The sequence below is a fragment of the Erinaceus europaeus genome, chromosome 1, assembly GCF_950295315.1.
Source record: "Erinaceus europaeus chromosome 1, mEriEur2.1, whole genome shotgun sequence".
In the NCBI taxonomy this organism is placed as follows: Eukaryota; Metazoa; Chordata; class Mammalia; order Eulipotyphla; family Erinaceidae; genus Erinaceus; species Erinaceus europaeus.
Genome location: NC_080162.1, coordinates 2,523,653 through 2,736,009, shown reverse-complemented (window position 1 = coordinate 2,736,009; position 212,357 = coordinate 2,523,653). Strand labels below are relative to the sequence as shown.

The following is a 212,357-nucleotide window of genomic DNA, read 5'->3' as shown; positions in this document are numbered from 1 at the left end:
GAACATTGTGATAGCAACAAAAGATACAAATTGTGGCCTGGCAGTGGAGCACACATGTCACCATGAACGAGGACCAGGGTTCAAGCCATTGGTCCTCACCTGTAGGGGGAAGGGAGTTTCATGAGTGGTGAAGCAGTGCTGCAGATCTCTCTCTCTTTTAACTTTTTAAAATCTTTGTTTATTGGATAGAGGGAAGGGAGAGTTAGGGAGGGGAGAGACTGAGAGACACCTGCAGAGCTGTTTCACCATCTGCAAAGCTTTCCCCCTGCAGGTGGGGACTGGGGGTTTGGCCCTGGGTCCTTGCACATTGTAACATGTGTGCTCAACCAGGTGCACCACCACCTGGCCCCTAGGTGTCTCTCCCTCTTTATCTCCCCCTCCTTATCAAATTTTCTCTGTCTCAATCCAATAAATAAATTTAAAAGAGGCAAAGTTATTTTAAATGTACTGTTTTATTTTCTTCTTTTCTTTTTTTAAGTGTTAGTTTAATTCCACTGTGGTCTGAAAAGATGCTTGGGATGATTTCAATGCTCTTGAATTGGCTGATGCTGTCTTTGTGGCCTAACATATGGTCTATCCTTGAGAATCACCCATGTGGACTTGAGTAGAATGTGTATTCCAGTTTCTTGGGATGAATGACTTTGAAAATGTCCAATAGTTCTAGTTTATATATATCCTCATTTAACTCCCTCATTTCTTTTTTTTTTTTAATTTCTTTATTGGGGAATTAATGTTTTACATTCAACAGTAAGTACAATAGTTTGTACATGCGTAACATTTCCCAGTTTTCCATATAACAATACAACCCCCACTAGGTCCTCTGTCATCCTTCTTGGACCTGTATTCTCTCACCCCGCCCCCAATAAGTCCCAGAGTCTTTTACTTTGGTGCAATACGCCAATTCCAGTTCAGGTTCTACTTGTGGTTTCTTTTTTGATCTTGTTTTTCAACTTCTGTCTGAGAGTGAGATCATCCCATACTCATCCTTCTGTTTCTGACTTATTTCACTTAACATGAATTTTTCAAAGTCCATCCAAGATCAGCTAAAAGTGGTGAGGTCACCATTTTTTATAGCTGAGTAGTATTCCATTGTGTATCTAGACCACAACTTGCTCAGCCACTCATCTGTTGTTGGACACCTGGGTTGCTTCCAGGTTTTGGCTATTACAAATTGTGCTGCCAAGAACATATATGTACACAGATATTTTTGGATGGGTGTGTTGTATTCCTTAGGATCTATCCCCAGGAGAGGAATTGCAGGGTCATAGGGTAGGTCCATTTCTAGCCTTCTGAGAGTTCTCCAGACTGTCCTCCACAGAGGTTTGACATTCCCACCAGCAGTGTAGGAGGGTTCCTTTGACCCCACAACCTCTCCAGCATTTGTTGCTGCTGTTACCTTTTCTGATGTATGACATTCTCACAGGAGTGAAATGGTGCATTTCTCTAACAATCAAAGACTTGGAGCATTTTTTCATGTGTTTCTCAGCCTTTTGGGTCTCTTATGTGGTGAATATTCTGTCCATGACCTCTCCCCATTTTGGGGTGGGGTTATTTGTTTTCTTGTTGTTGAGTTTGGCAAGCTCTTTATTTATTTTGGTTATTAAAATCTTGTCTGATGTACGGCATGTAAAGATCTTCTCCCATTCTGTGAGGGGTTTCTTGGTTTGGGTAGTGGTTTCTTTTGCTGTGCAGAAGCTTTTTAATTTTATGTAGTCCCACAGGTTTATGCTTGCCTTAGTCTTCCTTGTAATTGAATTCATTTCATTGAAGATGTCTTTCAAATTTATGTGGAAAAGAGTTCTGCCAATATTTTCCTCTAAGTATCTGATAGTTTGTGGTCTAACATCCAAGTCCTTGATCCACTTGGAATTTACTTTTGTATTTGGTGAAATACAGTGGTTCAGTTTCATTCTTCTGTGTGTTTCAACCCATTGTTTCCAACACCATTTGTTGAAGAGACTCTGCTTTCCCCAATAAATAGTCTGGGCCCCTTTGTCAAAGATTAGATGTCCATAGGTATGGGGCCTCACTTCTGGGCTCTCAATTCTATTCCACTGGTCAGTGTGTCTGTTCATGTTCCAGTACCAAGCAGTTTTGATGACAATGGCCCTATAATACAATTTGAGGTCTGGGAGTGTGATGCCTCCAGTTCTGTTCTTTTTTCTTAAGATTGTTTTGGCAATTCTAGGTCTTTTCTGGTTCCAGATAAACATTTGTAGCATTTGTTCTATTCTCTTAAAAAATGTGGTTGGGATCTTGATGGGGCTAGCATTAAATTTGTAGATGGCTCTGGGTAGCATATTCATTTTGTTGATGTTAATTCTACCGACCCGTGAACATGGAATATCTTTCCACTTCTTTGTGTCTTTTTCAATTTCCTTGAGTAGTGACTCATAATTTTCAGTATACAAGTCTTTCCCTTCTTTGGTTAGGTTTATTCCTAGATATTTTATTGTTTTTGTTGCTATAGTAAAAGAAATTGATTTCTGGCTTTCAATTTTTTCTGACTTAGTGTTTGCATAGAGGAATGCCATTGACTTTTGAATGTTAATTTTGTAGACTGACACCTTACAGTATTGCCTGATGATTTCCAAAAGCTTCTTGCTGGGAGAATCCTTATTTTCTTACCCCTATCTTATACCTGTTGGTAGTTATCATTCTGAATTTACTGAAAATTTGATTATGTCGGTGTTCAAGGCATCAAAGATAGCAGCAAGGAGAGTACAAGATTTAGTATCTACTTTCGCTAAAGTCAAGAATGGGCACTTTAAGTAAAACTTAAGAGCCCATGCCAGGCTGGGCTAGCTTCACGGGCAGTAGAGAGATGACCAGGGACTCATGGCTGAGCTGGGAAGCAGTATCTCGTTTATTAATCAGATACATCACCTTTTATGCATCTCTTCACTGGAAGTGGCAAGGGAAAGGAAATGACTAGGAGAGGGGGCGGAGCAAAAAAAAGAGCGAGAACAGAACATAGCAAGCCTCCATCTAACCAGTGGGGATTAAACCAACACCCTGCAGGCAGGGCGGGACCCAGGTAAAACAGTGATTATGTAAATAGACCACATCGTAAGTAATACAAGCAAACCTAATGTGATGATCACAACAGAAGGTCTTAGAAGCAGAATTTAGAAGCAGACCAACAAGCCCAGAAGGCAGCGCACCTGGTTAAGCACGTTACATTGTGCAGGGACCAAGGTTCAAGCCCCCAGTTCCCACCTGCAGGATAAAAGCTTCTCAAGTGGTGAAGCAGGGCTGTGTGTGTCTCTCTTGTCACTCTCCCACCATCTCCCCCTCTCTTCCCAATTTCTCCCAGTCTCTATCCAATGATAAATAAATAAAGTTTAAAAAAACTTACAAGTTTCACTGTATAGCAGGGTCATTCTAAATTACATTAAATATGTATGCAGTATACACACAGTGACATGCATGCATATAAAGTGGATCCATAGATAAAATCTCAATGATCCGCATGGAACTTTTGTCTCCCACAAGTTTAGGTATCGATAGCCAGCATAAACTGTCGAATAGTATTTTTTTTTTTGCATACCATGTGTCTTATATGCCATGTTCTTACAATAGAGTAAGATGGAAAAATTAAAACGGTGTTGATATAATCACAAGGAGAAAATGGACTTACAGTATAGTGCTGTATTCATCATACCGCATGTTCATATTGTCTGTTTCTAAGAAATTCAACATTTAATGGGTCCTTACAGATAAAGGCCATAACACCCATAACGTTGCTCAGATGTGTGTGTATATATTCTCACTGAGTCTTCATAACAGCCCTAGAAGAGTGGTACTGTGATTTTTCCCTGTTTACAGAAGAAGACACTGAGATATAGAAAGATTACATAAAAGAGCTGCGTGGTGGTGCACAAGGACCCAGGTTCAACCCCCCAACCCCCACCTGCAGGGGGAAAGCTTTGCAAGTGGTTCTTCTTCTTTTTCTTCTTCTTCTTCTTCTTCTTCTTCTTCTTCTTCTTCTTCTTCTTCTTCTTCTTCTTCTTCTTCTTCTTCTTCTTCTTCTTCTTCTTCTTCTTCTTCTTCTTCTAGCGTTTGCCCTTCTTCCGCAGCCAGTCAACAGCATCAGGTTGAGCCTGATGTAAAGTTTCGAGACCTCCTTTGAATCTGGAGAGGTGGCAGTCGTTGACTATGTGGGTCATAGTCTGTCTGGAGCCGCAGGGGCAGTTCGGGTCGTCTCTGGCTCCCCAGCGATGGAACATAGCGGCGCACCGGCCATGGCCTGTTCGATAGCGATTGAGGAGGGCCCAATCATAACGTGCCAGGTCAAAGCCGGGTGGACGCTTGCAGGGGTCTGTGATGAGGTGTTTGTTCTTTACCTCAGCTGACTGCCAGCTCTGTTTCCAAGAGACTGGAACAGAGAAGTTCAGTGTAGGCGTAGGGGACCAGATTGGGTGACGAGACTTCAAGCGGTTGAACAGGGTGGGCGAAGATCTCCGCGTATATTGGCAGGTCCGGTCGAGCGTAGACGTGGGAAATGAACTTAGATGATGCCGCATCCCGACGAATATCTGGTGGGGCGATGTTGCTAAGAACTGGCAGCCATGGAACCGGGGTGGAACGGATGGTTCCAGAAATTATCCTCATGGAGGAATATAATTTGGAATCGACCAAGTGCATATGGGGGCTACGGAACCATACTGGGGCACAGTATTCTGCAGTGGAATAGCATAATGCCAGAGAGGATGCAAGTGGTGAAGTCATGCTGCAGGGTCTCTCTGTCTCTCTGTCTTTCTCTCCCTCTAATTTCCTCTCCCTCTCAATTTCTTTCTGTTCTATCAGATAAAATAAATAAAGTTTAAAAAGAAAGGTTAACTTTCCAAAGACCTCAAACAGGTGAGCACAATTTGAAAATAGTCTTTGTAGAAGCCTTCATGCTAAGTAACTTCTCAAGGAATTTCTGATCTAAAGGTGGTCAGGTAGTTCCTGTCAGGCTGAGGCAGTGGGGAGGAAACCCAGAGTGACTCTGGGCAGGTATCAGCTGTGACTGAATACCAAAAGGGTTTGCCTTGAGAAACGGTCTGGTCTGTGCGCTGAAGAGCAGAGTGGAGTAGTGGGCAGGTACAAAAAGCATCCAGCCATTTCACGATGGATGACAGCGCAGTTTTAATTTTATGCCCAGGGCTACAACCCTCCTCCTCCTCTCATATATCTGTCACAAGGGTTGATGAACACCACAGGACACCGTTTCTCTTTTCTCTTATTAATCTCTTCGACAGAGCTGCTATTGTAAAGGTTGCTTCACTGTAGGGCTTTGGACATGTCGGGACATGTCTGGTGAATTGATGGGGCAAGTCAACTGGAGATACCAGAAGCCCTGGGGAGAAAAATTCCTGCAGGTAGACTATTGCAAAAGTGGCGGTAAATGATTGGCTGTTGTAGGAGAGGGATGATTGCAGTACTTGTGGTAGAGAAGGCACGGAGGGCCTGCTGCTAAGTGCTGACTGAGAGGAGAGTCCGTTTGTCATGTTTGCAGACCAGTGAGGAGTCGTATGCAGTCAGTACAATAGCCACAGTGCTCAAGGAGGCTATACTTACAGAAACGTGTTTTCAGAGACATACAAGGAGAAACTACAAGCATGGCAAATCTTTATATATACATATATTTTAACTCTAGTTTCTGGGGCTTTACCACTCTGGGCCACCTTTTCAAATGGGAAGACAGAGGCAGAGGGAGCAAGGAAGAGAGAGAGATACCACAGTAGCATGGCTTCTCCCAGTGGGGAGCACATATGGCAGAACAGACACGCACCGTCCCCAGGCAGTGAGCGATCTGCTTGGCCTCCTAAGATCTGCTTTGTGAGTTTCAAGGACTCTACACATTTCCAAATGTTATCATCAGATATTCACAATGATGAAGATCGACAGATAATGCTTTTATAATGTGCCCAGGTCACATCACTAGTTTTATGCTGGGATCAGTGAAAAAAATAGGACATCATTTTCAACATATTTAGGTATCTCAGAAGATTTCTCTAAATAGAAAGAGAAATAGAATTCACACATATAGGCAAGGACCTTAGTTTTCACTATCAACCTTTGTGACTTTCCTTTCCTTCAGAAGTGAACTCTTGAACATTGATTTTATTACTGGAGAATTAAATTCTTGTTAAGTTACTTTCTGTTTCCCCCCCCAACCATTAGAAATTTTATAGTTAAAAAAGGGGGGGGCGGCTGGATGGTGGCACACTTGGTTGAGCCCACGTTACAGTGCACAAGGATCCAGGTTTGAGCCCCAGTCCCCACCTGCAGGGGGAAAGCTTTGTGAGTGGTGAATCAGGGCTGCGGGTGTCTCTCTGTCTCTCTCCCTCTCTATCTCCCCCACCATTCTCAATTTCTGACTGTCTCTAGCCAATAAAGAAATAAAGATAATACAAAAAAAAAAAAGAAATTTGAGAGATCATGAATATTTTCTCTCTATATTCTCCCTACATAAGTGAATACCTTGTCTCCTTTTTTTTTTTAGATGAGATGAGGTTTCAAACAGATGATGAGGAAATTCTTTTGGTGCCACACCTGGTTAAGCACATACATTACAGTGCACAAATACCCGGGTTCAAGGCCCTGGTCCCCACCTGCAGGGGGAAAACTTGACAAATGGTGAAGCAGGCATACAGTTTTCTCTGTCTCTCTCCTTCCCTATCTCCTCCTCCCCCTCTTAATTTTTTTCTCTCTCCATATAATATATATATGAACTTTTTGGGGCCAGGTAATGATTGGTGCACCTGGTTGAGCTCACATGTTACCATGCACAAGGACCCAGGTTCAAGTCCCTGGTCCCCACTGCAGGGGGAAAGCTTTGCGAGTGGTGAAACAGGTCTCTCTCTGTCTCTCTCTATCACCCACTTCCATCTTGATTTCTGGCTGTTTCTATCCAATAAATAAAGATAATAAAAAAAAGTTTACATAAATAAAAGGAACTTCTTTTTCCTTCTCATTGGTTCTTTGGTTGTCTGGCTCCACACCCAGCAGGGGATAGACAATACCTCAGGTAACAGAGGAGCCTTCATGATAGTAACTGACAGGATCGTGCTCCACTCCCATTCAGAGTTCTGTGTTTCGGGGCCAAGGGCCAAAGTTTGGGTGATATCATATAGCCTGTGGACTTCCTGCTTTCTGGAATGGTTTACCTGTTGTGGGCAGGTTAGGAAATAAGAAAAATATGTAATTATTATTACTATTTTAAATATTTGTTTATTTTTTCCCTTTTGTTGCCCTTGTTTTATTGTTGTAGTTATTATTGTTGTTGTTATTGATTCTGTCGTTGTTGGATAGGACAGAGAGAAATGGAGAGAGGAGGGGAAGACAGAGAAGGGGGGGGAGAGAAAGACAGACACCTGCAGACCTGCTTCACTGCCTGTGGAGCGACTCCCCTGCAGGTGGGGAGCTGGAGGCTCAAACTGGGATCCTTATGCCGGTCTTTGTGCTTAGCCCACTGCGCTACCACCTGACCACCGTGATATATGTAACTCTAAGGGTCAGACTTGACTATGGTGTGGAAAGTCTTTAGATATTTCCATGTTGGTAAATTTGCCAAATTTATTCTTTTTAACTTAGTATGTAATCTTTGATCATACGGATCCAAGGAGTTTTAGTTCCCTAATTCGAAGACTGGTACTCCAGTGTTCATATTAAGAAGTAAGCCTGGTGGGGTTGGTGGTCTCCTTAGAGGTGTGACCGTTCCTCCAGGCCTGCTGGGAAATTGTGCCGATGCAGTCACATCTGCCATGTTGTCCCCTCAGGCTACTGCTAGTTCCTGCGAGAGTTGGGACATTCTGGGAGTGCCTGTTCAGTCAATGAACAGGGCATTGTCTATATCCCCGCGATATTTGGAGTGCTTGGTTACTCCTCCCCCCTCCCATTCTCACGAGAGTTATTATCCTATCCTGGAGTGCTATGGTTACTCCTCCCCCTTCCCATTCTCGCGAAAGCTACTCCTATAAAAGCCCTTCTTCTTCCACACCTCACTCTCTTGCCAGCTCTTCACTCCGGTCTTCAGACGCAGGAAAGGTTACTGCGTGAGGCGGCCATTTTTGCTACCTCCACGTGCTTCTCTAGCACCCAACTCTGAGGTGCCAGCGCAAATAAAGATTTGTGTTTCCTCTTCGCTCCGGACCCCCTCTCTCTCTTCTCCGCGGCCCGCGCACAACAACATCTGGCCCACATCTGCGTGGACATTTCTATGCCTGTCAAGGATAGTGAGAAGTCCCTTTGAAGATCCGTCTCTGAGTCATGACTTTGCGTAACTTTGAAAGACCCCATCATCACTTGGTCTCAATGTGTCACACTAGTTACAAGTGGTGATCCATGGGTGCCAACCCACTGGAGTCTGTGAGACATGTGATATCTTTATTCACTTTGTGACCTTTGTTGATGACTTTCTTTAAAGGGGCATTCTTCACAACTAAATAAAGAGCATCCTTCATGAGCTTGAGTGAAAACAAAGATAGTATTGTACTTGATCTGCATTCTCTGCCCTAAAGCAGTAGAGTCTATAAGACCTCCTTTACCCTCTGTTCATTGCAAAATAAACAGATGTCTAGCAGAGATTATTACTAGGAATATTCTGTGAGTCTGAAAGAATGAGAGGTCAAGATGGCTTGACCTAGCTTCTGATAGCAAACTTCAGCTGAGCGGGCTTCCAAGGTGAGTGTATTACTGAAGAAGCTTACTCTGAAGGCAAGCACTTGCTGGTTTACACATTTCTGGATGTAATTTTAATGAACAGTATTGTAAAAGAAGAAGAAGGAGAAGGACAAGGACAAGGAGAGAATGGGAATAGTAGCCATTTTAGGCAGGACCCATGTAATTCTACCTTATTTCTGTAAAGAATTGTTTATTTCATGAAAGGCAGGGAGGGAGGGAAGGAAAGATACAGCATACCACTGCTTCATATGAGATACTAGAGACTGAACTTGGGGGCCTCATGGATGCAAGTCCTGTACTCTATCAGTTAAGTCACATCCCAACTGCTATTCCCTTTTTAAAAATCACTTTAGGGTCGGGGGTAGATAGCATAATGGTGATGCAAAGAGATTCTCATACCTGAGGCTCCATAGCCCCAGGTTCAGTCCCCTGCACCACCATGAGCCAGAGCTGAAGAGTGCTCTGGTAAAGTAAAATAAGTAAAAATCACTTTGGGGAGGGGGAGGACGGTCTCCCAGACAGGTTCCACATAAGCGCAGTTTGCTATTTCCCCATGGTAGGTAGGTCTGTTTGTGTCACCCCCATCAGTCTGCCTCTACCATCCTGCATCTGCCTCTCAATCCTCCCTCCCCAGCTCTTTCCTGACTCCCCTCCGTAGGGTTCCTAGCCCTGCTATAGTAGACCACAGCTAGTCTTGGGTTTTGCCCTGTATTTTTCCTTATTTTTTTAATGCCAGTTATGAATGGGGTGGGGTCATCCAGAATTTTTTGTAATTTCTTCTTTTGAAAAAAAAATTAGCGACTTAACTTTGATTTACAAAATTATAAGATAAAGGGCTGGGTGGTGGTGCACCTGGTTGAGCGCACATGTTACAGCACACAAGGACCCAGGTTCAAGCCCCTGGTCCCCACCTACAGTGGTGAAGCAGGGCTACAGGTATCATTCTGTCTTTCTTCCTCTCTATCTCCCCCTTCCCTCTCAACTTCTGACTGTCTCTGTCTAATAAATAAATAAAGATAATAAAAAATTTTAAAAGATTATACAACAACAGGGTATACTATTCCACACTGTTCCCGCCACTGGAGCTCTGTGTCCCCACTCCCTCCACTGGAAGCTACAGCAGCTCTCCCAAGGCTGCAGGTGTGGGTGAACTATTATGTCTACAGCTACCTGTCTATATTTGTCTGTATTTGCCCATTTGTTTTCCATGGTCCCCTCTTTTCTTCCTTTCCAAATCACACCTCCACCTGTTACTCCATCCAAATGTCCCTCTCTTTTTCCTCTTCTCTCTCCAGGTCCTGATGGAGTTGGAGTTCAGAGCCCTCTGGTCATCTTCCCCTGACATTTCTCCCCCTCTGGGAGTCTGGACCAAAATGATCTTTGTGGTGCAGAAGGTGGGAGTTCTGGCTTCTGTGATTGCTTCTCTGTGGGACGTGGGCAGGTTGATCCATCCTCTAGCCTATTTCTATCTTTCCCTAGTGGGGGAGGTCAGACCATCCCGTGTTCATCCTTTCACCTTTGGGCTTATCTCATTTAACATGATTCCTTTGAATTCCATCCAGGATGTAGTCAAGGAGAGGATATCGTTTCTTATAGTTAAAGATGTGTGTATGTGTGTGTGTGTGTGTTCTCAGCTACTCACCTGCCATTGCATATTTGGCTGATAGTTTCCAAATTTGGACTATTACCAACAGTGCTGCTTGAGCCAGCAGATCAGCTCACCTGGACAGAGAGCTGCTTATTCGTGTCTGTGACCCATGTTTGAGCCAGGCCCCACTGCAATGTAGGAAGCTCCTTTGCTGTGGTCTTTTTCACTCTCTCTGCCTCTCTGCCTGTTCTTTATGAGAAAGAGAGAGAGAGAGAGAGAGAAAAGAGGGGCTGGGTGGTGCTGTACCTGATTGAGCACACCTGTTACCACGCACAAGGATCCAGGGTGGAGCCCCTGGTCCCCACCTGCAGGGGGTTGCTTCACAGGCGGTGAAGCAGGGCTGCAGGTGTCTGTCTATTTCTCTCCTTATCTTCCCCTTCCCATTTTTAAAATATTTATTTATTGGATAGAGAGAAATATTTCTCTCTATCCAATAAATAAATATTTTAAAAAGAGAGAAAGAAAGAGAGGGAAAGAGGGGGCCAGGTGGTGGTGCACCTGGTTGAGCGCTCACATTACAGCGCACAAGGACCCAGGTTTGAGTCCCTGGTCCCCACCTGCTGGAGGAAAGCTTCATGAGTGGTGAGGCAAGGCTGTAGGTGTCTCTCTGTCTCTCTCTATCTCCCTCTTCACTCTCAATTTCTGTGTCTCTAGTCAATAATAAATAAATAAATAAGCAAAATGTAAATATAAAAAGAAAGAGGGAGTCAGGCAGTAGCACAGCGGGTTAAGTGCAGGTGGAACAAAGCACAAGGACCGGCATAAGGATCCTGGTTCGACGCCCCCACCCCCCAGCGGGTGAAGCAGGTCTGCAGGTGTCTGTCTTTCTCTCCCCCTCTGTCTTCCTCTCCCCTCTCCATTTTTCTCTGTCCTATCCAACAACACCATCAACTATAGCAATAAAACAACAAGGGCAACAAAAGAGAATAAATAAATATTTTAAAAAAGAGAGAGAAAGAGGTAGGAAAGAAGGAAGGGAGGAAACAGCTATGAATACAGTTGTGTCCAATTCTACCTGATTTGATGTTTTCACCCTCCAGAGCAACTGGCACATGTGATTCCACTGCTCCTGCCTCACTTTTTTTTCCTTCTCAATTTCAGATAGAGACAGAGAGGGAGAGCTGGAGAGACAGAGAGAGACAGAGGGACAGAGAGAAAGGAAGCTACCACAGTGCTTCTCCATCATTCATGGGCCTTCCCTTGGTATCATGCAGGGTGTTCCCCTGTGGTGCCAAAGATTAGAACTTGGGTCCTTGTCCATGGTAGACTGTGTGCTCTATCAGTGTGCTATCTCCTGGTCCCGTTATTCTACTTTATTTTATCTGTGTATGTATTTATTTTAATGGGAGAGAGACAGACAAACTGAGACCAGAGCACTGCTCAGCTCTGGTTTGTGATGGTGCTGGGGATTGAACCTGGGACCTCAGAGCCTCAGACATAAAAGTCTTTCGTATATCCACTATGTTGTCTCCCCAGCCCCATTATTCTACTTTAAATATGTGAAGATTGCATGTGTCATATCAAATTGTCAGGAAAAGTTTATCGGCCAATAGCACATATGCCTTAACATTGTAAAATAAAGAATTTGAAATACAGACATTTCTATTTTACAGTTACAACTTTTTCAAAGTGATTATAAACAATAATCAAATATAGTATTTTAGAGTTAGCAAGTCTAGAAGGACACATTAATAACAGGGCACACATGGGGGCCGGGCAGTAGCACAGTGGGTTAAGTGCACAAGGCACAAAGCGCAAGGACCTGCTATCAAGGATCCTGGTTCGAGCCCCCGGCTCCCCACCTGTAGGGGAGTTGCTTCATAAGCAGTGAAGCAGGTCTGTAGGTGTCTACCTTTTTCTCTCCCTCTCTGTCTTCCCCTCCTCTCTCCATTTCTCTCTGTCCTATCTAACAATGACAGCAATTACAACAAAAGAGAAAAAATGGCCTCCAGGAGTAGTGGATTCATAGTGCAGGCACCCAGCCCCCGTGATAACCCTGGAGGCAAAAACAATAGGGCACATGTTGATTAGGGCCTGATACTTGTTCCAACAGGTGAGACAGGAAGGGGGTGGTCCTAAGAGTCTGGCAGTTGAAGGCCTGGAGTTGCACTAGGGGAAGCCGCCAAGACCAAGGACAACCCAAGTCCTGGAAAGAATCTGTAAGACGTGACTCACAGGGAAATGAGCTTACTTCCCATAGTCTGGGAGCTGCAAATCTGAGATCAGAGTACCAGTGAAGTGAGGCTCTGTGCCCAGCGGGTGTTGCAAGGTCTGTCTTCTACACCAGACTTTACTTGGTGTGATTGAAGAGGAAGACTGCTCTACCGAGGTTTCTTTCAAGGCATTGTGTCCTTATAACCCAGTCACCTCCCAGTACCTAGTGGTTAGGTATTAGCATAAAATATTGATGTGGGGAGGGGTCCAGTGGTGTCACACTCAATAGAGTGCACATGTTACTATTCACAAGGGCCCGGATTCAAGTCCCCGGTTCCCACTTGCAGGGGAAGAACCTTCAGGAATGGTGAAGCAGTGCTGAGGTTTGCTAGCTCTCTCTATCTCCCCTTCTCTGTCTCTATAATAAATAAATAAACGGCAGCTGGGACGATGGATTCGTCATGCAGACATTGATTCTCAGTGATAACCCTGGTGGTAACTATAAAAAGAAAAAAAAGAAAGAAAATAAAAGATAAAGAAATTGAGGGCGAAGGGTAGATAGCATAAGGATTATGCAAACAGACTCTCATGCCTGAGGCTCCAAAGTTCTAGTCTCCCACACCACCATCAGCCAGAGCTGAGTAGGGCTCTGGTAAGAGGGGGAGGGGAGAAAGAAAGAGGAAAGAGAGAGAAGAAAAGGAAAGGAAAGAAGAGAAAGAAAAAAAAGGAGAGGAGAGAAAAGAAAAGAAAGGGAAGGAAAGGGAAGGAAAAGAAGAGAAGAGAGGGAGAAAGAAAAAGAACGTAACTGGCCATGGGGTGGGGCAGGAGGCAGGAGGGATGTGTAGACTGTCAACCCATAATAGGTAGAGACAAACTGTGTAGAAACGACCAGCGAGTTTCCCATCCAGCAGTGTTCTCTGCATTGCCTGTTTCCCCCACCATCCAAAGTAGCTCCTGTGATGGTTTTGCATTTTATTTCTTGGGGACTGGTAATGCTTAGAAGCGTGTGTGTGTGTGTGTGTGTGTGTGTGTGTGTGTGTGTGTGTGTGTGTGTGTCCAGGAAGTAGTCCAGTGGTAGAGTTTTGAATTTGCAAGCACACAAAGTTTTGAATTTGGTTCTCTTACCAGCATTGCACAAACCAGAGTAATGCTCTGGTTCTCTCTCTTGCTTACTGTCTATGTTGTGAAGTAAATGAAATACATATTTAAAGAAACATTAAAACTCTTCCATATAATTATACCAGAGTTCCTGTATTGCTCAAAAGAGCCGATCAAATTCTATCAAATAAGAATGGTGTCATTTCAGATTGTGAGAGAAATCTGTGTGTCTATCTCGACGTGAACAGAAGGAGAAATGAAAGTAGCAAGGGGCCTGGTGGTGGCACACCTGTGGTGAAGCAGGGCTGCAAGTGTCTGTCTGTCTGTCTGTCTCTCCTTCCCCTCGATTTCTGGCTATCTCTATCCAATAAGTAAATAGATATATTTTTTAAAGTTTTTTTAAAAAATGAAAGCAGAAAAATGAAAAAAGAAAAGGAGGACTTTTCCCCAGGGAAGAAGGTGATGAGTCACAGTGACTTTGAAACCACACACACACACACACACACACACACACACACACACACACACACACACACACAGTCCTTGAATGAACTTTTTTGTATTCTCCTTCCTTTCACATTACTTTATTTAATCTTCATCACATATATTTTATTATTTTGAGATTTAGAATTTGGAGGGAATTTTTCAGAGCTCTCAAACACAAACATTCTGTCGAGGGGAGGGAAGCAGGAATGCAGACATCTACCAAGATAACAAAGTTCTCTTCAACACAAAATCTGGCCTGAAGAAATGTAGAGTTAAATGTTATCTCTGGGATAAAGAGTGGACTCTGCATGTGACCCCAGGTTCAAGGCCGTGGCACTGGAGCTGGGAGAGGCCCTGAGTTTTGTTCTGTCTCTGTCTCTGTCTCTCTTTCTGTTTCTTTGTCTCTGTCTCTGTCTGTCTCAAATAAAAAGGAGTAATAATTCACCAAAAGGTGAAATCTGACTCCACAAGGAAAAAAAAAAAAAAAACCTCTCTAGATTTATGGACATATTTACCATTTTCATTGTTCGCTACTTCTTAGATCGTCCCTTTGTGACTATTTTCTTCCTCATGAAGTAAATCTTTATTTTTCTCTAATGAGCACCTGTTGAGAGTTTTCTTCAAGGAGTTTTACATGGTTTAAAACTAGACTGATAATAATTTTATCTCAGCCCTTTAAAAGTTCTGTTACAAAATCTTCTGGTTCTTATCATTGTAGTGTAGAAATTAAATGTAAGTACTTATCATGCAGCTTTTTAAGATCCGTGCTTGCTTTTGAGTTCTGCAGTGTCACTAGTCCATAGCTAAGTGTTTGATTGATTTTTATGATTTCTCTAGGAATTCAATAAGACCCTATAATGAGAAAGTCATAGCCTTTAATCACTATGGAAATCTTTGCTGCCAATTTTCCTGGGGACTGGGTGGTAGTGCAGTGGGTTAAGCACACAAACGGCAAGGACCGGTGTAACTATCCTGGTTTGAGTCCCCGGCTTCCCACCTGCGGGGGGGGGGGGGTCACTTCATGAGAAGTGAAGCAGGTCTGCAGCTGTCTGTCTTTTTCTCCCCGTCTCTATCTTCCCCTCCTCTCTCCATTTCTCTCTGTCCTATCCAACAATAACAACAGCGATGACAACAATAATAATAACAACAACAAGGGCAACAAAATGGGAAAAATGGCTTCCAGGAGCAGTGGATTTATAGTGCAGGCACCAAACCCCAGAAATAACCCTGGAGGCAATAAGTAAATCAATCAATGAATCAATCAATTTTTCAAAAAAAATGTTATTTCTGCACTGGTCTGCCCAGACTGCAAATAGAATCCTTAACTGATCTTTTTTTTTTTTTCAAATATTTTATTTATTTATTTATGAGAAAGATAGGGGAGAGAGAGAAAGAACCAGACATCCCTCTGGTACATGTGCTGCCAGGGATTGAACTCAGGACCTCATGCTTGAGAGTCTAGTGCCTTAGCCAATACAAATGGTATTTACTTAGAAGCATTCAGAATGTCAACAAAACAGCTGCAACTTTCCCCATATACAACTAATTTGTGCTGTACACCAACAAGAACCTGCTTTAAATTTCCATGCCATTTTACAACCCCCTTACCGTACCAGGCAAGGTTAGTGGCTTTTGAAAATACCACCAGGACAGGGCTATCTAAAGACACATTCGGTAGTGTGTTAACTATACAAAAGAAAAGGCACTGTACAGTTTAAAAACAAATCTTACACAGCCTTACATTTCAATTTTTTTCTTTAAAAGGAGTGAGTTGTGTACAGGGGGAGGGGGGGTTACATGTTTTAGAGACAAGAAAAAAATGCTAGAATCAACTTACTCATCATCATCATCTTCCTCTTCTTCCTCACCCTCATCCTCATCCTCGTCTTCATCTTCCTCCTCTTCCTTCTTTTTCTTGCTCTTTTCGGCTTGGACAACTCCTTTTTTGGCTGCGTCAGGCTTGCCTTTAGCTGGGTATGCAGCAATATCCTTAACTGATGCTGAGTTCCACTGACCCACGTGTAGCTGCAGGCCTGCGTTCTCAGTGCAGCCACCTTCATTCAGCAGGCGGCAGTGTTTCCCCTCCACGCTCACTGGCTCCTGGCAGTGCCTTTTTTCTATTATTTTCCACAGAGAGAAGGGTGCCTTTTCTCATCAGCCTGAGTGTCATGGCTGCCTCTTTCAATCCTTGGTGGGAATATCCTCTTCTCCCAAAGGCCTTAGGAGCCGAGAAAGAGAGCAGTGAGCCACGTCTTCACGTCACATCTGCGGCACCTTGACTCTGGGATGTCCATCTTCAGGATGTTTCCCCAGGGAGACTGATGAGCAGTACTCATGCTGCTGCTTTATTCTCATGCTTTCCTGTTCTGGACCTTCTTCACTGTCTCGCTCTGTTTTAATTTTTATTATTATTATTTTTAATGACTGGATAGAGACAGCCAGAAACAGAGAGGGAAGGGGGTGACAGAGAAGGAAAAAGACAGAGAGACACCAGCAACCCTGCTCCAGCACTTCCAAAGCTTCCCCCTTTACATCTTTCTCTCTGTATCTACCTTTTATTAAAAGCAGATAAATAAAATGTCTTAATTTTTAAAATCATCTTTATTTACTTACTGTATAGAAACAGCCATAAATTGAGAGGGAAGGGATTGATAGAGGAGAAACACAGAGAGACAGATACCTGCAGCCCTGCTTCACCACTTGCAAAGCTTTCCCCCTGCAGGGGGGAATTGGGGGATTAAACCTGGGTCCTTGAGCATTGTAACATTTGTGCTCAACCAGGTGCACTACCACCTGGCCCCAAATAAAAATATCAATAAAAAATAAAGTAAAATAAAAGTTAAAATGGGATTGGTGAACTAAGGGATAGTTGAAGTTTCTCCCTACTCATGGGCAGCTGGGTCATAGAGTAGGCCTGGGTTACTGTGGGATCCTTGAGTCATTTCTGGTGAAGTGAAAGTCAGTAAATCCTACCAGGAGCAGATTTATTTTAGGCAACTGATCATCTACCACTAGAAAGCACTTGCTTATTTATTTACTTATATTCCTTAAACATTTAAAGAAATGTTCTTTATTTATTGGATAGAGACAGCCATAAATTGAGAGGGGAGGAGGAGACAGAGAGGGAGACAGACAGAGAGACACATGCAGCCCTGCTTCACCACACTCAAAGCAAAGCTTTCCCCCTGCAGGTGGAGACCAGGGGCTTGAACCCGGGTCCTTGCACACTGTAATGTGCACGTTCGACCAGGTACACCACCTCCCAGCCCCTACACAGCATGTGTGGTAGGTATTCTTATGCAGTTTTGTGGTATAGTAGATATAAAACAGACCTTTGGGCTTAAATGCTGGAAATTCCTTGATATACTCTTTACCTTTTTAATCTGGCTTTTTAAAATAATATTTTTTTACTTAGCTTTCATTCTGTTGGTTGAATTCAAGGTTTTCATCTTATGAAAGTGACAAGTAGGGTGAGGGTAGTGTAATGGTTATGCAAACAGATTCTCATGCCTGAGGATCCAGCATGCCAGGTTCAATCCCCCACAGCACTATAAGCCAGAACTGAACAGTGTTCTGGTAAAAAAAAAAAAAAAAAAAGAAAAGAAAGTGACAAGTGATTTTAAAAAACCTTCCAGCTGTGCAGAAGGCAGTACATAAAAGAGGAATTCCTTTCCTCTGAAGACTTCCTTCTGTGACTTCGTCTATCCTGTTCTCAGAGTCAGTGTCACCTTCTCTCTCATTTATTCTTCCAGGTAACTTCCACACACACATGCAAACACGTGGGTGTCCACCGGCAATATCACTTGGGCTTTCTTCCTCTGACTTTTAATTAGTTCTGTTGTGAAATATATGGATTTTAGGGTAGAATTGGGCCTCCAACATAGAAGAGTGGGCCAGTGTAGACATCAAGAGGACTCTGGGATGAGACAGGCAAACTGAGAAACATTTCATTGCAAAGCAGATTGGTGCTAATCTTCACTTTCAGGGGGTAGTGAGAATTCTTAAATTCTAGTCAGAATTCTAGTCAGAATCACCCATGGGTGCCGGACTGGCTTCGCGGGCGGGAGACAGAGACGACCAGGGACTCATGGCTGAGCTGAGAACGCAGTTCAATCTTTATTCACAAGCGGGGATGTAGTTCAAAAACTAATCTCTTCTAATCACAACACAATTCTGTCCTCCATCTCTCTCCTCCCGCGGAAGAGTCAGGAACAAAGGAAATATGTATAATAGGGGGCGGGGAGAAGGAGAAAGAGGGAACCAGGAGGACTAAACCAGTGTCCCAGAGGCGGGGAGGGGGGAACCAAACCAAGTGGACATGCAAACAGAGCACATCGCAAGCAACACAAGCGAACCCAATGTGATGATCCAAACAGAAGGCTTCACAAGCCGAATCCAGAAGCAGACCAACACATGGGTAACTGCTTCGATAAATCGTTTACAGGGAGAGGATGGGGATATGGTGCTCGGGGACCATGATCCCTCCACCTCTCTTTCATGCCTGTTCCAAAGAGGAGGAGTCTTTCTCCTCCCTTGAATCTTTTTAAATTTATTCCATTGTAGTTTTCTCCTACCAGAGCAGCACTGCTCAGCTCTGTCTTAGGGTGGTGCTGGGATTTAACTCCTCCCTTGAAACTTCACTGCCTTTGCTGCTTGCTTCGGTTAAGAGAATGTGTCAGTTTTGTTTTCGTTTTCACTGGAAAATAATCCTTACGAAAAGAAGCCTATCCTCTGGAAAGAAAAGTCTGACGCAGACAGTGGACCTCTGGAGAACAAGAGGCTAAGGGGCCAAGCGGTGGCACACTTGGTTGAGCACACACATTACAGTGCACTAGGACCTGGGTTCAAGTCCCTGGTCCCTGCAGGGGGAAACCTTCACTATTGGTGAAGCAGGGCTGCAGGTGTCTCTCTGTTTCTCTCTCTCTTTGTCTCCCCCTCCCCTTTCGATATCTGGCTGTCTCTATCAAATAAATAAAGACAATAAGGCTTGGTACTTGCACAACTCCCCCATTCCCAGAGTCCTTTAAAAAAAAAAAGAGGGTGAGAGAGATAACAGAGACAGAGAGGGAGAGAGATAACAGAAGAAAAGGCAACTGCAGAACAGCTCTGCTGCTAAGGAACCCCTCCCCCTATAAGTTGGGGACTGTGGGCATGAACCTCAGTCCTGGAGTGTCTCTTTATCTCTCTCCCCTCTCAATTTCTCTCTGTCTTTATCCAATAATACATAAATAAAATGAGAGAGGGAGAGAGAGAAAGAGAACAGGAGGCTACAAGGGACATAGGACCACCTAGCTATTCCAGTAAATGAAGCAGAGACTGCAGTCACCACAGCTTTCTTTCTTTCTTTCTTTCTTTCTTTCTTTCTTTCTTTCTTTCTTTCTTTCTTTTTTGCCTCCAGGGTTATCGCTGGGTGTTGTTAAAATTTCGGAGGCTCTTGCCGGGCTGGCTAGCTTCACGGCGGGTAACAGAGACGTGGAGACAATGGCTGGGCAGGGAAGCTGTATTTCTTTATTCAGGAACAACGATTCATAAACTAACACAAACTAATCACCAAACAGAACTCTGCTGTCTCTTTGTGGCGGCGCAAGCACTCTCTCTTTTACTCTCGAACTCAAGAACTCTCGTACTCTGGAACTCTGGAACTCTCCTACTCGGGAACCCTCTGCAACTCTGGCACTCTCGAGCTCAGGAACTCAGGAACTCTGTCACTCTCGAACTCAGGAACCCTCGGACTCAGGAACCCTCTCCCGGGGTTCCTTGGGGCGGGGCCAAGTAGGCCCGCGAAATTAACAGGACTGATCCAATTCTCTTGGCGGGGGGAGGGCTAGAACAAACCAATGTAAAGCATACGACAGCTGGGGTTCAGTACCTGCATCATGAATCCACTGCTCCTGGAGGCCATTTTTTTCTCCTTTTGTTTCCCTTGTTGTTGTAGCCTAGTTGCGGTTCTCATTGTTGTTGATATCGTTTGTTGTTGGATAGGACAGAGAGAAATGGAGAGAGGAGGGGAAGACAGAGAGAGAGGGGGGAAAGAAAGACAGACACCTGCAGACCTGCCTCACCACCTGTGAAGCGACTCCCCTGCAGGTGGGGAGCCGGGGGCTGGAACCGGGGTCTCTACTCCGGTCCTTGCGCTCTGCGCTATATGCGCACAACCCGCTGCGCTACCACCCGATCCCCCACCACAGCTTTCTTTCTTTTTTTTTAAATTTATTTCTTTATTGGGGAATTAATGTTTTACATTCAACAGTAAATACAATAGTTTGTACATGCATAACATTCCCCAGTTTCCCATTTAACAATACAACCCCCACTATGTCATTTATCATCCTTCATGGACCTGTATTCTCCCCACCCACCCACCCCAGAGTCTTTTACTTTGGTGCAATACGTCAATTCCATTTCAGGTTCTACTTGTGTTTTCTTTTCTGATCTTGTTTTTCAACATCTGCCTGAGAGTGAGATCATCCCATATTCATCCTTCTGTTTCTGACTTATTTCACTCAACATGATTTTTTCAAGGTCCATCCAAGATCGGCTGAAAACGGTGAAGTCACCATTTTCATTGAAGTCTCGAAACATTTTGATTTCTTCCTTGATTTCCTCTTAGACCCAGAGGCTGTTAAGAAGTGTACTGTTGAGCCTCCACATTTTGGGACTATTACTAATCTTTTGTTGATTGTTAAGTGTTAAGTTTAATTCCACTGTGGTCTGAAAAGATGCTTGGGATGATTTCAGTGCTCTTGAATTTGCTGATGCTGTCTTTGTGGCCTAACATATGGTCTATCCTTGAGAATGACCCATGTCGACTTGAGTAAAATGTGTATTCCAGTTTCTTGGGATGAATGACTCTGAAAATGTCCAGTAGTTCTAGTTTATCTATCTCTTCATTTAGCTCCCTTATGTCTTTATTGATTTTCTGCCTGGATGATCTGTCAAGTTGAGAGAGTGGGGTGTTGAAGTCCCCTACTATGATTGTGTTACTGTTAATAATTGTTAAGTCTTCTTGATTGACTGATCCTCTGAGCATTAAGTAGTGTCCATTCCTATCTTTTTTAATCGTATCTATTTTAAAGTCTATCGTGTCAGATATGAGAATAGCTGCTCCTGCCCTTTTTTGTGGGCCATTGGCTTGTATGATAGTTTTCCATCCTTTCACTTTAAGTCTGTGTTTGTCTTGTTGAGTTAGGTGGGTTTCCTGTAGACAGCATACTATTGGGTTGTGTTTTCTGATCCATCTTCCTACTCTGTGTCTTTTAATAGGTGAATTCATGCCATTGACATTTATTTATATCAAAGACTGAAGATATTTTAACGCCATTCTTGTAGAGTTTTAGAGTGTTTTGATATATGTCCTATTTGTGGTGGTCTGGTTGTTTATAGGAGACCTTTCAGAACTTCTTTCAGGGCAGGCTTGGTGATGGTTGATTCCTTCAACTGTTGCTTGTCTGAGAAGGTTTTGATGCCTCCATCTAGTCTGAATGACAGTCTAGCAGGATATAGTATTCTTGGCTGAAAGCCTTCCTCACTGAGCACTCGATAGATATCTTGCCATTCTCTTCTGGCCTGTAGTGTTTGTATGGAGAAGTCTGCTGCTAATCTTATGGGTTTTCCTTTGTAGGTGACTCTTTGTTTTTTCTCTTGCAGCCTTCAGGATCCTTTTTTTATCCTTATTCCCTTCCATTTAAGTATGACATGTCTTGGTGTCTTTAGGTCTGGGTTAATTCTGTTTGGGACCCTCTGGGCTTCTTGAATATTTATGTCTTTGATGTTGTCTAGACTAGAGAAATTTTCAGCTATTATGGCCTGGAAAATGCTTTCTTCCTCTCCTTCTCTTTCTTCCTCTGGTATGCCAATAATGCGTATATTGTTTCTTTTGAAGTCATCCCATAAGACTCTGTTGTTGTTTTCAGCATCTCTTAATCTCTTTTTGAGATCTCTTACTTCTTTTTTAGTTGTCTCTAATTCATCCTCAATCTTGCTAATTCTGTCTTCAGCCTCATAGATTCTATTCTCTCTGCCCTCTACTGTTTTCTGGAGTTCATCTGTTTTCTTGCCCTGCTCTGATACTGTTTTAGCTTGTTCAACTAGTTGCATTCTTAGCTCAGCGATTTCGGCTTTCAGCTCTCTAATAACCATGAAATAATTAGTATTTTCTTCCATAGTCTCATTTGTTGTTCCTGTATTTCTGATTACAATTTTTTCTAATTCTTTACTCACTCCTGTTATTATTTCCTTAGCTAATGTTTGGATGTTGAACTCGTTATTTTGTGCTTCACCCTCTGGAGGACTTTTAGCTGGACTCTTGTCCTGGTTCGAGTCTCCAATATTTTTTATTGTTGTTTTAACCATTTTGTATATTATGTTATGAGTTCCCTTTATCAGTACTTTTCAAATTGTTGATCACTATTGCCTGGATTGAGTTGTGTCTAAGTAAGTTAATTAAAGGGTTCACAGTGGTGGAAGTTAACAGTTATTTCAATCCCTGAGCTGGAGCTCAGTGGTTTAAAAGCCTCTTTTTTTTTTTTCTTCCCTGTAGGTTATGGGAGCTTGAGGGCTTTTAAACTATCAATAGGCTTCTTAGCTTAATCACTGACTCCTGACCAAGAGATAAGGCAGGGTGTGGCAGAGATAATCCAGTGGTTATGCAAAGAGACTTTCACAGCCTCTCAGCTATGCCATCGAGGTATAGATCTTCTCCTGAGTTTCCTGGTTAGATCTCTGTCCCCTGGTGTCCCTCCCTGTCACTGCTCCAGATTCTGAGGGTAGTAGCAATGGAGACTCAGAGTTGCACTTGGTGAGTCTCTGGGGAGTCCTCTCCTCCCTTCAGCTGTCCCCTTGTTGGTGGAGCAGACTGGAGGTGGTGTCTCAACAGATAAACCGCTGAACTGTTATCAACAGATAAACTGCTGAACTTAATCTCTCCTTAGGCTCCTCTCTCCTCTCTGTCACCAGCCACATGTGTTTGTACTCACCGGTGATTTACTGGGTTCCTGTGGTCATTCTAGTCCTGTCTTGTTTCGGTCCCGGGTGGTCTCCTTTGGTATTCCTAGTTGATCCGGGAGAGGAGAGGAGAGGAGAGGAGAGGAGAGCCCACCACAGCTTTCTAACCATGCCACAGAATGGTGGGCAAGAAAATGGTTGTTCTGGAGGCTGGGTGGCAGTGCACCTGCTTGAACATGCCCAGTACCACCGCGGGGACCTAGGCTCCTGCCAGCACCTTCACGGGGAAATGTCATGAGCAGTGAGGCAGGTGTCTCTGTTTCTCTCTCTATATATATCCCTCTTGCTTTCTGTTTCTGGCTGTCTCTAGCCAATAAATAAAGTTAAGTTAAAAGAATCAATTCACTTACCTTTTATATATTTTGAAACAATTCTAGAGTTTGGGGAGTGGTGTTAACACGTTAGATCCTATGAATATTATTCATGTGACTATCCTAAATGAGTAAATCACACAGCCAAAGAACAATATCAGAACTAGGAAATGCGCATAAGAGATGCAGAATTCACGGAGGGAGGAGAGAGTACAGTAGCTAGCAGGAGACTTTCTTCAAGTGCGAGGTGTCAAGGTCTCAGGTTCAATCCTCGGCACCACCATAAGCCAGAGCTTAGAAGTGCTCCGGTCTCTCTGTGTGTGCAATTAAAGCAAATAAATCTTAAATACATGTATGTATGTATATACTGGACTGGGTGGCACACAGGGTTAAGTGCAAGGACCCCTACAAAGATCCCGGTTCGAGCCCCCAGCTCCCCACTTGCAGGAGTGTCCTTTCACAAGTGGTGAAGCAGGTCTGCAGGTGTCTCTCTCTCCCTCTCTGTCTTCCCCTGCTCTCTCGGTTTCTTTCTGTCTTATCCAATAAAATGGAAGAAATGGCCACCAGAAACAGTGGATTTGTAGAGCTGGCATTGAGCCTCAGCAATAACCCTGGAGAAAAAAAAAATATATATATGTGTATGTACATATATATATATATATATATATATATATATATATATATATATATATATAGTGACCTGAGTGGGGGTAGGCAGCATAATGGCTCTGCAAAGACTCTCAGGCCTGAGACTGTAAAGCTCCAGGTTCAATTCCCACACCACCATCAGCCAGAGCTGAGCAGGGCTTCCAGTATATCCTGTTCACTTGTTCTTCCAGTAGCCAACCCAGGATCCTATATTTCCATTTAGCTGAGATAGCTTCTTCATCTGTGGAGGAAAATCCTGTGTCGGCTGTCCGAGGGTGAAGGAGCTGCTCCTGGAGGCTGGGGAAGTGATACTAGATGGAGGCATAAAGTCTAGTGAGACTTGGGTGGAGTAAACACAGCAGAGGGAAGATTGTCCCATGCCCTTGTAGGCCTAGCAAAGGGGAACTTCAAGCTAAAAGTGCAGAGTGCCGGCTGGCCTCTTTTCCTGATGGTCTCATCACAGAGAGGGAGATACGCATTCAAAAGGGGGTAGGGGCAGAGTCAAGATGGTGGCTTGAGGACAACACCTGGCCTACTCTCCATAGGAAAGGCCACCCTGAACCTGGGAATTCCAGGTGACAGCAGCATCTCCAGGCCAGTAGGAGAGAAACTATAGAGAAAGGCATGAAGAGAAACCACAGTAGAACATTATAAGCCATCTATACATTGGCAAAAGGCTGCTAAAAATGACAAAGGAGAACAGAGCAGGCGACACCGAGCTGCAGATGCTACCATGACTCCAACCTGACTTCCCTGGGCAGACACCTTCACCAATATGTCCTGGGACCTCCCCTCCCCAGATCCCTGTCCCACTAGGGACAGACAGAGACAAGCTGGGGGTGTGGATCCACCTGCCAACACCCATGTCCAGTAGAGAAGCAATGACAGAAGCCAGAACTCCACCTTCTGCTCCCCATAAAGATCTTTGGTCCAGGGAGTCAGGCTGTAGCACAGTGGTTAAACACAAGTGGTGTAAAGCGCAAGGACTGGAGTAAGGATCCCGGCTCCCCACCTGCAAGGGGAGTCGCTTCACAGGCGGTGAAGCAGGTCTGCAGGTGTCTATCTTTCTCTCCCCCTCTCTGTCTTCCCCTCCTCTCTCCAATTCTCTCTGTCCTATCCAACAATGACAACAACAATAATAATAACCACAACAATAAAACAACAAGGGTGACAAAAGGGAATAAATAAATATTTAAAAAAAAAGATCTTTGGTCCAGGCTCCCAGAGGGATAAAGAATAGGGAAGATTCCAGTGGAGGGGATGGGACAGGGAACTCTGGTGGTAGGAATTATATGGAATTGTACCCCTCTTATCCCACAATCTTGTCAATTATTATTAAATCACTCATAAAATAAAATATAAAAAAACTAGAAAACCCCTAAATAGCGAATGAGCAGCCTCAACAAAATCATAACCAAGCTAGCTTGATGCTGTTTTTAATCTGACAGTGAGACTCTCACACACCACATAACATATGCCTCAGAATTCATTAATATTGTCTTCAATTAGACAGAACATTATATAAAACATCAGGATCATTACTGAATAGATTCATTTTTCTTTCTTAATTTTCTTTAGAAATGACTTAGTAATCAGAACAAATCAATTGATCTTATTCTTGAAAAGAAAAAAAGAGTTATTCATTTTTAAAAAATATTTTTATTTATTTATTATTGGGTAGAGATAAAGAGAAATTGGGAAGAAGGGGGAGATAAGGAGAGAGACAGACACCTGCAGCCCTGTGCTTCACCACTCATGAAGCTTTCCCCCTGCAGGTGGGGACCGGGGACTTGAACCCAGGTCCTGTACACTGTAATATGTGTGCTTATCCACATGTGCCACCGCCTGGCCCCAGAGCTATTCATTTTTAAGTATTATTATCTTTATTTATTGATTGATTGGATAGTGACAGCCAGAAATTGAGAGGCAATGGGGTGATAGAGAGGGTGAAAGATAGACACCTGCAGCCCTGATTCACCACTTGTGAAGCTTACCTTATGCAGGTGGGGACTGGGGACTTGAACCTGGGTCCTTGTGCATTGTAATGTGTGCACTCAACGAGGTGCACCACCACCCTGCCCCGAGCTACTCAATTTTAAAAAATTTTTAAAAAATATTTATTTATTTACTCCCTTTTGTTCCCCTTGCTGTTCTATTGTTGTAGTCATTATTGATGTCGTTGTTGTTGGATAGGACTGAGAGAAATGGAGAGAGGAGGGGAAGACAGAGAGAGGGAGAGACAGACACCTGCAGACCTGCTTCACTGCCTGTGAAGCGACTCCCCTGCAGGTGGGGAGCCGGGGGCTCGAACCGGGATCCTTACACTGGTCCTTGTGTTTCGTGCCACATGCGCTTAACCCGCTGAGCCACTGCCCGGCTCCGGAGCTATTCATTTTTTTTAAATAATTTTTTAAAATATTTATTTATTCCCTTTTGTTGCCCTTGTTGTTTTATTGTTGTAGTTATTATTATTGTTGTCATCGTTGTTGGAACTATTCATTTTTAATGACAAATGTGAATGAGATGGTGGGGGAGACAACATAATGGTTATGCAAAAAGACTCATACCGGATGCCTGAAGTCCCAGGTTCAGTTTCCCCACACCACCATAAACCAGAGCTGAGAAGTGTTCTGGTAATAGATAAATAAATAGTTTAAACATAAAATCGTGATATGTATATCACAATTTAAAAACATGAATGAACATGAGATATACAGAACTGAAGAGAGTCTTTAGTCAGCAAAAGTACTTCAAAGTAAGAATTGGCTTGGGGCTGGTGCTGAAGCTCCTGACTGAGTGCACATGTTACAGTGCTCAAGGACCCAGGTTCAAGCTCTTAGCCCCCACCTGCAGGGGTAAAGTTTTGCGAGTGGTGAAGCAGTGCTGCAGGTGTCTCCTTGTCTCTCTCCCTCTCAATTTCTGGCTATCTCTATCAAATAAATAAAGAAAAATTTTTTAAAAAAATTTTAAAAAAGGATTAAAAAAAAAGAAAAGCAATGGCTTGGGCTTGTGAAAATGTGGTCTCAAAATAAAAATCCAATCAAGGATCTGTGTTAAGACCTCTGGAAATTTAAGTTAGTGCCTAGTAAACCATCTCATGTAGACAAAGGACTTCAAGGAATCTTAAGTGCTACCTGCAGGAGTTGCCTTGAAAAAACCCAAAGGTTTGCTTTGAAAAAAAAAAATTACAGATGTTGCTTTGTAGACAAGGAGTGGATTCCACAAGAAAACCCAAAGAAACATAAACAGAATTGTACTGATAAAACCACCACTAGTGTGGACTAAGGAACAAGGAGAGTTCAAAATTAAAAAAAAAAAAAAAAAACAAGCAGGAAGCTCTGGGCAGGAAGCAGTCTAAGATAGCTATTCAACTGTAAAGGGCAGGCCATTTCTCACAGAAAAGGCAGATTTATTCTCTGAGCGGGGAGCCAAGAGCAATGGCTTACAAAGGACTTTCAGGGAGAAGAAATAGGTCCAGGTGGAGAAATAGCTGCTAGGAGTCTGCGTGGCAGGGGCTGGTTGGCACTCAGGGCTTCTGTGCCTTATGCTGCGGGGCGACTTCTTCTGATTTCCTTCTTTTTTAAAAAACTCTTTTATTTATTTTTTTAATATTTATTCCCTTTTGTTGCCCTTGTTGTTTTATTGTTGTAGTTATTATTGTTGTCATCGTTGTTGGACAGGACAGAGAGACATGGAGAGAGGAGGGGAAGACAGAGAGGGGGAGAGAAAGACAGACACCTGCAGACCTGCTTCACCGCCTGTGAAGCGACTCCCCTGCAGGTGGGGAGCCGGGGTTCGAACCAGGATCCTTACGCCGGTCCTTGTGCTTTGCGCCACCTGCGCTTAACCCGCTGCGCCACCGCCCAACTCCCCTATTTTCCTCCTTTATGAGTAAGAGTGACCACTGTGGTTATCCTACCCCTGTTTGGATCATTGTATGTTTCTGTGTAGTTTGTCTTTCTTCTTTTTCCATGTAACTGACTAAGCCTCACACATGCATGATTTCCCTCTTCTGACTACTTGCTTATTTTTTTAAAATATTTTATTAGTGATTTAATAATGATGAATAAGACTATAACATCACAGAGGTACAATTCTGCACAGTTCCCACCACCAGAGTTGCGTGTCCCCTCCCCTCCATTGGAAGGTTCCCTGTTCTTTATCCCTCTCTCCACCATCACTGGTCACTTCCCTCAGGAACGTCAGCACAAGCCCTCCTGTGACCTCTCCAGGACCTGCCCTCACTGCAGAGCAGCCATGGTGGGGACTCCCCACTCTCTGAAGGGAGGCTGGTCAGCCTGCTCTGCCCCTCGAGGAAGACGGGTCCTGACATGAGAGCAGCCTAGAATGTTCCAGCTGTGACCAGGGACTGTGAGCTCAGACTGACAGGGACTCGGAGGGCACACAGGCTCCTGTGCTGAATGTGAATAGATATAGGTCCTAGGTAATGGATGGGACAAACAGTTAATGGCATTTATATACTTTTTTCATGTTTAGTAGCTCCTTTCTGGCCTAATCCACCTTTCTAGCCCTGTTCTCAACCCTGCCACCATCTTCCCAGACAGTATTTTTAGTCTACCTGCATGTTAGCTGTCAAGCTCAAGCAAGAATTACTAAAGTCACGGGCCCCTTGGAACATAGTTAAAAATAGACTAACTGCTTGCTTTTTACACTCAGAGAGAGAGGAAAGATACCCTCAGTGCCCAAGTGCCACACATGGGTCCCCACCTGCAGGGGGAAAGCTTCACAAGTGGTGAAGCAGGGCTGTAGGTATCTCTGTCTCTCTTTCTCCCCCTCCCCTTACAATTTCTCTCTGACTCTATCCAGTGCTAAACAAATGCATAAATTATTTTTAAACAAATACAGTGAGAATGAAGTTCTGGGACTTTAAGGAAGCCTGGTGGTGCCCAGTCACTGTGTAAAGAAGCCTGGTTGGGTCACTGGATGAGGGAACAATCACAGGTGAAGAGAGTCTGTCCTTGTCAGAGGCCCTAGCCTCCAAGGGACCAGACACGTGGGTGAAGTCATCTTGGGTCTTCCAGACCCAGTCACACACATAGTTAAAGGCAACCACATTTGACATTTGGGGGACAACAGAAACACTATCCAGTGTTGCCTTTTCCAAGTTGCCAAGTTGTGTGAAAATAAATGGTGGTTGCTTGGAGCCTCTCAAGTTTTTGTGGTGTGTTATGCAGCAATAGATAGTTGGAACAGTTACCTAATGCCAGGGTATTGTTCTCCTACTCTAGCATTACTCTGAGGGGATTGTTCTCCTGCTCTAGCATTACTCTGAGGGGATTGTTCTGCTTCACCATTACTCTGAGGGGATTGTTCTCCTGCTTCAGCATTACTCTGAGGGGATTGTTCTGCTTCAGTGTTACTCTGAGGGGATTGTTCTCCTGCTCTAGCATTACTCTGAGGGGATTGTTCTACTTCAGTGTTACTCTGAGGGGGATTGTTCTCCTGCTTCACCATTACTCTGAGGGGATTGTTCTCCTACTCTAGCATTACTCTGAGGGGATTGTTCTCCCACTCTAACGTTACTCTGAGGGGATTGTTCTCCTGCTCTAGTATTACTCTGAGGGGATTGTTCTCCCACTTCACCATTACTCTGAGGGGATTGTTCTCCCGCTTCACTATCACTCTGAGGGGGTTGTTCTCCCACTTCACCATTACTCTGAGGGGACTGTTCTGCTTTAGCGTTACTTTGAGGGTTTTAGTGAGCCTTCTGACATCAAAGAACCCAAGTTCCCAAGAAGCCTCCACTCCACTGTAGGCTGATCTCACTGTGGTTTCCCTGCCCAAAGGCCATGACACAATGTTGAAACATCTTGACTGTCCAATATTTGGTGACAGAATCGCTGAATCCATCAAAAGTCTCCCCTCTCACTAAGGAGACAGACAAAACAAAGATGCTTTAAAGTTGGCTTTTATTTTGCGCTTTCTTTTTCTTTTTTCTTTTTAAATATTTTATTTGATTTATTTATTCCCTTTTGTTGCCCTTGTTGTTTTATTGTTGTAGTTATTATTGTTGTTATTGATGTCGTCGTTGTTGGATAGGACAGAGAGAAATGGAGAGAGGAGGGGAAGACAGAGAGGGGGAGAGAAAGACAGACACCTGCAGACCTGCTTCACTGCCTGTGAAGCGACTCCCCTGCAGGTGGGGAGCCGGGGGTTCGAACCGGGATCCTTATGCCGGTCCTTGTGCTTTGCGCCACCTGCGCTTAGCCCGCTGCGCTACCGCCCGACTCCCAGGGCTTTCTTTTTCATCAAGGTGCTCTTTGATACAAGAACATGGTGTCTAAGAAGCCAGGGTGACCTTTGGGAGGGAAGCCATGTGGAACTGAGGACAGTCATCATCACTTTCTCGGTGAGTTTGCTCTGCCTAGAGCAGCAGCGAGGGTGACACTGTGAAGTGAAGAGGAGGTCCACATGGCCTGCCTGTCTATCTTCGCAAACTCTAGCGTGCAGGATGACTGTTTCATGTAGACCAGTGCAGACAATGGGATATTCCGCATTCAGTTACCTTGTTGTGCTAGGTCCTTAAAAAGAATGTTTATCTGGAGTAGGGCACCAAAGAAAAAGCCCTGGGTGGAGGTTGAGGGTGAATGTTCAGCTTCATGGGGGTGGGTAGGATGGGACAATGTCTTTTGGTGGTGGGAATGGTGTACACTCCTATCAATTTGTAGTCATATAAATCACTATTTAATTAATATGAGAGGGGGAAAAACTGATTGAGTATCTCAAACTTTTTAAAGCACAGACTGAGTCTTTTTTTCTTTTTTCTTAAATTTATTTCTTTATTGGGGAATTAATGTTTTACATTCAACAGTAAATACAATAGTTTGTACATGCATAACATTCCCCAGTTTCCCATTTAACAATACAACCCCCACTATGTCATTTAGACTGAGTCTTTTTAATACATAGGCTGAGTCTTTGATATGTTGACTCTGTTAAACGCTTAAACCAGGGAGAACAGAAGCAACTGGTGGCATAGCTATATGCAAATAACGTCAAAGGACATAAAATATTTTGAGGGTGTATAAAAAAAAAAAGAATATTTATGACAAAGATGAGTATGGGATGATCCCACTCATAAACAGAAGTCAAGAAAGAAGAACAGAAAGGGAAACTCCAAGCAAAATCTGACGAAGTTTGGAGTAGGGCACCAAAGTAAAGATCTCTGGGTGGAGGGTGAGGGTGAGGGTGGATGTTCAGTTTCACTGGGGGGCGGAACACAGATGGTGTCCCACTTTGATGGTGGGAATAGTGTTAATATACACTGCTATTAACTTACAGTCTCACAAAATACTTAAACCCTAAGACAGCAAGAACCTTCCCCCTTCTCTATAGAGCCCATATTTCTCCCAGTCCTGAAACCTCTAGGGTGGGGCTCACTTTCCTGCATGCTTCTCCCAATTCATACCAATTGATACTGTATCTGCTGATCCCAGCCTAATCAATGCAACCAATACCACCTTGGCATGTTTCAGAGACATCAGGTGTGGAATGTCAACCACCAGCTTCATTACTCTGATGAGACCTTTCCTAGCTCAGAGGATTCCTTAATTCCATTTTGGGTGGTTCACTTCTTCCTTCCTTTCTCTCTTTCTTCCTTCCTTCCTTCCTTCCTTCCTTCCTTTCTTTAAAAAAGGAGACATTAACAAAACCATAGGTTAGGAGGGGTACAACTCCACACAATTCCCACCACAAGATCTCCATATCCCATGCTCTCCCCTGATAGCTTTCCTGTTTTTTATCCCTCTGGGAGTATGGACTCAGGATCATTATGGGGTGCAGAAGGTGGAAGGTCTGGCTTCTGCAATTGCTTCCCCGCTGAACATGGGCGTTGACAGGTGGATCCATACTCCCAGCCTGTCTCTCTCTTTCCCTAGTGGGACAGGGCTCTGGGGAAGCGGAGCTCCAGGACACATTGGTGGGGTTGTCTGCCCAGCATCATGTTGGCATCTGGAACCTGGTGTCTGAAAGAGAATTAACATACGAAGCCAAACAAATTGTTGAACAATTATGGACTAAAGGCTGGAATAGTGCAGATGAAGAGTTGGGAGGTACACACTGCAGACTATTGTGTACTTTTGCTTTCAGGTACATATTTTGCCCTAATTTATGGATACATGTGAACATATGCTCTATATGTCAGGGGACCTGGTCTATATCTAGGTTTTGGGACTTTGTTAGGAAGTGAAGGGTGGTTCACTTCTTAACAAAACCTAGATATAGGGAGTCAGGTGGTAGTGTAGTGGGTTAAGTGCAAGTGGCACTAAGCACAAGGACCGGCGTAAGGGTCCCGGTTTGAGCCCCCGGCTCCCCACCTGCAGGGGGGGTCGCTTCACAGGTGGTGAAGCAGGTGTCTGTCTTTCTCTCCCTCTCTCTGTCTTCCCTTCCTCTCTCCATTTCTCTCTGTCCTATCCAACAACGACAACATCAGTAACAACAACAATAATAAAAAACAACAAGGGCAACAAAAGAGAAAAAAAAAACAAAAAACCTAGATATAGACCAGGGCCCATGAGATGGGGCATAAGTACATATATCCAGGAGTTGGGGAATAACATATGTTTTTTTTTTTTTTCCTCCAGGGTTATTGCTGGGCTCGGTGCCTGCACCATGAATCCACCACTCCTGGAGGCCATTTTTCCCCTTTTGTTGCCCTAGTTGTTGCAGCCTCGTTGTGGTTATTATTGCCATTGTTGACGTTGCTTTGTTGTTGGATAGAACAGAGAGACATGGAGAGAGGAGGGGAAGACAGAGAGAGAGGGGAGAGAAAGACAGACACCTGCAGACCTGCTTCACCACCTGTGAAGCGACTCCCCTGCAGGTGGGGAACCGGGGGCTGGAACCGGGATCCTTATGCCGGTCCTTGTGCTTTGCGCCACTTGTGCTTAACCCACTGCGCCACCGCCTGACTCCCGGAATAACATATCTTAAAGCAACAGTGCACAATAGTTTGCAGTGAGTCAATAAATGTAGCAAACAACCAGAAAGACCTAAAAAGACACAGTAAAGTACCTAATGAAACAGTTTCAACTTAGACCTGGATACCCTCCTCACTACCTCCTATTACAGGTGGCTCCATCCACCACCCACCCCACCCCCACTCCCAGCCTGTCTCTATCTTTTCCTAGTGGACCAGAGCTCTGGAGATGACCAGGACACACTGGTGAGGTCATCTGCCTAGGGAAGTTGGGATGGAGTCATGGGAGCATCTGTGACTTGGTGTCTGGAAGGTAAACACCTTGTAAACACTTTTTTTTTTATGGTTCTGCCTTTTCTTCCTTTTTAAGTCACACCTACACCTATTACTACTTCTGAATGTCTTTCCTTTTTTTCTCTTCTGGGTCCTGATGGGACTGGTTTTCAGAACCCTCTAGTCATCTTCCCCTAACACTTCTCCCTCGGGGAGGATGGACTAAAGATTTTTATGGGGAGCAGAAGGTAGGGGTTCTGTCTTCTGTAATTGCTTCTCCACTGGACATGGGTGTTGGCAGGTGGACCCACACCCCCAGCCTGTCTCTGTCTTTCTCTAGTGGGGCAGGGCTCTGGGGAGGGGAGGCTCCAGGACACATGGGTGAGGCTGTCTGCCCAGGGAAGTCAGAATGGAATCATAGTAGCTTCTGCAGCTTGGTGTCTGGAAGGCAGGAAGTTATGAGGCAGTACAAAATGTTTTATAAGTAGAGTCAGAAAGTAGGAATAGAGCAAGTGAGAATAGGAATTCTAGGGTAGAAAGAAGCTAGGAAGTCTACTTTAGGTTAAGTTTTTTTTTTTTTTTTTTTTTGCCTCCAGGGTTATTGCTGGACTTGGTGTCTGCACTACGAATCCACAGTTCCTGGAGGCCATTTTTTCCCTTTTGTTGATTATCATTGTTGTTATTATTATTATTGTTATTGCTGTAGTTGTTGGATAGGACGGAGAGAAATGGACAGAGGAAGAGAAGACAGAGATGGGGGGAGATAGACACCTGCAGACCTGCCTCACCACCCGTGAAGTGACCCCTGTGTAAGTGGGGAGCTGGGGGCTTGAACTGGTATCCTTAAGCCAGTCTTTGTGCTTTATGCCATGTGAGCTTAACCTGGGTAGTCACCGTCCTATGCTTTGTACCCCTCGAGATGACTCACTACCTACTGGGCTCTTCTCAATGTCTCTCCCTTCCTCTAGCACTTTACATGGCAGACACCCTTTTATCCTTCCCCACTCCTTTAACCATTATTTAATTCTTTTAAAAAATCTTCTTTATTTATTATTTTAAAGAGACACAGAAAAAGACACAAGAACATTGCTCAGCTCTGGCTTATGGTGATGCTGGGGATTGAACCTAGTGCCTGAGCCTCAGTCAGGAAGGCTGTTTGTATAACCAGTATGTTGTCTCCCTGGCCCTCACTACTAATGCTTTGTCTCCACAGCTTGGGCTTTCTTATTCTTGGTCTGTAAGTGGTATAACAATAGTGTCTCTGTCTGACAGATCTCACTTAGCATAATGTCCTCATGGTCTGTTCATGTTGCAAATGACAGGATGTCCTTCTTGCCATGACAGAATAATATTCATATGTATATTTTCCCAGACTCCTTTATTGATGGACACTCAGTTGTTTCCACATTTGTCCATTATGAGTTCTTTATATATGACATGTGGATGCATGTATCGTTTTCAGTCAATGCTTTAATTTTCTTTGTTTATTTATTTGTTTTCTTATTAGGGAGGGGGGAGAGAGAGAGAGAGAGAGAACACCAGAGCATCACCCTGGCACACACACTACAGGGGCTTGAACTCAGCACCTTCTGTTTGAGTTCAGTGCTTTAGCCATTGTGTCACCTCCCAAGCCACTGTGTACTTTCATTTTTCTTTTAAACATTTAAAAAAAATGTTTAGGGAGTTGGGTAGTAGCACAGCAGGTTAAGTGCATGTGGCACAAAGTGCAAGGACCCACGTAAGGATCCCAGTTCAAGCCCCCGGCTCCCCACCTGCAGGGGAGTCGGCTTCACAGGTGGTGAAGCAGGTCTGCAGGTGTCTGTCTTTCTCTCCCCCTCTCTGTCTTCCCCTCCTCTCTCCATTTCTCTCTGTCCTTTCCATCAACGACAACATCAATAACAACAACAATAATAGCTACAACAATAAAACGACAAGGGCAACAGAAGGGAATAAATAAATAGGTATTAATGTTTATTTATTTATTCCCTTTTGGACAACTCTTGCACTTTCATTTTCTTTGGATCAGCTCTCACGAGAGAAATTGCAGGATCCTAATGCTAGTCCTAAGTTTCTGGAGGAAACACCATGCTATTTTAAATAGTGGTTGTAGCAGTTTATACACCAGTAAGCAGTAGCCAAACACCCCTTTTCTTGATGGCCCTGCCAGTCTCTATTCTAGGACAGCCATTCTCCATTCTAACGCACTTAGGGTTCAAGTTTTAGCTCAGGACATGTGGGAGATCTTTGTGGCTTTAGTTTCCACTCCTGTGCTGTTTGGCGTTGCTGCTCTCCCATGCATGTGCATGTGTTGACCATTTGAATGTTTTCTTTGGAGAATATTCTATATTTCTTTACTCACCTTAAATCGGATTGCTTAGTTTTTTGGTTATTGGGTATCTGAATTATTTTTTAGAATTTTTCTTATTAGTGATTTCACATTGATTTACAAAAGGGTAAGATAATAGGGCTATAATTCCATACGGTTCCCATCACTAGAGTTCCGGGTCCCATCCCCTCCACTGGAGACTGTAGTCATTCTCCCAAGGACACATAACTCTTCACAGATTTTATATAATTAGCCAATGTGACTTGCAAAATTTTTCACCCATGCTTAGATTATGCTTTAATCTTATTGTTTCCTTGGTTGTGCAAGATTATCTTTCTTTGGTTGTGCAAGATTATCTATTTAGTACACTTGTGTTTGTTGAATTTTTGATTTTTGGTGCTGGTGCTTTTTAGGGCCTTCCTAGAGAGTCTTCGCCAAGACTAACGCTGCCAAGCTTCTTCCGTGTGTTTTCCTTGAGGAGTTTCATGTTATCAGGACTTATGCCAAAGTCAGATCCATTTTTCTTTATTTCTTTGTGTATGTGAGTGGTATAAGGAAAAGGCCCAGTCTCCGACCTGTGGATGTCTTTCCCCAGTTGTCCAGAAGCACTAGTGGACGAGACCATCCTTCCCTCCCTGATGAGTGGCGTCATGAGCGGCTCTGTGTTTCAGCAACACCGACACTAGCCCATATCTCTCGGATAGTGATAGACCCATATAACATTCCTCGCTGCAGAGACATGAAATGAGATACAAGTACCTGAAGTAGTTCCAGAAGGGATTTAGGGTAGAGAGTCTAGTAGACAATAAACTCTCTTGTGGAATCTATTATAGTTGCTGGTGTGCTCCATAACAGGCCTTGTCGAGAAATGTCCTGGGGTGGAGGGGAGGGGAGAAATCTCCTTACAAGATTAATGATACTTGTTATGAGGATAAGAGAAGAGAACAACTTTAGGACTGTTGGAAGAATGGTAGCTTAACTGGAAGCTTGTTACAGTTTTCTGTTCTGTATTATTTAGAAAACAGTGGTTAAACAGGTAGAATGTTGCTTAAAAATTTAAGTCACTGATTTAGATCTCTTTAGGAAAGGTGTGTGGGAGATGTGGAAGGACTCTGGCAACCAGAGAGCTCTACAAAAGACACCTTAGTGACAGCAGCAGGACCTACCAAGAACACAGCAAGTATTTACGTCCTCCACAGCAGGTTGCTGGTCATTTCACTAATCAAAGGTTTTAAGAAAAGGGGCCGGGAGGTGGTGTACCTGGTTAAGCGCACACATTACAGTGCACAAGGACCTGGGTTCAAGGCCTCAGTCCCTACCTGCAGGGGAAAGCTTCATGAGTGTGAAACAGGGCTGCAGCTGTCTCTCTCCCTATCTCACTCTCCCCTCTCAATTTCTCTCTGTCTCTATCCTGTAATAATAATAATAAAGGTATTAAGAAAGAGCATTTGTGGAGATTCTTTGGGTATAATAATGATTACTTGGGGTCAGCTGTTAGGAACTATGATTAGAGCCGAGTTAGCCAGCTCACTACGTATTCTGTGCCGTCTCCCGGAAGCTTTCTGTAATTCTCCTTTTACTATAAGCTTCTGTTTCTCCCTAGCGTGTTCTGAATCCAAACAGGCAAAGACCCCAAGTACTTGGGAAGCAATGCATGCAGTATCTATACAACCAAATCGATGCTTCTGCACTTGAACATTGAATTTTCAAGATACCTTTCTGGACCTCAGATAGGGCTAGATGTCTAGAGGTTTCAGCTCTATCGGCTAGGCAAGGACATCTCTCCAGCACAGGGGAAAGATGAAAACAAACCAAAAGTGAGTAAACAAGAGTATTTCTTTACTCTTTACTGGGGGGATGATGGTTTACAGTGTAGTCACTGGCACCTGCGTGCAGTTTCACTAGGCACCTGGGCCCCCAAGTAATCTTCTGCCCCTACCTCCCCAGAGTCCTTTGCTTTGCCACAATACACCATGCTCAGTCCAGGTTTTACTCCCTCCCTGCCTGTTTAGTAAATCCTGCTTATAACTGAAATTATTCCATATTTGTGTTCCTCCTATTGGTTCACCTCACTTAACATGTCTTTCAGTTCTGTTCAAGATACTTCAAAGGAGATGACATTATTTTTAACAGCTGAGTAGTATTTCATTGACCAGCAGTATTTTTTTTTTTTTCTTTCTTTCTTCACAAACCTACTCCAGGGGTGGTGGAGGCTGTTCCTTCTCAGTAACTCCCAATACGTCTTGATATGACTAGCAGGTGGGTCAAGTACTTAGCAACATCAGAGACCCTCCATGCGCCACCGGGGAGACACAGCAGGGCCTTCTATTCAGAGTAGCAGCAATACTCGATTCTTGTTTTGTTTTAGGCGAGCGTGTTGTGGACCAGTCTCCTATTCCAGCATTTGAGCTCCGGCTGTGCATAACTTCTTTGCTCTTGGTAACTGCAGTGGGAATTGAAAAGGCTCCCCTTTCCTCATCCCAACTACCAAAAGAGCAAGAATGAACCCATGTTCTCTCCAGGAAGTAGACTGCAGGCGAGTTCAGAGGCCCTGACACCAATCCTCTTAGGCTAGACTCCAGGGGAAGGGTACGATCCGGCAGTGCCAAGGCCAGGGGCTCTGGGGATGAATCCGCAGCGGGAGGGCCTGTGCCCTCAATCGACTTCCCTTTATTCAGTCACCTTCCCGCTCCCCGTGAAGCAATAGCTGCCGGTGTGCACAGCTCAGGTCCTTACCTGCAATCCAGTGGCCGCCTAGACACACCAGGGACTCTCGATTTGTGCCGCGGAGTCGCGCTAGCTCCCAGCACCCTGTGTGGACAGCCCGGCCTCCTCTGTAGGCTGCATGGCTGCTGGGCTGCTTTGCGCTGCCCATTGTACCATCTGCCTCCCTGGAGCTGTCCAGACTCTCAGCCGCCACCAGAGCTCCTGCCAGTGGCCGCGTCCTGCAGAGCTGACCGTCTTCAGAGGATGCTGTGCAGAAATGCCAAGCAGACGGGGCGCAGAGCTCTCTCTCCTCCAGCACTGTAAATATCCCTGGCTTAATTAGTAGCCTGCAGCTAGGTAATGGTCTGCGGCTTCGAAGTTAGTTCTCTAGGGCTTTCCAGTCTTCAGGGGCTGCCTGCAGCTCTGATGTGCAGCCGGTATATGATCTCTGTCCTCAGACGCTACGTGAATCCTCTGCGGGCCTTCCTAAGCATCTACTTACAGTGACTTGTGACACACACGAAATGGATCCTGGTTCTCCCAGATGCCACACACACATAAAATAAAATAAAATAACAAAATTAAATTAAATAGAATAGAATAAAATGGTGGGGAGAATACAGGTCGATGAAGGATGATAAATGACATAGTGGGGGGTTGTATTGTTAAATGGGAAACTGGGAAATGTTATGGATGTACAAACTATTGTATTTACTGTTAAATGTAAAACATTAATTCCCCAATAAAGAAATAAATTTAAAAAAAAGAACAGAATAAAATGAAACAACACACCTCAGGGCCTCAATCTGGGCCCAAATTCACATACTCTGGATTTAATTTCTTTTCTCTCTCTTTTCAAGTGTCTTTTTCTGTGTCCCAAGAGAAAGGAAGGGGGAGTCTTTATCCAATAATTAAATAATCGGTCCAGGAGGTGGCGCAGTGGCTACAGCACTGGACTCTCAAGCTTGAGGTCCTGAGTTCAATCCCTGGCAGCACATGTACCTGAATGACGTCTGGTTCTTTCTCTCTCCCCTATCTTTCTCATTAATAAATAAGTAAGTAAATCTTTGGAAAAAAGTAAATACATAATAAGAGAAAGGAAAGGAGGGCAAAGGGAGCGGGCAGGGAGGGCTGCACTCCTGGACCGGCGCTGACTTCTGTCTCACGCGGGAACTCGGCCCCCAGCACCAGGCCCAGGGGGGAGCGCGGTGGTGGGTCCAGCTGCGAGTCCTGCCACCCCAGGGTCCAGGCAGGGGTGTGTGCTGGGGGCAGGGGTCACCCGTCCCGGCAGCGGGGGTGCCCCTTGCAAGGGGTGGGGTGGGTGCCTCTTGCAAGGGGTTCGGGTTGTGCAGGGGTGCCCGATGCAAGGGGTGGGGTGGGTGCTGGTAGTGCGGGGGTGCCCCCTGCAAGGGGTGGTGCGGGGTGCGGGGAGCGGGGTGCGGCATCCAGGCCCCGCGCCGCCCCGCGCGACCTGCAGAGACCGACCGAGGCCCCCGCCCCGACACCCAGGGGTGCAGCCCCGCGGCGGCAGGTTTGGAAAGTTCCCCGAGTCGCCACGTGACCCCGAAAGTAGTCCCGGCTCGGCCGTATCCCTCCACCTGCTGGGAACCGCCCGCCGCGCCGCGCCGCGCCCCGCCCCGCCCCTGCAGCGCCGCCTCCGCGCCCGCCCTCCCTCCTCCTTCCCTCCCTCCCCCTGCGCTCCCCGCCCTCCCTCCCTCCCTCCCCCTGCAGCCCCTCTCCCTGACCCCGACCAGGCCCGGCCTCCTCTGCAGGGGGGTGTTGGGCGAGCCCTGCCGGTCGGGGTGGGGGGGCGCGGAGGCTGTGGCCCCACTGCATGCAGGTCGCCAGGGAGGGCGGATCGGGGCGGCCGTGCAGAGCCCCCACAACACTGGGGGGGGGGCGCGTAAGGGGGAGGGGAGGGAGGAGGGAGGGGAGGGGAAGGAGAGAGGGGAGGGGGGAGGGAGGGGAGGGGGGAGGGGGCCATCCAGACACTACGGGGGACTTCAGGGCAGAGGCTGCTACACGCAGACCCCCAGATGGAAGGAGACCCCCAGATGGACAGAGACCCCCCAGATGGACAGAGACCCCCAGATGGAAGGAGACCCCCCAGATGGACAGAGACCCCTCAGATGGACGGAGACCCCTCAGATGGACGGAGACCCCCAGATGGACGGAGACCCCCCAGATGGACAGAGACCCCCAGATGGAAGGAGACCCCCAGATGGACGGAGACCCCCCAGATGGACAGAGACCCCCAGATGGAAGGAGACCCCCAGATGGACGGAGACCCCCAGATGGACGGAGACCCCCAGATGGACAGAGACCCCCCCAGATGGACAGAGACCCCCAGATGGAAGGAGACCCCCAGATGGACGGAGACCCCCAGATGGACGGAGACCCCCAGATGGACAGAGACCCCCCAGATGGACGGAGACCCCCAGATGGACGGAGACCCCCCCAGATGGACAGAGACCCCCAGATGGAAGGAGACCCCCAGATGGACGGAGACCCCCCAGATGGACGGAGACCCCCCCAGATGGACGGAGACCCCCCAGATGGACGGAGACCCCCAGATGGACGGAGACCCCCAGATGGACGGAGACCCCCCAGGAGGACGGAGACCCCCCAGGAGGACAGAGACCCCCAGATGGACGGAGACGCCCCGGATGGATGGAGACCCCCAGATGGACGGAGACCCCCAGATGGACGGAGACCCCCAGATGGACAGAGACCCCCCAGATGGACAGAGACCCCCAGATGGAAGGAGACCCCCAGATGGACGGAGACCCCCAGATGGACGGAGACCCCCAGATGGACGGAGACCCCCCAGATGGACGGAGACCCCCAGATGGACAGAGACCCCCCAGATGGACAGAGACCCCCAGATGGAAGGAGACCCCCAGATGGACGGAGACCCCCAGATGGACGGAGACCCCCAGATGGACAGAGACCCCCCAGATGGACAGAGACCCCCAGATGGAAGGAGACCCCCAGATGGACGGAGACCCCCAGATGGACGGAGACCCCCAGATGGACAGAGACCCCCCAGATTGACAGAGACCCCCAGATGGAAGGAGACCCCCAGATGGACGGAGACCCCCAGATGGACGGAGACCCCCAGATGGACGGAGACCCCCCAGGAGGACGGAGACCCCCCCAGGAGGACGGAGACCCCCCAGGAGGACAGAGACCCCCCGGATGGACAGAGACCCCCCCCGGATGGACAGAGACCCCCAGATGGACGGAGACGCCCCGGATGGATGGAGACCCCTGGATGGACAGAGATCTTCAGATGGACGGAGACCCCCAGATGGACCGAGACCCCCCCAGGAGGACAGAGACCCCCGGATGGACAGAGACCCCCGGATGGACAGAGACCCCCCAGATGGACAGACCCCCCAGGGTAGACAGAGACCCCCCAGGACGACAGAGATCCCCGGAAGGACGAGACCCCCGGATGGAGGAGACCCCGTGGGCCTACTGTCCAATCTGGGCTGTGGTCTGAGGGTCAGGGGTCATGGCGAGGCCTGGGGGCCTGGGGTCAGGGGGTCTGTGCCAGGCCTGAGGTTGGGGGTCAGGGTTCGGGGGTCACGGGTCAGGCAGGGCGGGGACGAGGTCTGCAGAGGCCGCACCTGTGCACAGGGGCGCACACCGGAGTCCCTCCCGGCCTGTGAGCACCAGCGCCATGTCCCCCAGGGGTCGGGGTCGGGGTCGCTGCAGGGCAGGTGCAGGTGCAGGTGAGGACCCCCAGCCTACGGCTCCTCCCTCACCCCCTCCCCCACTCGATCTCCTTCCCCCTCCCCCACCCACCCCTTCTGCTCGCCCCCTCCCCCACCTGCCTCCCCCCTCCAGGCTCCCCTCCCTCATCAGGGGTCCCCCCCACCCCCTCCTCCCCTGCCCTTCCCCTCCCTCTGCCCCACCCAGCCCCCTCCCTATCCAGCTTCCCCTCCCCCTCCTCCCCTCCCCCTCCTTCCCCTCCAGCTGACCGTCCCCACTCCCACCCAGCCCCTCCCCCACCAGGTCTCCCCCTCCCAGCCCCTCCCCCACCAGGTGCCCCCGCCCCTCCCCCATCCGGCCTCCCCTCCCCCTCCCCCTCCCCCTCCCCCCAGCCCCGGGCTCCCGAGGTGCGGACGGACCCCGCGCGGCGGAGGGGGCCGGCGGTGATGTGGCGGCGGGACTCTTTGTGCGCGGCGGCGGCAGGATACGGCGTGGGGCGCGGCGGCGCTGCGGCCCGTCCTCTCGCTCGGAAGCTGCAGCCATGATGGAAGTTTGAGAGTCGGGCCGCGGGGAGGCGAGGCGGCGCGCGCTCAGCGAGGGAGATGAGAGACGGCGGCGGCCGCGGCCCCGAGCCCCTCTCAGCGCCCGTGAGCAGCCGCGGGGGCAGCGCCCGCGGGGAGCCGGCCGGCCGGCGGCGGCGGCAGCGGCAGCGGCAGCGGCGTCGTTCCTCGGCCGCCCTCGCGCTCGCGCTCGTGTAAGCGGCGGCGGCGGCTCCTGAGGCGGCGGCTGCTGAGGCGGCTGAGGCGGCGGCTCCTGAGGCGGCTGCGGCGGCGGCTCCTGAGGCGGCGGCTGCTGAGGCGGCTGAGGCGGCGGCTCCTGAGGCGGCTGCGGCGGCTGAGGCGGCGGCGGCTGAGGCGGCTGAGGCGGCTGAGGCGGCTGAGGCGGCGGCTCCTGAGGCGGCTGCGGCTGAGGCGGCGCGAGGGCCCGGGGCGCCCGTCACCATTCCCGGGGCCGGGGCCGGGCCCGCCGGCGAGGCGCGCGCTCCCCTCCTCCCGGCTCCAACACGGCGGCGGCGGCGGCGCTGCCAGGGCCCAGGGCCGGCGCTCCAGCTCCCCCCCGCCGCCGCCGCCGCCGCCGCCGCCGCCCCGCGCCCGCCCGCGCGCCCGCCGCCTCGGCCGCCGCAGCCGCAGCCGCCGCCCGCGGAGGCCCCGGAGGCCCCGGAGGCGGCGGGCGGAGGCGGCGGGGGAGGCGGCGGGGCCGAGGCGCGTCCTCGCCGCGTCGCTGAGGGGCCGCGGGCCCGCTCCCCGCACCCGCCCCGCGGCCGTTTCCCCGCGGCCGCCCCGCTCGCGCCCCCGCCGCCCCCGCGCCTGCCGGCGCTGCCGGCGCTGTCGTCGCTGCTGCCAGACATGACCGCCATCATCAAGGAGATCGTCAGCAGGAACAAAAGGCGCTACCAGGAGGACGGCTTCGACCTGGACCTCACCTGTATCCCTTGCCGCCGCCGCCGTGCGTCCGTCCGTCCGTCCGTCTGTCCCCGGCGGGCCCGGCGTCCCCCCGTCTGTCTGTCCGTCTTGTCTGTCCTCGACGGGGCCGGCCCAGCGTCCCTCTGTCTGTCCCCGGACGCGGGCCGGTCTGGCTTTGTGTCACCCTCTCCCTGTCCTCGCCTGTCCGTCTGTCTGTCCCCAGACGCGGGCCGTTCCGGTTCTGTGTCTTCCCTGCTTGTCTGTCCGTCTGTCTGGCTGGCTGTCCCCGGACACGGACCAGGCGGCCTGGCTCTGAGTCTTCCCTGCTTGTCTGTCCGTCTGTCTGGCTGGCTGTCCCCGGATGCGGACCGGCCTGGCTCTGTGTCTTCCCTGCTTGTCTGTCCGTCTGTCTGTCCGGCTGTCCCCGGACGCGGGTCGGCCTGGTTCTGTGTCTTCCCTGCTTGTCTATCCGTCTGTCTGTCCGGCTGTCCCCGGACACGGACCGGCCTGGCTCTGTATCTTCCCTGCTCGTCTATCCGTCTGTCTGTCCGGCTGTCCCCGGACGTGGGTCGGCCTGGCCCTGCCCTCCCCCAGCGGCCCCTTTCCCCCGTGTCCCCTTGTCCGTTCCTCTGTCCCCTGACTGGGGCCGGCCTGACTGTGTCGCCCTGTCTGTCTGTGGTCGCGGGAGCCCCTGTGTCTCCCCGGCTGGTCGTCCCTCTGTCTGTTGTCTGTTCCCGGACGGGGTCCGGCCCGGCAGGGTGACCCCCCCCCGTGTCCCTCCGTCTGTCTGTCGTTGTGTCTGCCTGTCCCTTGACGCGGGCAGACGACGCCCCCCCCCTCCCGTGGCCCCCAGTCTGGTCTTCTGTCTGTCCGTCCCCTACCGCGGGCACGACGGGCCGGCCGGGTGGCCGAGGCTCCCAGTTGGCGCCCGCTGCCGCCCCTCCCCCGTGCCCCCCGACGTCCCTGGCCGTCCCTCTGTCTGTCCTGCGTGTCCCCCGTCTGTCCCCCGCTGCCCCGTGTCCGCTGGCGGTGACCACCGGGCCGCCCTGCCCGCTCTCGCCGCCCGCCGCCCGCCGCCCGCCCGGGCCCTGGCCGCGGAGTCCGCTGTGGAGCCGCTCGGCCGAGCCCCAGAGGCGAGGCTGTGGCGGGCGGGCGGCGGGCGGGTGCTCGGAAGGGCGCGGGGCGCCTGCCTGGAGGGGGCGCCGGGGAGGGAGGCGGCGGCCTCGGGCCTCAGCGTGTGGGGCGGCCCTGCCGCTGCGGGGGGAGGCGGGACGCGGGAGGCGCCGGAGCGGGGCCGCTCTCCTCAGCCCCGGGACCCAGAAGCGGCGTGTCGCAGGCGCCCCGCGGATCCCGACGCTGTGCTGCCAATGGCGCCCGCGGCCGCGGGGCCTGAGATGGCGCGGCGGGCACTCGGCGGCCCCCCGCACCCGACGCCCGCACCCGACGCCCGCGCCCGGGCCCTGCTCGCGGAGCCGCGCCGGGAGGGCGGGAGGCGCAGGAGCGCTGGAGCCAGGGCGGCCGGGCGGCCGTGGCTGCCCCACTTGCGGCTGCGAGACGAGCTTGGCGGCCCGGCCACGCGCCCCTGAGACGCCGGGCCGCTGGAGGTGGCGGGGCCGGCGCGTCCTTCTGTCCGTCTGGCTGTAGCGAGCTCAGCGTCCGAGGGTCAGGGCCTCCGCGGGCCGCCGTTGTGTGCTTTACGGGCCTGATGCTTTACAGCCGGCGGCGGTAAGTGCCCAGCTGGACGCGCGCGCACGTCTGTGCGCGGCAGGCAGCCCCCCACCCCCACCCCCACCCCGCCGGTCCTCTGCCGCCCTGCCCAGGACCTGCACGCTCCCCACAGGGTGTGTTGTGACTTCGGCAGTGCTGTGGAGCTGAACTGTTGTTAGGCCACTCTGAGACTAGCGTGTCGTGAGACTTCAGGCGGAGATCCTGTTCAGGTTGAGGTCTCCTCTGCTGAGGGATGCGTGCTTGCTTCACGGTCGAGTCACCGAGTGGCCACATGCTGATTTGTGAACTGCAGCTTCCTAAGGCTTGTTTCAGAACACAGTGCGCATGCAGGGAGCGGTGTTCGACTTATACTTCGTAATGTAAGGGCAAAAGAATTTTATTGCTGGCTGTTGTTAAGTCTGCACAGTAGTACGGTCCCTGGTGCACATCTATTTCCTAAACGAACAGACCTCACTTTTAAATGAAGTTTTAGAAAAACGGGAGAGAAAGAAGCATTTGTAAGTTTTACTTTATAGAATTTTAACTTGTGGCCAGCAGGTGATAGTGATTTTGTGCAGACTTTTATGCAAGGTTTTCCTAATAACCACATTAAGTATGCAAATCTTACTTCATCTCGTGAAATTCCTTATTTTGGAAGTGAAGTCTTTAGTTCCCATTTTCAAACGTTCTGATTTTTGAAATTGCACCATCTTCTACTTGTTCTGTTGTTGGTAGACTCACACTTATTATCCAAGTCACAAATGAATTAGTTCACCCTAGTGATTTAGTTTGGGAGTACTTATTATGGGAAAGTTGATTGGAAAAGCTTCAGCGTTGTTTTTACTAGGTTATACTTTCAAATCTTTACCTCAGCTTTTCGGAAATGTGTATGTACTGCATAAGCCTTAAGACTTTTGTAAAATAGAATCTGTAAAGAGAAAAATTGAAAGTGTGTGTGCATGTGGCAGTTTTTCATTTGAAATGTTAGGCGTTGGTGGAACGACAAGGTTTCAGCTTCAGAAGATAAATTATTAATGACAGCATAAGAAATTTATTCCCCCAGAAAGCACTAGTTCTGGAGTCTGCTGCTTTGTGGCATCTCCTTTTTTTTTTTTTTTTTAGATAAATTTGATTTTAAGTCGGTTATTGTTTTGTGACCTTGGTTAAGAAAAGAGGGAAGACTTTTCTAAGGATACATTTGTATCTTCCTGGGAGAGGAGTCAATGCTGATTTGAGTAAATACACACTTCTGTTTTACAACTGCTTTTTAGCTGATTTTGAAATGAACATAGTTGCTATAAAAGACATCAGTGATGCTGAGCTTAGACCGAATAACCTTAAGTTGGTAAGGGTTTACCAAGCAACTGATGTTGTCAATTGTTTGCAAGAATTTGTTTATTTTATGAGAGAGAATGAGCCTAGAGATAGGAGGGGGAGGAGAGAAAGAGCAGAGTACTGCTCAGCTGGGGCCTGAGGTGGTGCTGGGGAATTGAGCCTCATTATATAGCCTCTCAGGCTTCAGGCCTGCACGTTCATGACAGAGATAGACTGAGCTATCTCTCAGGCCCATTTGTTTGTCGCTGTAGACCTTGCTAGTTGGTCAGTGATTGCTCATAGCGATTCTGTAAATATTAAACATATGCATGCATTAGTATAAAATACTTATGTTTGTTAGGAGATTAAATTAATCTGTAGGATGTGACTCTTCATCTCCTCTGTTTTATATTTTATTTTACTTTTTTACGAGAGCACTGCTCAACTCTGGCTCATGGTGGAGAGGGGCATAGAACTTGGGATTTTGGAGCCTTTGACATGAGAGTGTCTTGGTATAACCATTATGCTGTCCACCCCTGCCCAAGAAATTTTTTTCTGCTGGTTGCAGAAGAAATATTAAAACATAGCTCTTTAATTGAACGGGAGTAAATTATACAGTGTTGGAAAATGTATATCGAGAAAAATAAACATAATTGATGGCGTGAATGAGTTTGGGGTGGGAGATTTAAACTCACTGCAATAATAGTTAAGGCAGAGTCTCTTCATTTTGGATCAGTTTGTGTTTAGCAGTAGTCGGACGTCTTCAGCTTAAGGGGTACAGGATGGTATTGCGGACAGGATGTTGACTGACCTGTGCTTGCTCCTGCCAGCTAGAAGGTTCAGAACCTGTGCAGGCCGTGGAGAAAAAGGAGGCCTTGGGCTTGTCTAGGTGCTTCTGGGCCATCACTTCAAACACAGGCATGAATCGCAACAGTTTGAGTAACTGTGTGGACAAAGACGAAATTAGCAAATTACCTTTATTTCTAACAAGATGAGCTCTTTAAAGAAGACTTGGCTTTGAGGGATGTTTTGTCATTTTCAGTTATGACTCATTATACCTTGAGCCAAAGTGTCCAGCGCATGTGTTGCTGTGTAGTCGAGTCTCCGCATGGCACGTCCGCTGTTGCAGGTTAGATTTGTTTGGGTGGCAGCGTGGGCTCTGGATCCAGATTGCTTAAGTTGGGACTCTGGCTCTGTCACTTAGTTCCTGGATGACTTGGAGCAGCTTCTGCATGCTCCCTGGATGAATTTTATCCCTAGAAAGGGGGTGATGATAGTACTCACCCACATAAAGTTGATTCTATTTAGCATACTACCTGCTATAGTTGTATGTGCCGAAGTGGTAGGTGCTGCCCTTAAAAAGTGTTATTTCAAGTTCCTCTGATAAGAAAAACTGTATTTTCATTTATGGGAAAAGCAATGATAGTAACTGAATTTCCTTAGTTTGGGGCAGGTTAATATTTTAATGGGCTCAGCTATGAGTGTTTTAAAATAGGGGAATATTCAGAATTTCCTAGTGTTGTATATAGCATGTCTGGTTTTGCTGATGTGATTACAAATAGGATGTAACGCAAAGTGCAGGGACCGGTGTAAAGATCCTGGTTCGAGCTCCCAGCTCCCCACCTGCAAGGGAGTCGCTTCACAAGCAGTGAAGCAGATCTGCAGGTGTCTGTCTTTCTCTCCTCCTCTCTGCCTTTCCCTCCTCTCTCCATTTCTCTCTGTCTTATCCGACAACAGTGACATCAGTAACAATAACAATAAAACAACAAGGGCAGCAAAAGGGAATAAGTAAATAAATATTTTAAAAGACCAGATAGGATGTAAATCTCACTTTAGTTTCACCAAAGACAAGTTTGTCATGCTAATCTAAAAGCATTTTAAAACACTAGGACAAGTGGCAGGAAGGCGGTACAGTGGTAGTTAGAGCACTGGACTTGGAAGAATGAAGTCTCAAGCCTGATATTTTTGTACCATTTTCACATGTGACTAAGATTCTCTATGTACTTTTTGGCTCTAGCAATGGAAAGAAAATTCTAAAGAACGTTTTCTTCTCTCTTTCTCTCTCTTTTTACACCTCACTGGTTTTATTGATGAGAGAGAACCAACATCACTCTGGTACAGCAGTCCTGGGGATGGAACTTAGGATCTAATACTGCACGATGCTAATGTTGTATGTTTAATATTTGATCTTTTTGAAGAAGATACGATTATTTAAACTATTGTGGAATGCTGCGTGATTTGAACTAGGTATAAAATAATTTATAAATATTGCATACTTGTTCATATTTTCAAACAACTGCTTTACTATATCTGCATGATTTTTTCATTTTAAATTATTTTTTTTTGGTTTATTTATTTATTTTTTTGCCTCCAGGGTTATCGCTAGGGCTCGGTGCCTACACTATGAATCCACTGCTCCTGGAGGCCACTTTTCCCATTTTATGGCATTTTATTTGTTGCCCTTCTTGTAGTTGTTATTGTTGTCATAGCTGTCGTTGTTGGATAGGACAGAGAGAAATCGAGAGGGGAGGAAGACAGGAAGACAGAGAGGAGGAGAGAAAGAAGCTTGCAGACTTGCTTCACCGCTTGAGAAGCGACCCCCTGCAGGTGGAGAGCTGGGTGTTCGAACTGGGATCCTTATGCCAGTCCTTGCGCTTTGTGCCATGTGTGTTTAACCCGCTGCACTACTGCCCAGCTCCCTATTGTGTTCTTTTTTAAATAAATAAATAAATGCCTATTTATTGGATAGCGACAGAGAGCATTCAAGAGGGGGAAGGGCAAGGAGATAGGGAGGGAAAGACACCTGCAGCACTGCTTCACCGCTAGCAAAACTCCCCGTGCATGTGGGGACTGAGGGCTTGAACCTGGGTTGTAGGACACTAACAAGTGTGCTCAACCAGGTGCACCACCAGCCTGCCCCAGCTCTTGAGATCTTAATTAGTGAGACTTTTCTTTTTGAGTTGTAGTAATTGAATTGATTAGAGAGCAGTTGCTTTTTTCTTTTTTAAACTTTTTTTTTAAAAAAATATTTATTCATTCCCATTTGTTGCCCCTGTTGTTTTTTTATTGTTGTAGTTATTTTGTTGTTGTTACTGATGCTGTCGTTGTTGGCTAGGACAGAGAGAAATCAAGAGAGGAGGGGAAGACAGAGGGGGAGAGAAAGACATCTGCAGACCTGCTTTACCGCTTGTGAAGGGACCACTCTGCAGGTGGAGAGCTGGGGGCTCGAACCGGGATCCTTACACCGGTCCTTGCACTTTGTGCCACCTGTGCTTAACCCACTGCACTACCGCCCAATTCCCTCTTTTTTTTTTTTTTTAAGCTTTTAAAATAAAGTTTTGAAGTTGTTAATGGGCTTGATTTTTTTTTTTTTAATCTACGTTTTAAATATTTATGAATTATTTTGAGTCAGAGATGAACTGGAACACTTCTGTTTTTTGCACAGTCTGACATCAGTGCTTTAACCAGACTTTTTTAGCCGTGTTGTAAAATTAATCATTATGACATAAAGGGACAAGATTTTAATAAAGATTTTTTCCTTTGAAATTAATGGAATAGAATCAGCTAACATAGTAACTGTTTTATATTTGTTTTTTTTTAAGCAAAACATTTCCATAATCAGTATTTATTTAAATTATTCTTTTCTCTCTCTCTCTTTTTTTTTTTTTACTGCTCAGTTATGGTTTATGGTAGTACAGGAAATTGAACCTGGGACCCAAGAACCTCAGGCATGAAAGTCTTTTTGCATAACCATTATGCTATTCCTCTGTTCTATTTTATTTTACTATTAGTATTATTATTGTTCCTTTTGTGGTTATTGCTGCGGCTTGGTTCCTTCATGAGAGGATTCCAGTGCTCCTGGTAGCCATGGCTTTTTTTTTTCAGTACTCCTGGTAGCCATGGTTTTTTTTCCCCTTTATAAGGACTGAGAAATGGAGAGTGAGGTGGGAGGACGCAGAAAGACACCTGCAGCAGTGCTCCACTGCTACTCCCTGCAGGTGAGGAAGCGGGCCTTGAACCATAGCCCCCCAGCAAGATAGCGTGCACTCTCCTGGGCATGCCACTGCATGATCTTCAACTGCTGATTTTGTGAAGGAAAATAGTTTATAAGACAGACCAAGCATTATCTCTCCCCCCCCCCTTTTTTTCCTCTCCTCTCTCTCTCTCTCTTTGAGTATTGTTTGTGGTTCCACCAGAATTAGTAACTTAAAGGCCAGTAGAAAAAGTAACCCAGGGAAGGATGCATGCTGCTTAGAGTTCTGGTGTGTGTGTGTGTGTGTGTGTGTGTGTGTGTGTGTGTGTAAAATCATTGGTCCTAAGCCTTCAGAATGACCTTTCAGGGCTTGTTAAATCATAGGTTATTTGTTCCATCCCCAGAGTTTCTGATGTATTGGGCACGAGTTATGTGATGTTGAATTTTCAGGTGATGCTATTTATGGGGAACTTGTGTTATGAATCACTTATTACACCATCTCTTTTTTTAATATTTATTTTCCCTTTTGTTGCCCTTTCTTTATTGTTGTTATTGATGTCATCGTTGTTAGATAGGACAGAGAAATGGATAGAGGAGGGGAGAGAAAGATAAGACACCTGCAGACCTGCTTCACCGCCTGTGAAGTGACTGCCCTGCAGGTGGGGAGCTGGGGGGGCACCTCGAACCAGGATCTTTATGTTGGTCCTTGTGCTTTGCGCCACCTGCGCTTAACTTGCTGTGCTATGGCCCAACTCCCTTACATCATCTCTTAATTAAGCAAAACCTTACCTGCATTTAAATAATTAACCCTTTTAGTACTTGAGCTGTCAATCCTGAGTAGCTCAGCATGGCAAACGTCCCTTTCCCTCTTTCTTTTCTCTCTTTCTCCCTTTTTCTTTTTGTAGGCGAGTCAGTGTGAGTCTGAAAAGGGAGAAGAAAGGAGCAGAAGGAGCAGAGAAGTGAAAGTCAGCTACACTTAAAGTCTTGCTCAAACTATTGCTCAATTTTGGAGAGTTGACTAGCGAGATCCACTTGAACTGCAGTGCTACTGGTTTCCACATTTCTAGCATGATGGTAAAGTTGTTAACTTGTAGAGTGATTATTTAGGTTTTTAAAAATACAGGTTAGGTGTTTTTAGAATACTGATTGCCATCTGGGTTGATTGCCCTCCCGTCTTCTTTGGGCATTTGAGAGAGAGAGAGAGAGAGAGAGAGAGAGTGTGTGTGTGTGTGTGTGTGTGTGACACACACACGCACACGCGCACGCACACACACCTGGGTCCTCACCGTATATTTCCACATGATAATGTGTGTGTTCTACTGGACGAGATACTTTTAAGGGGTCAGGGGTCCCACTATCTTTAGATGCACAGGACGGCCCTGTTGAAACATCATCCAGCCCAGATCGTCATACTGCTGAGGCCGAGAAACCGTGCTCGAGCTATAAAGCAGCCAGGAGATAGTAAGATAAGAATCACCCTGGATGACGGTGCTTCCTGTCAGGGTTGGTCAAATTACGCTCCAGGAAGTCTGCTCGCTTTGCCTTGTGCTCAAGCCCAGCACCCACGGCACTGGAGGAAGCTTTGGGTGTGGTGGCGCCTACCCCTCTCTTGCTGTGAAGCCCCTGCTCTGAGGACAAACTCCCTCCCTTGGCCTTAGCATGTTGAATCCGGAGGTTGGGTTGCTTGCACCTGCTGAGTGGAGCTCAGTTCCTAACACCTAGGCTTCAAGGCTGCTGCTCCGCTGGGCATTTGTTTATTTATTTGCTTCTTCTGTGGGGCCTGGTGCCAGCATTACTTCCCCTCCTCTCCCAATTTCTCTCTGTCCTCCAATAAAGCCGGAACAGATGGCCCCAGAAGCAGTGGACTCATAGTGCCAGCACCAAGCCCCAGCGATAACCCTGGAGGCAGAAAAAGGGGGGTAAGGAGGGGAGGTAGAGAGGGAGAGAGAAAGATCCTATGCCTGCAGACCCAGATCTGCTTCCCCACTTGTGAAGTCTCCACCCAGCATGTGGGGAGCGGGAGACTTGAACACGGAAACTGATGCATGGATCTGTGTGCTTACCTGAATGCATCGCTGCCCCCCCTGCAGAAGATACCCCTTGTAACAAGCAAAAGGTTACTTATTCTTAATTTAATGATTATTACCATTTTTGTTATTAATAGTGTGTTACACCAGACTTCTATATCTCCAGCCACCATAAAAGGCCATTTATTTATTTGTATTGGAGATAAGTCTGCATTGAAGCAAGATACGCTTCCTGAGGCTCCAAAATCCCAGGTTCAACCCCATGCAACACACCAAACCAAAGCTGAGCACTTCTCTGGTTAAAATAATAATAATAATAATAATAATAATAATAATATCATCATCATCAACAACAACGATATTTACTTATTAAGAAAAAGAATGAGTGAAGAAAGAGAGAGATCAAAACACTGCTCAGCTCTGACGTAAAGTGGTGTTGGGAGTTGAACATGTGACCACTGGGACCTCTTCATGCAAGTTTTGTCCTCTTAATAGGCTGAACTGTCTCTCCAGCCCCAACTGACACACCTGACAAGTTGTAAAAACTCATCCTTCCAAAGGAAGAAAATGGGGCTGAGTTTCTCAGATGTATGTTACTTTCTTTTTTTAAATTTCTTTATTGAGGAATTAATGCTTTACATTCAACAGTAAATACAATAGTTTGAACATGCATAACATTTCCCAGTTTTCCATATAACAATACAACCCCCACTAGGTCCTCTGTCATCCTTCTTGGATCTGTATTCTCCCCACCCACCCACCCTAGAGTCTTTTACTTTGGTGCAATACACCAATTCCAGTTCAGGGTCTACTTGTGTTTTCTTTTCTGATCTTGTTTTTCAACTTCTGCCTGAGAGTGAGATCATCCCATACTCATCCTTCTGTTTCTGACTTATTTCACTTAACATGAATTTTTCAAGGTCCATCCAAGGTCAGCTGAAAATGGTGAAGTCACCATTTTTTATAGCTGAGTAGTATTCCATTGTGTATCTAGACCACAACTTGCTCAGCCACTCATCTGTTGTTGGACACCTGGGTTGCTTCCAGGTTTTGACTATGACAAATTGTGCTGCCAAGAACCTGTGTGTGCACAGATCTTTTTGGATGGATATGTTGGGTTCCTTAGGATATATCCCCAGGAGAGGAATTGCAGGATCATAGGGTAAGTCCATTTCTAGCCTTCTGAGAGTTCTCCAGACTGTTCTCCACAGAGGTTGGACCAAGTGACATTCCCACCAGCAGTGTAGGAGGGTTCCTTTGACCCCACAACCTCTCCAGCACTTGTTGCTGTTACCTTTTCTGATGTATGACATTCTCACAGGAGTGAAGTGATATCTCATTGTTGTCTTGATTTGCATTTCTCTAACAATCAAAGACTTGGAGCATTTTTTCATGTTTCTCAGCCTTTTGGTATTCTTCTGTGGTAAATATTCTGTCCATGTCCTCTCCCCATTTTTGGATGGGGTTATTTGTTTTCTTGTGGTTGAGTTTGGCAAGCTCTTTATATATTTTGGTTATTAAAATCTTGTCTGATGTACGTACGGCATGTAAAGATCTTCTCCCATTCTGTGAGGGGTCTCTTGGTTTGGGTAGTGGTTTCTTTTGCTGTGCAGAAGCTTTTTAATTTGATGTAGTCCCATAGGTTTATGCTTGCCTTAGTCTTCTATGTAATTGGATTCGTTTCATTGAAGATGTCTTTAAAATTTATGTGGAAAAGAGTTCTGCCAATATTTTCCTCTAAGTATTTGATAGTTTCTAGTCTAACATCCAAGTCCTTGATCCACTTGGAATTTACTTTTGTATTTGGTGAAATATAATGGTTCAGTTTCATTCTTCTGCATTTTTCAACCCAATTTTTCCAACACCATTTGTTGAAGAGACTCTGTTTTCCCCATTTAATAGTCTGGGCCCCTTTGTCAAAGATTAAATGTCCATAGGTGTGGGGGCTCACTTCTAGGCTCTCATTTCTATTCCACTGGTCAGTGTGTCTATTCATGATCCAGTACCAAGCAGTTTTGATGACAATGGCCCTATAATACAATTTGAGATCTGAGAGTGTGATGCCTCCAGTTCTGTTCTGTTCTTTCTTCTCAAGATTGTTTTGGCAATTCTAGGTCTTTTCTGGTTCCAGATAAACATTTGTAGCATTTGTTCTATTCTCCTAAAAAATGTGGTTGGGATCTTGATGGGGCTAGCATTAAATTTGTAGATGGCTCTGGGTAGTATATTCATTTTGATGATGTTAATTCTACCGATCCATGAACATGGAATATCTTTCCACTTCTTTGTGTCTTTTTCAATTTCCTTGAGTAGTGACTCATAATTTTCAGTATACAAGTCTTTTACTTCTTTGGTTAGGTTTATTCCTAGATATTTTATTGTTTTTGTTGCTATAGTAAAAAAAAATTGATTTCTGGCTTTCAATTTTTTCTGACTTAGTGTTTGCATAGAGGAATGTCACTGACTTTTGAATGTTAATTTTGTAGCCTGACACATTACTGTATTGCTTGATGATAATCCAAAAGCTTCTTGTTGGATTCCTTAGGTTTTTCTTTGTATACTATCATGTCGTTTGCAAATAGGGAGAGTTTGACTTCTTTTCTTCCAATTTGTATCCCTTTAATTCCTTGCTCCTGCCCGATTACTACGGCAAGAACTTCCAACACTATGTTGAATAGTAATGGTGATAGTGGGCAGCCCTGTCTAGTGCCTGATCTGAGGGGAAATGCTTCCAGTTTTTCACCATTGAGTTGGCTGTAGGTTTGCTATATATAGACTCCACTATCTTCAGGAATTTTCCATCTATTCCCATTTTTTGTAGTGTTTTGATCATAAAGGGATGTTGTATTTTGTCAAAGGCTTTCTCTGCATCTATTGATATGACCATGTGGTTTTTGGTCTTGCTTTTGTTGATGTGGTGGATCACGTTGACTGATTTACATATATTAAACCAACTTTGCATGTCTGGGATAAACCCCACTTAGTCATGATGAACAATCTTTTTAATATACTGCTATGTCTGGTTGGCTACAATTTTGTTCAATATTTTAGCATCTATGTTCATCAGAGATATTGGTCTGTAGTTTTCTTTTTTGGTTGTGTCCCTGTCTGCTTTTGGTATCAGTGATATTGGCTTCATAGAAGCTGGAAGGGAGTATTCCAGTGTCTTCAGTCTCCTGGAAGACTTTTAAAAGTAGAGGTATTAGTTCTTCTTTGAAGTTTTTGTAGAATTCACTTGTAAAACCATCTGGTCCAGGACTTTTATTTTTGGGAAGATTTTGGTAACTATTTCAATTTCATTAGCTGTGCTGAGCCTGTTCATATTATCTACTTCCTCTTTACTTACTTTTGGAAGTTGGTAGGTATCTAGGAAATTGTCCATTTCTTCCAGGTTCTCTAGCTTGGTGGCATGTAGTTTATAGTAAGTACTTTCTTTTCTAGATCCTAAGTTTGCTTTGTCAGTCTGCTGGCTTAACATGATTTATTTACTTAAATTAAAAATTCACATTAGTGTGAACATTTTTCATTTGTGTAAAAGTTTTTAGAAAAAACTGTCATGGATTTTTAGACTATATAAATTTACTGTGCCTCTCATTTTTTAAACGAGTAAAATATAAGGCCATATGTTAAAAATTCTTGCATTATCATTACACTATATCCCCAGCTCTGATCTAAAAATTCTTTTTTAAAAAATATTTATTCCCATTTTGTTGCCCTTGTTTTATTGTTGTAGTTATTGATGTCTTTGTTGTTGGATAGGACAGAGAGTATGGAGAGAGGAGGGGAAGACAGAGAGGGGAAGAGAAAGACACCTTCAGACCTGCTTCACCGCTTGTGAAGTGACTCCTCTGCAGGTGGGGAGCCGGGAGCTTGAACCGGGATCCTTACGCTGGTCCTTGCACTTTGTGCCACGAGCGCTTAACCCGCTGCGCTACCGCCTGACTCCCGAACCAAAAATTCTTAATGAATTTGAAGTTTTGACTAAAAGCTAATGATTCTTTTGAAATTATAGGAATTATTTATTATTCAATAAAATATTGAATCAGGTAGCTTTCAGATTTGTTAAAAACATTGTTTTAATTTTTTGCCACCATGACTTGCTGCATGCACAATTCTACTGCTCCTGGTGTAAACTTTTTTGGGCCACTATTATTATCAATACTATTTCACCATTGAGTATGATGGTGAAAGAGGGAGGGAGAGAGTAAGAGAAAAGAGTGAGGAGGAGGAGGAGGAGGAAGGGGAGGAAGGTGGAGGAAAAGAAAGAGATGTTAGAGTGCCATTTCACAGCTTGTCACGCTGTTGTTGGCTTGGGGCACTTGCCTTCCAGGAGTGTCCTGGCACCTGTACCATACATGCTGCTCCACGGGGTCATCTGTGTCCAGTCCCCAACTAGGGGAACTCCATTGGATAAAGCTTATGGTGCTTGTCCTCCTTTACTAAGGTAGAGGAGGAAGACGGTCCATTTGCTGACCAAGTTTAAGGAAACTCAATATATAAAAATATGGCTAAATAGAATAGAAGAACTCATCATTTTCCACTTCTCTAACTTTGTTTTGTGCCTGTTTCTGGTTCGGTTTACATATATCTTTTAGAAAATGTAGTTTATTACAGCAGACTCAAACACATCATAGTACATGTTTTAAAATTTTCCAAAGACTGCAGAACTGATGTCCTTTTTTAAAATGCTGAAACCATAAGAGATACTATGTCTTGTAGTAGTAGATGAAACTTGTTTCCAGTTTTCTGATTTTTTTTTTTTTAAGGGTAGATTTAAGCCTACCTGAATGTTAGGAAAAGTTTTCATGATTTTGATTCACAAATAAGAATCTGTTACACAAACAAATATCTGGTATGTTGAAGTCTTGAAACTTTGTCCGTGTCCCGTTCCCCCCCACTCCCATTACAGGAACTTTGTTGAGTGCAACTTTGCAACTTTGTTGAGTGCACATTAGAACCCAAGTCCAAATGCCACCCCTTGGAGGGAGGGAGAGCTTCACTGGGATGAAGAAGTCCAGGTGTCTCTCCCTCTCCTCACGGTTTCTCTCTTTCCTCTCAAATTAATTAAGAAAAGAAAGGCTCCTACTGGGAATGAGGGGGTTTGTGCTGTGGGTCCTGAAGCCTAGTGCTGGCCAAACCAAAACCAAAAAAAATGAAAGCTGTCGCATGTTTAAAACCTAAAGCATATTTTATTACACTTGCTTAAATGGGGCAAAGTTTATCTAAATAGTATTAATCTGTCAGATTTCCTTTTCATATTATAAGACTGTGTGCTATGTTGCAATTAAACTGGATGTAGAAATAATTCGAATAAGCTATCACATTTTACACTTAAGTAATTTTAAACTTCAAGTGTAAAATAATTACACTAAAGTAATTTTAACTTTAGGAAAAATGTTTCTTTCCTATCTTTAGTCAGAAAGATGTGTGGTTTTGACACTTTTGGTTGTGCTTTTTAATTTTTTTTGACTACATTTATTTGATAAAACAAAAATTGGAGGTGTGGGGAGTAGGCAGACTGACACCTGCAGTCCTGCCTCACCACTCATGAAGCATCTGTCCTGCAGCTAGGGACTGGGGGCTTAAACCTGGGTCCTTGTGCATGGTAATATGTGCACTTAACCAGGTACCCCACCACCTGGCCCTCTTAATTTTAAAAGACGAATAGGAAAATTTAAGCTTTTACAAAAATGAAATGTAATAGCTAAACTGGTGTTTATGCTAGTAAGTCCTGCGCTTTACCACTGAGCCACCTCCCCAGCCAATCCTATTAAAATAGCAGATACACTGGTTGAGAACTAAGGACCAATGAAAATAAGGCTTTTTGTCATGATGAGCATGCTTTGACTGATCTAATTTATATTGGCACAGTTGTCTCAGTAATTACTGATAGATGGTCAGGGAGGTAGCGCAATGGATGAAGCATTGGGCTCTCCAGCCTGAGGTCTTGAGCTCAGCCCCTGGCAGCACATGGACCAGAGTGACGTCTGGTTCTTTCTATCTCCTCCTATCTTTCTCATCAATAAATAAAGAAAATCTTTACAAAATAATTAGTGATAGTAATTGATGAAGTTTTGCTATACATTTGCAATCATTAATTTTTTCTTTGTGGCCAAATAGTAAGTATATTTGCTACTCTGAGTCAGATTTGTTTCTAAGCATTAATGGATGCCTACAACTGCAACAGACATGGACATGAGTTAAATCTTGCTCCATGAACTCTTGCTCTGTGAACTCATCTATATAGTTAGTTACAAGGAGAAGGTATTGAGAAAGAAAATGTTTTTAAACACAGTGATTTGCTACAGAGATTTTTCTTCCAAATAAGAGTGAATTATTAAGCATACAGACTTCTTGATTTATGTGTGTTATGTTTAATGCAGCTAACTATTGGGCTGTCAAAAAAGTCATACGGTTTTTCTCTGTTTTTCTATGTAAGAATGCATAATTATTTTTCTGACAACTCAAGAGGATACAGTTTTGCATATCAAGATTATATATATTAATATAAACATGCAAAAGTACTAGTTATTAAGGCTACTTGGATTCTTTTTACTTCTGAAAAGGTCACACAGATTGTGGTTATTGTGCAGTGTCCAAGAATGAAAGCTTGCCATCTGTTACTCAGATATAGGGAAAAGTTAAGATAATCTAGTGATATAAATGGTTTTGACACTTTTGGCTAATAGGAAATTTTAAGCTTTTGCAAAAATGAAATGTAATGGTTAAACTGGTGTTTTTGCTTGTAAATCCTGCCCTCTCCCACTGAGCCCACCTCCCCAGCGCATGCTGGTGCTTAGATTTTTCTATTAGAATACCAGATATACTGGTTGAGAACTAAAGATCATGTAATGAAAACCAAGCTTTTTGTCACCAGCGTTTATATTCTCTGTTGTTGTTGCCATGGCCTTGTGTTTCATGAGTCCACTGCTCCTGGTGATTTGTTTTGTTTTGTTTTCCTCTTAATTTTATACAGAGATGAGAAAGAGGGAGGGAGGGTGGGAGGGGGAGAGAGAGAGACAGAGACCAGAGAGAGACCACAGCATTGTTCATAAGTTGTAAAGTTTCCTCTGGTGATACACGTGGTGCTGGACTCGAAGATGGGCTCTTGGACTTGGTGTAAAGTGTGCTGGGTGAGCTATCTCCCAGCCCCTGATTTTTTTTTTTGGGGGGGGAAGGGCGGTGTTCTAATTTTGATAATCAAGAGGAAGCTTCACTTTTTAACTTCAGAAATTAAATTATAAAAGATTTTAATTTTGGGTCTAGGGGATGCTGAGGATCTAGCCTAAGACCTCTTATGTGTGACATGTATTCTGCCACTGAGCTACAACTACAGCCCCAAATAATTTTGAATTTTAAACTTGTTTCTTTTTAAAATTTTACTTACGAGAGAAGGAACTAAGGCATCACTGTAGTAGTGATGTTGGGGATTGAACCTGGGACCTCATGCTTGAGAGTCTGCTGTTCTGTCCATCTCCTGGACTATGTCAGCTGTGGTCCTCACAATTGATTTATGGGAATTTATTATGTAACTGCTGTAGTATTTCTTAAGAGTTTGCTTTAAATATTAGACTCTTACCTTCATTTCATTTCTTGACTATGCTAGTAAATGATTTGGCCTTTTATAATTTTGTGGTTGCATTAATGAGGTATGACATGAGTTGTTTCTATAACTTTGTTTTCACCTCTAAGAACTAACCTACAGATGTATAGAATTTTTTCACAGTTGAATTGTCAGGACATTGAAAAAGATACTTTTAAAAATAACATGTACATAAATTATAACTCAAGGCAAATATGTGTAAGTCAACTTTTATCTAGAGAATGAAAATTTAAAAAATCTTTGCCTGTTTACTAGTTTCTTCCCATTTAACTTGGTATTTTTATCTTTCTGTGCATCGTAATTCATGTTCTTTAAAAGATTTTTAGTGCTGGCTACTGAGCAGTGGCACACCAAGTAGAATGCACGTGTCACCAGGCACAAAAACTTGGGTTCCAACCCTGCTCCCTACCTGCAGGGAGGAAGCTTCACAGTTAGTGAAGCAGTGCTACAGCTGTTGGTTTTTCTCTTTACCTCTTTCTTCCTCTCACCTCTCAGTTTCTCTCTCTCACCAAATAAAGGGAAAAAAGCTGCCAGGAGCAGTGGGTTTGTCTTACAAACACTGAGCCCCAGCAATAACCCTCATGGCAATTAAAAAAAAGAAGAAAAAAAAGATACTTATTATCTCAAAGTAATTATTTGGTTTATTTATTGGATAGAGACAGATATCAAGAGGGACGGAGAAGATAAAGAGGAAGGGAGAGTGAGAGACATCTGCAGCCCTGCTTCACTGTTTGCGAAACGTTCCCCTTGCAGATGAGGACCTGTGCCTGGGACCTTGAGCATTGTACCATGTGCACTCAGCCAGGTGCAAAAAAAGATTTTCACTCCTTAGAAATATGACTCCCTTGTTAGTTTTACATTACTTACTTTCCAAGGTTTTCTTTCTTTTTTTTTTTTTTAATATTTTTATATTTATTTATTTTCCTCCTCCAGGGTTATTTACACAGCTAATCGTATTTAGTGATTATGCATTCCTTCCCTATTGCAATAATTGGATGCATATTATAGTGGTATCCCTTGAGGAGCAAACATTATGGGTAGCTGAACCAAGCGGACTTACTGCTAGTACATTTCAAATTGCGTATTATGAAAATTTTAAATAAATAAAGCTGAATTTTGATTTGTATTTTAGTATGTGTGGCTCCGATTTGTTTGATGATCTGCTTACTCATGTAGTATTTAAGGTTGGTATAATCATTAAAATATCATCAGTGGAAATATTCATAGTTTGCAGTTTTAGAGCAAGGGAGCTAGTGATAAAATCTGTAATAGAGGTTTTTCCATTATAGCAAGAAATGCCAGTATGTGTGCCTTTGTATTCAAGAAAATCCACATACATTTCTAGTTCATATTACTCTTATCCACATTAAAAATACTGCACTTAGATGGAATTATTTTTGCTATGTGGAAAAAAAGTGAATTATTTCTAAATGCTTTCCTGGCTTAAAATATAAAATAAAGAGGTGATTTTTACCATTGTGAAGCTGAATATTACATAGGTAGTCTAGCACCGGCTTGGAGTTTTTCTCTTCTAAAATGGCTTCAGATTAAGAGTTTGAAAGGCAAATTTTGCTTGTTAGAAGAATATTCAGATTTTGCTGTTTGGGAGTAATTAAATCTGCTGGAGACACATTTATAATAGAGCTTTGTTTTGTTATGCTTTGTGTCGTATTATAGTTTTTGAGAAGATCAATGTTGGGAATCTTGGAATCTGTTACTTCAGGATGTAGTTACACAGTTTGCTAACACTGAATCGACGAACTTGTTCTGAGACTTCTGGCCCCTCTCTGGATTATCTTTACACTAATTGTTAGTGTCTTTTTTTTTTTTTTTTATAGTCTGGCATTTTTTTGTATATATATTTTTAGTACTTAATGGACCTTTTTTGTATTTTTAAAACTGTTGGGTTGGAGAAGTCATGATGCATTTTTGCATAGAAAAACACATGACTTTTCTGACAGCTTGATAGAAAGTAGCTAAGAGCAAACTAGGTGACTGCTTCTAGTAAAAATAAATGTTAAAATCCTTGGCTGTCATAATCAAACGATATTGCCAAGGTAACATATAAATCTAGCTCTGACTATAAAGATTAGAGCTTAAACGATCCTTCCTCCCTCCCCCCCCCCCTTTATTGGGAGATTGCTGGTTTACAGTTGACAGTAAAATACAGTAGTTGGTCCATGTGGAACATTTCTCAGTTTTTCACAGAACAGTTCAACCCCTCTAGGTCCTCCTCTGCCATGATCATGTTTCATGCGTACCTTAATACTGAACAAATGTTAGAATCTTTTATCTTTTTTTATGCTTTAGTAGTAGATTTTACCAAATTTTAGAAAAACGAAGTTAGCATTTGACTTAGTTCTAATGTTGACAAGTATATTTAATGAATGCTATTGAATTTCTTTTTCAAAGTTGTTATGCAAATTATTATCATACTCTGTTTGATTTGTCATTAATAATCAATTTTTTTTGGGGGGGTACAAGAAAAGCCGTGAAGGGCTGTGTATGTGTCAGCATGTGAGCACGTGTGTTAACAGTAGCAGAATTCTGAAACAGGAAATCAGTCTTATCGGATTCATCCAGAGACCTAGGAAGAAGTTGTTTGGCATTCTCGTTAAAACCAGTTAGTTGTGTAACTTACATTTTTAGAGGTTCACAGATGTAGGTTTGAACAGTTGTAGATATGCTATTTCATAATTAATATCTGCTCTGAAGAAAAGGTTAGTTGAGGGGACTAATGATTTCTCAGTTAATAACTAAAAATTATTATTTGAGTTGTATTGGTGGCATTGTCAGTGATTTGAAAAGATGTTTTTCTGTGGTTTCTATTTACTTAAATTTGAATTGTTAAAGTGGTACTTCAGAGTACCTTGTTTCTTTCTTTTTAAAGTTTTTATTTATTTATTAATGAGAAACATAGGAGGAGAGAGAAAGAGCCAGACATCACTCTGGTATATGTGCTGCCGGGGATTGAACTCAGGACCTCATGCTTGAGAGTCCGCTGCTTTATCCACTGTGCCACCTCCCGGACCACACCTTGTTTCTTTTAAAATTGATTTTTTTTTTTTTTTGGTGACTGAATGTAATCTTAATATATCTTGATTGTATGAAATGCCTTCAAAGTGATACTCTCAGTAGTTTACTAGCAAAAAGTTAATTCTGTGTTACTGGAGATTATATATTTTTAAAATTTTTTCTTTATTATTATTATTACCAGAGCACTGCTCAGCTCTGGCTATTGGTGGTGCAGGGGATTGAACCTGGGACTTTGGAGCCTCAGGCATGAGGGTCTCTTTGTATAGTCATTATGCTATCTACCCCTGTCCTATATTTCTATTTATTAATGTTCACAGAACACATATCTACATACCTGTAATCAGTGTTTTCATCCTGTTTTGTGATTTTTTTTTCCATTGCCTCCAGGGTAATTGCTGGGGCTGGGTGCCTGAAGGCCATTTTTTCCCTTTTTGTTGCCCTTGTTGTTGTTGCCATTGCTGTCCTTGGATAGGACAGAGAGAAATCGAGGGAGGAGGGGAAGACAGAGAGGGGAGAGAAAGACACCTGCAGACCCGCTTCACTGCTTGTGAAGCAACCTCCCTACAGGTGGGGAGCCGGGGGCTTGGGCGGGTCCTTGGCGCTTTGCGCCATGTGCGCTTAATTCGCTGCGCACTAACGCCTGGCCCCCATCCTTTTTTTTTTTTTTTAAAATCAAATTAACTTCTACCTATCAGTGGGTACTAGTATTTTTTTTTTTTTTTTACTTTTTTAAAAAATATTTACTCCCTTTTGTTGCCCTTGTTTTATTATTATAGTTATTATTGTTGATAATGTCGTTGTTGGATAGGACAGAAATGAGGAGAGGAGGGGAAGATAGGGGGAGAGTAAGATAGACACCTGCAGACCTGCTTCACCACTTACAAAGCAACTCCCCTGCAGGTGGGGAGCCGGGGGCTTGAACCGGGGTCCCGAACCGGGGTCCTTAATGCCGGTCCTTGTGCTTTGCACTGCCTGCGCTTAACCCGCTGCGCTACCGCCCGACTCCTGGGGACTAGTATTTTTAAAGCTATATAGGTAGTATTTTAAAAGGCTCAGTAGCACACTATCCTTCCTGTGCTGTGCTAAGGCTGTTTCTACTTTTTCTGTTAGAAACAGCATCGATACTAATATCTGCTTGTTTCATAGCTATTTGTTGCAGGCTGCATATTTCTTGCCAGATGAATCAAGTCATAGCATTGCTACTAAATAGACAGATCAGCAGAAGTTGATGGTTGCTGGTTGTTGAGAAATGTGATGAATTTTTAAAGGGAGATTTCAAAGCAAGTACAAACGTAGTGAAGATGAGTTGGTATAATGAAAAGCATGGACAAATACTGCAAGGCTCAGGTTGGAGAAATCTAAAACTTGCTTTCATGAATTATTTGGCAGTAAGTTTGCCTTCTCTATTTGGCATTGTTAGCAGATCATTACTTAAAATTTTATTTATTTATGAGAGGGAACCTTGTCATCAGTCTGGCACATGTAATGCCAGGAATAGACCCCAAGACCTCATGCTTGAGAGTCCAGCACTTGCTACCTTCTGGGTTACAGATTATTACAAAGTATTAAAGGAAGCCTAAACTTTATGCAAAGTGAATTTAAGGTACTTAAAAATCAGAATTCCTTTGTGGTCTGGGGGTGGTGCGGTGGATCAAGCACTAGACTCTCAAGCATGAGGTCCTGAGTTCAATCCCCAGCAGCACATGTAACAGAGTGATGTCTGATTCTTTCTCTCTCTCTCTTCCTGTTTCCCATTAATAAATAAAATCTTTTTAAAAAATCAGAATTCCTTCTATAAGTTATTTATAAAGTTATTCTGAATTGTCTTGTGTGAGATATTTAAATTTAAATAGAACATTTCTGACTCATATGATCTTAAGTAATAGCTGTTATAAGTTGCACAGGCCTTAGTAGTTTTTTTTTTTTTTTGGACATGAAGATATTTCCAGGTATCTCATTTGGTCTTTGGAACAATCAGAGAAGAAATTGCAGCAGGTGTCATTGTCATTATTTTGTAGAAAAACAAAATGAAGATATTCAAGCTTTAGAGGTTGAGCTTTTACCTGAAGTCATAGGCTTTTCTGTTACAACATTGAGAATGCAATTCTAGTCCTTTGTGTTAATAACAAAATGAATCAAGTACTTATTAGTACAGGACCTGACACCTAATAAATATCAAAATGCCCTTAAATCTATTATTTCTTTTTACTGGTATGTTGGGTTGTCAGAAAATCAGAACATAATTCTTCTGTGCAAAGTGTCTGATGACTTTTCTGACAACATAATAGTTCAAGCTTTAGGACCTAGTAGCCTTTTTCAATTTAGAAGATCATATTCTAGTTTGCATGGAGAGTCTGGAGAAGACTCCCCCCCCCCCCGGGGGGGGAGGGGCTTTTTCACATGCAGGTCCAGTGCTCTAGGGTCCACTTGCCCCTCCCCTCGCCATCCCCAGTTTTAATTCTTTGTATTGCAGAGAATAAAAAGAGAGAATCAGATGAGAGAGAGGGGGGCACCACCACACAACTCCAGTTTCCACTGAGGTTCTCTTAGGCCAGTTCTGTGGTTCGTCCTATCTTACTGGGTCTGTAGGTGAGCTATATCCAGCCTCAGGGCAAATCATTCCCTCCTTCACTCTTTTCCCTTCCGTCCCTCCCTCCTTCACTCTTTCTCTTCCAGTCCTTCCTTCCCTCCCTCCTTCCCTCTTTCTCTTCCTGTCCCTCCTTCCCTCCCTCCTGCACTCTCCCTCCATACTTTTTCATTCAGATAGAAGCAGAGAAGGAGAGGCACCACAGCCAGCACTGCCCATGTGGTACCTGGGCTTGAACTCAGTCTGCATGCGTGGTGAGGCATGCACCCTACTTGGTGAACTATCTTTCCTGCCTCAAATTGAAGTAAGCCCTTAGCATTTTATGGACTGGAAAATTCAAGGAACTCCTGTTTCTTTCTCCCAATACAAACCTTCAATTTAGAAACTAGATCCTAACATTTAAAACACTGAATAGGAGTGGATAAAATCTAGTATGAAATACAAGTTTTTGCTAACTGAGAAAGCACAGACTTAGGATGTCTGTGAGAGGGATGGTGTTCCACATGTGGTAGTGGCAGTCCAGGAGGTGACTCCACACAGGAGTGTGGAATAAGTCCCTCTCTGCATAGTTAGAGTCCTGCTCTTATTCTCTGCTTAATAGATGTGCACTTAAAGTAGACTAGGGGGTGGGTAGACAGTACAGTGGCTCTGCAAAAGGTCTTCAAGGCCTGAGGCACCCAAAGTTCTGGGTTTAATCCCCAGCACCAGCATATGCCACAGCTGAGCAGTGCTCTGGTAAATAGATACATATAAAAAATTAAAATAGTTGATAATGTGGTTAGAAATGTGAGACGACAATAATGTGTCTATTAAATTTAAACTTGTTAGAATTAGTCAAAACAAAGAAACTTTTCACAACTACTTTAGTAATCATCTTATTTAAAGTAAGATTTAGTCCACTCACCAGGAACACTTCCTATACAGTTTAAGGATGTAGTTTTTTATTATATTTATTTCAAAATTCTCATAAAGACACCACTAATTTAAATTAAACAATTTGAAATTGGGTAGATCATGAGCTATCACTTCACAAATTTTTTAAAAAACCACTGTGCTAATTAGGAGTTAGTTTAGGATATATTTTATTGTTTTAAGCTATGTTTGGGTGCTTATACCAGCTGATAAAATTTTATTTACCATATATAGAAGTAGGGCCAGGTGGTGGTGTTCCTAGTTGAGCACACATTACAGTGCTCAAGGACCCACCTTTAAGACTTGGTCCCCACCTGCAGGGGGAAAGCTTTGCAAGTGGTGAAGCAGGGCTGCAAGTGTCTCTGTCTCTTTCCCTCTCTGACTCTCCCTTCTTCTCAATTTCTGGCTATCTTTCTCTCTTTTCTTTCTTTCTTTTTTTTTTTTTTAAAGAATTTATTCATGAGAAAGATAAGAAAAGAGAGAGAAAGAACCAGACATCACTTTGGTACATGTGCTGCCAGGGATTGAACTTGAGACCTCATGGTTGAGAATATAATGCTCCGTCCACTGCGCCACCTCCTGGACCACAATTTCTGGCTATCTCTATCCAATAAATAAATGAAGATTAAAAAAAGAAGAAATTATATTACTTTAGCATAGTTACATTATGTATTAATTTTTGTGGACAGATGCTAGATTTTTTTTTTTTCCTTACCCTTTTTTTCCTTTGGGGTGGTATTTGGTTATAAGGGATTGTACCAGTACTTAGGGTTTAAGAAGGCAATAGATAGTTATTACTATAATCAAATTATTTGACAATTGGGTTAACTTTGACAACCCCATTGTTAGGATTTGCTATATCATAGATACTTTTAAGAGCTACAGCAACTGAGACTAGAATGTATGACTTGTCCAGGGTGAAGAGTCAATATTAGTACAGTGCAATCAAAAATGATTTATTTTTTTATATATTTATTTATCCTTTGGGATAAAATGGATGGGGCTGGAGGTGATTATGCTTAGCAATACAAGTGAAGGTGAAACTCAACTACCAGATGGTTTCACTCATGTGGAATCTAGAGAACTGATACACATGAAATAAAAAAAAAATTGGATAGAGACAGAAATTGAGAGGGCAGGGGGAGATAGAGAGGGAGAGAGACGCTTGCAGCCCTGCTTCACCACTCAAAAGCTGAACCCTGGTTGTGGGTGTTGTGTGGAACTATAGGCTGTAATTTTCTTTTTAATATTTATTTCATTTTAGTGAGATAGATAAAGACAGACAAATACCAGAGCTCTTCTCAGCTCTGATTTATGGTGGTGCTGGGGGTTGAACCTGGGAACTTGGAGCTACAGGCATGAAAGTTCTTTGCATAACCATTATTCCGTCTCCTTAGCCCCACTGTAATCTTTTAATCTTATAACCTACTATTTATCACAAATTAAAAAAATAAGAGTCAGTATTAGAAACGGTACACACACACACACACACACATAAATATACATACACATATACATACACACACATTTTATCGGTTTAATTATCTGAACAAACTAATATATGTGGAAGCAAAAGTTGTATATTAGATTTTGTTTATTGGTATAATTCTTAGTACAAGAAACAATTAACCTCAAAGTTAATTTCTCATTAGCTTTTGACATACTTGCAAAATGCCTATAGATTTTAGTATTTTTTGTTGGTAAAGTTTTTGACAATCTTATATTTTATTAATCTATTTATTTTTAAAAATATTTTATTTATTTATTTATTATTTTGAGAAAGATGAGAGAAAGAACCACATATTAGTCTGGTACATGTGCTGCCGGGGACTGAACTCAGAAACTCGTGCTTGAGAATCCAATGCTTAATCTACTGCACCACCTCCCGGACCACTATTAATCTATTTCTATAAATATAAAAATTCTTGATCTCCTTTTGCAAGGTAGCACAAGTGTGGTCTTTTGGAATTAACGTGCATAATGAGTTTGAGTTATAACTTACTTGGGAACTTTGGGTAAATAACCCAGACTTTTTGAACCTAATCTCTGTCATCTGAAATGATAACATTATGTTATAGGATTATTAGGACTGAATGAAAATGTAGTTGCCCTGTTGTCTGGCACATGTTCATACTTGTGACTTGTGATGGACCTTCAAAAGCCTTGGGTGGAATTTCTTAACTGTAAAATTTCTTAAAAGCAAACCCTCCATTCTGTTTCATGGAAACAACAGAGGCAGACATTGTTGCTTTTCAAGAGACTTGATGTTATTGCTGGCCTTTGGGTCATTTCTGTGTGATGGGATCACTACATCCAGTGCACTGGATACTCTGTATTGTTCCTCCTATACTCTATATTTTCCCTCCCTCTTTTTTTTCCCCTTAAACCACTGCATTGCTCAGCTCTGGTTGAGGGTGGGGAAGGGGATTCAGTCAGGTACCTTTGGCGCCTCAGGCATGAAAGTCTTTCTGCATAAACTCTACACTCATCTCTCCAGCCATATTCCGTGCACTTATATATTTTATGCGTTTGCATATTTCTTCTATCCTGTGCTTAAAATGTATTTCTTTTTTTTCTGCCTAATGTCTGACTTATTAAAGATTAGCTAGCATAGTACCTGCTTTGTGAAGCTTTATCTGTGCCTAGACAAAATTAATTTCTTTCTTTAGCTCTTGAAATCTCGATCTTGCATGTATTAGGACCTTTGGCCCAGTTGTAGATCTATTCCCTGATAGAACTCGCAGAGCTCAGTAGTTTTTGCTTATACTCCCGTGTCCCTTGCAGGTCACCACGTGCCTGGATAACTCAGTGAATGAAGGATAGGGCTGGCAGACTTGATTTTTGTTGGTTACTGCAACATCCCCATTTACTTAGATTTTTTTTTTTTTCCTCCAGGGTTATTGCGGGGCTCGGTGCCTGCACCATGAATCCACCGCTCCTGGAGGCCATTTTTCCCCTTTTGTTGCCCTAGTTGTTGCAGCCTCGTTGCGGTTATTATTGCCATTGTTGACGTTGCTTTGTTGTTGGATTGGACAGAGAGAAATGGAGAGAGGAGGGGAAGACAGAGAGAGAGTGGAGAGAAAGATAGACACCTGCAGACCTGCTTCACCGCCTGTGAAGCGACTCCCCTGCAGATGGGGAGCCGTGGGCTCGAACCGGGATCCTTACGATGGTCCCTGCGCTTTGCGCCACGTGTGCTTAACCCACTGCGCCACCGCCCGACTCTCAGATTTTTTTTTTTTCTTTAGAATTTATTTATTCATGAGAAAGATAGGAGAAAGAACCAGACATCACTCTGGTACATGTGCTCTCGGGGATTGAACTCAGGATCTCATGCTTGATTGTCCAATGATTTATCCATTGCACCACCTCCTGGACCACACGTTACTTAGAATTTTTAAAAATAGTTTTCTTTAAAAAGAAAAATACTGTTGATTTATTACTGTTGATTTATTATTATTGATTTATTAGAGACAGCGAGGAAATTGAGAGAGGAAGGGAGATAGGGAGAGAAACAGAGACACCTGCGGCCCTGCATCACCACTCGTGAAGCTTTCCCTGTGCAGGTGGGGAGTAGAGTTTTGAACCTGGGTCCTTGCGCACTGTTATGTGCACCATTGCCCGCCCTCCCCCCCAACATAGTTTTCTTAAGTTACCCACTCCTCTACAACCTTGTATACTTTATAAGTTTGTATTCAGATGCAAGTAATAAATTTAAGTCCTTGCTAAAAATTACTGCATTTCAAGGGGTTGTCTACAATTGTGTGCTTTTCTTTTTTACTGGGAGGGCTATTTCTGGGCCACCCGGAGGACCTGCCCCCACTGCCCTCTCTATTTTTAATTTTTATGGGCAAGTGAATGGGGATAGAGAGTTTCCCTGTGCCAGGCTAGTGCTCCCATGTGTAGCCAGGGGTGAATCTGGGTCCTCTTACATGTTTAAGTGTGTACTTGTCTCTATGAGCTGTCTCTAGCCCTTAGAATTCTATGCTTTTTCCTAAGACTAAACTAGAATTCTTACTTAAAGTAATGTCTAGGTTAATTAAGTTTGTCAGGAAAGATGATTTTAATAGAGATTAGTTCTTGGTTGCATTCCTTAGAAAAGCTTGGATGGTGAAGCAGTCGAAGCATTGGACTCTTAAGCATGAGGTTCCCAGTTTGACCCCTGGTATTGCATGTGCCAGAATGATTCTCTGCTTCTGCCTTTCTCTCTTATTACAGGTTTGATTTGAGGCTCTCTGTTCCTTTTGCCTGCCCCCTCCCCGTGTGTGTGTGTGTGTGTGTGTGTGTGAAACACTTCAATAATTGAACAAGAACCACATTTTTAGGTGGGACTACTTTCTTAATGTGACTATAATAGAGGATGGCTAAACTTGTATTGTTGAAATAATTATCTGAAAAATTTTCATTTGGAATATTTTAATACATGAACCTTTTGAGGCTGGATGAGATGTTTTTAGTAGTTAGAGAAATAGCTGTTTCTACATCCTAGGCCCTTCTGCCCTCCAGGGATTCATTGGGTCATTGTGCCCTGCTTTATTCCACTGCTCCTGGTGAACTTTTAATCATTTTTATTTTTTATTTTTTTATTTTCTAGATAGAAGGTGAGAGAGAGAGAGGGACAGAGAAACAGCACTGTGAATCCTTCCCTTTGCATAGCGCTCCCTTCTGGAGCCTGGGAACTCAAAGCTCAGGTACTTGGACACAGTAAAGCATAATTAAGAACTAGAGTGAGTGATACGCATCTTAGGAAAATGTGTCCTTGTGACAACAAAAACCCTGCTAATCAAAAATTTCAACAAAGTGATGATGGAATTGGTTTTAAAAAAAAAACAACCAGTAGTGCCAGGAGATAGCTGTCTAGGTAAGGTACCCACTTTACCAGGTCCAAGTACCTGAGCTTCTGTATGTTTTTAACGTGTTTAGTGGAGGAGTTTGAGGATGTTTTTTGGAAATAAGATAGAATTACCTGTATGTCCTAATTACATATGTGGTTTACAAATAATATATTTGACAGCCTTTTGTCTGCATAGCTGAGTATGTACAGTTTTATTTTGATAATTAATGTTTTTAAAGCATGTATGTGTAGTTTATTTGCATTGTTGCATTTTTCAACTATTTCCTTAACCTAAGTGCTCAGATATTTATCCAAACATTATTGCTATGGGGTTTCCTGCAGAAAGACTTGAAGGCGTATACAGAAACAATATTGATGATGTAGTAAGGTAAGTACTTTTAATTTTCTGCTTCAAATGTAGATATATTTCATATTACATTTTTATTTAGAAAATATTTCTAAACCACAGAAAAAGATTCGCTTTATGATGTGAACTTTATTTTTGTTATGCTACGGGTCAGTAGTTTTTTTTTTTTTTTTTTAACCAGAGCATTGCTCAGCTCTGGTTTATGGTGATACAGGGGATTGAACCTGGGACTTCAGTGCCTCAGGTGTAAGGGTCTCTTTGCATAACCATTATGCTATCTCCCCCACCTACTTTCTTTTTTCTTTTAATGGTTATTTGATGTCGAATGGGTCATGGTGGAACACAACTCATTTTTATCTTTTTCTTGCAATTTTTTATTAGGATTAATGGCTTACAGTAAAAACAGTTATTGGTACATATGTAAAATTTCTCAGTTTTCTGCAAAATACTCAAGTCAAGCCTAGGTCCTTCCACTATCAAGCATTAGGACCTGAACTGCCCCCACCCCCAGAGTCCTTTACTTTGGTGCAATACACCAAACCCAGCCCAAGTTCTACTTTGTGTTTCCCCTCTGTAATTATTTCTAAATTCTGTCCACAAGTGTGACCATCCCATATTCATCCTTCTCTTTCTGGCTTATATCATATGTTATGATTTTATCAATCCCATAAAATCATCGGGTTAATAGTCAACGACTGCCACTCTCCAGATTCAAAGGAGGTCTCAAAACTTTACATCAGGCTCAACCTGACGCTGTTGACTGGCTACGGAAGAAGGGCAAACGCTAGAAGTAGAAGAAGAATCGGGTTAATGACTGGATTCTGTTACAATATGATTAACTACAAACTGTCAGTAGGAATGTTAATGATTTTTTAAAAGTGAAATTCTAGATTATTTCCTTAATTTTTATAAGTATCATTCTTAAAAACTTTCAACTTAAATATTTGTTGGTTATGGACATTAAATGTTGTAATGGGTAGAAAAGCACTTTGTATGGCATCAGACAAATGTTGAATCCTTTAAAAAATTTTTTAAAAATTATCTTTATTTGATAGAGACAGCCAGAAATTGAGAGGAAGGGGGGAGATAGGAGTGAGACAGAGTTGAATCCTTTTGCAGTAGCTGTACAATTAAGTAGGCCTCCTGTGCCCTTATATGAGCTGACCATAAGTTGATTTTCTAAGAGTTAAATTTTAGCAGTTTACTTTGAGCTGAAATGTGTTTACATTTTGTAGTCACTTGTCCCTTGCTGTCTGTGGGAGAACTGGTTCTTGAACCTCCAGAGACGACCAAACCTGCAGATGCTCATGCTCTTATGTAATATGATGGCATGTATAATGTGTGCATTGTCACCTCTGTTGCTTATCGAAACTAATAAAATGTAAATAGTTATTATATTGTTTAAGGATTAATGACAAAAAATGGAGAGACTAATGTCTAGTACAACTGCAGCTGTTCTTGATTGAACTCTTAGCTTGTATCTGTGATTGGTTGAGTTAGCCTGCTCAGCACCTGTGGGTATGGAAAGCCAACATAGAGTTTTGTCCAGCTGAATTCTCTGTCTGTCTGTCTCTCCCTTTCATTTTTCTTCTCTTTTTAATTGGGAGGTTAATGGCTTATAATGCAGTTGTTGACAGATGGGTACAGTTTCTCATCTCCCCATGCATTATGCAACAGAAGATCAGAATTTCCTCCATGCCCTCCTTCCCTCTCCTTTCCCAGAGTTCTTTGTTTTGGTGCAATACAAAATACCCAGTAAAGGTTCTGCTTTGTGATTTGTCTCTGTCCTTATTTCTAAAGTTCCACATATAAATGAGATCATTCAATATTTGTCCTTTTCTTTTTGACTTCACTTAACATGATGTTTCCAAGTTCCATCCAGAGTGAGGCAAAAGAGGTGACTTCATCATTTCATTATGTATACCACAATTTTGCTAACCAATAGTTGTTGTAATTAACTGATTCTGTCATCCTGCCTATGGGATTGGCATTGGTAGTAACATAATGAAGAATTATAATATATAAATTTTTTGGGGCCAGGTGGTGGTACACCTGGTTGACCGCACATGTTACAATGTGCAAGAACTCAGGTTCGAGCTCCCAGTCCCCACCTGCATGGGGGAATGCTTCATGAGTGGTGAAGCAGTGCTGCAGGTGTCTCTCTCCCTCTCTTATCTCCCCCTTCCCTTTTGATTTCTTGATGTCTCTATCCAATAAGTAAATAAAGATAATAAAAAATTTAAAAAAATATTTATTTTTTTCTCTAATTTAGTATTTTTACTATGAGTTTCTCTCCAGATAAAATTTAATTTGGACAACTGAGACAATTCATTATTCATTGATCTTATTTCTCAGACTATTTTGAAACTATCTGCAATAAATCTTTTATTATTATTATTTATTTAAAAAGGAGACATTAACAGAACCATAGGATAAGAGGGGTACAGCTCCACACAATTCCTACTACCAGATCTCCATATCCCATCCCCTCCCCTGATAGCTTTCCTATTCTTTATGCCTCTGGGAGTATGGACCCAGGGTCACTGTGGGATGCAGAAGGTGGAAGGTCTGGCTTCTGTAATTGCTTCCCCACTGAACATGGGCATTGACAGGTCGATCCATACTCCCAGCCTGCCTCTCTCTTTACATAGTGGGGTGGGGCTCTGGGGAAGCGGAGCTCCAGGACATATTGGTGGGGTCGTCTGTCTAGGGAAGCCTGGTCGGCATCATGCTGGCATCTGGAACCTGGTGGCTGTAAAGAGAGTTAACAAATTTAACAAAGTTAATTTAACGAAGTTAATAAGCCAAACAAATTTTTGAACAGTCATGGACCTAAAGGCCGGAATAGTGCAGATGAAGTGTTTGGGGGTACTCACTGCAGACTAGTGTGTACTTTTGCTTTCAGGTATATATTTTGCCCTAGTTTATGGATACGTGTGAACTATGCTCTATCTCACGGGACCTGGTCTATATCTAGGTTTTGGGCCTTCGTTAGGAAGTGAACTGCCTAGAATGGAATTAGAGAATACTATGAAAGGAAAGGTCTTACCTGAGTCATGAAACTGAAGGGTTGTCATTCCACACCTGAAGTCTCTGGACACAGTCTGAAGTGAAGCATGCTGAGGTGGTACTTGTTGCGTTGATAAGGTTGGGATTGGCAGATGCAATATCATTTGGTATGACTTGAGAGAAGCATGCAGAAAAGTGTGCCCCACCCTAAGGTTCTATAACTGGGGGAAATATAGACTCTATAGTGGAAATGTGAGGTTCCTGCTGACTTAGGGTTCAAGAAGACAATGGATAGTTATTGTTATAATCACATTACTTAGTAATTGGGCTAACTTTGAAAAATCCTTTTGTTAGGATTTGCTGTATAATACCCAACATCACCATAATTTATGCCCTTTGACATTATTTGTATATAGCTGTGCCACGGGTTGCTTCTGTTCTCCCTGGTCTACTATCTACTATAAATCTAATTTTAAACAGATTGATGGCTTCATGGGTTTAACAGACATAGCTTGAGAATTGTTCATTTCTTAACAAATCAGGAAAATGTATTTAGTGTAGGTGAATGTACTTTTAATTTAAAAAAAAAAACTTTTATTATCTTTATTTATTTATTGGATTATGACAGCTAGAAATCAAGAGGGAAGAGAGAAAAAGAGACACCTGCAGTACTGCCTCACCACTTGCAGAGCCTTCCACCTGCAGGTGGGGGCTTGAACCCAAGTAAAAGTGGTTAATAGTCCTCAGTGATGAGACTTAGACTCAGTCAGCTCGGCAGTCAAGTGGAAAGGTCTAAAGAAGGCACCGTAAGCTGCCTAACCAAACAGTTAGTTACTCCTTAGACCTAGACACCCTCCTCACCTAACCCCTACATCACAGGTCTCTCACCAGAGCACTGCTCTGCTCCATCTTATGGGGATTGAACCCGTGACCTGGGAGCCTCAGGTTTAAGAGTCTGCATAACCATTATGCTATCTCCCCAACCCACTGTCCTTGTTTCTTAAGTTCTGCTTGTGAGTGAGCTCATCATCTAGTAACTGAACTAGCTCTAATTGTGTAGCCTTTATTCTGCCGCTGTGCATTGTCTAGGCACCAAAAGTTGAGTTCCATGCTGCTTTTCTTTGCCTTTCCTCCTTTTTGTTTTCCTCCTCCTCCTTTTAGAAAGTACTGGATAACATTTTAGTAAATAGCATTCCATAGAGCATAACTTGGGAAGTGATGAAAGTGGAAAAGTATAACAATGTTTTCCCTAGTCTGAGTCAGTAGAAAATAATATACTGGGGGTCGGGCGGTGGCGCAGTGTGGGTTAAGCGCATGTGGCGCAAAGCGCAGGGACCGGTGTAAGGATCCCGGTTCGAGCCCCCGGCTCCCCACCTGCAGGGGAGTCGCTTCACAGGCGGTGAAGCAGGTCTGCAGGAGTCTATCTTTCTCTCCTCCTCTCTGTCTTCCCCTCCTCTCTCCGTTTCTCTCTGTCCTATCCAACAACGAATTGCATCAACAAGGGCAATAATAATAACCACAACGAAGCTACAACAAGGGCAACAAAAGGGGGAAAAAAATGGCCTCCAGGAGCGGTGGATTCATGGTGCAGGCACCGAGCCCAGCAATAACCCTGGGGGAAAAAAAAATAATATACTTCTCCTTTTATTGGAAGATTTCTGAAGTAGGGACATTTTCATATCTGTCATAAGGCACTTCATAGTCTTCTAATATAGACGTCAAAAGACTTCTTTTTTCTCTTTTACACTATTAACTTTTTTTAACCATATTTAAGTGGTTGTATTATATATCTTTTTAGTGACTTAATATTGATTCACTAAATCTTGGGATAACCGGGGTATACAGTTCCCATCACCAGAATTGTGTCCTCATTCCCTCCATTAGAAACTGCAGTATTTTCTCCCAAGGTCACAATTATAGATTGACAATTATTATTTATTTTAAAAAATATTTATTTTCCCTTTTGTTGCCCTTGTTTAACATTGTTGTTGTGGTTATTGATGTCATTGTTGTTGGATAGGACAGAGAGAAATGGAGAGAGGAGGGGACGATAGCGAGGGGGAGAGAAAGACAGACACCTGCAGACCTGCTTCACTGCCTGTGAAGCGATTCCCCTGCAGGTGGGGAGCCGGGGGCTCGAATTGGGATCCTTAGGCCGGTCCTTGAGCTTTGCACCACGTGCGCTTAACCCGCTGCACCACCACCCGACTCCCCAGATTGACTATTATTTTTATAACCATCTGTCTATATTTACATATGCTTGCTCTTTTTTCTATGGTCCTGCCTCTTTTCTTTTCTTAGTCACACCTACTAGTTACTAGTTCTGAATGTCCTTTTTTCCTCTTCTTTCTCCGGATCCTGATGGAATTAGAGTTCAAAACCCACTGGTCATCTTCTCCTAACATTTCTCCCCCACTGTGAATTTGGACAAAAGTTCTTTATGGAGTGCAGAAGGTAGAAGGTCTGGCTTCTTGCTTCTCCATCGGACATGGGAGTTGGCAGGTGGATCTATACCCCCAGCCTGTTTCAGGGTATGTGTGGGGGGTACAGGATGACACCCCTGGAGAAGTGAGGTTCTGAGACACATTGGTAAGATCATCTACTCAGAGAAGTCAGGTTAAAATCATAGTAGCATTTGCCACTTGATGGCTGAAAAAGCACTAAGATATAAAGCAGGATAAACTGTTTAATAAATAGGAACCAAAAAGTAGCGATAAAGCAGATGAGAATAGGGATCGTAGGGTGGAGAGAAGCTGGGAAGTTTATTTTGGGTTCTTAGGGGCCCATGACTTTAGTAATTCTTGCTTGAGCTTGACAGCTAACATGCAGGTGGACTAAAAATACTGTCTGGGAAGATGGTGGCAGAGATGAGAATAGGGCTAGAAAGGTGGATTAGGCCAGAATAACTTCCACAGTTGAAGAAAATCTATAAAAGCACTTAACTATTTACTCCATCGATCTAGCACAGGAGCCTGTGTGCCCTCCGAGTCCCTGTCAGTCTGAGCTCACAGTCCCTGGTCACAGCTGGAACATTCTAGGCTGCTCTCATGTCAGGACCCGTCTTCCTCGAGGGGCAGAGCAGGCTGCCCAGCCTCCCTTCAGAGAGTGGGGAGTCCCCACCATGGCTGCTCTGCAGTGAGGGCAGGTCCTGGAGAGGCCCCAGGAGGGCTTGTGCTGACGTTCCTGATGGCAGTGACCAGTGATGGTGGAAAGAGGGGTCTGTGAGAGGTAGTGTTGTGTGTCATTTGTTGTATTCAAACTGGTGTTAGGTTTGAGGGGTCTGGCCTCTATATAGAGAGGAAATATATTTAGGATTTTAGTGGAGTCTAAGCTAACCTTAAGTTTTACTGCAATTATTGTTTGGAGAGTCTCATAAAGGTTGTCATAGGGACAATAATTGTCCTTTAGTTGGTGTATGTGTGTATATATATATATTTTCCAGTTTATCTCTTGGCCAGTTGTATACAGTTCTTCTCCTCCTCCTCCTCCTCTTCCTTCTTCTTCTCTTCCTCCTCCTCTTCCTTCTTCTTCTCCTTCTCCTTTTTTCTCCTCCTCCTCCTTCTCTTTCTCCTCCTCCTCCTCCTCCTTTCTTCTTCTCCTCCTCCTCCTCTTTCTCCTTTTTCTCCTTCTCTTCCTTCTCCTTCTTTTTCTCCTCCTCCTCCTCCTCCTTCTCCTTCTTTTGTATTTATTTATTTTTATGAGAGAAAGATACAGAGAGATGGGCCAGAGCACTGCTCAGTTCTGGCTTATGGTGGTGCTGGGAATTGAACCTGGGAGAGCCTCAGGCATGAAAGTGTTTGCATAACCATTATGCTGTCTCCCCAGTCCACATTGTTTCTTCTAAAGATAATCAAGGGGTGACAGTAATGCTGATGCTGTCAGAAGAGTTAAGGGACATATCTTGTCTGTTTTCTTTTGTGTAGTTAGTTGAGTCGATAGAGTGATTGAGACCTGTGATGTAGGGGTTAGGTGAGGAGGGTGTCTAGGTCTAAGGAGTAACTAACTGTTTGGTTAGGCAGCTTACGGTGCCTTCTTTAGACCTTTCCACTTGACTGCCGAGCCGACTGAGTCTAAGTCTCATCACTGAGGACTATTAACCACTTTTACTCTGCGGTACATAGTGCCCCTAATTCATGGATATGTTGCACACTTCGCCGTCTACTAGGCCCTAGCCTGTAGGCTCTGTACTTTTGTTGGAGAGTGTGCCATTTGAAATGGAAGTAGGTCGTCCCACGTGTTGGAAAAGGTCTCACCAAATGATTGGAGCTGGAACATTGACATCTGTGGCTTGGCGTCTCGGCACAATCTAAAGCAAAAAGGCAGTGGCAGCAGTTGCGTTATTGATAACAAAGGCCCATTACTATCTATCTATCCCTATCATCCATCCGTCTGTCTGTCTGTCTTTCTGTCTATGTGTACGTGTACACACACACACACACACACACACACACACACACACACACATTTCCTCTCCTCTTCCTCTTCCTCTCCTTCCTCTCTCTCACCAGAGCACTGCTCAGCTCTGGCGTACAGTGGTGCGGGACTTTGGGCCCTCAGGCAGGAGATAATGTATCACCATTATGATACCTACCCACCCTCCTTTTATATGTTTTATACATTTTTATGTTGAAGAAACATTTCAAATGTTCTATAAAGATTTATTATCATGAGGAGAGAGAGAGGGAGAGAGTGAGAGAGAGCGAGAGCGAGCGAGCGAGAGAAAACACCAGAGCATCACTATATGTAATTTGTGTGATGATGGGAGTTGAACTTGGGTCCACATCAGTTCTGGCATTTTGCTTTCTGCATCACCTCCCAGGCCATTCAGTTTATTAACCCCTTCCTCCCTTTTTTAATTTTATTCTTTTGATCAGAGTACTGCTGTCCTTTGGCTATAGTGGTGCTGGGACATTTTTGTCTTTTTGTGACAGACTGCTTTACCTTAGCAAAAAATTTGTTGGGTTTTTCTTTTTAAGTGTTTTGAGAAAGGTTTATTTTTTATTTTAATGGTGATTTACAGAATTTTAAGAATATGGGCATAGAGTTCCATACCACTCCCACCACCAAAATTCTCTTCCATCCAGCCCCCCTCTAAGATAACCACCATAATTTTCCCATGGTCTTAGAAATGGGTTATCCCCCGCCCCAAGTTAAAGTGTTTCAATTCTCTATATTTCACATGAGGGAAATCATCTAGTAATTGTCCTAGACTTTTTTCTTACTTCACTAAGCATAATTACCTCTGACTCCATCCATTTTGTTCCAAAGGACATAATACCATCTTTTTAAGTTTCTGAGTACGACTGCATTGGGTATATGTCCCAGAACTTACTTACCCAGCCATCTGTCGATGAGCATGTTGGTTCTCAGTTTTGGCTGTGGTGAATATAGTTAGCATTCTGTGTTTAAAGTCCACGTTGTGGGAGCCGGGCAGTAGCACAGTGGTTGTTTAAGTGCATGTGGCGCAAAGTTCAAGGACCAGCTTAAGGATCCTTGTTTGAGCCCCCGGCTCCCCACCTGCAGGAGGTCACTTCACAGGCAGTGAAGCAGGTCTGCAGGTGTCTGTCTTCCCCTCTTCTTTCCATTTCTCTCTGTCCTATCCAACAACAATGATAACCACAACAAAGATAAAACAACAAGGGCAACAAAAGGGAAAAAATAGCCTCCAGGAGCAGCAGATTTGTAGTTCAGGTACCAAGCACCAGCAGTAACTCTGGAGGCAAAACAAAAAACAACAACAAAAATGTACCAAAACGATCCTTTTGTTGTTTTGATGTACTATAGTTTATCCATTCAGCTGTTGATGGACTCTGGTTCACTCCATTCTCCCTGTGTCTGTTTCTGCACAGTTATAGCATCTGGGAGGGTGTTCCTACCTCTGGTCAATAATACTGTTGTGAACATGTTTGTGGCAGCATCTGTGGAAGTGCGAACTTTTCGTTCATTTAGGTTTATAGCCAGAAGTGGCTGCCCCCTCCTTAGGGATTTATGGATTATCATATGGTTTTATATAGTGGCTAAGCCATTTTGTTTCCTGCCAGCAATACACCAGTGCTGTACTTTTTCACAACTTTACCAACACTTTTTATTTTGAGTTTTTTCACTTGTCTTTTTAAGTAATAGTCATAACTGGTGACAAGTGGTAGTTCACGTTTGTTTTGCTTTTCATTTCCTTAATGGTAAGAGATGCCGAGCATCTTGTCATGTGCTTACTGGTTGTTTACATATCTTCTCCTTTTGCCGTTTAGGAATTGGGTGACTTTGCTGTTTAATTTTAGGAGTTATTTCTATATTCGGCACATCAGTCCTTTATTAGAGTTATGATTTCCAAGTATCTTCACCCATTCTTTGGGTTGCATTTTTTATTTTGTAATACAAGAGTTTGTGATTTTTGATGTGATCCAATTTAATTTAGTTGTCACATTCTGGAAATTGTTGCTAAGTCTGACATCATGAAACTTCCCCCCATGCTTACTTTTTAAAAATTTATGGTTTTGTTTAGTTAGCTTTTGATCCACTTTGTGTGTTAGTTCTTATATGTGGTGTAAGGGTCCAGCGTCATGCTTTTGAGGCATGAATGAAGATACTTGTTGGAAACACAAATGATATTTTTGCCAGTGGTATTCCATTGATTGCGGCAGACTTGTTAAAAGTTATTTTGATCACATATACAGGGATTTATTTCCCAGCCCATTCTTCTCTTCCATTGGTAAATGTTTTTCTTTTTCTTTTTCTTTCTCTCTCTTTTTTTTTCCCCCCTCCAGGGTTATTGCTGGGCTCAGTGCCTGCACCATGAATCCATTGTTCCTGGAGGCCATCTTTTCCCCCTTTTTGCTGCCCTTTTTGTAGCCTTGCTGTGGTTATTATTATTGCCATTGTTGATGTTGTTCGTTGTTGGATAGGACAGAAATGGAGAGAGGAGGGGAAGACAGAGAGGGGGGGAGAGAAAGACAGACACCCGCAGACCTGTGAAGCGATTTCCCTGTGGGTGGGGAGCCAGGGGCATCCTTACGAACCGGCATCCTTACGCCAGTCCCTGCGCTTTGCGCCACATGCGCTTAAACCCGCTGCGCCACCACTCGACTCCCGGTAAATGTTTTTCTTTATATTAGTACCATGCTTTGTAACTTTGTAATGAATTTTGAAACCTATAATTGCAAGTTCTAAAAGCTTTATTATTTTGCATTTTTATTTATTATTGTTATTTTACAATTTAGAACCCTCTGAGAGGGTCCTTGTCAATTTTAGATGAAATAATCTATTTTTTCTCTTTTATTTATTTTGTGAGATACTCACATACGCACTATTCAACCCTAGAGCTCTGCTCAGCTCTGGTTTATGGTAGTGCTGGAGATTGAACCCGGGACCTCAATGCCTCAGGCATGAAAATCTTTTGCATAACCACCATGCTGTCTATTCAGCCCAGGGATCTACAAAACAAAGGTTGTTGTGCTTTGATAGAAATTTCATTAATCTGTGGTTTGTGTTTGAAACCACAGTATTGGAATCTAAGTGGCATCAGCTCTTCCAGTTCATGAATATGAGGGTGTTTATCCATTTATTTGGGTCTTCACTGTCTTTCAATAGTGTTTCCATTTTTCTTTGTGCAATTATTTTTACCTCTTTGGTCAATATTGGCTTTTTTTTTTTTACACTATTAAAATAAGAATGTGTTCTTAATTTTCCATTTATGATCATTCATTGTTACTATATAGAACTGTTTTTTTTTTTTTTTTTTTTTTTGCCTTCAGGTTTATCTCTGGGTCTTGATGCCTGCACTACAAATCTACTGCTCCTATGGCCATTTTTCAATTTTTTATTTTTTTTATTTTTGAGAGGACAGAGAGAAATTGAGAGGGAAGGGAAGGTAGAGAGGGAGAGACAAAGACACCTGAAGACCTGCATGTGAAGCAACCCCCCTGCAAATGGGGAGCTGGGTACTCGAACCCAGATCCTTGCGCAGGTCCTTGCGTTTTGAACTATGTGTGCTTAACCCGGTGCTCCATTGTCGACCCCGTAGAACTGGTCTTTGCATGTTAATTTTTTTCCAGGTAAATTGAACTCTTAATTGAAAACAAAACATGTCAGGGAAAGAGAGGATTCACTTACAAGCTTTATGGTCACATGCTGGTCTAGGAGAGTGAGTGAGAGAGCGAGATAGCAAAGGAAGAGACTTATGTGATGCTGTCTGGGCCAAAGAGAGAGTGAGAGCAAGAGACTGCATGTTAATTTTGTATGCCACTACTATGCTGTTGTGTGTGGAATTTTAAGATTTTCTGCATATGAAATGTAATTAATCTGTAAGCAGATTATTTTGTCAGTTCCTTTCCAGTTTTATGCCTTTTCCCCTTGTGCACTTGCTCTAGTTTGGAAATCCAGTATGGTGTTTACCTGAAATGGCAAAAGCAGGTCTCCTCTCTCGTTGACCTTAGAGGAAAATTGTTCTTTGGCCATTGCATCCCATGTTTACTTTGCTGTAGGGCCTTTCTATCTCTCTCTCCCACCCTGCTCTCACTTTTCTTTCTCTCTCTCTTCCCATTTTGGTTCTTTTTTTTTTTTAAATATTTATTTTATTTATTCCCTTTTGTTACCCTTGTTGTTTTATTGTTGTAGTTATTATTGTTGTTGTCGTCGTTGTTGGATAGGACAAAGAGAAATGGAGAAAGGAGGGGAAGACAGGGGGAGAGAAAGACAGACACCTGCAGACCTGCTTCACCACCTGTGAAGCGACTCCCCTGCAGGTGGGGAGCTGGGGTTCGAACCGGGATCCTTATGCCGGTCCTTGTGCTTTGCGCCACCTGCACTTAACCCGCTGCGCTACAGCCTGACTCCCCCCATTTTGGTTCTTATAGTCACTTTTATTTCACAAGTTATATTGAGTGTCTGTACGGAGACATTTCATAAGGTCTCCCCATTATCGGTGCCCTCCACTAGGTGATACATTTAACTGTGATTGATGGGCCTGCATCAGTGTGTCCTTATCCAGATTGTGAACTGACTGCTACCTACTGTGCTAAGGAGGCAACTATTAGCCCAAATGTATAGTTTTTATTAGAGTTCATTCTGTACATTTGAATAAGTTTATAATGGCATGTTTACCATTATAGCATCATGCAGAATAGTTTCAGTAGTACTGCACTAAAAATAGTCTGTGCTTGACCTGTTAATTCCTCCCTTCCCAAGACCTGTGATAATGATGTCTTTATTGCCTCCATGGTTTTGACTCCCCCAATACATGTGGAAACATCTAGTATGTAGATACAAAAACTCTGTTCTGACATAATATGGCAGTCAGTATATGAACCACCAACAGCATGCAAAATAGCACAGGCAGACACTGTAACAGACTTTGGTACTTGGCAGGTATAGGTAGCATAATGAACATGCAAAGAGACTCTCATGTCTGAGGCTCTGAAGTCCCGGGTTCAATCCCCTGCACCATCTACCATAAACTAGAGCTGAGGAGTGCTCTGTAAAAAAGAAGAAAAAGAAAAAAAAAAAAAAAAAGAAGAAGAAAGAAAAGGAAACAGCTTTAGTTTACTGAAAGGAGTTGAAAATTTATGTACCTGGATTCCAAAAGGTGATAAAGGATAAAACAATGAAGGGGAGGGGATGGGGGAAACAAACTAGGCTTTGAATCCTCTTGAAGCCATTTCAGTCAGTGGGTATTTTAACACTGGCAACCTTCTGAATTAGAAGCAGCCGGACCCAGATCTTTGATATTTGGAGGATAAGGTTCCACAAACTGGTGCAGACTTGACACCTGCATGGGTGACTTCTAGGGAAAAGTTGTGCTGAGGAGTAGGTAGCTACTACAAATAGGAATGAAATTGACAGAAATGAACTGATTAACTGTAAAAACCTCCCCTTGGAAACTACAAACTTTTGTATGGACTTTGGATCCAAAGTAGTCACGTCAGAGAGATTACTATTTTTTAAAATTTCTTTACTGGGGGATTAATGGTTTACAGCCAGTAGTAAAATATAGTAGTTTGTATATGTGTAACATTTCCCAGTTTTCCACATAACAATTCAACCCCCATTAGGTCCTCCTTTGCCATCATGCTCCACCACCCCCACCCACACCCAGAGGCTTTCACTTTGGTGCAATACACCAACTTCAGTTCAAGTTCTGCTTTGTGTTTCTCCTTCTGATCTTATTTTTTCAACTACTGTCTGTGAGTGAGAGCATCCCATATTCTTCCTTCTCTTTCTGGCTGATCTCACTAACACAATTCATTCAAGCTCCATTCAAGATGAGGTGAAGAAGGTGAATTCACCATTTTTAGTAGCTGAGTAGTATTCCATTGTGTATATAGACCACAACTAGCTCAGCCACTCATACGTTGTTGGACACCTGGGTTGCTTCCAGGTTTTTGCTATTTCAAATTGTGCTGCTATGAACACAAATGCACATAGATCTTTTTGGATGGGTGTGTTTGGTTCCTTAGGATCTATCCCCAGGAGAGGAATTGCAGGGTCCTAGGCCAGAACCACGTCTAGCCTTCTGAGTTTTCCAGACTGCTCTGCTCAGAGGTTGGACCCAATGACATTCCCACCAGCAGTGCAGGAGGGGCCTTTGTCCCCACACCCTCCCCAGCATTTGTTGCCGCTGCCTGTTTTGATGTATGATATATACATCAGACAAATTAGGCCACTGCAGTGCTTTTCTAGGTGGGGAGATAGATTCCTGATATTTCTTATTCTGTCATTCACCCTCAAATAATTTCAGATTATAAACTATATCATTTGAAGTATGTGCTTACATATTTTGATAAAAACATACTTAAATGTACTTAGAATTTTCATGGGGGTGAAATAGTTAATTATTACTGTGTGCTTTTTTATTTAATTTTTTTAATATTCTTTTTTTGTGCCTTCAAGCGTTATTACTTGGGTTCAGTGCCTGCACTGTGAATCCGCTGATCCATTTTCCTCCATTTTGTTGCCTTTGTTGTTATTGCTATTGTTGCGTAGGACAGAGAGAAATCAAGAGAGGTGGGGAAGACAGAGGGGGAGAGAAAGACACCTGCAGACCTGCTTCATTGCCCGTGAAGCGAAACCCCCCCCCACCCCCTTAGGGAGCCTGGGCTCGAACCGCTATCCTTATGGTGGTCCTTGTGCTTGGTGCCATGTGTGCTTAACCTGCTGCGCTACCGCCCCGCCCCCTACCGTATGTCTTTAATTCAGTTTTTATATATTGAAACTGTTTTATGGCATAATTGCATTAGCAAGATTTGTATCCTAAATTTTCCAAGTTTTGAGGGCATTACCTTTCTGCCTTTGTCAAGAGTTTTTACTTTCTAAGTATTTACAGTTAAAACTTCCTATTTCCCTTTGGAAAGTGCTGTTTTCTTGCCTCTGTCTGTCTTTTCATTGTATTAAACTTGAAAGGCCCTGAGCCAGTTGTGGGCAGGAATCTTTGGGAGGGAGAGGGAGAAAGTGGGAGGGACAGCCATGGCAGATGTTTCTCTAATATTCAAACTCCTTGAGAGAATTTGCTCTCTCCCTTAAACTAAATTACTGTGCTGTTTTCTTTGTAGACTGTTTATTCTCCTGCCACTGTGTCCAAGGTTCAAGATAGATTGTAAAGTTCAAATATTAATGATAGCACACAAAGAAGCTTGACTTTACTACAGTACATCAACAAAAACACAAGACAAAACAAACAACAACAAAAAAACCAACTTGAATCAGAAAAAAAAAATACATGGTTGTACTGAGGAGACAGTGTTAATGATTCTGCAAACAAGTCTTATACAGAGGCTATGAGTTGCTAGGTTCAGTCCCCAACCCAACACTACCATAATCCAGAGCTAAGCAGTGTTTGGTTGTAAAAGCATATTGTAAAAGGAAGTTCAGTTTTGATTATATATGACAGAAAACTAAGGAGGTCGTGTAAAAGAAGGTTTAAAAAATAATAACTAGTCAACTAAGCCTGAGAGCTTTGCAGAAGGGAAAGGAAGGCAGGCATGGTTAGGAGATTACAGTAAGAGCTGTCTGCTTAGGCTAATGTTGCTCAGAGCCTTGCCTTTCCCAGCCGTAGTGGCCATAGATGGGTATTGGCGACTGGACTCATCTCACACTGTCAGCTCTTCTGCAGATCTCTGAACGATTTCCGATTCCTTTGCACCTGCTTTCACTAGCTAGGATTCAGAATCCAGGGTTTAGTTAGTCTAGCTTTGCATACCTGATGAGAGGAAGCTAGGGGTGTTTCCTTCTCACTTCCTCTAGGTATACACTTCCTGTGATCAGAGGCTGCTGGACACAGACCTCAGCTATTTGGGGCTACAGCCCCATAAGCTGCTCTGGGAATACGTGCACGGCTGCATTCAAGGAGAGGATGTCGCGTGGGAGATAGTTGCCACAAATACAAGTTGAAGGTGTCTGGAGTCGACTCACTTATTGTGGAAACCTTCTCCTGGAAGCTGCATACTTTTGTGCAGACTTCGAATCCAGAATAGTCACGACAGACAAATTATGCTAGGACAATAGTTGTCTAGGTGGGGAAGAAAGATTCCTGAAATTCTCTGCCAAGTGGATTGGTGTCTGGATATTTGGAACCCAAGAATGACAAACATCCTATGACAAGTTTCTTCTACTTCACAGTGCTCTTTCCAAAGTATCTACCAAGCAACATTTTATGTTCTTAAAATTTTGTTTCCATCTTATGCTCAACTTTAAAGGGAAACACATGAGAATCTACTTCATACTCGTATATATGTTAAAAGCAACCAGTGCCCTTAGAAGTCACCCACGTGAGCACAGACATGACGCTCTTTATGGACTTCCAGTCCATTTTGCCATCACAGAACAAACAGCCCCCTCTGTTACAATTTCGGTTTCAGCTTATTATCTGAAACATTTTTATTCTTGTACTTTGGTGTCTTTTTCCAAGTATCTTCAGGTAAACTTGCAGCAGTGGAGTTTCTGCTTTCCAGTGGGCACATGCTGTGTACTTTAGCCTCACAGACGGATCATTTGTGGGCCAGGGGCGTTGTAGCCGGAAGCACACTGGGTGGTAGGGGATTTTCATGGATGTAGCCTGACACTGTGGCCACAGTTCTCTCTGTCTCTTGATAAGAGAAAAAAAAAGTGAAAAAATTAACCTCTGTACTGCAAAAATATACATTCATTTTTTGTTTTCTCCAGCTGTGTTGAGGGTGTTTCCCCTCCACAACTGTGGCAAACTGAAATGCTGTCAAACTTAACACTGCAGTTTGTTGTAACTCGATTTTTTAAATATTTATTTTATTGTTAGAGAACTGCATGGTATTGGGGATAAAACTGTTGCATTTAGAAACTTTTTAAAATTGCTTTATTGAAGAATTAATGATTTACAGTCAACAGTTAGATAAAATACAATAGTTGGTACCTGTGTAATATTGCCCAGTTTCCCACATTAATTCAACTCCCACTAGGTCCTCCTCTGCCATCTTGTTCCAGGACCTGAACCCTCACCCCCCCCCCACCCGAGTCTTTTACTTTGGTGCAATACACCAACTCCAGTCCAAGTTCTACTTAGTGTTTCCCTTCTGTTCTTATTTTCAACTTCTGTCCATGAGTGAGATCATCCCATATTCTTCCTTCTCTTCTGGCTGATCTCATTTCACATGATTCCTTCCAGCTCCAAGATGAGGTGAAGAAGGTAAATTCACCATTTATTTATTTATTTATTTACTTACTTATTTATTTATTACCAGAGCAGTGCTTAGCTCTGGCTTTAGGTGGTGTGTGGGAGGAGGGTTGTTGAACCTGAGACTTCAAAGTCTCAGGCAAGAGAGTCTCTTTGCATAACCGTTATGTTATCTCCTCCAACCAGTTGCATTTGTTTCAATTACTAAGGCATTTTTGTAATGTTTTCTTTATTTTTATTACTTTATATGTATATCCTGCCCCTGTCTTTGACTTACTTTTCATTTCTTCTTTTTAGTAACTTTTATGCACCCATTGAAAATTAAGGAAGCTAGTAGAATTCTTTCTTGAGACAATTTCACAGCACCCTCCCCCTCTTGCTCTTTGAATTTTATGACCACAAGATTCAGTGAAGCTATGGTAGAGAAAGCGTGTTTTGAATTGTTGATCGCTAACTGCCTCCTTTACCAATGCACGTAGTTGTAGAATCTCAAAAGATTATTCTGTTAGGGAATCATTAAGACTAGTTTCAGAAATAGGGTCCTCGCAGTGTCACACCTCCTTGAGCACATGGAACTGTGCACAAAGATCCAGCTCAAAACCCTTGGTCCCCACTTGCAAATGTAGCCCCAATAGAAAACAACTTGGAGATCCTTAAGCAAATAAAAATGGAAATACTTTCTGATATCAGTTTTAGTTATATTAATAATACCTGGTTCATTAATCTGTTGGTAAAGGAAAATTAGTCATTGTTATAAAAAATTTGCCAGAGAATTGCATATAGGTGAAAAAATTTTAGCAGATATTTTCAGTTTTGAAGCTTTCCTTTGTTACTTTTTCCATTTCAGTTTTAATCTCTGTTCTGAAGCTACACTAATTTCTGCTGATTTTCACCCCCCCAATACCTTTTAGATGTTTGCTATGGAGCATGGCAGCCACTAGCCACAAGTAGTTATTTATGTTTAAATTTAACTAAAATAAAAATGAATTTACAAATTGATTTTTATTTGCTCTAGTTACATTTCAAGTTGTAGCTGCATGTTACTTTTTTAAAAGTTTTTTTTTTTTAATTATCTTTTTTTATTTGTTAGAGACAACCAGAAATTGAGAGGAAGTGGTAGATAGAGAGGGAGAGAGACAGACACCTGCAACCCTGCTTCACCTGTGAAGCTTTCCCACAGCTGGTAGGGACTGGGGGCTTGAACCCTGGTCCTTGTGCATTGTAACAGTGCACTCAACTAGGTGCATCACCACCTGGCCCCCTGCATGTGACTTTAGGACTGCAACAAGCATTGTGGGAAGTTCTGTTAGTACTATTCTAGACGTTGTTTACTTTTCATTCTAAACACTTCAAATTCTGGAAGTAATTCTATGGTTATTTCTAGTATACAAAAAAAATTTTTTTTATGTGAGCTGTATATCACAAATTGAGAGATCTCACTTAAAAGTCAGCTTTATTGAGGGATAATTTCTCTATAATAATGTGTGCAACTTTTAAAAAATATTTATAAAAAGGAAACACTGACAAAAGCCATAGGATAAGAGGGGTACAACTCCACACAATTCCCACCACCAGAACTCCATATCCCACCCCCTCTCCTGATAGCTTTCCTGTTCTTTATCCCTCTGGGAGCATGGACCCAGGGTCATTGTGGGATGCACAAGGTGGAAGGTTTGGCCTCTGCAATTGCTTCCCCGCTGAGCATGGGTGTTCACAGGTGTATCCATACTCCCAGCCTGTCTCTCTCTTTCCCTAGTGTGGCAGGGCTCTGGGGAAGCAGGGCTCCAGGACACATTGATGGGGTTGTCTGCCCAGGGAAGTCAGGTTGGCATCATGATAGCCTCTGGAACCTAGTGGCTGAAAGAAGAGTTAATATAAAGCCAAACAAATTGTTGACTAATCATGAACCTAAAGGCTAGACTATTAAAGATGAAGATTTTTTTTTTTGGGGGGGAGGTCTCCGTTTTGTAGATAGTTACTAGGCATATTTTAGTTATATTCCAAAGGCCCCATGACTACACTAGCTTTTTTTTTTTTCACCTGATCCTGGCCTCTGATATTCAGGTGGATCCAGTTTATTGTCTGGGGAGATGATGATATCATGGCTGGCAGAAGGACCAGAAAGCTGGATCAGGGAAGAGAGTCTCTCCTAAATATGGGAAAGGTGTATAAATGTTGTTGACTGTAAACCCCATCGATTTGAGCTGATCTGGGGCCTGATATTCAGCTTAGGAGCCTATGTGACCTCTGCATCCCTGTAGATCTGAGCTCACATTCTGTGGTCATTAGTAGGAACATTCCAGACTGCCCCAGTTTCAGGACCCATCTTCCTCAGATGGAACAATCTCTACTGTTGTTGTTCATGTTGAGGGCAGGGTCCTATGGGGGCCCACAAAGGGGTCTGTTGTGTTGTTCCTGATAGAGATGACCAGTAACAATGGAGAGAGGGATCTGTTTGAGGTCTAGGCCCATCACGTCTGTTTGGGAATCTTAGGACTCCTCGACTAGGGCCCCAGCTGGTGGGACGGCCTGATAGTGACTAAAGAGTCATCATTAAAGTATGCCAGTCTCTTGCCCTTATTCAGCTTTTGCAGTCCTTACTTTGACAAGCTTAGCTTGGGAGTTACTGAGGGAAGTGTAATTAGGAAGTAGGTGAGGAGGGAATCTAGGTCTAAGTAGACACTATTTCATTAGGAACTTTATGGTGTCTTTTTAGGTCTTTCTACTTATTTGCTGCATGTACTGACTCACTTTAGACTATTGTGCACATTTGCTTTAAGGTATTTATTTTCCCCTAACTTATGGATACATGTGTACATATGTCCTGTCTCATGGAACCTGGTCTATATCTAGGTTTGGGGGCTTTGTTAGGAAGTGAACCACCCAAAATGGAATTAGAGAATTCTTTGAGAAAGGAAAGGTCTCACCTGAGTAATGAAGCTGAGGGTTTGCTTTCCATGCCTGACATTTCTGGACACAGTCTGAAGTGAAGCATGCCGAGGTGGTACTTGTTGTGTTGATTAGGTTGGGATCAGCAGATGTGATACCATTTGGTATGAATTGAGAGAAGCATGCAGGGAAGTGAGCCCCACCCTAGAGGTTCCAGGACTGGGGGAAATACAGGCTCTATAGAGGAGGCAGGAGGTTCCTGCTGTCTTAGGGTTTAAGAAGACAGTAGATAGTTATTGCTATAATCACACTATTTGGCAATTGGGTTAACTTAGAAAACCCCATTGTTAGGATTTGCTGTGTCATACACAACATCACCATAATTTATGTCCTTTGACATTATTTATGTATAGCTGTGTCTTACAGAGGAACACCATGGTTACTTCTGTTCTCCCTAGTCTAAGCTTTTAAGGAGTCAACATTTCAAAGGCTCAGCCTATGGTCTGTGCATTAAGATGTTTGAGACATTCAATCAATTTTTCCCCTCTTATTAATTAAATAGTGATTTATATGACTACAAGTTAATAGAAGTGCACATAAACACCATTCTCACCACCAAATGACTGTCCCATTCCAACCACTTCCTCCCCAGTGAAGCTGAACATCCACCCTCACCCTCTACCCAGAGATTTTAACTTTGGTTTCCTACTCCAAGGTTTTATTTTTATTTTTAATTTACCTTATTAGAGATTTAATAGTGTTCAACAAGATTGTACGATATGAGGGATACAATTCCCAACACCAGAATTCCGTGTCCCATCCTCTTCACTGGAAGCTTCCCTATTCTTTATCCTTCGGGGAGTATGGACCAGAGATCTTTATGAGGTGCAGACAGTGGAAGGTCTGACTTTTGCAACTGCTTCTCCACTGGACATGGGTGTTGGCAGGTGGATCCACACCCCCAGCCTGTCTCTGTCTTTCCCTAGTGGGGCAGGGCTCTGGGGAGGGGAGGCTCCAGGACACATTGGTGAGGTTGTCTGTCCAGGGAGGTCAGGTTGTCGTCATGGTAGCATCTGCAACTTGGTGGCTGAAAGGCATTAAGATATAAAGCAGAACAAATTGTTTAATAATCAGCAATTAAAGATTTTTAAAAAGATTTTTAATACTTATTTCCTTTTTTGCCTTTTTTTATTGTTGTTGTAGTTAAGCATTGTTTATATCGTTGTTGTTGGATAGGACAGAGAGAAATGGAGAGAGGAAGGAAAGACAGGGGGAGAGAAAGACACCTGCAGACCTGCTTCACTCCCCTGAAGGTGGGGAGCCGGGGGCTCGAACCGGGATCCTCACGCCGGTCCATGCTCTTGGCACCATGTGCGCTTAACCCTCTGCGCTACCGCCCGACTCCCACTAGTTTGAAATCTTAAGTGGTTAGATTAAAGGAACATATACTCAGAACTGAAGTCTCTGAATTAAAAAGCTCAAGATACTCAGTTTTCCCCTCTCATATTGATTAGTGATTTACAAAACCATAAATTAAGAGGAATATATTAAACCTGTTCCCACCACTAAAAGTCTGTGTCCCTGCCCCCATCCTTCTGGAGTTCAGAGCCCTCTTATCTTCATCCTATTACTTCTTCCCCTCTGGGAGTATGGATGAAGGTTGTTTTTGGGATGCAGGAGGTAGGAGTTCTTGCTTCTGTAGCTGCTTCTCTGCTGAACATGGACGTTGACAGGCCGATCTGTTGTTTTCGACGGGTTATGTTGTTTTCGCCGGGCTGGCTTCATGGGCGGGTAACAGATGACCAGGGACTCATGGTTGAGCTTAGGCAGTATCTCTTTATTCATGCAGGACGCAGCACAATCTAAGACGAGCTAAGATAAACTCAAGTTAAAGTACCCCAAAACTCACAATGCTGTCTTTATATATACTTGCCAAGTAGGGTGGAAACAGGATGTGACATAGAGAGGGTGGAGAGAAAAGTGACTGGTGAAAATCAGAGTGTGACAAGGATGGGGTGGAGCAGGCGAGAATCCTATCACTGAACCACCAATGCCCTGGAGGGAGGGTGGTACTTGTTAACAGTGGTTATGTAAATAGAATGAAGTGGTTATGTAAATAGAATAGTGTTAGGCAGGGGGGATTTAAACCAAATGAAACAGAAGGGGTCTCATGCATACCAACACCGATCCACACCCCCTAGCCTTTCCTTAACCATTATTTACCAGCATTCAGTTTCCATGACTGGCAGGTCCTGGGAGAGCAGGGATGGACCTGGAGAAGCAGGCACGAGAGACCAGGAACCAGGGGCAGTGAGCAGGTGGGGGGGGGGGGGAGAAGAGAGATGGAGGTGGTATATTTCTGCTAGACCTGTTCTTAATATCTGTTGAGCCCAGAGTCTTTTACTTGGTGCAGTATACTACTTTCTTATCAGTATCCTTTTCTTCTTTTCTTAGGGAGTAGTACAAAGGTTTAATTGGAAATAGAAAACAGCCAGAATTGCCAAAATGATCCTGAGAAAATAGAACAAATATGGAGGCATCATGCTTCCTGACTAAATTATATTGCGTGACTATTATAATCTGTGTAATGCTGGGGCAAAAATAGACACACAGACCAATGTCATAGAACTGAGAGTCCAGATATACTCCCTCACACCTGTAGACATTTATTTTATACCAAGGCAGCTAGGAACATTAAGGAGAGAGAGGAATGTCTTTCCAACATATGGTATTAGGAAAATTGATTTGAAACATGCAGAAAAATGAAACAGGACCACCACATATGCACAAAAGTCAACTTGAAATGGATCAAAGACATGAACGTAAGACTAGAAACCACCAAATACATGGGGGGAAATCATTGGCCGAACACTCCATTGTCGGGTTGTGTCGCGGGGGAGAGAACTTGACTGGAACCCACCTGGGCTGCTGCTTACTCAGTGCTGCAGGAGAGTAACCAGGAACTCGTGGCTGAGCGGGAACGCAGTGCAATGCCTTTATTGATCAGAGAAAATGCATTTATATCTTTTGAAATGGAAGTGGCAGGTCGGAAAAGGAAATGGCTAGGAGAGGGGGTGGAGAGAAGGAAAGAGCACGAAAGTAGCAAGCTTCCATCTAACCAGTGGGGATTAAACCAATACCCTGCAGGCAGGGCGGGTCTCAGGCAAAGCAATGATTATGTAAATAGACCACAGTGTCAAGCAATGCAGGGGACCTGGCGCAATGACCAACACTCCATGATATTTGGTTTGGAAACATCTTTGGAACCTTGAACCCAGCAGCTAGGAAGGCACAAGCAAAAGTTAACCAATGGGACTACATCAAACTGAAAAGCTTCTGCACAGCAGAAGAAACCAACACCAAAAGAAGATACCTCATTGAAGGGGGGAGAATTTCTTTACATGTCGTACACCAGACCAAAGCATATGTGTAGGTCACAAACCTTAGCAAACAACCCCATCAAAAAAAAATGGAGAAGGGTACATGAATGAAATCTTCATTAAAGAAGAGGCCCAACAGATGTATGGAAAAAAACACTCAAAATCACTAATTACTAGACATGCAAATCAAGGCAACTATGAGTTATCACTTTACACCTGTGAGGATTTTATTAATTAGAAAGGACAGCACACACATATTGGTGAAGATGTAGAGAAAGGAACTATTCTATATTGCTGATGGGAATGCAAAATGCAAATTTCCAGACCCTGTGGAAAACAATCTGGAGATTCCTCAGAGCATTAGAAATGGATCTGTCCCTATGGCCTGGGAATCCCTTTCTTAGGATTTATCCAAAGAACACTAAAGCACCTATTCAAAGAGATCTGTGTGCACTTATCATAGTAGTACAATGTGCCCAAACTTGAAAGCAGTCAGATACTTAGCAACAGATAAGTTTTTAAGAATGTTGTGTTATAGGTAGAATGGAATACTACTCAGCTGTTAAAAATGAAGTAATCTGATTTGCTTCATCTTGGCTAGAACTTAAATGAATCATGTTAGATGAGACAAGTCAGAAGGAGGAGGAGGAATACTAAATGATCTCTCATCACATTTAAATTTATTTATTGGTTCTTGAGAGAGAAATATGGTCTAATAAAGAACCGGAGCTTCATTCTGGCACATACGTGGCCTTAGGGATTGAACGCAGGACCTCCTGCTTGAGAGGTCCAGTACTTTATTTCTCGTGCCACTCACTCACTACCTGGCTTGCTGTGGGTGATGGGAAGGAAGGGGAAGCAGAGGCTGAAAGTTGGACTGGAGGGAGGTAGCCTGCCGCAGCAGTGCCATGAACCCTCCTGGGATGGGGGGAGAGTACACTAGAGGCCCTGTCTGTGGATCCTAGGATGGGGAGATGAGACGCTGGACTCTTGGGACAACTGTCTTAGACATTCTTTTCCCAATAAGATAATTTTGGGGGGAAAAACACAATTCCAAATCCTCCGTGTCTGAGTAGTAGTGGCAGCTGTAGGAATGTTAAGTGTCTGTCCTAAGACCGAATGCTGATTTAGCATGAAAACTGTCAAGGAAATAAGTATGCTCACCAAGTAGGGACTTTGTCATAAGAAGTGTGGCAACTAAGTGGTTTTTATTTCCAGATGCTAATTTTTCTTTTTAAATCTCTTGTGTAGGAAAGAAAGGAGGCTTTTTATTTTATTTTATTATCTTTACTTATTGGATAGAGATAGCCAGAAATCAAGAGGGAAGGGGTGATAGAGGGAGCGAGACAGAGAGACACCTGCAGCACTGCTTCATCACTCACAAAGATTTTCCCCTACAGGTGGGGACCGGGAGCTAGTACCTGGGTCTTTGCGCATTGTAATATGTGCGCTCAACTAGGTGTGCCACCACCCGGCCCCCTTGAAAGGAGGCTTTCTATATGAGCCACCACTTCACTGGATTCTCTCCCTAGGCTTGTGCTTGTCAGGACTCTGACTTTTGTTGCCACTGCATCTACAATAGTGCTTAGCTCATAGCAGGCATCCATAACTATTTATTAGTTGGATCCTTTTCCCAAGCATTGAGAAATTATATGATGCTCTAGCAATATAACTTCAGTATCTACATAACTGGAAGCAAACCTAATTAACTTTTAAGAAGCAGAATGGTGGAACATGTATTGTTTGGTCTTCCTTTGTGGAAGTGGAAAAAGCACTTCGAAGGCAAAGTTAGGCATTGGAGGTGGCAATAGCAAAACGTCTTGGTCTGTTTTAAATCACTTCCTTTAACTGACTTCTTGGATTCAGCATTTACTTAGCAACACTGATTTCAGGCCTGCTGATAGCAAGATACTCGGAAGATAGGAACAGCTTAGCTCTGTGGCAGTTGGGTTGTTGAAGTAAATTAATGTATGTCAGTATGGTCACGGTGAGATTTCTGTATCAGTCATACTAGTTTGAAGTTGATCCTGAAAGTACTCACTGAATCAGATCTGGCCTGACACGATAAAGCCGTCGAAGTTATAACTGAGTTTCTGAACCCTCCTAGGCATCAGTGATAAGTTCCTGTTTTAACCCAGATTCTTCCTGTTCCTCAGGCATGTGCTCATCAGCATGGTAACAATGCACAGAGCTTTAGTTTTACATTTCATTTATGTGTAATCTTCATTCTAACAGAAATGGACATTTATTGTCACTAAATTGCCTACAGAGTGTTCTGATTTACGTTGCCATAGCATGTAAACATATTCATTATAAAGGTAAGACATTTGGTCAGCACTTTTTGCATAGCCATTATGCTGTCTCCCCAGCCTCTGTTGGTTAACATTTTTTTAAGTGAGTTAAGGACTGAACTGTTTTAAGGGTCATTTCACATTTCTTTTTTCTTTTTAGTATTTATTCATTTTCCCTTTTGTTGCCCTTGTTTTATTGTTGTAGTTGTTATTGTTGTCATAGCTGTCGTCGTTGTTGGATAGGACAGAGAGAAATGGAGAGAGGAGGGGAAGACAGAGAGGGGGAGAGAAAGATAGACACTTGCAAGCAGACCTGCTTCACTGCCTGTGAAGCGACTCCCCTGCAGGTGGGGAGCTGGGGGATCGAACCAGGATCCTTATGCTGGTCCTTGCGCTTTGTGCCACGTGCGCTTAACCCGCTGCGCTGCTGCCCGACTCCCCTCACATTTATTTCTGATATGTGTTACCAAATCACACCCACTGCCAGAGAAACAGCGCCACCATAAACCAGAGCTGAGCACTGTTCTGAAGGAAGAAGCTGGGATGGGAGACTGGAGTCTGGTGTAGAATCTGAAACTCGTTCACCAAAGGTTGGACGATTAAACTCTCAAATCCAGTTTTTGAAAAAGGACAATGAGGCATTTTTTAGAATTGTGTACTTTGTTGTAAATACAGTGGGAGAGAAGAATGTTGCTATTAAAAGTGTTGTGTGGGGCTAATTGATAGCTCACCAGAGAGAGCGAGAGCATTAGCGAGCGCTTCTTGACGTGTGCAAGGCCCAGGTTCGAGCCTCAGTACCACCAGGAATCCCAGGGTGCTGTCCCTCGCTGCTGTGCACAGCACAGTGTGACAGGCAGGGTGGGGAGCCGGGCTCAGTCCCAGGCCCCGTGGCTGCTCAGTGTGGCCGGGACAGAGCTGCCCCCTCAGAGCAAGCGGTGCCCCGCAAATGCTGAGGTCGGACCAGTGCTAGAACTCCGAGGCCGCGGCCTTTCCAGGTGGAGCAGGGGGTGGGGGAGGTGCATCAGGCATTCTTCAGCTATGGTCAGCTGGGCTTGAACCCCGTTACTCAGGAGACAGAGGCTCCACACTGTCCTTGGCTGCCCCCGAGAGTTGGGCGGCTACTGGGTCTCTGCTCAGGGAATGGGTGCCGGCCTGGGCCTCGGCATTCTCTAAGGAGGTGGACGGCTGCTCAGTTTTGTGGTAGGCTTTCTGTGAGGACACTATCTTGCCAGCCATAGCTTGCATGTTCATTTTCTTTCAGAACACAGAAGAAGAAACAAAAACCATGGGATGGTTCAGGCTTAGCTAGTGCTGAGTTGTTTTCCGAATTTGATGACCACTTTTCACTTTTATGAAACAGAAAATAAGGCCAAAACAATCTGCTGTTGGTACCAGCTACCTAGGGACTTGGTGGACATTGACGGGAACCGAAATGAAGGGGCTTTGGAGGTCGATCAGCTGTGTTTTGTATCTTGACTGGGGCGGTGTAAGAACACGTCTAGAATTGTCACCTCACAGCTGCTTAGTTCATGGCATGCGACTTTCTTTTTTATTTATTTTTAACCAGAGCTCTGCTCAGCTCTGGCTGGTGGTAGTCCAGGGGGTTGAACCTGGGACTTTGGAGCCTCAGGCATGAGAGTCTCTTTGCATAACCATTATGTTATCTACCCCTGCCCCCCTGTATGTGACTTTCTCTCAGTTTGAAGGACAATTCAAAGATCAGATCAGCAAAGGTACAGGAATGTAGGTAAGAGGGTGAGAGAGCTAGGGATGAGGCAGACTCTCTGGGCCATTTCAGTAGAAATCTTAGGTGGGCAATTACAGAAGCCAGACCTTCTACCTTCTGCAACCCTCAATGACCCTGGGTCCATGCTCCCAGAGGGATAGAGAACGGGAAAGCTATCGGGGGAGGGGGTGGGATATGGAGATTGGGCGGTGGGAATTGTGTGGAGTTGTACCCCTCCTACCCTATGGTTTTGTTAATTAATAAAAAAAAAAAAAAAAGGAAAAAAAAAAAAGAAATCTTAGGTGGGTCAGTATTTGCTTGGTTAATCCAAGTTTACAGGTTAAGGTAAGTGAGGGCTGGGTGGTGGCGCCACTGCTTGGGCGCACATGGCACCATGCACAGGGACCTGGGTTCAAGCCTTGCTCCCCATCTTCAAGGGGAAGCTTCATGAGCAGTCTCTTTCTTCCACTCTCCCTTTCAAGTAAAAGGTGGGGAGGCCACTGAGAGTGGTGGATTCAGTGTGCAGGCTCAAGCCTACGTAGTAGCCCTGGTCACAGTCACATCTAAGTGAAAATAATAAAAGCAATCAATAAAAGTAATCATTCAGAGGGATGTAGGAATGTTTCCTTAAAAATCAAGGTTGCACACCTCAGATGTGAGGCTTAAATATTTTGGTGGGGTTTATCAGTAACCGCTGTTGTGTGTATGTGTGTGAGTCTTTTTCCCTCTGCCTGTTGTCGAGTTCTTCTCTTGAGATTATAGTCTTCCTTAGAGCTGTTTCACCTCTGTGGGATACCCTTGTAAGACTGCAGATATGGCTATTGTCTCTTGAAATGTATGCATCAGTGAGAAAGAGGGGAGCTCCACTCTGGCACAGGGGCTCCAGCCTGGAGCCTCGAGCCGGAGAGTCGCAGCATTTTTCATTGTGGCTCCTCCCAGCTCACTTGGTTATTTCCACCGTAATAGTTACTGCAGGGTTAGAAACCAGAGCAAACAGAATGCTACATCTGCTAACTAATCAAATAGCAAGTCGTATTGGCATTTTTAAGGACTCAGTTTTGAGTTTCGATTGTAGATACTAACACCTGTAACATGGTGTAGAGTAAGTTATTCCGGTGGCGACAAGGTCTTAGTTTCGCGTGTAATCCTGTTGGAGCAGTTTTTCTCGCGTTTACTGCCTCCCCTGCTCCAGACCGTTCACATCTCCTCTCCAGTCTGACTGAGTTTTCCTTCTCTTCCTCTTCACTGTCAGTTTAGAATTGTCTCTTTTTGCTTGCTTACATTCAATTCTTAACTTGAATCCATCTTTAAAATTGCCCCCCGCCCCTTGCCTACATTTCTGGGTGCATGTCAGCACAGTTGGATTATGTCTGTCTTGCTTCTCCAGGAACCTCCTGGTCTGCCTGTTTGGGATTTCTGCTCTCCGGACTGGACATATCCCCAGCACCACAGAAGTTGCATTCTTCCCTTTCGTGGTTTACTGTCTTTTTAATTTTATTTGTTTGCCTCCAGGGTTATCGCTGGGGCTCAGTGCCAGCACTAGGAATCCACTGCTCCTGGAGGCCATGCATTCCTTTTTTTTTTTTAATTTTAAAAAATATTTATTTTTCCCTCTTGCCTTTTTTTTAATTATTGTTGTAGTTATTGTTGTTATTGATGTTGTCGTCGTTGGATAGGACAGAGAGAGATGGAGAGAGGAGGGAAGACAGAGAAGAGGAGAGAAAGACAGACACCTGCAGACCTGCTTCACCACCTGTGAAGTGACTTCCCCACAGGTGGGGAGCCGGGGGTTCAAACCGGGATCCTTATGCCGCTTCTTGCACTTTGTGCCATCTGTGCTTAACCCGCAGCACTACTGCCTGACTCCCTTTTTTTCTTGTTATTTTTTTCTATATTTTATTTATTCCCTTTTGTTGCCCTTGTTGTTTTATTGTTGTTTTATTGTTGTAGTTATTGTTGTTGTTATTGATGTTATTGGATAGGACAGAGAGAAATGGAGAGAGGAGAGCAAGACCGAGAAGAGGAGAGAAAGTTAGACACCTGCAGACCTGCTTCACCGCTTGTGAAGTGACTCCCCTGCAGGTGGGGAGCCAGGGGCTCGAACCTGAATCCTTGCGCCGGTCCTTGTGCTTAGTGCCACGTGCGCTTAACCCGCTGTGCTACCGCCCGACTCTCCATGATTTCCTTTTTTATTGGATAGGACAGAAATTGAGAGAGGAAAGAAGAAAGAAGCAGAGACACCTACAGACCTGTTTGACTGCTTGTGAAGTGACCCACCTTCAGGTGGGGAGCTGGGGTTCGAACCCCGATCCTCGCGGGTCTTTGCACTTTGTACTATGTGCACTTAACCAGGTGCACCACCACCCGCCCCCACTGTCTTTGTTTGGTTGGAGTACTCCTAGTAGTTTCTTGAGATAAGAATTTTTGGAAGCGTTGCTTGTTTAACTGTGCCTTTACTAATGTATTTATACTTGGTGTTAGTATCTCTTCCTGTGGACTATAGACTGGGAGTAATTTCCCTGTCAGGGTTTTGCCCAGTTGTTTTCCAGTTGCTGGCATTGCCACTAAAAAAGGGCAATGCATTCTGATCCTGGATGCTTTTGATGGTATCTCTTTTCTCTTGAAAGCTTGTAAGATTTGCATTTGTCTCTTCAATAGTCGAACTTTTCACTCAGCCACGTATCCTCATTTGGATCCATTGTCTTCTTTGTGATTGGAGGGGCACTTATTTTGCCCTTTCAGCTTGGAATTTCACACACTTAAGTTTTCTTTTACTTATATTGTGGGTTTCTTCTGTAATTACTAATCTCTCTCTGGACTTGACTCTTATGTTGAATCTCCTAGACTCTGGTTTTTAAACATCTTTTCTGTTTTACCTTGCTGCCCCCGTCCCCCCCAGCATTGCTCAGCTCTGGTTTATGGGGAATTGAACCTGAAGTCTTGGAGCCTGATGCATAAGAGTCTCTGCATAATCATTGTGCTGCTTCTACCGCCCTCCATTTGTCTTTTTATCCTATTCTGTTACCTACCTTTCTCATAGGGTTACATGAATTTATTTACATAAAGCACTCAGAATAGCACCTGGTCTGCAGTGTTTGCATTGTTAACTGTAATTGTTTTGTTAACTGTTTTGAAGGAGAGGTCTTTAATATTTAGTCTTGTCTGGCTTTAGGAAACATCTGTAATTTCTTTGATAGCTGCTACTCTGATCTGTAAAATGCAAGTAAACTCTACCCCTCAATGTTTGTAAAGGTCAAATGACAGTACATTTGTGAAATAGTTCATAAACTTGTACAGCACTAATAGTTACTACTGTATTTTTCAAATATCAAAAGCTTTTACTTTGGAAGAAAGTCACTTCAGAATGTTTGTTGTTTATAAAATGATTTGATAGCATATGATTATTCTTTGCCAGCCTACATGAGCTAGGTGATTTGAAGCTTAATCTTACTGTTGCCTTTTAAAGAAGTCATTTCTTCTTAAAATTTTTATTGAGGAAATGTTATATTGTTTGTTAGTCCTCTTATCTTATACTAGGCTACAGAGAGCGTGTAAAAATATCCTACAAAGAACTCTAGCTTGACTTCAGATTCTATAAATCTGTGTAATGTAATAATTATTTAAGAATGACCTGACTTCTCATTTAAACCAATGGAGGGAATATTTTGGAAGTTATTAGTTATAAATGACATTTGCGATTAGGAGAACTAGGATGCCATGGTTTTTCACAATAGTATTAATGTAATTTCAAATGTTAGCTCATTTTGTTAATGGCAGTTTTTTGTTTGTTTGTTTTGTTTTAAGGTTTTTGGATTCAAAGCATAAAAACCATTACAAGATATACAATCTGTAAGTATGTTTTCTTATTTGTATGCTTTCCAAATACCATCTGAAATTGCTAAGTGAAAGTTGTGTCCTTGTTAACATGAGGTGGAGTTAAAGATCTCCATTAACAGAACTCTTCCTAAAACAATGCGTTCCAGTAGTCTGGTTGAGAGCATTGTTGGCTGTTGAGAAAGTGTAGTGATGAGGTAAGGCTGTGCTGGCCCAGGCTCATGCGACTTGACCTGCATGAAATACGTTGGCAGCTAGCCCATCTTTGAGCCCTTGTAACCATTTGGTAATTTGAAGTGAAATTTCACAGCAGAGCTTCTGGTAAAGCATGGAAGACATTTTCCATGGAGGTATAATTTGGTTTATTATGTCTTAAATCAATTGATTGAAACAACTACTCGGATATTCTCTTAAGTCTCTGTAAAATAAACACGTTACATAAACTTGTTGCATTAGAGCCTGTGTTTTGTTTGAGGTGGGCGTAAGGATTGTACAGTATTGAACCTTTCTCCTCCTCTACCTCTTCCTCCTCTCCTTTCAGCATTGTGATACCTTTGTGAAGATGTAAAAAGAGAGAGAGGAGAAAAAAAGCACACAAAATATTTTATCACTTTCCCTTGAAAAATACTTTTGTCTTCATTAAAGTCACCATTCCAGGGCTGAGTGGTGGTGACACATGTGGGAGAGCTCACACATTACTATGCCCAAAGATCTGGGTTCAAGCCTCCAGTCCCCACCTGTGGGGATGCAGTGGATTCTTCATGCAGGTACTGAAACCCAGCGATAAGCCTACTGGCAAAAAGAGACCGTTTTCTAATTTCTTTTTTTTTTCTTTTTAAGATTTTATTTATTTATGAGAAAGATAGGAGGAGAGAGAAAGAATCAGGCATCACTCTGGCACATGTGCTGCCGGAGATTGAACTCGGGACCTTATGCTTGAGAGTCCACAACTTTTTATCACTGTGTCACCTTCCGGACCACCGTTTTCTAATTTGTATATGAAACTCAATATTCTTTTACGTGATCTCTAAATTTTCTGTGACACCTGCACTTTATGGTAGGAAAATCTTCAGTCTAAAGTTTTATCTACAAAAATCACATAATTTTTATAGCATCTGTCAAGAATAGGACTCTATTGTGTATTCATTCAGTAGGCTTTTAAATCTTCATCAGACAGGACGAAACATTATCTGTGTCTTGTTGAACTGGGGAGGCTAATCGTTTTTGTTAATCTATAATCTCGTCATCTTCCTGTTCTAGTAAAATTTAAAGACCTGCAAGTAAAGCAGATGCTGTTCTTCTTTCAGCGGGCTTTCACACTCCCACGGATTCCCAGTGGAACAAACATTATTGAGTCCATCTCACATGTCAGGCATTGTAAACCACATTGCAAGAACGAATAAGATGTGATTCTAGATTGGGGCATTTTACAGTCTGTTGTGGAAAAGAGACAAAATATAGCAGAGGCGATTCTTACCTAGCAGAGAGCAGTGTGGAGAAAGTGGACAGAGGCTAAGAAAGGCCTGTTTGAGTTGAGGTGAAAAGATCAGTGGATTTTGTCCTTTACTATAGACAGGGCCAAATGGCATTGCAGGCAGAGTAACAGGAGTGAGTCTGTAGGGATCATAGTGTTCTCCAATTTTGGGAGATAAACTTTGATGCTTGGATTATCATGTGTACATGGAGGATGTGGTGGTAATTGGCGATAAGAGGAAAGAAAGTAGGAGATACCATAGAAGTATAGGTTGGGGAGTCGGGCAGTAGCACAATGGGTTTGCGCAGGTGGCACAAAGAGAAAGGACTGGTGTAAGGATCCCGGTTCGAACCCCTGGCTCCCCACCTGCAGGGGAGTCTCTTCACAGGCGGTGAAGCAGGTCTGCAGGTGTCTTAACTTTCTCTCCTCCTCTCTGTCTTCCCGTCTTCCCCTCCTCCATTTCTCTCTGTCCTATCCAACAATGACAACATCAGTAACAACAATAACAACAACAGTAAAAAAGACAAAAAAGGCAACAAAAGGGAATAAATAAATATTTTAAAAATTCTTAAAAAAAAAAAGCAGTGGGGGTCGGGCGGTGGCACAGTGGGTTAAGCGCATGTGGTGCAAATTACAAGGACCGGCGTAAGAATCCCGGTTCGAGCTCCCGGCTCCCCACCTACAGGGGCGTCGCTTCACAGGCGGTGAAGCAGGTCTGCAGGTGTCTATCTTTCTCTCCCCTTCTCTGTCTTCCCCATCTCTCTCCATTTCTCTCTGTCCTATCCAACAACGAATTGCGTCAACAAGGGCAATAATAATAACCGCAACGAAGCTACAACAAGGGCAACAAAAGGGGGGGGGGGAATGGCCTCCAGGAGCGGTGGATTCATGGTGCAGGCACCGAGACCAGCAATAACCCTGGAGGAGGAAAAAAAAAAAAAAAAAGCAGTATAGGTTGACATGGGCCCAGCCTTGCAAATGGTCTCATAGAAGATTAAAACCCGAAATTTTTGCTTTTAGCCAAGTGTGTTCTGATATTGTTATCAAGCAACAGGAAATGTAAACACTGTAGACTGCTAATTCTTTCAGTGTTAGATTTTTCAGTCCTGGGCATTTAGAGTCCCATAAAGAACTAGAAAGATGCTGAAGACAAATTCTGTATTTTTCAAAAGTTTAGCATAGTATCCAAAGAAAGGGGAGGAAATTCTTTTCATGCCTGTATGCGGTGGCTTCCTGCTTCCAGAATTTAGGGTTTAGTCTTGTCCTGTCAACCGTATGGGCCACTTAACTTTATCGTGGTTTAAGTTGGCACTGGGAACTGATCGGGGAAATTCACTGGCTTGCTTGTTTTTGTATTTCCAGACATTGGCCTCCCCAGCAAGTATCTCCTTGTTAGGTCAGATTACTGTACACGTTTTCACCTCTTGTCCAGTGTACTCAGGGCACTCATACATCTCTAGACTTAGAAGACGTAGAGAAAGAGTTGAGACCTGACTTCTCATTTCAGGAATCTGAGGCCTAGAGAAGTTTAGTGAGTAGATCAGAGTCACACAGGTAAAGATTGGTAACAGACTATCGATCGTTTCTGCTAGTGAGTGCTCTTTATGTTTGTTTGTTTTAATCTTCCAAAATTTGACTTCAGTAGTTTCTAAAGCGGCTAAGTTATAGCGTGATTTGGTCTCTGGTGTCACTTTCCAGTCTCTTCAGCTTCTTTCTACCCATGTCTATTTTTGGTGCCGCGTGAGTGAGTCTAGCAAGCAGTAGACTGGATTCAGGTGTATTCAGGATATTGTGTATGTTGCATGTCTTTGAAAACAGTATGGGGGCAGGTGATGGTACACCTGCTCTAGGGCCCGGGTTCTAGCTGCTACTCCCCTCCCACCTGCAGAGAGGACGCTTCCTGACTGGTGGAGCAGGTCTACAGGTATCTTTCTCCCTCTCAGTCTCCCCTTCCCCTCTTGACTTCTCTCTTCTATTAAATAGAGAAGAGCCCCAGTGATAACTTTGGTGGCAATAAGAAAAAGAGAAAACACATAAATTGGAAATCTTCCAATATTTACATCATACATATCTGTATTAAATAGTATATTAGACACAGTGCAACTATTTGTCTTAATATTGTTTTTCTGATATTTGACTGAATTGGTTTATATCTCTAATTTTATCAGATATTCAGTAGTTATTCTCAGGATGAAATTAGCCTCTTCTTACTAACCAAGTGCAAATATGCTGATATTTAGCCGTGCCATCAGTTTGTTTTGTACAAGGGTGTATATTTCATTTTTGTAGGTTCTGTGTGGTCTACAGGAGGGCCAGAGGGTTAAGGAGAGGGGGTAGTGGGGGATGGAGACATAATCAGGTTTTTGCCTTTGAGGAACTTAGGTCCACTGGACACTTATTTTTACGTATTTATTGCACGGAGAGAGAAAACTGAGGTGGAAGGTGGCAGTAGATTGTGGGGGGACACTTGCAGCTCTGCTTCCCCACTCTTGGGGCTTTCTTCCCACAGGTGGGGACTGTCTCCCCTCGGGTCCGCGCGCATTGTGGTGGCTTGTGCTCTCAACTGAGTGCATCCCCACCCAGCCCCCGTCCTAACTTGTAAAACATTGACTGTATTTCAGTGTATATGCTAGTTAGACAGCATTCTGTATCATGCTGCTGTAATCCCATAGTTTGTTGTTGTTTTTTGTAAGTTTTCTTTTGTTAAATAGGTATAGCTTTGCAGAGAGTAAAGGAGACACCTACATACTTAGCTTTTGGCAAGTCCTCTTTCTCTGGAAGCACTTCCTTTTAGCCATATTCTTTTCTTCACTTTCTGTCTACTGCTTCCTAAAACCTCTCTCCATGAGCATTTCTTCACTTCTCTTGCCCCATACAAACCAATGTGAGACTGTGGCAGAAAAATAGCTTTTAACTTGAAATTTCATAAATGGTGTGATTACCCCAACACTTCTCAGTCAAATCCCATTTATACCCTTTTTGTTCAGTTTTTGTTGAGTAACTTGTCTTATTAGTAACGTACTGCAAAAAACTTAAATGTACGTGTGTGTGTGCGCGCGCATACACATGTGCAAATGCACACATGTAGTCACTACAGAAAGTTTTGATAAGAGTCTTGATTCTGACTGGTGAGCTCCTCTCCAGATCACTTACTAAGAACATTTATTTATTTATTTATGAGAGAACAAGAGCATCTCTCCGGCATGTGTGGTGCCAAGGCTTTAGCTCAAGGCCTTAAACCTGACAGTTCAGTGCTTACCCACTGTACCACCTCCAGGGGACTTCCGTAACTTCCTGTCCCAGTATATGTTCTCACATACTCCCTCAGTTTATGTACAGAGACCGTCAGGGTTTACATTGCCACTGCTGGCTCTACTTTTTGTGACAGATAACTTTTTTTTAAAGAAGACTGACTTTAAGTTTTGCCACCACTTTGGTTTTAATCTTTTAGTTGATCTGGAAATATGGAACGTAGTAGGAGAAAATTGTTTATAAGCAGAGATACTGGCTTGAGTTCTGATGCTTTCTTTACTGTTGTTTGAGGCAAAATTTCTGGTGCTACTGTTTTGTCATATATAGACTGGAGATGATGCTGTTGTCATATGGTTCTGAGAATTAGTGTAGAGGCATGGAAGCTCCTAAAAGTAGGCACAAGCCTTCAACAGATACTTGTGTGCTTGTTATTCCTATTAATCTTTTTCTTCCATTACTTCCTTTAAAAATAATGTTTAAGGATAATTTTAAAAGTTGCCTTAATCATTGTTTGTCAAGCCAGACACTTTGAGCTCCAGAGAAAGTATGTCAAATTTTAGAAACTGAAGTTGTGTGGAGTTGAAAATACTTGTTTGGGTGGTGCCTCTTACCTTGTACCACACCCCTGACCTCTCAAACCCTATCTGTACATGATTACTAAGATAATACTCCATTATGGACTCTTCACTGCTGACCAAGTCTTTGTCTTCTTTGGTGGTGGTGGTTCTATTGGGGGAGGGTCATTCTTAATTTACAATGCTGCTATTGACACATCGGTCCAGTTTCTGATCTTCCCATGATAAGTGCCTGCACAGTACTTTCTTTTCGCCCCCCACTCAGGACCATGTCTTTCCTTTGATCTACATTAGAGAAAGTTGCAAGTCCGAACATTTCCTGTATTTGTATCTAGCGTATTTTTATGAATATGAATTTTTAGACAAGATGCATATTTGTATATGTAATTAAATTTGCTTTCTAGGCATAGAAAGAAAATACACAAAGAAACTCAACATACAAAATTATATTAAAACAAAAAAAGCTTTGTTTTGAGTAAACCAATAAACCAATTTGAAAGTTGGTTTATTTCAGGTCTAAGTAATTAGAAACTAACAGATAGCAGTTTGTTTATAAGTTGGTCAATCTATGTGAATTTCGGTTTATTGTTTAAAATTGAGAAGTACTGTAGATAATTTCCAAATGTGTAATACAGGTCCATAATTGCTTACTTGAAACTCTTAGGCCTGTTGTGTTTAAGCACAGAATTTTCCAGGTTTCAGAAAGTCAACATAGAAGCACATACTTTGTATTACATAGCACCCCAGTGGGGTTTGGAGTAGGAACCTGGAATGGAATGTTTGACTCCATGAAGTGTGGAGATTGAGATCTGCGTACAGTCTCTTAAACTCAGATCAGAGTCGATTCCCACTAGACTTAAGAGGAAATGTTTCTGATTTTGGAATGATTATTTAAGGTGTGGTGGGCCTTTTACTTGTTCTGAAATGCTGTTTTTATTTTAAATAGTTGTTTAAAAAATCTGTTTTGGTTGAAGTTATTAAGATGCTGGTGACCACAGACTACTGTGTAGGATCCCTTCCTGAGCCTATTAGTGTTTATAAACATGGCCTGATATTTATCAAGACATGCCACTACTACTAAAGACAAATTTTTACATGCTTAAAGTAATGCTGGTCAACATTTTATTGTTATATGTTGACTTTACTTATTTCTCTTTCATTACAAACTTTAAGACTTGTTAGCTTAAGAGTATTTAAAAAGATGATCTTTAGACAAAAGTCTGATTTTAAAACATTTAATAATTGCTGTGTCTGAGTACGTTCACATGCATAACTTTTCTTTTATTCTACTATTTTGAACATATGTCTATTTAAATAATAGTTTATTATGTATGCTCAGCTCTAAAGCAAAGGTAATATTGAAACTAATGGTTGATACATACATATGAAATAGAAATAAATTCCATTAACTTGCAGAATTTCCATAAAGGAAGCATGGAAGTAGAGAAGTAGCTGTGTTGGCAGAGTTGTATGTTTGTGGCGTCACAGGTTTTGTGAGTAAAATGTACATACAAACTCTAGTTGCATACACTTATGCTTTGAAGTCTAAGTATACTTTGTAAAATGGGGACAGTAGTAATAACTCCACCATAGGATTCTTTAGATCAAAAACACAACATAAATCACCTAGGATAATGGCTATACATTTAAAAAGTTAAAAATGTTACTGTCAAACTCTTTTCAATAGCAAAAGATAACTTTTACATTGCATTTAAACTTTTCTTTTAGATGTGCTGAAAGACATTATGATACCGCCAAATTTAACTGCAGAGGTAGGTATAAATATATTACATTATATTGCTGAAAACCAGTAGACTGAATTGCTGAACCAGTAGCCTTGACAGTCATGAAGTATGTAGATTACAAAGAGAGTTATCTTAAATGGTCTTAACACTTTAAAAAATTTCATTTTGTTACTGTAGGAAGCCTGTCTACATCATTAGGGAGACTGATAAATTGCAGAGTAGACTAAAAATCAGGAAAAATACTTAAACTCTGGGATAGAATAAAGAGGAAGTTTTTTTTATGCTACCCATTTTCTTTTTAAATTTTATTATTTTTATTTATTTATTTGGGGTAGCGATGAAGAGGAAAAGAGACACCTGCAGCACTGTTTCACTGCTCGTGATGCTTCCTCCTGCAGCGGGGAAAGCCCCAGGTCTTGAACCTGTGACCTTGTGCAGTGTATTGTGTGCGCTCACCCCGGTGCACCACCTCCCGACCCTAGCTTTCCCAATTTGATTGATTCCCAACTTGGTGCTGCCCATGGTGCACCCACATGAAGCCGGGATTCAAACCCAGGGTGTCTCACGTGGATGGCGTCACACAGTCTGCAGAGCCGCCACCCAGGCCCCTCTGGAGGAGGCAGATCTTGTGTACATTTTGAGGCATTTGATGTAATAATGAGGGGTTAGGGACAAAGCAGAACAGCTTCACTTTACTGAGGAGCATTTAGGGTTTAACAAATAAAGGGGACAGGAGCCGGATGAAAGCAGTGAGCTGTTGAAAAAGTTTTCATTAGGAATAGTAAATCTTACCTCAGAACTCACAGAAACGTGGACTTACATTTACTGTTGAACTACTTGAGTCATGAGAGGACAGCAGAGCTGAAGAGCTTAGCAGGTACTTCTGTGATAGTCAGGAAGAGGAAGTGGATGCTTCAAGCCAGATTGCTGTATGTGCCGCTGACACATACAGTCCTGAAAGTGTAGACTGGACTTGGAGACCGCTGATTTGAATCAGAAGCACAGATGTCAATAGATTGACTAGGAATGCTCCCCTCTCTTCTCTTTCTGGATGAAGCTAGGCTACTGCCTGCTAAGCAATGCACAGTTTACCTATGTTGAAAGAGCTATTTTAACAGATCTTCTTTGCTGATGAGAAAGTGAAGGCGGAATGGTGATCCAATTAAGCCCACGATCAAGTCCAAGTTTTGATTTGTTCAATGGGTGTCATTATCTAAAGGGACGGAGGGACTCCTGTCCCACCATCAGATTGAGCTGATTGCATCAGGGGCCCTAGAAAATAACTCGTTTGTTTAGAGATAGAAGACCTACCTTCCTTCCTCTTTGTGGGGTGGCAGTTGGGGGGTGGGAACCTGGGCCTTGTACACGCATGGCTTCACTGCTCTGGGCCTCTGTCTCAGTTCAGACGGGGGTGGGGGTGAGGAGAGCACACTACAGCACTGGAGCTTGTGCCGGAGCTAGCACACCTCTGTGCTTCCTGCACAGCAAGGCACATCCTCTGCCAGGTGAGCTGTCGCTCTGGCCGGAGACATGATCCTTCACATTTTCCGGTGACACAAAGGATGGGAAATGAACATTCGTGTCTATCAAGTACCAAGTACGACACTCCCTCCCTCCCACCCCTGCCCCCACTTTCCCTCTGATAATCACCATAGTTATCAAACTATGAGATCGTTTGGTTACTATTTATTTTGCAAGTTCCTTTATTTCAGTAGTCTGTTCTACATAAGAGCGAAACCATCTGGTGGTGGTTCTTAAAATAGCATAGTTACCCCACAGTTTCATCTGTTTTATTGCAAATAACACAGTACCATCTTTCAGAATTACTGACCATTGAATACACGTCTTATAACTTGTCTTTATCCAGTCAATCAAGATTTTTCAAGACTTACTTCATGTGAAATAACTTGATGAGAAAGAGAGAATGAGTGAGCGAGCGAGAGAGGGTGAGCAGCCAGAACAGCACTCCAAGTACGTGTAATACTGGAGGTCAAATGGAAGCCTCAGGCATCCAAGGTGTACGTTCTGCTAACTAAACGACTGTGTCTGCTGCTCACCCCAGATGTCAGGTGTCTTAATAGAGGAGTTGAGGCAGAGACCACCAGTATCCAGAGACAAATCAAGATACAGAATGACTTATTTCGAGCTCTTGTTAATTCATACAAAAGGGCTTGAGACATCATTTGATCAACTGTACTTCAATTGTATACTTTTTACAAGTAATTTTTTTGTTTCCCTTGTAAATGCACCCATGCAGCACTAACATTTCCAAGATTTGCAAGACCATCTTTAACACGCTTGGCGTCTCTCTTATGTGCAAAGTGCAATTCATTCTACTATTGGTTTATTGCTATGTAAGTGTAATATATATGTATATGTATGTTCTGTGATGGTGCACTGCTTTAAGTGCTGTTCCCTTTTTTGTTAGGAAATGCGTAAGAGCACTGACAAGAAGCACATGAGATGGATCTTTTTGGGGATACCTTCTCTGACCTCCTGTGCCCTATATCAACTATCCGCAGGCATTTCTCTTAAGTTAGGAGAAGATAGTAGTCTTTTCTATATAATGGGTATTTTAAGTTAACAAGAAATCATTTTTTTATTCAAAAATTTAAAATTGCCTGACAATGAATTATTTTTGTCTCAATTTTGGTTTGGTTTTTCTTTTTAGCATCTGTTTGTACATGACACTTCTAAAGTTAGCTTCCTTTTAATAAACAATCGAGGAGATTTCTTACTTTGGTTATTGTTTTCTCCCAGTTGCACAGTACCCTTTTGAAGACCATAATCCACCACAGCTAGAACTCATCAAGCCCTTTTGTGAAGATCTTGACCAATGGCTAAGTGAAGATGACAATCATGTTGCAGCAATTCACTGTAAAGCTGGAAAGGGACGGACTGGTGTAATGATTTGTGCATATTTGTTACATCGGGGGAAATTTTTAAAGGCACAAGAAGCTCTAGATTTCTATGGGGAAGTAAGGACCAGAGACAAAAAGGTAAGTTATGTTTTGCCTTTCTGATTCCTAGACATGATAATTTATAGGAAAACATTGGATTTTTTTAAAAGCAGGTTTTTTTTTTTTTATTTTTGAGGGGTGCATGGAGGAATAGTTTACTGAGCAGGTGTGCGCATTGACGTGCATGCAGCCTAGTTCAAGCCTCAGTACCATTTGGGAGTCCCATGGGCCTGCTGGCAGCTCGGATGCCGTGGTATCCGAGTGACATCACATATGTATGAGGCCTAACTTGTGGTACGCACACACATGCACACAATTTTGGTAACACATTTCTCTCACCTCTACATTTTAATTACTTTAGTTTTGTAAACAAATGAGTAATTTAATTCTTCTGTTCAAGGTGGAATTTTCCTGTCATGTAAGCAGATCAGCTATATTGTATATTTTATTTCACATTCTTACAAAGCATTTAAAAGAGCAGCATATATGTATAAATAATAAGTTTGATGTTTCTGCAGCTTCAGAATGAAATGCGTTGGGCCAGTTTCTTGGATATCATTGTATCCAAGTAAATGGCTGTTTAACATTGGGTATTTTAAAAACATGATTTTAAAAATAATTAATTCATTGATATGAATATTCATCCATGCAGTTATAATTAATGGCATTCTTTTACTTAGAAAAATTATGACTTGAAAACAGACAAAGAGACAGTGGGGCTAGCATAATGGTTATGCAAAACACTTCCACGCCCTTGGCTCTGAAATCCCAGGTTCAATCCCTAGCACCATCATAATTCAGAGCTGAACAATGCTCTGGTTTAAAAAAAAAAAAAAAAAGAAAGAAAGAAAGAAAATGATAAAAATGCAAAAAGAAAGTATAAAGAGTAAAATCATAGACAAATATAAATTGTGTAGTACATATGAAAGTATACAACAAATTTGTGAAATTTTACAGTGATTTGGTATGGTAAGAACAGCCATTATATTTCTATTATCTCAAAATCTCAAGCCACTTCAGATAGATGGAAAGTTTCATTTAGAGTTTTTTTGAAAAATACATCACAAGTTTATGTGAAAACTTAACCCTAATTTTAATTGTATAATCAGGAAGGTTTCCTTCCCATTTTAATTTAACTGCAAAACATAGAAATCTTACCCATCATTTTGAGCTATGGCTCCTGATTCCTCTGCTATATTCTTATCTCATCTTTTATGTGGATTTTTTTCTTTTCTTTCTTTTTTTTTTTTTTGATTTAGGATCCATTTCTTCACACTATTGCTTATTGTGTACACTGTGATGATAACACTCGAATGAATTCCAGGGCAGAGAACTTGAACTGCTTATTTTGTTTACCTCTGTATGTAGAGTATAAAATTGCTTATACTGATTAAAAATATCAATGGAAATCATTCTGCTCTTACGTGAATAAATGTAGGGCAGCAGAGATCAATGAGAGTGAATTAGAATAAAACCATAAGGAAGTGCATCAAAGTAAAATAGCTATAAGAGCAGTGATAAGATTTAGAACAGGTGTGGTAAACAGCAGGCATTTAAGTGGTAGAAAAGAAATCAGGTAAAAATAATTTAAAATGAAATAGAACATCTGCGGTTGTTTTGAATAGCACTCCAGCCTCTGCACCTTTCTGGGACTTAGGACTTTTGTGTCATTTTGATAGTCAGTTCTCACATGGTTTCTGTTGAAAGCTAAGTGATTTAAAAAACAAAAAAAAGAAAAACAAACCCTCTCTAAAATAAAGGAAAAACAAATGAAATGTATAGATAGATTCTTTACAATATGAAAGCGGTCTTGTGTTAAAAAAAAAAAAATTCTTAGGCAGGGCTAGATAGCATAATGGTTATGCAAAGAAACCCTTAAGCCTGAGGTTTGGAAGTCCCAGGCTTAGTCCCCTGTACCACCAAAAGCACTGCTGAGCAGTGCTCTGGGGTTAGAAAAAAAAAAAATTCTCAAAAACTCTTTAGGTAAATTCACGTTACATCATTTTCTTTGCCTTCAAAATTAGTGTGATAATTTTTGGCAATATCCTGGCATAATGCTATTTTAGGAAAGAAAGGATTATAACTCCACATTTTAGTGTTGTTTATTTCTTTAACAGCATTTGAAATTCTGGCTGTAGAATTATTTTTCTGAATTAATGATGGTACACTTACATATGGCAAAGAATTTGATAGTTGCTTCCACTTTTTAATAAAACCTGTTGAAAAGCCCTTGGTTAAAAGTCTTGGGTACCCTGGCCCCTGTAACATTGAAGGGGGAAAAAAATTCATGGGTTTCATGAATTTGACAACTCTCACAAAACAGTAGATTTTTTAAAGTAAAATTTTAACTAAACTTTCTTAATGCAAGCTATGATTCAAGGTCTGGCACTTAAAAGTTTACTTTGGTGAGTTATACTAATATATAGAGCTTCTGTCTTTGAGACAGTGAAACAGATTTTTGCTGGTGGCAAGAGTACTGTCTGTGTACAGGGTACTGAAATTTCTTCAGGACAAAGTTTGTTTTCAGTCTGTTTTATTTGTTTTGTTGTTAGAGCACTGCTCAGTTCTGGCCTGGCGAGAGGTGAGGGGGTTTTGAACCGGGGACTTTGGAACCTCAGGCTTGGAAGACTTTTCTGCATAACCATTATGCAATCCCACCCCCACTTTTAAAAACTTTATTGACACACAAAGATATGGTATTTTTTCTTCCTGTGATAAATGTCTACAAAACACTCCTCCAACTGACATCCTTTTCAGCTGGGTCCCACAGACCCAGCCTCTTCCTGCCCTTCCCAAGAGTCCTTGGCTTTGGTGCAGTACACCAGACTCCATGCAAGTTTGACTTTTTGTTTTCCGTCTCTGTCCTTGTTTCTGAGTTCCACCTCTGAGCAAGATCACCTAGTAGTCAACCTTCTCTTTTGGGCTTCTTTCTCTTAACATAATTCCTTCAAATTCATTCCAAGATGAGGCAAATGAGAAGACCCCCCATCCTTTTTAATAGCTGGGTAGTATTTCGTTTGCATATGTACCACAAAGTTCTTAGCCACTCATCTGTCACTGAACATCTGGGTTTCTTCCAAGGTTGCTGTTACAGATCACGCTGCCCTTAACATAGGTTTATTACTTGGCTTTGGACATATCTCCAGGGGAGGAATTGCTGGTCATAGGGTAGATCCATTCCTAGTTTCTGAGAAGTCTCCAGATTGTTTTCCATGGAGTTGGTCAAGTTGGCATTCCCATCAGCATTATAGAAGGATTTCTTTGTCCTTACATCCTCAGTACCTGGTGTTTCTGTCTTGTCAACATGTGACATTCTTATAGACAGAAAGTGATATTAAGATATTGTCTTCATTTGCTGTTTCCAATCCTTTCATGACCTTCTTACTTGTGGGAAAATGGAGAAAATTGCTTGATTGCTGTGCCAGTCTTTTCTGTCTAGGTTGCAAATATGTTTAACCATTTCCAAGATACTTGCCTTTGTTCAACTGTGTGATTTTATTGTTTTTTTGTTTGGTACTACAGCCAGCAGTCCTGAATGGAGATGGACTCCAAGTTGAGGCAGGGCAAGTAAAGGTGTTTGTACTCGGCTAGTGTTTTCTAACTAATCTTCAAGACATGTTCTCTTTTCCTCCTTTCTCCTTCTCAGATTTATCCATTTCCACACTTAAACACACATAGAACTGGTTGATGTAGGTATTTATTCAGAACAGTGGTTCATTTCTGATAGTGAAAATTAGCTATAAAAGCATTTGGGATAATTTATCCTGTTATGTTTATAGATAAAAATAAGACCCAAGAATATGTCATTTGTTTCTAGTTAAAGTTTAATCCTGGAGAAGGTGAGGGCATATTGAGAAGGTGAGGGCATATTGAGAAGGTGAGGGCATATTGAGAAGATGAGGGCATATTTTCGTTTGCCAGCGGCCAGTGCTTCAATCGGCATAACCTGATGATGGTGCCAGTTCTTGCTGTCTGCGGAGGGAGAGGGAAAGAGGCTAGGTGGCGTGGCAGGCCCAGTGGGTGCCGTGGAACAGAAAGATGAAGATTAAACAATATGTTGCCAGGTACCAGCTGGCCATAAAAGTGCCCTTGCATTAGCAATGCCCAGGTAAGACTGCAGCTCGTTAAAGTACAGCTGTAACTCCTGTGGAGAAAATTAAACTGCTTTCTGACTGGAATGACCACTTGAGGGAAAGGAGACTTGGAGTTTAGCCCCATGTCCAGCTCCTCCCTATTCGTGAAAGCTCGGTGTTGCTTCTCCCGTAGTCCCGTGCCTCTCACTGTCTGCTTCTCTATGCATCGCTGAAATGAACAATATTTGCTGTAAACTCTGAACAAAGAGCTTCACTGGGCCATGAGTTCTGCTCAGCATACTTTGGAAAGATCCTCTAATTTTTTGAATTTGAAAGGCGTACTTTTGTTATGTGACAAATTGACCTAGGATCTCTGCTATTCCTTCCTCCTTTGCCTTGTCCATTCTAGGATGTTGGCAATCAAAGTAATACACAGTAGTGTTTTTTTTTTGATTAAACTTTTAGCATATAGTTTGAAGTGTCTTTTCTCTTTAAAGACATTACTGGATTAAAGTTTCCATATATTATGACTTCTCTACATGAGTTCATTAGCTTATCTTCAAGTAAGACTAAATTGTATAGAAATAATAAGTAGTAATTTTATATTCTGAGTGATCTCAAGCAGAGGAAATTTTATAGTTTCTTTGAAGAATGATTTAAACAATTTTATGAGTGCTCTAGGAGTAGTTTACAAGACCATCAGTTTACAGGGCAAACACACCCGCCCTCCTGATGATGGCCACAATGGCTCTGCTCTCACAGAGTTGTAGAGATAGTTCACTTCTTTGTTCTTTTGTTTTTGCAATTTCATGTGTTGTACTTCTTTAGATTCTGAACATGAATGTGAAGCCATCCGGTACTTGTCTTTCATTTCCTTACTCATTTCTCTGAGCATAATCACCTCTGAGGAATGATTTTTTTTTTTAACCTGATCTTTATCAGATAATTATTTTTTTCTAATCTGTCTACTAAGTTCCCCCCAGGCGATAATTTTTCTTTTTTCCTTTTTTTTTTTTTTTTTTTACCAGAACACTGCTCAGCTCTGGTTTAAGGTGATGCAGGGAATTGAGTCACTTCAAATCTGTACTGTGTTTTCCTTTCCATATTGTTTTTATTAGTTTGGCTCTTCAAGTTTAAAAAAATAAAAGCCTTGTAAAATGCTGCTGCATTTTAATGTATTCAGTTGTCCCCCCCACACACACACACACATAGGATCCCCCCTCAAAATAGCTTAAGCAAAGAGAAACATTATAAATTTACAACCCTACAAATTTTGACCTGCATCTAAATACTTAGCTAAGTCTGGAATCTCAATCTTCCACTTGACCCCCCCCCCCCCCTTTTTAAACAAATTGCAAATTGTGACCGCTCCACAGTTGTCAGTAGTTCTGGGTTTACATCATCTACCAGCTAACCAACAGAAAGAGAGCCACAAGTTGAGGGGGGACACTCCTGCGTTCTTCTAGGTTCTGATTTGCCTCATGTTCCTGGAATAAGACATGGACTTAGTGACTTGGGGCCCATGCTTTACCCTCACAGCCACAGAGAGAATGCCGAGCTACCCAAAGGGGAGAGAGACTTGTGCTGAGAGCACCAGTCATTGCTTCACAGAACTCTGGAGGTTCTTTGTATGTGGGAAAGTGAGAGCTCAGCTGTGCCACGATTGTCTTCAGATCACACGTCTGCTCTGCCAGTAAAAAGGTTTCAGAATCAGATTCACGTGTGGATTGGTTTTGAGCAAGATGATTATGTACATGAGGAAATTTCCTTTTCTCTCCCCCTTTTATTTTATTTTTTTTGAGGGATTAATGGTTTACAGTGCATAGTTATTGGCACATGTGTGAAATTTCTTAGTTTCCTCCACTGTCTGGCACTGGTGGGCCAAAAAGCCCCCTCCGCCCACCCAGAGCCCTTTACTTTGGTGCAGTGAACATTTATTATTCTTTTTTTTCTTTTTCCCAACCTTCCATGAGTGATTTTCTGTCCTCTTTTTTACTTTTTATTGTAGTTTTTTTAATTGGAGAATTAATGTTTTATAGTCGACAGTAAATATAATAGTTTGTACATGCATAACATGAAAGTTTGTTATTCGTAAAGACAGGTGGTAGTATCGATGTTGTGAAGTTGTAGTTGGGGATCTAGATCTGTCACATAGCTCACTTTATATACAGTAATAATTATTTCTTTGTAGGATTATTTATATGACCATATTCTGTAATCATCTGAAACACAGCAAGCACAGCGTTTCAGATTTCAAGGAAACACTAAAATGTTAAAACATTGTTTCTGGGGCTGAAGAGATAGTCCCAGGTTCAATCCCCAGCACCACCATAAGCCAGAACTGAGCAATTGCGCATACACACACACACACACACACACACACACACACACACACACACACACACACACACACACACACACACACACACACCCACCCACCCATATCGTTTCTGAATGCAAAGTGCCTGTGGACAGTTTACAGAGATAGGGAATTAGTTCTATAGTTGAGGACTCTCTAGATTGAGACTCATTTTAAAAGACAGTGATGTGAGAGTATTGATGCCGTGAATATGAGCAAGCATCCCTGTGCTGCAATGTCAGGTCGGTGTTCTGGGCTGGACGTTGTAGGTGAGGTGCCAGTGCTGTGGTGCAGACAGTGCGCCCGAGGCTCAGCTCCTTGTACCCCTGTGCTCAGAACTGAACCTGGTGCTCTGGTCTCAGGAAAGCAAGTAAATGAAGACAAGGGAAAGATGTTAGTAATCTATACTGTTAAGTTTGTGGTTTTGAAGAGATGAATCATGCACAGGAGATTTATAAAAAGCTGCTTTGTACACTTACATAAAGGTTTGCTTACTGTCACCAGTATTATTGCTGGTTGCCTGCTTGACAAATACACTTCTCCCAGTGGTGATTTCCCCTTTTTATTTCAAAATAGATACATAGAGAAATTGGGAGTGGGGTTGAGGGAGAGAGATTCCTACAGTACTGCCTCACCACTTATTAATCCTCTGCCCTGCAGGTGAGGACTGGGGACTTGAACCTGGGTCCTTGTACCTAGTAATACTTGTGCTCTATTAGATGCACCACTGCCTGGCTTAGAAATAAACAACTTATTAATGATATGTCAGCCAAATACAAATTTCAAAAGCAAATGACAACATATCAGCATCAGTTTAATTGTAACAAAAGAGTAACTTTAGATCAAGATCTCATTTTAGATGCACCTGAGTACGCTTTACAATGGGGACTTTGCAATCAGTAACTTGCTCTTAACATTGAAAGATATTAAACAAAAGTTGAAAGAAAAATTGCTAGGAAATCAACAGTAATAGGAATTTTATGTTGTTATTGCCACTATCCTGGGCTTTTTCAGACAGAAAAAGAGGGAGAGAGAGAGAGAGGGCGAGAGAGAGAGGGAGAGACAGACAGACAAAAGGAGAGAGACAGACAGATTATAACACTGACTCTTTCCCCAGTGCAGTGAGGGCCAGGCTGAGGCTGGGTCATATACATAGTAAACCAACAATTTCCCTGTGAGTTAGCTCGCCATCTCAGAAACCATGTATGTAGGAAGGTAGAAAGTAAGAAAAGATAGAAATGACTTGAGTGACATAATAAAAATGTACTTTTTAATCCACAAAACATGTTCACATTCTGTTAGAAATACATAAATCTCATATGCTTATTACTGCTTAACCAAGCTAGAGATTTAAAAAATAATAATAATAACCAAATGGGCCAGGCAGTGAAGCGTCTGGTTGAGCACGCGCTTCAGTGCACAGAGACCCGAGATCAAGGCCCTGGCCCCACTGGCAAAAGGGGAGGCTTCCCAAAAAGGGAGACAGTGCTGCAGGAGTCTTGGTCAGTCCTGCTGTCTCCTCCTCCTCGTCCATTTCTCCCCCATTTATATCCAGTATATAAAATAAATATACAAGAGAGTCAGATAGTAGCACAGCGGGTTAAGCGCACATGGCACAAAGCGCAAGGACCAGCTGTGCTGTGTGTTCAAGCCTCCGGTTCCCCATTTGCAGGGGATTCGCTTCACAGGCGGTGAAGCAGGTCTGCAGGTGTCTATCTTTCTCTCCCCCTCATTGTCTCCCCATCTCTCTCCATTTCTCTCAGTCCTATCCAACAACAGTGACATCAATAACAATAATTATAACAATAAAACAAGGGCAGCAATAGGGAATAAATAAATAAATAAATACTTAAAAATACAAAATATTTAAGAAATCAAACCAAATTAATCATTTACACAAAATTTTGGTTCAGTGAGGAAGTCTGAATCTATATTAGGGATTATTAAATCATAACAAAGAATTAGAAATATGAAATATCAATTAGTGAATTAGTAAATAGTAATCCATTTGAACTAACAAGCCCAGACACTTAGTGTATGAGAATGCCAGTAAAATCAATACATCTCTTACAGATTTCATCAAAGCAAGTTAGAGAACAAAATCCACCTTAGCTCTAAGAGAAAACATGTAGAAATGACATCAGGACTACTCAGCTCTGTGTTGATGTGAGCCTTTCATTAGGAAAGGGTTGCTTATAATGAGTTATTTTCATAATGGCTTCCAAATGAAATACAGTGTTTGAAAGATCATCTAAGCATGAAAAGGTTTAAGAACCTTCAAGAGTATTTGTTGTAGAATGCATTTCAGGTGATGGCTATCAGTTATGTCGTCAAAAATTATCTGAATTAGTTCAGATGTTAGAGAGACATGTAAAGCTTTTCAGAAGAGCTTGTACCTTATACCTTAATCTGGTTAATGGCATTATGCTAGAAAACCAGCCGTACAATTGGAAATGCAGAGTATATCTGAGGGAGTGAGTAGTGAGAGGCCAAGAACGGTGGAGTTAGGCCGTCTTCTTGGGCTTTGGTAAGGAGCAAGCCCAGCGCTGCACATCCATTCTGCTGGCCACCTTTCTGGTCCTGATTTTATTTTCACGGGAGAGAGCAGCGGGAGAGACACCACACTGCTGCCCCACCTGCTCTTGTCTTTGATGCTCTCGTGTTAATGAGGACAGGCGGCAAGGATGGAAGGCAGGAACTTGCTGTGTAGTATGTGGTCAACTTGTTTCTTTTGGGGTAGACTCTGAGAAACCGTTAACATTAAAATTGATTGGCAATTTGATTAATCCTTTTGTAAGATTAAACGAAGCATGACATATAAAATCATAAGAGTAAAGAAATAAAAAGCTGACCACTGGTTGTTTTACAAAATGGTAGGAGCTGTACTCGAGTGAATAGTCACAGAAAATAATTGGCATTTTAAGGGATATCTCAGAGTCCAAATCCGGATTCGGACGCCTGAACAAATGTTTCCTGTGTGAGTGTAAGCTGCTTTGCCTTTCATTTTATGTGTCTGTGCATCCACACGTGTTTGTGTGTGTGTCTGTGCATATGCATCAGTTGGTGGGTGTGGGCAGCAGTTTCTGCCTTCACTTGGCTGTACCTTTCCCATACGCTGAGAATCCTTGCTTTTCTTCTTTCTAGTACTGTGCACATCACTGCTGTTTTGCTGTTTCTTTCAGTTTAGTGGGAAGATGGCAGGACAGAAAGGCACTCTACTTTGGAGCTGAAGTGCTGTGGTGAATCGAGTTCCATTGCTTAAGCGATGCTTAAGTGTTTGTACATCTGTAAATGGGTGTTACCAGTAACACCCACTTTCTGAGTATTGAATTATGTTTATGAAGGCGTTTAGAGCAACGTCAAGAGGACTTATTCAGCAGTAGTGGTGGTAGATGCTGCAAAAAAGGTTTTAGACTTAGGCATTGGAGGAGATAGTGAACATAATCCACAGAAACGTGTGTCAGTGTAAGAATCAAGAATATAGAAGCTTCAGTTTGGAGGAGCTGTGTTTAAGGGGCTTACATATCAAGCTGTGTGGAGAGACTCAGGGTTCAGAGTTAATGTGCAAGACTGGAGGCTGCAGTGCACCCACTTGACATGAAGAGGAGTTAGCAAAGATAAGCATTTTAGGTATGTCTGCATTTGGGGATAAGGAAGGAGACAGCCAGTAAAGGCGAAAAGCTACATAATTGATCTTGGAGAGAGGTAGGGAAATTTCATAAGTGACAAAACAGAACCAAAATGTGATTAGATAATTTGGTTGTTAAGCAAACACTAGTGATATTAAGAAACAAGTCTCACAGAAAAGAGACTTCTTGAGGTTTTGCTCAGATAGAGAGAGGGAGGCAGAGTCTGGGAGATCTGGAGAGAATATGTTTGGTATTTGAATTGTTGGCTTGTTTTGGATAAAGGGTAGAAGTTGTTTGAGCATATTGGGAGGAGACAGGTGGATAGAATAAAGGCAAATGCCAGAAAGGTGGTAGCTAATCGATCACTCATCCAATTAAACCTATGTAAATATAAAAAACATTTTTTTAAAATTTCTTTATTGGGGAATTAATGTTTTACATTCGACAGTAAATACAGTAGTTAAGGGGCTGGGTGGTGGTGCACCTGCTTGAGCCACATGTTACAATACAGTAGTTTGTACATGCGTAACATTTCCCAGTTTTCCATATAACAATACAACCCCCACTAGGTCCTCTGCCATCCTTTTTGGATCTGTATTCTCACTCCCACCCACCCCAGAGTCTTTTACTTTGGTGCAATACACCAATTCCAGTTCAAGTTCTACTTATGTAAAAAACAATTTTGTAAAATAACAGGAATGAAAAGATTTTAAAATGAAAAAAGTGAGTTGGGAAATACTGATTGTGATGGGTCTAGACCTCCAATAAATCCCTCTCTCCAGGTTACTGGTCATTTCTATCAGGAACAACACAATAGACCCCTTTGTGGGCCCCCCATAGGACCTTGCCCTCAACTTGGATCAACAATGGTAGAGAATGTTCCATCCTCCGAAGGGAGGCTGGACAATATACTTTATTCTACACTTGAGGAAGATGGATGCTGATATTGGGGTAGCTTGGAATGTTCCTACCGATGACCACAGAATGTAAGCTCAGATCTACAGGGATGCAGACGTTACATAGGCTCCTAAGCTAATTATGGTCTCCAGACCAAATCAAATCGATGGGGTTTTACAGTCAACAATATATATATCCTTTTCCCATATTAGGGAGGTACTCTCTTCCCTGATCCAGCTTTCTGGTCCTTCTGCCAGCCATGACATCATCTCCCCAGACAATAAATTGGATCCACCTGCATATCAGATTTCAGACTCAGGGGAAAAAAGAAAACAAACAAAAACCCAGTATAGCCACAGGCCCTTTGGAATGTAACTGAAATATGCTAGCTATCTACAGTATGGAGGACCCCCAACTCTTCATCTGCACTATTCCAGCCTTTAGGTCCATGATTAGTCAACAGTTTGTTTGGCTTTATATGCTAACTCTCTTTTCAACCACCAGGCTCCAGATGCTAGCATGATGCCCACCAGACTTCCCTGGACAGACAACCCCACCAATGTGTCCTGGAGCCCTGCTTCCCCAGAATCCTTCCCCACTGGGGAAAGAGAGAGACAGACTGGGAGTATGAATCCACTTGTCAACACCCATGTTCAGTGGGGAAGCAGTTATAGAAGCCAGACTTTCCACCTTCTGCACCCCACAATGACTCTGGGTCCATACTCCCAGAGGGATAAAGAATAGGAAAGCTATCGGGAAGAGATGGGGTACAGAGTTCTGGTGGTGGGAATTGTGTGGAATTGTACCCCTCCTATCCTTGTTAATATTTACTTTTTTAAATAATTTTTTTTTAAATTAAAAAGGAAAACATTGATCAGTGAGAGTAGTGAGAACCAGACCGTCATTCTTGACATCTGTAGGCTGGGGATTGAACGTTGGATCTTAGACATTCGCAAATCCTGTGTTTTACCACTGTGCCTTGGGTTATTAAAAACAAGAAATGAGTTAGAATTGTGCTTCTCTCCAAGTTGTGCATAGCATACAACACTCGCCACAAAGGTGTTTATATCAAGAAAATGCTGGCATTTTCCTAGTAGAGTGGGAGGGGGTCTCCCAGGAATGGCGTCTGCAACACGAAAAAGTGCTCAGTGGTGGCAAAGGACTGACTTTGTCATAGTGTCGAGTTTATTAAGTGCAGAACAGAAGAAAGAACCACTAGACAGTGGGGGTGGAGAAGAGCTGGGACCAAGTCAGGTTAGTGGGAGTGTAGACTGGGGACTAGTGGGAGGAATAGTCCTCTGCGTCTTTCCTGCTGAACTGTTGTTAACTGGAAGGGTTGAAGATCTCATGGAACCTGTCAGGATGATGCTAAGGAGTGTGGTACCAAGTCAACTTGAAGAATGAAAGACGAGCTAAAATGAGAATTTTTTGAAGGGTACATTTGAGGAAAAAAATGTTAAAGAGAAGTTAATTTTCCTCATAATTATCATGGCAGGAGAAAACCACAAGTGTTGTAGACTGAGCTGTGCCTTTGGGATCTAGCTAAACACGGAGTTAGCGTGAAAGTTCTTGGATAGAGAAAAAACTCAATTTAGGTGAAAACTGGAAATTTGTGAGTTATTTCATCTTAATATCCAATGGTCTTTAGTGATTCATCTTTATGTATGTAAAAAAAACCCTAAACTTTAAGACATTTTTAAGTTGTATCTTCATTTTCCAAAAAAACAGGTAAAAATATGCACACATAATTTTTTGGTTTATAATTTTAGGAAATACAGATGTGCTATGAATTACATTGTTGATTTAATGTGACTATTTGAAGTCATTTCAAATTGTAGGTGACAGCACGATCCACTGTGTACTTAAATTTCAGTGAGTGTACATGTATGGATGTTGTGAGAGTCTAGTGGCCAGGACTCATTAAAGCCTGTGGCTCATACACATTTGGGCCTTCCAACTTTTTCATTTTTGTTAATCTGGACACATTAAATTTGAGGTGCTGGGGTATATATAACACGTGTATAGGTATAGCAAATTTGAGATACAGAAACATAATTATATGTAGTCTGATAGTAATCTATATCTGAATCGTGGTTTTGGCTCAGCTTGGATTTACACGTAACAACCAGTAGGTTCAGGGTTTTTGGGGATAAGAGGATAAGCTATGAGTGGGTTTGTGCCTGCAGCACTGCTAAGGTGCTTGTAAAGCTTCCCTCTGCAGGTGGGGATTGGGTCCTCGTACATGGTAACATTTGCATTCTATGGTGTATCACCAGCCAGCCTCAGATGCAGACCCTCCTTCCTTTGCTGCACATTTACCTACACCTTATTGGTAAAGGTTGACTAGGTATATAAACACCTGCACTGTAGATAATACTTAATCATTTACTATTTGAGAAAAACCTTAATGACTGCACATACACAAGTCTAGAGGAGAAAAGAAAATCGTTGCTCATTCCTTTGAAGCCAACAGAAAATGTCACAGCTTAGTCAGTTTTCTTTCTTTTTTTAAAAAAAAAATATTTATTTATTTATTCCCTTTTGTTGCCCTTGTTATTTTATTGTTGTAGTTATTGTTGTTGTTGGATAGGGCAGAGAGAAATGGAGAGAGGAGGGGAAGACAGAGAGAGAGAAAGACAGACACCTGCAGACCTGCTTCTCTGCCTGTGAGGTGACTCCCCTGCAGGTGGGGAGCTGGGGCTCAAACTGGGATTCTTATGCCCTCCTTGTACTTTGCGCCACCTGCGTTTAACCCGCTGCGCTACTGCCCGACTCCCGTCAGTTTTCTTACAGACTTCAGTTGATTTTAAAATGTGTAAATCTGGGGGCTGGCAGTAGCTCAGCGAGTTAAGTGCACATGGTGAGAAGTGCAAGGATCTGTGGAAGGATCCCGGTTCGAGCCCCAGCTCCCCACCTGCAGGAGGGTTGCTTCACAAGCAGTGAAGCAAGTCTGCAGGTAAGTGTATGTCTTTCTTTCCCCCTCTGTCTTCCCCTCCTCTCTCAATTTCTCTCTGACCAATGGGACAACAGTGACAGCAATGGCAAAATACAAGGACAAAGGCAACAAAATGGGAAAAATGGCCTCCAGGAGCAGTGGATTCGTATGCTGTGCAGGCACCGAGCCCCAGCAATAACCCTGGAGAGGAATAAAAAAAAGGTTAAATCTTAACTGATTTTTTTTTTTTGACTTGATAATACTTTCTCATGGTTCAAAAAAGTTTTTCTCGTATGTGCCCATCTCCCATCTGTTATCCCCTCAATCTGTTTTGCAGTTCTGTATTTTATCTTGATAAATATGGATGACAAGTTGTTTGCTGAAGTTTCATTAAATAACCTAGTGTATAAGAACTTAATTTGAAGAATGCAAGCAGGGGAGGACAGTCTAAGGAAAAGTGGTGGGTAAAAAACCAAAATGATAGTTATTGGGGGTGGGTGGGGACAATTCAAGTTTAAATATTTAAATAATTATTGACAAAACTGTAGAATAAGAGGGGTACTTTTCCACACAATTCCCACCACCACCAAAAGTTCTGTGCCCCACCCCGTCCATTGGAAGCTTTCCTATTCTTTTATTTTTAATTTATTTTTTTAATTTTACTTATAAAAAGGAAACACGTGACAAAAACCATAGGAGAAGAGGGCTACAACTCCTACCACCAGGACTCTGTATCCCAGCCCCTCCCCTGATAGCTCTTCTGTTCTTTACCCCTCTGAAAGTACGGACCCAAGGTCATTATGGGACACAAAAGGTGGAAGGTCTGGCTTCTGTAATTGCTTCCCCACTGAACATGACCGTTGGCAGGTTGACCCATACCCCCAGCCTGTCTCTCTCTTTCCCTAGTAGGGCAGAGCTCTGAGGAGGCGGGACTCCAGGACACATTGGTGGGGTTGCCTGTCCAGGGAGGTCTGGTTGGCATCATGCTAGCATCTGGAACCTGGTGGCTGAAAAGAGAGAGAGCATATAAATCCAAAATAGTTGTTGATTAATCATGAACCTAAAGGCTGGAATAGTTCAGATGAAGAGTTGGGGGGGGGGAGGGCGTGTCTCCATTTTGTAGGTAGATAGTAGTCCTATTTTAGTTATTTTTGGAAGAAATGAAAGAAATGCTAGAAACGTATATCCTTCCAAAACTGAACCAGGAAGAACTACAGAACCTAAATGCACCAATCACAAACAAAGAAATTGAAACGGTTATTAAGAATCTCCCCAACAACAAAAGTCCTGGACCAGATTGCTTTACAATGAATTCTACAAAACCTTCAGGAAACAGTTAATACCTATACTTCTAAAGCTCTTCCACAAGATTGAAGAAACTGGAACACTCCCTTCCACCTTCTGTGAAGCCAACATCACCCTGATACCAAAAGCAGAAGGGGACACAACAAAAAAGGAAAATTATAGACCAGTATCTCTGATGAACATAGATGCCAAAATATTAAACAAGATCCTGGCCAACCGGATACAGCAGTATATCAAAAAGATTGTTCATCACGACCAAATGGGATTTATCCCAGGAATGCAAGGCTGGTTCAACATAAGTCAATCAATGTCATTCACCACATCAATAAAAGCCAAACGAAAAACCGTATGATTATCTCAGTAGATGCAGAGAAAGCCTTTGACAAAATCCAACACCTATTCATGCTCAAAACACTATAAAAAATGGAATAGATGGGAAACTCCTCAAGATAGTGGAATCCATATATAGCAAACTTACAGCCAACATCTCTCAACAGAGAGAAGCTGAAAGCATTCCCCCTCAGATCGGGGACTAGACAGGGCTTTCCTGTTCTTTATCCCTCTGGGAGTATGGACCCAGCATCATCATCATGGGGTGCTGAAAGTGGGAGGTCTGGTTTGATGTTTTAAGGTTAAGTTTTGTAGCAGTTCTTCAAATTTATCCCATGTTACTAATCTCTAAAGGCATAGAACAAAAATTTCAGGTATTCCTCAATTGTATCTTAAATGTAGGTTCAAGTTTAGAATTTTTTTTTTATTTAGTCATTAATAACTTTTTGCAGTTTTAGCATGCTTCTGGTGTTTGATTCTCATGAGAATATTACAGGTATGGTATGTATTACTGTCTTCATTTTCTTCAGGAAATAAATTAGTTTGTATTTTGGCTGCCAGTTCTGTGGATTACAGATTGCATGATCGTTCTAGTATGATCAGATTCTTAAATCATGTTCTGAGCCCAATGACTTTTACCCATTTTTTGGACATTCAGTATATATTATCATGCTGACCTTAAGGAAATATTTATGAGTTGGTGTATTGCTCCAAAATAAAAGACTCTGGGCTGGGGGACAGTGTTCAGGTCCTGGAACATGATGGCAGAGGAGGACTGGGGTATGGGGGAGGGATAGAGTTTGAAAACTCAGAAATGTTACACATGGACCAACTACTATATTTTATTGTCGACTGTAAACCATTAATCCCCCCCAATAAAGGAAAGGAAAAAGAGAAATACGTATATGAGAATACTACAGTGAATCCATACATGCCTGCCATTCAGCATTATCTGCTCTTATATCCCATAGCTTACTTTATCCTTTTCCTAGAGGGAAGAGACACTCACACACAGTCTTCAAGACATTGGGAGACTTCAGTGATAATAGTCACTTCAAGAAAATTGCCTTAGATTACAAGTTAAATTCATGAATTCTTCTGTAGTAGAATTTCTAAATCGCCTTTTCTAAGTGCTACAGTGCCTCATTTAGTCATCATTAGTGAATGCATTGCTGTACACTGGGCTTTTTCCTTCAGAAAAGTCAGGGTCCTCATTTGAATACCATATGAATTGTACTTGTATATTTTTAGTATTTTGTTAAATTTTCCGTGTAAATTGTTCAGAAAACATTGTGTGCATGTGTGAAAGAGGATCACTCTGGCATATCTGTGCAGGCACTGAATTTAGGACCTTAAACGTGCAAGTCCTGCACACCCAGCTACCATGCCGGCTGTCCCTGGCACGGCCACTGTCCAAAGTAGTTTCTGTCTTCTGGCCTTGCAGTAAGGAGATGTATGTAGCTCAGGGACATCTGTGTGGCCCTCTGGCACAGAACTGTTGCATATATGTATATGTAAGTTACATATTTTTGTTTCCCACTTTTTGCTGCTGCTACTTCTTCTTTTTCAAGGCCCTATGCTATCATCTAGTTTACCAATAGCGATATATTTTTACCTGGAAGATAGATCACCAAGTTTGTGAGGAGTCGTGTGTTTGCTAACTGCCTGTACACCTTGTGGGTCCTCCAGATGAGGAGTGCAGGTGTTGCATAGAGGGCTTTGGGGTTTACAGTGACCTTCGCTCGTTGGGTTCAGGCCAGAGAATTCTTGTGAGTATTGACTAAATGAGGGTGCTGTGTTAATAGTATTCAAGGGAAAAACTACATTCTGGGAGAAAATGATCCTCTGTAGATGCTTTTCAGATTCTATTGTCTAGCTGTATTTCAGTATTAATACATAAAGTCAAATTTATAATGTATTTATGTTCTTCATTGGGTACGACCCAGTTGTCATGATAATATAGTGAATTAACTGCGATGGAACTTTTCTTTTGAATTTAGCTTTCCTTTTCTTTGTTTTTGTTTTTATTTTTTTGTTTTCTGTCTACCAGGGAGTAACTATTCCCAGTCAAAGGCGCTATGTGTATTATTATAGCTACCTGTTAAAGAATCATCTGGATTATAGACCAGTGGCACTATTGTTTCACAAGATGATGTTTGAAACTATTCCAATGTTCAGTGGCGGAACTTGCAGTAAGTGCTCTGAATTCTCACCTTTTCATGTATTGGAACATTTCTCTTAACTATATCTAGAAGTGTATATAAGAACCTTGAAAAAAAAAATCTACCCGCTTAAAATGTATACAAGAATGTTTAAAGAATGTATATACCTTTTAATTTTCTTTCCTTTGTTTTTACTTTTTTCCCCTTTCTTCTTGTTCTTTGCCCCCTCCCCCCTTGAACTAGAGCACTGCTCAACTTTGGCTGTTGGTGGTGCTGGGATATATAGCTGTGGCTCCGTGCACACAAGTCCTGGCATCACTACTTTACATCTCCCTGACCAGGAGTGTATTTCTGAAGTGTCCAAACAGATTCATTAGTTCAAGTGTTTAGTGCACTGAGCTAAGGAAACCAAAAGCAATGACTTAATGATTTTGAAGCTATGTTATATTTATAAGGAAAAAAATCTGCAAAGTATATAGCCTAAAATTCTGACCAGATGACAGAAACAAATAAGTAAATAAATGCTGTCTCATCAGTGATTCAGCTTGAGGGTGGCAGTGGAATTCATCGTTTTACCGCTTTGGGAGCAGGGCTTACTTGCTTTGTAGCCTCGAAAAGCTAGGTACTGACGCTGTGACAGGAACCACCAACAGGAAAGACAAAATGGTAAGGCATGGCAACAAAGCTGAGTATGCTGAAACAACTTAGGTAGACTCGAGCTGTCTTAGATCTGAGCTTCAGCCCTACTCACTAGTATACTGTATAACTCACTGGCCACATCATCTGTCTGTGTTTACTTAACAATAAATCAAGAAATTTTAAAGCCTGAAACTTTGTAGATAAGTATTTACTAGAGCCCATGTCATTGATATATGCCTCTAGTTTATTAATTTGTTAATAGTAAGTCTGCCCTAGTCATCCTGTTTACTATTTTTTTTTTCTCCGCTGTTCTTGGCCAGAGTTCTTAGTTCCACTAAAAAAGTTTTTGTTTGTGTTTTACCAGCCTGGCAGGCATGACTTGTGTATGGCACCGCCAGTTAATGGATTGTTGTTTCATTGAGAGGGGGTGGGGGTGGGGGTGGGAGAAACTGTGAGCTGATGACATGGCGCTTACATGCAGTGCCCAGATTCTGGCCTGGACCACATACATGGCAGAGTAGGCGGCCTCCAGTAAAGCTGTTTTTCTGGACCTCAGTAGGAACCTTGAGATTTGGGGCCTCTCACCTCCAAGTAGTTATGGTCAGAAAGCAGGCGGAAGTTTGTGAGAGACCATACCGTTCCTGCTTTGGTTCCCGCTGACTTCTTTTTAAAATTTTTGTCAGAGCACTGCTCAGCTCTCGTTCATGGTGGACCCAGAACTGAACCTGGGGTTCTTAAGCCACAGACATGGGAGTCATTTTGTATAACCATTATGTATTTTCCCAAAAAACAGAGTTTTTGATCAACTTCTACCTATCTTGGAAGTAACCAGTCATGTTTTCATATTCTAAAAGTATTTTTAAAATTTATTTAGAATAATTTTGTAGTTTCAAGGTGAATCCCATTTTCTTCTTTTACTAGCTCTGGCATTTCAGTGGCAGTTTGCAGTGTCTTGCTGGTTTTGGTTTTTTACTTCTTTTTAATTCACTGTGTTGCAGCAGTGATTTCCTGCACAGCTGCTATAGCCCATGTGTAGTTTCTTATCCTCACGACATGTGCCAGGACACCACTCTGTCACCCAGCTGACAACTTCTTCAGCCAAGGTGCTTTCCAACCACTTCTCCCCCTCCTAACCACCACCCCCGCCCCCAGCAGTGTTGGATTTATTGGGGTCATTCAGTATTAAGATTCTTCCTTCTCCCCTATCTCATGGAATTTGCTTCCTTCAAGTTCTTTTTTTAGCTTTGTTGTGGTTGTGGTGGTTGTCTTCCATCGAGAAAGGGCCACCACCAGAGTCTTATTCTCCTATTTTACCCAGTGGCAGGACTTGAACTGAGGACCTGGTCCTGGAAGGTATGTGCTTCACTGCTGAGTCACCTCTTGAGACCCGTATTCGGATTTGAAGCGTTGCTTCTTGAGACCACTGATAGAATCTCAGAAAGCTCTGTCTCTTTGTCAGACAGGGGTGACCATCTCAAAGTCTTTGATATGTTCTTATGGCAAGACTTCTATTCTAGGCCCCAGGCTGTTCATCAGAGCCTGCTGTGTCTTCTCTGGTGTCTGACTGATGCTTTTGTCATCACAGTACAGCTTGGTCAGTTCTGGTCTAGTTGCCGAGCAAAGCAGGAACGGCCGCATCTGGATTGACTTGGAAACATCACAGACTGACTGAGCAGAACAAGAGTGAGGAAGAGACTCAAGCTCTTCCTGCTAGTAGAGGCACCGGTGTAACTAGAACATTCTAGGGGAGAGAGAACACTCGCTTTTTCCAGAATGATTTTTTTCTACATTGGCCTGTAGCAAAAAGACGTCCTGTCTGTTCTGCTGTATCTGCCTGTATTTAATTGATCTTATTTTTTGTCTTCTTTTCTGAGTATTACACCTAAACTTCTATAATCATTGACTACTGAGAGGTCAAACTTTCTGTATCTCTAGTTGTCCTTTATGCACTGTGACTTGACACTGTGTTAAGTGACATCGTATGACTCAATATTTGGTAGTGGATCGGCAGTGTAAGTAGTACACAGTGGAGTGGAAAACTATGTTTACATTGTGACTGGCGGGTTTATTTAAAAGTTGGTGGAAGGTGTCAGATTGTTTCATGAAGGAAGTCCAGCTCCTCATTGGATATTGGAGCAAACACACAGTTTGGATTGGCACTAGAACCAAAGGAAGCACCACAGGCAGTAGGAGGCCTGGCTTGAAGCACAGCTGAAGGGACTGAACTAGACCAGAAATGTAGAAGCAGAGCAGAGTGGGGTGGAGTGTGGCTGCTAGAGGACTCTGGAAACACTAAGGTTGATCCAGTGAATGCTGCCCTGTCAGTGCCAGCTCCCAGCTCGGGGGCTGGCTGAGATGCCAGCACAGTTGTGTAAGAGGACCGCGAAGGAGCCAGGGCAGACTGGGATGGAGACCAGGGGTGTGCTTTACTTTAAGTCGATGCTATCAGACTAAATGGCACGGACATTTGAGTAGTTTTTTGCCATTTACATCTAGAGGTTTTTGTCAAAGTTTTGGACCTTGATGGGTTAATAATTCACAGAGAAAGGGACTTCAGATGTGGAGATGTGGATGCTGATGTTTTGAATTCAGGCGGAGATAACTTTCTATGAAGATGTACAGTGGGGACTTGGAGACATGACGTGGGGTCCTAGGTGAAGTGCAGCTCGTCCCTCAGTCAGCATCAGCAAGGGTGGAGCCCTTAACCTTCCATCCTCCATGGAAGCCTGCTGTGGACTGGAGGGTGGAGAGAGAGCTGGGGCAAGCTCAGTAATGGGACAGTAGTGGGGCCAGAAGAGGAGGGAAGCCGGTCGGCACTGAAAATAAAATGGCTTCCTTCAAAAAGTTGTCAGAGGTTCACAGCTGTTTTCTTACTTGGTTATTGTATTGATGTCCTTTCAGATTTGTCTGTTTACTAGAAAGAGAAAGAGGAGAGAGGAGCCAGGTTATCACTCTGACACTTGGAGTGCCAGGATCAAACTCCTGCCTGCTTGTCAGTCCAGCATTGCATCTGCCGGCGGCTCTCTCCCCAGGCTGCAGTTGGTTACTTCCTTTTTTTTTTTTTTTTTTGGCCTCTAGGGTTATTGCTGGGGCTCAGTGCCTGCACATGAGTCCACTGCTCCTGGAGGCCATTTTTTTCCCCTTTTGTTGGCCTTGTTTTATCATTGTTGTGGTTATTATTGTTGTTATGATGTCGTTGTTGGATAGGACAGAAATAGAGGGGGAGATAGAGGGAGAAAGATAGACACCTGCAGACCTGCTTCACCACCTGTGAAGCAACCCCCCTGCAGGTGGGGATCTGGGGCTTGAATCAGGATACTTTTTTGCGTGTCCTTGCGCTTGGTGCCATGTGCGCTTAACCTGCTGTGCTACCTCTCAGCTCCCTGATACTTCCAAAAAAGGAAAAACTTACAATATTCCATACATCTTAGAACATAAAACTGTTAAAAGATGTGGATTTTCTTTCAAGACTATTAATAAGCATACATCTGAGAACAGTCAACATGATTTTGCTTACTAGGTGTAGATCTTATCACTTTTTTATTATTTATTTATTTCCCTTTTGTTGCCCTTGTTTTTTATTATTGTAGTTATTACTGCTGTTTTTGATGTCATCGTTGTTGGATAGGACAGAGAGAAGCGGAGAGAGGAGGGGAAGACAGACAGGAAGAGAGAAAGATAGACACCTGCAGACCTGCTTCACTGCTTGTGAAGCGACTCCCCTGCTACAGGTGGGGAGCTGAGGGCTCGAACCGGGATCCTTATGCTGGTCCTTGGGCTTCGTGCCATGTGTGCTTAACCCACTGCGCTACTGCCCGACTCCCTAGATCTTGTCACTTTTAAGAACACAATTAAAGAATATATATCAGAATTGTGTCTAGAAGATAGTAAATCATACTGTTGGACAAAATAAGTTCATATCTAGATGTGTCACTTACACTAGAAAGCAAAGTATTTGCTGTTGTGATGTTTGGACACATTTCCACTTATTTTTTATCAAAACTCTTAGTAACACTGATTTGTAACTAGCACATGGAATGTTTACACAGTTTCAAAATTATTGAAGGGACACATTTTAGATGATGTTTACTTTATTTAAATCTGGCTTAGATGATTGGATTTTTAAAATCCTAAAATCAAGAATTATCAGATTACGAACTAATAGTGTTTGAGTTAATGAAATTAGAAGACATTTTCATCTTGATTTTTATCTGGATTGAAATCATACCTTGTTTATTTGCTTCTTCAAAAAAATGCTTCTCTGAAATTCTCAGTATCACTTTTAAGTTTTGGAAATGGCTGATTCTGTTTTGTTTTTGTTATATTTTATTTATTTCTATTTTATTGGCTAGAGGCAGACATCAAGAGGAAAAGAGATGAGAGAGAGAGAGAGAGAGAGAGAGCTGCAGCACTGCCTTTAACCCTTGTGAAGCTCTCGCCCTCAGGTGGAGACCAGGTCTTGAACCCAGGTTCAAATGTGCTTAACCAGGGGTGCCACCATCCCACTCAGTTCATTCTACATTGAATATAGTCAAATGTGCTTAACCAGGGGTGCCACCATCCCACTCAGTTCATTCTACATTGAATATAGTCAAGGAAGAGAGATTTCTGGACAGATGCTTATTGTTAGATCTCCCCTCATTCGAATTGTTTTTTCTCATGTTAAGTAACATACTACTTTTATCAAACGTGCTAACACTAATTTAGATACTACATAGTTCACTACATTGAAGTAAGTTTTTAGCTCATTTTAGTCATGCTGACACAGAATGTGAGACATTTTTCCTCATAATTGAGAATGCTGTCCTTTGGTGCTGATCATCATCAGATATTCAAACACATTTTTCGTGCAAGCTCATAATTTTATTTTGTTACTATCTTGTCACACTTTCTTCAAAACTTCTCTCTTCTAAAGATAATCACTTAGAACTCTTATTTTTGGACTCTTTGTTGTACTACAGTTAAACTAGGCAATCTCAAATGATTCAGGTAACTTAAACTACTGGCATTCTCAACATTTATATCTTAACTTTCTTTTTTTACCTTAACGAGAGCACTGCTGAGCTCTGACTTACAGTGGTGTGGGGGACTGGGCCTGGGGCTTTGCACCCTCAGGCATCAAAGTCTTTTTGCATAGGCATAGTGCTGTCTGCTCCACCCTGATACTGGTCATTTCTGAGCTAGGTGTATAGTAAAAAAAATGTTCTTTATTTTCTCTACCCCACTAATTTTTAGTTGCATTATTAATATAAAAAGCATTTTATACATTTTGGGAGATCACAATTTATCAGCTATTTTAAAATATCAAAACCAAAGTAGTTTTAATGAAAATCAACTATGTTTAAGGAGTAAGATTTAACTAATTTTTAAAAAAAAATTTTATTTATAAAATGGAAATATTGACAAGACCATAGGATAAGAGGGCTACATTTCCACACAATTCCCACCCCCAGAACTCCGTACCCCATCCCATCCCCTCCCCTGATAGTTTTCCTATTCTTTATCCTTCTGGGAGTATGGACCCAGGGTCACTGTGGGATGCAGAAGGTGGAAGGTCTGGCTTCTGTCATTGCTTCCCCACTGAACATGGGCGTTGGCAGGTGGATCCATACTCCCAGCCTGCCTCTCTCTATCCCTAGTGGGGCAGGGCTCTGGGATTTAACTGATTTTTTAAGTTTGTATCTGTTGGTCTGCCTGCTTCCCTCTTTCCCTCCCTCCCTCCCTCTCTCTCTCTCCCTCCCTCTCTCTCCCTCCCTCTCTCCCCTCCCTCCTTCCCTCCCTCCCTCCCTCTCTCCCTCCCTCTCTCTCCCCTCTTCCCCTCCCTCTATCCTTCTCTCCCTCTCTCCCTCCCTCCCTCCATCCCTCTCTCCCTCTCTCCCTCTCTCCCTCCCTCCCTCTCTCCCTCCCTCCCTCCCTCCTTCTCTCCCTCTCTCCCTCCCTCCTTCTCTCCCTCTCTCCCTCCCTCCCTCCTTCTCTCCCTCTCTCCCTCTCCCTCTCTCCCTTTCTCTCTCCCTCTCTGTCTCTCTCCCTCTCTCTCTCTCCCTCCCTCTCTCCCTCTGTCCTTCTCTCCCTCCCTCACTCCCTTCCTCCTTCTCTCCCTCCCTCCCTCTCTCCTGTCCTCCCTTCCATGCTTCCCTCACCCACCCATGCGTGCACCAGAGATTTTGTTGAGGTTCAGCGCCTGCAGGACTTTACCATTTCTGGTGGCCAGTTTTCCCCCTTTGCTTTCTTTTTGATACAGAGGGAGAGAGATGAGGAAGAGAGAGAGCTGCATCCCCATGTCACAGCTCATGAAGCTTGGCTCTGCAGGTGGGGACCAGAGACTTGAAGCCAGGTCCTCTTACCTGGCATTCTGTACTCTAGCTGGGCACCACTTGGACCTCTTCTGTTGTATTTCTTTGCAGATTCTTCAAATCTTTCTTCTTGCTTCATGGTAGTGATTTTATACTTTAACATCTTAAATATAAGCTGTAGTAAAATGAATGTTTGTGGATGTCTTAATAAATATTGAGGCTTGTGTATTTCTAGGCTTTTAAAAAAAATATATGAGACGAACTTTTAATATTATGTTAAAGGGGCAGGGCTGAAGAGGGTGTGTGTGACCTCTTAGGGAACAGGGTTTAGGAGGCCGCCCAGTTGAGCACACCTATTACCATGTGTAAGAACCAGGGTTCAAACCCCAGATATTCACCTGTGGGGCAGGGGGAGCATCAGAAGTGGTGAGGCAGCCCTACACGGGGTCTTTCTGTCTTCCTCTTTCTTGCCCTCTCTACTTTTCCTTCTCTGTATCAGAAAGTGTGTGTGTGTGTATTGCCAAATGCTAGGGATTTTTTGTTTGTTTTTTTCTTTTTTTATTAGGACAGAGAAATTGAGAGAGGAGGGGGAGAGAAAGATAAACACCTGCAGACCTGCTTCACTGCTTGTAAAGTGACCCTCCTGCAGATGGGGGGAGCCAGGGGCTTGAACCAGGATTCTTGTGCATAGCAATGTGTGCTTTTAATTGGGTTAACCACCACCACCCCCTTGAAATGGCAGTTTTTATTGTTTTATTTAATTTATTTATTTTTAGCAGAGCACTGTCCAGCTCTGACTTACAGTGTTGCTGGGGATTGAACCTGGGGCCTTTTGTCTCAGGCCTGAAAGTCCTTTTGCATAACCATTATGCTATCTTCCTAGACCAAATATCTGTTCTTACATTTACCATGTATGCAGTTCACAAACATGCCAGCTACTTTATCATCCAATAATTAAGATGATTTATCCAGTGACATTTTGGTCAGCAATGAGTCATGTGTTCACGTGCGTTATCTTCAAGTGTCTATCACTAGGTCCATGGCAGCTGTCATAACGTTGCTTGTTCTGTGCAGTACCAGTCACCTTATGCTTCCTGCGACTCTTCATGACTTCATTCCCCATGTCCTCGATCAGTCCCGCACTGTTTTGTCTGTCATGGTCCCAGTCATGCAGAATGCTAGGTGTGTGGCAGGCCATAGCATCTAGCTTCGTGTTAGTATCCTGTTGATATTTGTTCTTGGAAAAGTCAACTCAGGATTCCTTTCTCAGAGCAGATCCTCATTATTAAATGACACACAGCTATTGAGATGTCTAGCCTGGTTTTAATGTTAAATATTTGATGTGATTTTTCCAATAAGAGAGAGAATTGACTTTCATAGCAGTAGTAAGGCTTTCTGTGGAGGGCACAGTTAGGGACAGACTTCTGTTGACGTTTTTGCCCAAATTTACTCTCACCAATTTGCTTTAGTTCAAGACTACTGATGCAGAATTTCTACTTGTGTATATTGCTGATGTTAGTCATTTGAAATAGTTCTTGATTGCTCGAGGCATTTCCTGATAAATGATGCTACTATTATTTAACCATGCAGATCCTCAGTTTGTAGTCTGCCAGCTAAAAGTGAAGATATATTCCTCCACTTCAGGACCCACTCGACGGGAAGACAAGTTCATGTACTTTGAATTCCCTCAGCCGCTACCTGTGTGTGGTGACATCAAAGTAGAGTTCTTCCACAAGCAGAACAAGATGTTAAAAAAGGTTTGCACTTCACTTTCATTGAGAAAAATAAAAATAACCTCAGATTTTGCTTTTATGCCACTGTTAAGTAGAAATCATTCTGTGAGAAGAGGTTAAAAGATGCACTTTATGACTAACATCTAGTGCATTATATCATAACTGGGCTTCTACTGAGTCTACACAAGCTGTAGTGTAGACTTATGCCGACATTGATGGTGTGGTAATTGTATTAGGGACAAAGGCCTATATCTTTGTAATTTGGACTGAATTTTCCTTACCTGGGGCATGCAGATAAATTGTGTGAAGTGTTAAGAGTGCATATACACCCCATTCAGCGAACTGTAATTTCTTTCGAGAACTCGTAATTGACTGAGATGAGATGGCATTAATCTGTTTTTGAGTCTTATAGGTAAACACTGTTTTCTCTTATTAATGCCACCCCCCCTCCCCCCCGCATGAGCATGAGTCACTTTAGATCCAGCTTCATCACATTTATTATTTAGGTTTTTTTAGGGAGGGAAGGAGGAGATATGAGGTGGAAGGAATAAAGAATAGAATAAGTTACTATTTAAATATGTGGGCATAGAATGTTGATGAGATTTGAATCCTTACTAAGCTGTAGTCAAACTACAGGAGCTCGTTTTAAAGTCTTGGTTTGAAATACTAACTGAACATGTAGGTGAGAACTAGGAGTAGGAGAACTGCCTTGGATAGTGTTGCTCTTTTGCTAAATGTACGAGATTGCATATCATCAAGCAGTAATCGAATAATAGGTTTTTCTTTTAAGCAGAATTCAGGTAACTTGAAAATCACAAATTAGACTGATACTTTCATCTCTCCTCTATAAATGCACTAAATATATCTCAGTTGCTTTGAAAAATAATTTTTCGTAGCACAGCAGGTTAAGTGCATGTGGCACAAAGCGCAAGGACTGGCTAAGGATCCCGTTTCGAGCCCCGGCTCCCCACCTGCAGGGGGTTTACTTCACAAGCGCTGAAGCAGGTCTGCAGGTGTCTGTCTTTCTCTCCCCTTCTCTGTCTTCCCCTCCTCTCTCCATTTCTCTCTGTCCTATCCAACAGTGACTACAACAATAAAACAACTAGAGCAACAAAAGGGAATAAATAAATAAATAAATATTAAAAAATAATAATTTTTTAGTAATCCAGAAAAACTGGGCAAATATTTTAAAATTAAAATAAATAGTAAATTTTATTTCTTTAATTTTTTATGAAACTAGTACACATAAAATATTGCATTTTACTTTTCTCTGTATCTCTAGGAATGTGTTCTTACTGTAGTTCATATTTTTTATATACTACATTTAGACATGTAAATTGAAAATAGGGTTAAATGTTCTTAATATATTACTGTGTCTTATAATACTTGACCTATTTCGTTTGAAATTCCCTAGTAGAAATTTTTGCTGTGATTTCAACAAAAACAGGTTTAGTATAACTACTACATACACAATCCAAGTTTTGGAAATTTACATATTAGTCTTATTTGCTTACTCTGAGTGAAATATTATGCAACTAACAGTTACTAATTCAATGACTTTGCCAAAAGAATGACAGTTAATGAATATTTTTCAAAACTTAAGTGACATTGCTTTGCTAATATATTGATGAAAAGATACAAAATTCAACTAAATTTCTTGGAGGTAGGGACCAAAACTTGAAGATAAATTGGAACAAAAGATCTAAATGTCAGTTTAAGGCGGTAGGTGAGATGCCACAGGGTTGTTTACCAGTTAGAGTACGCGTAGCCCAGGGTCCAGTCCCAGCCCTGCAGGGGAGGAGTGCCGTGGTGCTGGGAAAGCTCAGATGTTGTGGTGCTTCTCCTTCTCTGCCTATCCGAAACAAGACGTCAGCGCAGAAGAGGCAAAATCATGTCTGCACAACACACTTGGCTGCAGAAAGTCGGCCTCAACGATATATAGACCCTTACTGGCTAAGTTCCTGTAATTGAGAGGAGAAGGAACATTTTCTGTATTCAAGAAAGATTTGAAAAGAAACGATGAAATTCTGCTTTGGTATTACTAGTAAGATGTGATTCTTATAAAAATAGACATTTTTTATAATAGCATTCAGAAGTAGTTGCGCGCCCCCCCCCCTCCATTTTATTATGGAAGTTTTCAAACATACATTGCATTGTGAGAAACTGGAAGCACTATAATGTTTGTTTTTCTAGAGCAAGTCAAAATGTATTTCCCTTTCTTCACTGAGTTGTACTCATCTTTCAAGAACTTCTTTACATAAATTTTGTAACCAGTAGTTTGTTGAAATAAAGGGAAAACTAAAGTCACTGTTGACTTTTAAAAATATACTCAACATTTTAAAACTAATATTACACTAGATAGATATTTTACTTAGCTTTAAAGCAAAAGTAAATTTATTTTGTAACTAGGATCAAATTTTTTGGCCTGAAATAAAAGAAAAATCATAGATGATTGAGGGCAACAGAGAATCCAGATTGCCAGATTTTTATTCAGTATATCAAGCTTGATTCAGTGTATCAAATGACATGTGGCTTGTTATTCAACTCTCGATAAATGCTAAGTACAGCAGACACTGCCTTTTACTTAGAAAAGAATTAAAATGACATGTCTTTTTTTTTTTTTTTTTTTAAAGGATAAAATGTTTCACTTTTGGGTAAACACATTCTTCATACCAGGACCAGAAGAAACCTCAGAAAAAGTAGAAAATGGAAGTCTGTGTGATCAAGAAATTGATAGTATTTGCAGTATAGAGCGCGCAGATAATGACAAGGAGTACTTAGTACTCACTCTAACAAAAAGTGATCTTGACAAAGCAAATAAAGATAAGGCCAATCGATACTTTTCTCCAAATTTTAAGGTCAGTGAATATTTTCTGATTTAGGGTGTGTGTCGTGTGTCTGGGTGTATGACTGATGGAGAATTTGCTTAATTTAGTGTTAAAGTTCTATGTTACTCAGAAACAGTGTCTGTGCAGTGGTAACCTAGATGCTTCTGATAAAATCCAGTGTGCACAGGCCCCCCCCCCCCCCTTTCCATTTTCATACCGTGTTTTTGTTGCTGTTGGGTCACATTGGAGAAAGGCTGAGGAGGAGAGATAATGGTCTGGACTAGCAGTGAGGGAGACACACACAGACCCAGCCAGCTGGGGATGGTTCACGCGGGACTGACGCTGTGCTTGGGTTCACTCTTGACCCTCCTTCACCCTCAGACTGGTCCTAGAAATAGGCTTGGTTGTGTCCCTCTTGCTGTCACTCCCAGCGGTCTTCGTTTTTCTGTGAGCTGCGAGGACCTATCTCCTGTATCCAGGCTCGCCACTCTGCTTCCTGCTCCCTGAAGTCTGCTCAGTCTCTGCTCTCCAGCTGCTCTTGTGCCCTTATCTTCCCACTCTTCTCCTTCTCTCTGCACCTCTCCACTCTCAGCCTTTCTTTTGTCCTTCATGTGACTATCCTATTCCCGTTTTAATTTCAGTCTCATGTGCTCTGAAAAGTCTTTTCTGATGATCTTCCTATTAGCCCTCCTTTTTAAAAAAATCATTTTTACTAGTTATTTAATACTGGTTTACAAGATTATGAGATTACAGATGTATAGTTGCAGACCACACACACCTCCAGGTTATTTCCCTTTTTAAAACTGTTTCTTCAGCTAACATGTCTTGAAATTATTTGCTTTAACTTTGTATCTGAGTATGTGTGTATATTTCTATTTGTTGTTGAGATTTTACAAGTTGGAAAATCTGATTTGTCAATATTCCCAAATGGTGTTTACCTTTTTTTCCTTCCCTCCTCCCTTTGTCTTACACTGCTAGATTTCCCCCTTACTCTTGACCATACTCTTCTCCTCTTTTCTCTTATTAGAGTTGTCTCTTTCTCTTAAGTTTCATTCCATTGTTTATTTTTTTATTTATTCCCTTTTGTTGCCCTTGTTTTTTATTGTTGTAGTTATTATTGTAGTTGTTATTGATGTCGTTGTTAGATAGGACAGAGAAATGGAGAGAGATGGGGAAGACGGAGAGGGGGAGAGAAAGACACCTACAGAGACTCCGCTGCAAGTGGAGAGCGGGCTAGAACCAAGATCCTTGTGCTTTGCACCTCGTGCACTTAACCCCCTGCACCACTGCCCAACTCCCTTCATTCCATTTTTATAACATGGAACAAACCTAGCCAGTTTAAAACTAAGACTATTGGTAGCAATAATTTCTCGAAGGACATGTTTTAAGTGGAAGTAGATCCACTGTTAAGTGCCTTTAAATCTTGCTTCGTTTTTTGATTGTTTAAAAATTATCATTTATTTATTTGATAAAGACAGCCAGAAATTGAGAAGGGGGAGGGAGGGAGAGACCCCAGCCTTGTTTCATGGTGCCTGCCACATATACCTGCGACCATGCATAGTCAGCCAGACAGCTGGTGTGTGCCGGGTGTGGCGGTGGGCCGGCAGACTCAGCTTGTGAAGCTTTCTCCCTGCAGGCGGGGTCCAGGGGCTTGAACCTGGGTCCCTGAGCATTGTAACATGTGTGCTCAAGCAGGTGCGCCCCCAGTCTTAGGATTCCTTTCCGCACTGTTTTCAGCATCCACGGATTTCCACGTATACTACTTAAAAGGCTGTGTGTTCCCCGGGTCTGTGAAGGGGCAGAGCTCGCTCCCGCGCGCTCAGGACCCCCCAGCCTCGCCCCTGCGCTTTGTGCACTGGAGTGGGGCGCAACGCGGTGCCTTTACCCTTCCCGCGGCGTGAGGACGCGGGGAGCTGCCCAGTGATGGCACAGGAGATGCCCCTTAGAGTGCAGACAGACTGGAGGCTGGGCCGGGGGCCACTCACAGCCCTGGCCGTGTGGGCAGCCGCCAGCTGACCCAGGAGGCTCCGCCGCGCACCCCCCCCCTCGCGCTCTCTGGGCTCTTGGCTCCCCCCCCCCCCCCCCGGCTCCTTTGGCTCTCAGATCTCTCTCGCCCCATGGTCAGGTAGTGGGGACAGCCATTGTCGGCTGACTCCATGTGGCCTGAGCCACCCCCCCCCATCCTATAATAAAGATTTGTGTACCCCACTTGCTCTGGACTTCCTCTCTCTTCTCCGCGGTGCAGCCCGACACCTGATCACCACCACAACAACATCTGGCACCCAACGTGGGGCCATCCTGGCTGGGGAGCTGGCGCAGCCAGGGAGAGGCCGGGACGAGCCCCGGCCATGAAAACGCCGCCATGCCCGGTCCGGTCCGGCAGCTACTCTGTGCCGGAACAGCCCGCGGCCACCCTGAGACCCTGTGATGCTGTGAGGTGGGGCTTCAGGGCTGGCTGTGTGCTAAGCCTACCGCAGCCGGCTATATTTTAGGTGACGCAGTGCTTGCATCCTCTTGCTTGTGTCAGAAAACAGACCATTTCAGAGGATTGCGAATGAAACTCAGCGCACCGTAAACGGAGCGCTGTGACTGCAGCTATCTTGATAGTTTCAGAGGATTGCGAATGAAACTCAGTGCACTGTAAACGGAGCGCTGTGACTGCAGCTATCTTGATAGTTGCAGCCGGGGGGGTGGGGGGGTGGAGAGGGATCAGGCGGTGGCACAGTGGCTTAGGCTTACGTGGCACAAAGCACAAGTTCGGGCTTAAGGATCCCAGTTCGAGCGCCGGGCTCCCCACCTGCAGGAGAGTCGCTTCACAGGCGGTGAAGCAGGTGTGCAGGTGTCTGTCTTTCTCTCCCCCTCTGTCTTCCCCTCCTCTCTCCATTTCTCTCTGTCCTATCCAACAACAATGACATCAACAATGGCGATGATAACCACAACGAGGCTACAAGGGCAACAAAAGGGGGAAAAAATGGCCTCCAGGAGCGGTGGATTCATGGTGCAGGCACCGAGCCCAGCAATAACCCTGGAGGAAAAAAAAAAGTTGCAGCCGGGGAAATAGCTGCAACGGTAAGAGTGCAGGACTGTAATCCTGGTCTGGTCCCCAGAGCTGCATGGACCAAAGTAGTGCCTTGGCCACTCTCTCAAATAGGAGACTCTTTCTCATATGGAAAAGATAAACCTTTAACAAAATGAAAGTAAATATATTACACGAGTTGTTCGTGCATTTCTTCTGTAAATGTAATTCATGGCTGCTGGTTTGCTCTTAAGAATTAATGTATTCATGCCTGACAGCAGCTCACTGGTCTAGGGCAGGGCTTTGGGTCTGTGCAGCCTAGGTTCCGGCCCAGCCCTCACTGCATTGAAGGGAGCTCTGCTCTCTTTCACTCTCTGCCTCTTTCTATTTTAAAAGGATAAAAAGCATATTAGCGGGGGCTGGGTGGTGGTGCATCTGGTTAAGTGCACATGCTATAGTGCGCAAAGATCTGGGTTCTAGCCCCAGCGCCCCCCCCCCCCACCTTCGGGGGGAAAGCTTCACAAGCATTAAAGCAGTGTTGCAGGTGTCTGTCTCCCTCTCTGTCCCTCTCTGTCCCCCCCTTCCCTCTCAATTTGTGGCTGTCGCTAGCCAATAAATAAATAAAGATAATAAAAAAGTGTATTAGAATCCCAGCTTATCTTTTCAATATGTAATAGTAAAGACAGTGTAGGAACTCTTTGTAAAAATTTTTATTTGTTACTGATAGTTTGTTACAAGATTGTAAGATGACAGTGTATAGTTCCACACCCTGCCACATCCGCCACCAGAGTTGTGGATCCTCACCCTCCCACCTCCCAGACATCACCAGCAGAGTTCTCACAAGGCTTACAGTTTGCTTGCTTCTGCTTTGTTTAGATTTTTTTTTTTTTTTTTGCAGCTTCATGTAAATCAGATCTCTAGATTCCACATATAAGTGAAACCATCTGGTAGTTGTCTTTCATCTTTTCACTTACTTCACTAAGTGTAATCACCTCCAGGTCAGTGTAGTAACTCTGTAAGAGAATTATCCGAAAGGCTTTTAAAAATCGTGATTATCATAATGCTTAAAAGAGTTTGCTAGATCTATATTTATATGTTTTTACTAAGCAGTGAGATTACGATTATTTGAATATGAGATTTATGAATTTCTCTCCCTTCTCTAGGTGAAGCTGTACTTTACAAAGACGGTGGAGGAACCATCAAACCCAGAGGCTAGCAGTTCGACTTCTGTGACACCTGATGTTAGTGACAATGAACCTGATCACTATAGATACTCTGACACCACTGACTCTGACCCAGAGAACGAACCTTTTGATGAAGATCAGCATACACAAATTACTAAAGTCTGATTTTTTTTTTTTATCAAGAGAGATAAAGCGCAATGAAAACAAACTTGAACAGACTGAAAATGGACCTTTTTTTTTTTTTAAATGGCAATAGGACATTGTGTCAGTTATAGGAACAATTCTCTTTCCCTGACCAATTTCGTTTGCCCTATACATCCACAGGGTTTTGACACTTGTCGTCCAGTTGAAAAAAGGTTGTGTAGCTGTGTCATGTATATACCTTTTTGTGTCAAAAGGACATTTAAAACTCAATTAGGATAAATAAAAATGGCACTTTCCCATTTTATTCCAGTTTTATAAAAGTGGAGACAGACATGTGTACCTTAGGAATTTCCCACTTGTGTTCTGTCACCAACTGAAGTGGCTAAAGAGCTCTTTGATACACAGGTTCATATCCTACCCCTTTGCACTTGTGGCAACAGCTAAGTTTGCAGTTGGCTAAGAGGCGTTTCAGAGGGATTTTGCTACACTCAGATGCATGTGTTCAGGCTAGGGGTGGAGGGAATGCTCAGGAAGGAAGAGAGGATGCTGGATTCTGGACCACGTACCATCTCCAGCTACTTTCACGCACCTTTCTTTAGCATGCTACAGTTACTGATCTGGACATTGGAGGAATTGGCCGCTGTCACTGCTTGTTGTTTGTGCATTCTATTTTTTTAAGCATATTGGTGCTAGAAAAGGCAGCTAGAGGGAGCGAGTCTGTATTGGGGTGCAGGAACGGACCTTCCACGCCATCTTAACACACAGATGAAGGGGAATGAAAATACTGTTGTCACAGGTTAACACACACACACACACACACACACACACAATGACTCAACCATATAATGTGGAGGCTGTCATCAAAGAATGGGCTTGAAACATCACCCTGACAGTGATTTCCTAATGACGCTTTCAGTGTAATCGCTGCTCCATCTCCTGTGTAATTGAGGCCAGTGCTACACGTCAGATGCAGTGAGTCCTTTACACCAGTCACCAACTTGTTGGTACTCTTCTATCACATGCCTGCTGTGGGTGCTTCATGTGCTGCCTGCGAGCTTCTTCTCAGTAAATAGCAAATATTTTGTAATGCTGCACAGGACATTTCAATTTGAGATTCTACAGTGAGCATTCTTTTTCCTTTAAAGATTGATGATGTACTCATTCAATCCAAGAGCTGTCATCCGTTCCAACCTTTTGACCTTACATATTCTTATTACAATGAGTTTTGCAGTTTTGCACATTTTTTTTAAATGTCATTAACTGTTAGGGAATTTTACTTGAATACTTAATACATTTAATGTTTATATTTAAAAGGATATTTCTGTTAAAAAGGAAATTAGAGTCACAGTAAATCTTCAACACTGTACACATAAGGCATTTGCTTTATTAGTAGAAATTGTCCCACATAATGCTTCATTGGTTTGCTATTGAAAAATAAGATTAAAAAATGTGCAGTGTTGAATCATTTCTTCTAGCGCTCTAGATAGGACTAGGATTTCAGTTTCACTTCTTAGGTATCATAGATTTGATGACGCCCAGACTGCATACGATTTTTAGCAGAGCACAAACTATTGTAAAACTAATGTGAAGATACTATTAAAAAAGATTTTTTTCCCAGAAATTTGGTGTCTTTCAAATTATATCTTGACTTGAAACATTTGAGTATCCAGCCAATCTGTTTCTTAAAGGTGTAAACTCTTGTTTTCAATAACTTCCTGGTGCTGAAATTGTTCACTAGCTGTGGTCTGACCTAGTTACTAGAGACATGCAGATTGCAGAGGGCTTTCTAGAGCAGCCTTTGGAGAGTGTGGTGGTGAATAGATGAGGCAGAGCTTCAGCTAAAATACTCTCAGTAGGTCATGTTGACATGTTTCCACAGATTTTTAATGCAGCTCGTAGACCATGTGTTGAAGTAGAAAGCTGACTGACCGTCATCATCAGTTCAGCTGGTAAGGTCAGAAACCAGCGGCTCCCAGGGTCTCAGCATTGAAGTTTCTGTGCCACCTCGTCTTTTCCTAAAGCTGAAACCTGTTGACTAAAGTGAAAATCAACTTTTCATGCTTTGAAGATAGTTACTGATACTTTTATTTGTTACAGTTTTGGGCACAGTATATTTAAACAGAAAATCTTGTATTGTTCCAGCATGTAACGTGGAGGGCCAGGTCCTAAGTGGTGACATTATCACGGGCTTTTGCACTGTTAATATTTTTCCTTTGGAATGTGAAGGTCTGAATGAGGGTTTTGATTTTGAATGTTTCAATGTTTTTGAGAAGCCTTGCTTACATTTTATGGCATAGTCATTGGAAATGGAAAAATGGCATTATATATATATATTATATATATAAATATATATTATACATATTACTACTCTCCTTTATTTCAGTTACCATCCCCATAGAATTGACAAGAATCGCTACGACCGAAAGGTTTTTGAGCCCTAATTAAAACTTTATTTCTGACAGTATTCATGACTAGCCTAGCCTGACACGCATTCTGTAGGTGATCTCCGACTTTCTGGGAAGATTTCTCAGCTTTTCTGGATGTACAGCCACTTACACGTCTGAAGTTACTTGAAGGCGTCACTCTTAAGAAAGCCCGCCATCGGGCGGAGTCCTCTCGGCTCCTGGTGGCCCTCTCTGGGCCCTAATTGTCAAAAGGCAGTTGCATAAACAGTGTCCCCAGTCTGCTGTGGCACAGGCTAGAAACTTCAGTGGAGGTGACCGGCAGCATCAGATGTCTCAGCTTTAAAAAATGCAAGTAGGGTACCAGTCCCGTGTCTAGTTCTAGAAAATGTGTGCAATATGTTCAGAGCGATGGCCGTGGTTGCCACAAAGTGCCTCGTCTACCTTTCAATGCTGTAAGGCGTCCGTCCTGCTTGCAGACGGAGGGCTGGGACTGCTCTAACGCTGGGCTTTCAGTGCAGTGTCCGGCAGTGTTGCCTTCTGCCCTGCCAGTTCAAAAGTTCCATCTGTCTCCATATAGAATATATATATATATTAAATTTTTTTCAGTCTGTTAAACAGCCTTACTCTGATTCAGCCTCTCCAGATACTATTGTGCTGTGCAGCAGTGGCTCTGTGTGTAAATGCACTGAGGATACACAAAAGAAAAAAAAAAACAGTGTACAGGACTATGCCTCATACCAACCTGATGTCCATTTGTTACTGTGTTTGTTAACAACCCTTTATCTCTTAGTGTTATAAACTCCACTTAAAACGGATTAAAGTCTCATTCTTGTCATTGCGTGGGTGTTTTATTAAAAGAGTATAATGGAAACGGCTTGAATTCACTAGAGCTTTCAGTGATGCGCAGCTCAGTGTGATTAAGAAGTTCGTTGTAACCGAGTGTTTTTGGCTTACTTTGCTGCACTGCAAGACCTGAAACAGAAGAAAACCGGTGTGAGCTTTTGTCACCTTGAAGTCTACTCATGCTCAAGAGAGAGAGGCACTTTATGTTTAGGGTCTCAGTAAGAAGGTGTTCAAGGATGTAAAGTGGCATTCTAATTCTGAAGGAGTTCCAGAGTTGTAGGAAATCCTGCATGTCGCCTGAATTAAGCCAGATGTCTGAAGATGATTATGAGAATGGATTTGATATTTCATGACTTTTCCATTCTTTGTGATTTCTGCAGTTGACTGTCAATTATGGGAAAACTTCATTTACTTCTTGTTACTTGTTGCTGTTAACAGTCTTGACAGACGTGGTCCGGGAGGTGATGCAGTGGATAAAGCATCAGACTCTCAGGCATGAGGTCCTGAGTTCAGTCCCTGGCAGCACATGTACCAGAGTGATGTCTGATTCTTTCTCTCCTCCTATCTTTCTCATTAATAAATTCTTTTTAAAAAAATTGACAAGAGTAGTCTAAAGGACTTTATGTACTTGAATTAATCTTGTCATTTCAAATATTCTTAAAGGCTTAGAGACTGAGACATTCTTTCTACAAAACAGACTCAAGTAATTGGAAGTGTAGCTTTTGTCAATGTTTTGAAAATGAAGCAGACCATTTATGTAAAGTGGAATTTCAAGTTCCTGTTTTTCTTATGTGACTTAACTAGAGGTAAATGTGGATAACTGCGTAACTATCGATATACATCTCTGTTGAAGCATGTGTGTGGCTGAGAACTACATTGAGAGCTAAAACTAAATGTCTGAGAAACGGGCAGTTTTTCTCTTGTTCTTATTACTCTGTAATTTGAGCTTCTTGGTTAAGTGAAATGCCATCACCATTTCCACTGAAAGTTTTAAAACATCACCAGTGCTGAATTTGCAGGCTTCCAAAGGCTTATTAAAAAGAAAAGTCGAGATCCTTAAATCTAGTTAATTTGCTGCTAATGTGAAAAATCTTTGTCTTGTTTTTATTCTTGCACATCTAAAAGTTAGTCTTTCAAGTTTCCTATCCTGTTGCTAGCAAAGAAGTGCCTCTGTTTGTGAAAGTGACAATTTCTTCTCATGTGTATGAACACAATACCTAAAAAGGTAGAAACAAAATACTAACTGAAAGATGGGCTGTTGGAGGCTGCTTTTCTTACTGAAAGCCCAATGGTTGAGTTGCTTATAGAGTCAATATATTTCATGACTCTTCAATCAAATCTGCCTCCTTACCTCACATCAGAGTGGCCGGGGCAGTGGTGCGCCTGGCCTGGTACACTTGTTTCCATGCACAAAGACCCCTGCTCCCCTCATTTCCTCTTTATCCTATCAAGCAAAGTGTTTAGAAAGGCAAAGAAAGTTACACACACCAAACACATCAGAGTGCAGAGCCACTGTGGTGAGCCAGGTGGTGCAATCCTGCAAGCCCCTGTTGGGACTGGTGCTCCCTGTGTGCTGGGCAGGGCTTTCCCAAGTTTACGATATGGAAACAGGAAAGGACAAAATGGGTTTCCTTGGTGACACTGCTTTTTGCTTCTTAGCTATGTTTGAGAATACTTCTACGTGACTTCACATCACCCGCGGACACAGCCGTTATCAGTACTCCAGTGAGTAAACAGCTGTTCTCTTCTGCATGTGCACACGTGGGTGCGAGGCTTATTTTAAAAGTGAGACTTGTGCCATCACGTCCTGGTCTTTACATTTAGCACTTCCATCACGCAGGTAGAATACTCACTCTTGTCTGATAAAAGCGATTTGATCCCCACCTGCAGGGGAGTCGCTTCACAAGCGGTGAAGCAGGTCTGCAGGTGTCTATCTCTCCCCCTCTCTGTCTTGCCCTCCTCTCTCCATTTCTCTCTGTCCTATCCAACAATGACGACAACAATAATAATTATAACAATAAAACAACAAGGGCAACAAAAGGGAATAAATATTTTTAAAAAATTAAAAAACGATTTGATTCTTTACAGATGCAGATTGTATGCAGTTGAGATCTATTTCTAGTTAGGATATGTATGGATTTGAATATTGTTGGCATTAGGATGATAAATGTCTAAAGAAAACGGTTAAATGTGTCTACTGCAAACAGGTATTTGTACAAAAGCCATCTGAATACTTGCATTTGCAGTTAAGCATTGGTGGAACAGGTTGCAGCACCAGGTTAGCAGTGTTGCTCAGTCAGAATGAAATAGTTTATAGCACCTGAAAATACGGGGAAAGGAAACCTGCTGATTTATCACTTAGTTGTCTTTAAACCGTTGTCATAGTCATCTTTCAAACCCGAACTATTTCATGAGTGGTTCACTTTTTACTCTGGAACTTAACCTGTTTAGTTTAATGGTAGATTAATAATATGCAGTTATCTTTCTGAAACGGGAGTTTCAGTGATAAAATATTAGCTGGAGTGTTGTTGTTAAACTGATACAGTGAAAAACTTTAAAAATCTCTGAGTAAAGTTCACTGACTCTTTGAGCGTTACCACAGTTTTAAATAATGCAGCTGCTTTTAAAGGAAGTGCTTAGTAAGGATTTGCGATTTTCATTGCAAGTGACTCTGTTCATGTGGATTCTCCTTTGTCCTGAAAGTAGATAATTTTGTTTTTGTGAGATGGAATAAGGCTTCCCACAGTGACTCGAGTGTGTTTCCATTATTTGCTTCTGTAGAATTCTTAAAATGCTGTAGCCTAATATCCATTGCTTTTATTTAGGATTTTAAGCCTGCTTCATACAGTATTTCAAATAATACGGGCTCGGTGGTATCACACATGGTAAAGCACACAGTTACCAAATGTCCCACACTGACAAAATACTTCAATTTTCCTATTAGATTTGCCTAATGCCCCAATGGGTAGCTTATAAGAAACTGTGTGTAAGTGTGAGTATGTGAATGAGAGAGCATGTATATATGAGTGAGTGTGTGCGCACACACATTCATATGTGGAGGTGGGAGCCAGCTAAATTTGGAGCACTGGGCTCCAACATGAGAGAGTGTCTTGATGCAAACAATTTTCAGTGGAAGGTCACAGTTTATTGTATTGAAAATAATGTTGGGTGACATCTGAGATCATTTTGGCTGTTGATGAATTTGTTAGTATCTTGATTTGTATGTCAATGAGTTGTGGTCACAGTTGTTCAGTTTATCAAAGTTGGTGTGTTGGAAATGTTTGTTTATCCAGTTCTATTTGGCTACTGGTGGGCAAAAGGAATGCTTTCCTGTGGACAGTGTTTTTCCTCTACAACATTAAAAGTTTAATTATTTTGATTATTTGGTTTAAAGTGCTTATTCAAGAAATAACAGTCATATATATATATATACATATATATATAATCATGCTTGAAATACATTAATGATCAAGACACACACATACAATGTCTTCATGAAATTGAACTCCTTCAGCCTCCCACCCTCACCACACTTGGTGTGTTAGGTGTTTCCATGAGCAAGAAGAAGAAACTGTTTACAATGAGACTAGAACCTGCTGCTGCTGATTATATTTTGGATGGATTAGGGGTCAATTTCTTGAGCAACTAAGAGGTTAACATGAAGCAGAGTGAAAAGACTTTTTTGGGGAAGTCGGGCAGTAGCACAGTGGGTTAAGCGCAGGTGGCACAAAACGCAAGAACTGCATAAGGATCCCGGTTCAAGCCCCCGGCTCCCGACATGCAAAGTGGTTGCTTCACAAGTGGTAAAGCAGGTCTGCTTTCTCTCCCCCCCTCTGTCTTCCCCATCTCTCTCCATTTCTCTTTATCCAATAACAACAATAATAACTACAACAAAACAAGGTCAACAAAAGGAATAAATAAAAAACCTTTTAAAAAAAAAAATGGAAAAATCGACAAGACTACATTTCCACACAATGCCCATCCCCAGAGCACAATATCCAGTCCCCTCCTTTGATAGCTTTCCTATTCTTTATCCCTCTGCGAGTAAGGACCCAGGGTCGTTGTGGGGAGCAGAAGGTGGAATGTCTGGTGTCTGTAATTGCTTCCCTGCTGAACATGGGTGTTGGCAGGTCGATCCATACTCCCAGCCTGTCTCTCTCTTTCCCTAGTGGGGCAGGGCTCTGGGAAGGCAGGGCTTTAAGAGACAATGGTGGGGGTCATCTGCCCAGTGAAGTCCGGTTGGCATCATGGTAGTGTCTGGAACCTGGTGGCTGAAAAAGGAGTTATGATATAAAGCAGAGCAAATAACTGACTCATCTTGAACCCAACAGCATGAATATTGCAGATGAAGATTTGGTGGGTCTCTATTTTACAAAAAGCTACTAAGTCTATTTAGGTGTATTCCAAGGGCCCATGACTTTACTAGTTTTTGCCTGAGCCTGACATCTAATATGCAGGTGGACCCAGGTTATTGTCTGGGGAGATGGTGTCAGTTGGAAAAAGGACTAGAAAGAACAGAAGAGAGTAGCTCCAAATACGGGGAAGGTATATAAATATCATTAAGTGTAAACCCCATCAGTTTGATCCGGGGCCCATATTCAGCACAGGAGCCTGTGTGACCTCTGCATCCCTGTAGGTCTGAACTCACATTCCATGGTCATGACTAGTAACATTCCAGGCTGCACTAATTTCAGGACCCATCTTCCTCTGGTGGGAGCTAGAGTATATATATATTTTTTTTTCTGTTTTTTTTTTTATTTCTTTATTGGGGAATTAAATGTTTTACATTCAACAGTAAATACAATAGTTTGTACATGCATAACATTCCCCAGATTCCCATTTAACAATACAACCCCCACTATGTCATTCATCATTTTTCATGGACCTGTATTCTCCCCACCCACCCACCCACCCCAGAGTCTTTTACTTTGGTGTAATACTCCAATTCCATTTCAGGTTCGACTTGTGTTTTCTTTTCTAATCTTGTTTTTCAACTTCGGCCTGAGAGTGAGATCATCCCGTATTCATCCTTCTGTTTCTGACTTATTTCACTCAACATGATTTTTTCAAGGTCCATCCAAGATCGGCTGAAAACAGTGAAGTCACCATTTTTTACAGCTGAGTAGTATTCCATTGTGTATATATACCACAACTTGCTCAGCCACTCATCTGTCGTTGGACACCTGGGTTGCTTCCAGGTTTTGGCTATTAAAAATTGTGCTGCCAAGAACATATGTGTACACAGATCTTTTTGGATGGATGTGTTGGGTTCCTTAGGATATATTCCCAGGAGGGGAATTGCTAGAGTATATTGTCCAACCTCCCTTTGGAGAATGGAACATCCTCTACCATTGTTGATCCACATTGAGGGCAAGATCCTATAGAGGCTCACGAAGGGGCCCATTATGTTGTTCCTGATGGAGATGACCAGTAATAATAGGAAGAGGGATTTATTCGAGGTGTAGGTTCACATCTGTGTGGGAAACCCAGGACTCCCCGACTAGGGTCCCAGGTGATGGGGTGGCCTGGTAGTGACTCGAGCCATCAGTAAAGTATGCCAGTCTCTTGTCCTTATTCAGCTTTTATAGTCCTTAACTTTATCTGACAAGGTGAGCTTTGGAGTGACTGAGGGATGTGTAATAGGAAGTAGGTGAGGAGGGTATCTAGGCCACTCATCTGTTGTTGGGCACCTGGGTTGCTTCCAGGTCTTAGCTATTACAAATTGTGCTGCTATGAACATAGGTGCACAAAGATCTTTTGGATTGGGTATTGGAGTCCTTAGGATGTATCCCTAGGAGAGAAATTACTGGGTCATGTGGGAGGTCTATTTCCAGCCTTGTGAGAGTTCTCCAGATTGCTCTCCACAGAGGCTGGACCAATTTACATTCCCACCAGCAGGGCAGGAGGGTTCCTCTGTCCCCACAACCTCTCCGGCATTTGTTGCTGCTGTACTTTTTGATGTATGACATTCTCACAGAGGTGAGGTGGTATCTCAGTGTTGTTTTTATTTGCATTTCTCTGACAATCAGTGACAATCAGTGACAATTTTCATATGTTTGTTAGCCTTTTGGATCTCTTCTGTAGTGAATTTTCTATTCATATCCTCTGCCCATTTTTGGATGGGGTCATTTGCTTTTTTGTTGCTAAGTTTGGTGAGTTCTTTATACATTTTGGTTATTAGCCTCTTGTTTCACATTATCTGTGACCTACATACAGTGTGCGAGTTGATATATGTATTGACAGAAGTTTTCTGAGTGGGTCTGTTCCGTTGTATATCTTCAGTGAAGATAATTTCGAACAGAGTCACAGCGAGGTGACTACAGAAACAGTCTCAGAGTCAGGCCAGCTCAGAGCTTTTCTCACTGGTGTTAACTCCTTTATTTAGCCCTGGCAATGTACTTTCTACTCAAATATGGGGGATATGACAAAGATGTCATGAGACACTGACCTGCTGTGGAGTCATGATCTATTGTTTGGATTTTGTAACAGAAAAACGCAGTGATTAATGCTGCCAGTACCTAGACATGTGTCAGGAGAAGTAGTTGTATGTGTTTGGAGAAAAACTGAACTGGTATTATGTATGGAGGAAAGACTTTCAAGATTTTAGAATGCCTTTAATGGTTACATCAACACCATGTTTTTAAAAGAAGAGGACAAATGACTGTAAAGGTGATGATTCTGGATTTGAGTTTAATGAATTAATTCTCATAGGGTAGGAAGTACAACTATGTCTATATTCTAATGTCTTTAAAAATATTTTCAGGGGCCAGGTGGTGGCTCACCTAGCTAAACGCTCACATTACAGTACACAGGGACTTGGGGTTCAAGCCCCTGGTCCCCACCTGCAGGGGGAAAGCACAAATGGTGATGCAGGGCTGTGGGTGTCTCTCTGTCTCTCTCCCTCTCTGTCTCTCCCTCCTCTCTTGATTTCTGGCTGTCTCTATCCAGTAATAAATAAACAAAAAGTTAAAAAACTAAAAAAGTATTTTCATAGGGGGCTAGCTGGTGTCACACCTGGTTAAGCACACCCACTACAGTGCTCAAGTACCCAGGTTCAAGTCCCTGGTCCCCACTTGCAGAGGAAAGCTTCATGAGTGATGAAACAGGGCTGTAGGTGTCTCTCTGTCTCTATCCAATAATAAACAAAAGTGTACGTATTTATTTATGAACTGGGGAGGTAGCATGGTGATTATGCAGAAAGACCTTTATGCCCATGACATCAAAGGGTCCAGGTTCAAACCTCGCTAGTGCCAGAAGTTAGTATTGAACAGAGCTCTTGTTAAAAGAAAGGAAGAAGAGAGATCAGAGCTTAGCTGTAGCTTTTGATGGTGCCAGGGGCTTCTGGGCTCTCCTATCCTATGTTCATAGCAGCACAATTTGTAATAGCTAAGACCTGGAAGCAACCCAGGTGCCCAAGGACAGATGAGTGGCCTAGATACCCTCCTCACCTACTTCCTATTACACAACCAGACTTGCATGACATACACGCAAGGCTCCACCCCTGGTCTCTGATATGACATACACAGGGGTATGCTAGGCTCTCTAGATAAACGAGTAAATACATCTTTAAAACATTTACTGTGATCATTTTGTTATATATGCACATTTAAAATCAGTTATATGAAATTATCAATTTGGAAACATTCTAGATCTCATGACATTATCAATCGATAAAGGCAGAATATTCAAAATTTCACATAGTACAGAATTTAGAAATCTTCTGTGCACTGTTCCTTGGGAAAGTATGGAAGAATATGTTCTTGCAAAATGCAGAACTAAAGCAAGAAAGAGGAAGACCTAGGATCTGGGAAAGGAGAGGGAGAACATCAAAGGGAAGTTCTAAAAATAAAGACTTGAAAAAAATAATAAAATAAAGACTTGGTAGTGGCTTAGGGGGACAACATGGTTCAGACTCAAGCGGAACTGTGGGGTCCTTAGGAAGGGATTCGAGGGGGTAAGTACGAGTGTGGGTATGCTTCCTGTGGCTGTAAAAAGTCATTGATAGGCGACGAAAAATCTAGAGCATTTTGGGGGAAATGTTAGAATCTTATGAGTATGTGAAAATCAAACAAGTAACAGTAGTTCTCAATTCTGAGGAATATGAAGGGTTGATCAGACAGGACGTGAGTTGTTTGGTTTCTCACAAGTATTACCACAAACTCCATGATGTTAATACTGATAATTTTTTTAAAAAAATGTATTAGTGCGGGGCCGGACGGTGGCTCATCTGGTTGAGGGCACAGGTTACAGTGCACAAGGACCCAGGTTTGAGCCCCCATTCCCCGCCTGCAGGGGGAAAGCTTTGCAAGTGGTAAAGCAGGGCTGCAGGTGTCTCTCTGTCTCTCCTTCTCTATCACCCCCTTCCCTCTCGATTTCTGGCTGTCTCTATCCAGTAAATAAAATAAAGATAATAAAAAAAATGTATTAGTGCTTTGATATTAACAAGATTGTAAGATCACAGGGGTACAATTCCACACAGTTCTCACCACAAGAGTTCTGTGTCCCATCCCCTCCCCTGATAGCTTTCCTATTCTTTATCCCTCTGGGAGCATGGACCCAGGTTCTTTATGGGGAGCAAAAGGTGGGAGTTCTGGCTTCTGTCATTGCTTCTACACCGGACATGGGTGTTGGCAGGTGGATCCACACGCCCAGCCTGTGTCTGTCTGTCCCTAGTGGGACAGGGCTCTGGGGAGGGGAGGCTCCAGGACACATGGGTGAGGGTGTCTGCCCAGGGAGGTCAGGTTGGCATCGTGGCAGCATCTGCAGCTTGGTGGCTGAAAGGCAGTAAAATAGAAAGCAGGACAAAACGCTTAATAAGCAGGCAGCTGAAGGTAGGAATAGAGCAGATGAAACTAGGATCTTCGTGTGGGAAGAAGCTAAGAAGTCTATTTTAGCTATGTTCCAAGGGGCCCATGACTTTAGTAAATTTTGGCTGAGCCTGACAGCTAACATGCAGGTGGACTAAAAGTCTTGTGTGGTGAGATGGTGTCAGAGTTGGATTTCCGAGATAGTGCAGTGAGGTGGTAGAGGCAAGAAAAGAGTGCTGAGCGTGAGGGTTAGGTCCCCATCCACAAAAGTGGGGAGTCAGCAGCTAATGCCTAAAATCTAAAATGGATGAATCAGAGGATAGAAGCTTACTATGTAGTTAAATACAGATAGATATGGCAGGAAAAGGGGGAGTCGGACGGTAGCGCAGCAGGTTAAACGCACATGGCACAAAGCTCAAGGACCGGCATAAGGATCCCGGTTCGAGCCCCCGGCTCCCCACCTGCAGGGGAGTCGCTTCACAGGCGGTGAAACAGGTCTGCAGGTGTCTGTCTTTCTCTCCCCCTCTCTGTCTTCCTCTCCTCTCTCCATTTCTCTCTGTCCTGTCCAACAACGACAACAATCATAACCACGACAATGATAAAACAGCAAGGGCAACAAAAGAGAATAAATAAATAAAATTTAAAGAGAAAGAAAGATCAGGAAAGAAAGAATAGCAGTGTTTTCATACCCAGGATCTCTTTCTTGTCCTCTAAGTTTGTCTTTCGTGTGACTTTGTTTTTCATTTATAGAAAAAGCATTTTGTCATAATTCTGAGGCGATTATAGCATTATAAACTTGAGTTTCTTATTCTCTGTGTAGTGCTTTGTCTCCAAGTACTCGTTATATCTTACTTAAATACTTGGACACCATTATTTCTCCAGTGCCTGCTTTGTCGAGAGCTTCAATTTCTGTATACATCAATGAAGTTGGTGGCTAAAAGGATAGGTAAACACAAAGAAACAAGGAGATTTGAAAACTTTCTGCCACAGACGTTTAAGACTTAACATCATTTCAAAGCAAAAGGATGAGCGTATACCAGAAAGCCAATTAATTACATTTTAGAAAAATACTTGCCGTGGTCCGGGAGCTGGCACAGTGAAGCATCGGACTCTCAAGCATGAGGTCCTGAGTTCAATCCCCGGCAGCACATGTACCAGAGTGATGTCTGGTTCTTTCTCTCTCCTCCATTTCTAATTAATAAATAAATAAAATCTTGTTGGTATGCTTCTAATTCTGCTTCTAAAAACCCTTTCTGTTTCATTTGGTTTAATCCCCCCTGCTTAACACTGTATTCTGTTTACATAACCACTGTTAACTAAGCACCAGCATGCCTGCATAGCATTGGTTTAATCCCACTTAAAGCTTTGATCTATTTACATAAACCACTGTTAACTAAGCACCACCCTCCCTCCAGGGGCATATATAAGGACAGGATTGTGAGTTTTAGTTTTAGGTTAGCTTAGCTTGGCTTAGATTGTGCTGCGTTCTGCATGAATAAAGACTGATCTGTGTACCACTCAGCCATGAGTCCCTGGTCGTCTGTCTCCGCCCGCGAAGCTAGTCCGGCAAATCTAAAAAAAAAGTTATTAAAAAAAGAAAATATTTGTCTAGTATTTGAAGGTTCTGTAGTGAAATTTTGGTTACTTAAGTAAGAAGTTGAAGATATGATAGTGAGAAAATGAGAATAGAAAGAAATGCTAAGACTAAATCGAAGAAACAATGGCCTGGGAAGTGGCACAGGGGCTCTGTATCGGACTCTCAAACACAAGGCCCCAAGTTGAGCCTCTGGCATCTCTGGTTCCCTCTCCCTCACATTAATAAACCACTTAGTTCATACCAAAAAAGAGAATTCGTTGTGGAAAAGCAACACACTCACACAGTCACACACACACACACACACTCACACAGTCACACACACACACTCACACACACACAGTCACACACACAGTCACACACACTCACACACACACACTCACACACACACACACTCACACACACACAGTCACACACACACACACACACTCACACACACTCACACACACACACTCACACACTCACACACACACACACACACACACTCACTCACACACTCACACACACACACACACACACACACTCACACACACACACACTCACACACATACACACTCACATACACACTCACACACACACTCACACACTCGCACACACACTCACACACACACACACGCGCGCACACACACACACACACACACACACACACACACACACACAATCTATGTTGCACATGTTGAACTGAGACAGAAAGCCCACACCAACGGTGGCTGTGTGGGTGACAAGAGGTGGCAGGAGATACCAGCATGTCCACAGGCTGCACTGACGTGGCAGTTCACATGGGCCACTGTGAACAGACACTCTTAAAAATACAGAGACAAGTCTGGACCTCAGCAGCTTTGAGATACACACACCCTGGAGTCTGGCTGTAGCGCAGCAGGTTAAGCGCACATGGCGCAAAGCACAAGGACCGGCATAAGGATCCCGGTTCCAGCCCCGGCTCCCCACCTGCAGGGAAGTCACTTCACAGGCGGTGAAGCAGGTCTGCAGGTGTCTGTCTTTCTCTCCCCCTCTCTGTCTTCCCCTCCTCTCTCCATTTCTCTCTGTCCTATCCAACAACAACAACAGCAATAACTACAACAACAACAAAAAAGGGCAACAAAAAGGGAATAATTAAATATATATTAAAAAAAGATACCCCCCCCCCAGCTCATTGGAGAGGGTAGTCTGGCATCCTGCCTTGTGCCCCAGCCTCTCACAAAACTGAAGGAAGCTGTGGTCTCGTTCACTCTCTCTTCCACCTTGAACGAACATGCATCTGTATCCTTTTTTAATTTTTATTTTTTAAGGTTTTTATTTTTCATAAATATTTATGTATTACTGGATAGAGTCAGAGAGACACCGAGAGGGGAGAGGGAGGTAGAGAAAAGGGGTGAGGGGTGGGTGGTGACGCAGAGGGTTAAGTGCACATAGTACGAAGCACAAGGACCTGCTTAAAGACCCTGGTTTGAGTCTCCAGCAGGGGGTTGCTTCACAAGTGGTGAAAAGTTGAGAGACAGAGAGAGAGAGAGAGAGAGAGAGAGAGACCTGCTGTTCTCCTTCGTCACTCGTGAAGCTTTCCTCTTGAAGGTGGGGGCCAGGGGCTTGAACCTGGGTCCTAGTGCATTGTAATGTGTGTGCTTAACCAGGTATGCCACCAGCTGGCTCCTATCTTTTTAATTATTTAAAATATTTTTAAAAAATTATTTATTGTTTAGAGACAGCCAGAAATCAAGAAGGTGGGGGGAGATAGAAATGGGGAGACACAGAGAGACCCCTGCAGCCCTGCTTCACCACTTGCAAAACTTTCCCCCTGCAGGTGGGGACCAGGGGCTTGAACATGGGTCCTTGTGCACTGTAACACGTGCGCTCAACCAGGTGCGCCACCACCCAGTCCCTGGATCAGGATCTGTTCTGTCCTCATTGGCATGAGGCAGTAGCAGGACAGACAGCTCTGTTCTAAATGCTGAGTTAAAAAAATGTGGGAACCCTTCTTGACACCAGGAAGCATCTTCCAGGAGTGTGATTCAGAGTGACTATGCCTCTCCTTTGTATATTCCTGGGAAAGAATTTTTAAAAATGAATCCTACACACCTGAGGGATATGTTTTGATAATGTAGTAAACATTTTTAAAAAATACACTTTAATAAGAAGAATTTGCAAAGATGCTCTGTAATCTTGTTTCAGAAACACAGTTTTGTCTACTGTCCCAACAGGAGGATGGCTCATGAACTTTGCATCAAAAAGCAATTCTTTTTTTTTCTGTATTTTTAAATGTTTATTTATTATCTTTATTTATTGGATAGACAGCCAGAAATTGAGAAGGATGGGGGAGAGAGAGACAGAGAGACACCTACAGTCCTGCTTCACCACTTGTGAAGCTTCCCCCCTGCAGGTAGGGACCAGGGCTTTGAACCCGGGTCCTTGCGCACTGTAATGTGTGCGCTGAACCAGGTGCGCCACAACCTGGCCCCTTTTCACTTTTTTTTTTTTTGCCTCCAGGGTTATCACTGGGGCTTGCACGGTGCCTGCACTATGAATCCACTGCTCCTGGAGACTATTCTTCCCATTTTGTTGCCCTTGCTGTTACCCTTGTTGTTGTCATTACTATTATTGTTGTCATTACTGTTATTGGATAGGACAGAGAGAAATAGAGGAGGGGAAGACAGAGCGTGGGGAATGAAAGACAGACACCTGCAGACCTGCTTCACCGCCTGTGAATCGACTTCCCTGCAGTTGGGGAGCCGGGGGCTCTGCTAGTCACGCGCCATTCAAAAGTATTGTTCTATAAAACACACAAATGACAGCTAAATAGGTTTTGTTTGCTATCTTAATCTTGGTTGTATTCTTTGCTGCTAACACATTTTGTATAGATATGTCACATAGCTGTATTGAACCATGTGGTCTCTATCAGTTATCAGATGTGATTTAACGGTGTTGATCCATTTAAACCATTTTAGTCACTTTTTTTTTTTTTTGTGAAAACAAAACAGACAGCTGGGTGCTCTGTGGAGTGCAGCTTCCTTGCCAGTCCAGGTGCAGAAAGCACGGTTCCTGTGGAGAGTGCCGTTCCTTCTGCTGCTGGCGTGGATGCCAGGGTGGTGAGGGCAGGCAGGCAGCGCTGTGCAGGCAGGAAGTGGCAGAGGGAGATCTGGACGCACAGTCTTATTTCCTCTTGTTGTCCAGAGGAATTATGACTCCTGAGCCTCCCGGAAATTGGGAACTAATAAAAGCCACTCAATGTCAGGTGTGTCGCGGGGGAGAGAGAAGAGACGGGAGCGGAGCGGGAACACACGTCTTTATTCACGCGGGCACCCCAGAAATGGGCGAGAGCAGAGTGGTTCAGGCCACGTGGAGCTAGCAAAGTGGCCGCCTCCCACCATGCCTAGCAGCCCTTCTCTGGGTCTTGTCTCAGAAGAGAGGAGAGGAACAAGAGGGGCAAAACCGCAGCTGTCGCAGCTGGCTTTATAGGGTAGAAACTGCAAGTGGCAAGTCTGGACGGGATTGGCTAGGAAACAAGGCGCTTGGGGAAGAGGCTTTCAGCTCTAGCGGGAATGGACGATACCCTGAGGGTATCTGCACAACTACCCAACAACTCAAGTTCTCTTTCTTTTGCTGTCAGTTGTAGTGACTTGTAAGTAAGGCGATGATGAATGGGTCTTCCTTTTTTATTATCATTGGTGATTTAATATCAATTTACAAAATTACATGTCAGTAAGGGTATGATTCCATTCCATTGCCGAAGTTCGGAATCCCCAATCCTGTTGAAAACTACAGCAGTCTTCCTAAGGTCACAGATAGGGTTAACTATTATTTCTACAACTACGTCTATGCTTGTATAGAATTGGGCCCCCCCATTTTTTTCTCTTTTTGAAAAAACTATTTATGTATTTACTTATTCACTTTTGTTGCCTTTGTTGGGCCCCCCATTTTTTAAAGGTCCTGTCTTCTCTTCCTTCCCAACTTACACATGACCCTATTACTATCACTATCACTATATCTGTTTTCTTCTTCTTTCTCTGGATCCTGATGGAGTTAAAGAGTTCAGAGACTTCTTATCTTCTTCCTCCTATCACTTCAACCCCACTGGGAGAATGGCTCTTTATTTTTGGGGAGCAGAAGGTGGGAGTTCTGGCTTCTGTCATTGCTTCTCCACTGGACATGGGTGCTGGCAGGTGGATCCACACCCCCAGCCTGTGTCTGTCTGTCCCTAGTGGGGCAGGGCTCTGCGGGGGGAGGCTCCAGGACACATGGGTGAGGGCGTCTGCCCAGGGAAGTCAGGTTGGCATCATGATAGTGTCTGCAACTTGGTGGCTGAAATGCAGCAAGATATAAAGTAGAGAAAATGGTTAGTGGACAGGAACCAAAAAGTAGGAATAGAGCAGATGAGATTAGGGATCTTAGGGTGGATGGAAGCTAGGAAGTTCATTTTAGGCATGTTTCTAGGGGCCCATGACTATCAGTTTTTTGCTTGAGTTTGATAGCTAACATGGAGTTGAACAAAAATATTGTCTGGGCTGGGAGCATGGATCGACCTGCCAATGCCCATGTTCAGTGGGGAAGCAATGACAGAAGCCAGACCTTCCACCTTCTGCATCCCACAATGACCCTGGGTCCATGCTCCCAGAGGGATAAAGAATAGGAAAACTATCAGGGGAGGGTGTGGGATACGGAGTTCTGGTGGTGGGGATTATGTGGAGTTGTACCCCTCTTATCCTGTGGAAGGACTAGTGGCCTAATAGCCATGGCCTGGTGGCTCTCTGGAATTTTGAAGTGCCTTCTGAATCTTAGATGAAAAAAAACAAACACACAAAAAAACTCGGGATACTTTTATTTATTTGTTCAGAATCTGTCATTCAGTGAATAGTCTGATGGAACTGAGCTATTCAGAAGACCCCAGCTGTTCTCCGCAGCAGCCAGACTCTGCTGTCTCAGGCCATGAGCCTGTGTTTGGAGATCTCCTTCAGAGCCGACTTTCCCCTGCCCCATACCAGTGGGCGAGTCTCTGGCGAGACCCCGGGCAGAGCACCCACCCCTCCCTGCCCACCGTTCTCTGCAAGCCCAGGCAGGTGGAGCTGGAGCCCCCTAACCCAGCATTGTGCCGCCCTGCCCTGCCCTGCCCTCAGGACCCCGGCCCTGGCAGCCCCACTTCCTCTGAGCCCTCACCCTCTCTCTGGGCTCACCACCACTCCCCGATTCCGTTCCTGTGCTGTTCTGTTCAGTCTGCACTGCACTTTTCTTTTCTTTCTTTTTAATTTTTTTCTTTCTTTTCCTTCTTTCTTCTTAAATATGTTTCTTGTTGTTAATAGTTCGTTACAAGATTGTGAAATCACGGTGTATAGTTTCACACCACACCCACCACCCGCATTCGATGTCCCCACGCTCCCAGCTCCCAAAGAACCCCCGGAGTTCTCATGAGTCTTACACTTGGCTCGTTTCTGTTAGGTCTGTTTCTTTGTTTTGACAAGTTCATGTGAATCGGGTCTCTAGATTCCACATCTGAGCGAAACCATCTGGTAGCTCTCTTTCCTCTCTCTACTTGTTCCGCTAAGCACAGTCTACTCCAGTTCCATCCATTTTGTCCCAGAGGACACAATATCTTTTTGATGGCAAAGTAGTATTCCATGGAATACATAGGCCATCACTCCTTCAGCCAGTCATCTGGTGATGGGCCTCTGGCTGCTTCCTCTCTGGCTTTTGTGAAAAGTGCAGCTGTGAACACTGGGTGCATGCGTCCCTCTAATTAGTGCAGCGCTCATTTCTGACGGGTGCTTCACCCTGGAGAGAGCACAGAGGGCTAGAACGAGAACATCGTGGGAGCCCATGAGCCAGCAGCTGTTTCAAGGCCCGAGGGAGTCACCTGGGCCGTGACATTCGCTGGAATCTGAGTCAGTGTCACAGCAGTGAGCCGGTCGTGGAGGGTTGATCTGATCTGTAAGGAACGCTCAGGCATGTTTTCTTACCTCTGAGCTGAAGTCAGTGCCTGTTTCTAGCATATGCAGCATAGAAACTCCAGAGGCTACGTTTACGCGTAGCAAGACTCCGTTTCCTGTTCCCGGAGGTCTTCTTATCTCCCCACCCCCTTGGGGTTGTGCTGGGGATATGGATTATTTGTATCAAAGACTTCTCGCCCCAGAATATCTATTTTTCAAGGTGAAGGTGAGCAATCTGTGGCTTCCATGGTCTTTGTGTGCGGAGCCTGGGAAAAAAGGCTGAGGACTGAGGGCCACTGTGGATCGTTTTTCTAATGACTTGATAACGACTAACAAGGTTGTAATAGAACAAGGGTTCAGTTCCACACAGTGCCCACCACCAGAGTTCTGTATCCCACCCCCTCCAGTGGAAGCTTCCCTATTCTTTTTTTAAAGATTTATTTATTTATTTTAATTTAATTTAATTTTTTTGAGAGAGATGCAGAGAGAGAGAAACACCAGAGCACTAGCACTGCTCAGCTCTAGTTTACGGTGGTGCAGGGATTGAACCTGGGACTTAGGAGCCTCAAGCATGAGAGTTTATTTGCATGACCATTATGCTGTTTTCCCCCACCCTGGAAGATTCTCTATTCTTTACCCTCTGGGAGGATGGACCACTGATCTTTTTTTTTTTTTTTTTTCTGATTTTTTTTTAATTGGGGAATTAATGTTTTACATTCAACAGTAAGTACAATAGTTTGTACATGCATAAATTCCCCAGTTTCCCATATAACAATACAACCCCCACTAGGTCCTCTGTCAGCCTTCTTGGACCTGTATTCTCCCCACCCACCTACCCAACCCAGAGTCTTTTACTTTGGTGCAATACACCAATTCCAGTTCAGGTTCTACTTGTGTTTTCTTTTCTAATCTTGTTTTTCAACTTCTGCCTGAGAGTGAGATCATCCCATATTCATCCTTCTGTTTCTGACTTATTTCACTCAACATGAATTTTTCAAGGTCCATCCAAGATTGGCTGAAAATGGTGAAGTCACCATTTTTTATAGCTGAGTAGTATTCCACTGTGTATCTAGACCACAACTTGCTCAGCCACTCATCTGTGGTTGGACATGTGAGTTGCTCCCAGGTTTTGGCTATTACAAATTGTGCTGCCAAGAACATATATGTACACAGATCTTTTTGCATGGATATGTTGGGTTCCTTAGGATATATCCCAGGAGAGGAATTGCAGGATCATAGGGCAGGTCCATTTCTAGCCTTCTGAGAGTTCTCCAGACTGTTCTCCACAGAGGTTGGATCAATTTACATTCCCACAGCAGTGTAGGAGGGTTCCTTTGACCCCACAACCTCTCCAGCATTTGTTGCTGTTACCTTTTCTGATGTATGACATTCTCACAGGAGTGAAGTGGTATCTCATTGTTGTCTTGATTTGCATTTCTCTGACAATCAGAGACTTGGAGCATTTTTTCATGTGTTTCTCTGCCTTTTGGGTCTCTTCTGTGGTGAATATTCTGTCCATGTCCTCCCCCCATTTTTGGATGGGGTTATTGTCTTGTTGTTGAGTTTGGCAAGCTCTTTATATATGTTGGTTATTAAACTCTTATCTGATGTATGGCATGTAAAGATCTCCCATTCTGTGAGGGGTCTCTTGGTTTGGGTAGTAGTTTCTTTTGCTGTGAAGAAGCTTTTTGATGTAGTCCCATAGGTTTATACTTGCCTTAGTCTTCTTTGTAATTGGATTCGTTTCATTGAAGATGTCTTTGAAATTTATGTTGAAAAGAGTTCTGCCAATATTTTCCTCTAAGTATCTGATAGTTTGTGGTCTAACATCCAAGTCCTTGATCCACTTGGAATTTACTTTTGTGTTTGGTGAAATACAGTGGTTCAGTTTCATTCTTCTGCATGTTTCAACCCATTGTTTCCAACACCATTTGTTGAAGAGACTCTGCTTTCCCCATTGAATAGTCTGGGCCCCTTTGTCAAAGATTAGATGTCCATAGGTGTGGGGCCTCACTTCTGGGCTCTCAATTCTATTCCACTGGTCAGTGTGTCTATTCATGATTCAGTACCAAGCAGTTTTGATGACAATGGCCCTATAATACAATTTGAGATCTGGGAGTGTGATGCCTCCAGTTCTGTTCTTTTTTCTCAAGATTGTTTTGGCAATTCTAGGTCTTTTCTGGTTCCAGATAAACATTTGTAGCATTTGTTCTATTCTCCTAAAAAATGTGGTTGGGATCTTGATGGGGCTAGCATTAAATTTATAGATGGCTCTGGGTAGTATATTCATTTTGATGATGTTAATTCTTCCAACCCATGAACATGGAATATCTTTCCACTTCTTTGTGTCTTTTTCAATTTCTTTGAGTAGTGACTCATAATTTTCAGTATACAAGTCTTTCACTTCCTTGGTTAGGTTTACTCCTATATATTTTATTGTTTTTGTTGCTATAGTAAAAGGAATTGATTTCTGGATTTCAATTTCTTCTAACTTAGTGTTTGCATAGAGGAATGCCACTGACTTTTGAATGTTAATTTTGTAGCCTGACACCTTACTGTATTGCTTGATGATAATACAAAAGCTTCTTGTTGGATTCCTTAGGTTTTTCTGTGTATGCTATCATGTCATCTGCAAATAGGGAGAGTTTGACTTCTTCTCTTCCAATCTGTACCCCTTTAATTCCTTGCTCCTGCCTGATTGCTATGACAAGAACTTCCAACACTATGTTGAATAGTAATGGTGATAGTGGGCAGCCCTGTCTAGTACATGATCTGAGTGGAAATGCTTCCAGTCTTTCACCATTGAGTATGATGTTGGCTGTAGGTTTGCTATATATAGACTCCACTATCTTCAGGAATTTTACATCTATTCCCATTTTTTGTAGTGTTTTGATCATAAATGGGTGTTGTATTTTGTCAAAGGCTTTCTCTGCATCTATTGATATGACCGTGTGGTTTTTGGTCTTGCTTTTGTTGATGTGGTGGATCACATTGATTGATTTACGTATATTAAACCAACCTTGCATGCCTGGGATAAACCCCACTTGGTCATGATGAACAATCTTTTTTATATACTGCTATATCCGGTTGGCTAGAATTTTGTTCAATATTTTAGCATCTATGTTCATCAGAGATATTGGTCTGTAGTTTTCTTTTTTGCTTGTGTCCCTGTCTGCTTTTGGAATCAGAGTGATGTTGGCTTTATAGAAGCTGGCAGGGAATATTCCAGAATCTTCAATCTTCTGGAAGACTTTTAAAAGTAGAAGTATTAGTTCTTCTTTGAAGTTTTTGTAGAATTCATTTGTAAAACCATCTGGTCCAGGACTTTTACTTTTGGGGAGATTTTTGATAACTGTTTCAATTTCATTAGCTGTGATGGGCCTGTTCATGTTATCCACTTCCTCTTTACTTAGTTTTGGAAGTTGGTAGGTATCTAGGAAATCGTCCATTTCTTCCATGTTCTCTACCTTGGTGGCATATAGTTGTTCATAGAAGCCTCGCATGATATGTTGAATTTCTGTGGTGTCTGTTGTGATATCTCCTCTTTCATTTAGTATCCGACTTATTTGGGTCTTCTCCCTTTTTTGTTTTATGAGTCTGGCTAAAGGTTTGTCAATTTTGTTCACTCTTTCGAAGAACCAACATTTACTTTTGTTGATCTTTTGTATGGTTTTCTTATTCTCAATGTTATTTATTTCTGCCCTAACTTTAATGATTTCTGTCCTTCTGGTTGCTTTAGGGTTCCTTTGTTCTTCTTCTAGGTCTTTAAGATGTGCAATCAGGCTGTTTATTTGTGCTTTTTCTTGTTTCCTAATGTGTGCTTATATAGATATGAACTTCCCTCTTAGTACTGCCTTAGCTGTGTCCCAAATATTTTGATAGCTTGTGTCTTCATTTTCATTGAAGTCTCGGAACATTTTGATTTCTTCCTTTATTTCCTCTTTGACCCAGAGGTTATTAAGAAGTGTACTGTTGAGCTTCCACATTTTGGGACTATTACTAATCTTGAGTTGATTGTTAAGTGTTAGTTTAGTTCCATTGTGGTCTGAGAAGATGCTTGGGATGATTTCAATGCTCTTGAATTTGCTGATGCTGTCTTTGTGGCCTAACATGATCTATCCTTGAGAATGACCCTTGTGTATTTGAGTAAAATGTGTATTCCAGTTTCTTGGGATGAATGACTCTGAAAATGTCCAATAGTTCTAGTTTATCTATCTCTTCATTTAGCTCCCTTATGTCTTATTGATTTTCTGCCTGGATGATCTGTCAAGTTGAGAGAGTGGGGTGTTGAAGTTCCCTACTATGACTGTGTTGCTGTTAATATATTGCTGTAGCTCTTTCAGTAGACGTTGGATGTATTTAGATGGCTTCTCATTGGGTGCATCCTCTTGATTGACTGATCCTCTGAGCATTAAATAGTGTCCATTCCTATCTTTTTAAATCTTATCTATTTTAAATTCTACCGTGTCAGATATGAGAATAGCTGTTCTTGCCCTTTTTTGTGGGCCATTGTCTTCTATGATAGTTTTCCATCCTTTCACTTTAAGTGTGTTTGTCTTGTTGAGTTATTTGGGTTTCCTGTAGACAGCATATTGTTGGGTAATTTTTTCTGATCCATCTTCCTACTCTGTGTCTTTTAATAGGCGAATTCATGCCATTGACATTTATTGATATCAAAGACTGAAGATATTTTAACTCCATTCTTGTAGAGTTTTAGGGCGTTCTGATATATGTCCTATTTATGTTGGTCTGACTGTTTATAGGAGACCTTTTAGAACTTCTTTCAGGGCAGGCTTGGTGATAGTTGATTCCTCCAACTGTTGCTTGTCTGAGAAGGTTTTGATGCCTCCATCTAGTCTGAATGACAGTCTAGCAGGATACAGTAGTCTTGGCTGAAAGCCTTTCTCATTGAGCACTCGATAGATATCTTGCCATTCCCTTCTGGCCTGTAGTGTTTGTATGGAAAAGTCTGCTGCTAATCTTATGGGTTTTCCTCTGTAGGTGACTCTTTGTTTTTTTCTTGCAGCCTTCAGGATCCTTTCTTTATCCTTATTCCTTTCCATTCTAAATATGATATGTCTTGGTGTCTTTAAGTCTGGGTTAATTCTGTTTGGGACCCTCTGGGCTTCTTGAATCTGTATGTCTTTGATGTTGTCTAGACTAGAGAAGTTTTCAGCTATTATGGCCTGAAGAATGCTTTCTTCCTTTCCCTCTCTTTCTTCCTCTGGTAAGCCAATAATGTGTATATTGTTTATGTTGAAGTCATCCCATAGGTCTCTGTTGTTGTTTTCAGCATCTCTTAAACTCTTTTTGAGATCTCTTACTTCTTTTTTAGTTGTCTCTAATTCATCCTCAATCTTGCTAATTCTATCTTCAGCCTCATTGATTCTATTCTCTCTGCCCTCTACTGTTCTCTGGAGTTCACCTGTTTTGTTACCCTGTTCTGATACTGTTTTAGCTTGTTCAGCTAGTTGTGTTCTTAGCTCAGCTATTTCAGCTTTCAGCTGGGTGCATTGGATCGACCTTCCCGTGGTGCATCTCGTGAGTACCCATTCATTGGGGAAACTGACGATCCTTCCTAGCCGACTGAATCCACATGGATCCCAGTCACTTTCAAAGCCAGCAATAAGCAGCTCCAGACAGCTTTCAAGCTGTTGGTCCTGCTCTTCGAGTCCTCCAACTTAATGTTGAGGGGCTGTCCTTTGCCAAACGCGTTCTTATTGGTCAATTGGCGATACAGCATCAGGCAGATGTTATCTGCCTACAAGAAACACATATAGCAGTCGATGAAGCTGCTCGATTCACCATCAGTGGATTCGATTTAATATGCTATAATCTCCATCCTAAACACGGCCGAGCCATCTACGCCAAATCGTGTCTTGCAGACGTTTACCATACGGCCTCTTCGACCTTCTACCACTCCATTACTATTGGAACTATTCAGCTCGTCAACGTATATAAGCCTCCCAGTGCCTCATGGGATAATGAGGTCCTGCCTAGCCCGAATCACCCAGCCGTTTACGTTGGAGACTTTAATAGTCATCACCAAGACTGGGGATATTCCTCCACTTGTGCTGACGGCTCTATCTTAGCCGACTGGGCTTCAGCGAATGACCTCTCCCTATTATACGATCCCAAACAGCCAGGCTCTTTTCACAGTGCTAGATGGAATAAAGACTCGTCACCCGACCTGTGCTGGATTCGCACAGTCAACGGCCAAGCCTTTCCCGCTACGAGACAAGTTCTCAAGATCTTCCCGCACAGTCATCACTGCCCAGCTATCATCCACATTGGTCTCCAGCTCCCACTGATTCTGTGCTCGAAGAAACTAAGATGGAACTTTCGGAAAGCAAACTGGCGTCTGTTCGGTGATCTTACCAACAAATCTATTCCTGCAATTCCAATTAACTCTATCCCCTCTGAAAATTCCTACAGGCGCTTCCGCCAAGCCATCTTCAAAGCAGCTTCCCAGGCCATTCCTCGTGGGAGACGTGCTAACTATACACCTTGTCTTGATGCTGAATGTGAGCAACTACTAAAGCAGTATGATGAGTCGGGTGACCCAGATGTGGCTGACCATCTCATTGCCTCCCTGGATGCAGCACGTCAAGCCCACTGGCAACAACTCACGGAAAGTCTGAACTTCACCCACTCAAGTAGGAAGGCCTGGAAGCTTCTTCACAGACTGGGTGCCGGTAGCCAACCCCCTCCCGTCTCCCATCCTCCCGTATCTCCAAACTCAGTGTCCAGTCACCTAACTCAAGTTGGACGTGCTAAGATCGACCCAGTCTGGAAAAGAGAAATTTCCCACGAGTGGTCATCCCACTTCCGGTTATCTTGTCCATCTCCAAAACTCTCTCCCTTTACACTGTCTGAACTGGAAGACGCTTTGAAGAGGGTTAAACCGGGAACAGCTGCTGGCTATGATAACATCACCCCAGAACTCATTCTTCACCTGGGTCCCACGGCAAAGAAGTGGCTCGCTTCATTCCTATCCCACATCTTGGAATCTGAGTCTATGCCCAAAGTTTGGCATCGTGTGAAGATAATAGCAGTTTTGAAACCAAAGAAAGACCCAACACTGGCCGCCAGCTATAGACCAATTTCTCTCCTCTCCGTGTGCTACAAACTCCTTGAGAGGCTGCTTCTGTCACGAATTTCTCCTCTTACAGAGAAATTCCTATCACCCGCCCAGGCTGGTTTCCGCCCAGGAAGATCTACCTGCGAACAAGCCCTGGCCCTCTCAACTTACATTGAAAATGGATTCCAGAAGAATTTAAAGACGGGTGCTGACTTTGTTGATCTCACAGCAGCCTATGACATGGTCTGGCACCGTGGTCTCCTAGTCAAGATCTCAAGATGCCTGCCTCTATGGGTGGCCAACACTATATCTTTTCTTCTCCAAAACAGAAGATTCCGGGTGCATCTGGGTGACAAGTCTAGCAGATAGAGACTTGTCTCAAGTGGCCTCCCCCAGGGCTCTGTTCTGGCTCCTACGCTATTTAATATTTACATCAATGACCTCCCAGAAACTTCTTCAAGGAAGTTCATCTACACCGATGACATCTGCTGTGCAACTCAGGCATCCAATTTCTTTATCCTCGAGGAAACACTCACGTAAGACATGTCTCTGATATCTGATTACTGTAAAAAATGGTGACTAATCCCTAGCACTGCAAAAACGGTATCATCTGTTTTCCATCTACACCATGCCTCGGCCTCACGTGAGCTTAATGTGCAGCTTGGCGATACGAGAATCCGGCATGAAGCCCAGCCAGTCTATCTTGGCATTACTCTCGATCGCACTCTGTCATTTCACAAACATCTCATAAAAACTGCAGCAAAGGTGGGTGCGAGGAATCACATCATTGCAAGACTGGCCAGCTCCTCATGGGGCGCGAGCGCTTCCACACTACGATCATCATCTCTGGCATTATGCTATTCCACTGCAGAATACTGTACCCCAGTATGGTTCCGTAGCCCCCATGTCCACTTGGTCAATTCCAAATTATATTCCTCCATGAGGATAATTTCTGGAACCATCCGTTTCACCCCGGTTCCATGGCTGCCAGTTCTTAGCAACATCGCCCCGCCAGATATTCGTTGGGATGCGGCATCATCTAAGTTCATTTCCCATGTCTACGCTCGACCGGACCTGCCAATATACGCAGATATCTTCGCCCACCCTGTCCAACGCTTGACGTCTCGTCACCCAATCTGGTCCCCTACGCCTACACTGAACTTCTCTGTTCCAGTCTCTTGGAAACAGAGTTGGCAGTCAGCTGAGGTAAAGAACAAACACCTCATCACAGACCCCTGCAAGCGTCAACCCGGCTTTGACCTAGCACGTTATGATCGGGCCCTCCTCAATCGCTGTCGAACAGGCCATGGCCGGTGCGCCGCTATGTTCCATTGCTGGGGAGCCAGAGATGACCAGAACTGCCCCTGCAGCTACAGACAGACTATGACCCACATAGTCAACGACTGCCACCTCTCCAGATTCAAAGGAGGTCTCGAAACTTTACATCAGGCTCAACCTGATGCTGTTGACTGGCTACGGAAGAAGGGCAAACGCTAGAAGAAGAAGCTTTCAGCTCTCTAATAACCTTGAGATAGTTAATGTTTTCTTCCAGAGTCTCATTTATTGTTCCTGTATTTCTGATGACAAGTCTTTAAAACTCTTTACTCACTCCTATGATTATTTCCTTAGCTAATGCTTGCATGTTGAACTCATTATTTTGTGCTTCACCCTTTGGGGGGCTTTTAGCTGGACTGTTGTCCTGGTTCATTTCTCCAATATTTCTTCTTGTTGGTTTACCCATTTTATATATTATGTTATGAGTTCCCTCTCTTAGTGCTTTTCAAATTATTGATCACTATTTCCTGGATTGACTTGTGTCTAAGTAAGGTAATTAAAGGGTTCACAGTGGTAGAAGTTAACAGTTGTTTCAGTAGTATTTTAATCCCTGAGTTGGTGCTCAGTGATTTAAAAGCCTCTTTTTTTTTTCTTCTCTGTAGGCTAAGGGAGCCTGAGGGCTTCTAAACTATAAGTAGGCTTCTTATCTTAATCACTGACTCCTGACCAAGAGATAAAGCAGGGTGTGGCAGAGATAGTCCAGTGGTTATGCAAAGAGACTATCACAGCCCCACATCTATGTCACTGAGGTATAGGTCTTCTCCTGAGTTTCCTGGTTAGATCTCTGTTCCCTGGTGTCCCTCCCTGTCACTGCTCCAGATTCTGAGGGTAGTAGCAATGGAGACTCAGAGTTGCACTTGGTGAGTCTCCGGGGAGTCCTCTCCTCCCTTCAGTTTTCCCCTTGTTGGTGGAACAGACTGGAGGTGGTGTCTCAACTGATAAACTGCCAGACTGTTACCAGCCACGTAATCTCTCCCTAGGCTCCTCTCTGTCACCAGCCACATGTGTTTGCACTCACCAGTGATTTGGTGGGTTCCTGTAGTTGTTCTAGTCCTGTCTTGTTTTGGTCCCAGGTGGTCTCCTTTAGTATTCCTAGTTGATCTGGGAGAGGAGAGGAGAGAAACAGATCTGCTTGGACCACTGATCTTTATGGGGAGCAGAAGGTGGGAGTTCTGGATTCTGTAATTGCTTCTCCGCTAGACATGGGTGTTGGCAGGTGGTTCCACACCCCCAGCCTGTGTCTGTCTGTCCCTAGTGGGGCAGGGCTCTGGGGAGCGGAGGTTCCAGGACACATGGGGTAGGGTGTCTGTCCAGGGAAGTCAGGATGGCATCATGGTGGCCTCTGCAAATTGGTGGCTGAAAGGTGTTAAGATATAAAGCAGAACAAACTATTTAATAATCAGGAATTACTCAGCTCTCCTTTGTGGATTTTTTTTTTAATTTGGTTTCCATGTGCAAACGCTAAAAGTCACTTGTCTTGCTGATCTGATGTAGGCCCCCATGACAAAAGAGTCAGAGGAAGCCCAGTTGACTGTGGTTAAGCCAGTCTGTGCTCAGGCAGACCTGGCCCTCTGTAAGCTTGAGCATTGGAGAAAGAGATGAACCCCCACTCCTCCCTGCCCAGTGCCTCTGAATTCATCTGATGCCCGGCAAAAACAGGCATCTGCTGTAGGCTCAGCGCTGGGTGACCTCAGGGGCCCTTTTCCCTGGAGGAGAGGGAGCAGGCCTTCAGCTGACTGACTGCTTGCTGGAGGTTGCTGGACGTCTGTGCAGGTGCCTGCCCACCTGGAGGAGAGCATAGGCACGGCATCCTTGCAGGTGGCCGCGGGGTGCTGGGCTAGCTTTGTGGGCAGGAGAGAGATGACCAGGAACTCATGGCTAGTGGGAACGCAATCCAATTCTGCCTTTATTCATCTGCCTTTATATCTTCCAAGGTGGAAGTGGCCGGCCGGAAAAAGAAGTGGGTAGGAGAGTGGGTGGAGAGAAGGGAAAGAGCTCGAAATCCATCTTAGCAGTGGGATTAAACCAATGCCCTGCAGACAGGGTGGGTCTCAGGCAAAACCGTGATTATGTAAAAAGACCACAGCATCAAGCAATGCAGCAGACCTGGTGTAATGACCAACATCTCCCCCTTTCTTTTTGTCTAATGGCCATAGTATCAGGAATGTGGGGCACTTTGTGAGGCAGGGAGACTGATAGGAGGCACACCTTTGGGGTACTACTGTCCCTCCCTTCTGCTCCCTGCCCTGGTGGCAGGTCAGGATGATGGTCTGAGATGCCCCCCGGCCACTGAGAGGCAGTGCACCCACTGAGGCATGTTCCTCCACCAACCAAGGCTGGCCATACTGAGTGATTTTTTTTTTAAAGTAGTTTATTAGAAGTCAGGAGGTAGCGCAGCAGGTTAAGTGCAGGTGGCGCAAAGCGCCAGGACCAGCGTAAGGATCCTGGTTCGAGCCCCCGGCTCCCCACCTGCAGGGGAGTCACTTCACAGGCAGTGAAGCAGGTCTGCAGGTGTCTGTCTTTCTCTCCCCCTCTCTGTCTTCCCCTCCTCTCTCCATTTCTCTCTGTCCTATCCAACAACAACAATGATAATAACAACAACAAAAATAAGTACAACAATAAAACAACAAGGGCAACAAAAGGGGAAATAAATAAATACATACATAAATTCTCTCTAAAAAAAGTAGTTTATTTTTTATTGGCTAGAGACAGAGAGAAGTCGAAAGGGTAGGGGGAGATAGAGAGGGAGAGAGACGGAGAGACACCTGCAGCCCTGCTTTACCACTTGCAAAACTTCTCCCCTGCAGGTGGGGACCACGGGCTTGAACCTGGGTCCTTGTGCATTGTGATGTGAGCACTTCCTGAGCAATTTTGGATAAAGATAGAAGAGCCGGGGGTGTGGCGGCGGCATTGCCATGGGGAAAGGGCATCAGCACTAAATGGACTGGTGTCTCCAATGAGGCAGGGCCTGTTTGAAGGCTCTCCTGTCTTCAGAAGCTGGCTGTCCAGTCATTTTTAGAGGACAGTGCAGTCTTTCTTCCTTTCCTGGTAATTTCTGTATGCCCTGGCTCAAGGGCTTAGCACCGAGTCCCATGTACATCCTTTGCTTCAATGTGTTTTGCCGGTTCTGGAATTGTCCCTGCTTCCTCCCTAGCTCATAATTCATGGGCGCAGCAATATCGTAGTATTAAGCATCCAGAGAAATATTTAACAGCAACTCAGTTTGAAGCACCAAACAGGTGTAACAGGGCTCTATAAAATATAAGAAATGCATAATGTTGTCAAAAACAATATAGGACTTGAAACAATATTCCGTGTCCATACAATAGGAAAGAGGACTTCCAGTTTTAAATAAAGCATTTGTTCATATTTTTGTTGACATATATGCAAGCCTCACTAGATACTCACAGTTGAATCATATGCACTGAACAGCACAACGACAAAAGTGCAATAATAGTGGAGAGAGATTATCATATTCCTCTGAGTTTTTACCCAGCTGAAAGGATGAAAACGAATATATTATAGAAAAACGGAATGATATAAATTAATGGATTCATATAAATATGTACAAAGTTTACTCTTTGCAAAAATATCTTTCTCTTAATGTTCACAGAACACAGTAAATGATAGCTTTTTAGTAAAAGTTGCTCATGTGTGTAATGCATTTTTATGTACCTAGGAGATATATAAAAATCATATTGAGGAAAAATATATCTAACAAACAGCCGGTAACAATTTTACCTAAGTCCAATTTGTTGTAAGAATAACTGTCAGAGCATGTATATTGCTTTGTTTATCTTGTGTTTGGGGGCACCAGAGCCTCCTGTGTGCAAAATGACACGGCTCAGGAGAATTTGTTTCATGCTTTCAGTTTCAGGTGGAGAGACAGAGGCAGCAGAGCACTGACACACCAGATTTGTGGAGTTCCCTGGTGACGGCAGGGCTAGGCCTCTGGACTTTGCTTCTTGTTTGTTGTTCTCTTTATTGGGGGGGTGGATGGTTTACAGTCAGCAGCAAAAGGCAGCACTTGGTCCATGTGTAACATTTCTCAGTTTTCCACACGACACTCTAACCACCTCCCAGGTCCTCCTCTGCCACCACGTTCCAGGACCTGAATCCCGTGCCCCCCCACCCCGGCCCAGAGTCCTTTGCTGCAGTACACCAAACCCAGTCCAAGTTCTGCTCTGTCTTCTCCCTGCTGTTCTTATTTCTCAACTTCTGTCTGTGAGTGGACTTTGCATATTATAAAGCAGTATGCTGCCGGCCGGGCTATCCCCCACTTCCTGTTTCCTTTCTAAGGAGATCTCTCATTTGTTTGTCTGAGAGGGAGTAGGCCCAGAGCACCATGCAGCTCTGACACACATTAGGCCTACAAGTGCTGGGCTCTAACACTGAGCTATCTCCCTGTCCCATAATATTTGGGAAATCTGCACCTCATGGAGATTTCACAAAAGGGTGCTGGCATTTGAGACTGGGCTGCACAGGAAATCTAGAATCTGGACTCACTAAAGCGCCCTCGTAGCATGTGGAAAAGTATGGCAGAAGACCAAAGGAGAAAAATACTGAGTCGCTAGCAAAAAGTGACTTGATCTAATTTCTCAAAATCCACAATAACCACAGAACCATTTTCCCCTACACATTTTCACAGTTTTCTGCCTGAGCTGACAAGTTAGGCACAGAGTTGAGTAGGTGTTATGGGAAGTTGTGAAAACATTATTTTTTCCAAGTATTTATTTCTGCCCCACCATCTCTGACCAGTCTTTCTCAAAGTGAATGATCAATTAGTGCCCATGTGCTGAGTAAGACGTTCGTGAGAATGGCAGAGAGGTTGTCAGCTTTAATTGACAACTGATGTTTAAAAGACAAAAGTGTAATTCTCATGCTTTAACGGGAACATACTGCCCACTTAGAGCCAGAAGAGGAACAGAATCCGTGCGAAAGCTTGTAGAAATGTGAAATACGGACAAAATCATCTCCCTTTTGTTTCAGGAAAATGTAAAGTAGTGAGTGCCCCAGGGATCTTTGGCAAAATCACCGTCTTTGAAAACTACTTAGCACAAGTGCTGGGAAACCAAAGCCTTCTGGGTAATGTGAATCACGAGGAAAGAATGCCCCGTGTTGTGGCTGACTTACAAATGGGAGTAGGGCTGAGCTGAGAGGAAGCCCATTGGGCGGATCCTGTGGAGGAACTCTTTGCTTTGTAGACCTCCCTACAGGGTCCTTCTCTCTTCGTCTGTCTGAACGGTTTCATGCTTTCATGCGGTCCCTTGTTGTGGGAGCACTCCTCTCTCCATGAATAGGGCTCTTTTTTCCCCCCTGTCATAGATGAAGGTCTGTGAGTTTAAACATTGCTAACTTAATATAGTGCTGAACAGTTCCACTTGGCCTCCTCCTCCTCATTTCTGTGCTTCTTCTTCTTTTCCTTCTTTTCCTCTTCCTCCTTCTTCACCACCACTGCCTCCTCCCCTTCCCTTTCATCTCCTACTCTTCCTCCGAGCCTTTCTCCACTTCCCTCTTCCTCAGCTTCAATGCTGGTGAGTGAACCCAGTGCCTCACACTATGGTAATATTGCTGAGTTACATCCTCAGTGCATCTCTTTTTCTTTTTTTCTTTTTAATTTTTTTCCCCTTTTGTTGCCCTTGTTGTATTTTTATTCTTGTTGTGGTTATTATTGTTGTTATTGATGTCGTCGTTGTTGGATAGGACAGAGAGAAATGGAGAGAGGAGGGGAAGACAGAGAGGGAGAGAGAAAGACAGACACCTGCAGACCTGCTTCACCACCTGTGAAGCGACGCCCCTGCAGGTGGGGAGCCGGGGGCTCGAACCGGGATCCTTGAGATGGATCCTTGAGATGGCCCTTGTGCTTTGCGCTGCCTGCGCTTCACCGCTGTGCTACCTCCTGACTCCCCTCAGTGCATTTTTTACACTATCTTTAGGGAGAGGTAGGAAAAATAGAAGAGAGAGGGGCTGGGTGGTGGGCACCTGGTTGAGTGCACATGCTACTGTGTATAAGGACCTGGGTTCGAGCTCCTGGTCCCCACCTGCAGAGGGAAAGCTTTGTGAGTGGTGAAGCAGGGCTGCAGGTGTCTCTCTGTCTCTCTCTGTCTCCCCCTCACCTCTCGATTCTAGCTGTCTCTATCCAATAAGTAAAGTTTATACAAAATTTAAAAAGAAAAAGAAAAACAAGAGAGAGAAAGGAAGAGGAGGACATGACACCAAAGCATTGTTCTTCTAGTTCTGAGCTCTCAGGTGGTGCTGGAGATCGAACCCTGAGCCTCACAAATAGTAAGCCACCCCCTTCCCTGCTGAGCCATCTGCTGGGTTCGCCTACTCATTCTTTGCGTGAGCCCTTATTCAGCACTGTGTTGATTTATGAGTCAGGACCCAGCAAAACCTATCACCCAGCATTTCATCCTTTGCTCTTTCTTTTTTATTTAATTAGTGACTTAATACTGATTTATAAAATTATGGGTGGGAGAGACAGCATAATGGTTCTGCAGAGACTGTCAGGCCTGAGCCTCCCAGGTCTCAGGTTCAATCCCCTGTACCACCATCAGCCAGAGATGAGCACTGCTCTGGTTCAAAAAGAAAATAAGAAAGAAAGTGTAAGTAAGATGATGGGATAACAGGAATATAATTCTGCGCCATTCCCACCACCAGAGCTCCTTTGTCTCCATTCCCTCCACGGGAAATCACAGTGGTTCTCTCTAGCTCACAGGTAGGGGCTGACTGTTATGTCTGTAACTGTCATCTATATTTATATGTTTTACCCATTTTGAACAGCATCTATCCATTTCTATTTCCCTTTTCACATATTTTTTTTCTTTTTTATTTAAGAAAGGATTAATTAACAAAACCATAGGGTAGGAGGGGTACAACTCCACACAATTCCCACCACCAGATCTCCATATCCCATCCCCTCCCCTGATAGCTTTCCTGTTCTTTATCCCTCTGGGAGCATGGACCCAGGGTCATTGTGGGATGCAGAAGGTGGAAGGTCTGGCTTCTGTAATTGCTTCCCCACTGAACATGGGCGTTGACAGGTGGATCCATACTCCCAGCCTGTCTCTCTCTTTCCCTAGTGGGGCAGGGCTCTGGGGAAGCAGAGCTCCAGGACATATTGGTGGGGTCTTCAGTCCAGGGAAGCCTGGCCGGCATCCTGATGGCATCTGGAACCTGGTGACTGAAAAGAGAGTTAACATATGAAGCCAAACAAATTGTTGAGCAATCATGGACCCACCTTTCACACATTTTAAAATTAGTGATTTAATAATGATTAACAAGATTGTAAGATCACAGGGGTACAATTCCACACAGTGACCACCACTAGAGTCCTGTGTCCCCTCCCCTCCATTGGAAGCTTCCCTATTCTTTATCCCTCTGGGAATACGGACCAAAGATCTTTATGAGGAGCAGAAGGTGGAAGGTCTGGCTTCTGTCGTTGCTTCTCCACTGGACATGGGTGTTGGCAGGTGGATCCACACCCCCAGCCTGTGTCTGTCTGTCCCTAGTGGGGCAGGGCTCTGGGGAGGGGAGGCTCCAGGACACATGGGTGAGGGCGTCTGCCCAGGGAGGACAGGATGGTGTCATGGAAGCATCTGGAACCTGGTGGCTGAAAAAGAGTTAAGACAGAAAGCAGAACAGATTGTTTAATAAACAGGAACCCAAAGGTAAGGATAGAGCAGGTAAAACTAGGGGTCTTTGTGTGGAAAGAAACTAGCAAGTCTATTTTAGGTATGTTCCCAGGGGCCCATGACATTAGTCATTTTTTTGCCTGAGCCTGACAGCTAACATGCAGGTGGACTAAAGGTATTGTCTGTGGACACGGTGCCAGAGTTAAGAATAGGACTACAAGGTTGGATCAGGGTCGAGAGTAGCTTCCAAATATGAGGGAAGTATATAAATACTGTTAACTGTCAACCCCACCCACCTATCCCAGGGCCATGTCTGTTCACAGGAGCCTGTGTGACCTCCGAGTCCCTGTCAGTCTGAGCTCACAGTCCCTGGTCACAGCTGGAACATTCTAGGCTGCTCTCATGTCAGGACCCGTCTTCCTCGAGGGGCAGAGCAGGCTGCCCAGCCTCCCTTCAGAGAGTGGGGAGTCCCCACCATGGCTGCTCTGCAGTGAGGGCAGGTCCTGGAGAGGCCCCAGGAGGGCTTGTGCTGACGTTCCTGAGGGAGTGACCAGTGGTGGCAGAGAGAGGGGTCTGTGAGAGGCCTGGGCCCATCATGTCTGTGTGGGGATCCCAGGACTCCCTGACTAGAGCCCCAGGTAATGGGGTGGCCTGGCAGTGATTAAAGAGCCATCGTTAGAGTGAGCCAGTCTCTTGCCCTTATCCAGCTTTTGTCCTCCTTACTTTGTCTGACAGGGTTAGGCTTAGAGTGACTGAGGGAGGTAAGTAGGAAGTGGGTGAGGAGGGTGTCTAGGTCATTGTCTCTTATTTGTATGTCTTGCTTTTTGGGTCTGTTTGTGTATCACCTTGTTGAGAGTTAAATGTGTGTTTTTTTTTTTTGTATTTATTTACTTACTCCCTTTTGTTGCCCTTGTTGTTTTATTGTTGTAGTTATTATTGTTGTTGTTACTGATGTCATTGTTGTTGGACAGGACAGAGAGAAATGGAGAGAGGGAGGGAAGACAGAGAAGGGGAGAGAAAGATAGACACCTGCAGACCTGCTTCACCACCTGCAGGTGGGGAGCTGGGGGCTCGAAAGGGATCCTTATGCTGGTCCTTGTGCTTTGCGCCACATGTGCTTAACCTGCTGCGCTACCGCCCGACTCCCCAAGAGTTAAATGTTTTTATTTCTTTTTCTGTAGCACTCTCTTGAGTATCTCCTACAAGGCAGGTCTGGTAATGGCAAACTTGTTTAGTTTTTGTCTATCTGGTAATGTTTTTATTGCTCCTTCATATCTGAATGCTAATCTTGCCGGCTAATGCATACACGGCTGCAAGTTGTTTTGTTTTGTTTGTTTATTATTGCCTTCAGGATTATCGCTGGGACTCAGTGTCTGAATGATGAACCCACCTCTTCTGGTGGCCATTTTTTAAATTTTCCTTTAAAATTTTAAAAATTTATTGAATAGTTCAGAGGGAAATTGAGAGGAGGGGGAGGGAGAGACACCTGCAGACTTGCCTCATAAGTCATGAGGCTCCCCCTGGCAGGTCAAGAGAGGTTTCTGGGCCTGGGTACTTGCAAGGATAATGTGTCACCCAGCGTTACCCTGGCACTGTTGCCCAGTCCCCAGCTGCTGTCTTGTAACACCTTGAAGATGCCACCCCGCTCTCTCCTGGATTCCGTGCTTCCTGCTGGAAAGTCTGATGTCAGTCTGACTATGCTGCCTTTCTAAGTCCCTTCCTTACTTTTTCCCTGGTAGCTTGCAAAGTCTTTTCAAAAATGATTTTTCATTTGTGATTAATAGTAGTTACACTAGCTCTGGACTTTAATACTTTCACAATGATGTGTCTGTTTGGACTGAGGAGTGTGGGAGTTCCCACTGCTTCCTGGACATCTGCACCCTGGCCCTTTTCCAGATCTGGAATCTTTTTCACTATGATTTCTTTCCTATGGCTTTCTGACCAGAAAGGGATTTTTAAGAGAAAAATTTGCTTATTGGCCCAGTGATAAATAACATTAACATCTAGGCATGTTCAGCGGGCAAGCAATGACAGAAGCCAGACCTTCTACCTTCTGGGTCCATACTCCCACGGCATTAAAGAATAGGAAAGCTATCAGGGGAGGGGGTAGGATATGGAGCTCTGGTGGCTGAGGCTCCAAAGTCCCAGGTTCAATCCCCCACACCACCGTTAGACAGAGCTGAGCAGTGCTCTGACAAAAATAAATAAATAAATAAAAGAATAAATTTAAATTCTGATTTCTTTTTTCTTTTTTTAACTTTATTTTTATGTTTCCCCCTTTTGTTGCCCTTGTTGTTTATTGCCATTGTTACTATTTTTGTTGTTATTGCTATCCTTGTTGTTGGATAGGACAGAGAGAAATGGAGAGAGGAGGGGAAGACAGAGGGGGGAGAGAAAGACAGACACCTGCAGACCTGCTTCACCGCCTGTGAAGCGACTCCCCTGCAGGTGGGGAGCTGGGGGCTCGAACCGGGATCCTTGCGCCGGTCCTTGCATTTTGCACCACATGCGCTTTACCCTCTGCGCTACCACGCGACCCCCCTGCCTCTCTCCTTTTTTTTTTAAAAAAAAATTATTTTTAAGGAACCAAACACACCCACCCAAAAAGATCTGTGTGCACTTATGTTCATAACAGCACCATTTGTAATAGCCAAAACCTGGAAGCAACCCAGGTGTCCAACAACAGATGAGTGGCTGAGCGAGTTATGGTCTGTATACACAATGGAATACGACTCAGCTGTAAAAAATGGTGACTTCACCATGTTCAGCTGATCTTGGATATGGAGCTTGAAGAAATGTTAAGTGAGATAAGTCAGAAACAAAAGGATGCATATGGGATGACCTCACTCATAGAAGCTGAAAAACAAAATCGGGGAGAAAACACCAAGCAAAACCTGGACTGGAGTTGGTGTAGGGGGCAGGGTTCAGGTCCTGAAACAGGATGGCAGACGACCTAGTGGGGCTTGTATTGCTATGTGGAAGTGCCGTGCATGTACAGACTATTGTATTTTACTGTCAACTGTAAATCATTAATCCCCCAATAAAGAAATTTAAAAATATATATATATATATATATATTTTTTTTTTTTTCACCAGCGCACTTCTGGGCTCTGGCCTACAATGGCACTGGGCCTAGAGTCTGGGAGCTCAGAGCCTCAGGCATGAGCAAGTCTTTTGTGTAACCACTAGGCTATCTTCCTAGCACCACCCCATCAGTTGCTAATATTTTTCATCATATTCTTTCTTAGGTTTGCACCAGAGATAGCTCATTGCTGTGTATACAGAGCTTGGCTTGGAGAGCTTCCTACTTGTGAAATAAGGAGATGGAAAAGTTGGTCTTTCCCATGTAGTCTGTCATCAGGAGACATGTTGGTATGCTTTTAAAAACCTCTTCTGTTTCATTTGGTTTAATCCTCCCTGCTTAACACTATTCTATTTACATAACCACTTCATTCTATTTACATAACCGCTGTTAACAAGCACCACCCTCCCTCCAGGGCATTGGTTCAATCCCCACTGGTTCATGATATGTTTTTGCTCCGCCCCCTCTCCTTGTCACACCCTGATCCTCTCCTTGTCACACTCTGATTTTCACCAGTCACTTTTCTCTCCACCCTCTCTGTGTCGCATCCTGTTCCCACCCTACTGGGCTAGTATATTTATAAAGACAAGACTGTTTGTAGTTAGTTAGTTTAGTTTAGCTTAGCTCGGCTTAGATTGTGCTGCGTCCTGCATGAATAGAGAGATACTGCCTACAGCTCAACCATGATTCCCTGGTCGTCTGTTACCTGCCCATGAAGCCGGCCTGGTGAAAACAACAGAGACAGGAGAAGATTCCTCAGCAAGATTTCCTGAAAGACTCATGGCGTAATGCAATTAAGAAACTGAACATTAAGCATAGCTCTTAAAATGGATTTTTTAATAGTTATATCAGTTTATCTCTAAGAAATAGATACAATGGAATAAATCAGCTTGCCCAAACCACAAGCATTTTCACAACAAGACTGGCTTTTATCTACTTTCACCGATGATATAGGCCAATAATTTCCACAAAAGCTAAAATGATGATGTTTTTATTATTTTGATCTGTGTTGTTAATTAATTTATTTTAATTAATTGATTTTATTTTTTCCATCTTGGGGGGATTAATGGTTTATAGTCGACAGTCAAATATAGTAGTTGGTCCATGCGTGACATTTCGCACTTTTCTGCATTTCCATCCAACCCCCGGTAGGTCCTGTGCTGTCCTGTTCCTGAACGTGACCCCCCCCCCCGCCCCCACAGAGTCCCTGACTTTGGTGCAATACACCAGCTCCAGTCCAGGTTCTGCCTAGTGTTTCCCTTCTGATCTCGGATTTCAACTTCTGTCTGAGAGTGAGACCATCCGAATCATCCTTCTCTTTCTGGCTGATGTCACTTAACACAGTTCCTTCTGTTGTTCATTTATAATTGTGTATAGAATATACGTTATATATTATAACCTGGATCTTGGAGCCTGTCCTGGTGCTTTGCACCATTGTGTGCCTAACCCGGTGCGTCCCCGCCCGGCCCCCTATAATTGTCGTCCCCCCTCCCCCCCCCCAGAGCCAGGGCCTTGCACATGTGTGATTTCATTGTACTGTTAGGGGGAGTATCAAGAATAGAAGGGCCCTGGACTTTGACATCTGGACATTCCACAAAGCAGTGATAAGATTAGCCAAAGTAGGAGTTTTAAACTACCCGGTGGTGCGCAGAGGGAAAGGGGTAAGGAAGGCATTGGGAGATAGGAGGTGAGTTCAGATATGGGTATCTGAAATCTGTCTGCGGCAGGGAGATTGCCAAGGACAGCTGGGTTTGCAGATCAGAGAGATCAGTGAGAGCTTAACTGGCTGTTGAAAAGACTCATGAAAAGAGAGAGTTCAGGGCTGGCGGCGGGGAGTCCCACAAGGGACTAAAGGAAGTGCAGAGGGTGACGGTCAGCGGCAGTGTTTGTGCATGAGCTGCGTGGCCTCCCTCTGGGTGGGTGTCTGTGTGGGACTCAGTGCCTGTGACTCTCAGTGAGGACGACCACAGCCAGCTGGACACTGTAGAATATGCTGAGGGCCTCTCAGAAGTAGGAGGGGGTTGCTCCTGCCACCGTCCCTGGGTCCAGGTTTTCAACCAGCACATACACACACACACACACACACACACACACACTCTCACACACACACCACAGACACACACACTGACATCACACACACACTCACATCACACACACACTCACACACACACATACTCTCTCACACACTCACATCACACACACACACACCACACCACACACACACACACTCACACACTCACGTATCACACACAGACACACTCACACACACACACCACACGCACACACTCACACACACTCACATCACACACACACTCACACACACACGCTCACATCACACACACTCACACTCATCAGACTCACATCACACACACACTCACTCAATCACACACTCACACACATACTCTCATACACACTCACATAACACACACACTCATACTCACACTCATATCACACACATAATCTCACACACACACTCACACACTCACACTCATCAGACTCACATTCACACACACTCACATCACACACACACTCAATCACACACTCACACACATACTCTCATACACACTCACATAACACACACACTCATACTCACACACACTCATATCACACACATAATCTCACACACACACACACACACACCACACCACACACACAGACTCACACACACTCACACACACCACACAGGCACACACACTCATACATACACACACGTACCACACACACTCACACACACACTCACCACGCACCACACACTCACACACTCACACACACTCACACACACCACACCACACCACACCACACACACACACACACACACACACGTTTCTTAAGGAGAAATACACAGGTAAAGCATGAAGACATGAGGAAATGTCCGACTTCCCTCAACATTAGAGAAATATAAATCGACCATGGTGAGTGTCTCTCACACAAGTTCGGGAAGTTGAGTCTATTGAAGAGACAAACTGCAATTAAAAAGCAAAACGTTTTTTTTTTTTAAATTTCTTTATTGGGGAATTAATGTTTTGCATTTGACAGTAAATACAATAGTTTGTACATGCTTAACATTCCCCAGTTTTCCACATAACAATACAACCCCCACTAGGTCCTCTGTTGTCCTTCTTGGATCTGTATTCTCCCCACCCACCCACCCCAGAGTCTTTTACTTTGGTGCAATACGCCAACTCCAGTCCAGGTTCTACTTGTGTTTTCTTTTCTAGCAAAACAACGTTTTGATCCAAGAGGCTTCATGCCTTCATACATCATAATTTACTAGTCACATATTTCTATATTTTTCTGCAGAAATATTTTCTCATGCCTTAAAATTTTACTTGCAGTAATCTAGATTTTTTTTTAAAATACTTTATTTGTTGAATGTTACTGACCTGTTAATTTACTCTAACTTGAGGAAAAACATTGTATTTTCCTGATTCTGAGTCAGGTGAAGCAAAACTCATATAATTCCTGTGCATTTTAATGTTACCTGTTTTTTCTAATTATTTTCTTATTTTAAGTTGTTTCCGTCTCCCTGTTCATCTGTAATGCTTTTTCTGAATTGTGAATAGTGATTCAGTGCTGGCTGTAAGTTCTCGCAGTCTGTTCAGTGTCTTGATATTTTATGCTACTAATAAGTACATCTTTAAACATTTCATTCTGTCAAAAGTCACTTTCATTTTCACAATATCATGTCTATTTTTACCCCCAGTTTTTTTCTAATTTTAACTTATATTTTCATTTATTTATTTCTGTATAGAGACAGAGAGAAATTGAGAGGAGGGGGGAGAGACACAGAGAGAGAGAGAGACAGAGACACCTGCAGCCCTGCTTCACCACTCGTGAAGCTTCCCCCCTGCAGGTGGTGACCAGGCAACCCGGGTCCTTGCACACTATAGTGTGTGCACTCAACCACGTGCGCCACCACCTGCCCCTTTCTAATTTTTTATTGGATAGGACAGAGAGAAATTGATGGGGAAGGGGGAGTTGGAGAGGGAAAGGAAGAGAGACACCTGCAGCCCTGCTTCACCACTCGTGAAGAATCTCCCCCGCAGTGGGGAGCAGAGGCCCGAACCCAGGTCCCTGCACCTGGTAATACGTGCGCTTAACTGTGTGTACCACCACCAGGGCCCTTCCCTCCGCTTGTAACACTCTAAGTTCCCATTCACACACAGAAATGTCTGGAAATGTCCTTTCAGCGAGCCGTTCCTCTGTTAACTGGACAATGCTAATGTATTTTGTAGTTATTTCGTTTACACTGGGTCAGCCCTGGCTGCATTTTAAAGTCTTTGTTTTTTGCAATCCTTTTCCTTCATCTGAAACTTAGACCGTCAAGTTCCAGAAAATTTTTGTTGTAACTTTAATTTTTTATATAATATTCTTATTTATGTAATTATTTGAGAGAGATCGAGAAATTGAGAGGGGATGGGGAGATAGGAAGGGAGAGAGACAATGAGATATATACAGCCCTGCTTTACCGCTTGTAAAACTTCCCCTACAGGCAAGGACTGGGGGTTTGAACCCTGGGCCTTGTGCATTGTATAATACCTGTATTCAACCAAGTGCGTAAGTACCTGGCCCCTTGTAGCTTTTTTTTTAAACTATTATTTTTATTTTTTGGATAGAGATAGCCAGAAATTGAAAGGGAATGGGTGATAGAGAGGGAGAGAGACAGAGAGACACCCGGAGCCCTGCTTCACCACTCGTGAAGATTTCCCCCTGCAGGTGGGGACCAGGGGCTTGAACCCAGGTTCTTACACACTGTAACATGTGCACTCAACCAGGTGTGCCACCGCCTGCTAACCCCCTTGTAATTTTTATTAATTGAAAAAAACAATTTCCTTGAAAACAATAGCCTAGCGCTAGTGGTTTCTGTGTTCTTTTATCTCACTTGTATTCTTCTGCAATGTTTTCTGTTTGATTTTTTTTTTTTTTTAGTGTTAGGAATATTATTATTCTTTTAAAAATTTTTACTTTCTAATTATCACAAAGGATTAAAAATGACTGCATTCTCTTTGATCTCACAATAGGCATATTTACTCTCATGGGTTTCAGAAATTTCTTACTTATTTCCTTTGGTTTTATTTACTCATTTAATTAAAAATCTTGTATTATCTTGTATTTATTGGGTAGAGACAGCCAGAAATTGAGAAGGGAGGGGGAGATAGAGAGACAGAGAGACACCTGCAGCCCTGCTTCACCAGTCGAAAAGCTTTCCCCTGCCAGTGGGAGCCGGGTGATTGAACCTGCATCCTTGTGCACACTAACACGTGCGGTCAACCAGGTGCGCCACCACCAGGCCCTTTTCCCACGGCTTTATGTGGACAGCCATATCTTGTATCTGTCTTGTACCTCCCTATGTTTCTCTTAAAAAAAGTTTCATATTTTATTTAATCTGCTTATAATTCTATCAGTTGTCGAATGATAATTGCAGTGGAAGCATGAGTTTTGGGTTTTTTGATTTGGTGAGGAGACTCTTATTTTTCCCACACTGATGTGGGATTCTGCACGGGAAGTGGCTCCATTTCCTCCTGTTCCTTTTGTAGGTCCTTATACGTATGTGTGGGAGGGAGGGTCCCCTTGTCCATGGACTCTAGTCCTAGAACTCAACCTTCCACCACATGTCTTTTTTTTTTTTTTAATTTTAAACTTAAAAAAAAATTTTTTTTTATTTTTAATATTTTATTTTATTTATTTATTCAGTGTATTCAGTCTCGTCTTAATCCAGTTGCAATGCAGTTGCTGTATGTAGAAGATGCCGATTTTAGAGCTTTTTGCTCTGTTACATTTTTCTTTTAGATGCACAGCTTGTTAATGTGTCAGTTTTCTGGAGAGGCAGTATTAGATGTAAGGAATAATGTGTCTTTTTCAAAGCTCTAGTTTCTTCTTCTCACTGACCAGAAACTCCAGACCCTTTCTGTCAGCAGAGGAGAGGGCCTCCCCCATCCACTTAGGATGTCAGTGAAACTCAACCTTTCACTAGATCTGTTACTTTGACCCTGACATTCTTTATCTCCTTCGAGTATCTCGTGTTCCCTCTATTCCTAGATTTCTAAATGATTTTTAAAAGTGAAATGTTGACATTGAATTTTTTTTCCAAATTCCTTTTGACTTTATTCAGAAAGATAACTTCCCCTCTTTGAAGTAATGACGTCAAGACACTTCCTAGTTGAAGCACGCCGTTATTACACATGGACACAGCCCATTCCTTCTTACCCTCCTACCATACATGCACATAAGACAAGCGGCAAACCCCTGACCGGGGAGCTGAGCGCAGGGGACTGGCCTGGGACTTCAGAGCCTCAGGCAGGAGGGCCTTCTTGTAGAACCATTACAGGCTATTTACCCCTGCTGGGAGACCCTTTCTTTTTTTTTTTTAATTTATTATTATTATTTTTTAAATTTATTTATTCCCTTTTGTTGCCCTTGTTGTTTTATTGTTGTAGTTATTATTGTTGTTGTCCTTGTTGGATAGGACAGAGAGAAATGGAGAGAGGAGGGGAAGACAGAGAGGAGGAGAGAAAGACAGACACCTGCAGACCTGCTTCACCGCCTGTGAAGCGACTCCCCTGCAGGTGGGGAGCCGGGGTTTGAACCGGGATCCTTATGCCGGTCCTTGTGCTTTGTGCCACCTGCGCTTAACCCGCTGCGCTACAGCCCGACTCCCAGGGAGACCCTTTCTTATCAGGAGCTAGCTAGACTGACACTGACGGCTTTTCTCTTTTTTTCTCCTCCATCTACTTCTCTGTCTTCTTAAAAAAAAAAAAATCTGTAATTGGATTTTTTTTTTTTTTATCTGGTGCAGGAGGCAGCTGAGCTGATAGGCCACATTTGCCGTATCTAAACCAGGGTTCTAGCCTCCATGACGGCACTAGGGCAAATTCCACAGATGGTCGAGGGTGCTGTGGGGTCTCTCCTTCTGTCTCTCTCTCTGTCCGTTTATTAGTCTCTCTTTTAATCAGAACCCTGCACAGCTCTGTGGCTGATGGTGGTGTTGGGGCAGGGGGTGGGGGGAGGGTTGAATTTGGGACCTTGGAGCCTCAGGCAAGAGAGACTCTTTGCATAACCAGTATGCTACCTGCCCCCTGCCCTTTCATTTCCCTTTTTTTTTTTTTTTTTTTTAAGGAAATGAAAATTAATAAAAAGTTCTGCCTGGGAGCAGTGGAATCATTATACATGCTTGCAGATACAGTGCCAGAAGAAAAAGAAAAAGATACATTCACGATACATTTCTTTATTTTTATCAGAATGAGAATTAGAGAGGGAGGGTATGGAGCCGGGTTCTATTCGGTTCTGACATACAGCTGCGAGGCTGAGCCTGGCTTCCCTGGGACCTGAGGCGTGCGAGTTCTGTGACGTAACACTGAGCCACTTCCTGGCCGTGGAGTGTGTTTTTCTAATTATTTTTTGGTCACTGTATACATTTTTTATCACTCCAAAGCTCTAACTCATCTCCAAAGAGAAGAAGGGCCTGCAGATGCGACGTCTCGGTCAGTGTCAGGACAGGAGCTGACCGGATAGTCAGCTGGCCAGCAGGATGGCGGCTGCAGTGCGCGTTGTGACTCAGCTGGACAGCCAGCACAGGCCGCGCATCTCCCCGCTGGGTCAGCTGAGGCCCTGTGAGGCAGAAGCGCTTCAGGCCCTCTGGGTCTTTGTAGGCTGGCAAATAACCGAACAGGAACAGTACAGATGAATAATAGAAAGAAGCTTGATATTAACATGGACACCTCCTGTATTCGTGAAGAGACTTGGGAAAACTGAGTAACAAGTGACTTCAAACACCATCTGAAATGACCTCATCTGAGACAGTGGAGGGGGGTGTTTGTGTTTGTGAGTGTGTATGTGTGCGCATGTGTGCATGTGTGTATATGTGAGTGTGTGAATGTGTGTGCATGTATGTCTGTGTATGTGAGTGTGTGAGTGTGTGTCTGTGTATGTGAGTGTGTGTGTGTGAGTGTGGGTCTGTGTATGTGCATGTGAGTGTGTGTGTGAGTGTGTGTGTGCGTGTGTGTCTGTGTATGTGAGTGTGTGTGTGAGTGTGGGTCTGTGTATGTGCATGTGAGTGTGTGTGTGAGTGTGTGTGTGCGTGTGTGTCTGTGTATGTGAGTGAGTGTGTATCTCTGTGTGTGTATGTATGTCTGTGTATGTGCATGTGTGTCTGTGTATGTGAGTGTGTGTATGAGTGTGTGTGTGCATGTGTGTCTGTGTATGTGTGTATGAGTGTGTGTGCATGTATATCTGTGTATGTGAGTGTGTATGAGTGTGTGTGCATGTATGCCTGTGTATGTGAGTGTGTGTCTGTGTATGTGAGTGCATGTGTGTCTGTGTATGTGAGTGTGAGTGTGTGTGTGAGTGTATGTCTGTGTATGTGTATGTGTATGTGAGTGTGTGTATGTGAGTGTGTGTGCATGTGTGTCTGTGTATGTGAGTGAGTGTGTATCTGTGTGTGTGTGCATGTATGCCTGTGTATGTGCATGTGTGTATGTGTATGTGAGTGTGTGTATGAGTGTGTGTGCATGTGTGTCTGTGTATGTGAGTCAGTGTATGAGTGTGTGAGTGTGTTTATGTGAGTGTGAGTGTGTTTCTGTGTGTGTGTGAGGTGTGTGCATGTGTGTCTGTGTATGTGAGTGTGTGTGCGTGTGTGCCTGTGTTTGTGAGTGCATGTGTGCATGCCTGTCTGTGTATGTGTGTGTATGTGTATGTGAGTGTGTGTATGTGTGTGAATGTATGTGTATGTCTGTGTATGTGAGTGTGTGTGTGCATGTGTGTCTGTATGTGAATGAGTGTATGAGTGTGAATGTGTTTATGTGTGTGTCTGTGTGTGAGGTGTGTACATGTGTGTCTGTGTGTGTGTGTGAGTGCATGTGTGTGTGTGTGAGTGTATGAGTGTTCCCAGGCAGGGCTAAGAAAGGGATTGGCCAACTCTGGGATGTCAGGAGGGAAAAGGTTTTGTGAGCAGTTACAACTATTGTGTGGATAAATTGTCCTTTCCTTGCTTGATAAGAGTTAAGTAGATTAGGTCTTCCAGCTGTAATGAGAGAGAGAGAGATCCTAATAGTGAGAGCACTTTCTTTATATATGTGATTTTTCTTTTTCTTTTTTCCCTTTATTAGGGGGTTAATGTTTTACATTCAACAGTAAATGCAATAGTTTGCACATGCGTAACATTTCTCAGTTTTCCACATAACAATACAACCCCCACTAGGTCCCCTGCCATCCTTTTCCAAGACCTGTACTCTCCCTCCCACCCATCCCAGAGTCTTTTATTTTGGTGCAATGCTATTGCACCAGGGAGTTGGGCAGTAGCGCAGTGACTTAAGTGCATGTAGTGAGAAGCGCAAGAACCATTGTGAGGATCCTGTTTTGAGCCCCCGGCTCCCCACCTGCAGGGGCATTGCTTCACAGGCGGTGAAGCAGGTCTACAGGTGTCTGTCTTTCTCTCCCCCTCTCTGTCTTCCCCTCTTCTCTCCATTTCTCTCTGTCCTATCCAACAATGATGACATCAATAACAACAACAATAAAAACAACAAGGGCAATCAAATACTATTGCACCAAAATAAAAACACTGGGGTGGGTGGGGGGAGCATTCAGGTCCTGGAACATGATGGCAGAGGAAGACCTAGTGGGGGTTGAACTGTTACGTGGAAAACTGAGAAATGTTACACATGTACCAACTATTATATTTTACTGTCCACTGTAAACCATTAATCCTCAAAAAAGAAATTTAAAAAATTTGTTTATATATTTTTTATTGGATAGAGACAGCCAGAAATCAAGAAGGAAGGGGGAGATAGAGGAGAGAGACAGAGAAGGAGAGAGACAGAGAGACACCTGTAGCACTGCTTCACCACTCGTGAAGCTTTCTCCCTGCAGGTGGGGACCAGGAGCTTGAACCCAGGTCCTGGTACACTGTGACATGTGTGCTCAATCTGGTGTACCACCATCTGGCCCCTACATGTGCTTTTGTTTTTTTCTTACAAAAGGTTAACCTTTGCCCAATCTTGAGAGTTCTTTCTATGAAATAAGCCTTCTGCCCAAAAAGATAAATTTTGGGGTTGGTAGACTCTGGGTCCCTCACACCACCGCCTCATCTTGTTTTTCTTTAGGGTAGGGGAGTTGATTCTGAAATACTTTGTATTTGGCTTTTTTTTTTTTAATGTAAAACTTTTAAAACTACGGCTCAGCATTTCCAACTGCTATGCAAGATTTTCTTGTGAGCTCTGTTTGGCAAATGTGCCCAATTATATTCTATGCTCAAAATTATTTCCACAAAGAACATCCTGGACCTTTCTAGCTAAATACAAAGCTAATGAGTTCTGTGTGTGGGAGATATTTTTAAAAACTATTTGAGAGAGTCATGGAAAGTCAGCCATCTTTCCAGAGTATACGGTCCTTTCTTAGTATGGAACGGAAGACAGCATAAGGCTTTAAGCTTTTGGTGGTGAGTGTAGTGGACTAAGTCTACAAATTGTGACTAACACTAGGGATAGTCTTACTGTCCAAAAATATACTCATTAAAAGAAGAGCTGGGAAAGTCTGATTTGGTTTCTAGGCTGTTATACACAAGAACTCCAGCACCAACAGAACTTACTGAACCATGTTACTGTCCCTGACTGCTCTTGTAACAGTCTTCTTCTAAAAGGAGACACTTTTCCACACTGAGTAGTTAGGACTAACTTGCTATCTATTTCCCTGATACATGCACCTGACTGGGTGGGTGCGAATGTGACTTTGACTAGTCAGCCACCTTGCTCAGAATGCTACCTGGTGAATATCATTGCCCTGTCAAGGAAGTAGAATTGTGATGCTGAGTGAGGAAGCCAATTAGGGAATGGACAGGAAGTCACAGGTTAAGCTGGGACAAGAGAGGTTTTAAGAAGCCCAGTCCTTAAGTGCAAGGCCCTGGGTTCAAGCCCCCAGTTCCCACTGGCAGGGGAAAGGTTTATGAGTGGTGAAGCAGTTCTGCAGGTATCTTTCTTTCTCTTTTCTTCTCTTTCTCCCCCACCCCTCTCAATTTCTCTCTATGCTATTAAAAAAAAAAAAGAAAAGAAAAAATTCCTGCCAGGAAAGGTGGATTCATCATGTAGGAGGCATTGAGCCCCAGTGATAACTTTGGTGGCAAAACAAAAACAAAAACAAAAACAAAAACAAAAACAAAACAAAGCAACTCACCTATCCAGTCACCCTGGTACTAAGATACCATGGTGAAATGAGACAAGGTCTCCTGCATGTAATATGGTGGTGAGGGCAGGGTAGTGTGTCTATCTGTCCTCCACACACAGGCCACACAGGCTTCTGTGTCTGTAGTTCGTTTAACAAGGTTAAAAAAAAAATCCTTTTTTTCTCCCCAGGAATGTTAAATACTTCATGATCCATAGATGTCAATATTTTATACACTGCAATACATTTCTAATCACTTAAAAAGTTATGCATATCTTAAATGTATAACTTTATTTATTTTAAAGATTTTTATTGATTAATGAGAAAGATAGGATGAGAGATAGAAAGAACCAGACATCACTCTGGTACATGGGCTGCCAGGGATTGAACTTGGGACCTCAGGCTTGAGAGTCCAATGCTTTATCCGCTGTGCCACCTCCCGGAGCCACTAGATGTATAACTTTAAATGTAAGTTTTTTTTTCATATTTCATTTTATTTATTTATTCCCTTTTGTTGCCCTTGTTGTTTTATTGTTGTAGTTATTATTGTTGTTGTCGTCGTTGTTGGATAGGACAGAGAGAAATGGAGAGAGGAGGGGAAGACAGAGAGGAGGAGAGAAAGACAGACACCTGCAGACCTGCTTCACCGCCTGTGAAGCGACTCCCCTGCAGGTGGGGAGCCGGGATTTGAACCGGGATCCTTATGCCGGTCCTTGTGCTTTGCGCCACCTGCGCTTAACCCGCTGCGCTACAGCCCGACTCCCGATGTATAACTTTAAATGAGAGAGAATCTGCGATCTTAGCATACTGAATGTCTGATAAGATACTGTTTTCCACAAAGACATTTGAAGGGTCTCTGGAGGTGGCCCTTGGGACAGTCATTTTGAGTGAATTTAGTTTTAATTATTGCTTTATTTAATTGGAAGTGGGTACTGTGGAAAAAGAAGTCATCAACAAAGGAAATAATTGTTCCCAAGAAATGCATCTGCAGTGCATTCTCTGTCAGAAATTTCTGATTAAAAATGTGTTTCTTTAAAAGTAACTCAAAGCAGCTGATGAAGTACAAGAGCATGGAAAGTTTCAAATCCCAGTTGCGAATTGGGATTCTGTAAGCCAGAGGCTTGAATCAACGGCAAGAGGGCTCTCAGCTTCCCCCGCTTAAATTCCTTCTCATTTCCATCCCTTAACTGGGGTTGGTGTTTGAGGTCAGAGGCCTGCAGCTTCATTTCCAAAGCAGGGTATTGTCCGCTCAAACATCACCTCTCCGTAACACTTTTGTGTCTCTGGAGCATTGCTGTTGCTTGGGTTTTCCCTTTCCTAATGGTTCTGACTGCTGTGTTTCTTTATTTTATGAGAGGGATAAAGCACGGCGGAGCCATTGACGGAGTCTCATTGTAGAGTCTCAAACCATGCAAGAGTGTCTGAGCTGTCATCAAAGACTGTGTTGGGAACATGTGTGAGCCTGATAGAGCTTAGGGAGAACCACCCCCGTCTTTGGATGGAGGTCTGAGAAGATACCCTCTTGGTAAGTCTCTCTCAACCGAGGTGAGCATAAGGGGGGAAACTCAGACTTGGTTCTTTCCTTCTTGACACTCAGGCCCACAGAAACCCCAGTACTTCCCTCCATTAACTGCAGGCCACATGGCCACAGATTCACTTATTCAAAGTCACCCTCTGATCACAGAAGAACACACCTTATCACACACTTCATCACACACCTCAGACCCCAGACAAGAGAAATTCCAAACTATATGGCCTTTTTATATCCATCTTCTCTCTGTCTCACCCTACGGGTTTAACCCCTATGCTTCTCTCAAATACTTTTGGATAATTAAGTTGCTTGTGTCATGGAAAATAACTGTTTTGTATCTCATCAATTCCTGTCATACCAGCCCCCTACCTTAGGGGCATGCTGACTGTTAAGAAACCTGTAATTTCTGTCATATTTCAACAATAATTACCTCCATTGCTTTTCTATTTAACTCATGTCAATTTTGCTAATAAATGGACTCTAGGATTCTGGGACTCAAGGACTCAGATTCTAGATTCACGCTAAGAGTCCCCTGGTGTCTTTTACTTCGTATCACCCCTGTCGTGAGCGAGAAAGAACCAGCCCGTTACCTTTCCCCTGGAGGACACCCTGCCGGAGAAGGAGAGAGACACCCTGAAAAGACTGATGTGGGAAAATAGAATATATATATATATATATATATGATTTTTTCCCCTCCAACATCTTTTAGTTCTCTTGAAATTACAGTGATCAGGCTTGCTTAAGAGACCACAAGGACAAATTTTGTAAAAGGATAAGACCACAGAAAATTCTGACCCTCTATTTTTATTATTTTTTAATTAATTTAATCATGGCTGACAAGACTATAGGATAAGAAGGGTAAAATTTCACAGAATTCCCACCACCAGAGTTTCATATTCCGTCCCCTCCATTGGAAGATTTCCTTATTCTTTATCCCTCTGGGAGTATGGATCCAGGGTCACTGTGGGGTGCAGAAGGTGGAAGGTCTGGCTTCTGTAATTGCTTCCCTGCTGAACATGGGTGTTGACAGGTTGATCCATAATCCCAGCCTGTCTCTTTCTTTCCCTAGTGGGGCAGGGCTCTGGGGAGGTGGGGCTCCTGGACACATGGTGGGGTCGTCTTCCCAGGAAAGTCAGGATGGCATCATGGTAGCATCTGGAATCTTGTGGCTGAGAAGCATTAAGATATATAGCAGAACAAATTGTTTAATAATCAGGAACCTATAGCCAAGAATATAGCAGATGAAGATTTGTGGTCTCCATTTTGGAAAAAGCTAGTAGGTCTATTTGAGGTATATTCCAAGGGTCCCATGACTTTACTAGTTTTTGACTGAGCCTAACAGCTAATGTGCTGGTGGACCAAGGTATTGTCTGGGGAGATGGCGTCATAGTTGGAAATAGAGCTAGAAAGCTGGATCAGGGGAGAGAGTAGCTCCCAAATATGGGAAAAGTGTATAAAATACCATTAACTGTAAACCCCGTTGGTCAGTTTGATCCAGGGCCCATATTCAGCACAGGAGCCTGTGTAACCTCTGCATCTCTGTAGGTCTGTCTATCTGATCCTCTTCTTGATGCTAACATGGCAGATAGAAGAGAGACCCATAGACAGGAAGAGGAAGAAGAATTAGAAACAAGATGAGGGGGATGCTCTCTAAAGATGCAAAGGAAACTACCTCATCAGCGACCTTAACAAATGTCTATCCTACAGACACCACTACGTACAGTGACTCTATTCTATTATGGCGGCAGGGCACGTGCATGTCAAAATGGCCAGTTTTCATGCATGAGGTCTCTAAATGGAGTCCTCTTGGATTTTTCCATCAAAAAATCATACTAGTGGTGAGAAAGTCCACCCTCGCCCCTCCGAGGTTCTCCCTGGGCTAGTCTGAGCAAACACGTCGACATCAGACGGATCAATAGGAGGAAAGGGACAGATCTAATTCCATACGTGTGGTGGTTGACATGACTGTAAACTCTGGAGTCCAGGGGATAGAACAAGGCTTTCATTTCTGAATGAATGAATGGGAGAGCCGCCGAAGGCTTCAAGATAGGGCGGAGATGCAGATAGTGAGAGGCTGGCTCAGATGGTGAAGCCAGATGCTCTCCCTGCTTGCCCTGCCAGAAAAAGATTCTCATGAGAAGTTCATTTCTAAGAGGTACCTACTCCCTCAACCAGAAAGACTGAACCATCACTTCTTGCCATTCTCATCTTAATTTTTCAAAAAAAAAAAGACACTTTGTTCAATTTAAAATTTCTTCTTTTTAATTTTTATTTATAAAAGGGAAACAATATGACAAAACCCATAGGATAAGAGGGGTACAACTCCACACAATTCCCACCACCATATCCCATCCCATCCCCTGATAGCTTTTTTATTCTTTATCCCTCTGGGAGTATGGACCCAGGATCATTAGGAAGGTGGAAGGTCTGGCTTCTGTCATTGCTTCCCCGCTGGACATGGGTGTTGACAGGTGGATCCACACTCCCAGCCTGTCTCTGTCTTTCCTAGTGAGGCAGGGCTCTGGGGAGGCAGGGTCCCAGGACACATTGTTGGGGTCGTCTGTCCAGGGAAATCTGGTTGGCATCACATTAGCATCTGGAACCTGGTGGCTGAAAGAAGAGTTAATATACAAAGCCAAACAAATTGTTGACTAATCATGAACCTAAAGGCTGGAATAATAGTGCAGATGAAGATCTGGGGTCACCATTTTGAAGATGGCTAGTAGGCCTATTTTAGGTATATTCCAAAGGGCCCATGACTACACTAGTTTTTGCCTGAGCCTGACCTCTGATATGCAGGTGGACCCAAGTTTATTATTTGGGGAGATGTTATCATAGTTGGAAAAAGGGCTAGAAAGCTGGATCAGAGAAGAGAGTATCTCCCAAATATGGGAAAGGTGTATAAATATTGTTGACTGTAAATTTCTTAAATGTGTAAGCTCACAACAGGATTAGCAAGAGTAAAGGAATGCATTGACTGAAAAGAGCATTTTTGGAGAGGACCTGTGGTTTTGGCGACCTTAACTCTTCTAGAAAATGGAGGGGGCTGGGCAGTGGTGCACTGGGTTAATCACACATAGTACTAACCATCTGGACCCACACAAAGATGCAGGTTCAAGCCCCTGCTCCCCACCTGCAGGGGGGACACTTCATGAGTGGTGAAGCAGTTCTGTAGGTGTCTCTTTTCCTGTCTTTCTCTTCCTCTCTATCTCCCTCTGCTCTCTCAATTTTTCTCTATCTTGTCCAATAAAATGAAAACAGAGGGGAGTCGGGCTGTAGCGCAGCGGGTTAAGCGCAGGTGGCGCAAAGCACAAGGACCAGCATAAGGATCCCGGTTCAAACCCCGGCTCCCCACCTGCAGGGGAGTCGCTTCACAGGCGGTGAAGCAGGTCTGCAGGTGTCTATCTTTCTCTCCTCTCTGTCTTCCCCTCCTTTCTCCATTTCTCTCTGTCCTATCCAACAACGACAACAATAATAATAACTACAACAATAAAACAACAAGGGCAACAAAAGGGAATAAATAAATAAAATAAATATAAAAAAAATTAAAAAAAAAAAAAGAAAACAGAAAAGGCCTCCAGGAGCAGTGGATTTGTAGTGCCAGCCCGAAGCCCCAGCGATAACCTGGAAGAGAGGAAAAAAAAAAAAAAGGAAAGAAAAGAAAATGGTAACAGTTTCTCTTGAAAGCTTTGAGTCAGAAGCAACCAATAGCACAGCTACATACAAGATACTGGGTACTGGACAGCAAGCCCTAACAAAGGGACTTTTCAAAGTTAACCCAATTACCAAACAATGTGATGATAACATTAACTATCCATTGTCTTTTTGAACCCTAAGAAAGCAGGAACCTCACATCTCCACTATAGAGCCTCTACTTGCCCCAGTCCTGGAACCCTTGGATAGGGCCCACTTTCCCGTATGCCTCTCCCAATCCATATCAAATAATATTACATCCGCCGATCACAACCTAACCAATGCAACGATGGCCACCTCAACATGCTTTACCTCAGACTGTGTCCAGAGACTTCAGGTGTGGAATGACAACCCTTCAGCTTCATTACTCGGGTGAGACCTTTCCTTTCATAGTATACTCTAATTCCATCTCAGGTGGTTCACTTTCTAACAAAGTCCCAAAACCTAGATATACACCAGTTTCTGTGAGAGAGAGCATATGTTCACACATATCCGTAAACTACTGCAAAATATATACCTGAAAGCAGAAGTACACTAGAGTTTGCAGTGAGTACCCCCCTAACACTTCCTCTCCACTATTCCAAGCTTTGGGTCCATGATTGCTCAACAATTTGTTTGGCTTTGTATGTGAACTCTCTTTTCAGTCACCAGGTTCCAGATGTCCTCAGGATGCCGACCAGGCTTCCCTGGACTGAAGACCCCACCAATGTGTCCTGGAGCTCAGCTTCCCCAGAGACCCACCCTACTAGGGAAAGAGAGAGGCAGACTGGGAGTATGGACTGACCAGTCAACGCCCATGTTCAGGGGGGAAGCAATTACAGAAGCCAGACCTTCTACCTTCTGCAACCCACAATGACCCTGGGTCCATGCTCCCAGAGGGATAGAGAATGGGAAAGCTATCAGGGGAGGGGGTGGGAAATGGAGAATGGGTGGTGGGAATTGTGTGGAGTTGTACCCCTCCTACCCTGTGGTTTTGTTAATTAATCCTTTCTTAAACAAAAAAAAAAAAAGAAAGCTTTGAGTCTCCATTGACCTTAGCAAAGGCCCTGGTGGCCCATGTGACATGGATTTGTCAAAGCCTATTGTGAGCATCTCAGGAGACCTGTTCTTTCACCTCAGACTCCCTCTGCTTTCCACTTTTGTCGCACTTTTCCCACACAGGAAGTTAAATTATTACTATTTTTTAATATTTATTTATTCACTTTTGCTGCCCTTGTTGTTTTATTGTTGTAGTTATTATTGTTGTCATTGTTGGATAGGACAGAGAGAAATGGAGAGAGGAGGGGAAGACAGAGAGGGGGAGAGAAAGACAGACACCTGCAGACCCGCTTCACCGCTTGTGGAGCTACTCCCCTGCAGGTGGGGAGGAAGTTAAATTCTTGTTTGCTTATCTTTTTCTTGCCCGTCTTCACAGGCAGTGAGCTGTCAGAATAAGGTCGGGATTGTATCTATTTTGCTATCTGTCAGCAAGGAACACAGTGCCCAGCACTTGGTAAGTGCTCAGTCAATGCTTCTTGGGTGGATTAAAGAACAAAGGACAAGGCAGACTAGGGAGTCTCGGTGCCAGTAGAATGTTCGAGACAGAACACTTGGTAATCATTCAGCAAGTGTGTATTCGGGCCATCAAACGTGACGGCATGGTGTACCATGTGAGGCTTTAATGTGCACAGGGCGAGCGGATTGCCCCGATCTCTCTAGTTCACACACCCATCACAGCACATAGTCACAGATTTCAGTGTGTTGGCAAGAAGAGCGAAGAACTACTCTTCTCCTGTCTGTAGACGCCTGTTACAACACTATATCGTTTCTTCTCCAAAACAGAAGTTTCCGGGTACATCTGGGTGACAAGTCTAGCAGATGGAGACTTGTCTCAAGTGGCCTCCTCCAGGGCTCTGTTCTGGCTCCTACGCTATTTAATATTTACATCAATGACCTCCCAGAAACTTCTTCAAGGAAGTTCATCTACGCTGATGACATCTGCTGTGCAACTCAGGCATCCAAGTTCGACATCCTCGAGGAAACACTCACGAAAGACATGTCTCTGATATCTGATTACTGTAAAAAATGGCGACAAATCCCTAGCATTGCAAAAACGGTATCATCTGTTTTCCATCTACACCATGCCTCGGCCTCGTGTGAGCTTAATGTGCAGCTTGGTGATACGAGAATCCGACATGAAGCCCAGCCAGTCTATCTTGGCGTTACTCTCGATCGCACTCTGTCATTTCACGAACATCTCATAAAAACTGCAGCAAAGGTGGGCGTGAGGAATCACATCATTGCAAGACTGGCCAGCTCCTCATGGGGCGCGAGCGCTTCCACACTGCGATCATCATCTCTGGCATTATGCTATTCCACTGCAGAATACTGTGCCCCAGTATGGTTCTGTAGCCCCCATGTCCACTTGGTCGATTTCAAATTATATTCCTCCATGAGGATAATTTCTGGAACCATCCGTTCCACCCTGGTTCCATGGCTGCCAGTTCTTAGCAACATCGCCCCGCCAGATATTCGTCGGGATGCGGCATCATCTAAGTTCATTTCCCACGTCTACGCTCGACCGGACCTGCCAATATACGCGGATATCTTGGCCCACCCTGTCCAACGCTTGACGTCTCGTCACCCAATCTGGTCCCCTACGCCTACACTGAACTTCTCTGTTCCAGTCTCTTGGAAACAGAGCTGGCAGTCAGCTGAGGTAAAGAACAAACACCTCATCACAGACCCCTGCAAGCGTCAACCCGGCTTTGACCTAGCACGTTATGATCGGGCCCTCCTCAATCGCTATCGAACAGGCCATGGCCGGTGCGCCGCTATGTTCCATCGCTGGGGAGCCAGAGACGACCCGAACTGCCCCTGCGGCTACAGACAGACTATGACCCACATAGTCAACGACTGCCACCTCTCCAGATTCAAAGGAGGTCTCGAAACTTTCCATCAGGCTCAACCTGACGCTGTTGACTGGCTGCGGAAGAAGGGCAAACGCTAGAAGAAGAAGAACAGGGAGAGGAGGTTGTGCCCATGTGACAAGAACCATGTGGGCAAACGGTAACCTCCCGAGAAAAGTGGGGAATCAGAGGTGATGCAGTGAGCGTCTGACCTGATTCTGTCACTCAGTGTAGGATGTGTGTGTCTCTGTGTGTGTGTGTGTGTGTTTGCATCTTTTCATAAACATTGCAACAAAAGCTCTAAAAGAAAGACCCTCTCTCTTTTGTGTGTGACATTTGAAAACTATTAATTGAAATAAAGTTTATTCAATGATATTTGGCCAGGAGGGGCCATGCTGACTAGCAGAATCGTCTCCAAACTGTAGGAGTGTTGCCTTTCCGAGAATCCCTGAAGTGTCAGCTAATGGAGGATCTAATAGAGAGAAAGGAGTACCATAAGGATGGTGACATGTGACTAAGAAAGACACATTGGGGGCTGGGGCGGCCACAACTGGTGGAGTGCACATGTTGTCAAGCCCAGAGGTCCTGGGTTCAAGCTCCTGGTGTTCACTCACATGGGGGAAGCTCCACAAGTTGTGAAGCAGGGCTGCAGGTCTCTCTCTCTCTCTCTCTCTCTCTCTCTCTCTCTCTCTCTCCTCTTCCTGCCTCCCCTTCCATCTCAGTTCAGTTTTTTTCTCTCTCTTTGTGCAATAAGTAAATAAATAAGTAAAATACTGAGTGTCATCAAAACTGCTTGGTACTGGAACATGAATAGACACACTGACCAGTGGAATAGAATTGAGAGCCCAGAAATAAGCCCCCACACCTATGGACATCTAATCTTTGACAAAGGGGCCCAGACTATTCAATGGGGAAAGCAGAGTCTCTTCAGCAAATGGTGTTGGAAACAATGGGTTGAAACATGCAGAAGAATGTAACTAAACCACTATATTTCATCAAATACAAAAGTAAATTCCAAGTGGATCAAGGACTTGGATGTTAGACCACAAACTATCAGATACTTAGAGGAAAATATTGGCAGAACTCTTTTCCGCATAAATTTTAAAGACATCTTCAATGAAACAAATCCAATTACAAAGAAGACTAAGGCAAATATAAACCTATGGGACTATATCAAATTAAAAAGCTTCTTCACAGCAAAAGAAACCACTACCCAAACAAGAGACCCCTCACAGAATGGGAGAATATCTTTCCATGCCATACATCAGACTAAAGGCTAATAACCAGAATAAATAAAGAACTTGCAAATCTCAACAACAAGACAACAAATAACCCCATCCAAAAATGGGGAAGGACATGGACAGAATATTCACCACAGAAGAGATCCAAAAGGTTGAGAAACACATGAAAAAATTCTCCAAGTCTTTGTCAGAAAAGGTAACAGCAGCAAATGCTGGAGAGGGTGTGGGGTCAAAGGAGCCCTCCTACACTGCTGGTGGGAATGTCAGTGGGTCCAACCCTGTGGAGAACAGTCTGGAGACTCTCAGAAGGCTAGAAGTGGACCTACCCTATGACCCTGCAATTCCTTTCCTGGGGATAGAGCCTAAGGAACCCAACACACCCATCCAAAAAGATCTGTGTACACCTATGTTCTTGGCAGCACAATTTGTAATAGCCAAAACCTGGAAGCAACTCACATGTCCAACCACAGATGAGTGGCTGAGCAAGTTGTGGTCTAGATACACAATGGAATACTACTCAGCTATAAAAAATGGTGACTTCACCGTTTTCAGCCGATCTTGGATGGACCTTGAAAAAATCATGTTAAGTGAAATAACTTAGAAACACAAGGATGAGTATGGGATGATCTCACTCTCATGCAGAAGCTGAAAAACAAGATCAGAAAAGAAAACACAAGTAGAACCTGAACTGGAATCGGCATATTGCACCAAAGTAAAAGACTCTAGGGTGGGTGGGTGGGTGGGGAGAATATAGATACAAGAAGGATGACAGAGGACCTAGTGGGGGTTGTATTGTTATATGGAAAACTGGTGGGAAATGTTACGCATGTACAAACTATTGTACTTACTGTTGAATGTAAAGCATTAATTCCCCAATAAAGAAATTATAAAAAAAAAAAAGTAAAATACTGGGACCACATGTTCTGCGGGGAAGCAATGACAGAAGCCAGACCTCCCACCCTCTGCATCCCACAATGACCCTGGGTCCATGCTCCCAGAGGGATAGAGAATAGGAAAGCTATCAGGGGAGGGGATGGGATATGGAGTTCTGGTGGTGGGAATTGTGTGGAGCTGTACCCCTCTTATCCTATGGTTTAGTCAAGGATTCCTTTTTATAAGTAAAAATTTTTTAAAAGAGGAAACAAATACTGGGGGCCAGATGGTGGTACACTTGGTTAAGTGCACATGTTACCATGCACAGGGACCCGGGTTCGAGCCCCTGTGCCCAACCTGTGGGGGAGGGGGATCTTCAAGAGTAGTGAAGTAAGTCCTGTCGTTTACTCTCTCTCTCTTCCCCTCCTCTCTCAGTTTCTGTCTTTTCAAATAAAGAAAAAAAGTAAAATGTTTAACTAAAGAAAGACATATTTTGCTCTGTGTTAAATGAGTCAGTATATATTCAGGGAGGTCAGATTTTGTCAATGGCCACTTCCCTCTCTCTGAGAAACTTCTGTGAAACATTACCCAGTGTGGCTGGGGGAAGAGTTTCTGTTCTCGTCTGAGCCAGCCTCCCCTTCTCCCAGCTGCTGCCACCTCCTCTGAGCCTGCCACCATGCCATCCTGGCCCTACTCTGTCTCCTGGGTAGTCTCCTGGGGGATCCATCACTTCCTTTCTCCAGGGACTTTATCACCACTTGCAAATTACTCTCAGTCCCTGAAAATGTGATTGCTCCAATTTCACTTCAGCTATGGCCTGGCCTGTGTCAGTTGATATTTATACAAGTTTCACTTCCTCCTACCATAGCATGCAAAGGTCTCCTGTTGCTGGAGTGGTGTATGTGCTGCTGCATTTTTTTTTTTTTTTGCACCAGCAGTAATGACAGGACATCTACAAGGGCAATAATACAGACACTGTTTGTTCCGACTGACCTGCGACGGGGTGTGCTACCTCCTTTAAGGAACCTGGTCAGTCTTTGCCATGGACGAAGAAGCAGAGGCGAGCAGAATACACTAAATAAAGGCCTGCCTGGTGGTGCGCTGTTGGTCTGCTTCTAATTCTGCTTCTAAAACCTCTTCTGTGTCATTGGTTTAATCCCCCCTGCTTAACACTGTCTTCTATTTCCATATCCACTGTTAACTAAGCACCGCCCTGCCTGCAGGGCATTGGTTTAATCCCCACTGGTTCATGATGTCTTTTTGCTCCGCCCCTTCTCGTAGCACACCCTGATTTCCACCAGTCTCTTTTCGCTCCACCCTCTCTACGTCGCATCCTGTTTCCACCCTGCTTGGTGAGTATATATATAAGGACAGGACTGTGATTATGGATAGTTTAGATAGCTTAGATTGCGCTGCGTTCCGCATGAATAAAGAGATACTGCGTACAGCTCAGCCATGCGTCCCTGGTCGTCTGTCTCCCGCCCGTGAAGCTCCACCCTCTAGGACTCGGCTTTGCGCTCCTGTTGCCCACCTGTAGTGGGAAGCTTCACGAGCAGTCTCTTTCCTTCCCTGGCTGTCTCCCCCTCCCCTCTCAAGTTCTCTTTGTCTTGTCAAATAAAAAGAAAGAAAGATGAAGAAAAAAAAAAAAAGGCTGTTGAAGTGGTAGATCAGTAGACCAGGTGCCAAGCCCCAGTGATAAGAGGGAGAGGTTGTAGAGAGCCGGCTGGTGAGGCACCTGGCTGAGGGCATATGTCACAGTGCGCAAGGACCCGGGTTTGAGCCCCCCTCCCCGCCCCCCTCCCTGCCTGCAGGGGAAAGGCTTCAGGAGTGGTGAAGCAGGGCTGCAGTGTCTCTCTGCCTCTCTCCCTCTCTATCACCCCCTTCCCTCTTGTTTCTGGCGGTCTCTATCCAATAAATAGATCAATAAAGATACTAAAATAATTTTAAAAAGAGAGACTCACACAGAAATGTTTGGACTCCAGGGCCAGTAGAAGACTCCATCACTGTTGGTGCTTGAGTTCGCTAGTCAGAGTTCAGGTCCACCAAATACGAGTGTTGGGGACACATATAACAACTAGAAAGAAGGGGGTGGTTTTAGGGGCAATTAGTCTCGACCACCCAGTGCTTGCATGACTTATAATCCAAGGAATAAATGCAGACTTAAGGCTCCTTACTTCTCTAGCGCCTTCTCTCCTTCCTTCCTTCCCTCCTTTTCCCTCCCTCCCTCCCTCCCTCCTTCCCTCCCTCTCCCTTCCTTCCTTCCTTCCTTCCTTCCTTCCTTCCTTCCTTCCTTCCTTCCTTCACCACAGTGTTATTGTTGGGGCTCAGTGCCCACATGGATCCTGGTGACCATTTAATTTTTTTAATATTTATTTTATTATTTATTCTCTCTTGTTGCCTTTGTTGTTTTATTGTTGTAGTTATTATTGATGTTGTTGTCGTTGTTGGATAGGACAGAGAGAAATGGAGAGAGGAGGGGAAGACAGAGAGGGGGAGAGAAAGACAGACACCTGCAGACCTGCTTCACCGCCTGTGAAGCGACTCCCCAGCAGGTGGGGAGCTGGGGACTCGAACCGGGATCCTTATGCTGGTCCTTGTGCTTTGCGCCACCTGCGTTTAACCCGCTGCGCTGCCACCTGACTCCCCATTTTTTATTTTTATGGAGAATGAGAAATGGGGTGGGGGTGAGGGAGAGAGACAGAGAGAAAGAGAGATGTCTGCACTATCACTCCACTACTTATAAAATTCACGCCCTGCAGGTGGTGGCTGGGAGCTTGAAGCTGGGCCCTTACACATGAGGATGTGGGAGCTTACTGGGAGAGGCACTGCCTGGCCCATGTTGGAATAACTGTCATGCATGTCATGCCAGTGTGGCTGAAGTCAAGATCTTACGCTTGACAGCATCTTTGACTCCCTCCTCACTGGGTGACAGAGCTGGCATGATCGGTCACAGGCACTTACGCTGGATAATGTTCTGTGGTGGGATTACCCCTGTCAAGTTCCGCTGATGTTTGAAATGTTTTCAGAAAGTCTACCTGACTCTTAAAATCAAAGTGAAAGCCAGTCGTGCGCAGACAGACTAGGGAAGAGTGAGGCGTAAATGGGACACTGGTGAAGGGATGTTTCAGAATGGCTGCAAAGCAGCCGTGTCATCTAGGATGACAGAGGTGGCTCAGTGCCAGGTGAGGACAGTCACTTAAAACAGGTGGAAACACCTTTGCTCCAGGAAGACCCGGGGTCCACAGAGGGGATGATGGCAAGCCATGTGTCACTGTCACCTAGTAGTTAGCACTGTTCTCTCTGTGTCTCTCTCTCATTACTAAATGTGGTAACAAGATGAATTAAGAATTAAAAGAACAAAGGACCTTGGGCTTAGGAGCCATCCTAGTAGTTATGCACAAGGCTTTCATCAGGCTGAGGTTCCAAGGCCTCAGAAGACAGCAGTATATAGAAACCTAGGAACACTCATTCCAAATTATCTATCTATCTATCTATCTATCTATCTATCTATCTATCTATCTATCTATCTTTTTTAGAATTAATTTATTTATTTTCCCTTTCTGTTACCCTCTGTTGTTTTATTGTTGTAGTTATTATTATTGTTGTTATTGAGTTTGTCGTTGTTGGATAAGACAAAGAGAAATGGAGAGAGGAGGGGGGAGACAGAGAGGGGGAGAGAAAGATAGACACCTGCAGGCCTGCTTCACCACCTGTGAAGCGACTCCCCTACAGGTGGGGAGCTGGGGGCTCAAACCGGGATCCTTACTCTGGTTCTTGCATTTCACGCCACGTGCACTTAACCCACTGCACTACTGCCCGACTCTCCCCCCCTTCTCTCTCTCTCTGTATCTATTTATTCATGAGAGAAAGGGAGCGAGAGAGCAAAAGCTTCCTGCCCTCTGCGGTGCTGGGACCAAACTCACCATCTCATGCATGTCAGCCCAGCACTCTGCTGGAACAGAACCTGCCTGCTGCTTCATTTGCTTATTTAATCACCATTTTAAGCCTGAGCACTGCTCAGCTCTGGCTACTGTCAGTACAGGGGATTGAACCCGGGATCTCAGAGCCTCGGGCATGAGAGTCTCTTTGTGTCACCATTATGCAACCTACCCCCCACCCACTTGGCTATATTTCTAGCTCTCATCACTGACGATGATAAAATAAAATAGTATATAAAAAAGAGCTTGGCTGGGAGGCAGCTTAGTAGTTATCTTCCTCTCTATAAACTTAGCTCTCATTACTAAATATATTAATAAAGTATACTAAAATATTAAAAAAAGAAGTTCTTGGGCTGGGGAGACAGCCTAGTAGTTAGCAATGTTCTCTGAGCCCAGCCTATCTCTGTCTGTCCCTAGTGGGGCAGGGCTCTGGGGAGGGGAGGTTCCAGGACACGTTGGTGAGGTCGTCTGTCCAGGGAGGTCAGGTTGGCGTCATGGCAGCATCTGCAACTTGGTGTCTGAAAGGCGGTAAGATAGAAAGCAGGACGAATTGTTAAATAAATAGGAACCCAAAGGTAAGGATAGAGCAGGTAAAACTAGGGGTCTTTGTGTGGAAAGAAACTAGCAAGTCTATTTTAGGTATGTTCCCAGGGGCCCATGACATTAGTCATTTTTTTGCCTGAGCCTGACAGCTAACATGCAGGTGGACTAAAGGTATTGTCTGTGGACATGGTGCCAAAGTTAACAATAGGACTACAAGGTTGGATCAGGGTTGAGAGTAGCTTCCAAATATGAGGGAAGTATATAAATACTGTTAACTGGCAACCCCACCCACCTATCCCAGGGCCCATGTCTGTTCACATCCAGTACAGAAGCTTGTGTGGCCTCTGAGTCCCTGTCAGTCTGAGCTCACAGTCCCTGGTCGCAGCTGGAACATTCTAGGCTGCTCTCATGTCAGGACCCGTCTTCCTCGAGGGGCAGAGCAGGCTGCCCAGCCTCCCTTCAGAGAGTGGGGAGTCCCCACCATGGCTGCTCTGCAGTGAGGGCAGGTCCTGGAGAGGCCCCAGGAGGGCTTGTGATGACGTTCCAAGAGTCTTTGTTGTAGGGGATGTGGCTTATAGATCAGGACTGGCTTATGTGAGGCTCCTGGTTTGATCTCTGGCATAAACACATCTGCTTGTCCTCTTGGTCACAGCACTGATGATGTCAGGACTCAAACATGGGCATTGTACCCAGCAAGGCATGCCCCCTTCCTGGTGGGGCCTCTCTCTGGCCATCCTTAACCCTGAACTGACAGGCAAGAACAAACTCCCAGCTAGACACAGTCTCGTCTGAAAGCCACGTAAAACAGGTATTTCTCTTTTTCATGTCTCCAGAGCCACCTGTCCCAACTGGACCAAAGGTCAGTGAAGTCCCAGGACTAGAATCTCTAGCCAGGTCCAGTTCCCGGCCCATCTCTCCTTACTCATCTTACTTCACGTGTCTGTGGGATGCCAGAGTGGGCAGTTTGGTCAGTACCTGCATTTGTGCTCCTGCCTTGGCGGCTGAAACCCTCCCCGTGAGCGAGAGTGTCTGACTTGCGCTCCTCTTGCTTTATCTCAGTTCAAACTATTTCGTCTCATCTCAGGTCCACAAGGCCTTCTCTCACCTTGCCTTCCACTCTGAGGCTCTGAAGTTCCCAGAATTTGTGTGTTCTTTCTCGTTCTCTTTTTCCCCCTTTTTCTTTTCTTTTTTTTCCAGATTACATCTTTTAAAAACATATATATATATATATATATATTTGCCTCCAGGGTTATTGCTGGGGCTCCGTGCCTGCACTGATGCATTGGATCGACCTTCCCGTGGTGCATCCCGTGAGTACCCATTCATTGGGGAAACTGACGATCCTTCCTAGCCGACTGAATCCACATGGATCCCAGTCACTTTCAAAGCCAGCAACAAGCAGCTCCTGACAGCTTTCAACCTGACGCTGTTGACTGGCTACCGAAGAAGGGCAAACGCTAGAAGAAGAAGAAGTGCCTGCACCATGAATCCACTGCTCCTGGAGGCCATTTTTTCCCCCTTTTGTTGCTCTCCTTGTTGTAGCCTTGTTGTGGTTATTATTGTTATTGTTGATGTCATTCGTTGTTGGATAGGACAGAGAGAAATGGAGAGAGGAGGGGAAGACAGAGAGGGGGAGAGAAAGACAGACACCTGCAGACCTGCTTCACCGCCTGTGAAGCGACTCCCCTGCAGGTGGAGAGCCGG

At 43.4% G+C, this 212,357-nt stretch overlaps 2 protein-coding genes across 4 annotated transcripts; both read left to right on the top strand.

The window, feature by feature from the left end:
• The first annotated feature begins 40,449 nt into the window (after nt 1–40,449).
• Nucleotides 40,450–41,769, top strand: LOC132542437 (basic salivary proline-rich protein 2-like). The gene has a single exon (XM_060205054.1). It carries the CDS (start codon nt 40,450–40,452, stop codon nt 41,767–41,769), a length of 1,320 nt encoding a protein of 439 aa, XP_060061037.1.
• Nucleotides 41,770–43,252: 1,483 nt separating this feature from the next.
• PTEN (phosphatase and tensin homolog) lies at nt 43,253–149,342 on the top strand. 3 transcript variants are annotated; one of them, XM_060187129.1, is made up of 8 exons: nt 43,253–43,466; nt 71,741–71,825; nt 109,599–109,642; nt 112,376–112,614; nt 130,154–130,295; nt 138,788–138,954; nt 141,564–141,788; nt 145,938–149,342. In XM_060187129.1, the coding sequence occupies exons 1-8, from the start codon at nt 43,388–43,390 to the stop codon at nt 146,121–146,123; spliced, it is 1,167 nt and encodes a 388-aa protein (XP_060043112.1). In that variant the 5' UTR covers nt 43,253–43,387; the 3' UTR covers nt 146,124–149,342. The 3 variants fall into 3 exon arrangements, with proteins under 3 accessions (XP_060043112.1, XP_060043214.1, XP_060043163.1); XM_060187180.1 differs by lacking the exons at nt 43,253–43,466; nt 71,741–71,825 and adding exons at nt 73,006–73,121; nt 102,540–102,584; XM_060187231.1 differs by lacking the exons at nt 130,154–130,295; nt 141,564–141,788; nt 145,938–149,342 and adding an exon at nt 102,540–102,584 and having other exon boundaries at nt 138,788–138,955.
• Nucleotides 149,343–212,357: the final 63,015 nt, after the last annotated feature.

What these genes read in the sequence shown, in the direction of transcription:
- LOC132542437 (XM_060205054.1), top strand. Translation starts at nt 40,450, where the DNA reads ATGGACAGAGACCCCCAGATGGAAGGAGACCCCCAGATGGACGGAGAC.
- PTEN (XM_060187129.1), top strand. Translation starts at nt 43,388, where the DNA reads ATGACCGCCATCATCAAGGAGATCGTCAGCAGGAACAAAAGGCGCTAC. An exon ending in CTTCGACCTGGACCTCACCT is followed by an intron (nt 43,467 to 71,740) that starts GTATCCCTTGCC and finishes CTAAGTGCTCAG; the next exon opens with ATATTTATCCAAACATTATT. An exon ending in AATATTGATGATGTAGTAAG is followed by an intron (nt 71,826 to 109,598) that starts GTAAGTACTTTT and finishes CTTTTCTTTTAG; the next exon opens with ATGTGCTGAAAGACATTATG.